Source organism: Equus quagga, chromosome 1 (assembly GCF_021613505.1).
Source record: "Equus quagga isolate Etosha38 chromosome 1, UCLA_HA_Equagga_1.0, whole genome shotgun sequence".
NCBI lineage: Eukaryota > Metazoa > Chordata > Mammalia > Perissodactyla > Equidae > Equus > Equus quagga.
The window spans coordinates 15,212,873-15,427,076 of NC_060267.1; the positions used below are offsets into that span (position 1 = coordinate 15,212,873).

At 44.6% G+C, this 214,204-nt stretch overlaps 7 protein-coding genes and 1 pseudogene across 39 annotated transcripts in view; 5 read left to right on the forward strand and 3 right to left on the reverse strand.

Moving 5' to 3' along the window:
- The window catches only part of CALCOCO1 (calcium binding and coiled-coil domain 1), a 15,006-nt gene extending 3,256 nt beyond the window's left edge, over window positions 1-11,750 (forward strand). The window contains exons 4-15 of the mRNA XM_046680489.1: window positions 346-536; window positions 2,016-2,174; window positions 2,591-2,739; window positions 4,643-4,733; window positions 6,479-6,634; window positions 6,838-7,092; window positions 7,552-7,677; window positions 8,190-8,285; window positions 8,654-8,762; window positions 8,994-9,193; window positions 9,584-9,690; window positions 10,685-11,750. Of these exons, the coding sequence (XP_046536445.1) occupies window positions 346-536; window positions 2,016-2,174; window positions 2,591-2,739; window positions 4,643-4,733; window positions 6,479-6,634; window positions 6,838-7,092; window positions 7,552-7,677; window positions 8,190-8,285; window positions 8,654-8,762; window positions 8,994-9,193; window positions 9,584-9,690; window positions 10,685-10,862 (1,817 nt within the window). The 3' untranslated portion in view covers window positions 10,863-11,750. The remainder of the gene's footprint in view (window positions 1-345; window positions 537-2,015; window positions 2,175-2,590; window positions 2,740-4,642; window positions 4,734-6,478; window positions 6,635-6,837; window positions 7,093-7,551; window positions 7,678-8,189; window positions 8,286-8,653; window positions 8,763-8,993; window positions 9,194-9,583; window positions 9,691-10,684) is intronic.
- A 27,015-nt stretch (window positions 11,751-38,765) lies between these two features.
- On the forward strand, window positions 38,766-46,090 carry ATP5MC2 (ATP synthase membrane subunit c locus 2). Of its 2 annotated transcripts, XM_046685826.1 has the most exons (6): window positions 38,766-39,196; window positions 39,517-39,609; window positions 41,968-42,034; window positions 43,731-43,808; window positions 44,350-44,543; window positions 45,828-46,090. In XM_046685826.1, exons 1-6 carry the CDS (start codon window positions 38,781-38,783, stop codon window positions 45,940-45,942), a joined length of 963 nt encoding a protein of 320 aa, XP_046541782.1. In that variant the 5' UTR covers window positions 38,766-38,780; the 3' UTR covers window positions 45,943-46,090. The 2 variants fall into 2 exon arrangements, with proteins under 2 accessions (XP_046541782.1, XP_046541792.1); XM_046685836.1 differs by lacking the exon at window positions 39,517-39,609.
- Window positions 46,091-46,193: 103 nt separating this feature from the next.
- On the reverse strand, window positions 46,194-51,589 carry LOC124252393 (keratin, type I cytoskeletal 18-like; annotated as a pseudogene).
- Window positions 51,590-80,168: 28,579 nt separating this feature from the next.
- LOC124236436 (cyclic AMP-dependent transcription factor ATF-7) lies at window positions 80,169-162,104 on the forward strand. Of its 6 annotated transcripts, none has more exons than XM_046655451.1 (12): window positions 80,169-80,286; window positions 97,326-97,394; window positions 136,342-136,438; window positions 139,632-139,750; window positions 142,681-142,818; window positions 145,674-145,831; window positions 146,909-147,008; window positions 147,540-147,653; window positions 148,260-148,412; window positions 151,209-151,406; window positions 152,812-152,920; window positions 156,789-162,104. In XM_046655451.1, the coding sequence occupies exons 2-12, from the start codon at window positions 97,347-97,349 to the stop codon at window positions 157,004-157,006; spliced, it is 1,452 nt and encodes a 483-aa protein (XP_046511407.1). In that variant the 5' UTR covers window positions 80,169-80,286; window positions 97,326-97,346; the 3' UTR covers window positions 157,007-162,104. The 6 variants fall into 6 exon arrangements, with proteins under 6 accessions (XP_046511407.1, XP_046511427.1, XP_046511420.1 ...); XM_046655458.1 differs by lacking the exon at window positions 80,169-80,286 and adding an exon at window positions 80,486-80,617; XM_046655471.1 differs by lacking the exon at window positions 97,326-97,394 and having other exon boundaries at window positions 80,172-80,286.
- Window positions 162,105-164,896: 2,792 nt separating this feature from the next.
- NPFF (neuropeptide FF-amide peptide precursor) lies at window positions 164,897-166,331 on the forward strand. The gene is made up of 3 exons (XM_046655487.1): window positions 164,897-165,648; window positions 165,883-166,004; window positions 166,139-166,331. Exons 1-3 carry the CDS (start codon window positions 165,541-165,543, stop codon window positions 166,269-166,271), a joined length of 363 nt encoding a protein of 120 aa, XP_046511443.1. The 5' UTR covers window positions 164,897-165,540; the 3' UTR covers window positions 166,272-166,331.
- Window positions 166,332-166,598: 267 nt separating this feature from the next.
- Window positions 166,599-171,876, reverse strand: TARBP2 (TARBP2 subunit of RISC loading complex). Of its 3 annotated transcripts, none has more exons than XM_046644816.1 (9): window positions 171,506-171,876; window positions 170,783-170,952; window positions 169,892-169,994; window positions 169,217-169,312; window positions 168,578-168,650; window positions 168,254-168,371; window positions 167,817-167,944; window positions 167,186-167,387; window positions 166,599-167,030 (listed from the first exon to the last, which is right to left on the reverse strand). In XM_046644816.1, exons 1-9 carry the CDS (start codon window positions 171,556-171,558, stop codon window positions 166,873-166,875), a joined length of 1,101 nt encoding a protein of 366 aa, XP_046500772.1. In that variant the 5' UTR covers window positions 171,559-171,876; the 3' UTR covers window positions 166,599-166,872. The 3 variants fall into 3 exon arrangements, with proteins under 3 accessions (XP_046500772.1, XP_046500779.1, XP_046500786.1); XM_046644823.1 differs by lacking the exon at window positions 171,506-171,876 and adding an exon at window positions 171,258-171,388; XM_046644830.1 differs by lacking the exon at window positions 169,217-169,312.
- Window positions 171,877-173,469: 1,593 nt separating this feature from the next.
- On the forward strand, window positions 173,470-190,430 carry MAP3K12 (mitogen-activated protein kinase kinase kinase 12). Of its 2 annotated transcripts, XM_046659187.1 has the most exons (15): window positions 173,470-173,570; window positions 183,068-183,241; window positions 183,341-183,549; window positions 183,851-184,034; window positions 184,192-184,383; window positions 184,662-184,820; window positions 184,966-185,124; window positions 185,857-185,965; window positions 186,234-186,343; window positions 186,459-186,575; window positions 186,697-186,834; window positions 187,010-187,634; window positions 187,834-187,904; window positions 188,000-188,273; window positions 188,696-190,430. In XM_046659187.1, the coding sequence occupies exons 2-15, from the start codon at window positions 183,105-183,107 to the stop codon at window positions 188,789-188,791; spliced, it is 2,580 nt and encodes an 859-aa protein (XP_046515143.1). In that variant the 5' UTR covers window positions 173,470-173,570; window positions 183,068-183,104; the 3' UTR covers window positions 188,792-190,430. The 2 variants fall into 2 exon arrangements, with proteins under 2 accessions (XP_046515143.1, XP_046515132.1); XM_046659176.1 differs by having other exon boundaries at window positions 183,068-183,549.
- Window positions 190,161-212,273, reverse strand: PCBP2 (poly(rC) binding protein 2). Of its 24 annotated transcripts, none has more exons than XM_046659344.1 (15): window positions 212,118-212,272; window positions 209,606-209,748; window positions 209,015-209,038; window positions 208,891-208,923; window positions 208,393-208,509; window positions 206,187-206,318; window positions 205,025-205,153; window positions 203,906-203,980; window positions 201,934-202,026; window positions 200,810-200,851; window positions 199,477-199,549; window positions 198,932-198,970; window positions 197,949-198,001; window positions 196,881-197,050; window positions 190,161-190,558 (listed from the first exon to the last, which is right to left on the reverse strand). In XM_046659344.1, exons 2-15 carry the CDS (start codon window positions 209,672-209,674, stop codon window positions 190,522-190,524), a joined length of 1,086 nt encoding a protein of 361 aa, XP_046515300.1. In that variant the 5' UTR covers window positions 209,675-209,748; window positions 212,118-212,272; the 3' UTR covers window positions 190,161-190,521. The 24 variants fall into 24 exon arrangements, with proteins under 24 accessions (XP_046515300.1, XP_046515294.1, XP_046515285.1 ...); XM_046659338.1 differs by having other exon boundaries at window positions 197,949-198,004; XM_046659329.1 differs by having other exon boundaries at window positions 203,906-203,992.
- Window positions 212,274-214,204: the final 1,931 nt, after the last annotated feature.

Below are 214,204 nucleotides of genomic sequence, written 5' to 3' on the forward strand. Positions count from 1 at the left end.
AAAAGGGGATGATGCCTGGCTTACAGGGACTGTATGAGGATTAAAATGATACAGGTAAAGCTGTTAGCGCAGTGCCTGGTACATGGTGGCTGCTTAATAAATGGTAGAGGGTAGGTTTGGGCAGGAGAGGAAAGGGAGGGCTAGGCAGAAAGGAGGGAGAAGAGTATCCCAGGGAACAGAAATAGCCTGCAGGAGGTGGGGAGGAGAGAAAACAGTATATGGAACAGGGGGCAAGGGGCTGGAGCCACGACAGTGGATACCAAGACACACCCAGGGGGAGGAGGACCTGCTGAGTGCTTGAGAGCCTGGGATCATATTGGGATCCTGGGTCTGTTCTTCCCACAGCCAGCTACCTGCCCAAACCAGGAGCCCAGCTCTACCAGTTCCGCTACGTGAACCGCCAGGGCCGGGTGTGTGGGCAGAGCCCCCCTTTCCAGTTCCGAGAGCCAAGGCCCATGGATGAACTGGTGACCCTGGAGGAGACTGACGGGGGCTCTGACATCCTGCTGGTTGTTCCCAAGGCAACTGTGCTGCAGGTGAGAACAGAGCGGCAGAGCTGCTCCCAGGCAAGGGAGTGGGAGGACAGCACTGCAAGGGCCCCTTCCCGCTTCACCGACCCCCCCACCCCACCCCCGGCTCTAGCCTCAGCCGAAAACCTCACTGGGAGTTACACACAGTCTTGTCTTCAAGGAGCCTCAGTTGAGTGTCAACAGGAAAATGTCAGGCAGGAAAGCAAGCCACCCACAGGCCAGCGTCACTCAAGATTTCATAAGAACTTTTGGAGCCCTCCTTCTCCAAGCTCTGCATCCTGCCCTAGGCCCTGGAGGAAGATGCAGAGTGTGGCGGGAGGCCACTCCAGGGAAGGAACGCTCAGAGGGAGGGGAGGATGAGACCCTCTTCAGGACAAGTGAGGAGCGAGAGCAGGTGGATAGGGCCCCAGACCCGCCCTGTCCAAGACTGGAGCCGCTGCCCACACGTGGCTCTTGAGCACTTGAAGTGTGCCTGGTCCAGACTGAGCTGTACTGTATGGGTAAAACCCACAGTGGATTTTGCAGACTTAGCATTAAAAAAGAATGTAAACATCTCAATGATTTTTGTATGGATTGTATGTTAAAATGATAACATTTTGGATACACTGGATTAGATAAAATATCCTTAAAATTAATTTTACCTCTTTCGTGTGTCTAGTAGAAAGTTTAAAATTATATATGTGACTTGTATTATTTTTCTATTAGACCAAATAGAGGAGAATTAGGGAGTGAGGGCAGATGTTAGCAAGGAAGATTTCCTGAAGGAAAGTGAGGGCCAGGGCCAGGTGGGGAGGAAGTACATTCCCTTGACAGGAGGGCAGGCCTGAAGAAGGCTCAGAAGGTGAGAATGAGTACCTTGTCTATGATTTAGACAAACTCCTGCCCTCTAGAACCCTCTAAACACATGGTATCAACACAAGAATGGGAAGAAGGTATTTATATCTTACATGAGTCAGAGATGTGTGAGCTCCAGCTCCGTGTTCTGTTTTTACATTCATTATTCTCATTTAAACCTTACAACAACCCAAGCTAAGGGATTGCCTTACCGATGAGGACACAGACTCAGAGAAGTTAAGTAACTTGTTCAAAGTCACATAGCTAGTAAAAATTGTATTGGAGACTTAAAGCCACATCTGTCTGACTCCAGAACAGATGGGGTAAAGTTAGGGGAGCCATGCCCTCTTATCTGTGAGGACTGAGAAAGACTTCTGCCAGACGAGGCCTTCCTACAGGTGCTGAGCAAAGGGGCCAGGCCTTGGGTGGGAAGAGGCAAGAGAGGGGTGGGCAGTTAGGAAGGCCAGAAGCTGGTTTGTCTGCTGGGTGGCGGGCAGGATTCAGTAGCACACCAGGCCTCCCCCGACTTGCCTCCTCATAGCCTGTACTGATTTAACTTCCCAACCCCAAAATGCGTCTGCACAGTGATGGGGACCGGACCTGAGGATGGGCGCCCACAAGCACACCCCCTTTCTCATCCTGCCCCTGTAGAACCAGCTGGACGAGAGCCAGCAGGAGAGGAATGACCTGATGCAGCTGAAGCTGCAGCTGGAGGGGCAGGTGACAGAGCTGAGGAGCCGAGTACAGGAGCTCGAGACAGCTCTGGCCACCGCCAGGCAGGGGCACGCGGACTTGACGGAGCAGTACAAGGTGGGAGCTGTGTCAGGTTGGGGACGGGGCCTGGCTATTCACCCAGGGTCCAAAATCTGAACCCAGTGAAGAGGGTACAGGGGAGATGTTAGTGGGGTTTTGAGATGGTTCTGGCATCAAAGAAATAGGTTTAAGAGGTAACAGGTGGGATTAAACTGGATATGAAAGGGGACATGCCCCAAATTTGTCCTGAGACTCAGTTGTTTGAACACAGGAATGCTGGGGTAGGGCGAGGTGGCTGTATTCACCAGTAGGGGGATGTTCCCCTTCCATTTCTTTTGCAAGGAAGGTGACGGGCTGTGGGGTATGAGGAGTGGGGACAGTCAAACACTGGTATGTTCCTCCTAAGCCTTGATTCCACTCTTTGAGAGATGAGTCCCAACTTCTCTCTTCTTCTGGGGAAACCTTAATTCCAGGGGCTTTCCCGGTCCCACGGGGAGCTCACGGAAGAGAGGGACATTCTGAGCCGGCAACAGGGAGACCATGTGGCACGCATCCTGGAGCTGGAGGATGACATCCAGACCATCAGTGAGAAAGTGCTGACAAAGGAGGTGGAGCTGGATAGGTGAGGGGACCTCCCCTATCCCCGTGATTCCCCTTCATTTCCTGTGACTCTCCTGTTTCAGGCAGGCAAACCTGCTCCCTCTCTCACATGGTTCCTCTTTCCCTTCTCAGCCTCACTCACGGTATTCCAATTACGGGGGATATCTTTTTCTGCCTAGCTCTTTTCCGTCTTTCCTAATCTATTCTGTATTCTTCACCTTCAGAAATAATCGTAGTTACCATTTATTGGCCAGCAAAGGCTAAGGAGGAGCTAGGAGGGGAGGATTTGGAAGAACAGAATGGATGGAACAGTCAGTGCAAGATAAGAGAGGGTGATGGGCCGGCCCAGTGGTGCAGCGGTTAACTTCGCACGTTCCGCTTCTCGGCGGCCTGGGGTTCACCGGTTTGGATCCCAGGTGCGGACATGGCACTGCTTGGCTCGTCATGCTGTGGTAGGCGTCCCACATATAAAGTACAGGAAGATGGGCCCGGATGTTAGCTCAGGGCCAGTCTTCCTCGGCAAGAAGAGGAGAATTGGCAGCAGATGTTAGCTCAAGGCTAATCTTCCTCAAAAAAAAAAAAAAAAGATAAGAGAGGGTGGATTTTAGATTTTGCTACAGCAAAGAATAAGATTACACTCTGTTCTCACTATTAGGAAATGTTCAAACTGGTGATGCAGGAATGTTATGGAATCTCTGCCTGATAATAGGTATAAGTCCTAGAATCTTAGCGTTGGGAGGAATGTAAGGTATTTAAGAGGGTGTACAAGAGAAGATCACTACCTCAGGGGGCAGCCCCCTGCGATATCAGACAGCTGTCCTTTTTGTATCTCTTGCCTTAAGCCAAACTCTACCCTCCTCTCACTTTCACTCATCGGTCCTGGTTTAGACCTCTGGAGCCACATAGGAGAAATTTCTTTCTTCTACCACACAGCTAGTATTTCTACCAAATAGCACCTCCCATGCCTGTCCTTCAGATTTTCACCAGGACAAACACTCTAGTTCTTTCTTTCATCAAATGACATAATTTTCTTTCATTCAGTACTGGTAGATTTGCTATCTTTTTTAACTCTTTAAGGGAAAGGGTCATCCTACCCAAGGCCCAGAGTGAAAAGTGAGTTGATCCCCAAGGCTTCTTTAGTGCAGGGTATGTTCTTGCCCTCGGGAGACACTAAATGCCTAGGTTCTAAGTCATAGGAGAGAAAAGCAAGGATCAGGCTGAGCATCTGGAAAGGATTAAGGACTTTTGAGACCAGGGGTCTGCATACTGTGGCCCACGTGCCAAGTCCAGCCTGTTTTTGTATAGCCCACAAGGTAAGAATGGTCTTGACAATTTTTGATGTTTGAAAAACAGAAGAAGAATATTTTGACATGTGAAAATTATGTGAAATTCAGATTTCAGTGTTCGTAAATAAAGTTTTATTGGAACAGCTGTGCTCCTTCATTTCCATATTGTCTGTGGCTGCTTCCACACTGCAATGGCAGAATTGAGTAGTTGCCACAGAGGCTGCATGGCCTGCAAATCCTAAAATGTTTACTATCAGGCCCTTTACAGAAAAAAAATCTGCCAACTTCTGATCTAGATCAAAAGTTTATAATCAATAATGACTGTCACCTGTCTAGAAAGACTGGGTTCCAGTCTCTTGATTAAGTGAAAACAACCAGGAAGCCATCAGCAGAACATTCCTTAAAGTGATACATAAAGAGAAAAGAAAAACTCCTTATTTCTAGATTGTGCTCAGAACCAGGAATCTTGGGTGCTTAGGGCATAGAACAGGAGCATCTTGGTTTGAAGATTGAGCACCCCAGAGAGAAGTGGAGGTCTGGGCCCCGAAGAGCACCAGAAGAGGAGCTCAAGACAGGAGTCTGAATCCTCCTTTCTCTGGTGACCAGTGGGTTCTCTGACATTCTGTACCCCACTCACAGGGTTAGAGACACAGTGAAGGCTCTGACTCGGGAACAAGAGAAGCTCCTTGGGCAACTGAAGGAGGTGCAAGCGGACAAGGAGCAAAGTGAGGTAAGGGCTCCATGTTGGTTCGCTTTCTCCGTTGTCCGTCTAGTGTTGACTGAGTCTCTTCTGAGTGCTGGGCACTGATGGGGATAAAATGTAAAGAAGCTGTTGTGTGCACTTTCCTGGGGAGCATCAGTCGTGTACCCAAATCAGGACTTGTCAAAGTGGAATATAATCAGTGTCACCAGAGAAGTATAATAGAGCATTACGATGCCCCACAGAGGTGGATGAGAGCACATCTTGTAGGGACGTTAGAAAGGGCTTTTAAAAAGGGGGCATAAACTAGCCTTCTATTTTCAAACTTTTTTAGCAGCAGAACCCTTCCTTCCTGCCCCACAATGAAGCTGACATCTTATGTGGAACCTCATTGAATAAATATAAGCGATATTTGATTACTGCAAACCTATGTTTATAAATTCAAATGTATATCATTTACTTATAAGGTGATGAAAGCAGCTAGGTCATTTTGATGGGTACCAGACTTCAAAATTGGAGGTTGTGGACGGCCGTTCTGTCAGCCTCGGCAGCCAGTGTATTTTTGTGTTTCGTCTGGGTTGTACAACATTAAGAGCACCTTGAGTCTCACACACAAGTAGGTGCAAATAACATGTTTTAAACTATCCGCCTTGCAATCTCAATTTGCTCTTCACTCAAATAGAAAATACAATAGAAATTTTATTCTGAGGTTTGCACAAAAACGAAGTAACCTGGAAGCACATCTCATTGTAGTGGTGATCTCCAGTGTGTTAACTTGTGAGTTTGTGCATTGGCTTTTAACAGAATTCTTAATAATTTAGACGTAGTTCAAATCAAATATCTGCAGAACCTCTAAATTGCCTCTTCAGACTCCTAGGCTTCCGTGGAAGGTTATTTGAAAACCATTTGCTCAGCAGTGAAGAGTAGGTAGACTTTGGGTAGACAGGGATGAACGGAGGCCATTCTAGGATCCGAGAAAGACACAAGCAAAGGCTTAGAGTGTAGAACACTCCAGGCAGCTGAATGTGTGGGTGAAGAGTGTGAGATAAGATGGAGGTCAGACGGTAGAGGATCTTGAGTTTAGTCTTTATTCTGTCAGCAGTGAGAGGCATTGAGGATTTTCAAGTGGGTGACGTGGCCTTAAAGAACTGTACTTATAGAAGATGGATCTGATTGCCTTGTGGAAAGTGAACTAGTTGTGAGGTTATTCAGTAGTCCAAGCAAGAAATGACCAGAGTCTGAGTGAGACTAGAGGCTGTGACAATAGCAGAAGAGAGAAAATGGCTGTGAACAAGATAGCGGATGAAGGAGCAATAGGCTTTTCTGTGGGCCACTAGGCAGAGAACAGAGCCAAGCGTGGCACCAACGTATCCAGCCTGGGGGACTTGGGAAGAGGGTAGTTCCATGCACCGAAGTAAGAGTGGGAAGGCCTGGGGTGGAGTGGGAGGGAGAATATGCCGAGTTTCAGGGGCCTGTAGGACACGCAGACTGAGTTTTGATTTAAAAGGAAGAGTGGGGAAGCAGAAATGGGACATGGGATACCTAGATTCAGGCTGTAACGCCAGATACCTCATCTCAGGAGCTGGAGACTGGATGCTCAGGATTGAGTTGCTTTGAGCTGGGAACCCAGGAAGGGCTGGCAAGAGCTGAATGCTTGAGTTTGTGTTAAATCTGAGAACTGGAACCTTGACCTCACTCATCACAGTGGTTTACCTCCCTCACCACCCCAAATACGTGTGTCCCTTTCCTTACCTACTCTCCCCCTCCTCCATCAGGCTGAGCTCCAAATGGCACAACAGGAGAACCATCGCTTGAATTTGGAGCTGCAGGAGGCCAAGGGCCGGCAGGAGGAGCAGAGTGCTCAGGCCCAGCGACTGAAGGACAAGGTGGCCCAGATGAAGGAAACCCTAGGCCAGGCCCAGCAGCGGGTGGTGAGTGAAGACCCCTAGGCAACAGGAAGCAGAGAAAGTTCCACAGGCTAGTTATAGAAGAGTCTGGAGAAAAGACATGGCTGATGACTAAACAAGCAATCCTGAGTCCCGATGTACAGGGGGGAGGAGGGAGGCTGGGTACCTTCCTGCTTCACAAATGATTCATTGGGAGTCCTCGTCTCCGTCTCCTCCTTTGTCTTGAGGCTGAGCTGGAGCCCCTGAAGGAGCAGCTTCGAGGGGCCCAGGAGCTTGCAGCCTCTAGCCAGCAGAAAGCCGCCCTCCTTGGGGAGGAGTTGGCCAGCGCAGCGGGAGCCAGGGACCGCACCATGGCCGAGCTACACCGCAGCCGTCTGGAAGTGGCTGGAGTCAACGGCAGGCTGGCTGAGCTCACTCTGCACTTGAAGGAGGAAAAAAGCCAGTGGAGCAAGGAGCGGGCAGGGCTCCTGCAGAGTGTGGAGGTAGAGGGACAGGGGGACCTGGCAAGCTCATAGCCACGGCCCCCACCTCTGTGTGGCCAGATCCCTTGGGAGGAGACAAAGGGGCGTGGAACCTTAGAGGCCTTAGGGGTTGGGAGGGGCTGTGCAGGAGGAATACTTCACTGACCCATCCCTAAGCAGAGTGTCCCAATCCTGATCTCCATGGCACTTTCCTTGGTTGCCATCTTTATTCAGAAACATTTACCATCCTGGGCACCCTGCCTTGCCGTAATGCCCATTCCTGATCAGCAGGGTGCCTTGCTGTCAAGTCCCTTCCTTCATTTGGGAAGTATAGGAAATGAGGAAGGCAAGAAGGGGAAGTTGCTCCCCACATATTCCCTTAAATAAAGGAGGGGACACCGTGAGGGATGGGGCTGTTGCCAGTGGTATCCCTTTTTCATCACCTTTACCCTTCTATATTCCTTTTTGGCCAAATCCCAGGCAGAGAAGGACAAGATCCTGAAGCTGAGTGCAGAGATTCTTCGACTAGAAAAGGCAGTGCAGGAGGAGAGGACCCAGAATCAAGTGTGCAAGACTGAACTGGCCCGGGCAAAGGATTCTAGCCTGGTGAGACGCCCCGCCGCCGTGAGTCCTGTCCTTGGCCTCCTGAGACATCAGTGCCCCTTCCCTCTGTCTTGAGTGTGGACTCAGAAGAGCCAGGTGCTCACTTATCTGTTGGGCGGCATCTCACTTGCACACCTCCCAGCCCTCATTTTTTGAATGAGACATGCAATGTTCCTTTCTGCTCTCAGGGCACACATTCTAGGCCTAGTGAGAATGACTTAGGAGAATTACAGAGTGCCCCCACTATGACCCAGGCCTCTGCACCCAGCCCAGAAGCAGTCATCCAGGTCTACACCCAAGAGGCAGACACTAGGACTCAGGCGACTGAGTCTCCTGTGGCCAAGACAAGGGACTCACGGGAGAAGAACGTTGGGGCTTCCTCTGTGTGTGTCGAGGCAAGAGAGGAGCAAAGGCACGGAGAGATATGGTTCTCGGTTGTTGGGTCCAGGTCCTAGAGCCCAAGTTCTGGGAGGTCCATTCTAGGCTCCAGAGCCCATCTGAGCCCTTGCCCTCAGGTGCAGTTGTCAGAGAGCAAGCGGGAGCTGACAGAGCTGCGGTCAGCCCTGCGCGTGCTCCAGAAGGAAAAGGAGCAGTTGCAGGAGGAGAAGCAGGTGAGACTCCATAACTCAGGTTCCCCGGATGCCAGAGTTGAGGACCTGAGGGCTAGCAACTTTGTATCTTCTTGTCATCTCTTGGCTTAGAGACTGGTATCTCTAAGAGTTTGGCCCAGAGGCTAAAAATGGGACCATGGCGCCTTCTGTTAGCTGACTTGGCAGGACAGTGGAGGATTGCTGGGCACAGGGAGGGATGGAAGGGTGAAGGAGGGCTCCCGGGGGAGGCGGTGAGGAGCTGCCTCAGGCTGTCCCGCCCTTTGGTGAAGGCATCTAATCCTAAGGAGTTCAGAGTTCATCTGGGATGCAAGGGAAGCAGGGCAGCAGGGCTGGCACCCTACCAGCCCCTCGCACCTCCCCAACTCCAGGAACTGCTGGAGTACATGAGAAAGCTGGAGGCCCGCCTGGAGAAAGTGGCAGATGAGAAGTGGAATGAGGACGCTGCCACAGAGGACGAGGAGGGCGCTGCGGGACTGAGTATGTACACCCCCAATCTGGTGACACCTTCTCCCCACTCCACCTCCCCACGTTGGGAAAGCTCCACGTGACCCCTCTGGGAGCTGCCTCTGCCGTCTGTGTTTGCCTTTTTGCCTTCGCAGACCCTGGCCTGTCTAGTTTAACTGTATCCCTCATGCAGAAGAGCCAGAGCTGATCCAACCCTCTAACAAAGCATCCTTCTTTCTTCTCTGCCCACTCTCTCTCCCACAGGCTGCCCAGCGGCTCTGACAGACTCAGAGGATGAGTCCCCAGAAGACATGAGACTGCCACCCTATGGCCTGTGTGAGCACGGAGACCCAGGCTCCTCTCCTGCTGGGCCACGAGAGGCTTCTCCCCTAGTTGTCATCAGCCAGCCGGCTCCCATTGCTCCCCATCTCTCAGGGCCAGCTGAGGACAGTAGCTCTGACTCGGTGAGCAGGGAGAAGAGACAGAGCAGGGCCAGGGAGGAGGAGGTAGGGCCTAACCCAGGTGGCCCAGCCTCCAGAGCAGGAAGTCTTAGCCATACAGGGCTCTCTTTCTTTGTTAGGGGCTAGGAGACAGGCCCAGCCTCTCCAAAGGCACTCAACGGACACCACCCCAAAACCCAGTCTTACCCATTAGCCTCACTGCTGCCAGCCCCTGCTCCCCACTCATTCTCTTCTTATCCACTGGCCCCCACCAGAACACCTCTCCCACCCACTCTGCCTGTAGCCCTCTGCTCCCTGTCCCGCCCTAGGCTCCTCTTCCCTTGCCTGTCCCATAGCTACTCCCCCATCGTGGGACGCTCCCCTAAAATGCAACCCTATCTTTTTGGTGCCCAGGAGGCTGAAGATGAGAAGTCAGTCCTGATGGCAGCTGTGCAGAGTGGGGGTGAAGAGGCCAACCTGCTGCTTCCTGAACTGGGCAGTGCCTTCTATGACATGGCCAGGTGGGTGCAGAGGGAGGACAAGAGGGAAGTGGGAGGATGCCAGTAGAAAGGACATCCAGATGAACAGTCCCCATGCCCTTACCCCGACTTCCCTCTTCTTGGCCTCAGCCAAGAAAAGGAGACAAAGTTGTGGTTGACACAGAAAATTAGCCAGCACTCCAAATCCTAGGTGCCTCCAGGTAATTCCCTGCCCCCATCTTAATGTACATGTGCACTCAGAGGCCCTGCCTTTAACTGGCTTCGTGTTGTTCTAGCACCATCTTCCATGGAGCCCAAATTGCCCTGCATCCCCTCTCTCCTGTCCCTCCCCCTTCCCCAGCCACCAGGTAGGTACCTAGGCTCCATCGGGGAGGAAGGGAGGTGACCAAGACCCCCAGGGACAGGAACAGAGAGAAGGCTGGGATTCAGCATCCTACTGGCCATCTCTGAGATGCTGTCCCTCTTTCCTGCCTTCCCTGGGGGACCCTCTGGGCAGTGAGGCTTGCAGGGGTGGGGGATTCAGGTATCAGATTGGCCCCCACTGCATCCCTTTTCTTCCACAGTCAAGAGGGGAAGGTAGGGGGAAGAGAGATTTTATCATCTCGCCCCCGGCTTTGCCTGGATGTGAGATGGGCTCAGGCAGGAAGGGGGTGATGCTGTCATTCTTCTTGGCTGGAGCAGGAAGATGAAGGACGATGTCAGACTCATTTTCAGCCTCATTAGGCAGCAGACGGAGATGGAGGGAGGAGAACAGGAGGTTGGGGGATGGGCTCTGCACTACAGCAACCAGCAGGGACTGAAGAAGAGAGGGCACAGGGAGCCAGGAAACTAAGGCTTCCAACATTCTGGGCAGAAAGATGCTGTAGGAGAGGCTAGGAGAGAGAACTACCGGGAGCTGCATTAGGAACAGGGTAATCTGGGAGCCCAGGTATATGGGTCCCTCTCCCTGAGGTCCGCAAGTCAAGAAGGCAACAGGGCTCACTGACCCTCTCCTTTCCCCTCTGTCTTTCTTTAGTGGGTTTGCAGTGGGTCCCTTGTCAGAGGCCAGCACTGGGGGCCCTGCCACCCCCCCGTGGAAGGAGTGCCCTATTTGTAAGGAGCGCTTCCCAGCTGAGAGTGATAAGGATGCCCTGGAGGACCACATGGATGGACACTTCTTCTTCAGCACCCAGGACCCTTTCACCTTTGAGTGATCTCACCCTCCCCAGTACATGCACAAATACACACTTACACACACACATTCATGCACATACACTTATGCCCAACACACTGGGGCTCCATGATATTCTGTTCCCTAAGAACCACTCCCGTGTGCCGTTCTCATCCCAAGCTTTCCAACTTCATCCTCTCCTCCTGGCTCTTTTGTCCAGGCAGGGGTCCTTCTTGGAAGCAGTGGCTGAATTTACCCCCTGAAAGCGGTTTGGGAGGAACCAGGATGGAGGAGGCCTTCCCCAAGAGGAAGAGAATCACCGTCTCCTAGCCCTGGTTGCTCTGTCACTCACACCAGCCCCACACCACCACCACCACCACCACCACCACACACACTCACACTCACACTCACACACTCTCTGATGCCCCAAAGCCAGTCCCTGGGGCCCACACCCTTTTATTGGAGGTCTGTGTTTGTTTACCTGAGTTTTCTCTGGCCTCCACTGAGGCTGCAGCATGGACATCACGACCTCTTCAGGTCTCTTTCGGTTCTGAGCTTCATTGGTTCCTCTTTCTCTCCCCTACCGTGGCCTTCCGCACCCCAGCCCAGCCCCTTCCATACCATTAGGTATTAAGTTTGGAGGTTTCTTTTGTATGTTTGAGGTTTTCTGTACTCTATCTCCTGCCCTTCCCTGCCACACCGCCGCCCCCCATGTCCTCACATGGAAAGAAATAATGCATTTGTGCCTTCGGTGAGGGATGGGGGGAACAAATGGTCCCAGGTGTCCCCATTTCCCAGCCCTTCCTCCTGCTCCAGGTTCCCCCACAGCAATAAGAGCTTTCCCCAATGTCCCTCCCCCGACCTGTAGTTTGGACAAATATATTTATATGGTATGTGTAACTATTCTAATAAAATGTGTTCTTATCATGAAGTGTGCCTAGAGGAAAGGTTGTCCGGACAGCTGGCTCTTGGGGGTGGGGAGTGTGGGAGTAGGTGGGGGCTCCTCCCTGCTTCCTGGGGAGGATACCAGGCAGTATTTCCCACTGTGCCTCCTGGTGAGCTGGCCACCAGTGGGAAGAGGAGGAGGGAGGAACCTTTGCAGTGGGGGAGGGAGGAAACTGATGGGTCTGCCCTGGCTCTGCTCAGAGTTTAGTCCCAGCGTGGGATGGGATGGGACCCAGGGTTCTGGGCCAAGGTGCATGTCTTGGAAGGTGGGGGAGGTTTCCACTGCTCAGACTTTCACCCTTTGTAACAGCCATCACTGTACCTGCCCCAGGGAACAGGCATTACTCCTGTTAAGAGTGCACACCTTGGGGCCAGCCCGGTGGCGCAGCAGTTAAGTGCGCATGTTCCGCTTCTCGGCGGCCTGGGATCCTGGGTGTGGACATGGCACCACTTGGCACGCCATGCTGTGGTAGGCATCCCATGTATAAAGTAGAGGAAGATGGGCATGGATGTTAGCTCGGGGCCAGGCTTCCTCAGTAAAAAGAGGAGGATTGGGGGCAGCTAGCTCAGGGCTAATCTTCCTCAAAAAAAGAAAAGTACACACCTTTGAATATCCACTTAGTAAAACACACCCTAAACCCTCTACCTCTAAAGACTATTTGATATTCTTCCCATCCCTGCATGCCTCTCTCCCTCTGTTGCCATCTTCAGACATCCATATGCACGTTCTCTCTCCACAGTCACAAAAACACATTCATCCACTTTAACCAGCTTCACAGTCTAGACAGACACACGGCATCGTAAAGCATTTATTAAGGACCTGCGTGCTCACCAAGGCTCTCAGCAGTGCCGGGCACAGTCCATGCCTACAGCCTCCTTGCTCTTCGTCCCAACAGATACCTTCCCAGCCACCCTCCATTCCCTTCAGGGCTTCTGGGTGGGCCACCCACACCATTCTTTCTCCATCCACCTGAAGCCCTCCCATCCACCCGCCTTCCAGTCCCACCTGGATGACATCTTGCATCCTTCCTTCTTCCCTCACATCGCTGTCTCCTAGCAACCCCATCTCGTTCCCTGAATCCCTTCCAAGGAAATTAGAGATAATGGATCTCTCCTCTCTCCATCTCAACTCCTCTTTATTGATCCTCCTTTAATGAAAGTTAATTATAACAATGATTTAATTAATAGAATCCCTCTCTTCCTTTATTGCTTCCCGTATTAAGACTATTAATAAATACGAGCTGGGCTGACAGAGGCATCCATCACCCGCCTGGGATTCCCCCCATGCCTCCTTTCCCCTCCCCTCTGTCCCCTCCCTCTCTTGGCCTATAAACTTGCCGGGGTAGTGGGGGTTAATCAGAGAGGAATTATGAGCCAACATCCCCAGCAGGAGGTGCATTTAATGAAATCACTTGTGATTTATGTCTGGGGAAAGTTGGGGAGGGAAGATTCTGGAACCCAGACATCCTGGCTTCCAGAAGGGAGGCCCCCTAGTGCAAAAGAGGAGGAAGGGAGACAGAGACAGGGACCCAGGGCCCCTGCTCCCACCCCACAGCCCCTGTCAAGCCACACACACCCCCACAAGAGCCACGTGGGTAACCGCACAAGGCCATTGACACAGAAGCTGCCAGACTAAATGCCTGTGAGCATTGCAGTGTAGGCTTTGTTCTTTCTCACCTCCAGAACTTTACATGGGTCACCCTCACCTCCTTCCTTTCTCTCCATCCCAGTTCTGCTCGACCTTCCCAAACCTGCTCCGAACTCCTCTCCTCCATGAAGCCCCAGTCCCTCCTCTGACCCCTCCACCTGCGTATTTAGAGTGTCCAGCTTCTCCTTTCCCTGCCCTTTGTATGGCTCTGATGTGCAGTTTGCACCTTCAGACCAGGAGTTCCCCAGAGATTAGAGCCATTTCTCTTCCTTCCTCCTGATTACCTTCGCCAGGACCCAGTGCATGGCCCCGGACACGGGGAGCTCAGGGAATGGTAACTGACTGCATGGGCAGGGAGGGAAGCCAGCTGGGTTCCAGCTCGAGATCTTTCTCCTGCTCGCTGTGTGGTATTTGGCATCTCAGCCTTTCTGCTGTTTCTCTTCTGTAATGGCTCATCTCCTTCCCTCTGCTTCCCAGTGTCCATGCAGAAACTGATGGACCTGAATGGACGTGAGACTCTAGTGTAAAAGGAAAAGTCAGACCAAAAAGCAGCAAATCGGAAGTCGGGTGTCAGTATTTGGTGAGAGATGAATGAATCCAAACATCACTCCCCCCTCCCAGAGCCTCAGTGGCTGCCTGTCACCACAGGAGCATGTAGTACAGATGGTTTCATGTGCCAGGCAGGGTCTCCCCCATCTGTCCCAACGTGCCTCTCCATTTCCCATCCTACCCTAAGGAACCCTGGACTCCAGCTTGATAGAACCACTCCACAGAAATAGGCACCACTTTTGCATGTCTCTGAGCACATGCCTTCTCCTCAGCTCAAAAGCCTTACTTGACTTCCTTCAGTTATCCTCTGAGATGCCACGTACAGCACTTTGTAAAAACACGCTACACCAAGTTTACAAGTTTTTCTTCTCTCTAGACTATAAGCAGCTTGAGGGTAGGTTCTCTGTTCATATGTCTCATGCTCCTAAAGTCCAATACAGAGACTGGCACAGAGGGCCAGTCGTCCCAAAAATGGCTTTTAAAATCATTTTAGGGCCGGCCCGGTGGCGCAGTGGTTAAGTGTGCACGGTCTGCTTTGGCAGCCTGGGGTTTGCCAGTTCAGATCCCGGGTGCGGACATGGCACAGCTCAGCAAGTCATGCTGTGGCAGGAGTCCCACATATAAAGTACAGGAAGATGGGCAAAGATGTTAGCTCAGGGCCAGTCTTCCTCAACAAAAAGACGAGGATTGGCAGCAGATGTTAGCTCAGGGCTAATCTTCCTCAAAAAAAAAAAAATTATTTTAATAAAATATTTTATACATACAAAAGAATATATATGTCCACATATAAGAGATAAAGAATAATAAAGTGAACATAATTGGACTTACTAACCAGCTTTAAAAATCATTACCAATACTGTTGAAGTGCCCTGTGTGGCCTGAAAGAAATGTGGTGTCAGTTGGGACAGAGACATTTCATGCGTTAATTCAAAGAACTTCATGGAGAGCTCTTTATAGGTCAGGTGCTGGGAATAGAGATGGAACAGTCGGAAACCCTGCCCTCAAACAGCTCGGAGTCAACATAAAGCAGCAAACACAGGAGAGCAAGATAAGCGCTAGGTTAGCGGTATACACAGCGGGCTGTGGGACCACAGAAGAGGTGCTTAACCAAGACTCAGAGAGACAAAACTTCCCATGGAGGGTGATGCGGAGGCAGAGTCTTAAAGAAGGAGTAGATGTGCTCAAGTGTGTGCAGGCAAAAGGAACAAAATGTGCAAAAACCTAACTCGCTCAGAAGTCCAAACATTGGGGCCTGCCCGGTGGTGCAGCAGTTAAGTTTGCACATTCTGCTTTGGTGGCCCCAGGTTCATGGACCCGGATCCCAAGCGCGGACCTACATACTGCTTGTCAAGCCATGCTGTGGCAGGCATCCCACATACAAAATAGAGGAAGATGGGCACGGATGTTAGCTCAGGGCCAGTCTTCCTCAGCAAAAAGAGGAGGATTGGCAGCAGATGTTAGCTCAGGGCTAATCTTCCTCAAAAAAATTAATTAAAATTTAAATTAAAAAAAAAAAAGAAGTCCAAACACTGACATAGGGCTGCTGAGTGAGGATTGTACATGATGTGTGAAGTGAGGCTGGAGAGAGGGACTAACAAAGTTTACTGATACATTCACTCAAATATCCAGTGAGGGCCCACTCTGTGCCAGGTGCTGTTCTAGGCACTCAGAAACAGCATGAACAAAACAGATGGGAATGCCTGCCCTCACGGAGCTTACTCTCTATTACCAGATCCTGAAAGTCCAGAGAAGCCAATTAAGAACTCATTGTAATAACCCAGGCAAAAATGGTGAGCACCAAACTTAAGCAGTGTCAGAGGAAAAGAGGCACAATTCTTTAGGATTTAGAATTAATGGGACTTGGTGATAGATAGAGGAAGTTAACAGGAGTCAAGTTGACCCCAGGTTTCTGGTTTCAGTGACCAGATAACTAGTGATGCCATTCACCAAATAAATAATACAAATGGAGAAATACACTGAGGGAAAAGACAATTGGTGTAATATTGGCCTGTTGATTTCCCAACATCTTTGGGGTCTTCAGAAGGAGAGAATCCAGTAGGCAGTTGGATAGATATTTAAGTCCAGAGCTCAAGAGTTTGGAAATGGAGATAGAGACTTAAGATCCCTGAAAGTAAAAGTGATGACAGTGAAGAGTGATTACCCAGGTCTCCCTGCGTGTAGAGTGAGAGGGTAAGCAGTCCACGGGCAGCACCCAGGAGACCGTAAACAAGGAAGGGAAGTATAGAGAACTCAGAGGCACAGAGAAGACTGAGAAGGGTCAGTCAGAGAGGGAGGAAGCAACTCAGGAGAGATGAGTCAAGAAGAGAGGCCAGGGAAATGACTCCTGGAAACCACTGGATGAGAAGCCAGGAGCTTACCGGCGGCTCAGCAAGAGGAGCGTAAGGTGAGTGTTGGAGGTGAAAGTTATTATGCAGCTGGACTACACAGAGCCTGCAATAGAGTCGCAATTCTTCTCACCTGTGGGAATTGGGAGTCCATCTCCTGAATCACATAAAAGCAAGAACTCCTGGGGCCGGCCCCGTGGACAAGTGGTTGAGTTCGTGCACTCTGCTTTGGTGGCCCAGGGTTTCGCCAGTTCGAATCCTGGGCGCTGACATGGCACTGCTCATCAGGCCATGCTGAGGCGGCGTCCCACGTGCCACAGCTAGAAGGACCCACAACTAAAAATACACAACTATGTACCGGGGGGCTTTGGGAGAAGGAAAAATTTAAAAATTTTTAAAAAGCAAGAACTCCTAAGTCAAGCCATAAGAAAAATCAAGGGCTGGAACTGACATGTCTGGGTGCAACATCAAAGATCCTGTTGCTCTCACTAGCCAGGTGTGAGGCACATTCTAAGCCTACGCTCTCCACTGTGGTAGCCACCAGCCACGTGCGACTATTGAACACTTGAGATGCTGCTAGTACATATTGAGATGTTGTAAGTGCAAACTGCACAACAGATTTCAAAGACCTGGTACCAAAAAAAAAGAATTTCAAATAATTTTATATTGATTGCATGTTGAAATGGTAATATTTTGGTTGTATTGGGTTAAATAAAACATATTATTACAGTTAGTTTCACTTGGTTCTTTTTACTTTGTTAAATGTGGCCACTAGAAATTTTTAAATTACATATGTGAGGCATATTAAATTTCTACTGCACAGCACTAGCCTAAGCGCTGCCGCTGAATGGGACCCCCACAGCCTGGACACCCTTAAACTCCCCTGACTCCCAACATCCCTCCTAGCAGGAAGATAAATGCCTGGGATTCCTGAGGCTGCGTTCAAGATGCACCTCTGTGCCCCACGCAATAACCTATGGCAAGAGGGTCCAGTGCTTCATACCCCATCTCCAAGTCCCCCATCCCGGTTCCTCACATTTTTTCTTTCCCCAGGTCTGTTGATAATCAGGTGAGAGCAGAAATGTACTGTTATAATTTTCACAAAAATGGATTTTTTCCCGGCCTAGAGTCCACAATCTCTCTCCCAACCCTAAATTTAGAAGCCATGTCTTCTCCCTGTTTCCACCATTTCTCAACTCCTTCTTTGCCTATCTGAAACTGTGAAAATCTCCCAAATTGGTAGAAACATGGGGCTGTGGCAATCACACAGACTTTAGAGGTCTCTAGACCTAATATCTCATACTTCCCAACCATATGACCGGGAGCAAAACGCTTTGTCTCTCTCAGCCCCCACCTGCAAAATGTGGGTAACTCCTACCTGGACAAGTTATTGTGATGGTTATATGAGATCGGATGTGTAAAATGCCTCGTACAGAGCTTGGCACACAGTAGGCACTTTGTGGTCTGGGGTTTCCCTCTTTGCATCTTACCCCTGCATATTTGGAGAAACAGGAAAAGAAACAAAGCAAACTCAGGTTCATACATATGGACTGATAGAACCTCAAAACCAAAAGGGCACTTGGAGATATATTTCCAACTTCTCATTCAGTGCAGAAATTCCCTGGACTACATCCTTCATTAGTAGTCATCCAACCTCTGTTTAAACATCTCCAGGGACCATTCATTGGTTCACTCCATAAACAAGAACAAGGCTCTGTGGGAGCCACAAAGAAAGGCAGACACAGATCTTGCTGTTAAGGAGCTTGTATGTTAGCAAAAAGGATGTAAAGAGAAATAACTATCATATGAGGTAAATGTGGTGTGTGCCAACTGAGGTGCCCTGACAGACAGGAAACAACCTTAAAAGTTAATTCATGTTCAGCAAAGGGTGCTCTGATGTTAAAATCCTTCCCAAATCTCAGACCTCGGTTTTTCCATTCATTTCCTGGAAAATGGAACAAGATCCTTCCACACTAGGTCATGGGTGGTCCTTAAGGAGGACATTTCTGTAATTACCTTAAAACTCCATGGGTGTGGGCATGATAAAGGCTAGAATGGCTGAAGGAAGCACAGGTGTGAGGAGAACTGGATTAGCTGCAATATCCTCTAGCCTCTTCCATATCAGAATTTCTGGAAGTCCCTAAATGTCCCTCCTCCTCTCTATGTACTACCAGTAATTCCTGCCCCCCTGGAAAGCTCTGCACAGCTCTAGTCTCAGGACTTATCCAAATGTTTTCTTGTCTGTGCTTTTCTCTCCCTTTTCTCCCCGTCTCTATCACGTTTTCTTCATCTTTTATCAGCATCTCTATAATTTTCTTTGTGTCCATCTCTGCTTCAGTCTATTGCTCTCATCATTTAGATTTTTGGTATCTGTTATTCTTGAGGTCTTTCTGCCTCTATCTCTGTCTCCCTCTCTTTTACTCTTTTTCATCATTCTTCATTTCTTGGTCAGTTTCCATTTTTCTGTCTTTGGCCTTGCTTTCTCCCCAGCTGCCGCAAAGCCATAAACCCAGCCGGCCCTGCAGCAGGCAGCCGCCAATCACTGAGCTCCAGGAGTTGGGAGGAGGGGGCTGCAGAGAGACGGGGGCATGGAAAAGCTGGGGCGCTGTTGCTACAGCAGGGGAGGGGAGAGGCAGAAAAGAGCAGAGAAAGGCCACTCCCAGAAGGCTGCCGCGGCTGTCCTGCAGGGAGCAGACACCTGGCCCCTCTTTCCATAGTGAATCAGGGTATCTGGGTCCCTCCCCTATATTCCCCAAACCATGATTTCTCATCCAAAACCACTGGCCACAGATCACTCCACGAGAGATTTGCCTCCTCCTTCATTCATAGGCCTTCCCAATATGAAGGAGCTAAAGGACCCTGGGGGTCTGAGGATGTCTGGCACAAATGCTTACATGAACATTGGGACAATAAAAGGATGCTCAAGACAGGTTCGAGAAGGATGCTGAGAAGCAATAGGTGTTGGGGAGGCACTGGGAGGGGGGACAGTCCTAATAGCACAAGGGTGAACTGGAAGGCTGGGCACTCCGGGTTTCTTACCAGCTCCCTGACATTCCTGAAGCAGGACTGACAGTCAGAATGCCTGGTCCCTGGTCTAGGCTGGGATTGGGCAGGTTAGGGAGCTGCATGATGGGCAACCACCCAGCTCATTAGAAACCTACAGGGTCTGGGGCAGGGGTTGGAGAGGGGCCTAGAAACTGAAAGCAGGGAAGGGGGAGGGATTAGGGAGAGATTTCAGGAGAAGAGCAGAGGAGGAGGAACATTTCCGCCCTGTTAGGGCAGAAGGAAACAGGCCCGGCAAGTGGTAATTCCTGGTGTGCCGGCGACCCCTGCTGGCTGCGCACACCACCGCCTGGGAGAAGAGAAGGTACAGCCAGCCCATGTGAGTCCTGGTGGGGGTTGAATGTGACACTGCGTTGTGTGAGTGTGTCACTATACAACAGTGACAGTGCATGTAGCGCTGCCCTGATTGTGTTGGCATCCCTGGGTGAAAGCAGTAATGTGGCCGAGCACAAAAGACACAAAGATCAGGCTCGGAACTCCTGGCCCGCTGTGGGGATTCTGCGTATCTGGGAAGGATGAGTGAGGTCTTTGAGTTCAGCGCATCTCCTCACTAGCGTCATGTCAGTAGTGAAGAGCCACTCAGTGAAGTGCTGCTGGCATCAAAGAAAATTAACCAGTCTGGGTTTAGGGGGAAAAATGGGGGCTTTGGAATCAGACTTCCCTGACTTAAAATCCTGATCCCCTGGTTACTAGCTGTGTGACCTCAGGCAAGTTATTTAACTTCTTCGAGCCCAGTTTCGTCACATAAGGGCATGCTCATACCTATTTCACAGGATTGTTGTGGGTATTTAGCACAGGGACTGGCAACGGTGAGCATTTAATAGATGCTAATCTTGTGCCTCCCTCTTCTTTTACCCATTCCCGCCCACAAGGTCGGGCAGGGATTTCAAAAGGCAAATAAACTGAGGATGATGTTGCCAATGATGACGGTGGTGGTCTATATTTACATCACTCTTGCAAATCATTTTAAACATATTTTTAATACACAGCTTTTTTCCTTTTTATTAGCCAAGCACATCATGCTCATGTTTTATTGGGATAGAAATATCCTGGTGTTATGGCAGGTATCTAGCAGGACGGCCTGATGAAGTGATAACAAGGCATGACAAATCTTTCTTTATTGTGATACATTTTCATTACTTGGGTTAATCAGGAATTACCCATTAGAACAAGGGCTTAAGCTAAGAACATAACAGTCATCTGTGGAGATCAGAATCTCCTGATTTTCCAATGGGTATCTAATTGTTATTGCTGTTGTGGGGGGACAATTAATGCTTTGATTGAACTGGTCTTAAAACTCAAGGAGATATGACAGGTGGGTTGAAAATAGTATATTCTGAAATTAAAAAGAAGACAGATTTCAATTCCACGGGAGAATATTCTAACCTCTACAGCCGTCCAGTGACAGGGCAAACTGCTTATGAAGTGAGGAGCTCCATGGCAGCAGGATTGAAGCAGGAGCTGGCTGACTCCCCGGCAGGCTCACTGTGAAAGAAATTTGGGCTGCAGAGGGAGATCGGACAGGAGGCCCTCTGAGGTCCCTCCAGAAATTTACTCCAGAGCATAATGAATACTTAGCTCCATAGAAATGTTGTTCCAAGTGGCATTACCACCATACCAATAGTCATTGTTGCCACGATGGGTGGAAGGGGGGATAGTAATAATAACAACTGTATTCTTTTCCTCTCTGAGACTTTGCTTTTCCCAAGGAGTGGCAAGATTTGAGGATCTTTTCCTCTCTAACCGTTCCCACATTCTTCTTGATTTCTTCTGCAATGATTATTCTGCCCCCCACCCCCAACCTTGGCTTAATAGGAACCATCTTCAAGTATCTTCAAGAAAACCTTCCTTAAAGAAAGAGCTTTATTCATCCTTTAGGTTTCTGTTTCTAAGAGGTGAGCAGGCCATGGGGGGGAGTGGGAAGGAACAAACATGTGTTGAGTTCCCATTTAGTGCAGATGCTGTAATTTTTGCATTTGATTAAGAGAAGTGTATATCTGTTTTTATGCAGGTAAATGTGTATGTATATATTGTTTTGTAAACGTGGATGTAAATGTGATGGGTCTGCAGGAACTCTTTGCTGCTCAGGCCTCTCGGAGGGATTTTGGTACCTAGCTGCCTGTGGGGGAATCTGCATGCAGCTCCTCCGAGGGGTTCAATATCTTCTGTGAGTACACAGACTAGCCAGGAGTTATTCTTCTGGCTTCAGGATCTTTGTGCAGGATCCCAGGTTTTTCTGTCCCCATCCTGGGCACAAGGGTGCTGTTATATCAGGACTTATCTCCCTCCTTGCCTTCCGTGAGTGCACGACTGCATTTTCCATCTCTGTCACAGTGCATGTGGATCCATGTGCTCAACCTGCCCCACATGAAGCCATGTGTGTCCCGCAGCCCCTCCTCCCACCTCTGCGAAGAGTCCTTGGCACCCTCCCTTCCTGGCCACCCCCACTCCCCACTCCCCACTTTCCATGCCAGGAGAGATCTAATTACACAGAAATTAGTACAGAGAAGGATCGTTTGCTTTTATGGCATCAGCGCCAGGGCAGCTGTAAATCTGCAGCCGCTGCTGCAGCCGCCTCTGGGCACTGTGCAGGCTAGAGGGGGCTCTCACCTCCACACCCACCTCAGCTCAATCTCTGCCCAGCTACTTGGGGTTCAGCCCCTACCAGGACTCCAGAGGCCTATGAGTTACCCATCCCAACAGGGGGAGGAGGCCTGTGAAAGGGGAGGGCATGGTCAGCCAAAAGATTACACATAATAGGTGCTCAATAAATGTTCCCTGAACGAGCAAGAGGTTAATTCCAGCAATGCTAACTGCTACACAGCTACCCAGATCCAGTGGCCAAGGGATGAATGTTTCCAGCAAGATTTCTCTCAAAATCTTTAAGCTCTTACTAGGTAGTTTTCTCCACTTTCTCATGAACCCAGATGAAGCGTATGGGGAAATCAGTCATCTTGGCTCCCACTTTAGAGATCCTGAACTCCTTCTCAGGCAGCATCAGATAATGAAGACAGCCCAGGGTTCAGATCTTGATTCTTCTCTTTACTAGCTCAGTGACCTTGGGTACCCTACACACACTTCATCCTTGGTTTCTTGATTCTTGATCCTTGGTCCTTGATCCTTGGTTTTCTCATCTGTGAAATGGTAGTCATGAAACCTACCTTTCAGGTTGTTGTGCGATATCCATGAGAAAGCACTGGACCAACAGGAAAGTGGTCCACTAGTCATTATTATCACCGTTAATGTCTTGCTAGCTAACACTCCCGTTTTCCCATCACCACTTAACTTGCCTTTATGCCAACCAACTCCCACTTGAGCACCACCAAACACTTTAGGGCAATAGGACATGAGTCTCATCAGAAGCCATGGGTGAGGACCGGTGACTCCAAAAATCCCTGGGCACCTGGAGACATTGTTTCACCCAAAGCCAACTTTCTCCAGGCTCCTACCTTGGCAGTGATTATTTTGATCTCCGTTATTTTCATGGAGGGTATAAATTTGTTCCTTGGGGTCTTGTGTAAATGATTGGGTAGAGAGAATCAAGGACTTAAGGTATTAAGAGGGAGCAGGAGCTGAGGAATTGGGGTGGAGACAGGAGACTTAAACCCATGCCGGGCAAGGTCAAAGGACCCTTTAGGGAGTAGCAGAGACAGAAGCCAAATGTCCAGACTCCCAACTTCCTGACAACACAGTCTCCAAACCCAGAGACTTGGGGGTCTCCTGCCTCCCATCCTCTCCTACTCTGATGTCTCCAGCCCAGGGCACTCAGCCAGGAATTCCTGACTTTACCCCTATGTGGCTAACCCTGGAGAGCTCTAAGTGGTGTGTAGGCCAGGAAGGGGACAGCCAAGAAAGGAAGGGGTACTCTCCCTTCCCCAACCCCAGTCTACCCAGACCTCCAAGCACCATCTGGGCAGAACCCCTGCTCCCCCCATTCAAGGGCAGGAGGAACCGGCAGGAGAAAGCTGAGGCACATAGTCCGGCCTCTCACCCCTGATCTGCGTCCCACGGAGAGTGAGGATTTGGCGTGAAGGGCAGAGCGGCTGGGGGATCTCTGGCCCCCGCCTCCCCCCACCCCCAACCCCAACTCAGGCTGCAGTCTCTCCTCGTTGTAGCAGAGCGAGAGCAAAGGGACGGGCAGTAAAGATGAGTGATGGCGCGGAGACAAGCAGAAATACACCATCATGAAAATGCTAATGACTCCTTGCTCTCTTTCTTTATGGTTGGAGTAATACAGACTTCAATCATAAAAACAATCTCCCAACATTTTAATGGGCTCCATCATGCCCGCACTTGTCGGTATATTTGAAGAATAAATCACCCTCCCCGCTCGGAATGAATTCGCTGTCAAACTCGGCTCCCTCGGAGAAAATGGATGGGGAGCAAGGATGGAGGGGTTTTTTTTGGGGAGGGGGGCGTCTTCTCCCTCTCTACGTCCTTCCTAAACCGACTTTAGATTGCTGTGCGAAACGCCTGGGTCCTGAATGGGAGGAGGGGGGCAACCGGGAATTGGAGGAGCTGAGCCCGAAGAGAGAGTTTAGGGCAACAAGAGACAGGGACTGAGGGACTCCACACGGAGAGAAGCCGCCCCTTGGATGGACTCGGAAAAGAGAACCAGGCAGAAACTGGTGGCATTGGACAGAAGGGGCAAAATCTTGACATTGAACCGAGAGAATGCAAAGATACAAAAAACATACAAATCCGCATTATTTCTGCGTTATTTGGTCGGATTTCTTTCAGACTAGGACTCAGGCAGAGGAGCCGAGGAAAAAGAGAAGTTCGAGGAGGCAGAGAGGGCAAGGAACAAGCCCAGGAGTTTCCGCTCTGAGCTTGCAGGTTTCAGCGCAGTAAGCCACAGGTCCAAAACGCTGAGACCGAGCTGAGAGGGTCGCGTGATTCTTATTTCCATACAGGTGGCCGTCAGCCAATGACAACTTGGGATGCGCCCACTGCGAGCAGCCAATCCCAGTTAAGGATGCGCCGAGCTGCCAGGCCTAATTGCGTCTTGATTGGTTGTGATGTTGCTAGGCAGAAATGGGGTCCTGGAAATTGATGCCGGCAAGACTGAAGAGACAGGTGGATATGAAACTATCTGGAAACCTAAATTCCTGCATTGACATTTTTCTTCCCGAGCTCTTTCATTCTTAAAGGATTAATGGGGTCAGGGAAATGACTCTTCCTTTTCTCTTCTACTTGAGTGAGACAGAACCAAATGGTTACATCTTTTTCCCCAAACGCCTTCAGAGTAATCTGGCTACGTCCAGGGTCTTCTAATCCAAATAACCCCCAGGGGGTATTTCAACCTCAAACTCGGTGTTCCCGCTAAGGAAGTCCTTTCTGAGGCCTATCCTCAAGCCTTCTGACTGTAGATTAGGGCCATTTTTCTCTAATATGTTCAGGAAACGAAGAAATCTTGCCCCACGTTCTTCCTTCATACAGCAAGACTCAAAGAGCAAGAGATTTTCCTACCTTCTGGCCACTCCACCACGACCCAAAGGTGCCCCTGCACCCTGCTGGGGGTCAAGGAGGCCATAATCTTCCCCCAAAGGGCTGTGCAGCGGCATTCGCAAACCCGCAGCTTTTGTGCCTTTATTTGCATCTATGTACACAAACCCCGTTTCCCTCCTTCCCCCTACCCCCAGCCAAACTCATCCACCTCTCCCCAGCTCGGCCTTTCTCCCTGCCACCCTGCATCTGCAGTTGCTCTCCCTCCGCCTGACTCGCCCCCGACTCCTTAGTCTGTTCACAGCCCCCTCGCCCCCACTCCGGCGCACCCCCGCCTGCAGCCGCTCCTGCTGGAGACAGGGCGCCGGAGCCTCCCGCCGCTCCTGAGTCACAGCCTCCCGGGAGGCCGGAGGGAGGCGCTGGGGGGAGCGGCGGGGGCTGCCGCTAGCAGCCACGGACCCGCTGATCTGAACTAGACCGTCCGCGAACAATATGCCACCATTTAAATCTGAACGCGCGCCAGCCGCCGATTGTGATGTTAATTCAGGGATGATTTAGAGGGGCGGGACGGAGGGGGGGCCAGCCGCCTCTCTGTCAAAGTGCTGTCCGGGGGCTTAATATTTGTAATTGAAGCTGATGAGGACTCTGTCTCTGTTTCCACTGATAAAAAAAAGGCAGGGAGGGAAAAAGAGCAACTAAATTATGGGGCCGGGAGAAAAACATGATTAATCAAAGGTTTGAACTGTCGCCGCGTTCGAGGCCCAGTAAATCTCGCCCGGCCAGGGCCTGTGGAGGCCGGAGGATAAATCTGAGCCGCCCGGTGTTTGCCGCCCCTTCCTGTTTGCCTCTCGGTTAGCACGTCAATTAATTCGATAATTGGATTTGAAGAGATGTCAGGAGATTATCGAGGGGGAGCCAGGAGGAGTGAGTGTGGAGAAAGGGACTTGGGGATGGTGAGGGAGGAGGCGAGAGCAGGCCGAGTCAGGCGGTGGAGGACCCGAGAGCCGGGCCTGCCCAGGGCGCACCGCACGGAGCTGCCTCGGCTGGCGCCTGCGAGGGCAAGACGCCGGGAAAGGCGGCTGGGCTGTGCCTTGCCCTCAGCTGCGGTTCCCACCCACCTATCTACACAGCTTTCCTCCAAGAAGCTTTCCCAAATTTTCTCTAAATTCTGCCGTCGTGCCGTCGACTCCTTTCCCAGTTCTGTCGTCCGTTTGAAGCCGCTGGGTGTCCCTGCCTGAATTCATTTGCAATTCTTCGAATTTTGGTTTGTAAAGGAAGTTTAACCATTCTTGGGTCCCCTCATCTAGTTCACCCCATCTGACCCAGAGCCTCACACACACACGCACACACACACACACACACACACACACACACACACACGAGGATTGAGGGTCCGCAGAAAGGCAGGGACCAAAGCCTTCTTTTTGAAACCCTACCCCTAGTCGTCAGAAGAGGAGTTTTGTCCTCACCAGCCCCCTCTCCCTCCCCAAACTTCCTCTCCCACACACTCAATTGGAATTCTAACCTGCAATCAAAGCTACCTTCTGCTTAAGGGAAATACCTCTACAAACACATCACATACACGTGAAGACTGACCCCAAACTGCACATGATCAGGCCCTCAGCTGCAGCCTGACACACAGGTAGACACTTGGGAAATTCAGCCCCTCAGAGACCTCAGGTGGATGCCCAAGAAAGCTGGACTCATCTCCTAGAAGAGGGGTGATTTTTTTTTTCAGGGTTGGTGTTTTTTTTCTGGTTTTTGTTTGGGGAGTGATCTTGATTTGATGTTTGGGAGCATGGTAAGGTCAGAGGAGAGATGAAGTCAGCCTACCACTCTGTGCGTGTGTGTGTGTGTGTGTGTGTGTGTGTGTGTGTGAGAGAGAGAGAGAGAGAGAGAGAGAGAGAGGGAGGGAGGGAGACTGAGTCCTCTTTAGTAGATTTTTCTCCCTGATTTATGTAGAATTTTATGCAGGAATGGAGACAAAGCTGGAAAAAAGGCATACAGGAGAACCATGCAGATGATTCTAGAAAATGACAAGATGCAATTGGAAGCTGTGGAAGGAGGTGAGGGCAGGGTCACAAAGGCCATCCTGCCAGGTTGCCTGATGTTAAAGAGAAGCCCTAGGAAAGGACACTAGCAGGACCCCCAGCCAGAGGCTACCCTGGTGAGAACAGAACACACACAGCTACCCTTGACACGCAGACAAGGGAGACTGAGGAGGGAGAGCTGAGCCAAACAACAACATGAGGGGTACAGCAAACCAATTTTTATTTAAGCATACCAGTTTAGAACACTGATGCCAGCCAACCACGCACGCTTGTTCAGATAATTATCCTCCTTTGTCTGCATACGTGAGAGGAGAAAATGGAGGATTTGGGCAGCTTCGGTTTCTGTGTAGCGGCTCCTCCGAGAAGTCAACCTTCGCCTGCTCTTTCATGTTACCTCGTCTCAATCTCTAGCCTGGGGCGATCAAGCGCCACACTCAGAAATGAACTGGACCCATCACTTGCCTTTTGATTACAGCCTGGTTGTGGCTATGTGCTCTCTGAATGGACCCTTGAGAGTAAGCATCCCGTATACTGGGAAACCTTTTCATTTAAACCTAGGGATTAAGGGGTGGGGTCACAGGAAGAAATGGGGTCCAGGGCTCCTTCTGCAGCTCTGTCTCTACTCCCCGTAAGCCAAGCCTTTCATGAAGCCATCAAGGTCTTCATATATACCTTCTCGGACAAGGACACCCATCTTATGACTGACAATACCACAGGCTGCCCCGATACAAGGAAATGAAAGATGAAACAGGGGATCACCACCAGATTTCGGCAGTCGAGGCTGGTGGAAAGAGCACAGGATTGGAATTGGAAAGAACAGTCTTTAAGACCAGGGCTGTCATTCTTTAGGTAAGTGATCAGAAGGGGTTGCAGACCAGAAAGCTCTAATGACTTCTACAGGTCACACAGCAAGCAAATGGCAGGACCGGCTCAAGAACTCAATTCTCCACTCCCCCAATTCACTGTGTAGACCGCACAGTGTGGAATCAGACTTCCCGGATTCAAGTCCTGTCTTTTCTGCTTACTAGCTGCCCGAGTTTCCTCTTCTGTAAAGTGGGGATAATAATCTTACCTACTGCACAGGGTTGTTGTTTGGATTTAGATAATTCATGTAAAGAAATCAGCACATCTAGCACATAGTAAGTATTCAATAATAGCTGTTTTTACTATGATGATGGACAGTTCTCACAACTCACCAACCTGAATGACATAAATTGGCAAAAGGTATTCACCAAGGCCTGTAAAATGCTTTGTGATTTAATCACTAGGCCTTAAGGGAAGGGGTGAACACTGCCTTGAAAGGACTGGAGGCTCTCTGTTTTATTGACTCTAAAGACCACTTCTCCCCTCAAACCACTCTTACACCTTTAAGTCTGCTAGAACTAAGTTCATATAGGAGGGGTGCACTTGGAACAGTTACATCAGGGGCTCGTTATTCAGTCGTTTCATTCATTCATTCATTCACTGAATGCCTAGTTGAAAAGCAGCATGGTTCATCAAGCCATCAAACCTGTATTGAGGGCCCATTATGTGCACAACACTTTTATAGGCCATTACCAAACTGTGAGTCCATAACATTATTAGCACCTCTAGTAAAGAGGAGATATATATGTATACATATATCTCTCTCTATATACATACATATATATATATATATATACACACACATACATACATCATTCATCTTTGCATCCCCAGCACCTAACACAGTTCAGGCACATGGGAACTCAATAAATGTATACTGAATGAACATACAGACACCGCGGGAAATAGAAGAGAAACAGAAACGTAATTCCCGCCTTTAATAAACTTAAACTCTAGCTGGGGACAGAAGACTTGCCCACATGAAAGAGTAAGCACACTGTACAAGACAGTAAACACATTGAGACCGTGAATAAGTTCTAGGTGATACAGACTACAAAGAGCTCAAGGGAGTGAGGGAGGGTGGTGGGCAGGGATGCTTAGCATGGAAGGGGCGGACCTGAATAAGGACTGCAATTTGGAGTGGCTGAGAAGGAGGAAGAAAGCATTTCAGCTGCAGGAGTAGCAAGAGTGACAGCATGTGGTAAGAATCTATCCTTGCTCAGGAACAAAACAAGAGCAAGCTGGTAAGAGGGTCAGTCTCTGTGCTTGAAACATAGAATCCATGTTTGCAACCATGTGTTTCTCTGACCATCTTCCGGTCATCAAGAAATGATGTTTGGATTTTCTATTCTTTCAGATTATTCACACCTTCTTCCTCTATCTTAACCTGAAAACCAAGAACCAAAACAGTAACCAGCTGCTACTGTCAGCAAAACAAACAGATTGTAAAAGCAATTACGTAGTTACCATTCTCATATATCTGCATACGAGACAACTTACTCTTCCTCCTTCCCCCACGTGGTCCCAGCCTGAGCTGGGGTCATGACCTCCTAGATTATTACTGCCTCCCTTATAAACTCCTTTACCCAGACCCACTCCTCTTAGATGTCTTGCCTGAAAAAAACGTCCTATTTTTTCCCCAAGCAACATGGTTACTTTGAGGGAAGCATGGTGTGAGTGGGAAGGAAAACATCATGAATGAGTGGCGGTTATTAAATACCAGCTGCTTTGCACATAATAGCTTATTTAATTCTCACAATAACCTTGTGAGGTAGGTATTATTATCACCATTTTACAAATAAGGCAACAGGCTCAGAGAGTTTGCCCAAGTTCAAAGAAGAGTAGATAAATATCAGAATAGAGTTCTGAACCCAGTCTATTTGATTTCAGAGCACACGCCCTTAGACCCGGCAAGAGGAAGCTCTACCCCGGAGGCCTCTTTTAGAGGGCCTCCTTCTCCTCCAGAATGAGGATAACTTAAGGCCAATGGGATATGTCTACCCGGAGCCCATGCCTCCCTCCTCCTAGACCATGCTCCCGTTGCCAGAATGCCCTGCCAAGCAGCCCCAAGCCCACTTCCAGGGCCTCTTCCTGGGGCCCAAACTCCCGTGAGCACAGAAGGGGCTGGTGGATGGCACAGCACCAGCCCTGTTGGCCAGGAGCGGCATGGAGTTTAAATGTGTGGCTGCACCGAGCACACACTTTTGTGTGAGACCCTTCCGAGAGTGGGACAGAACCAGGAACGGAAAGAGAACCCACAGACCAGACTGGGGGCTGGAGGAGTCTCAGAATTCTAAATATAAATCTTCTAGTTGCTATTGATATACTGTCAAGATAAGAGGGTAGAACATGTTTTATTTAATAGTTCGTTAGCTTTGATTTATAACTTTTACATATTTAGTCATGTGGTAGGTAGGCCTATATTTTTTTTATCTTGCCCTGGCTCCACAAACATTAGGGACAGGTCTGCTCATCTCACTATAGCCCTCTGACTCTTTTCCTCCTGCCCTTCCCATTCTGTGTTTTACACCCAGAAAGCCCCTAGACTTGCCCACCAAGCAATTCACCCCCTTTATTCTCACAGCTTCCCAAATCCACTTTTCACCTGAAATTTTTCAGCTCATCGCAAAAGGAGGTACTGATTTCCTCACCCTTGCCCTTTCACAGTGGCCAAGACTCCTCCTGCTATTCCCAGCCTAAAGAAGAGGTAGCTAACTTACAGGGCTTACCTGTAGTCATTCTACTGTCTGTCCTGCATTTTTCTGTCCTCTATGTCTGGGGGTCTTCGAGCTGCAGACAGCACTCATCAGTGGCTCCTGTGAGCAGCAGGCCTGTCTTAGCCTCTGTAGACAGATATTGGGGAAGATCCTTGTCCTTGGATGAGCTCCCAGTCTAACACACAAGGCAGGGCCTAGTGACTCAGGCAGGGTTAGAAAAGCAAGGACAGAAACAGAGGTACCTACATGGTGGTTTCAGTTTCATTCCCTGGGCTGCAAATGGAGGGAGTAGAGCCCAGAGAGAAGGTTAAATTCATGCAGGGTCATTGGGCACAGGAACACACTTAGAGGAAGGTAGCCTAGCGGGTAGGGCTCCTAGGTTGTGGAGCCTATCAGAGTGGTTCCTGGAATGTGGCAGCCAGGCGTAGGAGAATCAGGGAATGGCACCACACAGGGACCCAGGCCAGAACACTGAGCACCACCTTCATCTCTCCTTTGTCCTTCACCCCCAAAAACAATCGCTCACTGAGGCCTATCCACTCTTCCTTCTAAACCTCTGGAGCCTACTTCTCTCCATCCTCACTATCACCCCAGAGCTCAGGCCACCACCATCTCCTACCTGGATTACGACAGCGGCCCCCTAATGCACTCCTTGCCCCCAGATGCCCCGTCTTATCCATTCTCCACACTAAAGCTAGAATGATCTTTCTAAAATGCAAATTGGAGCTTCTTACTCTCCTTGCTGCTTTCTGGATAAAATCCAAACACATTAGCTTGATGCTCAAAACGCTTCAGGATCTAGCCACTAACAACCAGTTTCATCTCTCTGCATGCTGCTGTACCCACAACTGTTCGTTCTGGCCACAATGAATTACTTGCCCTTTGTGGAAGAGACCGTGTAATCCCTCACTCCAAAGCTTTTGTACTACTGCTTCTTCTCTATGGAACATCCTTCCATTCCCTCCCTTTACAGGTCCTTCAAGAGGCTCATAAATGCCACCTCCTCCTGGAAGCCTTCCTTGACTACTACTTCTCAGAACTGGGATGCTTGTCCTCCCCATGTGCTCCCATAGCATCCAGTGCTTGCCCCTCTTATAATACTATCGCACCGTGTTGAAATTATTTGCCTTTTAATTCTCTGTATTCTCTGCTAGACTATAAACATTTTAAGGGCAAAGACTCTATCTTATTCACTGTTCAATCATTCACAACACTCCTGCTGAGAGCCTAGTACGTGCCAGGTACTGTTCCAAATGGTGAGGATATAGTGGTGAACAAGGTCCCCGCCCTAGCAGAGCTTATCTTCTAGTGGGGAAAAAAAACAATAAAAAATAAAAGTAAAACTATGATAAGTGCTAAAAAGAAAAATAAAGGAGGACAAGGAGATAAAGAAGGGAAGGTGGTAGGTATTTAGATTGCGTGGTTGGGAAAGGCCTCGCTAAGGAGGTGATATTTGAGATGAGACCTAAATGGAATGAGAGAGTGAGCATGATCTGGAAGAATGTTCTGGGCAGAGGAAACAGCAAAGGGCCTGAGTGAGAACAAGTTTGATGTGTCTGAGGATCAGTAGGAGCCTAGTGTAGCTGAACCCTGGATTTTTTTTTTCCTGAGGAAGATTTGCCCTGAGCTAACATCTGTGCCAATCTTCTATTTTGTATGTGGGACACCTGCCACAGCATGGCCACTGACGAGTGGTGTAGGTCCATGCCCGGGACCCGGCCAGGGCTGCCGAAGTGGAATGTGCCCACCTTAACCACTAGGACACGAGGCCAGCTCCCTGAACCCTGCAATTTTTTTCTACAAGTACTGGAAAACTACTGGGAGGTTTTAAGTTTCGTTATCTGGTCTACATTTTAAAAGATCACATAAGGTACTTACTGTGTAGATAGTAGACTGTGGCAAAACCAGAAGTGAATCAGGAAGACCAGCTAGGAGGCTATTGTAGTGGGCCAGCAAGAGATGTCAGTGGCTTGGACCCAACTAGATTTTGAAAGTGGTAAGGATGAGCAAACGGGGGATATATTTGTATTCTCAGTGTCTAGTATGATGTCTGGCTAGACAGTCAATAAATATTTGATGAATGAATTAAGAATTAATTAATCCAACTAAATGAGAACTCTGAGCTGGAACTGAGATCATCCACCCTTTAAGCCTCTACTAAAATCCCAACCCCTCTACAGACTGGAAGTAGACAGCTGCCTCTAATGAAGGATCAGCACTAAGCTATATATTTGTTAATTCCTAAAAATCAATAGGGAGACGACAGATAAGCTATGCAGGAAAATGGGCAAAAGACATACATGAATAGGCATTTTACAGAAGAGGAAACATGAGTAGCCAATAAATATATGAAAAGATGCTCAACCTCATTGCGAACCAGGCAAATACAAATTCAAACCACCAGGAAATACCATTTTATATCCAACAGATTGACTCAACACCAAAGTTGATAAGGACAGAGCAGCAACCAAACTCTTATATACTTTGCTGGGCACAAATATGGGGAAACAATTTAACGTTATCTAGAAAAGTTGAAGATTTTCATAACTTACCAACCCAGCAATTCCCATATATATATTTATCCTGAAGAAACTCTCGCCCAGGTATACTAGGAGACACGTACAGAAGGGTTCTGACAGCATTGTTCATAAGGCAAAATGCTCAAAACAAACCTAAATACTCATCAACGGGGAAATTAATCAACAAATTGGTGTACTATTATACATCAATGAAAAATGAATAAACTACACCTACGTACATCAACATGAATGAATCTTAGAAACATAATATTGAATGAAAAAAGAAAGCAAAGAACTCCACAAACAATATTATATAAAACTCTTATGGGCCAGCCGCGTGGCCGAGTGGTTGAGTTCTCGCGCAGCGCTTTGGAGGCTGGGGTTTCACCGGTTCAGATCCCGGGCGCAGACATGGCACCGCTCGTCAGGCCATGCTCAGGCAGCGTCCCACATGCCACAACTAGAGGGACCCACGGCTAAAAATATATATACTGCTGTGTACCAGGGGGCTTTGGGGAGAAAGGAAAAATTAAAATCTTTTTTAAAAAATTATAAAATAAAAAAAGTTAAACGGGGCCGACCGGGTGGCGCTGTGGTTAAGTTCGCTCGTTCCGCTTCTCGGTGGCCCGGGTTCACCGGTTCCGATCCCGGTGCAGACACGGCACCATTTGGCAAAAAGCCATGCTGTGGTAGGCGTCCCACGTATAAAGTAGAGGAAGATGGGCACGCATGTTAGCTCAGGGCCAGTCTTCCTCAGCAAAAAGAGGAGGACTGGCAGTAGTTAGCTCAGGGCTAATCTTCCTAAAAAAAAAAAAAAGTTAAAAAATAATCTCTTAGAATGGTAAAGAAAAAGGAGGGGAGGAGGCCAAAATAAATAATAGATGGCAAAAATATGAAGAAAAACCTTGAAATGATAAACATAAAATTCTGGGGCTACGATAGGAGAGAAGCATGTGGGACCCCTCAGTGGTACTGGTAATGGTTTTTTCTTTTCTTTTTGATATCTTTTATTTATATATTTATGTGAAGGAGATTGGCCCTGAGCTAACATCTGCTGCCGATCTTCCTCTTTTCACTTGAGGAAGATTGTCGCTGAGCTGACATCTATGCCAATCTTCCTCTAGTTTACGTGGGATCCCGCCACAGCGAGGCCTGATGAGCAGTGCTAGATCCATGCCCAAGGTCCAAATCTGAGAAGCCTGGGCCACAAAAGCAGAGTGCTCAGCACTGGGCTGGCCCCCTTTCTTTTCTTAAATCGGGGGGTGGTTTAAAGGGTGTCCATTTCATTATTATGCTTCATGATTTATCTAAAATGTCAGCTCTGGGAAGGCAAGGATTATTGTCTCGTTTTGTTCATGTCTGTGTTTCCAGCACCTAGATCTGGCACAAAGTAGGATCTCAATAAATATCTGTTGAATAAATGATATGCATTACTTGCATTCTTTTATATGATTGAAATATTTCATACTTTTTCAAAAGGAGAAAAAAACCTAGTTTAATCATGGTGCCCCCTTGATCATTCTAGCTGGAAGTCATACTGCCTCCTCAACTCCTGTTATCTGTACGACTTATGAAATCTTGCTGCATTTTAGTTATAGATTTACATGTCTTTCTTACTGATTATAAATTTGTGAAGACAAGGGATTTTGCTTTCCCCTTTTTTATTCCCACTCACATTATGTAGCACAATACCTTGCAGATAGTAGATGCTCAATAAATAGCAGATTACTCAAAGTCACAGGAAACAACAGCAAACCAAGAAGAACAGATGTATGCTATCTATCTATACATATATTTTTTTTTTTTTGAGGAAGATTAACCCTGAGCTAACATCTGCTGCCAATCCTCCTCTTTTTCGCTGAGGAAGATAGGCCCTGAGCTAACAGCAGTGCCCATCCTCCTCTACTTTATATGTGGGACGCCTACCACAGCATGGCTTGCCAAGCAGTGCCATGTCCGCACCCGGGATCCGAACCAGCAAAACCCGGGCTGCCGAAGCAGAATGTGCGAACTTAACTGCTGTGCCACTAGGCCGGCCCCAGTGCTATCTATATTTAAAGCTGAAAGAGAACTTAATAATCATCTAGTGTTTTCCTACATTTTGCAGGCGAGAAAACTGAAATCCAGAGAGGTGAAGTGATTTTCTCAAAGTCACATAATTAATTAGTAGTATTCCAAACTCTAGATTCAGATTTCTAGTTTGCTGTCCTCAGCTCTCCATAGTATATCACAACGACTTTTATTTTTTGTTTTATCTACGTGTGTTCCTTGGCTTGGGAGCCACCACATGGCAGGGACCAAATCTGTTCACATAGATACTTAATCATGGCTTCTAGTTAATATGTAGGACACGTGCAAATTCATCAGACAAATTCAAAGGAACTTAGGTTCTTCCCCAGCAAAAATTTGTTTGGCCATCCTTCTGCCACCAACTTTCCCACTGATCCCTCCCTCAGAAGCCTGGATACTAAAGACCCTTTCCCTTTCTCCATCTACTGTTCTCTTTCTCCAGAAGTAGGGAGGTTTACTGATGGCTCACAGTCCTGCTGTCCTGGGGAACCGATTTAGCAAGAGAAAGTAGAAAATCCATCAGTCAGTGCCCACCAGACCCAGGAGCTTGAAATTAACAATCCCAAACAAATAAAGGAGTTCAAGACCTAAGAATAGTCCTTATCGGCAGTGCAAAGGTACCACTTCAACTTGTACCAAGTTGCCTGTTTAGCAGAAAAAAAGAGAATCCTAGAAAGTGAACACTGGATGAAACCTTAGAGATCACCTACTTCTCTCCCTGATTTTTCCAAATGAGGACACTGGAGCTTCCAGAGATGAAGTAACCCGCTGAGTTACTCAGCTAGTTAGCCGCAAGGCTGGGACTAGACTCCCCGTCTCCTGCCTCCAAGACAGCTGTTCTTTCCATGCCACGTGCTGGCAACATGTGCATCTAGCAAAATGCCTCATACATGAGCCTCGTATTGGTTTCATCAGGAATGAAAAACAAATTACTCAAACCCTTCCTCTTCTCTCTGGCAATTTTTTTTTCTTTGCATTTCTTTGTGTCCTGTGTTCTTTGTATCCCTCTGATGTTTTTCTCCATGAATCCCTATCTCTGTTCGGGGTTTCAGACTGAACTGTGGCATGCCAGCATGACTGTCTGGATTTCTCTAAGCCACTGTGTTTCCTGTCCAAAGGCAAACGTGCATAAGCCAATGAAGACTCTTTCTTGGTGACCTTTGTGGAAAAGACTTAGAATTTCTATATGAGAGGTGCTGGACCTCCCTCCTAGCCTATCCTGTCAATTAAAATGAGTCTCTGGCGGCCCTGAGGGTTGTTAACCACTCCTAAGAAAGGAAAGATCAATCTCATTTCCTCGTCACCACTGTGCAGGGAGGCTGCTAACCAGTCAGACTCTGCCACTAACAGTCATTAGAAAAACTGGCCAATCAGGCCAAACTTGTTATATGGTCTGGTAGGAAAAGAAAGGGCTGACTGGAAAGGATAGTTCTGGCTCCACACCCTTTCCTTCCTGGACTCCAGTTTTCCCTCAGTGAAGTGAAGGAAGGACCCTTCACCAAACCCTAGGTAAAGATTCCTAGACCCTTAGCTAATGTTCTCTTGGGTCATCTTCTGTTGCCTTCAAATTCACCCCTCCCGCACATGCCTCTATCCACTTCTTGTAGTCTCACTATTCCCCTACTGATCTAATTTCTGGCTTCAGACCTAGCAGCAATAGCCCCCAGGATTCTCAGCCCTCCCCACAGATCTCCACCTACCAACCTGTGAAATAACTTGTTTTGCATGATTTAAGCAGGTAAAAAAGTTCACTAAGTGATAGTTGTCTCTTTTGGGAGATATCATTGCAAAGACCTTGCAATAAAGTCTCTAGAGAGTAGAGCAGAATTGAGTTGCAATGCTCCTAACTATAACAACTGTTTTTATTGTTGTTATTATTATTGCTAGCATGTATGGAACTCTTACTGAGTTCCAAACATCTTGCCATAAGCTTCACGCATATTATCCTAATATTCGCTGTGGGGTAAGCACTATCATTATTCCCAATATACATAGGAGGAAACTGATTTAGAGGGCTTAAACACCTTGTCCAAGGTCACACAGGATTTGAGAACCCAGGTTTGTGTGAATCCAGAGCCCAGTGAATGGGAGTGAGGGAGAATCAAACACTGCAGGCTGTCACAGCTTTGGGGAGCAGCCAGCTTTAGCTTCCTCACAGGCCTCTTCTCCAATCCTCCTTTGGGATTGTTAGCAGTATCTGAGAGGGGCCCGAAATTGTCGCAGCAAACAGCTGCAAAGACCGTCTGGTGCCGGCGGCCCCTAAGAACTTTTCGCCTCGGAGGACGTGAAGCTGAGAGCTGAAAGGAATTCAGTATGGGCGAGGGTGGGGGTGTCTGCGGGCTTCAGGGATATCCTCGCTCGCCTGTCTTCCCTTTCCCCTCACAGCATCTTACTCGGTGCCTGGCCCCACTCGGTACTTGGTAAATACCTGTTGATTGATTCGCCAGGATTCCAGCTCCTTTCCTCACGGACCCCCCACCCAAGTCAACAACTGGAACGGGAGAGACATTTGGGGATTTCAGGGGAACCAGTGAGAATCCTCCTCGAGCTGGAATCGCGGATTTAGGAAAGGCGGGAAGTCCCCCACCCCTCTCTCCTCGCCCGCTTCTCCGGTTTCTCCCCACTCCTTCCCCTCCCTCTCAGGAACTCAGGGCCATAAAAATGCAGATGGAGGATCGGTGTGAAATAACGGGCCCATATAAATCCCTCTGCCGCCCGCCTGCAAGATGGATTGGCCGCATTGAAATTCCTCCGCGAGGATAATTAAACTCGGGGCCTCATCCGGGCAAAATTACATTCCTGTAATGGCGTCGCTCGGGGTCCCGGGAAATTGCTCCGTGGGCTTTCAGCGGCGGTTTTTATCGCCGGCCGGGGTGTGCCTGGCTGCGGCTCGCCTCTCCTCCGGGACCGTAAAGCTGCTGCCGTGATTTATCCTCCCCTTCTCCCAAATCCGATTAAATGGAGGAGCTCGGGGCCGGGGCGCCGCGGGGCCCGGGAGCCGGGAGGGGGCGGCGGGAAGGACGGGGCCAAGGAGGGGAGGACAAACGGCCCCGCAGAGGGTGGCGGATTTGGCTTTATTTACAGCCGCGGCTTTCTTTTTTTTTCCTTTTTTATTTTTTATGGGGGTTTGGTGAGCTTTCCCCGTCTTTCTCGGGCTGCGTTCAAGCCCGATGTCTGGCCGGCTGGGGTCTGGACAGGGGGGCAACTAGGTAGGCCTTGCCGCACTCGTCTTCCTAAGGGGCCGGGCAGACCCTGTCTGGGGGACAGAGGCCCAGAAGAAGAGATGAGGGCCGGGAAGGCCCCCACTTCCTTACATCGGGGAAAAGACACGAGGGGGAAGCCGAGGGGCTTCCATGAGAGCACCTCATGGAGGGTCTGCTTGTGTCAACTCTGGTAGATGAGCCTGGGCAGAGGCACGGGCGTGCCTGGGGTGACCTCGCCACTCACTGCAGGTCACTGATGCCCGTTATTCCTTGTCCGTCTCAGGACTCGGGAAAGAAGGCTTAGGGTTAGGGGGCTTGAGTCCCAATCATCTTCAGCCCCTATCTTCTGGTGCGCTGATGCTGCTTCCCTCATGGCTGATCACTGGGATAAAAAAGGGAAATAAAGGCGAAGCCACCAAGGGCAGCTGGGGCATTTTGCTGTTTGCCCATTGAACAGGTTTCCCGTCCGTAAAGCCAGGTTCCCGGGCCAGCAGAAAGAAGGAATCCCACGACTTCATTTTCCTCCTGCTACATTTTGGGCAATGAACCCCAATCCCGATTGTGTGCTATTTAACACTGAATTTCTGAGTAGGTTTTTTTCCTCTTTTTGCAATGTGACTGCGCATGCTTGGAAAGGGAACTCGAGTCCAAGATCCAAACGCTGTGCAGACCAAACCGCAGGCCACGTTACAGATCGGCTTACACTGCGGAGTTGTCCTCATTTCTGCACACGGTCGGCTCCGCCTGCAGTTTCTCCTCTCCAACGCCAGGTGGAGCGACTGATCGGATGCCACCACAGAGCTGGCAGGCGGCGCTGTGGCGCCGGGGCCGACCCTCAACATTGCAATCCATCTATCCTTGGCGGAGCGACTCGTTGGTTCGGGCCGCGCAGGCGCCGAGCCTTCCTTTCGCTATTCCCGCCCCCCGCCCCTCTCTGTGTTCTCTGCAGTGGGAGCAGGTAAGGCCTTGGACCCTCGCGCCCGCGTCGCGCTGCGCAGGCGCGCGGGCACCCCACTTCGCGCGGATGCTTTGAGGCCCTTATCTTGCATGCTCCCACCCCGGTCCTCACGCCCCCTCTTGCTGCTGGTATCCCCGCGCCTTAGGGCTGCCCCTTCCGCGTGCTGGTGACCTCCAACCGCGCGCGCCTGGCGCCATCTTGGATGTCCCGTCGGGGGAGGGTGCCTTGGACCCGGCGAAAGTCGCATCCCAGAGTGTTCATTTCACCTCTTCCGACTCAGCCCTTATAAACGCTCTTTTCTCACCCTCTTGCCCGTTCAGAGTTGTCACCATCCGCAGAGTCCCCCCTCCTCTCCTCTCGACTCGTGCCTGCCTTGTCCTGAAACCTTCAGACTTTCGGCCCCAGCACCTCAGGTGCCGAGCAGTGGAAATAGTAGATCGTCTAAAGCCACCAACTCCTCTAGTCAGCGCCCCTCCATTTAAAAACTAAACCGTGAACGTGGCAGAAGTGAACAGAACAGTCCAGCCCTTGAGGCTGTGGCCCGGGAGAGCTATGGCAGAGAAGAGGCCGGTTTCCTTGGAACCATTGGTTCTCTCCCACTACTGTTCTCTTCCTTCCACTCCGGGGAAGTTGGAAAGAACGCAAACGGTGGACTAATAGGTTTTCCATTGGAGGTAGCAGCCCCAAAAGGATGGGACAGTGCCAGCAGGGGATGGTCCCCACATGCCAGCTCTCCTGTCAAGGGTTTACTAGGAGTGCCCAGACTCGGCCTTCAAGAGGAAAAGAAGGTTTAAGGAAGGGAGTGGTTAAGTCAGCAACCGTTTATTACCATGACTCATCGACGCTGAGGAAGAAACCCAGGATGATTTAGGCCCTCTGGTTCTGGATAGTGCCTGATCCGAGGTGGTGTAGGCTGACAATTGCAGACTTGGCCAGGCTAGGTGACCACTGAGGGCATCTGCACTGCATGCTGGCTCCCTTAATTGCCACCCTTTGCTGTGGGCTTATTACATGCCAGCACCACATTCGGTTCTTTACATATGTTATTTCATTTAATCCCCCTAAGAACTGTATTTTACAAATGATGATATTGAGGTTTAATTGCCTTGGGAAAAAATGGTGCTCCCTTTTTTTTTTTTTTTTTTTTTGAGGAAGATTAGCCCTGAGCGAACTACTGCCAGTCCTCTTTTTGCTGAGGAAGCCTGGCCCTGAGCTAACATCATGCCCATCTTCCTCTACTTTATATGTGGCACGCCTACCACAGCATGGCTTGCCAAGCGGGATCCGAACCTGTGAACCCTGGGACACCGAGAAGCGCAACGTGCGAACTTAACCGCTGCGCCACCGGGCTGGCCCCCCAGTGCTCCCTTTTTTAAAGCTGTAAAGAAATTTGGGGTTTTAACCCAAGAAAACCTGAATAGTCGGACAGGTTGAATTGGATTAGAGTTACATATGGGTCAAAATTAGAGTTCTAGACGGGACAAGAGTTGAAGATATCCTTTAATCTAGAAGTAACTAAGATTCTGGATTCAGAAGTGTAACCTGGGAAAATATGAGTCCAACTCATTTAAGGAAGTGTCATTTAACATGCCTAAATAATCATGGTATTTCAACCTGTAGCATATTAGAAAGCATTGAGTTAAGAATGAGAAGAGTTCAAGACTGGTTTTAAGACTGTGCTCTCAGTATACCTAAGAATCATTTGAGAAGCTTGTTTGAAATACAGGGTACTTGCACCTTATCCCCAGAGATCTTGACCAGGAAGGTCTAAGGCCCAAGAATATGCATTTTTAATTCATACATCATCCCTACCCCCAGATAACTGTAGTTCAGATGGGCCTCTCACTTGGGAAACCCACTTGTAGGTTTAATTTTAATTCACCCACTCTTCTCAGGTAAGTTCAATTCTACCAGCTTAAGTGACTACAGAGTGTCAGCATTATTTTAGATCTTTGGGATACAAAATTGAATACCCCTTAGTGTGATGGTGAAAACAAATACTTTAATAGTCATTGCTAATTAGAGTACAGTTACCTGTCGCTTAACAACAGGATGTGTTCTGAGAAATGCATTGGTAGGCGATTTTGTCGTTGTGTAAACATCATAGAGAGTACTTATACAAACCTTGATGCCATAGCCTCCTACACACCTAGGCTATATGGTACTAATCTTATGGCCCACTGTTGTATATGTGGTCCCTCGTTGACTGAAATGTTATGCAGCGCATGACTACTGGCAGTTCCTCACTGATACGCCTCACCCTGTTAATGTAGAAAATTGAAGTATTTTGAGGAACCAAATAATTTCTTTCAGGTAATTCAGGAAAAAGATTGTTGGAGACCGTTGCAGTGTCTTGGCCTTCAATAAAACTCCCAAGAGTCTTTAAAGGCCACTTTTTTAGGCCCAGACAATGAAGTCTTGAGAAGGATTCCTTTTGAATGGAAGCTGAGGAAAACTTAGGCAGAGGACTTTGGGGAGATTCCTCTGACAACCCCAACTCACGTGGCTATGGAAATGGATAACAGGTCTTAAAGCTGGGACCAAGTGGCTGTTTGTTCAGACCAGGGCAAGTCACTTGATTCTAAGGAAATCTTGGAAGCTGTGTGGAGGAAATCTTGACTTCAGGGTTCTAATTCCATCTTTGCTGATGGCTTGAGGTCAGTCACTCTGCTCTCTAGGCCGTTTAAATTTTCCAGAGCACCTTTTCTGCCTATAAGGATGTCCTTTGGTGCGCAAGGACAGTATTTACAATGCTGCTTCTGTAATTCCAGCTCTCCTGCCACCGCCCCTCATCCCCTGAAAATGTATGCCTGCGCCAAGTTTGTCTCCACCCCCTCGGTGAGTACCTCCCTTTTCTAGGAGAGGGTTTTTTTTTTATTTTTAAAGATTTTATTTTTCCTTTTTCTCCCCAAAGCCCCCCAGTGCATAGTTGTATATTTTTAGCTGTGGGTCCTTCTAGTTGTGGCATGTGGGATGCCTCCTCAGCATCGCTTGATGAGCAGTGGCATCTCCGCGCCCAGGATCCGAACCGGGGAAATCCTGGGCCGCCGAAGCAGAGTGCACGAACCCAACCACTTGGCCACAGGGCCGGCCCCTCCAGGAGAGTTTTTAAGGAGCGGTGTCTTGTCTCTTCCTTCTCAGACTTTGTTCTTCACAGCTGGGCTCAGGGAAGGCCCTTTGCTGTGCTAGCCTGGCAGGTGAGAGTGAATGCTTACCATTCACCCCCCTGCCTCATATCCCTTGGAGGCCAGTTAATTCTTCTCATCCAGCCATCTTAAGAGTAAGAGTATAAATGAGAATCTAAACTGAGATCAAGTTATTCCTATCCTGAAACTCTGTGTTCGTATAAACTGGAACCCAGCCAGAAATGGTAAACATGAAGTAGATTGCCTCACATGGACTGGATATACGCTGTGTATAGGATCTTGTCCTGAGCGTCAGAGAGCCACAGCTAGGCGTTCCTTCTGGGAGCTTAAAGTTGGGTGGGAAGCTCAACAGCAGATAAATACACACAGGAAAAATATTTGACTCAGAAGAAATTAGAAATTATTAGATGGTGCAGACAATTGGTTCATCCATCCGTAAGTGAAAAGGAGCAATGCTATTAGTGGGTACCATTTATTGAGCACTGAGTTTCACCAGTTTGTATACATAACCTCAGTTACTCCTCCAGTCAACCCTGAGCTATATTATTCCCATTGGATAGATGAGGAAGTAGACTTAGAAGGACTTAAGTGGCTTGTCCTAAGATCGCACGGCTGACACAGAGCTAAAGTTTGAGTCTCGAGCTGTCTGACTGAAGCCTGGCTGTTAAACTACCGTGTTGTCTGCTTTGGAGACACTGGCTTGGGATTAGTCAGAAAAGGCTGCCAGGAGGGGGTGAATTTTAGGCATGGATCTTTGTGCCAGTTTTCCAGAAGGATGTGTTTAGGGAAGGATGCTCCAGTCATTGGCTTCCTTCTTATGGGCTGACCATTACCAATATATCTCTATTACTGAGTGAAGCAAACGCTTCTGAGGCTTAGATTTCTTCCCATTCTCAAGGCCTGTAAAAGGGTTCAACGCAGGTAGGTAATTCCTTCCAAAAGGAAGTAGACTTTCTTCTCTCTCTCTCTCTGTCCTTTTTTTTTTTTTTTTTTTTTTTTTTGCTAAGGAAGATTCGCCTTCAGCTAACATCTGCCAGTCTTCCTCTATTTTGTAGGTGGGTTGCCACGACAGCATGGCTGCCGACAAGTGGTGTAGATCTGCACCCAAGAACCAAACCTGGGCCACTGAAGCAGAGCAGGCCGAACTTAACCACTAGGCCGCAGGGCTGGCCCCTAGACTTTCTTCTCTTAAAGCAAAGGAGATGCCTGAGAAATGAGAGAAATGATGTGGTTCCTGAATCTAGAATTTGGTAAAAGTAAAAGAATGATCCAAGATTCTGTTTAAGTTGGGAAGAATGAAGGGGGCATCCAAGTAACAACTTGGGATGGTTCTGAAACTCCTCTCCAGAGCCTTCCTTGACCATCTTGCACTTGTGTTGTTTCACTAGGTCAGGAGCACCTCTCAGCTGCTGAGCCGATCACTGTCTGCAGTGGTGCTGAAACGACCGGAGACACTGACAGATGAGGTACCTTATAGGTGGAATCGGGCCTGTGGTTTGGGGGTAGGGGGTAAGGAGGGTTACCTGGCAGAACCAGTAGGGGGAGTGCTGAGGACATCATCACAGACTAAAATTAGTGAAGGGTCAAGGCCATTGGCTTTAGTTAAGATAGAGGACAGTTGATACCATATATGCTCTAGTGTTCCAGCTTTTGCCACTGACAGCACATGCCCATGTGTGCTGCTGCTAACTGCCATTACCTGACCTAGTTTACTGACTTCAATTGGGAGCATTTAGTCCCAGAAGATGATCTTCTTGGGGCACCAAGAACAGGCTAGGGCTTCAGTCCCTGACTTCTCAACCATACCTGAATTTTGAAGGTATTTGACATCCACCTCTTGCATTAAAAAGTTCTGCTTGGCAGCATTGTAGGGAGTTAAAAGACTTTTCTGTTTGGGGGAGAAACCATGGGATTTGATAGCACAAAGAGTTTCAATGGTATAAAAGTTTCCAAAGCAAAAAAGGAGTTTCCTAAAAACTTTAGTTTCTGTCTGCTTCTTCTTCACAGACCCTCAGCAGCTTGTCAGCCCCACGTCCCCTGACCTCACTTATTCCTAGCCGCGGCTTGCAAACCAGCGCCATTTCAAGGGACATCGACACAGCAGCCAAGTTCATTGGGGCTGGGGCTGCCACAGTAGGGGTGGCCGGCTCTGGGGCTGGAATTGGGACTGTATTTGGGAGCCTCATCATTGGTTATGCCAGGTAAGATGGACCCTCCGTATGCTTCCAAAGGTCTGGGCAGAACTATTTGTGGATCTATAGCTGCATTATCCTATATAGTAGCCGCTAGCTACATGTGGCTATTTGAATTTAAATTTTAATTAAAAGTACACAGGGTTTAAATTTTGTGTACTTTTAATGTGGCTCAGTAGCCACATGTGAGTAGTGGCTACCATATTGGAAAGTTCTATTAAACAGCTTTGGTTTAGAGTAGGAGTCGGCCAACTAAGGCCAGAGGGCCATATCTGGGCCACAGCCTCCTTTTGTATAGCTGAGCTAAGAATAGGTTTTACCATTTTAAAGGGTCATGGGGAAAAAAACAGGCAACAGAGACCATATGTGACACACAAAACCTAAAATATTTATCATCGAGCCCTTTACAGAAAAAGTTTGCTATCTCTGCTCTAGAGCCTCAGTCAGCATAGTGGCCTCGCTGCTGTTTTTCCCCATCCCCAGGAATTCCCCCCGTCACTCCTGGGAAAACTGCCTGTGCAGCCAGCCCCACAACTCCCTGACACTTGGGTCCTCACCAACTCTGGGCAACTCACTGTTAGAACTAAATTAATCCTCTGGAGACCCACAAGTTCTCTTAATGTCTTGGGGAAATAGGTTTATTTTTTAGGATTTGTGTGAAACAAGAAGCCTCACTGCTGCTGTGTCCATGATTCTGTTAAGAGCTGGTGTTGCTTTACCTTATCCATCAAGGCTTCCAAGGGTGACAGAGTAAGCGAAATAGAAGTTATATATTGACTTTCAAAGTTGGAAGTCCTGAGTCCCATTTTGATTTATATCGTCTAAACCTCACAGATCATTTATAGCTTTTTAAAGCCTGAAGTCTTGACTATTTTGAAATGAGAGAAGGTAGTCTGTCCCTCCAAACTCCCTTGTCCTCCAAAACAGAGTGTTTCTAATCGTGTTCCATAAAGCCCTCGGGTTCTGAGAACGCGCCCCAGAGACTGCCTTAGAGAGTGAACGGGAGGCAGTCGAACAAGCCTTTAAGATCCCCTGCTTTGATGCAATGGGTGATCCACTAGGGGAGGTGATGTTTGTACCTGGGCCATGTTAGAGAATTTTGGATTGTCCACTCCCTTCATTCGGTCTCTGTAGAGCCCTCAGGGTAAGAATTGGGCATGATGGTGTCACTCTGAGAGACTCATTACATAAGATGAGCTTGTGGAGGTGAATTCTCCATGAGCCCAGCTTTGATGTGTATCCTTTTCTTTGCGTGGGGTAGAAATTCAGTCATTTCTCCTCCCCTTCTCCCAGGAACCCTTCTCTGAAGCAACAGCTCTTCTCCTACGCCATTCTGGGCTTTGCCCTCTCCGAGGCCATGGGGCTTTTTTGCCTGATGGTGGCCTTTCTCATCCTCTTCGCCATGTGAAGAAGCCATCTCCACCTCCCATAGTTCTTTCTCCCGTGTCTCGTCTGCCCTGTGTGTTCCTTTTCCTATACCTCCCCAGGCAGCCTGGGGAAAGTGGTTGGCTCAGGGTTTGACAGAAGGAAGACAAATAAATACTGTATTAATAAGATGTTTCTTGAGTCTCCTGTGTGTATTTCTTTTCCACAGTTGGCTGAGTGCCTCGGAAGGAGTCTAAGGCCTGGAGGGTGGTGACGGTTCTAAACTTCACATGGGTCTGGGGCCACTTGTTCTTCGTTCTCTATGTCAGGCAAGCTTTATTTATTGGTTCTTCTTTTTAATAATTTTCACCTAGGATGGCCTGTTACTTTGACCTGTTGGGTCAGTAGCAACTTACTGTGCTGGCTTAAAATTTTGAGTAATGGGCTCTGTTCCCACTGCCACTCTCCTGGCTTTCACTGCCACTCTCCTGGCTCAGGCCTTCATTGCCACCCACCTGGTCTATTGCAATAACCTCTTAACTGGCCTTCTGCCTCCAGTCTTCCCTCTAGCATTTCCTTGTACCCACCACTGCCAGGTTAATCCTCCTTAAGCATAGGACTGGTTTTGCCATTTACCAATTCAAAAACAGGCTGACCTCAACTTTCTCAGCTTTATCTTTTCTTATTCCCATACAGTCTACCCAAAGTGAACTATTTGTCATTTTTCAGATACTTTCCTGTCTCTGGGCCTTGCCCTTTGGCCATCTCTGCTTTCTTTACTTGAATCTTTGCTCACTTTCCTCTTTCTCAAACTCTCCTTATTCTTTGTTGTTATTGTTTGTTTTTGTGAGGAAAATTGTCCCTGAGCTAACATCCATGCCAATCTGCCTCTATTTTGTATATGGGACCCCACCAAAGCATGGCTCCCAGGATCCAAACCCGTGAACCCCGGGCCACCGAAGCAGAGCACACAAACTTAACCTCTATGCCACCAGGCCAGCCCCTCAAACTCTTATTGTGAGAGGCAGCTTAAATGGTACCTCTTCCTCTCTGAAGCTTTCATCTGGTTTCCATCTGCCTTCAGTCAAATAAGCATTAATCCATATAAATGGCCGTAGAGCGTGTTGTATCCTTTGTACTGCTTATGATCTATGATAAATTGGATTTGTGTGTGCATGAGCACATGTGTGTACACCTTTTCTTCTAAGTTAGATTATCAGTTTCTTGAGGCAGGGACTATGTCATGTTCATCTGTGTATCCCTACAAGTATCTGGCATGACGCATCTCAGCAATATTTTAGTCACATTTTTTATTTAATCATCTAACCAACCACCTCACTTCTCAAGTGAGGAAACTGACACTGGCAAATCAAAGGATTCTCTGAGGAACATTCACCCGCAGAGCTGGAGCCAGAGCAAGGGTCATGTCTTATAGCCCAGGGTGTAAGACCACCACACTGTTGGTCTTGTGGGACTCTCCCCTAGGCCACTGTTGCCCGAGCAAGAAGGAGAGGGCAGGGTAAGCACAGATAAACCTTTTCCCTTAAAAACGCCTTGAGGGACTTTGGACAGTGGGGTTAGTATAAAGGTAAAGAATTATCTTTTCTAAAGGCTAGATAAACTTTAAGCCTTGCACATACTTGAAATAACTGGGTATAAATTGAAGTCCTTTCATGATAATGTAGACCACAACGGTTTTTTTGGTTCAATAAATGACTAATTAAAACCCAGGGCCAAGACTTGACCCCAGAGTAAACTGAATCTCAGTAAGCAGGTCCCCCCAAATCATTCCCCCTTGCCCTTTTGCTCTTGTGATCAGGGTTGAGAGGGATCCTATCCGCATTTGCTTCCGGATTACTTTCCTACTCCCAAATAACTATATTCTGGACTGTGGGGCTCTAAGTGGACCTCACAAGAACAGCTCCTCCAGCCAAGAGGAGGTGGAAAGTGCGTACTTGGAGATGAGGAATAGCCCTCTTTTTTTTTTTTTTAAGTGTGGTCCAGTGACCACTGAACTTTTTATTGGCCTACTGCTCCCCAAAGGGTACCCTGCTTCTGCGGCCTCAATGCCTCAGAACTTTGGTGTCATTGGTCTCGGACACCAATCTGCCATCCACAGTCCTGCGGGGGCTGGTCTTCTGGATGGTTTGTAAGGAGCTGCTGCTGTCCAGGGCGTCACCAAGACTGAAGTCCTCCCCGGCTTCCAGCAGGCGGCGGTAGGTGGCGATCTCAGCCTCCAGCTTGACCTTGATGTTCAGCAGGGCTTCGTACTCTTGGGTCTGGCGTTGGCCCTCTGCCCGGGTCTGGGCCAGCTCGGACTCCAGGTGCCGCAGGATCTCATTGAGCTGCTGCATCTGCATGGCGAAGCGGGCCTCCACCTCCCTCAGGTTGTTCTCCAAGCTGGCCTTCAGATTTCTCATCGAGTTCAGGTCGATCTCCAAGGACTGCACCGTGTGCCTCAGCTCCTTGAGTGTGGCCTCAGCAATGCCTATCTCTGCGGTCTGCGTGGTGACCACTATGGTGCTCTCAATCTGCTGAGACCAGTACTTGTCCAGCTCCTCGGTTCTTCCGAGCCAGCTCTTCATACTGGGCTCGGATGTCCGCCATGATCTTGCTGAGGTCCTGAGATTTGGGGACATCCAAATCCACGGTCAACCCAGAGTTGGCAATCTGGTTCTGAAGACACTTCACTTCCTCCTCGTGGTTCTTCTTCATGAAGAGCAGCTCCTCCTTGAGAGCCTCGATCTCCGTCTCCAGCTGCAGCCTAGTGACATTGGTGTCATCAATGACCTTTTGGAGCCCATGGATGTCACTCTCCACAGACTGGTGCATGGCCAGCTCCGTCTCATACTTGACTCTGAAGTCATCAGCAGCAAGACGGGCGTTGTCAATCTGCAGAACGATGCGGGCATTGTCCACAGAATTTGCAAAGATCTGATTCCTCAGCTCCTCAATGGTCTTGAGGTAAGGCCCCCAGTCTCGGACCTGGGGCCCCTTCTTCTCCAGGTGTTCCTGGATCTTGCTCTCCAGTCTCCGATTCTCGGTCTCCAGGCTCCTTACCAGGTCTCCAGGTAGGAGGCCAGGCGGTCATTCAGGTCTTGCATGGCCTCCTCACTCTGGATGCCTCCTACGCCCACCAGACCCCCGGCCATCCCCGCGGCCAGACCCCCGGCCCCCCAGCTGCCCCGGAAGCTGGAGGAGCGGGACACGGAGATGTGGGAGCCCGAGCCCCTGGCGCCTGCATAGACGCTGGCTGCGCTGCTGACCGGCCGGCCCCAGTGGCTGGGCGACTGCACGGAGCCGAGGGACTGGTAGTTGGTGGAGAAGGTGGAGCGGGTGCTGAAGCTCATGTTGTTCATGCGGGAAAGCGAGAGGCTGGGACTCAGGTTCTGGCCTCCAGAATAGCCCTCTTTTTGTTTTGGTGACCTGAGTTTAACCTCTGGTGGGTGCCTCTGTGGCCCATCCCTTCTCAGATCATCAGGTCAGAGTCACCTGTGCTTTATTTCTCTCCTTGGCCCTTTCTTTGGGATTGAATCTAGCTAACCCCTTAACAACTCAGGTGCTTGGAGAGAGTATGGCTTGGTGGCCCACGTGGGGTTTTTTTTTGCTCTCTGAGGTGAGCGATGAGATGGTGCTGCAAGAAGCTTGGAAGCAAATTTCTTCAGGAAGAGTCAAGGCAACCTCCTTTCAGGCCCCAAGAGATACTTCTTGGCAACTCAAGTTTCCAACAGCTTGAGGCAGAGGAGTGCTGTTTTAGTAGAGAGGATCCAAGAGCCAATTTTCTGAAGATGTTCCCAACTTTGATAACATAGAATGAAAGCTTTCTGCTTGTTCTTGTAGTTTTAGAAAGAGCGCATGATTTGAAATCAGGAAATGTTAGTTCTAATCTTTCCTTTTCATTGGGCACTGAGATGTTGGGCAGATCACTAACCAATAACTTTCTAGAACTTCGGTTTCTCCCCACCTACTAAATAGGGATAATAATTCTCATCCCAGGAGTTATGTGTGTGCACAAGGGGTACCTTGAGTCTTTGGAAAGGGTGGTGCTGTCAAAGTTCAATGTATATTGATTATAATTTGCTTTCTCATTCTCCAAGGAGCTCAGAGCACATTATAGGCATTTTTTTAGACAGTTTCTCCCTCTTTTATGGTTGACAGAAAAGAGAACTGACTTTCCAAAATTTATAAAGTCTGGCCATAAAGCCTCTGGAGAGAAAACCCCTGGGGCTTGCTCTCCTCCTTACTTCTGTTTCTTCGAGTTAGTTGTGTTTCTTCAGTACCAGGGGAGGAGTGCCATCCTAATTAGAAGAAAATGATGTCCTTTGAAAATCATCTAAATGCTGAACCGCAGTAATGAGGAACCCTGTTCCAGCCTTCCTTTCAGGATTCATTTAGTTTGAGGCCTTCTCAGGTCATCAGGATGAGGAAGCTGCTGAGCAGCCACACTGGTGATTTAGCTTAAATTGGTGTCCAGGAACCCAAAGCTTGCTTTGTGTCTTACCTCCATTCAACAAAAAAGATGAAAGAATATTCAAGTTGAATTCTGAAATAGAAAAAGGAAGAAGAGTACCATCACACTGGTGAGTAGAGAATACTGTCTTAGTCTTCCAAGTTTTGAGCAATGAAACTTGGTCTTTATTGAGCCATATCTAAAAATATGCATTTTCTAACATGTATTCTTAGAACACGCTCTTGGGCAGCTTGGTGTTGTCACTGTTTGATGAGGAAAAACTAAAACATAGGAAGATTTTTTAGTCCCCACGCATTTCTTAAATGTCTTTATTTTTGAGCATAACCTCAAGGTACTGTGAGTCTTAGTACATTGTGATCACAACAACCAGTTTATGAATGGCAGAAAACGTGATGGACAGAGTGCTAGGGATGAGGTCAGGCCTCCCACTGCAAATGCTTGGCTTCTTATTAGTGTAAATGGTTAGTTACAGATAGTTTGTTCTCACTTCCTTCCTCCTTCTACCCCAAAAGAGATCATTCCCTTTCATCTTTTGAATAAGTACTGTGGTAGGCAGAATTTTTTAAATGACTTCTTAAATATATCCTGCTCGAATCCCTGGACCTGTGAATTTGATGAGATGTCATGTCCATGGTTATGTTATATTACATGACACAGTTGACTAAGGGAGACTGTCTACGTGAGCCTGATCTCATCACATGAGCCCTTACAAGCAAAGAGTGTTCTCAGGCTGGTGGCAGAAGGAGCAATCAGAGAGATTTGAAGGAAGGATTCGATGTGCTGTTGCTGGCTTTGAAGCTGGAGGAGACCATATGCAAGGACTGGAAAGTGGCCTCTAAGAGCTGAAATTGAGCCCCTAACCAACAGGCAGCAAGAAAATGGGGACCTTAGTCCTACAACTGCAAGGAGCTGAATTCTGCCAACAGCCTGAATGAGCTTGAAAGTGGACTCTTCCTCAGAACCTCTAGATAAGAGCCCAGCCCAGTCAACACCTTTCTTGACTTTGTCTTTGTGAGACCCTAAGCCGAGAACCCAGTCAAGCTTGCCTGGATTTATGATCCACAGGACATAAGATAATAAATGGATGTTGTTTTAAACCACTGAGTTTCTCATGATTTGTTACGTCGCAATAGAAAGCTAATACAAGTGCAGTCTTCCATCTGGAAAAGGAGTGAGGTTTCATCTGAATCTTGCACTGAAAGGAAACTCCAAAAGTTGGCTTATCTGACCCTCTGCCTCCTAACTTTGTTGAATCTGATCTAGCTCAGGACGGCTAAACTAGGAAATACCTTTAAACAAAAATTGTATGCCATGCTCTTTACTATAACTGTTTCATTTGTGTGAAGTAGGTATTTCTTTCTTGTTTCAATGGATGAGATAACTAAAACTCAGATTCAAGAATCATGACTTAGTCCTTGAGGTTACCTAGGTAGGAAGTGATAAAACAGAATAGAAACCCATGACCAAAGCTCCTTGCATTATATCACGCCACAAGGTATGGGAGCCAGGATAGCCCTGGAGGGGAGAGAAAGACAAATCTGGACAGTTTTTCAGATTTCTCAGTGAAGATGATTGATCTGTCTTTCTTATAATTACTACCCCTGTTATCTTGCAAATAGGCAGAATTTTGCCTACCCCTGGGTTTATTTTACCCCACTGCTCATTCCCTGGGTTTCTGGGCAGGCTCAGTTTAGTTGGTTCAGCTCTGCCCCTAAGATGGATATTTTTAACCATTGTGGATTAGAGCCTTCCAGGAACTGTGTAGCTGCTTTTACAGAAACCAACTCTGGAGATCTTGCTGGGGCAAGTGGTTGTGTGTGTGTAGGGATGGTATCTGAGCATGAACAGACTTGCATCCCCTTTGTACCCCTAAGGCCTTTCCCTCCACATCTCCCAACAGCTGGAGCAGGGACTTTTAAGTTTCCAAAACATAGCAGCATAGGGTAACAAACAGCTAGCCCATAACTCCCTTAGCAGCAAGAGAATAGTCAGTGGGGATTTAGCTCGGGGAAAAATTGTGTAGTGCAAAAGACCCATAAAATTTTTGGAAAGCAGCTAGGCCCTATGGAGTTGACCAGATTGAAAGTCCCAGAATCCGGGGTTCGAGTCACTTTTGGTTAACTCTTCTTGTGCTTCAAGCTCCTTCCCTTGTGTGAAATGGGCATATTTCCTTGAGGTGTGCCTCCTGGAGATGTCATAGAAATAAGTGAAATTAGATTTTAAAACTTCTTGTTGGAGACCCAGATCTTGTAAATTGTCTCTATCTCTGCTGTTTCTTAGTTACCAATTTACAAGGAGTAACTTAACACCAGGATTCTCTGCCAGTGCTAAAATTAGACTCCACCACTCTGGGCCTTCCTTTTCTCCTTTTGTTTTTGGGGCCTGAGGGAAACATATGTGCTGCTGGAGATAGTAAACTAAAGACTAAAGAAAAACTTTTCCCACTAGAAAATACTATTTTCATTCTATCCACCTTAGCCTTTTAAAGAAGGAACCCAAATCTGCCCCGGCTTTTGATTATTTGATTCACTCATGGAAATGGACTTGGGAAAGCCTAAGAATCCTTCGGAGTGAGCGAGGGAGGAATAAACAGAATTGGAATGGAGACAAGCTGGGCTTCTGATCTCTCCAGCCAGCCTCCCTTTCCCTGCCAGACAGGCTTTCTGCCACTAAAACTTCGATGTTCTCTGTCACATCACAGAAGGGCCTGGAGATACTCCTAAGTGTGCTGACATCTTTTCCGAGGGTGGGAGGTTCAGGTATTGGACACTTTTCCTGACCAGAGGTCTAGGGAAAAGCTACAGGCAGGGAGGGAGTCAATCTTTTCCAGCTGCAACCTAGAGAGAAAAGGAACAAATTCTTCACCAGAGAAGATTGTGTAAACAGTGCCTTTGGCCAGAGCCATAGAGTTGAGGAAGCAAAGAAAGAGATCTTTGTTCTCCCCTACCCTAGCCGGAGCACAATCGTGGAGCTGGGATTGTTTGCTTTGGCAAGGGACGTCCTGCTTGAAAGGACTAGGCGTTCCAGAGACCGGTGAGGCCTCTGTTGGGTTTCCCTTATGGAGCTGAGGAGAGGACAACCCCCAGCCTAAATCTTTTACCTAAGGAAGTGAGCAGGGAAGCTGGAGGCCTCAGGCATCTGGCCCATTCTTCTCCAGCTTTGTTCACCTCGTTCCCTTCCCCACTGTACCCCACCACAGGCCGTTAGCCTCAATCTTCCTGCCTTTCAGGGTGCTTTTGGTTCTGGTACTAGTGTTCTACCCTAAAAGAAGCTACATTTTCACAGAGAGCAAGATAGTCTGGGGCTCTTCTCTAGGGAATCCAACAGGAAAAAGGGATTCTGAGATCATCTTACCCGTCCTGTTACTTTAGGTTGTATTGCACATGACCCTGATAGTTGCAGTCAATCTTTCCAAAAGTCTCCAGGAATGTCCCATTTTCCTTGGGTAGCATTAGTGTCTCAGAAATGTAAAATAATATTTATGTAGTGCCTGCTTATGCCAGGTGTTTTGCAAATGCCATTTCATTTAATGCTCCTGACTACCCTATTAGATAAAATTACCCCCATTTTACAGATTAGGACACTAGGGATTAGCAAGATAAAATAATTCGTTCAAGGTCACACAGATGGTGTGTTAGTTTGCTAGGACTGTCATAACAAACTACCACAAGCTGAGTGACTTAGAAATTTATTACCCCACACTTCTGAAGGCTAAAAGTCCAAGATCAATGTGTCGGCACAGTGGTTCCTTCTGAGGGCTGTGAGGCAGAGTCTGCTCCATGCCTCTCCCCTAGCTTCTAGTGTTTTGCTGGTAATTTTTGGCATTCCTTGACTTGTAGATCTGTGCCTTCATATTCAAATAGCATCGTCCCTGTATGCATGTCTGTGACCAAATTTCTCCTTTTTATAAGGATACTCGTCATATTGGAGTAGGGGCCTACCCTACTCCAATATGACCATATCTTAAGTAATTGCGTCTGCAATGACTGTTCCCAGGTAAGGTCATATCTGAGGTACTGGGGATTAGGACTTCAACATATGAATTTGGAGGAGGACACAGTTCAGCCAGTAATAGATGGTAACTTGCTATGCCGAGATTTGAACTTGGGTCTATCTGACTCCAAAGCCATTTGTATTCTTTCTACTGTACTATATTGCCTCCTAAAAATCAGAAAATTATTCAAAATGTCTCCTGATTTCCAGAATCTCCCATTTTCGATCCAAACTCTGTATTGCTGCTGCTAGTTACCTTTCTAAAATGTGAATTTAATCAATCACTCTCTTACTTAAAATCTTTTAATAGCTTCCAGTGGCTAACTGGATAAAATCCAGACACTATGATGGTAAACAGGGCCTTTCTTTCTTGCCTGTCTTTTCAGCCTAGTTTGTTACTACTCTCTCCTCCCATCCAATCACCATGAACCCCAACCATACTGACCTATTTGCAGTTTCTCAAACACATTATGCTTATACAGTCCTTCAGGCCTTGCTTTCATCCATCACTTCTCCCAATATGTTCCTTTTACTGTTATCTTCATTTCAACTATTCAGACGAAAAAACCCAGGCCAGCCCAGGGGCGCAGTGGTTAAGTGCGCACGGTCAGCTTTGGCGGCCCGGGTTCGCCGGTTCCAGTCCCGGGTGCAGACATGGCACCACTTGGCAAGCCATGCTGTGGTAGGTGACCCACATAAAATAGAGGAAGATGGGCACAGATGTTAGCTCAGGGCTCATCTTCCTCAAAAAAAAAAAAGGAAAAACCCTAGGCTCATCCTTGATTCCTCTACTTCCTTCACTCTATAGAGACATTTCCACTGTCACCACCCTAGTCTAACCCACCATCTGCCACCTGTACTACTGAATAACCTCCTAACTGGTCCCCCTGCCTCCATTCTTGACCACCCCATAGTGAGGCGATTACTTAAAGCAAAACTGTGATTGTTATTCTGAATAAAACCACCAATGGCTTGTCATTGGACTTAGAATCAAATCTGAAGTCTTCACAGTGCCTGTAAGTCTTTACGAGACCTGATCCCTCTCCAATTTCACCGCAGATTACTCCCCAATCTCTCAGTAGTATATTAGCTATCTCTAATTGTGTAACAAATTACCCTAGACTTAGTGGCTTAAAACAAATATTTATCTCACAGTTTCTGTGGGTCAGGAATTCCAGACTGGCTCAGCTAGTTGGTTTTGGCCCAGGATTTCTCATGAGGTTGCAGACAAGATGTCAGCCAGGGCTGCAGCCCCAGTTGACTCAAGGGTTGGGGCTTAAGGATCCGATTCCAAGATGCCTCACTCACATGGTTGTTGGCAAGAGGTCTCAGTTCCTTATCATGTGGGCCTCTCTATAAGGCTGGTGGTGGGTGTCTTCACAACATGGTACCTGGCTTCAGAGTGAGTGACCCAAGAGAGAACAAGGAGAAAGCTGCAGTGCCTTTTATGGCCTATTCTCAGAAGTCACATACCATCACTTCTGCCATATTCTGCTTAGTAGAAGTGTGTCCCTAAGTCCATCCAGCCCACACTCAAGGGGAGTGGAACTAGGCTCCACCTTTTGAAGTGGAGAGTGTCAAAGAATTTGTGGACACATTTTAAAACCACACTCATTACCAGTGGTGATTCTTCTTTAGTTCAAGTTTATCGAAGAATAATTTACATACAGTAAAATTCACCATTTTTAAATGTACAATGTGTTGAGTTTGGGCAGATGCATACAATAACGTAATCATGACAATTGTGATACAGGACTTTTCTCTCCTCCAAGTTCTCTTGTGCCCCTTTGTAGTCAGTCCCCTCCCCCATAACTACCACAGCCCCAGGCAACCACTGATTTGATTCCTGTCCGTGTGGTTTTGTCTTTCCCAGAATGTCACTAAATGGTATCATACGGTGTGTAGGGTTTTGTGTCTAGCTTCCTTCACTTCACATAATGCTTTTGAGATTCATCCACGTTGTTGTACGTATTATTCCTTTTTATTGCTGAGTAGTATTTCATCGTATAGATGTACTATAATTTGTATATCTGTTCACCAGTTGGTAGACATTTAGGTCGTTTCCAGTTTGGAGCTGTTACAATAAAGCTGCCATGAGTTTTCATGTACAGATATTTGTGTGAGTATATGTTTTTATCTCTCTTGAGTAAATACCCAAGAGTGGGATTTCTGGGTTATGTGGTAAGTGTAAGTGTAACTTTATAAGAAACTGCCAAACTGTTTTCCAAAGGGGGTTTGCATTCCCACCGATAGTGTCTGAGGGTCCTGGCTGTTCCTCGTCTGCCCGGCACTTTGTGTTGTCTGTATTTTTAACTTTAACCATTCCAGTGGGTGTGCGGTGATATGGCATTGTGGTTTAATTTGCATTTCCATAAGGTCTAATGATGTTCAGCATCTTTTTATGTATTTATTTGTCATCTGCATCTTTTATTTGGTGAAATGTTTGTTCAAATCTTTTGCTCATTTTTTAAATTAGGTTGTTTTCTTATTGAGTTATTAGAGTTCTTTTTATACTCTGGATACCAGTCCTTTATCAGATATGTGTTTTACATATATTTTCTCCCAGTCTGTGGCTGTTTTTTCACTTTTTAAACAAGATCTTTTGAAGAATAAAAGTGTTTAACTTTGACGAAGTCTGAATTTATCAATTTTTTTTTTTTACAGTTTGTGTTTTGTATGTCCTAGCTAAGAAATCTCAACTTAACCCAAGATTACAAAGACTTTCAGTTGTGTTTTCTTGTAGAAGTTATAGTTTTAGGTTTTATATTTATATCTATCATCCATTTCAAGTTGACTTTTTGATGTAGTGCAAGGTAAGAGTTGTGGTTCTATTTCTGCATATGGATGGATAATTGGTTCAGCACCAGTTTTTGGAAAGACTGCTTTTTCTCCATTGAATTAACTTTGTTGAAATTCGATTGACCACATGTAGTTAAGTTTATTTATGAATTCCTTATTCTCTTCCATTGATACAAATTTCCATTCTTGTACCAAAACCACACTGTCTGGATTACTGTGACTCTATAGTGAGTTTTAAAATTGGGTTGTGTGAGTCCTTCAACTTTTTTTTCTTTTCCAAAATTGTTTCAGATATTCTGGGTCCTTTGCTACCAGGAATTCTTGCATTTAAGTGCCTGCCCTGTCCCCAGTCTTCTCATGTCTGATTCGTTCTTGTCATTCAAGCCTCACCTCAAATGTTTCCTCCTCAGAAAAGCCTTCTCATTATTCAGTTGAGAATAGACACACAGTCACACACTTGTGTGACACTCCCTCACATCATCACCCCGTTAGTGCTCTCACTGCTAGAGTGCCAGCCCAGGAAAGCCCAGCTCTTGCCTGACTCATTTCTCACTGTGTCCCCAGCACCCAGAAAAGAACCTGGCATAATGTAGGTTCAGTGAAGAAATTAAGGCCTTTGAATATGTTGTTGCTTCAAACTGAATAATCCTCCACCCTCCAAATCTCATATTTATGCATTAAAACAGCTCAACCAAAAGCCTCAATTTGTCAACTCCCTCTAGAGTTTGTTGTTTCTTCCTCTATGTGGCTGTACATACATTTATTATAGCACTTGCTATATCATATTATAATTATTTATGTCCATGTCTGTCTTGGCCACAAAATTGTGAGCACCTATAATATAGTAGCCACTCAATAAATATTTTTTAAATGAGTGAATGAGTGAAAGAAATGTCCTACATTATGGCTTTTCTTATAGTTTATCTTTCTACAATGTGGAGCAACTTAAAAGTAAAAAGAAAAACAAAATACACACACACACACACAATAAAAAAAACAAAACACCCTAGAGGACAACTCTTTTGTTTTGTTTTGTTTTGCTGAGAAAGAGTCATCCTGAGCTAACATCTGCTGCCAATCTTCCTCTTTTTGTATGTGAGCCACCACCACAGCATGGCCACTATCAGATGAGTCGTGTAGGTCCACGCCCAGGAGCCAAACCCAGGCCGCCAAAGTAGAACTTGCCAAACTTAGCCATTAGGCCATCAGGGCAAGCCTGTGGACCACTCTTAACATTAGATGTAAATAATAAAAACTAACATTTACCAGGCACTTAACTATGTGCCAGACAGGGGTAGACCCAGGTTGGGTAGGGCCTGAAGTTTATACAATTAAGGGATTATCTTTAAGAAAAAGAATAAAATATTAAAAATACAAAATTAAGTATAGGACCTTGGAGGTAGCCTGTCCAAGTGAGAGCCCCTGAAACTTCAGTGTCTTTAGTTTCAAGATAGATCCACCTCTAGCGCCAGGCACTCTTCTAAGGATATTATTTAATCTGCTTAAACAATCCTTTGAAGTAGAATCTCCATTTTAGAGATGAAGATGCTGAGGCCCAAAAAGGCTTGAGCAGTTTTTGCAAGGTCCTACTGCTAGTAAGTATGCCAGGGAGGATTGGAACCCAGGATGTCTGGCTTCAGAGTCTGTGCTTTTATGCACTGCTGCCTCCCCAAACTGGTGTGAAATATTTATCATCCATCATAGGTCTGGATCTGGCATTCCCCATCTAAGATAACTCTAAAATGTTAAACCTGACTCAATATAATAAAAGCTGCAGGGCATGGCTTTCTATACCTACCTGGAGCATATTCTCTGGCTAGAAGCTTGTACTTCAGAGCTTAATCAAAGATGAAAGAGTAACACTGAGTCTGTGGTAGCTCTCTTGGACCCAGCTATTCTATTTGGTCTCCTAAATTTGTATAGCTAATAACCTCAAAGATGGTTCCTTTTGGTGTAGCGGTGTAAGCCATTAAAAATATTGTCATGAGGGCCAGCCCGTTGGTGCAGCAGTTAAATTCGCACGTTCCGCTTCGGTGGCCTGGGGTTCGCCAGTTCGGATCCTGGATGCGGACATAGCACTGCTTGGCAAGCCATGCTGTGGTAGGCATCCCACGTATAAAGTAGAGAAAGATGGGCACGACTGTTAGCTCAGGACCAGTCTTCCTCAGCAAAAAGAGGAGGATTGGCAGCAGATGTTAGCTCAGGGCTAATCTTCCTCAAAAAAAAAAATAAATAAATAAATAAAGGGAAAAGAATAATTTTTCAGTGTAGAAAACTAGCAGGCATCATCATAATCAAGGGATGAAAGTTAACATTATCATTATTGAGACAAGTCTTAATAACGTATAGGCTGATAGAATGCAATTAGAACAACATCACTTCTGTTGTAATTCCTGACAAAAATGCATAACCTGAATCCCATCATGAGGAAATATCAGACATACCCAATTGAGGAATATTCTACAAAATAACTGGCCTTTAATCTTTAAAAGTGTCAAGGTCATGAAAGTCAAGGAAAGACCAAGAAACTGTTCCATATTGAAGGAAAGTAAAGCAACATGACAACTAACTGCAACATGTGACTCCGGGCTGGAGCCTTTGGCTCTAAAGGATATTTTTTGGGACAACTGGCAAAACTTGAACAGGGCTCATGGATTAGATGGTAGTAATGTATCAAATATGAATTTCCTGATTCTGATGGCTCTATTGTGGTTATCTAGGAGAATGCCCTACTTGGTAGGACTCACACACTAAAGTATTCAGAGCTGATGAGATATCATGTCATCAACTTATGCCCAAAAGGTTCAGGGGAAAAAATGCTATTTGTACTATTTTTGTATCTTTCTTTTAAGTTTGACATGAATTAAAAATGAAAAATATGAATTATTTGAAACATGTAGAAATGCACTGATAGTTATAGAGATGTCTGTTCTTACCACTTACATTCAAGATTGTACTCAAGATTCTAGTCAGGGCAATAAAGAAAGAGAAAGCATACATTTTAGAAAGGAAGTAAAACTATCTTTTTTCATAGATAACATGATCATTTATATAGAAAATCCTATGGAATCTTCAAAAAAACACACTAGAACTAATAAGAGAGTTTAGCCAGGTTACAGGATACAAGATAAACGTGCAAAAATCAATTGTATTTATATATATTAGCAAAAATAATCAGGTATTACCACCTAGCAGACTGTAACTGAGTCTTCAAAAGGCCAGTCCACTATTCTGTCAAACCAGCTGCTTCAGGAGGGTGGGGAACATGGTAAGACCAGTGAATTCCACTAGCCTAGGTCCATTGCTGCATTTCTTCTGCTATGAAGGGAGTTCCTTGATCAGAAGTAATGCTGTGTGGAATACCATGACAATGGATAAGGTATTCTGTAAGTCCATGGATGATAGTTTGGGCACAAGCATCGTGTACAGGAAAGGAAAATCTGTATCCAGAGTGTCTATTCCAGCAAGAACAAAATGCTGCCCCTTCCATGATGGAAGCAGTCCAATGTAATCAACTTGCCACCAGGTAGCTGGCTGATCACCCCAGGGAATGGTTCCATATTGAGCACTCAGCAGTGGCTGTAGCCAGGTTGGCTTTAGTGAATGGAAGTCCATGTTGCTGAGTCCATGCACAACCTCCATCCCTGCCACCATGGCCACTTTGTTCATGAGCCCATTGAGTGATGACAGGAGTGGCTGGGGAAAGAGGCTGACTGATATCCACAGACATGTCATTCTATCTACTTGATTGTTAAAATCCTCCTCTACTGAGGTCATCCTTTGGTGAGATTTCACAAGGTACACTAATATCTTCACATGTTTTGCCCATTCAGAGAGGTCTATATATATACTTCTCCAAATTTCCTTGTCACCAATTTTCCACTCACATTCCTTCCAAGTCCCTAACCATCCAGCCAAACCATTAACCACAGCCCATGAACTGGTATAAACTCACATGTCTGGCCATTTCTCCTACCAAGCAAAGTGAACCATCGGGTGTACTGCTTGGAGTTCTGCCCACTGGGAGGATTTCCCTTCACCAATGCCCTCAGGAATGTCCCAGAAACGGGCTGTAGTGCTGCACCTATCTACTTCAGAGGGGTACCTGCATATCATGCAGAGCCGTCTGTAAATCAGGCCCAAGTCTTTTCTTCCTTTGTCAACTGACCACGGGGAACCCTGCGTGAGGCCATAGGTGCAGGCTGGGAGAGAGATGGCAGTGTAGCAGGAGAGGGGATCGTGGGCATTTGGGCCATTTCTTCTTGTACCTTATTTGTGCCTTTAGGGCTTGCTCAGACCCAATCACGTATATACCATTTCCATTTGTTGATAGAGTACTGCTGTACATACACAACTTTATGGCTTAGTGAGTCAAATAACAGTGCATGATGAGCAGTTGAGGTCACATGCTAACTTGGTGGCTAATGGTTAAAGATTCAGTCTCTACTAAGGCCCAATAGCAGGCCAAGAGCTGTTTCTCAAAAGTAGAGTAGTGGGGCCAGGAGTGGTTAAGTTCGCGGCTCTGCTTCAGCGGCCCAGGTTTTCACTGGTTCAGATCCTGGGCGCAGACATGGCACCCATCGTCAGGCCACGCTAAGGCAGAGTCCCACATGCCACAACTAGAAGAACCCACAACTAAAAAAAAAATATATATATATAGATAGATAGATAGATAGATACAACTATGTACTGGGGGGAATTTGGGGAGAAAAAGTAAAAAAAAAAAGAAGAAGAAGAAGATTGGCAACAGTTGTTAGCTCAGGTGCCAATCTTTAAAAAAAAAAAAAAGTAGAGTAGTTATCTGCAGAGGATGGCAGGGCTTTGCTCCAAAATCCTGAGGGCCTATGCTGCAATTCACTGATAGTGGCCTGCCAAAAGCTCCAAACAGCATCCCTATCTGCCACCGACACTTCAAGCACCACTGGATCTGCTGGATCGTGGGGTCCAAGTGGCAGAGCAGCTTGTACAAGACCTGTTGCAGAGCCTTCTCCTATTCTGGGCCCCATTCAAAACTAGCAGGTTTTTTGTCGCTTGGTAAATGGGCTGGAGTAACACACCCAAATGAGTGATATGTTGCCTCCAAAATTCAAAGTGGCCCACTAAGCATTGTGCTTCTTTATTGGTTGTAGGAGGAGCCAGATGCTACAACTTATCCTTTACCTTACAAGGGATATCATAACGTGCCCCACATCATTGGACCCCTAGAAATCTCACTGAGGTAGAAGACCCCTGAATTGTCATCAGATTTATTTTCCACCTCGGGCATGCAAATGTCTCACCCATCAGTCTAAAGTAGTTGCCACTTGTTGCTCATCAGATCTAATCAGCATCATGTCATTGATGCAATGGACCAACGTGATATCTTGTGAAAAGGAATGAAGTCAAGATTCCTGCAAGCTAATTTATGACATCAGGCTGGAGCATTGATATATCCCTGAGGCAGCACAGTGAAGGTGTGTTGCTGGCCTTGCCAGCTTCAAGCAAACAGCTCTAGTGGGTCTTCCTGACAGGGATAGAGAAAAAGGCATTTGCTAGATCAATAGCTGCACACTAGGTACCGGGTCACGTGTTAATTTGCTCAGGCAATGAAACCACATCTCCTACAGCAGCTACAATTGGAGTCACTACGTGGATAAGTTTATGATGATCCACTGTCATTCTCCAAGATCCATTTGTCTTCTTCACAGACCAAAGAGGCAAATTGAACAGATTATGCATTCTGGAATTAGGGTAAGAACCACAAGATGCGTTTGGGGACCAACTGGGCCCACTGTGAGAAGGATCTGAGCTAAAACTCCATTGATCGTATGACCTCCATAAGCCCCTACTCTGACTAGTGGGCACAGTGCGACATTTTGGGTCTCTGGTAATTAGTTCCGAGGCAGTGCCCACTAGTCTCTGAAAGATCTGATTATTTCCTTTTCCCTAATACACAGTTACCCTAGTAAAAGGCTATAGGTCCTTTTGGGGAAGGCTGAAAGATTAACTGTATACATTTTTGATAGTGTGCCAGGGTCCTTCCTCAAGGGGGCCCAGCTTCTTCATTCAACGAGTTCTGAGTCTGTAAACTGGCTCAAGTTTGGGAATTGAATGAGGAGCCATGACTCTCCATTTTTATGATTCAGGTTAGACTTTTGTTTTCCTGACCTAGAACTTTTCTCTTTATGCAGATCAAGTAAGAAATTTAGTAGACTTCCTATCTATTTAACCTCTAGGAACACCATGATCAACTAGCCAATGCTATAGGTCTATGAGAGTCAGACTATTCTGAGTGTGGCTTTGCCTCTGCCATCCATGTTGGTAACCATGCCTACCTTGCCTTTGGTGACTGAATGCTGCCACTTGGCCCCTGCCACCCCAGGACCCAATTACTCCCATTGCATTTAGGTTTCCCAATTCAGTGATTGCAGTTCCCACTGTAAGGTCTGGCCTACAGAGAAGAGTGATCACAGAGTACTCCAAGGATTCTGGGGCACCCTCACAAATTTATTTCTCACTGTATTGATGAAAGGTATGTCTTCTGGACCCTCCCAGTGTGGGTGAATAAATCTTAAATGACAAATTGACTCTAATATTCCAGTCTCCCTAAGCCTTTGCATCTCTTCCTCTACATTAAATCAAGGTGTGTCTGGCTGTTCCAGTTTGCTCACTGTGGGCCATCTTTTGGTCCATGTTTTAGCCAACCAACCAAACTCTTATAGCCCTTTTTAACTCCCTGAGCTGTAACGTTAAATGCAGAATTTCTGCTTAGTGAGCCCATATCAATAAATTTGCCTAATCCAACTTTATATTCCTACCACCTTCATCCCACACCCTTAGTATCCATTCCACTCATGTTCCCCAGCTTTCTGTCTTATATAAATTAGAAAATTTAAGTAGTTCTTTTGGAGTATTGCACATCTCCTTATGGGTCACACTTTGTACCTCATCTTTAGGGTCTGCTGGCACTTGAGTCTAGTTGTAGTCTAGAAGCAAAGAGGGGTGGTATTGGTGAGTCTTGAGGAGAATCAGCCTTGTCTTACATGGCAATTGCCTCAGGGGAAGCCATTACAGTTTCCTCAGGCAATGCAGAGTTAACCTCCTCAGATGGGGAGTAGGGAGGCCAACACCGCTGTGAGCTGGAGGCCACTTCTGTTGGGGGTGGGGAGGGCTCTTTCTCTGGTAAAGAAGACTTACCAGAACTTAGAGGCTCAGTGTCACTAGCTTCATCAAAGTCTTTTCACATATCCCCATCCCATCTTAAAGGATCCCATTCCTTCCCAATCAATGCCCTCACTTTAACAGTGGACGCCCTGCAAGGCTGGTAATTCAACTTGCTATAATTGAGTGAGTCACAGAATGAGATTCTGGGTTTGATTTTCAGCAGTCTCAGCCCTACAGCTACAGGTGATAAGGGTCTCCCTCAGTGCACACATAGAAGAATTTAGGTCATTTATGTGGTGCTTCAGCTGGCAATTTGAATCCCTGAACTCATCCTTTTCTTTCACCACTTTGTCCAATGATGTTAGGAACAACCAGCCAGCCTCATGATGTCTGTAATTTTCTGAAAATGTTTGAAGTATCTTGTGCACAGTCAATCAGCTCCTTGCTTCTTATAAGTAGTTGATCAGTAGTGTCTTATGCAGGTATTTTGCGTATGTCCATTACCAGTTCACGTTATGAATTATCAGCGCTCACTTTACTACTGGAAATAGGGTCACTAGAGTCTTTAAGTTTAATTAGATTGGAGAGTCAATTCCAGAAACCCCAGAAGCAATTCAGAAAATTCATCCTTAACATTCTGTTCCTCTAGAACCACTCTTGGTGCCAAAATACATGTGAAGAGATTTATTATAAGAGATTTATTATAAGGAATAAATTTATTATAATAATAATCCAATGCCAATCATTTGATTATATATTAATTTATTATAAATAAATAACTAATTGGCTCATGCAATTATGGAAGCTGAGATGTCCCACAATCTGCTGTCTGCAAACTGGCGGCCCAGGATAGCCAGTGGTATAGTTTGTGTCCAAGTCTGAAGGCCTGAGAACCAGGAGAGCTGATGGTGTAAGTTTCAGTCCAAGTGCAGAAGAAGACTAATGTCCCTGGAAAATAGTCAAAGAGAGCAAATTCTACCTTACCCCACCTTTTGTCCCATTCAGGCCTCCAATGGATTGGATGAGGCCCACACACATTGGGGAGGGCCCTCTGCTTTTCTCAGTCTACTGATTCAAATGTGAATCTCACCCAGAAACTCCCTCACAGACACACCCAGAATAACGTCTAACTAAATATCTGGGGACCCTGTGTCCCAGTCAAGTTGGCATAAAATTAACTACAACAAAAATCGACAAATTGGATTTCATTAAAATGAAAACTTTTTGAGCCAGCCCTGATGGCCTAGTGGTTAAGGTTTGTTATGCCCCTCTTCTGCAGCCCAGGTTCACTTCTGAGTGTGGAGCCACACCACTCATCTGTCAGTAGCCATGCTGTGGTGGTGGCTCACATAGAAGAACTAGAAGGATCTACAACTAGAATACACAACTATGTACTGGGACTTTGGGGAAGCAAAAAAAAAATTAATGCCTTTTGTTCTTCAAAAGACACACATAGCTGACAAAAGATTTGTATGTAGACTATTGTAAATAACTCTTGGAACTCAAGAAGACAAACAACCCAATTTTTTAGAATTGGCAAAAGATTTGGACAATTCACCAAGAAGATATGTGGATGGCAAATAAACTCTTGAAAAGATGATGAACATTATTAATCACTAGAGAAATGCAAATTAAAGCCACAAAGGGATGTCACCACATACCTATATGATATGATAGCAGTACCAGTGGAACTCTCATACACTCCTGGTGGGAACACAAAATGATATATTCACTTTGGAAAACAGTTTGGCAGTTTCTTAAAAAAATAAATACACATCTAACACATGATTCAGTAATTCCACTCCTAGGTATTTCCCTTCCAAAATGAAAACACATATTCATAGAAAGACTGGTACACAAGCTGTGATATATCCAAACAATGGAATACCACTCAGCAATAAAAAGGAATGGATGATGTACCAGTATGGATGAATCTCAAAATAATTATTCTGAGTGGAAGAAGCCAGATAAAAAACAGTATATACAATATCATTTCATTTGCACAAAATTCTAGAAAATGGAAGCTAATCTATAGTAACAGAAAGAAAATCAATGGTGATCTGGGGACAGGTAGGGGAAGAGGGTAAGTGGGAGTGTTGGATTACAAAAGGGCAAAAGGAAACTTTTAGGGGTGATATATATGTTTATTATATTGATTGAGGAGGTGATTTCATGGGTATATACATATGTAAAAACCTGTAAAATTGTACACTTTAAATATGTGTAATTTATCTTATGTCAATTATACCTCAATACAGCTGTAAAAAGAAAACCCACAAATAAGAATGTAAACTGATATAAAGTAAAAATATTAATAAATAACAAAATAATATTTCAGATACAGACACAGCTCTACCTACCAGTCCTTCCTCCTCCTTCTTCCACAGACATAACCACATTACTGAAGTTATGTATCATTTCTGCATTTTTATAGTTTTATAACATATGTAAATATCCATAAACTACATATACTATAAATTATATACATAGTGTTTAGCATATTTTTATTTTACAGTTATAAACAACACCATAGTGTATGTATTCTTTTTCAACTTGCTTTTTTCACTCAACATTATGTTTTTGAGACTTATCTATGTTGATAAATGTAAATGATACTCATTCGTTTTGACTGTTGTATGGTAGTCCATTTTCGCACTATGAGACAGTTTCCCACAAACATTCTTGCAATGAACCCTCTGTACATATCTCCTTGTGCACAAGTGTAAATATTTCTCTAAGGAAGATTGCTCCAAGTGAAATTACTAGATGATGGAGTATATGTTTCTTCAGCTTTATGAGGTATTGCCAAAGTGTTCTCCTAAGTAGTTGTTCCAAACATTCCTGCTCGCTATATCCTTGCCAACACTTACTGCACTTATTAGTTTTCATCTGCCAAATGGTGTGAAATGGAATCTCATTATTTTAAAGATTTTATTTTTTTCCTTTTTCTCCCCAAAGTCCCCCAGTACATAGTTGTGTATTTTTAGTTGTGGGTCCTTCCAGTTGTGGCATGTGGGATGCCACCTCAGCATGGCTCGATGAGCGGTGCCATGTCCAATCCCAGGACTCGAACCAGCGAAACCCTGGGCCACCAAAGCAGAGTGCGCGAACCCAACCACTGGGCCACGGGGCGTCCCTTGGAATCTCATAATTTTAACTTCCACTTTCCTGATTACTAAAGAGACTGAGCATCTTTTCATATGCTTATTTATTCATTTGGGTTTCTTCCCCTACGTAGTCTCCTTCTTATCCTTTGGCCAGCCCATTTTCCTATTGTGTTGTTTGTGCTTTCTTATTAATTTCTAGGAGTTCTTTATATATCCTGTATATCAATCCTTTAGGATTTATATACTAATCCTTTACGTGGATTGCAAATATCTTGTAGTCTGTGACTTGTCTCTTCACTTTGTTTATGGTGTCCTTTGATATAGAGAATTTCACTTAGTCTTTTCCTTTACGGATATGCTTTTTCAGTTTTGTTTAGGAATCCTTCCCTATCTTGTTGTCATAAAAATATTCTCCCACATTTTTTTCTAAAGTAAATTCTGGCTCTGTCACTAATTAGCTATGTAACCTTGGGTAAGTTTCTTAATTTTTCTAGACCTCAGAGTTCTCATCTGTAAAATGGGGATGGCAATAACACCCACTTCATAGACTCATTCTTAGGATTATTGATCTGTGTCAGGTAGGGACCCAGAGGAAAGAGATGTCACTCTTCAAATAGGATGACATGAGATGGGTTTATTTACAGAGGTATGTACAGGTGCAGGGGAATCACAAGGGATAGTACCATATCCTGAGGGTAGTAACAGCAAAGAGGCTGTTATAAAAGTGAGGCCAAGAGGGAGGAGGAGGGTAGGCAGTGGTTACTGGAAAGACAGACTCCACGTACAGAGGGTCACCTTGGGAGAGATAGTGATCTTAGATCCAGTGACAGGGTAAACCTGAGGCAGTTTGGCAGAGAAAAGCCTGGGGAATAAATATTCTCACTTCACTGTCCTTCCTTCCTCCAAACTCCTATTGGCATTCTGCATGGGCTGAAGCCAGAGAGCAAAGGAGTCCACTGATGTTGTCCATACTGGACACTGAGAGGAAGGGGGAGAATGGATCTGGAGGAGTAAATGAAAGATACTTGGCATACATTCAACCAGAATTTATTGAGTATCAACATGAGCCAGGTACTGTTCCAGGCACTGAAGATACAACAATGAACACAGTGGACAAAGTCCTTGACTTTCTAAGCTTACATTCTAATGGGAGGAGACAGATGATAAATATTCGTAAATATAACATGTCAGGTGGTGATAAGTGCTAGGGAAAATGAAGCAAGATAGGGAGAATAGAGTGATGGAGTGGAGGTGTAGAGTGGTCAAGGGGGCATCTCTGAGGAGATGTCATTTGAGCAATGATTGGAAGGAAGTAAAGGAATGAGCCATGTGTATACCTGGTAGAAAAATGCAAAGGCTTTGAAGCAGGACCACGCCTGGCAGTCTGAGGAAAGATGAGGAGGTTGTACTGTTGGAAAATAAGGAGTGATGGGAGAGGGGTAGCTGAGATCAAGGTGGTTGTAGTTAGGAAGGTAGACCAGGAAGGTGGTGATGAGTAGTGGGATCTTGGATATATTTTGAAGGTAGAAGATTTGCTACCTCTATAGGACTTGCTGATGTGGGATGTTTGAGAAAGACAGCTATCAAAGACGACTCTAAAGCATTTGGCTGGGAAACAATTAGAAGGAGTAACATCAACAAAAATGGTGGAGTAACCATTTGCGACAACATGGATGGACCTTGAGGGTATTATGCTAAGGGAAATAAGTCAGATGGAGAAAGTCAATTACCATATCATTTCACTCATTTGTGGAAAATAAACAAACACACAGATATAGAGAACAGATTGGTGGCTACCAGTGGGGAAGGGGGTGGGGGAGGGCAAAGGGGGTAAAGGGAGAAGGATATACGGTGACGGATGGCAATTAGACTTTTAGTGGTGATCTTGATGCAGTCTATACAGAAGACGAAATATAATGAGGTAACCTGAAATTTATATAATGTTATAAACCAATGTTACCTCAATAAAAAAAATAATAATTTTTTTAAATAGTGGAGTAGGAACCTCCAAAAATCCACTCTCCCATAAAAGCAATGAGAACACTGGAAAAACTGTCAGGATCAACTTTCTTAAAACATTGGAAATTAACCAAAGGTTTGCAACAATGAAGGGAGTGTTTATGCAAGAAAAATGGCTGAATCTTAGTAAGAACAGTGAATTATGTGGCATTTTAACTTGTTTTATTCCCATCGTCCCCTATCCTCAACTCCATGGTAACCTTGAAATTCAAAAGCCTGCAATCATGGTGAAAACCAGCACCCTGGCAGCCACTGGAGGGGGCAGAATGAGGCTGGTGTTCCTTCAAAGCCCCATTCTCAGAGAATTGTCATTATTTGACATCTCTGGTGATTCTGTGGAAGATCTCAAGGCTATCTTTATTTGACCTGACTCAGAGCTTGCCTTATACAAATAGCCTTTGTCGTGGGGGCATTTGTTTAAAACAATGACAGGCAATTTTTCAACATTGCAGCTGCCTGTGGTGGTAGATCACATTTAGGGTAAAAATAGGCTAACCAAAAAAATTTTAAAGAAAAATCTGTGGATTGTGGCATTCACAGGGGGCTTTGGAATGTTCTGACATATTCCTGGGAATCTAGAAGACTGTGCACGTTCATAAGGCTGTGTGCATGGTCACAAAAGACCTGAGAAGCCCTTAAATTATACCTGAGGCTCAGGCCAGCCCAGTGGTGCAGCAGTTAATTGCTCACATTCCGCTTCAGGGGCCTGGGGCTCACTGGTTTGGATCCCAGGTGCGGACATGGCACTGCTTGGCTAGCCATGCTGTGGTGGGCGTCCCACGTATAAAGTGGAGGAAGATGGGCACGGATGTTAGCTCAGGGCCAGTCTTCCTCAGCAAAAACAGGAGGATTGGCAGCAGATGTTAGCTCAGGGCTAATCTTCCCCCAAAAAACAAAAAAACCTGAGGCTCTGTGCAAGCAGGAAGTGAAGCCTAAGACAGAGTTGTAAACTGCCTGGTTGAGTGTTGAAGGTATGCTCCAATATGCATTCAGAGTCCCTTGGCAAAGACTTATTGGTCTCAGGCATTAAAGGAAATCTCTGTCCAATAATTAGCTGATCACTAGACTAACTAAGCAAAAACTTCAGTGAACATACATGACAAAGAATACAGAACTTACAGAATTATTTCAGAAAAGCCACTAAACAAACAACCACCACCAACAACAAACAGCATCAAAACAGACCTTAGAGAGGGAGAGAACCTGGTTTTCATTATTGCCACAATATATTATTTTAAATGTCCAGTTTTCAACAAAAAATTATGAGATAGTCAAAGAAACAAGAAAATATGGCTCATACACCAAAAAATAGTCGATAGAAACTGTCCCTGAGAAAGGTCAGATAATGCACTTACCAGCCATTTAAAATATATTCAGGGGCCGGCCCCATGGCTGAGTGGTTAAGTTCGTGTGCTCTGCTTTGGCAGCCCAGGGTTTCACCGGTTTGAATCCTGGGTGTGGACATGGCACTGCTCATCAAGCCATGCTGAGGTGGCACCCCACATGCCACAACTAGAGGGACCCACAACTAGAAATGCTCAACTATATACTGGGGGGTTTGGGGGAGAAAAAGGAAAAAAACAAAAGAAGATTGGCAACAGTTGTTAGCTCAGCTGCCAATCTAAAAAAAAAAGAATAATGTCTGACCAAATAGAGAAAATCAATAAAAATATGTAAATTATTTTTTAAAAAACTAAATCAAAATTCTGGTGTTGAAAAGTGCAATAACTAAAATGAAATGTTCACTAAAAGGGCTCAACAGCAGATCTGAGCAGACAGAAAAGGGAAAGACTGAATCTGAAGGCAGGTCAATTGAGATTATCCAGTCTGAGGAAGAAGAAAAAAGAACGAAGAAAAATGAACAGAGCCACACAGACCTGTGATATGCCTACAAATGTACCATAGAAGGAGAGTAGAGGAGAGAAAGGTACAGAAAGAATACTTGAAGAAATTATGGTCAGGGCCGGCCTGGTGGTGCAGCGGTTAAGTTCGCACATTCCACTTCTCGGTGGCCTGGAGTTCGCAGGTTCGGATCCCAGGTGTAGACATGGTACCACTTGGCAAGCCATGCTGTGGTAGGCGTCCCACGTATAAAGTAGAGGAAGATGGGCATGGATGTTAGCTCAGGTCCAGTCTTCCTCAGCAAAAAGAGGAGGATTGGCAGTAGTTAGCTCAGGGCTAATCTTCCTCAAAAAAAAAAAAGAAAGAAAAGAAAGAAATTATGGCCAAAAATTTCCTAAATTTGATGAAAAATATTAATCTACACATCAAAGAAGTTCAACAAACTCCAAGTAGGAAAAATTCAAACAAATCCAAACCTATACATATCATAACCACACTATCAAAAGACAAAGACAAAAAGTGAATCTTGAAAGCAGCAAGAGAGAAGTGAATCATCATGTCCCAGTTTTCCTCAATAGAATTTCTCATCATAAACCATGGAGGCCAGAGGCAGTAGGGTGACATATCCAAAGTACTGGAAGAAAAAGACTGTCAACCAAAAATTCTATATCCAGCAAAGCTATCTTTAAAAAACAAATGAGAAATTAAGACATTCCCAGATAAACAAAAATGGAAATAATTCATCACTAGCAAACCTGCCCTCCAAGAAATACAAAAAGGAGTCCTTCAGGCTGAAATTAAAAGACACTAGATGGTAATTCTAATCCACATAAAGAAATAAAGAGCACCAGTAAAGGTTAACTCTATAGGAAAAGACAGTAAAAATGTAACTTTTCTTTGTAACTCTCTTTTTATCCTATAGGATTTATAAGACAATTGTATAAAACAATAGTTATAAATCTATGTTGATGAGCATACAATATGGAAAGATGTAATTTGTATGACAATGACAGTACAAAGAAGAGAGGAAATGAAACTATACAGGAGCAAAACTTTTATATGCTATTGAAATTAAGTTGGTATTCATGCAAACTGGATTGTTATAAATTAACATGTTAATTGTAATCCCCAGGGCAAGTACCAAGACAATAACTCAAAAAATATAAAAGAAAAAAAGGATTAAATGGTATATTAGAATATGTCTACTTAACACAAAAGAAGGCAGTAATGGTGGACTAGAAGGGGAAAAATCACAAGACATATAAAAAACAAATAACAAAATGGCAGACATAAATACTATTTAGTAATTGCATTAAATGTAAATGGCATTTAAAAGGCAGAGATTGAGATAATGGACAACTATAAGCTGTCTGCAAGAGACACACTTTAGATTCAAAGACACATAGTGGCTGAAAGTAAAAGGATGAAAAAAGACCTATGATGCAAACAGCAACCAAAAGAGATCTAGAATGTCTATACTATATAAGACAAAAATACTTTAAGATAAAAATTGTACTAAAGGGGGCGGCCCCATGGCCCAGTGGTTAAGTTCGCGTGCTCTGCTTTGGTGACCCAGGGTTTCGCTGGTTCGGATCCTGGGCATGGACATGGCACCACTCGTCAGGCCACACTGAGGCAGGGTCCCATGTGCCACAACTAGAAGGACCCACAACTAAAATATATAACTATGTATTGGGGGTATTTGGGGAGAAAAAGCAGAAAAAAAAAAGAAGTTTGGCAACAGTTGTTAGCTCGGGTGCCAATCTTTAAAAAAAATTGCTACTAGAGACAAAGACAGACATGTAAAAATGATAAAAAATTCAATTCATCAAGAAGATACAGTAATTTTAAACATAATTGCACCTAACAACAGAGCCCCAAAATACATAAAGCAACAATTGACAGAATTGAAGGGAGAAATAGACAGTAAATGATAATAGTTGGAGACTTCAATATCCACTTTCTTTCCTTTTTTTTATAATTAAAGTGTTATATATCTCTGTAAAAACATATCAGGAGTAGTTAGAACAGTGCTGGCCTTTTTGTCATATAATTTATAATACAGAACAAGTATCTCTTTTATGTCTTGGTAAATTGTCAGTCTCTAAATTTGGTTTATCTCTTAACATTTTATCTTTTGCGCTTTCAATGTCATGAAATATGTGAGAGTTCCTTTAATGTGATTTTTTTTGCTGGTATCACTTCCTCTGGGACATCTTCATCCTTTTTGTCACTTTCCTCATTAACAGCAATAAGCTCACCTTCACTAAGTTGCTTTGGTTGCTCATCTTGAGTCTCCAGAATGGCTCCAGTGTCAACATTTCCTTGCTCAGCTACATTTTTTAAACTCTGTTTACATTCAGTTTGAACACTTCCTGTGTTACCACTTTTTGTTTTTCTTCTATGCCATTTTTGTTGGCCAATTCCCTCCGTTAATTGATTTTTGTAAAATGTCACAGGGGTTATCCCTGGAAGACAAAGAGACAATGCAATGACACATTTTGCTGTCTGTGTATAAACTGAATAATAGATGCACGGTGACCAATCACCGACAGACTTTGAAAGAAGTGACGTGGTTGGTAACCAACTGATCGTGATGCACATATCTGTGAAGTGATTTGTGTATTGATGAGCTAGCAGCAAATTTTGTTCATCACGCTAGTACTCACAGTTCATATACTGTAGTAACTGAAATTTGAACCATTTTGTTGGAGGGGAATAACCCGCTTTCAATAATGGATAGAACAACTAGAAGAAGGTCAACAAGGAAGGAGAACACTTGAACACCAGTGTAATCCAACTAGACTCAACAGACATCTACAGAACACTGCATCCAATAACAGCAGGACACGCACTCTTCTAAAGTACACACGAAACCTTCTCCAGTATAGGCCGCACGTTAGGCCATAAAATGCCTTAATTATTTTTAAAATATTTTAATAATGCAAAGTATGTTCTCCAATCACAATGAAATGAAATTAGAAATTAATAACAGAAGGAAACTAACACATATGTGGAAATGAAACAACAAACTCCTATATAACCCCTGGGTCAAAGAAGAAATTGCAGGGGCTGGCCAGGTGGCGCAGCGGTTACCACTTTGGCGGCCCGGGGTTCGCCGGTTCGGATCCCGGGTGCAGACATGGCACCGCTTGGCACGCCATGCTGTGGCAGGCGTCCCACATATAAAGTAGAGGAAGATGGGCACGGATGTTAGCTCAGGGCCAGTCTTCCTCAGTAAAAAGAGGGAGATTGGCAGCAGTTAGCTCCGGGCTAATCTTCCTAAAAAAAAAAGAAGAAGAAGAAGAAGAAGAAATTGCAAAGAAAATTAGAAAATACTTTGAGATGAATGAAAACGATAACATAATCTATCAAAACTTATGGAATGCAGTGAAAGCAATGCTTAGAGGGAAATTTATAGCTATAAATGAGTATATTAAAAAAGGAAAAAGATCTCAAATCAATAACCTAAGCGAATGAAAAGAGGAGCAAGCAATTAGAAGGAAGGAAACAATAAAGACTAGAGTGGAAATGAATGAGATGGAGAATGGAAAAATAGAGAAAATCAATAAAACCAAAAGTTGGTTTTTTGAAAAGGTCAACAAAATTGACAAAACTTTAGCTAGACTTACCAAAATAAAAAGAGAAGATTAAAAATTACTAAAATCAGGAATAAAAGAGGGGACATTAACATCAACCTCACAAAAATAAAAAAAAACATATAAGGGATTGCTATCAACAATCGTATGCCAACAATTTAGATAATGTAGATGAAATGGAAAAATTCCTAGAAAGATACAACATACAGGAACTGCCTCTAGAAGAAATACAAAATCTGTATAGACCTATAACACGTAAAGAGATTGACGGAGTAATAAAAAAAACTTTGCACAAAGAAAATCCTAGGACCATGTGGCTTCACCAGTGAATTCTACCATCTATTTAAAGAAGAATTACCAGCAAATCTTCACAAACTCTTCCAAAAAATAGAAGAGGAAAAAACATTTCTCAATTTATTCTATGAGGCCAGTATTATCCTGATACCAAAACTAGATAAAGATATCACAAGAAAACAAAACTACAGACCAATATCTCTTATAAATGCAGACACAAAAATCTTTAACAAAATACTTGGAAATGAAACACAGCAACATATAAATAGGATTATACATCATGATCAAGTGGGATTTATCCCCAAAATGCAAGGTTGGTTTAACATATGAAAATCAATGTAATACACCATATTAATAGAATAAAAGACAAAAATCACACTATCATCTCAATAAACAAAGCGTCTGATAAAATCAAACACTCTTTCGTGATAAAAACACTCAAACATCCAGAAATAGAAGAGAGCATCTTTAATGTGATAAAGGGCATCTACGACAAACCCACAGCTAACAGGAAATTAGCGGTGCAAGATTAAAATTTTTCCCTCTAAGTTCAGGAACAAGGGAAGGATATCTACTCTCACCACTTACATTGAAATTTTCTTGGAAGTTCTAGCTAGAGCAATTAAGCAAGAACAAGAAATAAAAGGTATCTGAATTGAAAAGGAAGAAGGAAAAGTATCCCTACTTGAAAATGACATGATCTCGTATATAGAAAATCCTCAGGAATCCACAGGAAAACTTAGAGCTCACAAAAAGTGCAGCAAGATTGCAAGATACAAGATCAGTATCCAGAAATTAACTATATCTCTGTACAGTAGCAATAAACAATCTGAAAATGAAACTAAGAGAACTGTTTCATTTACAATAGCATCAAAAAGAAAAAATACTTATGAGTAAGTTTAACAAAATAAGTGAAAGATTTGTACACTAAAAACTACAAAACATAGTTCAAAGAAATTAGGTACAGTTATCAAGACTTTTGATATTGGCATAAGGATAGACATACATATAGGACAACAGAATAGAATTGAGCCTCTGCAAATAAGCCCAAATATTTAAAGTCAACTGATTTTGGATAAAAGTGCCAAGATAATTCAATGGAGAAAGAATAGTCTTTTTGACAAATGGTGTTGCCGCAACTGGGTATCTACCTGGGAAAGAATGAAATTGGACTCCTACCTCATATCATATACAAAAATTATCTCAAGATGGGCCAAAGACCTAAATATAGGAGCTAAAACTATAAAAATTTTAGAAGAAAACATAGGTGTAAATCTTTGTGACCTTGGATTAGGCAGTGGTTTTTTAGATATGACACCAACAGTACAAACAAGAAAAGATAAATTGGACCTTATCAAAATAAAAACTTTAATGTTTCAAACAACACTATCAGAAAGTGAAAAGACAACTCATGGAGTGGCAGAAAATATTTGCAAATCATATATCTGATAGGAGTCTAGTATCTAGAATACATAAAATACTCTTACAACTCAATAGAAAGACAAATAACCCAATTACAAAATGGGCAAAGGATCTGAATAGATATTTCTCCAAAGAAGATGGATAAATGGCTAATAAGCACATGGAGTGATGTTCAACATTATTAGTCATTAGGGAAACGGAAATCAGAAGCACGAGTTACCGCTTCAAACCCACTAGGATGGCTCGAATCAGAAAGACGGACAATAAGAGCATGAGTGTGAGGATGGAGAGAAACTGGACTCTTCATTCACTGCTGGTGGGAATGTAAAATGACGCAGCTGCTTTGGAAAACAGTTTGGCAGTTTCTCAAAAAGTTAAACATAGACTTACCATACGACTCAGCAATTCCATTCCTCAGTACATATATGAGAATTGAAAACAACGTCCAGATAAAGACTTGTTCAAAGTAACATTATTCTTTATAGTCTAAAAGTAGGAACAACTCAAATGTTTATCAACTTAGGAATGGATAAACAAATAGCAGTGTATCCATTCAATGGAATATTATTCAGCCATAAAAGGAATAAAGTACTGATAAATGTTACAACATGAATGAACCTTGAAAACATTATGCTAAGTGAAAGAAGCCAGACAAATAAGGCCACATATTATATTATTCCATTTATATAAAATGTCTAGGGGCCGGGCCGTGGCCGAGTGGTTAAGTTCGCATGCTCTACTTCAGTGGCCCAGGGTTTTGACGGTTTGAGTCCTGGGTGCGGACATGGCACCGCTCATCAAGCCATGCTGAGGCGGCATCGCAGATGCCACAACTAGAAGGACCCACAACTAAAAATACACAACTATGTACCAGGGGGCTTTGGGAGAAAAAGGAAAAATAAAATCTTAAAAAAAGAAAATGTCTATAACAGGCGAGTTCACAGAGACAGAAAGTAGACTCATGGGTTGGTGGGGGGTAATTGGGGAGTGACTGCTAGTGAGTATGGGTTTCTTTTGGGGTGATGAAAATGTTCGGGAATTAGATAATGCTGATAGTTGCATAACTTGTGAATATACTAAACATCACTGAATTTTACACTTAAAAAAGATGAATTTTATGGTATGTGAATTATATCTCAATAAAAAAATACGACTGGAACAATGAAAGTACCTGTTACTAAGATAGGGAAGACTGGGGAAGGGGGATATGTGGGAGTGGAAGGAAGAATTTGTTTTGGATATGGCAAGTTTGAAATACTGATAGAAATCCAAGTGGATTTGCTAAGTAAGCAGTTGGAGATATTCATCAGCAGTTCAGGGGAGAGAGATAAGTTGAAGATATAAATTTGGGAAAACATGAATTAATACATGTAAAACACTTAGGATGGTGCCTGGAACACAGTCAGATCTCTAAACATTAGCTAATATATTTATTATTTTGTATTCATAGAGTAATAGTCAATTCTCCTAGCACAATTTGTAGAACTCCTTCCTCTCTAATTCGTAACACCGCCTCTGTTATATACAAATCTCCCGTATACACTGTACATTGAGGGTCTGTTTCTATCGTTCTATTCTTTCAAGTAGGAATTGTTATAGGGGAGAGTAGATCGGAAGCTAAGACTCCTCTCAACTTTCCTCAATTCATTTCACAAGAACATAAGTGATTCTATGCTTCTGTTTCACCTTTGCACCCTAGGGAGAAATCACCTGGCCTGTTTCTACCTTTCAGAGGGTGCCATGAGGATAGACGAGATCCTAGGCAGGAAGTTCAGAAAGCTGAGTACTATAAAGCTGCAGAAGAAAATTACCTGAGAGAAAAGTGATGCCATGGGTAATACTTTGAGTCAACTCTCCTTACAATTACGATAAATTTTTAAAATTGTGGTAAAACCCACATAACATAAAATTTACCATCTTGGTAACCATATGAAAAAAAATTTTTTAAGACTGGCACCTGAGCTAACATTTGTTGCCAATCTTTTTCTTCTTCTTCTTCTCCCCAAAGCCCCCCAGTACATAGTTGTATATTCTAGTTGTAGGTCCTTCTGGTTGTGCTATGTGGGATACCACCTCAGCACGGCCTGATAAGCGGCGCCATGTCTGTGCCAGGGATCTGGTGAAAGCCTGGTGGCCCAAGCAGAGGACCACTCGCCATGGGGCCAGCCCCGACAAATTTTTTAATACAGTCTTTGCATTTGATGTTTCACCCAAAATCTTCCCAAGGCTATCTCCTTCTCATATTTCAACTCCCGGTTCAAATGTTACTTCTGCAAAGAGGATTTCTCTCAACACCAGGAGTAAAGAAAGTTGTTTCCCCACTCCTAGTCACTTTGTTTCTTTATTCTGAAGTGCTCTTCACTAACTGAAGTATTTGTGTTCATTGGCTTACCTGTTTCCCCCTCCCCACTAAAATATACAATTCTACCCGACCAGGGAGCTGGTCTGTCTGCTCTTCTCCCCATGCCTAGAGCAGTGCTTTGAACATACTATGTCCTGTTAAGAATTTGTTAAAATACTTGGTAATAAACATAGTGCCCATTTTTTAAAAGATTTTATTTTTTTCCCCTTTTTCTCTCCAAAGCCCCCCAGTACACAGCTGTATATTCTTAGTTGTGGGTCCCTCTGTTTGTGGCATGTGGGACGCCGCCTCAGCATGGCTTGATGTCCGCGCCCAGGATCCGCACAGGCTAAACCCTGGGCCGAGGAAGCAAAGTGCGGGAACTTAACCAGTTGGCCACAAGGCAGGCCCCAATATAGTACCTTTTAATTCCCAAGCAGTTTCATATATATTATCTCATTTGACCACTACAACTCTTTGAGTAGAATGGGATTGCTAGCCCCGTTGTAATGAGACTCAGAGAAGCATCTCACCCAAGGCCAAGGGGTTGGAAAATGACAGAGTTGGGATTGCTGTGCACTGGGCTTGCTGTTTCCAATACACTCACTCCTGTTCTAGGGCTAAGGGTATTTCGACTATTTTACCCTTAAGAAAGTGATGACTCTAGAGGATTTAGAAACAACATGCACATTTTTTAAAAAGTCGCCAGTTCCTGCAGTTGAACCCTTACCACCGCCCCCTTTCCCTTACAGTCACACACACAGCAGACATTATCGCCACAGTGATGTAACTTTAAGTGCAAAGAAGAAAATGCAACTACTTGACTGTTTGGAACCCTGAATCCCCTTGCGTACCCGCGGGGGAGTCTGGGGGGCGTTTCCCCCACTTTTTTTTTAAACAGCTTTATTGAGGATTACTTGTCTCGTTTTTAAAGTGCGCTCGTTTGAGATAATCTCATTCCCTAGAATAGTTACTTTACCTTTTTGGTCTCGACTGCTTCAGGCACCTGTAAGGATTCTCTTTCCTTCTTTTTTTTCTCCCCTATATTACTCAGTCGAACACGTGTAACCTGTGTGTACCGAACTCGCTCAGCCTCCCTCCCCAGCCCTATCCACCGATAGGCCGGCCCCTTCTGTTTCCCGGGGCCCCGCCCCTCCGTCCCTTTCCAACTCCGGCTTTACGGATCTCGCCCTTCCTCCTGCTGCCCCCCCCCCCCCCACCCCACATCTCGCGAGAGGTGAGAGCGCCTGGCCGGACGAGAGGAAAGTAGCTGCTCCTCTGAGGGGGGAAAGAAGGAGCAGGAGACAGATTGTGGGACCGAGCGCGGGCGGGCGGGAGGCGACGGAGCTACCAGCGGGTGAGTCTTGTTAACATTAACTAGTCCATGATCTGATGGGAGTCTCCCCTTCAACTCTGGCCAGTCCCAGCCGCCCAGGCCGGGGTCTCCCCTCCCAGTCTGTGTTGGACGGGGGCGCTGAGGCGGTGGCCGGGCCCTGTCTGAGGAAGAGGGTGGGGCATGGACTAACGTCGACCAATAAGAGAGAAGGAAGCTACGATTGGCGGCGATGAGCACTAATGGGAGGTCGTCTTTACCTTGCGGAGTGCCGCCCCTTCTCTCTCCCTCCTCCCGCCTCCTTCCTTTGGGGGGAAGGCGGGGCCAGAGGCCTGAAGTGTGGGGAGAACTTGGGGTAAGTAGCCCCGGGGGGCACAGGGCGTGGCAAGGAGAGGGGAGTTGAATCCTGAGGGAATGGAAGTCTAGTGGAACCTAATGGAAGGATCTTGGAATGGGGTGGCATGGGAGAAAGGGGAGGGGTACTAAACTGGTTGAAGACCCAGGGCTTCTCAAAGAGTGGGGTTAGGGACTTGGCACTTACAGGGACAGAGGGAATAGCAGGAGGTGGGGGTGAGTAGGTGAAAACAAGGCGTTGGGTTTAGCTGGAAAGATAGGGGTAAATCACTGGAAAGGAGAGTCATGGCATTTCGATTGAAAAGAATATCCGGGACATAATATGAGAGAGAGAGTATGGATTTGGACAAAATTAAGTGAATGAGTTAAGGAACTTAGTAGGGATGGGTTCAGCAACCAAAAGGCATCGCTTTGGGAAGGGTATGGGGGAATTGAGGGGGTTAAGGGACGTGTTTGGAACGGAGACGGCTGACATTTACAAGTCTTTAGCGTAGGGATGGGAAGAAGCCTGGGGTATTGATTTAGTGCTTTTGGTGGATATGGCACCCAGTCTGCTGACTAGCCTTCAAGAATGCTGGGACAGGGGTAGAGACGGAGGGAAAGAGGAACACTTTCATCACTTCCACTCTGATTTCCCTTCTCTCTTTCTCTTCCCACACTTCATTTCTTCCTAAACTCAGGGATGGGGTTTGGGATTAAGCGGTACAAGTTGGAGCCCCATGGGGGGTTATATGTTGCTCTGAATTGCTTGTTATGTTCTCTGACTGGGGTGTTTACTACCCAGGGCACCTCCTACCCAGATTCCCGCGTTGCTGCTTTCCTAACTTTAAAAGTTTGTTTTCTACTTAACAGAGGGTGTTTTAGTATCTCTGAGGGTTGTGTCACAAGCTTAGGTTTGTGGGGATATGCAGAGTTTTCTCGGCGACCTCGCTTGGTTCCTGTGTTTAAAAACTTTGCAGTGGTGTAAGTAATTCTCGCAGAGCCATCTGTCTTTATAGGTATTCTAAGCAGAGAAAAATACACTAAACTGAAGTTTGCTTTGTTAAATGTGTCTTGCCCACTCGTATTCTTGAAGAGTTGTTCAGTGAATGGTTGCAGTTAGTTTTAGTTAGCTTATATATTTTTAAAGGTGTAGATAAAATGGACACATATTTTAGGCAAGTGAGAATTTTTCAGTTTCTTCCTTTGTGTCCAGACTCAGAAGCTAAAGATATGTCATAATGTCTTAGGGCAAGAGTTGGGGAAATCAAACACAATTTGTACTCAAACATGGAGGATGTAAGGTAAGTGGAGACTATTGCGAAATGTAACATGTCTGTAAGAAAAGAAGCTAAAGAAAAGTTTGGCAGCTCTCCTAAGTAGTCTTACCAGTTCTTAATTCTGTGTGGAAAAGGGACAAGCCTTTGCTCTTTGTTTGATAGTTGTGTATTATTTAATAATGAATTGAACTAATACAGCCAATTAAGGAATAACTTCTTTGCTATTGTGTAGATTTGTCTGTTACATTCCTTCTCTTCTCCTTTTAGTTTTGAGAAGCAAAATAATGTCTGAAATACTGGTAAAGCTGTTATATGAAGAGAAACCAGAGTATGTTGCTCTGTATTAACCTTCGGTTTTCAGCAACCATTGAAGCTTTTCCTCCTGGCCAGAAAGTTGCCCCTCCAGCACTTGGAGACCAATTAATTATCGACCCATTAGCATTAATCACTGAATTGGGTTCCAGTATTTCACATTCGGAGCATTGCTGTTGCACATTCAGACATTGTCACAGTTTGCCTGACATCAACACAAAAAAAATATCCAATGGGAGAGCAAAGTCCGTGTTTTATTCTTCCGTCCTAGAATTTGTGATGGCTTTGACTTGGGCACTATTAAATGCAAGGTTTTTTTTCTCATTAGTGTTAACACCTAGCAGAAAGCTACAGAGTGATAACACTGCTCATCTTTAAACTTGTGGATCAAAGGTTACATCCTGTGATAGAGTCAGTGCTGTAATTTTTAAGCATTTTTGTTTACCATGGCTTTTAAATGTCAATGGATACCATCGCTATCTCCTCTTTCCTCTCCCCACTAACAACCCGAAATGAAAATTGTTTTTTCAGCCAGCTCTTAAGCTACTCCTTTGCCTGAAGTAGAGTCCCTGGCTCTGTCTGCACACAGGTGCTCTGAAGTTCTCTAAGTGATTGTTTTGTACATGTCAAGACTGGGTTTTTCCTAGGCTGTGGTGGGAGGGAGCCAGTGTTACAGCAGCCTCCTATCCACGTCTGATAAGGCGGAGCCTTCTCCTTGCAAGGAAGTTTTAGGTGGAGCAAAGAGCATAGCCGTGTAAATGTCTAATAAAAACAACTCTCTTCTTGAGACTTGTTGGCAGGCTGGCATATAATTGTCGCTTATCCCTTGATAAAGGTACTGAAGTTAAGGTGCAGATGTTGTTTCTTTGAGAAAAACAAATGCAGCATTCATTAAAAAAGAAAAGGCATTAATTTCTTTTGTTATTGGTTTCTCTTAGAAGGGTACTCTGATTTTAAGGTTTGTGAAAGCCTTCCATCTCTTTAGAAACATGTCAAAGAAAACAGTTTTTAAGCTTCTCACATTTTATTGTTGCCTTCCCCTAATACGCTTCTTTTGGGATTAAGTATATTCATGAAATCTGCACGTGCGTCATATTTGGAATTCCTGATAGGTGGTCTTTTAACTTCCGAATACTGTAAGGAAGAGTTCCCCACTTCACTGATTCCATTATTGGAGCTCTACTTTTAGAGCATCCTTTACACTGTGATGAAGCCCTTTAGTTCTGCCATCTGAAGCTACAATAAATAAACCTGGTGTCTTGTCAACATGTTAGTTAGCCCATCAAATATTTGACAGTTATGTCCCATTAAAGCTTCTCTTACTGGAGTGAATATCCCCAGTTCTTTCAGTCATTCCTTAAATGACTTTTTTTTTTAACATTTTTATTTTATTTAGTTATTTAGTTATTTATTTTTTTTAAAAAAGATTAGCCCTGAGCTAACTACTGCCAATCCTCCTCTTTTTGCTGAGGAAGACTGGCCCTGAGCTAACATCCATGCCCATCTTCCTTTACTTTATATGTGGGACGCCTACAACAGCATGGCTTTTGCCAAGCGGTGCCATGTCCGTACCCGGGATCCGAACCGGTGAACCCCAGACCACTGAGAAGCGGAATGTGCAAACTTAACCGCTGTGCCACTGGGCCAGCCCCTAAATGACATTTTTGAGGCCTGAGTTTTCAGAGTTTCTTACCTAGATCTGAATATAACATCTCAGATATAATCTATTCAATACAAAGTACAGAGAGAGTATGGCCTCTTTTTTTATTGTTCTCTATACCTCTTTTCTCGCTCTCTCTCTTTTTTTTTTGTTAAGGAAAATTGGCCCTGAACTGACATCCAGGCTACTCTTCCTCTATTTTGTACGTGGGACGCCACCATAGCATGGCTTGACGAGCAGTATGTAGGTCTGCACCCAGGATCTGAACCCTTGAACCCCGGGCCTCCAAAGCAGAGTGCACTGGGCTTAACCACTACGCCATGGGGCCAGCTCCACTATACCTCTGTTCTTTTTTGAGGAAGATTAGCCCTGAACTAACTACTGCCAATCCTCTTTTTGCTGAGGAAGGCTGGCCCCAAGCTAACATCCATGCCCATCTTCCTCTACTTTATATGTGGAACACCTACCACAGCATGGCGTGCCAAACAGTGCCATGTCCACACTGGGATCTGAACCGGCAAACCCCAGGCTGCCAAAGCAGAACATGTGCACTTAACTGCTGCGCCGCCAGGCTGGCCCCCTATACCTCTGTTCTTAAAGCCTAAGATCACATTAATTTGTGTAGTTGATTTTTTTTTTTGAGGAAGATTAGCCCTGAGCTAACATCTGCCACCAATCCTCCTCTTTTTGCTGAGAAAGACTGGCCCTGAGCTAACATCTGTGCCTGTCTTCCTCTACTTTATATGTGGGATGCCTACCACAGCATGGCTTGCCAAGCAGTGCCATGTTCACACCGGGATCCAAACCAGCGCACCCTGGGCTGCCGAAGTGGAACATGCGAAATTTGCTGCGCCACCGGGCTGGCCCTTGTAGTTGATTTTTTAAATGTAATTGATGACTTTACATTTATTATTACATTTGTAATTGTCATCTTATTAGTTTTGGTTTATTGTTTTAGCTTGATAATTTATTTAGCCTCTTGGCCTTTCTCATATCTTTGTATTGATAGATAAACTTGATAAACATGACACCTATGGTTTTGTTGTAGGTCACTGGTAAAAATATATAAGGGTGGAGCAATGCTATATAACATTGGCACACTATCATTAGGTTGATATTAATCCATTAATCAACTTTATGAGTAAAATTCAGTTGTCCAATCCACCTACTGTTTTATAATCTAAGCTATATTTCCTGTGAACTATTAAGAGGTGTCCTGTAGAAATCTAAAGATGTTCTGATGTATCCCTGAAATAGGCTGGTGACCCATCAAAAAAGAAAATGAACTTAGATTTTAGTTACTATTTAGTTATCTTATGCTAGTGTTTATACGTCACTGCATTATTTGCCAGTTGTTTATAAGCCATCTATTTAATAATTCATTTTATAATCTTCCTGGGAAACAATATTTCGTCCGTCTGTAGTTTCTTGATTCTATCTCCCCTGCTCCCTGTTTTTTTAAGTATGATTTTTTTCCCCATTTCCAAGACTTCTGGTCCTGCTTTCCTTCTTTTCTTCTGTCTAATAATTCTAGAACGATTAACTGTTTATTCATAGTTGCATTCATTTTTGTCGTCAGATGAAATTTTGTTTTGGAAACTCTTTTAGGAAGAAACGTCATTCCATAAACATTTTAAGGTACATATTAAAGAATTTAACTATTGCCCATGTAATAGTTGTTTTGTAGCTTCCCCATAATATTGACTTTGGCAATTTAGACCCAACTTTTCATTTTCTGTTTGGAATAAAAACCTACACCACCTGTAAAAAAAAAATATAGACACACACAAACACACACGTACATACATATATAATTGTCATTCATAATTGTAGTTTATTGATGTGGTCTAAGTTTGTCACGCTATGTGCTGTAGGTGAAATGGTGCTGCAAATAAGCTAGAACGTCAGAAGACATCTCTAGGGACTAAAGACCTTATGTTGGCAGCCAACAACTTTCCTGTGTGTTAATTTTAGACCTGATAGTTGAATTTATGTTTGAGCAATTTTAGCTGATAAATGCATTTTTAAAGCACCTTCCTCTTTTGGGGTTTTAATTTTTACTTTCATTTTTAGAAAATTGCAAATCATGAGTGGAAATGTTTGTGCAGAATAAAGTAGCACTATGCTGTTAGGGACAGAATGCATTTTCTTTTGATACCTTATCCATCTGAGATTTTTTAGTTATGAATTCTCCTGGAAAGCAGAAGGATAGACTTGATGACCCTCAAGGTCCTTTCCAGTCCAAACATTCGTGGATAGAAGCTCAGATCAAGGAACTTAGCTATTGAAGGATCAGGAAGAACAGTCGACTGTGCAGAAAATGAAATTGAAATGGTGCTACTGACCGAGTGAGAATGGACAAGCAGAAAGCAGGAAGCATAAATGACAAGAAATAACAGCTCTTTTGAGCTAAAAACAAAACAAAAATCAAAAACAACAAATATTTTGCATTGGGGTCATTTCATGTCTTAAAATATTTTATCAGGACATTTTCGCTTCAGAATTTCCCTGGTGGAGACTTTGTGTTGAAAAAATGCTTCATTTGTTTTTTTCTGTTAAATCATAGTATTTTGTTTCCTTTCCTTCTCGTTTGTCCTTTTGTTTAGAAACTTTTGATCTGAATAATGTACTCACTGCCTGTATACAGTGAAGCAAAGTTCAGTTCAGTTTTGAAAGTAAACATATACTGCCTGGCTTCCTTGGAGAGGAAGGATGCGTGTTACAATTCAGGAAAGGTTTTATGAAAAGACAAATTTGTTACCTAGTTTTTAAAACTTTGTAGGCAGACATCTAGGAAAGATTCCCAACGAAACCACGGGTGAATTACCACAGTAGTCTTCTGAAAGATATAAGAACGCTTATAGGAGAACAAAACTCAGTATAAACCCACATTAACTCTGTTAGCTTTTTCTCATCTTTTGGTAATTTTAATCCTAAATGTTCTCATACATTTGAAACCCGACTCTGCAAGAAGTTTCTTTTTTCTATTCAATACTGCATTTATCCTTAATAAATATCAATTTATGAAAGTCTAACAGGAGCCAAGATTTAGCTCAAAAAGTCACTTTATGAGCTTGTGGCTTGGACCTCCATGGGAAGAGTGTTCTGCCGTAGCCCCACCTTCTCGCAAAACCCAATTTGTTTTCTTTGAGTGGAATTACCTACTAATATTTTCTTATCTGGTAGAATGCTTCTTTCTGACATAATGAACAAAGGAGATTTATATGCTAAATTGGTCAGATTTTATTTAGGGTTTAAAATATGCCATGCAATAGAAAAATTACATTTTTTCACATTAAAAAATAGAGCATAACCATTCTTTTTGAAACGGGAATATGCCTGACTATATTGTAAAAACAGGATGATTTACTGAATATAACATTCAATTGCTGTAAATGATTTGTGTTGGCACCAAGTCTCTTGCCGGTAATGTTTATTTAAGCTTTATCAAACTTGAGTAACACCATGTTGGTTTTATTTAATGTGGTTTTTCCGGTATTTCTGGTACTAACGTGTCTCATGTAGCACCACTTTCTTTAATTTATTTTTTTTTTTAAGTTTTAGTCAAGCAGTAGTTTGCTAATATTTTACACATCTTTGTTTGGGACTGTTGAAAGTCAATCAGTGAGCAGTGGAATACCCCAAATAGATCACTGTGTTGCCAGTATGTGGACAATCTTAGAAAATAGATTTTTTTTCTTGAGAATTTCTAAGAATTTCTCTATGATTTGTCATTGTGGGATATTGTAGTTATTTCCTATCTGGGACCAAACTTATACTGGGGTTTAATATTAAAGTCTTTCAGATTTATTGTTGTTGTTTGCAGCCTGTTTAAGTCCATGAAGATTTTAAAGTTGATCCTTAAAGATCAGTGTTTTGGAATTGATTGCTATTGGTTTATTGTTTTAGGGATCATACTTTATCTGAAAATGAGTAGAAAAAAAACAAAACACAACATTAGATTTTTGACAGCCTACAAGTTTCCAGGAATTTTTCTACTTCTAAAATTCATATTGAAGCCAAACATGGATAGGTGTAATGTTCTCTAGTTATTTCTAACTCTGCTTCCTGCTGTCACTTTAGCAAGTTGTTGCTTCTTTGTTTTTGCTTTATCAACCTTTCTGAGGATAGCTCAAAATAGTTCCTTGAATCCTTCAGAAGCCTAGAGAGACTTAAAAAAAGTTCTAGTCAAGTAGTTGCCTACATGAAGCCGCTTCCTGATAGGTTCTAAGCTTTGGCCATGTGTTGCCTAACTTATGATTCAGCCTAATTCTCATTCCCATCTGTTTTTAGTCATTTGCTACAAAACTATTTGGTCTATTTAATCTGGCTTCTTTCTTTGAAACCTGTCTCTGCATGTCTAAGCCTGAAATCCAGAAATTAATTTTAACCTTCTCCTTGATCAATCCAGGGTCCTCTACTGTTCATGTATTGCTTAAAGGAGTGGATTCAAACTGATTTGATCTCAGTACTCACTCCTTTATATTCTTAAAAACTGTTGAGGACGCCAGAGAGCTTTTGTTTACCTTGATTATATCGATTGATATTTAGCATATTAGAAATTAAAATGGAGAAATTTTTAAAATATTTGTTTATTTTAAAATAACAAATTATCTATAGTTTCAAAAAAATTTAGGGGAAGAACTTCAAAACTTTTAAATAGCTGGCTTAATAGAAAACAGCTGGATTCTCATCTGCTTCTGCATTCCATCTGTTATGATATGTTATTTTGGTTGAAGTATGTGAAGAAAACCTGGGCTCATACAGATACGTAATAGGAAAAGGACAGGTTCTTTTCAGGTGATTGTAGATAGTCTTTCTTCTTTGATGCTACACCAAAATCTGAAAAGTGATATTTTCTTAAAGGTTAGCTATTGTAGAATCTGAAACCAGATCTGTTCATTTTTAATACTCTGGTAACATTAAAATGAATTGGCCTGTCTTGCCCTTTAGATAGATCTTTTGCCCGTGTAGGTTTTGAACACCTGTGGACCCTCTGAAAGGATCTCAGGGATCTATAGGGATCCCTGGAGCCCACTTTGAGAACTGCTGTTTTATAATAGTACCAGACTGGCAAACCACACTGTTTACTATATGGAAGGGAAAGTGAGCTTTCCAACCATGTTAGTGCTTCTCGAAGATGGGTTACTGACTCTGCGTCACAGTTACCCAGGTGTTTTTTAAAGTTTAGATTCTTGGGCCCCAAAACCAAGAGAATCCAGGAGGCCTAGGAATCTGCATTTTTACAAGGTGCCCAGGTGAATACACTAAAGATCGAGAACTATGGAGCTAGCTGAATTAAGTTTATCTTGAGAAAACCTAATTTCTAAAATTTGAAGAGTCAAAAGAAATTAGTACTTGAATAGTCACATTATAAAGGTCCCTAACTAATGATTAATATATACACTCTGGCATTTGTCATAATTGGGATATCTTTATTTTATTTTATTTTATTTTTTTGAGGAAGATTAGCCCTGAGCTAACTACTGCCAATCCTCCTCTTTTTGCTGGGGAAGACTGGCCCTGAGCTAACATCCATGCCCATCTTCCTCTACTTTTTATACGTGGGACACCTACCACAGCATGGCTTTTCGCCAAGTGGTACCATGTCCGCACCCGGGATCCAAACCGGCGAACCCCAGGCCGCCGAGAAGTGGAACTTAACCGCTGCACCACCGGGCTGGCCCCAGGGATATCTTAATTAACCGTGTATTTTAGTTACTAATAGTTATTATAAATACCAAGAGTTGGCAAACTAAGGCCAGATAGTAAATATGTTAGTCTTTGCAGGCATGAGGTCTCTCTTGTAACTACTCAGCTCTGCTATTGTAGCACAAAAGTAGCCATAGACAACTTGCACAGAACAAGTGTGGCTGTGTTGCCATAAAACTTTATTTATAGACACTAAAATTGGAATTTCATGTCATATTCATGTGTTACAAAATATTTTTGTTTTCATTTTTTTCAGCCACTTAAAAATGTAAAAACCGTTGTTAGTTTGTGGGCCACACAAAAATAGGTGGTAGGCTGGATTTGGTCCATGGGCTGAAATTTGCCAATCCTTGATATATACTATAACTGGATTATGAATTTAAAAATCCTTATAATAAAATATACTTAATGTTAAAATTGTGAACATTATTTAATTTTCCTAGACAAAAATAATGCTCCAAGAAATGGTAGTCCCTCAAATTCATATTTCTGGACATTCATTTATATAATAAACATATAAGAAACACCTGTTGTGTGTAAACTTTTGGAAATACACTATTCAGTTAGAAGTGGTTATACAGTGTGCAGGTTGACATACAACTTTCAGGAGTTATAAAAAGATGTGCTGTCCATTTTTATATCTTCTTTGGGGTGTGTGAGAACAGGTAACTAGGATTCAGGCCAACCTCAACCTCTTGACTCATCTTTTGCCTATTTTTTTGTAGCTCTCCACCTCAGTTTTCCAGTCTGATAGATAGCAAAGTGCTTTACAAAAACACCAATATGAAACAATAAGGCTAATTAGTTTAAGGTTATGGTAGTATATGTGCTTTCTATGTAATCCTTTTGGGGCACTTGGTTTACCTACTAAGGAAATAATATGTGCTAAACTCTTGTTATGCTAAAGAATACAATGGAAAATGAACCCAGAATTTATGAACAGAAATTTCAGTTCCTAAATAATCTACCGCCTAGTAAAACTTGAGTCTTCTTAGTTTTCTGGGGTTTAAATAACCTGCTTTGTAGTCTGACAGTTCATATGTTTATTGGAATCTTTTCCTTGACTCAGTTTTCTAGATGTAATGCGCATCACAGCAGACGGAGTATCCTATGGAGAAGGAAATGTTGAGGCTGCTGTGGTGAGAGCTTCAGTGTTTGTACTCTTTGCTTAGCAGCAGCTAAATTATCTTAGAGTCTGAAACTTGGTATCCAAAGTTATGTTCTTTGAAGAGAACTGTTTGTATATAATTTCTTTCTTTTTAATATCATAAGGGAATGGAGCCCATAGAGCTCTGTTTGGGTGCCTGTCTAAACTTTTTAGCTTGTTTATAGCCGAGCTGAAAGGCATTCAGTACCTGCTAAGCTTGGTTTCAGCTCTCTTTATTCGCTTTGTGATGGATGGTTGGGCAATTTCTAAGTGTTTTATATAAGTAATACTCCTTGTTAGGGAGCATTCATGGGATTCTGAAAGTGGGTCCTTGAAGGTAACAAAGGAGGAACTATCTTGAATTGCTTGATTTACTCTGTGTATCGATATGTTTAAGTTTCCACTGTGTCTGTTTCCATATGAAGCTCTTAGTGTATAATTTTAGAAAGTTTTTTTTGGTAGTCCATTTTGAACTTGTCAGTTAGTTCTGTTGCTTTGTAGTAGAGAATGAACGACTTTGTTTGATTTGTGAATATACTGGGTTAGTGCTTTAGAATAGTCTAGCAGATGTGGGCCTTTTTTGAAACTCATAGACGTGTTTTTTTAAGTCATGCAGATCAGCATTCTTTTTTATTATTAGATTACATTATAATTTGTTTGGTTTATTAAAAGCAATCTGTGATCATTGTAGAGACTTGGGAAATACTGAAGGTACAAAGAAGAAAATAAAATCACCTGGAATACCATTATCCAGAGATTACCATTATTAACATTTGATGTTAAATTCCCTCATCTTTTTCTATGCTTATTATTTTGTTTACTTTTTTATGGATTTGGAGTTTTGGTGCATAAGCGATTTTATAACCTTTTCCCCCCCACTTAATGTATAGCATTTTCTCATGTCATTAAATAGCCTTCACAAATGTTATTCTTAATAACTTAAATATAGTCTATTGTAAGGCAGTATCTTAATTTATATTTATCCATTCTTCTTAAACATTTAATTTAATTCCTAGTTTTTTGGTCATAAACATGACTATGATGAACATTTTAATATATAAATGGTCCATGTTTCTGGTTTGAGCCTCAGAATAAAGTCCTGAAAGAAGTATGATTTGTTCAAAGGATATAAAACATTTTAAGATACTTAATATAACTATTGCCAGGTTTCTTTCCAGAAAGACTGTCCAAATATGTACTCCCAAAGTCCTGGATTAAGGTGCCCTTTCTGCTGCATCTTGATTACCATTCTTTCATACTTGAAAATATATCTTAACAGCTCTGGCCTAAGTTTTGTTTTCAAGGGTCAGTTAAGGGTTAACTTGACAAATACTTCCCTCCCCATTTTTTTCTCTAACCAAAAACTGTAGAGCTTTGTCTATGTTACTTGGATGACAAGAAAAGCGTAGGAATTGTTGGGTGTAGTCACGTAAAGTACCTTAGGCACAAAGTACTTGTAAATATGTATTTAAAATATGTCTTAAATATATGTAGCTTTAAATACATAAATACATGCATTGCAATTGTTTTGTGGACCCAACAGTTTTGTGTACAAACTTGAAGATAAGTGTAAAATTTCAGCAAAATATACTTGAATATTGACTTCAGATTAAATCAGTAAATATTTATTGAACATCAACTATTATGAGAGGAAAGACTTTAGCTTATATCTCTATGTTCTACCCCATCCCCCTTTTGGTCACAGAGAATACAACCATTTTCTTTTTATTCATGAAACAAAAGTCATCCACTCCTAGTCAGTAACACATCACTATTTAATTTCTTTCATAGCAATTATCTGCTATTACTCTAAAATTATTTTGTTTTTTACTTGCTTAGTGCTTGTCTCTTCCTTTTAGACCTTAAGTAGGCACTGTGAGGGCAAAAACCTTGTCTGTCTCATTCACTGTTGAATTTTGGGGCCTAGAGCATACAGTAGTAGGCACTGAATAAGGACTTCAGTGAATTAATGAATTTTAAAACCGACTAAATTTACTTTTTGATCCAAAAAGAAACTTGTGGTTATTAGTTTCAGGCTTCCTCCTTGTCAAATCTCTTACCAAAACTGTTAACCCCTCTTTTTTGTGCTCTTGTCTATACTCTGGAATTGCTAGCAAAATAATTTGATAAATAACCATAAAGAATAGGAGAAATAATAAGGGATCTAATATGTACACCGATCAACCTCTGATTAACTGAACTTGTAAATTAAGCTATCGTTCTTAGCACTTGCCTGGCATCTTTCATGCCAGGTGACAAAGATTCTTTGCCAGGCTGAACTTTAGTCAGGCTCCTGAACCTTCTTTTAGGCCCATTTGTGTACTTGTAAAAATCCACTTTTAGCAAGAACCCTGCTAAGTCAATTTAGCAAGAAGCCCCCACCCTGGATATCTGATCGCCCTCATATCTAATCAGGTTCTTCATCGTCCACCCCCCTACCCCCCAGGTGATGTCTGATCACTCGCTTGACCTGTCTTCAGCAAGAATCTTGTTAGGTCGGTTTAGCCAGAATCCCCCGTACCCCTGACGTTTCCTTTTGGTAATTTTCCATCCACCAACCCCCACCCTGGTCCTTGGCTGTAAATTCCCACTTGTCCATCCTGTATTTGAAATTGAGTCCAGTTCTATATTGAGATCTCTTTTCCCCTCTTGCGATAGTCCTGAATAAAATGTGCTGGGTTTTTTTTTACCACTTTACTGTTCAGCGCTGGTTTTTCTTTGACACAGATGAGTGAAAGATTCTTTTTTTTCCAAAGGACTATCATCTTTTTATGTCCACTTTACCTGGCACTTAGGAGTTCCTTAGTAAAGTTTTTTGAATGGATTAATGACAGCTAGTCTGAACCCCTTCAAGATTTTCATGAATCTTTGATACTTATGGTGTGTATGTCCTTCTCATTTTTTGTATCTAGTAATATCTGCTTTTTGTTATTAGAAACGTAAGAACAGGCCCTTGAGTGTGTTTGTACATGGCTTTTATTCTTTACTTAAAGGTAGGCCATCTTATTAACATCAGTTGGTTACTGAAGAAATAATCACATTACAACAAAGTCCAGAGAACTGATTTTGTAGACCTCAGTGACAGACTCCATCCTCATTCTACTAAAAAAAAAAAAAAAGATAGATATACATATATAGAGAAAGAATATATACATATAGAGAAAGAATTAGTTTTCTTATTTTTACGTTAACCATTTTAGGCTATGCTTCTGGCTCTGGCAAAACTATTTAACATAGATTTTATGAAATTATCCTAGTTATTAAAAATCATTCTCTAATCCTTGGATTTTCTTCACTTCTCTCCCAGCATTCAAATCACTTTCTCTCTTTTGGGTAAATACTAATTTTTATCATTTATGCATTCTGGTGACTGACTACGTGAGCCTTTTCCTCAGCAGATGTGGTCTCTAGGACAGCCTTTTTATGCATCTTTGCTTTCCTGTTCTAAGATCTCTGTTGAAAGCACCTCGCTTCCCCTTGGAAACGTCTCTGAATGAGTGTATCCCTTGCCTGTCGTTTATTGCTTAGTTCTGTAAAATGCTTGAGTTTCATCCTGAAGAATAGACCCAGTAGCAGATGACAGACTTGAGTGCCATGCCCAGACACGTGATCTACTTGGCAAGCAGTACAGTTACAAATGGGTTGTGAGTTAAATTCTAGCGAATGGCAGCATCGTTATTCAAGATTTCACCTTTTGTCTCAGTCTGTTTATACTACAGAAATATGTTGCTTTTTGTATTTGAGACAGCATCAGTTTGACCTTTCTTATAGTTAGATTTGTTTTAAGTATCAAATAGAAATAAGCAATGACATTCTTTATATGTAGCAATTGATGCAGCAGACTGGGAATGAAAGAGAAATTAAAAAGATATTAGCGGGAAATTTTTTTTAAATAGACAGAGGGAGATCATTATTGTTGTTAAATATTTAATTTTTTAAAAAGACAAATCACTTTAAAGTGAAAAAGCAAGAATGGTGGAAATGAAAAGGGGCAGGTGACTGAGGGAATGATTTAAGAAGAATTGTGGGGATTTAAGAAGGAGGGCCTTCTTCCTCCCGTTGTGATCCCCCTTTAGTGAAAATGCAAGACAAAAGCCAGCAAAGTGGGAAGGAAGCAGGAAAGCCGAGTTAATAACTGTCAGATTTGAATATTTAAGAGCCATGAAAAGGCTTACTTCTGTTATATTTTAATGCTTTTCTCCCCAATTTGTTTTTGCCTTTTTTTTTTTTTTTTTGGCTTTTAGAAAGTTGTGATTTTTCGTCTCTTTTCTAGTAAGGATGCAATTAAAGAAAATTTGGAATCCATATATTGTGAAGTGAGTGTGCAAAAACCAAGTTAAATTTTGAATTTTGTGGTTTGAGGGAAACCATTTCAGAATCTATTTAATTACTTCCTATGCCATTGCTGCCCCACTCCTCAGCCAGGACCCTTTTCCTCTAAATAGGTAGCAAACTCAGGAAACTTAGCCTCAAATAACAGAGCCAAGGTAAAAGTAAGGAATCCTGCTTGGTCCTTATGTTATGTCTGCTCTAGCCCTTGTAGTTTACTTCCTTGTTGAAAATATGTTAGAGGACCTGGTTGAAATAAAATTCTGATTTCATGATTATATTAGGAAAGCAAGTCCTGGGACTAGGAAGTGAAATTATCTCTAGCACAGCAGTTGTTCAGGATTTTTCCAGAGATGAATTGCTTTCCAGAAATGTTCTGAGTTTTCAGCCATAATGGCCTTGGTCTTTGCATTTGTTGATTTTTATTTACTTGTATTCATTTTTTGCACTATGTCGTAGTTCCAGAAAGTGCTTAAAAATCGTCATGTATTTAAAACAAAGGAACAAACCAGAAAACCCCCTTGTCCTGGGGCTGTGTGAAGAAGAATAAAGCTCTCATTTTCTCAGTACCCAGTCATCAGCTTGAGCTAGCCTCTCCTAGGAACAGAATTTATTGAAGCAATTTATCCTGGCTAAATGTGATATAAATCTGTGTACACCTATGTACATACAGGCTCTCTTCCATTACAGTGATGCTGCAGCGTCGATTTCCTTCATAGACCCTGTTCCTATCACACTAAAAGATGACTAAGAAGCCCTTTCTATTTTATGGGGCACCCTACAATTTTAAACACTGATTAGTTGTGGAATTACTGATCAGACTACCAGAAATACTGGTTTCCAATCCCAGAGTGAGTCTTAAGAGAGTAGGAGAGATGTTACCTAGCTACCCTCTGAGTTTTACGCATGGTTTTCTGGTTTCCAGATTCAGTCTAGCACTTTAACATTTTACTTTAATGCAGGCCTGACTGAGGTTAACCTGACATTTTGGTTTATCTCCAAGACAAAAATTTGAAATTTGGTTACAGTTCTGAAGTCATTTCTAGGTGTATTCAAATTGTTGTTCTTCCTCTTTCGTCTTCCCTGTTCGTATTCTTTCACACACTTTTCTGTCTTGTAGAAGGATGTTGGAAAACGTCTTTTAGGAGCTTATTCTATAAAGACTATTTTTGTGTTCTCCCACCTTTTTCTCTTCCACTCTTTCAAGATACTGTTTATCTTTTAGGAATATTTTTACTATGATTTGCATTTCTAATCCTTATCCATCTCGACCTCTATTTTTATTCCTGGTTGGGATATGAGAAATTTCCCCAACGCATTCAGACTGGAATTGCTGCTGTTTCACAAAGAATTTCGATCAACATTTCAAGAGTTTAGCTTCAATAATTAAAAACAAAAACAGTATAAACCCTGTGAAATTCTTCAGAGAAACAGAGGATGGATGGTGATGCCTTTTAGTGCCATTTCTTTTCTCCCCTGCAGCAGCACACATCTGCTGGCTGCAACGGAGGAGCCCAGGAACTCTGGCCGAGAGCAGCACAAACAGCCGGAACATATTCACCCAGTAAACCCCCAAAGAGTTGACATTTGTTTTATTGCTGCTTTTAAAAACCTGGCCATAAATAGAATCAGAGGGGGAAGGGCACCGATATTTCTCCATTTGCCACAGATGATTGGTGGGGGAAGAAGGAGGCTCCCAGTGGGGAAAGAAGGTTTTTATTTTTATTTTTTTATTAATGAAAATCATTTCCCGTGTAGCCCAATAGGATGGGTGCTTTGTTTTCTTTGGCAATAATCTGGGATAAACGGCCCTTGCCAACAGTCTCGTAGTTTATACACCAGGGAGCCAGATTATGGCCCTGTAAAATGGAGCACCCCTCCTATAATCCCTTAATTAATTAAATGACAAATTTTGGTCTTCTCTAGTTCAGAAATATGGCTTCCGCATCGAGCGTTCAGTGGATTTATTGACATAGGGAACTGCGCTGGTTGTAATTCAGCAGTCTGGAGCAGTGTGTTATATACTGTAGCAGAAAGGGGGAAAATCTAGCAAAAGCTTTGAAATTCCTTGACTATTTAGGTCTAAATTTTTCTAATTAAAAGTTTCAATTGAGGCACAGTAGATCATATGCCACCTGTCTAATGGGTCTCTCCAAAGTAGCCTGTGTTTACAGCTTTGATAGACAGCATTCTTGGAACACCTGTTTCTAGGCTTGAATTTTTGAAGCACTTTTTTTTTTTAACTCCAGCGTATTTAACATAACTTTTCCCCCTACCTCCCCCTCCTCAGCTCCGCTCTACTATATGAAATATGGGAGACGACAGACCGTTTGTGTGCAATGCCCCGGGCTGTGGACAGGTACGTTTACAATATACTTTATTGTGAATGTCTCGTTGTGAATCAAAGTGGCTGTTTTATCACTAAGGCAAAGAGTTTAAAGCCGGTATTTTACGTGATCACTGGAGGTAATCAGATCAGAGGATTTGCAGTGTGTAAATCCAAGTTATGAGGAAGTGTAGGCACTCTACCATAATGAAATCTGCCTTGCTCTCTTTCATATTGTTATTCTACTGGTGTTTGTTTCCCAACACACAGTGTTGGGCAATATGTGTTGCTCTCTCCTCCTTTCTAAAGCTATCCATCTAAATACAAAGCAAGTTTAGAAATATTTTCTCCTCATCCTTCATGGATATAAAAGTCTGCTTAACGTATTTGGATAGGCAACTGAGAATGCACCCATTCATTGTGAGCCCCAATTTGCCAGAGTCTATTTGGATTTTTAAAATAAGAAAAAAAATGTTTCTTTTGACCACTGATCCAGAAAATCATTGTTAGCAGCTAAGGCACATATCTATCCAGGGAAGACAAAGCTAACATAGAGGCTAAGATCTCACAGCAATATAGAAACTACACGATTTCTCAGCCATTTTCCCTGTCTGATGCCACGAAATGCCTTGTTCTTTGTGTCAGCTGCCCTGTTATTGTTTGCACTCGTGTGCATTATGTCAGATATTTTTCATCATATACTTTTTTAATACAGTAATTTTGTTGAAACTGCCTTTTTTTTTTTTTTTTCATTTTGTACCTTCTTAACTCTTCTTCCTAGACCCTCCCCTACTGCCATGTTCCACAAAGGATGAAGAAAAGGAATACAAAGAAAGTTTTACCTGCCTTCATGAATTGATTTTATGGAACCTGAAGGGCTGAATTTCTGTTCAGTTAGGAATATGTCATGTGACTGTCCAGTGACACTTACTGGTGGCATGTGAGATTGCAGACTAGTTCTATTAAACATTGTGAATACTTAGACCAGAAGAAGAGAAAGTTAAGTTCCAGAGATTCCTAAGGATTGGAATTTGAGAGGTGGATCAGATTTAGGTGGTGACAAGGAACGGGCAGAAGAACGATTCCAAATTCCAGTAAATACTGAAAATTTCAGAAAAGACTAAAAAAGCCATTGTATTTTGAAGTATTCAGCCTCTTAGGGTGTTTTTTCCTTCCTGGTCAAAGTTTTCAACTTTGTTGTTGACTGTGTGTTTTCCCCATGTGGTTTATATATATTTTTTTTTACAGTAGAAGCCACTTGGGAAAATAGGGTAAATTTGTTCTTGTTAGACAGCTTTATTGGAGTATGTATCTGAACCTGATCCCTCTGCATTTTTGTGTTTGAATTTGTTGATAATAGTATTTACTGTGACTCCCACAGTTGATAACCTGATACCCTTTACACTTACATCCCTTACTTTAGAAATCTGCATTTTTGGTGAAAAGATTTGTTCTTCTCATACTTAACATTTATTTTTTTTCACTTAGGGTTTGAGCTGCTCAGTGCCACTCTTACATGTTTTATGCTTAAAAACACCCGGACAAGGACTTAAATAAAAATGGTTGATAAAAATAAAGAAATACACAGGAAAAGTGTCTCCTAAGCTCGCTAAGGAAGAAAGATATAAATAGGGTTTCTTCAGGCTGTCTCATCAGAAAAGAGTAGTTTTCACTGAAATTTGTGAGATCCCAGAAGGGTTTTGTGTTTGTTTGTTTGTTTTTGTTTTGCATTTTTGGGGGCTAGAGGTGGGAAAATAGTGGAGACTTTTTACTTTAGTTCCTTCTTGTATTGTTGGGTTCTGTTATCAGAAGCCTTTTCCTTCTCCTCCCTTCCATTTCTGAATTATTTGTTGGTGTTTTGCTTATTAGGACTCATTATAACCTCTGGCCTAGGTCCTGAGGACTTTTTTCCCCTTAGTGAGTGTGGAACTCAAGGAAATTGTTACCTTCTTCTGGATTCAAGTTACTTGTTTCATAGAAAAAGGATAGAAAGCTTCAACTTAAGCCTTTGAAGGTAGCATGATTCATCCCTTTACCTCCTTTGCATGTCAAAACTTTATGGTCAGGTGAGATTGTAGTTCTTTAGTTATATTTAGTCTCTTTCCAAGTTTCTCCCAGTATCTAGTAACAAATAACTGGAGTGGGATCTCTGTAAGATTTACTGTGATTGCTTTATGTTATATGAAATAGTGAACATCTGGCAGAAAAGGTAAATTTGGTAAAGTGAACTACCCTTGGCCTGTCATCCAACTTCCTTATATCCTTTGAAAATGGTTGCATTCTGGAGCCGCCTTGAGACCATCAAGCTATTTATAATCCACTGTCATTGGTTCAAATTTTTATTCCAGAAATGATAGAATAATAAAAAGGTTATGTAAGGTTGCAGGAGGGGTAATAAGGACCATGATAATTTTTGCAAGGCATGGTTTAGAACTTACTGCCGTAGAGAAAGACTCAAAAATCATTGGCATCTACTGTTTAGAGGAAGAAAGAATGAAAGTAAGTTACAATTCAGGAGACTGATCCTTAAAAAAACCAATCAACAAACAAAAACTATAGGGATCTTGCATTGTTTCATTATCTGTTCCCTGCCCAGACTTGATGCTATGTACCCCTAAATTCAGACATCATCTTACGCCTTAATAGTAAGGGAAGGTGAAAGGAAAATTCACCTAAAATAGACTAGTGGATTTTGCTCGCCACCATATAATCAAAACCAGCGGGTTTCAATAGATACGTAAACATGTTTTGGTTGCTAGGTCTTTAATGGCTGTTATTTTTGGATTCTGTTCATGATCCACTTCCCAACAGTAAGTCTGATGTGACACAGCTGAGTTCTAAATATGCTGCATGTACTTTTTAAAAAAAGATGGCTGCTGAAGGTTGTGTGCGCTGCATTCTTATCTGAAAAGACAGGTGATAGGGGATTTTGAGTCCTCTCATCCCTCTCCTCTTGTTGAGACTGTTTCTCTTGAGGCCTCATCTCCCTCTGAAGAGGACCTGGGGGAAAGCAGTGTTCCTGCTAATACCTCTCTAGAATGTGGCTGCAGGAGTGGTTAACAGAGCTGCCTCTAGAGAATGAGTTAGTGTTGTTAAGGCAACAGTGCCCCTGATACCTTGTAGCAAAGGGCTGGTTGAGTTGTATGGGTTTGAAATGTTTATAAGATAGCATCTATTTAAAAACATTGTGACTATAAAATGGCTTTGCCTCTGTTATTAAGATAATAGAAGTATAGTTTGATGCTGAATCTAGGAGGTCTTGTAAGTTTTTAATGCTTTTGGGGGCACTTTTACTTGAAGGGGGTTTATCAAGTTGTTCTGTTGTATGTAGAAGCAGGAAAAGTTACTGTCTCTCAGTAATCTTGAATTTGAGCTATTTCCTGTGGATGCGGTTAGATAACTTACCTTTTGGATGCTTTCTGTCCATTTTTTATTATCTGAAGTCAGCAAATTCCGTATCCCTATACTTGGTCCCAGGCACATGACGCTAGTTTACCGTACAAGTGATGTAGCTTTAAGTAGTCTTCTGGTTTCCATACTCAAGTGTTTGAGCAGAAGCTGATCGTATAAACTTATTGTTTAGAATGTCCGTTTCCTTAAGAACAGAAACACACTTCCTCTGAGGAGATAATACTAGTGGACAGTTAGTGTCATCCCATTGTTAGCCATTGAGAAAGGTTTCTGTCTAATCACTGTCTATCAACTCTGTCCTTTTAAGGAAAATCCTTTGATTGTTTCTCCGTCCACTGTGACCCTGAGGGGCTGTTACTGTTTTTTCCCCCTGAGGATATCTACTACCAGATCTCTTCTTCTCCCAGAGGACATTTAGGTACAGGTTCAGGTTCTGTTCACATCTTTCTGAGACATGAGACGTGTAACTGGTATGCAGACCTCCGGGGCCTGCTTTCCCTTTTGAAGGCCAAGACCAGCCGTAGAGCCCTAGTTGTGGTGGGATTGAGGGCAGCTTCTTGTACCTTCTTATCTTGTCATATAATAGGAATAATGTTTATGGTGCTGTAGTCCTGCCTTCACTTGGCATGTAACCAACCTCCAGTGCTGTTTATTGCTTCGTACCCTCTGCCTCCATGAACATTATCCCTTAAATCTCTATTGCTTGGTAATATATGAGGCAACAAATAGCTTCCATGATTGGTTAAATGCTGGCATGCTACAAAGGTATATGTTTTATTGCCTGTATAACACAAATCTATAGAGATTAGTCCTGTTATCCCAGCCCTCCATTAAATGGGTCATACTGGTACTATGGACTCTGGATTTTTAATTCTATCCCTTTGGCAAGTTTCCCTATTACCTGGCATTAGCACAAAAGAAAAGCAAGGAAGAATGGGTTGGTGCTGATTACTCATTCGTTATGTTAGGGGAGTATCTTGAATTGGAGAATAACAAGGAAAGAAATGGCCCTGGTAGGTAAATACCATTTGTGGTGGTATGTGCTATCTTCACGTGCGTCAACATGTAAATGAGATGAGGGCAATTTCAGGTAAACAAATAAGCCTTTCTTCCTCACCCCCTGCCAAGAGTTTAGAAAAATTCAAATTTTTACTTAATAATTCATATTTCATTCAATAATTCATTCAGTTCCCATCTGGTAAGAGTACCTGCATGCTGTCAGGCAGCTGAAAATACACTGCATTATACACAATTAGGCCAAATGCTAACCTTGTTTTTTATAATAATATGTTGATTTTGCAGTAACTTTCAGTGCATTCTGAGTATGCTGTAGTTTTATTAACCTTGTCATGGAAGTACACCACTGTTAGGCATCGTGTAGACAAAATTGGGACTGGGATAAAAAAACGTAGAGGTGTTAAGAGCAAGGAATTAAACCAAGTTTTTTTAACGTCAGAGCTGGCTCTCTTGACACTTGCCCTTAGAAACATGTGGTTGGTTATTTTGGTTTTTCATGGTATATTTATTATTAGTTACTAAGAGCATGCTAGCTAAAAGCATCCTTGCTCTAGTCTGCCAAAAAAAAAAAAAAAGCTGTATGAACATAATTAGAGCTATACCCAAGAAATTAAGGTGAAATTTTTCAGTTATTTACCCTTGTTTTCCTTGGATATGACTTACTATTTGGAATGGGAATGCAGAAATTGTTCTTAGAGCGTTCTTGGTAGAAAAAAACAAAAAATCTTGTATCTTTGTATTTCAGTTCTTCCTAAGTCAAGAAAAGGGTCTCTTTCCTAGTCCCTTCTTTTACAAACTGCCAAATTTATAAAGTGCCTTCTGGATCTGAGAGCCTATCGTTCATTAATCCCTCTTTTGCCACCCCTGCAAAACCACATATAGCTTAATTGTTAATTTACAAGATATTGTCATCATTACATAGACTTCTTCCTCCTTTTATCAAATACTCTTTCAGCAAATGCGGCAGACTGGAGAACAGCCACTGTGCTTTCTCTCTGGTTAGCACGTTTCTTTAATGGAGATTGACTTGCTCAGCAGTCGCATTTTGTCTGAAGCCCTTGTCAGGGCCTACTCTGTATGTGGATTCATAACGCATCTGTGTGTACATCTACAGTGCTGTGTAAATAATAATAAGTAATCACCAGATGGCCTGTAACTGCTCCTGTGGACCCTCTGGGTCTCTTGAAGCTGTTAGTAAAGTCTTCTGGCGTTTTGCTGGGGAAAACTTGTCATAGATTTATTTCTAAAAAAATTCAAACTCACAACTGGGTGTTTAGGACTAGATATTGCTGTCTGTGTTGTAAATATTTAACAGGCTTTGTACAATGACAAGTAAAAGCGCCATTACTAACCACACACGGTGGCTGTGGAGCTCTTCTTCCCTCCCGGCCATTTAGAAAGGAGAGGAAATGCCGATAAATTGTGCGTTATGAACAAAGTGCAAGAGATGATCTCTGGAAGCTCTTTCACAGGAGAAGAAAGAACTTCAACACTGTGCTCAAAGGATGTAACTGGGCAAACTTAAGCTTTTTAACCATATGCTAGTGACTTAAATAAAACACAATGCTCCTTTTAAATTAGACTTTATAATACAAGAAAAGCCCCTTCACCTGGAGTTGATCAGAGCCAGGTTTTGATCTTAATTGTCTTTATAACCAAATGATAAACCCTTTGAAAGAGTTGTAGTTGCAAGTGTTGGTAAACATTTAGCTAAATTTCACTTAGTTAATTTTTAGACTTTTGGTTATGTCTAAAAATTTAGAACATATGTTGTTTGCCAATATTATTCATAAAGCAAAACATTTTTATTGTTATCTTCTTTTCATTCATTTTTGTGGAAAGGGTGATATATTTTTGGGGGGAAGCAATCTTATTGCGGTTTTCTACTTAGAATTTTCTGTGCTGTATTTGCTCTTACTATATTGCTATTGCCATTACTATGAAGGTGTATTTTGCTTCAATACTTACTCCACGGTATTTGCTCAGTACAGCAATGCATGTTTTTAAAAATCAAAATAGAACTGATTACCTCTAAATTTTAGTGTTTTCTAGTCTTTGCTTTGTTTATCGTAAGATAGCAAAAAAGGTTTTAAACAGAATTTGCGTATATTAACTCTCAAGCCTGGTTTTCTTTTGTCTGTTGAGGGTTGAATCATTTAACCACAGAGGGACTGTCCTATAAATTATGGCACATAGCTGTTACTTTCCAGTTAGGATGTCTAGAAAGCTTTTCTCTTTCTAAATCTCATCTTGAAGAAATGACATACAAATTGTGAGGGAGAAATGCTGCTATTAATAGTTTATTGTAGATGGATTTTGCTTTTTAAATTTTCTCTCAGAAAATAGCAGGTTAAGGATAGAATTTCATGAAGGAAAGCATCATGGAGAAAAGATGGAAGCTTTGGGGTTTATCTCTTTGTGATAGTGCCTTTGTGTTTTTACTTTGAAGTTTCTTTGTGCAGTGAAATACACTACCTAAGATTGTGCTTTCCTAAGAATCTGGACTATTTGCAATTGTCGTGTGAAAGTACAGAGAGAATGGGAACGAATTTTGTGAAATTAGCCCATTCCCAGTCTGGCACACCATGTGCCCTGTGTGGCTGCCGATTCTGCCAGCAGATTGGAGAACTGAACCAACTTCTGCTCTGCAGACTAAAATTGCCAGCCTTCATTCCAGCTTTTAAATCTTGTTCACATCAGTGATGTCAGATTTTGAGCAAACATAGTTTTATCTTTAGATTCCAGGTGGAATTTGCAATTCCCTCAGTTGAAGGGAAAGAGTTCTTTTTTGCCTTTGAAAAACTTGAGTAGCTCTGCAGGGAAAGTGAACAGAATAAATCTGCAGCCTTGCTGTGTCCTCTGAGTCATCAGAGAAAGCTGAGTGCTCTGTTCGGCATTCAGCAGATTGGCTGTCAGAATTGCAGCTCTGCTAATCAAAGACATAGTCTCTCAAAGAGGCATTTATGTTATTCCAGAGAGAATCATCCTGTGGCGAAGGGAACACCTCTTTTCTCCTCCCAAGGGTCAGATCTTCTTTTGATACTGGGCAATTATCCCTTAATTTTCCTGAAAAATACCTCAATTTACCATAAAGATTGACACCAGCACAGGTTGCAGACTTGGTTACAATAACAAGCTGTGATTTCTTAGCCACAGGGAGAGGCATCAGGGTGACACTTATAAGTATGCCACAGGCTTAATTGTGGTAATTTTTCTGCTGAGTATCTCAGCCCCCCTCATAAGCTTGGCTTCTCTTCTCTTTCTCTAAGGGAGATAACATTCGCTTTAGTTTTTTGCACACCAGTCATTATAAAAATGCTGTGTGACTTGTCTTTCTCTCCTTCCCTCACTTCCTTAAGCCTCTTTCCTTGTCTTTAGTTACTGTCCTCTCCAGTTTGAGATCAAGCCCTATAGTCTAATTTTTTACTTTTGCCTTCCTCTTTTACGGCTTACCTTGGCTCTTTTTAACCGTTGCACCTTGTGGGGATTATTAACCAGTGTTTCCTCTAAATAAAAAGAAAAATTAAGACTTTATTTTTTAGGTCAGTTTTACATTTACAGAAAAATTGGTTGCAAAGTACAGAGAGTTCCCGTATACATACTTCATTCCAGCCCCCACCCTCCCATATTGTATTAATGTGGTATGTTTGTTGAAACTGATGAGCCAACATTGATACATTATTATTATTTTTTATTTTTCTATTTTTTGCTGAGAAGATTTGCCCTGAGCTAACATCTGTGCCAGTCTTCCTCTATTTTTTAGTATGTGGGCCACCAGCACAGCATGGCCGCTAACAGAGCATTGTAGGTCTGTGTCCAGGAACTGAACCTGGGCTGCCAAAGTGGAGTGTGCTAAACTTAACCACTAAGCCACCTGGACTGGCCCTTGATACGTCATTGTTAACTAAAGTCCATAGTTTACATTATGGTTCACTCTTTGTGTTGTACGTTCTCTGAGTTTTGTCAAATGTATAATAACATGTATCCACTATTAAAGTATCATATAGAATAGTTTCACTGCCCTTAAAATCCCCTGTGTTCCACCTATTCATCCCTCCCTCGCCCACCCCCAACCCTGGTAACTATGGATCTTTTTACAGTCTCCATAATGTTGCCTTTTCCAGAATGTCATATAGTTAGAATCATGCAGCCCTCTAATTTTTTTAAGTTGTGAGCAGATAGCCACGCAATTGGGAATAGCTGGAGAAAAGGAGAGTGCGGTCACAGCTCCAAGGTCCCTCTAAAAGTCTAAGAATCTATCCAGGGAGATTTAGGTGGCCTTCCTTTCTTCTCTTCTGGGAGTCTCTCTGATGTTAAAAGATTTGGCTTGCCTAGTGACATTTTTACTGGTTCTGCGTGTTGGGAGCAAGGACAGGATGAACACTGAATGGCCTATATCTGGGGAGTCAAGGTATCAGGGCTGGGCAAAACAAGAGAAGTAGAGCCTGTGATCCCTTTTCCTTTGTTGAGGTTGAGGACAATAAAATCTCTTCTCCCTCTCTCCCATGGGCAGCCTTTCATGTGGTTGAAAAAAATCTGCAATTTAAAGGTAAACAGGAAAACTTCCCTATGCAAAAATAAAACCCTGTACTTCTATATTAATTAAAGATTCATGTAAATTAGAAAAGTATGGGAACTATCATTCACACTTCAGTATAATTTAGTTTAACCGCAGATGTAATATTGGCTACATGAAGGAATGGAAGTTTTTATTTGGGGTAAGGGGATACTAGATGAGGACTGGCTTAGGTGAGGAATGGCGCCTGAGCACAGGAGACATGGCGACTTATGAAGCTGTCAAAGATAAACAGATTTACTTCTCAGTTTTGTTTTGGGCTATCTCAACTTCCTTCTACTAGAAGCTAGTTGAGAAGTATAAATCTTAAGAAGGGCCCCAATAAACACTAGAAGCAACTTAATACTCTTTCGACAGAAGGAGAGAGACCTTTTCCTGCTCTGGAAAATTTAGATTGATAAAATATAGGGGATGGAGAGTGATCTGATTTCTCTAGTTCTAGGATTCAGGTTTCCTCTCTACTTAGAATTCTAACTTCCTGGTATTGGGTAGGATCTCTTCATAGAGATATTGACTTTACCTTGTAGATTTGGCTACGTGTGAGAATCTTCTAGTCTTGGCCTCAACACTAATTTAATTTCCCTACTTGTTGAACCAAACTAACTTTGTGGTAAAATGAACATTAGCCCAGGGAATGCTCCATGGCATGATGTGCAGGATTAATAGCAGTTAGTGCCTAACAACAGCTCACGTGTGCATACATACATATACAACTTAGAGGAAATGTTGTATTTATATAATGTGCAGGACAATTATATGGGGGGAAAGGAGGAGAACAAAATACAAAGGAAATTGTTTAACTTTATCAATGTAATAGTAATAATAACAATAACAACAATAGCAACAATAGCAAAAGCTAACCAAGCTCTTATCATATATTGTGCAAAAATACTTTACAGGTATTATTTCATTTAATCCTAGAAATCACCTGAGGGGGGATATAATGTCCCTGTTTTGCAGATGAGAAAACAAAGGCTCAGAGAGCTACAATAACTTGTATAAGGTCACACAATATTTTGTGATGGAGCCACAATACAAACTCAGGCAGACTCCAGACCAGCACTCTTAACTACTAGGCTAAACTCCTTCCAGGGCTGGCCTGGCGGAATAGTGATTACGTTCAGCATGCTCCATCTGGGCAGCCCGGGGTTCACAGATTTGGATCCCAGGCGCGGACCTGCACACTCATCAAAGCCATGCTGTGGCAGCATCCCACGTACAAAATCAAGGAAGATTGGCACAGATGTTAGCTCAGGGTGAATCTTCCTCAGAAAAAAACAAAAAAACAAAAAACCCTGCTTCCTTATGCTTCTCCATGTACATGTAAGTATAAACATCTCGCGTAGAATAGAAAAGAATAAGTAGTAGGTTTTTGGTAAATGGTTCAAATGCAATCAGTTAAGTAAATCCTAGCTTTAGTTTGTTACTGATCTAGGCATCTGGCTGCCATACCAGAGAGAGAGAGCTGGATCAACAGCTGAGCTCTGCCTGTACAAAAAGATAGGAATTATTACTAAAATAAAGAAACCTCTCTGCAACCCTCCCAGCCTTAACCAGTAATGTTTTTTTATCTGCCTGGGAATGCTGCTGAGATGTGGCTAACTCTCTGTGAGGTAAACAACTACTGTTTTCTAGCAGGGACATGATTTTAAGATGCGGAAGAAAAGTAATTCTTGACCAACTAGAAATGTGGACTCGAGCTCTGGGTTCAAACTCAAAAACCGGGACCTAAAAAATCATAGCTTCAGCGTCCTCCTCTAATAGGCCCACAGAAGCATTGTGGTGTCATCTTTGTGGATTCTAGACTGGGTTACTTCCTGATTCATAGTCCCTTCTTCCTTGTCTTAGTGTTTTATGCCTGTAAGCTCCCAGATGCAAAGGATGGTACCTGGATATCTTGCTTTGTGTACTGCCATGCAGATTTTTGTTATAGTAGCTGCCATACTGATTGGTAACAAGGGGAATATGACTGAGATGGAATTAGGGTATGATGAGAAGGATGTTAACAGTGTAGGGAGATGTATGTTCTGCACAGTGATTGCTAGCTCGTTTATTCTCTGATGTTTTTGACGTGTTACTGCATGGAGGGTCTTACCTGTTGAATAATAAAATTCTTCTCCACTTAGACTCACATCCTTTCCTCCTTTGACTTCATAGCACTTCCACATATCTGCTCTTTCCTTTTCCCTTACAAACGGTGGTGTGTTAATGCAGTGGACATTTCATTTATCATTGGAAGTGAAAAATCCTTGACCAAGTAGATATGCGGAAATATTTATGTGAAGTAATTTGATAAAAATATGTAGGAGTACACATAAAGGATCAAGAGTTTGGAGAGTCTCAGAGTTTATATTTATAGTAAAAGGATTCTCTGTGTGTTTTGTTTGAATGTCTTTGTCTGTTACTGGAAAGTTGCTTAAAATATACATTTTCCTTCTTGATTCTGATGATGATTCATTGTGTAACAGTGGACTATGTGAAACTAACTCTCCATTCAGCTGCAGGAAATATCTGACTGAAGTCTTCTCTTTTCTACCTCTAGCCATGAGGTCAAATTCTTGGCTTTACAGCTGAGAATGCCTTATTGGGCAAGGTCACAAACTACCAAAATGACCATTCTGGGTGTCCAAAGATCTCATTTGTTTATTTTGCTGGGTGCCTCTAACAGGCCAGTTAGTTGTGTGTATGCATGTACTTCATGTGTGTGTCTGCCAGGAGTTCCTGTAAAGCTGTAAATGCAAAACAAAGGTGGTTCAGGGCAGCAACCTATCGAACAGAGACTACGAGCTTGGCTCCTACGAGGTTATCAGACAGACCATGACAGCTTAAGAGGATGGATGATTAATTTTTTTAAAAAGGGCCTACATTTTAACGCTAAGCCTCAGTTACCTCTTTTTTGTGTCTCTTTTCTCAAGCTCAATAACCAAAAAAAACAAAACAAAAACAAAAGCTTTCACTGGCATGAGTTATTTGAATCAAATGAAAAGAGTTGTTGAGATAGTTTTAAAAATCTCAGTTGTGGTCTATAGGTGGAGTTAGCTATATAATGTCAGAGTGGGCAGATAGTGTTACAGACATCTGTCACTTCAGTGAGCATCATTTTTTTCCACAGTGGCAGTCTGCATTAATTTTTTTCACTATATTATGTTCTTAATTTCCAACATTTTACTTCAGTTTCAGGTATTTCTTAGGACAAGGAAGAGACTGTAGTCCACTTAGGCTGTACTGGGGGGTCAATAGAAGTAGTTACTCTAAAATTTTCAGGGGTCTGGATGTCTAAATGCTTTGATTAGGTGCTATATTAGATTCAACAATTTAGCTATTCCCTCTTCAGCCTTTCCTTTTCTTTCCTTCTAAGTTTTCCCAGATAATTGCAGAAGTGGAAAGGGTAAACTTTATTTCAGCATTCTTTCACTTTATCTGCGTTTGAAACTCCAGCCAGGCAGGGCGTTATGGAAGCCTGTACTGTCATTTATGCACGTGTGACTGCTCAGAGGAGAGAGGTAGTGTGCACATATGTAACAGCTCTTGGCAGAGCAGTGGTTAAAGGTTTGAACATATTGTACCTTGTTGGCTGTTCCCTTAGTCCTAAGGGAAGCATTTTGCTCTTCCATAGACAGTAATCAGCTTGTCAGAGTCGAATGGCTTTTTGTTTTTTCTTTATCTAGTAAAATGCAGTGGGCTAAGCCTTTCTGGGAAACAATTTCTTCCTCCACCGCATGAACAGAAGGTCATGGATGCTATCTCTGAAACAAAAGGGAAGTGGTGATAGAAAAATCAGTAGCTAGGGCGTAATTGGATTGGAGCTCTGTCAAAGAAACAACAATTCTTGCTTGGAAGCTGGTCCTCCTGCTGTGCTATGCTTTTCTGTCTTAATATTAGAATAATAAGCAATGAGTACTCTACTTTAGGCTTAATTTTTCAGGCTCTTTTCTGAGCACTCTGTGAGAATAAATATGCAACAAGCTATTTACTTAGTAGTTTTAAATTTTTTTTTTAAGACTTTATTTTTTTAGAGCAGTTTCAGGTTCTCAGCAAAGAGGTTCCCCATATGCTTCCTACCCCCAGACATACATGGCTTCCCCCATTATTAAACCCTCCACCAGGGTGGCATGTTTGTTACAACTAATGACCCTGTACTGACACATCATAATCACTCGAAGTCCATAGTTTACCTTAGGGTTCACTCTTGGTCTTGTACATTGGATGGGTTGGGACAAATGTATAACGGCATGTATCCATCATTATATTATCATGCAGAGTATTTTCACTGCCCTAAAAATCCCCTGTGCTCCACCTGTTCATCCCTTCTCCCTCTCCCACCCCCTAACAACCACTGATCTTTTTACCGTCACCATAGTTTTGCCTTTTCCCGAAAGCCATATATTTAGAATCATAAAGTATGTAGGGTTTTCAGATTGGAGTCTTTCACTTAGTAATCTGTATTTAAGATTTCTCTGTGTCTTTTCATGACTTGATACCTCATTTATTTTTAGTATTGAGTAATATTCCATTGTCTGTATATACCACAGTTTATCCATTTTTACCTACTGAAGGATGTCTTGGTTGCTTCCAAGTTTTGTTAATTATCAATAAAGCTGCTATAAACAGCTGTGTGCAGGTTTTTTGTGGACATAAGTTTTTAACTCTGGATAAATAACAAAGAGTATGATTGCTAGATTATATGGTAAGAGTATGTTTAGTTTTGTAAGAAACCACCAAACTGTCTTCGAAAGTGGCTGCATCATTTTACATTCCCATCAGCAATGAATGAGAGTTCCTGTTACTTCACACCCTTGTCAGCATTTGCTGTTGTCAGTGGTGTGGATTTTGGCCATTAGAATAGGTGTGTAGTGGTATGTCATTGTTGTTTTAATTTGCATTTCCCCAGTGACATATGATGTGGAGCATCTTTTCATATGCTTATTTGCTATCTGTATATCTTCTTTGGTGAGCTATCTGTTAAGGTCTTTGGTCCATTTTTTAATTGGGTTGTTTGTTTTCTTATTGTTGAGTTTTCAGAGTTCTTTGTATATTTTGGCTAACAGGTTCTTTATCAGATGTGTCTTTTGCAAATACTTTCTCCCAGTCTGCGGCTTGCATTTTCGTTCTCTTGATATTGTCTTTCACAGAGGAGAAGTTTTTAATTTTAACGAAGTCCGGCTTATCAATTATTCCTTTCATGGATCGTGCCATTGGTGTTGTATCTAAAAAGTCACCACCAAACTCAAGGTTATCTAGGTTTTCTTCTATGTTATCTTTTAGGAGTTTTATAGTTTTTCCTTTTACATTTATGTCTATGACCCACTTTGAGTTAATTTTTGTGAATCATGTAAAGTCTATCTCTGGATTCATTTTTTTGAATATGGATGTCCAGTTATTCCAGTATCATTTGTTGAAAAGATTATCTTTGCTCTATTGTATTACCTTTGCTCCTTTGTCAAAAATCAATGGACTTTATTTATGTGGGTCTATTTCTGGGCTCTCTGTTCTGTTCCATTGATCTTTTTATCTGTTCTCTCACCAGTACTACACTGTTTTCATTACAGTAGCTTTATAGTATGTCTTGAAGCTGGTTAATGTCAGTCTATCAACATTGTTCTTCTTTAATATTATGTTGGCCAATCATGGGCCTTTTGCTTCTCCATATAAACTTTAGAATCAGTTTGTTGACCTCCACAGAATAACTTGCTGAGATTTTGATTGAGATTGCATTGAACCTGTAGATCAAGTTGGGAAGAACTAACATCTTGACAATATTGAGTCTTCCTATCAATGAACATGGAATGTCTCTCCATTTATTTAGTTCTTTGATTTCATTTATCAAAGTTTTGTAATCTTCCACATATAGATCTTGTACATATTTTGTTAGATTTATGCCTATTTCATTTTTTGAAGAGTTAATGTGAATGGTATTGTATTTTTAATTTCAAATTCCACTTGTTCATTGCTGGTATATAGGAAAACAATTAACTTTTGTATATTAACCTTGTATTCTGCAGCTTTGCTGTAATCACTTATTAATTCCAGGAGTTTTTTGTTGATTCTTTTGGATTTTCTACATAGACAATCTCATCATCTACCAAGAAAGACAGTTTTATTTCTTCCTTCCAAATCTGTATACTTTTTATTTGCTTTTCTTGTCTTATTGTATTAGCTAGAACATCCAGTACAATGTTGAAAAGGAGTGGTAAGAGTGGGGAACATCCTTGCCTTGTTTTTGGTCTTAGCAGGAAAGCTTTGAGTTTCTTACCATTAAGTGTGATGTTAGCTGTATGGTTTTTGTAGATGTTACTTAACAGGTTGAGAAATTCCCCCTTTATTCTTAGTTTACAGGTACTTTTTGTCATGGGTGTAGGATTTTGTCAGATGCTTTTCCTGCATCTATTGATGCGATCACGTGATTTTTCTTCTTTAGCCTGCTGATGTGATAGGTTACACTAATTAATTTTTGAATGTTGAGCTAGCCTTGTATACCTGGGATAAATCCCACTTGGTGGTGGTATATAAATTTTTTTATACATTGTTGAATTTGATTTACTAACATTTTGTTGAGGAGTTTTGCATCTATGTTCGTGAGAGATATTGATCCATAGTTTTGTAATGTCCTTCTCTGGTTTGGGTTTTAGGGTAATGCTGGCTTCATAGAATAAGTAAGGAAGTTTTCCCTCTGCTTCTGTCCTTTGGAGGAGATTGTAGAGAATTGGTATAAATATTTCCTTAACTGTTTGGTAGAATTCACCAGGGAACCCATCTGGGCCTGGTGCTTTCTGTTTTGGAAGGTTGTTAATTACTGACTCAGTATATTTAATAGAATATAGCCCTATTCAGAGTGTCCATTTCTTCTTGTGTGACTTTTGGCAGATTGTGTCTTTTAAGGAATTGGTCCATTTTGTCTAGGTTATCCAGTTTTGGGGCATAGAGTTGTTCATAGTATTCCTTTCTTATCCTTTTAATATCCATAGAATCAGTAGTGATGTCCCCTCTTTCATTTCTGGTTAGTAGTTTGAGTCTTCTTTTTTTTTTTTAATTAGCATAGCTGGAGAGTTATTGATCTTTTCAAAGAACCAGGGTTTGGTTTTATTGGTTTCTTATTTTTAATTTAATTGATTTCTGCTCCAATTTTTATTATTTATTTTCCTCTGCTTATTTTGGATTTAATTTGCTCTTCTTTTTTTTTAAAGATTTTATTTTTTTATTTTTCTTTTTTCTCTCCAAAGCCCCCCCAGTACATAGTTGTGTATTTTAGTTCTGGGTCCTTCTAGTTGTGTGGGATGTGGGACTCTGCCTCAGCATGGCTTGATGAATGGCGCCATGTCTGTGCCCAGGATCTGAACCAGAGAAACCCTGAGCCTCCAAAGCAGAGTGTGCAAACTTAACCACTCACCCACGGGGCTGGCCCCTTCTCTTCTTTTTTTAGTTTTCTAAGGTGGAAGCTTAGATTATTGATTTTAGGTGTTCTTCTTTTCTAATATATCCATTCATGTTATAAATTTTCCTCTAAGCCCTGCTTTCATGTCTCCCACAAATTTTGATAAGTTGTGGTTTTATTTTCACTTGGTTCAAAATATTTTTAAACTTCTCTTGAGATTTCTTTTTCTTCTTTGACCTGTGTGTTATTTAATCTTGAAGCATTTTGGGATTTTCCAGCTATCTTTCTGCTAATGATTTCTACTTTAATTCCACTGTGGTCTGAGAACAGACATTGTATGATTTCTATTCTTTTAAATTTGTTAAGATGTGTTATATGGCTCAGAATGTGGTCTATCTTGGTGAATGTTCCTTCTATATGAACTTGAGAAGAATGTGTAATTGTTATTCTTGCGTGAAGTATTGTATAGATGTCAATTATATCTAGTTGATTGATGGTGAATTTGAGTTCATCTGTGTCCCTACTGATTTTCTGCCTGCTGGATCTGTCCATTTCTAGAGTGTTAAAGTCTCCAGCTATAACAGTGGATTTATCTATTTCCGTTTCCAGTTCTGTCAGTTTTGGCCTCATGTATTTTGGCACTCTCTTGTTAGGCATATACACATTAAGGATTGTTTTGTCTTCTTGGAGTATTGACCCGTTAATCATTATGTATGCCCCTCTTTATCCCTGATAACTTTCCTTGCTCTGAAGTCTGCTCTGTCTGAAATAAATACAGCTACTCTCACTTTCTTTTGATTAGTGTTACCATGGTATATCTTTATCCATCCTTTTACTTTTTAATCTATCTGTGTCTTTATATTTCCAATGAGTTTCTTGTATATAGTTGTGTCTTGTTTATTGATCCACTCTGACAATCTCTGTCTTTTAATCTGTGTATTTAGACCATTGGCATTTAAAGTGATTATTGATATAATTGGATTGACATCTACCATATTTGTTATGGTCCCAGTTGAGGAATCCACAAGTCTGAAATCAAGGTGTGGGCAGAGCCACACTTCCTCTGGAGGCTCTCAGGAGAGTCTTTTCCTTGCCTCTTCTAGCTTCTGGTGGCTGCCAGCATTTTTTGGCTTATCGCCATGTCACTCCAATCTCTGCTTCTGTCTTCACATCGTCTTCTCCTCTTCGTGTGTCTCTCCCTTTGCCTCTGTCTTATAAGGGTACTTGTGATGGCATTGAGGGCCAAACTGGATAATCCAGGATAACATCTTCATCTCAGAATCCTTAATTTAATAATAATATAAGGTAACATTCATGAGTTTTATGAATTAGGACATGGACATATCTTTGGAAGCTGTTACGGTTTGAATTGTGTCCCTCAAAATTTACATGTTGAAGTCTCACCCCCAAGTATCTCAGAATGTGACCTTATTTGAAAATAGGATTGTAGAAGTAAGTAGTTAATAGGAGGTCACACTGGAGTAGAGTGGGCCCCTAATCCGATATAACTGGTGTCTTTATAAAAAGAAGAAACTAGGAGCCGGCTCCGTGGCATGGTGGTTAAGTTCACCTGCTCTGCTTCTGCAGCCTTGGGGTTGTGGGTTCAGATCCCAGGTGCAGATGTACCTACCGCTCATCAAGCCATGCTGTGGCAGTGTCCTACATACCAAAAAAAAAAAAAAAAAAATAGAGGAAGATTGACACAGATGTTAGCTCAGTGACAATCTTCCTCAAGCTAAAAGAGGGAAACTGGCAACAGATGTTAACTCAGGGCCAATCTTCCTCACCAAAAAAAAAAAAAAAGAAAAGAAAAGAAAAGAAAATGAAACTGAACACAGACGTGTACCCTGGGAGAACACCATGTAAAGATTGGAGTTATGCCGCTACAAGCCAAGGAACACCAAAGATTGCCAGCAAACCAACAGAAGGTAGGAGAGAAGCATGAACAGATTCTCCCTCACATCCTTCAGAAGGAACCAGCCCTGCTGACACCTTGGTTTTAGACTTCTGGCCTTCATAATTGTGAGACAATAAATTTTTGTTGTTTGTGGTACTTTGTCAGGGCAGCTCTAGCAAGCTAATATAGGAGCTATTATCAGCCTACCACACTATGGTTGAAATCTGTAATTTGCTATAGTGAGTTGTTACCAAGAAGTGAGGACTAGGAGTACCAGAGTCCTCCCTGACACCCATCAGTATGCTTAATGGCCTTTATATTTATCCTTTCTCTGCTGTCTTCCTCTAACAGATGGGGCTATTGTAATGTGATATGAAGGTTAATAGGATCCCATTAGCACCTCCTGGTTTGTCTACATTCTGATATAATAGGGTGGGAGGTTCTATATAATTGGAACAATTTGTTATCATTTTAGACCACAATCAAAAATTGAATGAGTTTTCACAAATGTCTCTAGCAGGAGACTTAGTGCACACAAAGGATCCATTGTAAGAATAAAATCAAGGCATTTCCCTCTGTGTACTTTGCCAGGTATCTCCCACCTTGAGTAAGCCTGGATACAGGTTTCCAGAAGCTAGCCCATGAATAATTTTCTTAATTCATTCATACCCTCCTTAGCCTTTGTGGGTTCAATTTAATAAAAAAAAATATTTGAATATCTGCAATGTGCTAGACACTATTCTCTATAGATGCTAGTGACAGAAAGATGTATAAGACATCAAAGTATTCACTATCTCGTAGGGGAGTCAGACACATAAAAATGTAATTACAATGTAATATGATAAATGTAATAATATAAATATTTGCAAGTACTGAGAGATCTGGTAGACATCAGGGAAGATTTCATGGAGGAAATGATGTTTTAACCAGTTTTGAAAGATAAATAGTAATTTGCCATACAGAGAAGGTGAAGAACATTCCACACATCAGAGAACAGCAGACACAAAAGAATGAAACAGCGTGGTATGTTCAGAGAAACTGCAGGTAGCTTGATGTTGATGGAGCACAAGTTATGATAGAGAGCAGCAGGAGATGAGGCTGGAGAGGTTACCAGGGGCAGTTTCCCCAGCGCCTGATGTTGCTGCTTATTGGATCACTGTGACAGTCAAGAAGCATGTGGATAAGCATTACTGTTAGGCAGCATAGATTCGGTTCTTTTCCCCTGCCTTCCTGCCAGCGTTCTTTTACTGTAGACCTATTCAATGGCCAACATTCTAAAAAAATCTCTCTTATGGTTAACAAACAAACATCCAAAATGTAAGGAGTTTCCCATTTGCTTGGTTTTATCTCAAAACTTTCCAAGTTAGACACAAAGATAATCAGTTGAATATGTCAAGAAATCAGGGTAAGAATTTTTTTCTGCATTAAATTAAGGTGATGAAGCAGAATCAGTATACCCTACAAGCTTCTGGTTTATTCAAGAGTACTGCCAAACCACTTGAGTCTTTGTCTTTGCCTATTTATTTACCAGCCTATAGCCCCTTCTGTAGTTGCTCTGGGCACATATGCTTTCATAGCTTGTTTAAAACAAAAACATAGGGGCCAGCCCCATGGCTGAGTGGTTAAGTGCGCGTGCTCCGCTTCGGCGGCCCAGGGTTTCACCAGTTCGAATCCTAGGCACAGACATGGCACCGCTGATCAAGCCATGCTGAGGCGGCCTCCCACATACCACAATTAGAAGGACCCACAACTAAAAATATGCAACTATGTACCAAGGGACTTTAGAAGAAAAAGGAAAAAAATAAAATCTAAAACAACAACAACAAAACCAAATACGTATTTCTGCATTTTAGAATTATTTTTGAGTGAGTGAGTGTGTAGTCTCCTTGTAAGCTTGCCCCAGCCATCTAAGCACTCAGTGTCGCTCTCTCTCTTTTCCCCAGCTTCAATTTTTCTTTTGTCTCAACTGTTACAGTACTAAATTGTATAAGCCCTTAAAGGGCAGGGTTTTACTTATTGTAGGCTCTGTACTGTGATTCATGTATGCTCTGCTCAGCTCATTGTAAGCATTCAGAATCTCCTATGTTATCAAGAAGTGTTTTTAGGGTGTTCTTTTTCCATAATGAAATTTTGAGCAGCCCAAGAACAAAACACAGTGTAGTAGATTTTCCTAACTTTAATGGTTAAGGTCCACACTGTTCACACTGTATCTTTGTCCTTCCCAGCTATATGGGAGATCCAGGAATGGCAACACTTACTGTATAGGAAGTCAGAAGATAAAAATGCTTGATGTATTTTCTAAGGGCTCTATACCTCATAATATCCTAATAAGAATTTGGGAAGAGAGATGAAATTAAAAAATATAAATGTGTAATGTCCACAGAAACTTAATAGGACTGTATGAGAATCATTTTGACCCAAAAAGAAATTTTCCTTGCTTTGTTAACTGAATTTATCCCTTTGGGAACTTTAATGGTAGTCCAACTAAGTCTACATCTGGAAAGTGGAATCCTAAAATATCTACCATTAGGCAAGAACTGTGGAGAAAGCAGTTAGCCATATAACCCACATAGGACAAAGCTAAATTGCTGCTGAGATTTCTCTGATCCTTGGCACTGGTTCTTTAAAGTTTGTTGAGCATTTAATCCATCCAAGTAAGTAGCCATCATCTAAAGAAAGATAATGGATCTATTGTTGTTAATTCTTAAGCACAATTCCCAAGAGTACCCTGGAGTATAATAAAGAGCCAGCCATTAGGTATTGAGAGACGGGGGCAGCCGGGAATAAGAAAAGGATGTGGCTCAAGCTAAAACTCCGTGCCTTAGTGAAGAGTGATCTTTAACTACCTCACTTTCAAGAGCAACATCATAGAGTGCCTTTCTCTTACCATTTTGTCCTTCCCCAAAACCCAAGCAGTGGATAGCCATTGTTTTTAAGGAACCCTGGCACAATAGGTGATGATGAGATAGTGTAATTTATTTGGAATCCTATGTGAAAGTGAAAATGGAATTCTGTGTTAGGGTACAACTGATAAATATTCATGAAGATGTAGAATGAGATACTTTCTTGCATATTCCATTTCAAAGTTCCTTAAATAGAAAATGAGGAAGAATTTATATTTCCTGAAAATCAGGTATTGGTTAGGAATGGTTTCAACTGCAAGTATCTAGCAGTAGCTTAAAACTTTGTAAATACTTGTAACACGAGAAGTGTAGAGTTAGCGCTGTGAGAGCAGCTGAGCAAGGTTATTGAGGACCTAGGTTCTTTCTACCTCTCTGCTTCACCATTTTTAGCTTTTACCTTTAAGTCTCAAGTTTGTTGCCTCATTGTCAGAAGACAAGGAGGAAAAAAGGAGTACCACCAGCAACTTTGCTCTTCTAGTTTTCCCTTTTATAAGGAAACAAAAGCTTTCCCAGAAGTGTAGTTCTCTACCTCAATCCCCAGTGGATTTCTGTGTCTCATTGGCCTGAACTGTGTGAGAGGTTTAATCTCAGCTGCATGAGAGGCTGCAAAGTGTATATCTGGCTTTTCAGCCTGTATAGTGGGAGGCAAGCAAGGGAGAAGGGATGGGTTAAAAAGCCAGTAGTGTCTTCCTCAAACCTGTCGTCTTCCTCAAACCTATTGCCTCCTCCCTTTCTCTGCTCTACTACCACCACTTTCCCCCAAGCAATCCAGAATGCAAGGCATAATGCACAACAACCAGAGAGGCCTGGGAAGCCATACATATTTTCACAGTTATTGGACACAGAATTTAGTTATGGCCTCACTGAAAAAAAGTCACAAGAGAATATTAGAAAGAGAGAGAGGGATTCTGGGAAGGTGGCAAAGTCTGAAGCACCAGGAATCTGTCTCCCCACCTAGACAACAATTGCACTGGCAGAATCATTCTGGTGTAACTATTTGGGAACTCTGGAGTCTGGTGAAGGCTTGCAACTTCCAGGGGAAGGATTGGAGGGTAAATTGTGGTTCGTTTCAGTCAATTTCAGTTTAGCACAGTAGCAGCTACCTATCCCCCACCCCCAGCCACTTGCCAGGCAGCTCTGAATGTGTCCTTGGAGCAGCTTGCACACAATATGTGGGAGCTAGGTTGGGCAAAAAGGACCCTGTCCTCCAAATATTGGACCTGAACTTGGATTACTGAATGTTGCTTCTGATCACAGAGGTGTAGACAAAGAGGCAAGTAGCCACTTTTGTTGTTGTTATAAGCCCATCCTCCTCTAGCTAAAGTGACTTCTAGGGAATTTAAAGGGCCTGTGCTCTTTTTCTCCCCTTTATTTTTTGCTTTTTGGGAGCCATACATTAACAACAAGGACATTCAAAAACAACTGCTTCTGGGGAAAAATTAGAAGTGACTGCGCATGCGCGGGGGAAGGCTCAGAAAACATCCGAGAAGACCTTAAGTTTACACCTCAGGTTGATCTTTGGCACAGAGACACCCTATAACAATCAAAAACACAAAAACAGTAACAAAAATCAGCAAGCCCTGGGGAAGGAGGAGAATCTGATTTCCAGAGTTCCCACTTTATTAGATGCAAATGCCCAGTGTTCAACAAAAAAATCACAAGGCATACAAAGAAACAGCAAAGTATGGCTGGTTCAAAGGAAAAAACATAAAACAGAAACTGTTCCTGAAAAAGACCTGATGACAGATCTACTAGACAAAGGCTTTAAAACAACTGTGTTAAAGATGCTCAAAGAACTAAAGAAAGAGGTGGAGAAAGTCAAGAAAATGATGTGTGAACAAAATGTAAACGGCAATAAAGAGATGAAAACCTAAAACCAAAAAGAAATTCTGGAGCTGAAAAGTATGGTAACTGAAATGAAAAATTCGCTAGAAGGATTCAAAGACAGATTTAAACAGGCAGAAGAAAGAACCAGCGAACTTGAAGATAGGATAATGGAGATTATCAAGTATGGAGAACAGAAAGTAAAAAGATTGAAGGAAAAGTAAACAGAGCCTAAGGGACCTGTGGGTACCACCAAGCAGACTAATATATGTGTTGTAGGAGTCCCAGAAGAAGAGAGACAGAAAAGGGCGGAGAGAATATTTGAGGAAATAATGACTGAATACTTCCCAAATTTGATGAAAGACATGACTATAGACATCCAAGAAGCTCAACAAACTCCAAGAAAAATGAACCCAAAGAGACCCACACCAAACATATTATAAACAAGCTTTCGAAAGGCAAAGACAAAGAGAGAATCTTGAAAGCAGCAAGAGAGAAGCAAGTCATCACATACAAGGGACCCTCAATAAGATTATCAGCAAATTTCTGATCAGGAACTTTGGAGGCCAGAAGATGGTGCCAATACATGCAAAGTGCTAAAAGATAAAACTGACAACCAAGAATCCTATATCCAGCAAAACTTCCCTTCAAAAATGAGGGAGAAATTAAGATATTCCCAGATAAGTAAAAACTGAGGGAGTTTGTGACCACTAGACCTGCCCTGCAAGAATGCATAAGGGAGTCCTGCAAGATGAAATGAAAGGATACTAGACGGGAACTCAAAGCCGTAGGGAGAAATAAAAATCTCAAGGAAGGTAAAACATGGGCACTTTTAAAGCTAGTGTTATTGTAAGAATGGTTTGTAACTGCACTTTTTGTTTTCTACATGATTTAAGAGACTAATGCATTTAAAAGAATTATTAGTTTATGTTTTGTGACCCACAATCTATAAAGATGTAATTTTGTGACACTAGCAACCAAAAGGAGTAGGCAAAGAACTGTAAAGGAGCAGAGTTTTTGTTGTGTTATTGAAGTTAAGCTGGTATAAATTCAAATTAGAGTGTTATAACGTTAGGCTATCAAATATAATACCTATGGAAACCATAAAAAAATAGCTCTAGAATAAACACAAAAGGAAATGAGAGAGAAATTTAAACATTTCACTACAAAAAAAATCAACTGAACACAAAAGAAGACAGTAATGCAAGAAACTAGGGACAAAAAAACAATAAGTCATATAGAAGATAAACAGCACAATGACAGGAGTAAGTCCCTCCTTATCAGTAATTACTTTAAATGTAAATGGATTAAACTGCCCAGTCAAAAAGACAGAGATTGGCAGAATGGCAGAATGGATAAAAACACATAATCCAACTACAATAGTCCCCTCTTACCCCCAGGGGATACATTCCAAGACCCCCCAATGGATATCCGAAACTGTGAATAGTAATGAACTCTATATTTACTATGTTTTTTTCTATACATACCAATGATAAAGTTTAATTTATAAATTAGGCACAGTAAGAGATTAACAACAATTACTAACAGAACAATTATAACAATGTACTGTAATAAAAATTACTGTAGATCTTAACAACCTCAGCATATGATCTTTTTTCTTTTTTGTTAAATCAAGAACTTTCACCTTTTCACTTAAAGGAAGCACTTTATGATTTCTCTGTAGCATATCCAGATTGCCAGCGTTGCTACCCTTGTGCTTTGGGGCCATTATTAAGTAAAATAAGATTTACTTGAACAAAAGCACTGTGATACTGTGACAGTCAGTTAACCAAGACAGCTACTAAGTAATTAACGGGGAGGTAGCATATACTGTGTGGATACCCTGGAGAAAGGGATGATTCACGTCCTGGGCGATCACACTACTCAGACTGGTGTGTGATTTAAAACTTATAAATTGTTTATTTCTGGAATTTTCCATTTAATGTTTTTGGACTGCAGTTGACCATGGGTAACTGAAACTGTGGAATGAGAAGCCACAGATAAGGGGGGAGTACTGTATATGCTGTCTGCAAGAGACTCACTTGAGATCCAAAGGCATAAACAGGTTGAAAGTGAAAGGATAGAAAAAGATGTTCCATGCAAATAGTAACCAAGAGAGAGCAGTGGTGGCTATAGTGATAACACAGTAAATGGATTATAGATCAAAATAGGTTACAGGAGACAAAAAAAGGACATTATATATTAATAAAAGATTCAATACAGCAAGAAGATACAACAATTATAAACATTTACACACCTAATGACAAACCATCAAAATATATGAAGCAAAAACTGACAGAATTGAAGGGAGAAATAGTTCTATATTAATAGTTGGAGACTTCAATACCCCACTCACAATAATGGATAGAACAATCAGACAGTAGTTAAGTCCGGTAATAGAGGATTTAACACAATAAACCAAATAAATCTAACAGACATATGTAGAATACTGTGACTAACAACAGAATACACATTCTTCTCAAGTGCACAGGGGACATTTTCCAGCATAGACCATATGCTGGGCCACAAATTAAGTCTTAATAGATTTTGAAAGATAAATGTGATACAAAGTATATTCTCTGACCATAATGACATGAAATTAGATGTCAAAAGTAAAACTGGAGGGGATGGCCCTATGATGGACTTCTTGATTTCGTGCACTCCACTTCGGCAGCCCAGGGTTTCACCAGTTTGGATCCTTGGTACAGACCTAGCACCGCTCATCAAGCCATGCTGAGGCAGCGTCCCACATAGTAGAACTAGAAGGACCTACAACTAGAATATACAACAATGTACTAGGGGGCTTTGGGGAGAAGAAGGAAAAAAAAAGTAAAACTGGAAAATTGACAAAATTGTAGAAAATAAACAGTACACTTTTTTTTTAATTCAACATCCTTTTTTTATTGAGGTATAATTAACATACATTATATTAGTTTCAGATGTATAAGATAATGATTTGATATTTGTATATATTGCGAAGTGAGCACAATATGTCTAGTTAACATCTGTCACCATACGTAGTTACAGAATTTTTCTTGTGACGATAACTTTTAAGATTTACTCTCTTAGCAACTTTCAAATATGCAATACAGTATTATTAACTATAGTTGCCATGAAGCAAACATACCAAAACTTGTGGAATGCAGTGCAAACAGTGCTAAGGGGGAAATTTATAGCTATAAATGCTTATATTAAAAATCAAGAAAGATATCAAATTAACAACCTAACTTTACAACTTAAGGAACTAGAAAAAGAACAAACTAAACTCAAAGCTGGCAGAAAGAAGGAAATAATAAAGTTGAGAGAAGAGATAAATGAAATAGAGAATAGAAAAACAGTTGAGAAAAATCAGTGAAATCAAAGGTTGGTTCTTTGAAAAGATCAACAAGGACTGGCCCCGTGGCTCAGTGGTTAAGTTCATGCGCTCTGCTTTGGTGGCCTAGGGTTTCACTGGTTCAGATCCTGGGTGCAGACATGGTACTGCTCATCAGGCCATGCTGACACAGTGTCCCATGTAGCACAACCAGAAGGACCTACAACTAAAATATACAACTATGTACTGGGGGGCGGGGGGTGTTGGGGGAGAAAGAAAAGAAAAAAAAAAAAAAGATTGGCAACAGATGTTAGTTCAGAGGCCAAACTTCACTAAAAAAAAAAAAAAAGAAGAAAAGATCAACAAAATTGACAAACTTTTAGATAGATGGACCAGGAAAAAAAAGAGAGAAGACTCAAATTACTAAAAGCAGAAATGAAAGTGGGGACATTACCACCAATTCTACAGAAATAAAAAGGATTATAAGAGAGTACTATGAACAATTATACACCAATAGGTTAGATAATATAGATGAACTGGACAGATTCCTGGAAACACAAACCTATTAAGACTAAATCACAAAGAAATAGAAAATTTGAACACCTGTGTAACTAGTAAGGAGATTGAATCAGTAATCAGAAATCTGCCAACCAAGAAAACTCCTAGACCTGATGGCTTCACTGATGAATTCTACCAAACATTTAAAGAAGAACTAATACCCATCCTTCTCAAACTTTCCAAACAATTGAAGAAGAGGGAACACTTCCTAACTCATATTCTATGAGGCCAACATAACCCTGATAACAAAGCCAGATAAAGACACCATGAGAAAAGAAAACTACAGACCAATATCCCTTATGAACATTCATGCAAAAATCCTCAATAGAATACTAGTAAAGAGAATTCAGCAGCTTATAAAAGGAGTATACACCATAACCAAGTGGGATTTATTCCTGGAATGCAAGGATGGTTCAACATACAAAAATCAAGCAATGTAATACACCACATCAACAAAATGAAGAGCAAAAAACAACACAATCACCTCAATTGATGCAGAAAAAGCATTTGACAAAATTCAACACCCTTTCATGATGAAAACCCAACAAAATAGGAATAGAAGGAAACTACCTCAACATACTAAAATCAACATATGAAAAACCCACAGTGAACATCATACTCCGTGATGAAAGACTGAAAGCTTTTCCTCTAAGATCAGAAACAAGGAAAAGGATGCCTGCTTTCCACCAGTTCTATTCAACATTGTACGGGAAGTTCTCATCAGAGCGATTAGGCAAGAAAAATAAATAAAAGGCATCCAAATTGGGAAGGAAGAAATAAAATTATCTCTGTTTGCAGATGATATGATTTTATATGTTGAAAACTCTAAAGATTACACATAAGAAAATCTGTTAGAATTGATAAATGAATTTAGCAAAGTAGCAGGATACAAAGTCAAAACCCCAAAATCAGTTGCATTTCTATACCTGAAGTGTGAGCAGTCTGAAAAGGAAATTACAAAAACAGTTCCATTTATAATAGCATCAAAAAGAATAAAATACTTAGGAATTAACTTAACCAAGGAGGTGAAGGACTTGTGCAGTGAAAACTGCAAAACATTGCTGAAAGAAATTAAAGAAGACATAAATAAATGGAAATACCTCCCATGTTTGGAAGACTTAATATTGTTAAAATGTCAGTGTTACCCAAAGCAATCTACAGATTCAATGCAAACCCTATCAAAATCTCAATGACATTTTTTGGTTTTAATAGAAAAACCATTCTAAAATTCATATGGAATCACAAGGGACTCTGAATAGCCAAAACAATCTTGGAAAAGAACAAAACTAGAGAACTCATACTTCCTGGTTTCAAACTTACTGCAAAGCTACAGTAATCAAAACAGTGTGGTATTGCCATAAAGATAGACATATAGACCCACGGAATAGAATAGATATCCCAGAAACAAATCCTCCATATATGGTCAAATGATTTTTGACAAGGGTGCCAAGACCATTGACTGGGGAAAGGGCAGTCTTTTCAACGAATGGTGCTGGGATAAGTGGGTTGCCACGCGCAAAAGAATGAAGTCGGACCTTCCCTAACACCACATACAAAAACTAGCTCAAAATGGATCCAGGACCTAAATGCAAGACCCAAAACAATAAAACTCATGGAAGAAAATATGGGACAAAAGCTTCATGACACTGGATTTGGCAATGATTTCTTGGATATGACACTAAAGGCGCAGGTAAGAAAAGAAAAAATAGACAAATTGGATTTCATTAAAATTCAGAAATTTTGTGCATTAAAAGATACTATCCATGGAGTAAAAAGACAACCCACAGAATGGGAGAAAGTATTTCAAATCATATATCTGATAAAGGATTAATATCCAGAATGTAGGGAGAACTTCTAAAACTCAACAACAGAAAACGTGATTCCAAAATTGGGCAAAGGACTTGAATAGACCTTTCTCCAAAGAAGATGCACAAGTGGCCAATGAGCACATGAAAAAATGCTCAACATCACTAACCATTAGGGAAATGCAAATCAAAACTACAATGAGATACCACTTCATACCCATTAGGATAGCTACTATATAAAAAAAAATAAGCGTTAGTGAGGGTGTGGAGAGATTGGAACCCTTGTGCACTGTTGGTGGGAATGTAAAATGGTACATCCAGTGTGGAAAAACAGTATGGCAGTTCCTCAAAAAATTAAAAATAGAATTACTGTATGATCCAGCAATCCCACTTCTGGGTACAGACCCAAAAGAATTGAAAGCAGAGTCTCGAAGAGATATTTGTACACTCATATTTATAGCAACATTATTCACAATAGAATAGCTAAAACGTGGAAGCAACCCAAGTGTCCATCGACTGATGAATGGATAAACAAAATGTGGCATGTGCATACAATGGGGTATTATTCAGTTGTAAAAAGGAAGGAAATTCTGCAGTATGCTACAATGTGGATGAATCCTGAAGACATGCTGAGTGAAATAAGTCACAAAAAGACAAATACTGTATGATTCCGCTTACATGAGTTACTTAAGAGTAGTCAGAATCATAAAGACAGAAAGTATAATGTTGGTTGCCAGGGGCTGGTGGGGAGGGAAGAATGGGGAGTTCTTTAGTGGGTACAGAGTTTTAGTTTGACAAGGTGAAAGGAGTTACCAGGATAGACGGTGATGGTTGCAGAACAATGTGAATGTATTTAATACCACTGAACTATACACTTAAAAATGGTTATGGTGGAGGCTGGCCCCATGGCCGAGTGGTTAAGTTCGCGCGCTCTGCTGCAGGCGGCCCAGTGTTTCGTTGGTTCGAATCCTGGGCATGGATATGGCACTGCTCATCAAACCATGCTGAGGCAGCATCCCACATGCCACAACTAGAAAGACCCACAACGAAGAATATACAACTATGTACCAGGGGGCTTTGGGGAGAAAAAGGAAAAAATTAAAATCTTAAAAAAAAAAATGGTTATGGTGGCAAATTTTGTTATATGTATTTTATAGTGAAAAAAATAAAAAATAAAAAAGGAGAAAGAAGAAGAAAGGGAAAAGATTTATGCTTAACTGCTTTACTGTGATACTAGGGAACCCTATAGAAGAAGTTGAGGTGACCAGGACTTTGGCTCAGTACGTTAAAACCTGCAGTAAGATTTTATTTCTCAGTCTCATCAAGTAATAAGCAAGATTTAAAAACAAAATACCTAGCCTTTCCCAACTTAAAGTGATAGGAAATTATATTTGCCACTTTCTTTATTACACTGTCCAATCCTTGTTGGAGTTGGCCTGTATGACCTTTGGAACTCAGCTCATGTTTGCTGTGATTTATTGGGCACCTGCAACTTACTTGGCACAAGACATCACCATGGGGCTCATGATTTTTCACGTTTGTCATGAACAGGAGGAGAGAATAAGGAACCAAAATAAAAATGAGTGATCAGATATGACTGAGTGCTTAAAACTTCTGCAACTTAGAGGAAGAGTTGTATCATTGGTCTTTATGATGTAGAATAATGCATTGATATTAATCCCAGATTATAATGATGAAGATTCCACAGTTCAGTGTTGACTATGGTTTTAATATTCCTTTTCTGCCCCCCTCCCCTCGCACTGGTTTGTTGACTTGATTATAATATACCTTTTCCTCTTGTCAGATATTCCAGGGTGCACTTTATAAAAGGAGGAATCCAATTCTTGACACTGCTTGACTCCTGTGCGATGTTATGAAGTTCAAGTATTTGAGATCCTAAAAGAAAATGCTTAAAAGGGTGTGGTTAAAATTACCACTCATGGTTTGGGGAGTGAAGCAGGAAAAGATTACTGTTTATGAATTGACATTTTTTGCATACAGCGTTTTAGTTGGTAATAAAGTTCAGTGATGGAATCAGATACCCAAAAAAGTGAATTACCCCGCAAGTCGTGGCACCAATGTCCTTTCATACAACAGCGGTTTAACTCCAGCATACTGAAATTGTCCTAGGTGCCTTTCTGTAATAAAGCGAATCTGGTGTCTAACAAAATAGTGGGGAGGACACACTAATTCTCACTTAACTGCATAATGAAATATACTTTGGAAATGGAGATGGAAAGGCATCAGATTGTTCTGAAAGTGTGCCGTGTTAAGATCTTACAATCCAAAAGTGATAAAGTTTTTCAACAGTTATTCTCATACCACTATATAAAACTTGACCTACTCACTGAAACAGGAATTTATTGAGCGCCTACTGTGTGTTCACCACTAGGCCAAGCCCCAAGATGGGGCAGGTGGGGAGGGTAAAGAATAAGTGTAGGTTGCATTTTTAACCCGCTAGTGGTTTACAGTTGACTTTAAAGAATAAAACCACGAGACCATGTAGACCAAAATCTTAAATTATGTGGTGCAAACCATTCAAATACCACACAAGTTCAGGAAAGATAGACTACTGAAGGAGAGTCATTAGAGAAGCTTTCAAAAAGCAATTAGATTTCAGCTGGGCCTTGGAAAAATGGTAGGACTTAGATAAACGGAGAAAGTGGAGAGGAAAGCATGTCTGAGAATAGGAGGATTGTGTAGAGGCACAAAATTGAAAACAGGTAGACTTCACAGATCAGCAGAGACTGATCCGGATGGAAAGTGTTAGAGGAAGAATAGGAGAAAATAAAGTCATAAAGATACAAGAGGATCAGAAAACTAATGGATTTTTACATTCCTTTAAAATCTCCTTTGGGAATGATTTCAACCTCCTCCTCAGAGTCAAGAAATTCTTCCCAATGATTTAAATCTCCTTTGCTGCTATTTTGACCTTTTCCTGTTGTCTTAATTTTTGAAATTCTATTTCTTACTCTAAGCTCCTCTCATTAGGGTATTCTTGGTCCTGACTGGGCCCAGCCTCTAGATCCATAGGAAAGAGCTGGTTTTTAAAATAGCAACTCTCCTTTTAGATATGGATGATGAAAATTCTCCCTCCATTGTACACATGGACAAGAGTTTTATAAATTGGAGATTCTCTGTAGAGCTTTAATGAGATATGCTAGTTGGCATTTGTTCAACAAATATTTATTAAGCACCTACTGTGTGCAGGTACTGTTCTAGGGGCTTGGGATACTTCCATAAACAAAGAAATGAAGAGGATCCTTGCTCTTGAGGAACTTATATTCTACCAGATGGCTTTGCTGCTAAACCAACTATCAAATAATGTTTCTACTCTCAAAATTCCTTCTTTTTACAATGGACTAATTTAGTTAGCTGTCAGAATCTTCTCTTTAAGACACTCAGACAGCTTTCCCAAAACAGAAAATTCCTCAATCCTTAGACAAAGAAATTTACCTTAGGTACAGTTTGATAGGGATTTTTCCCCCTTTCTTTAGTTTGTCCTCCTTCGTTCCCTGACAACAGTTTCTCGTAGAATATTTTGGGAAGAAGTTTCCTGTTCTTATTTTTCCTCTTTAAATTACCTTGCTCACACATGCAGCCTATGAGCTGCTGCTGCTGTGGTTGTATTTATTTGTTGAACAATCCTGTCCTTTGAAATGATTCATTCAAGAGCCGTGAAGCATTCAAAGCAGGATGTGTGACTCATTTGGTAAACAGCAGCGTCTCGAAGTAGCGAGGAGTAGCCTGGGATTAATGGAGGTGCAAATGAAAGTTATGTTGGCTCTGAGGTGTGTGTAGCCCCTTCCCTGCTTCTCCGTTTCCCTGGTCTCCCAGATGGAAGGGAGAGCCGGCGCTGGGGCTGGAGCACTGCAGCGAGGCTCAGAAGCCTTGTCTAGACTGGCACGGATTTCCCAGCTGCTTCTCTCAGAATATGTCGTCAATTCAAGCTATTAAATAGTGTTCAAAAAAGGTCAGTTATTCCTTCCACCCTGTGCAGCACCGCTATCATTCTATTCTAGAGCTTGCTTCCCATAGTTTCCCAGGTCTTCTACGGCTTTTTCATGCTATTTTCTTTCATCAAAATATGCCCGAGTGTAGATAGTGTAATAACAGAAAGTTATTCTGCCCATAAAGCGTTGCCAAACCCAGAAACTTTGGAGAAGGGGCTAGTTGGGTTTCTGCATAAACCACTTTTCAGACTATCACAAATATAAACTCAGTTCCCCGCATTGTCCCCTGATAGTTTAGGCATTCAGGGTGCATTTCCTAGTAACTAAAGAGTTCTGATTTGTCTCCTTCTCCCAGTCTGCTCTTCTAAAACAAGGAAAGGGACGTGAGTTAATCATAGGTCAGGATATAAGAGCATTTTTAAATATGAGGCAAATCCACATGGAAACTGGAGCTGTGGTGGCCAAAACCAACATGTCCGGAATGAGTGTGGCTGGGGGCTGAGCGCATATTGCACAGGAATCTCACTGGTCACAATACTTTACCAGGGATTTACCTTGAAACTCTTACATCTCTAATGCCCACGTGCTTGTGCCTGGCTCACAGTCAAGAGGCAAAAATTTAGCTTTCGTGTGGCCTGAGCTCTCATTTGCCCTGAGCCATCTCTTCAGTTTTGTTCAGTGCTGCTATTTCAAAAGGTTTCAGAAAGACTAGTCTTAACGGGATTAGGGAAAGAACTTTCTCTAAACATTGACTTGTTCAGAATTATTCTGCAAAGAAAAACTAATTTGTACTATAATATCTGTCTACTTTGAGGTTAAAAAGGGAAAAGAAGAGAGAACTATCTGAGTACATGCTGTATGCCAGGTCCTACGCTAAGTGTTTTATATAATTATTTCATTTACAAGCTTAAGAAAAGAGGAGTATGGGGGAGCCTTCTGGGGGGCCTGAAATGTTTCATATCTTGATCTACATTGTGATTATAGAGGCATAGACTTTTACAAAAATTCATTGAGCTGTACATTTAATGTTTGTGTTCTGTGTATGTTACACATCAGTTTTAAAAAAATTAAAAATCTTAAGACTTTATTCATTGAGATGTATTCCTGATTTACAGTTCCTACCATCTTTGTTCTTCAGGCCATTTCTACTTCTTTACTTAGCTCTGTTCATTTAGTCAGCCTGCTAGTAGGAAGGATTCCAGATTCTCCTATCACAGAAGGATGGGTGAGAATGAAATAGAAATGGAAAGGATTTTACCAAAGTTCTCCCATGGAAAATTGTTAATAACTAACTATATTTTCTCTGCCCATTTTGCAGCTAATATCAGTTTTCAGATTGACTTCCTAATAGTCCTGGCATTCCATTTATGCTTCTTAACATTTTTGAAACTAAGAAAATCTCTTTTCTTGCTATTTTTTTCCTCCATTGGGGACTGAAAATCCAAAGTAGCCAAAATTGTTTCGATTTAGTTCTTCTTTATTATCTCTTGGTTACTAACAAGGCAATGCATGAGAATTCCATTTAATTTGTTCTCCCAGTTACAGAGCCTTCCGTCTCTGTCTTCCTAATTTCCCTGTCCTGAGTATTTGCAGATCTGTAGTACGTCAGCCATTTTATGAAATGAGGTTGGGAGTTCTCTGCCTAGGTTTTTTTCCGTCCAAGTTTCAGATCCAAAAACATGTGTTGGCAGTTTGGCTAGAGAAACTAAAAAACAGCTTTTTTTCCCCCTTGTTTCTTTCTCTCTTTCCCTGTTACCCTGTAACAGGATTTCTCAACAGAGACAGAGTTGACATTTTGGGTCAGATAATTCTTTATTTGGGGGAGCTATCCTGTGCATTATAGGATGTTTATCAGCATCCCAGGCCTCTACCCCCCAGAGGCCAGTAGCATCCCCCCAGTTGTGACAAACAAAAATGTTTCCAAGCATTGTCAGATGTCCCTTGGGGGGCAGGGTTGCCTCTGGTCGAGAACCACTGCCATATAGTATAAACTGCATTAGAGAAAATGGGTTTGGGGGGAAAGATTCAAGATTGGCACATGATTAAAATTCCTGTCAGATCTTTGAGCATATTATCTAGATCAGAATTGTCCAAAAAAATATAATGCAAACCACAAATGCAAGCCACATATGTAATTTTAAATTTTCTAGTAGCCACATTAAAAAGTAAAAGTAAACAAGTGAAATTAATTTTAATAATATATTTTATTTAACCCAATATATCCAAAATATTATCATTTCAACATGTAATCAACATAAAATCAATGGGATGTTTTACATTCTTTTTTTCTTTTTTTGTACTGAGTCTTTGAAATCTATTGTGTATTTTGACTTACAGTACGTCTCGATTTGGACTAGCCACATTTCAAGCGCTCAATAGCCACATATGGCTAGTGGCTACCATATTGGATAGGGCAGATATAAATCATCTTGGTCTTTAGATAGGGTTAAAGTTAGCACATGATACTTTCCCTCCCCCATTTATGCCAAAGAACTGTCCTGATTCATGTACTGAGAAGTAAGACTCTACACCTGTGTTACCATACAAATCCTCTTACAAGGCATATAAACTGCCTTCCCCATCGAGTATGACTCAAATTCTTCAGCCCCCATTTTGAATGATATCAGTATTCTCTTGTCATGGAGATGATTAATATCTACACATTTATTGAAAATCAACATTATTTATGCTACAACCAGAGTGAATGTTCCCTTAGTGGCTCTTTGACAAACCTTAGTCATAGGTAAGACCAAAAAACAAAGGCAGGCCCAGGGTATTAACAACTGGAAGAGCTAGATTTGTTTTTGCTTGAGGAAGATTGGCCCTGAGCTAACATCCGTGCCAGTCTTACTCTATTTTATATGAGGCACACCACCACAGCATGGCTTGATGAGCAGTGCGTAGGTCTGTGCCTGGGATCCAAACCCTCGAATCCCTGGCTGCAAAGTGGAGTGCACAAACTTAACCACTATGCCACCAGGCCAGCCTCATGGAAGAGCTAGATTTTTAAATGGGCAGTAATTCAAAAAGAAAATCCTTTTGGAGCCTCTCAACCCATTTTAATTCAATAGAATATGTTTTTAATAAGGTCAAAATTTTTATCACTTAATAATTTTAGATGTTTTGATTGAGAAATGGCTTTCAGAGGGATGATTTCCTAAGCATACAGTTCAAGATTGTTCTAGAGAATTCCTTTTTTTTTCTTTTTTGCATGAGAAAGATTGGCCCTGAGCTAACATCTATGCCAGTCTTCCTCTATTTTTTCTGTATGTGGGACACCACCATAGCATGGCTTGATGAGCAGTGTGTAGGTCCATGCCTGGGATCTGAACCCTTGAACCCTGGGCTGCGAAAGTAGAATGTGCGAACTTGACCACTGTGCCACCGGACTGGCCCCTCTAGAGAATTCTTAAGAGTTAACTCTTAGTAAATGAGAGAGAATATAAGGAACAATGAAAATAATAGCCAGATTGACATTCACTTTAACAAAAAGCTTTAGTGAACTTTTATTCTCCCCCTCCTACTCTAGCCATACAAGCATTATGTTGGAAAGGGCGCGGAGAGAAGACTGGAGCCAAGACCAGGCCAGTGCCTTGCTTCTGCCCTTTTGGCTGCTCCTGCTCTGCAGCACACTACTTGATTTACTCAGGGATTCTTAACTTTTGTGGTGTCATGAATCCCTTTGGCAGTTTGGGGAAGCCTATGAACCCCTTCTCAGGATAATGTTTTTAAATTAATAAAATATGTAGAATTATTAAAGGAAACCAATTATTTTGAAATACAGTTATCAAAAATGTTTTAAAATATTTGATATCTGTGCTATTTTATTAATGCATTAAATAACTTCTAGTGGTGAGTCTGGTGACTATCATAATTTCAAAGTAGTGATGAGTATAAAAGATATTTTGAGATATCTGTAATAACTGTAATATGAGATGAAAATATGTGTGATTTCTATTGTTAAATTTCAGTTAGAGTTTAGTGAGGATAAAGATGTAATTTTTTTCCTCGACACGTTCAGGTATCAGACCATCTGAGATGCTGATGGGTGGGAGATCCTTGCAGCCACCTTCAGATCTCTTCAGATCCCAGCTTTGGATTTGGAAAAAATAAATAGCTCAAGAGGGAATGGGGTGGTGTGGAAGAGAACAGGGAGTGTGCAGCAGAGAGGAACAAGAAGTAGAGGACAAATGAGACAAATCAGGACGGTGCAGCAACATTGTAACAGAAGAGGGAGTTGCCTTTTAGAATATTAAACATTCCAAACCAGAGCAAAAACCGATCGAGGTTAAAATCTTTCTCCCAGCTCAATTTTGAGCAAACTAGATTTCTGATAGTAGAAAAGGACTTTTTGCTTGAAAGTCATTCTTCTAGATTCTAGAACATTGTGCAAAATTTTTCAAGCTACCTACATGATATTTCCTTGAAATATGTATAAACAAGTTTTTTAAAAAATATTATTACGTTACCTAAATGTATAACAATACATTTTGAAAATTTATACTGCTGCCTAATCCACTACTCTTCCTATACCCCTAAAATGATGGTTTTTTTCTCTGTTGTAGACTAGATTCTACACATTTCCTTTTACCAAATACCTGTCAATCCCAGACTCTGCAGTGACTTGTGTAACCTACAGATATCATACCCCTGGGTGACACCCTGTGCCCTCCTTTCCCCACCCCGACCCCGACCCTTTTTTCCGTAGGGAACAATCTCTGGTGGAAACAGTTGATGCCTAGAGTTAACCAACAAGAGAAAACTAAAGTTCTTGGCTGAATCTCCCCACACTTGAATCAGTTTTGCCCTAGCTCTACTGGAGACCACTAAGACAGTCTTTTGTCTGTTTTACTTCTTGGTTCTTCATACTTTCCTTTGAAAATTCCCTTCGCCCTTCAGGCCTGTGGGCTTAGCCTGGAAGGGTTGTAGATCTTTAACTGGCTTTAGTTGTGATACGGCTGAGAGCAAATTGGGAGAAAGCTACTTTCAGGTAAAATAAAGGAACTTAAACAGTACCGTGTTGCTTTCTTGACTGGAGAGGAGCTGGGATGAAGCCAACTCCTGTCTGTCTGGCTCACAGTCAAGAAGAGCTGCGGAAAGGAGGGCATAGGTATAGTGTTTGGTGGGACGTGTCTATGTATCTAATGAGGAGAGTAAAAAGAGGAGACTAACCAGTCATTATTTTTAGAAACAAAAAGACAATAGAACCATGTTTCAGAGGCTCCGCTGGTGAAAAAGCTGTAGGAAACTGCAGCATTCAAGCTTTACTGTGTTGCAAACGTTTTAATGAAGGAACAGACCAGCCAGCCTCAAAGGGAATTTTGAGGGTATCATTCTTTTGAATTACTGCTGTTCATCTGTTCCCTTCCCCTCCCCTTCTAAAGAAGGGGTGGGAGCATAAATTATTGTCCAGTAACCCTGTCTTATTTAGTCTTAAAGTGAAGCAGACCTAGCCTCATGTCTTCATTGTCCTTTCACTCAAACCCCTAAATAAATAAAATCTCTATACCATCTCCTTTTCCCTTCCCTCATCCTGCCTACAGGCTTCTCCTTACCCTAACAAAAAAGGGTTTCTGCTTGCATTTTTATTCTGCCATTATATAACCAGCAGCATTGCACTGGCCCCTTTATGACTGATGGAGCCCAGGCGGGCTGCCCAATGAGGGGAGACAGCATTTGGCCGATGGGGCTGGTGTGTGCCATTACTGCTGGCCATTGGGCCTCTGTCCTCTACAGCTCCATCCTGGCTCGTTAAAACCCTGAGCCAAATAGCTGGGCAGGCGCCTGCTGTAGCACTGTGGGGGCCAGGAAGTTAAATGGTTCTCCTAATCCTGCATAATTTATCTCCCTGTTAGCCCCCTCATAAATAGTCCTGTTCAGCCCCACTGTGGAGAGCTTCATTCTGAATTTCCTATTTTTGTGATGACCAACGAGTGCCCAGCCTTTCCCTTCTTCTCTCTTTATTATTATTATTAAAAATTATCTTCCCCTTGTTTGCTACGAGTTTGCGTTAATGTTTTTTTCATTTGGAGCCTCCTGCCTGGACCCCACTTCACCAACAATCTGTCCACTTCTCTCGTTTGGACCTGATAATACAGAACAGTTGGTACTACGGTCTTCGCCTTCTCCTCTCATCCCAGCTTTCTATTGCATCTTTTTCTCCTTCCCATTTTCTCTCTTTTAATCCATCTCCTCTCCTTTTCCATCACTTCCAGTTTTTTCTCCTTTCCATTCCCTCTCCAGTCCCTCTTTCCAGGGACCAACCTTATTGCAGGATGTTTGGTAGGACATTTTAAAAGGACACTGAATCGCTTATTTTTTTTTTCACATCTCTGTTCTGTTTCGTTTCAGAGATTTACAAATGAGGACCACCTGGCAGTTCATAAACACAAGCATGAGATGACATTGAAATTTGGCCCAGCCCGAACTGACTCAGTCATCATTGCAGGTATTTGCTGCCCCAGAAGCCACGTGCCTTGATATCACCAGACAGTTAAGATTAATACCAGGGACCAGATGTACTGGGAGCTATACTCCCCTTCTCCCATTAAGAGCCCTTATGTGATCTGCATTTAATCAGGAAATAGGAACACTAAAAGCTCCCAAGTTTCTATTGTGCCTTCAACTCTCTGTTTTTAATACATGATTGGGTTCTATGGTTTTTGAGGGTAGGTGTGTTGAGGTTTTGCCTTAGCTTTTTTCAGTCTATTCCCTCCTTGCCTTCTTTTTATTAAGAGTTTGGAAGATTTACAGACAAAAGACGCCTTTGACATTTCTCCCTATCCACAGTGAAGGAGTGAACAAAAGAAAGCAAGAAAGCCAACCTAGCCTGGCTGCTTCTCTTCCACCGCGTGTCAGTTTTCCCCGAGCAGACAGATTGTCAGTTCGTAAATTCAGCTTCCCCTGTGAACCCAGACACCATTGAAGGCAGATTTCCAAAGCTCAAACAAGACGTTTAGTCAATGGGACCTTTCTAAGCCAATTTGGGTGACCTGGAACCCCTTACCGGTTGTTTTAGATATTGTCTTGCTTACATATGCCATTCTCAAGGGAGCTTTCTCAGCAACTGCTCTCAAACCGTGCCGTAGTTCTGTTGTGCCATTTCCAGCTAGACAGGCGTACACACCAAAGTGCGCTTTTCTTTTGATACTGTGAGGGGCTCTGATTTAGCCTGAGTTAAGCAAGCTTTCCTCAATATTTAATCAATAGGGATTTTAGTTGGTGGTTATTCCGTCAGTTAATGACTCAGGTAAGGCACAATTTCTCTAAGTACTACCAGCCAAGTGCTACTCAGTGATACTAGTATTCTCACAATCTTGAGCTGTCTTATTCTTTCTTCAAATCTTCTATGTTCTCTTCCTTTCTCCTCTGTCTGCTGCAGCCCTCATTATGCCTGGCTTCTTTTATAGGCTCCTAGCTGGCCTCCTTGACTCGTCTCTCATTGTAATCCATCTTGCATTCTCTTGAAAAGCCAGTTTTCCTTAAATTCTTCTCCTGTGTTCAAAATCTGTCATTATCTTCCTATTTTATTTTCTCTTGCTTTAAGGCTATTTGAACTTAGATTTTTAGGCTTTCCATAACCTAGCCCCATGGTACCTACCCAACTTTACATGCAACTTATATACCTAACATGATTATCTTTTGACCTAGACCTACCTTTGTCTCCTCACCTATGCATGGTACCCATACCCTGCCTCTCTCTATGCCTTCACCTGCCTTACTCCTCTTATCCTCCAAATCTTCTCTTCTCTCTACCATCTAAAGCCATTCTTTAAGGCCCAGCTCAAGTCCCACTTCTTGAAACCTTTCCTAACTACTCTGTTGTTAATTTGTCTTTATTCAATTTCTACAACAATTTTATTCTCTACTGCACAGCTATTTTTTGTATAGTATGATGCTGTCTATGTATATTAGTTTTTATTTTCTCAACTAGAAAACATTCTCTTAATTCTCTAGGGCAAGAGCCATGTCTTATATTTGAGCAAAACTCCTGTGCTCCTGTCCCTCTCCTCCCCCAAATTTACACGTTTGTGCGCATGTAGCACCAAAATATATAGAAAGCATTCACTAACGCTTGTTTATTTCTTTGGAATCGGCAGAGCAGGCTGAGGGTTTTCTTACACATTTTCAGGATGTTTGGCTGTTTGTTCAGGAATAGGAGAAGTTTGTATGAACCTCAGATCAGAGATCCCAAAGGCCCTTTTCTGCCATAGCCATGCCCTTAGCTGCCCTGCCCTGCTCCACTTGACTTGTGACTTCTTGTGTGGACGTGCTGCAGTACTCTCAAAGCATAAAGGATGATAGCACCTCTACTCCCGCAGGGATGGAGGCAAGGTAGCTTTATCATTGGTCAGCCAAAGCTGCCAGAGAACCTTTTAAAACTATTTTGGGAGGAAGTGGTAACTTTTCCAAACACTCTCGTTCAGAAGAGGTTTTGTTTAAATTTTTTCAACATACAAAATTTTTTCCATGGACAATCCCACAGGACTATTCCCAACTGATCTTGCTAGAAGGAACAATTTCAGCCCCAGGTCTCACTCCTTAAAATATCATTTAAACATTGTTCTATTTCTGTCATTCAGTCTAGTGGTTTGAGGTATGAGATGGACCCCTGAGGTGACTAGCATGTCAAGGAAAACCATCATAGTAGAGTTGGGATCAGGGAAGAAGATTCAACTGACCCAACAGAGAAACACTAGAATAGCAGAATGGGGAGAGAGAAGCTCAGATCTAAAATTCAGTTTGGGCCACAACTAGAAGGACCTGCAACTAAGATATACAACTATGTACCAGGGGGATTTGAGGAGATAAAGCAGAAAAATAAATAAATAAATAAAATAAAATTCACTTTGCTTGAAAAGTTCCCGTGGGTTACCAGGAGCCTTCCTCTTCCCAAGGGCAGAGGCGATGTATTGAGGAAAGACTTGTTCAGCCCCTGAGAGGATATTTTGGCTGGCAAATCTCAATCCAAATATCCTGGCTTCCGGAATTCACTCTGGGCCCCAGTCTCTGTGAAATGAGCTCTATTGTTTGCAGTTTCCTTTTCTAGCTCATGATCTTGCTGTCTTGTTCTCCAGCCCCTAGATTTGCCTGGAATGCCTTCAGAAGGTAACAGACCCTTAGCTCAGTGATCGCTGAGCATCATTTCTTATTTGGTAGCTTTAGCAAGCAATCTCAACCATCTTATCCTCAGTTTCTTCTCCTTATTAGATTTTAACATCCATCTGCTTATACCTGCTCACTTCAGACCTAGCAGGGAGTGAGGTTACAAAGAAAATGTCATTTAACTGTACTTGATTTTCAAATCTGGAGGTTTCACAAACTCCACCTGAATAGGTGGTTTTGTTTTATTTGGGAGTGAGGGAGGTGAAACCAACCTCTGGGAGAAAGGTGGTTAATGGATAGTCACACAACAAAACATTGTTCTGTCTTCCCTCTGCTGGCCTTGAGGCAGCACAGCACACACACCCTCTGGTGGCCCAGCACCAGCCTTCACCTGCTAGAGCTCTGTAACAGCAAATTTGCCCCGTCACAGAGACTCTCTCCCAATAGAAGAATAAAAATGTGTTCTCTGTATACTCTCAAGTTTTAATTTCAGGTCAAAACTCAAATAGAGGTGTCTTTTCTTTTTATATCTACAGATCAAACTCCTACTCCGACTAGGTTCCTGAAGAACTGTGAGGAGGTGGGGCTCTTCAATGAACTAGCCAGCTCCTTCGAACATGAATTCAAGAAAGCTTCAGATGAGGAAGAAAAAAAGGCAAGAGGCGGGACTTTTGCTGAAAAACTGGTAGTGTTCAGATCTAGGCTATTTTCATTGTGCCCTGGGATAATTTGCTAATTGGTTAAAGTGCAGAATTATGGGCTTGGATCTATAGAACCAGATAGTATTCACTAATCCTAGTCAACTTTTCATATCTTTAAAGGTCCAGATGATGGATCAGCACAAATCTGTCTTCACCGAAAGTCAGTCTTCTTGCCCTTCCGGTGGAGCATTAGTTCAATAATCTATTTTTTAAAAAATTATTTCTGGGGTCGACCCCGTGGCCAAGTAGTTAAGTTCATGCGCTCCGCTTCGGTGGCCCAGGGTTTCGCTGATTGGGATCCTGGGTGCAGACATGACACTGCTTGTCGGGCCACACTGAGGTGGCGTCCCACATGCCACAAATAGAAGGACCCACAACTAAAATATACAACTATATACTGGAGGGACTTGGGGGAGGAAAAGCAGGAAAAAAAAAAGAAGATTGGCAACAGTTGTTAGCTCAGGTGCCAGTCTTTAAAAAGAAAAAATTATTTCTGTTCTGAATATGTTGAAGATGTTAAAAGATTCTAAATCAGTCAGATTTTGTTGGATTTTTTTTTTTTTTTTTTTGCCAAATCCCACTCTTTTCTGAGCTAATCAGACTTCTCACCTGGACTGTTTTCATTCAATCAGCCAGTCAACAAACATTTATTGAATTTACATCACTGGGGGAATGTTTAAAGAAATTGAGGAAGTTTTGCTTGGAAAAAAGAAGATTCAATATGAACAAAATTTCAGTCTTAAAATATCTGAAGAGCTTTCACATAAAAGAGGGGTTAAACTTATTCTTTGTGGCTCTAAGGAAGTAGGACTGGAAGGTGGAAGCTATCACGAAGTGTGTGAAATTCTATGTAGGCCACTGAATGTAGCTACTGTAGAGAGGTTTACAATGTTAGAATCTCTTCAGATTCTGAGGTGCTGTGATTCTGACTTTAAAGCCTTTGTATTTCTGGATCCCTAAAGAAACCTTTAGTTTCAAAGACCAGAGGAAATAGTTTAAGAGGCAGAGCCAAAGGAAAAATAGTTCCCATGGAATAAGGGATTTTGGAGAAAGGAAATTGGAAAGATCAAAGTTTACTTTGGAATTAGAATTCTACGTTATTAATCACTATTTAAATCAGGTCTGTGTAGCATAATAATTCAGAAAAATTCCCATATCTCTATCTCAAAACATATATACATTAACACATGTGCCTCCCGTAATTGTATGTGCAGTCTTCTCGTCATTCTTTTTCTTTAGAAGCCTAGATGTCTCAGTTGCTTCAACCTATGTGGTATCATTTTATTTTACAGCTTCCCTACTTCATCCCCCTATCATTTCTCCCTCCCCCAAACAGAAGAAGTCAGTCAAATTGTTCCCACCAGGATGTGAGGGATTTTAAAGCAAACTCATTATAGGCATATTCAAGAAAATTAGCCTCCCTTTAAAAGCTTCAAGTCTTTTCCACTGCCATTTTAGCTCAGTTGACATTTCTGGGAGGCCATTCAGGTTGGTCAGGCGTTCGCTCCTCGGGCACCCCTCCGTGACTCTTCCTGCCTCTGCAGGGCGGCTTCCCCTCCCGTTGGTGAGAAGCACAGACTCGGTGGAAGATTGTCTCCAGGAGTGTTTCATGAGCCCCGAACTTGACTGAACCACAGCTTTGCTGGGAGATGCCCCTAGGGGATTTTAAACCTGTGGTTGTATTTACCTGGGGGCCTCTCCTTCCCACCTCCCTCTGACTTAAGGGATCCCAGAATTAGCTCAATTGGGCTGACATCTTAGCAATGTAGAAAAAATGAGGGCAGAAATGAAACCTTCTTTGCCATTGCTCACCCCCATTAGATTGGAGAGAAAGAACCTAAATTACCCCACCTTTTCTAATGTAGTAGACACCAGATTATCTTCAGTTTGCTCAATTACCAAGAAGGTTTCTAGGAGTTAAGGTAGCAAGGGAAGAGTTAGAAACAAGCTCCTCTTTCACCAGGAAGCCTAGAATATGGGAAGAATAGAACAAAGGATCCACTTTGCCATGAAACTGAACTGCAAAGCCAGCCCTCCAATGTGGTGCAGTGTCAGGGCCGTCATCTCAGATGGTTTATTGTTCCCTGCAAAGCCGTTTACGGCTCCACAGTTCTGTGATACGATTGCACCACTGCCAGAAAACGTACTCTCTTCCCTTTCTGGTTTTCTCCAGCCCTGCTCCTAGGACCAAGTTCTCATTTCTTTCACTGATCAAGTGATCAGCCTTTCCTTTCTTTGTTACCGTACCGCAGAACCCTGTCTTTCTAACTTCCAGCCTCTAGCACCAGATTTTGGGGTGAGATTACCATCAAGTCTGGGGAGTTCCCCAGAAAAGATCTTTCCTATCTTGTTTGCAGTGCTTTAATAGCCAGTTTGTCTTTGTTTCCTTTTAATAATTGGGTAATCTAGTCATTCTGATTGGCAGAAAAAGTGCTCGCAGCTCTCGAGTGGCCAAGAGAGCTGGTTGGGAGTAGGCAGGCACTGGGTTTAGGAATCATTTTACTTTCCTGAAAAAGAATATAATCATAATATTTGCATGGATTTAAATGACATCTTTTTTTTTTTCCTTTCAGGGTCTTGATAAGCATTATAAGTATTTTTTTTCCTTTTAGAATCTTTGTAAGTGTTCACCCATGGCGAAGCAGGTGTTATCCTCATCCTATAGTTAGGGAAACAGAAGCCCTGAGAAGTTAAAATGATTTGCCCCGAGCTGTTCATAAAACCTAGCTAGGTTCCACACTTTTTTGACTTGTAATTCCATGCTCTGATCGAGGGCTAAACTTCTTAGAAGTGTATTCCCTGGATATATTTTATCTGGAAAGGTATAGATTCAGCCTGAAGGAAATCACAGGGTTGAACTATGCTTGTTTCTCCCTTTTAACAGGCTGCTGCTGGGCCCCTTGACATGTCTCTGCCTTCTACTCCCGACATCAAAATCAAAGAAGAGGAGCCGGTGGAGGTAGACTCATCGCCACCTGACAGCCCTGCCTCCAGCCCCTGCTCCCCGCCACTCAAGGACAAGGTAAACTTCTCTAGCGGAAGGCAGCCCAGGGCCGGCCCCGGGGCGAGTGGTCAGGTTTGCACACTCCGCTTCGGCGTCCCTGGGTTTTGCCGGTTCAGATCCTGGGCACGGACATGACACCACTCATCAGGCCACGTTGAGGTGGCGTCCCACGTGCCACAACTAGAGGGACCCACAACTAAAATATACAACTATGTACTGGGGGGATTTGGGGAGAAAAAGCAATTAAAAAAAAAAAAAAGAAGATTGGCGACAGTTGTTAACTCAAGTGCCAATCCATAAAAAAAAAGAAAGGAGTCATCCCAAATGCTGATTGATGGGTTAAGTTTTGAGTCATTAGTTGTATAAATAGTGTGTGATATAAGAGGATTGATTATATTTAAATAATTCTTAATTGTTTAGAAGATTTATATAAATTTCACCTATTCTCTGAACCAGAAATTCCACTTCTAAGTCTATATGGAAATGAAATCAGTGCATACATCCACCAAAAGAAGTATATAAGGGGCTCGCCCTGTGGCCGAGTGGTTAAGTTTGCATACTCTGCTTCAGCGGCCTAAGGTTTTGCCATTTTGGATCCTTGGCACAGACCTAGCACTGCTCATCAAGCCATGCTGAGGCTGTGTCCTACATAGCAGAGCCAGAAGGACCTACAGCTAGAATATACAACTATGTACTGGGGGCTTTGGGGAGAAGAAGAAAAAAAGAAAAAAAGATTGGCCACAGATGTTAGCTCAGATGCCAGCCTTAAAAAAAATATATAAGAATGTTCATAACATTTGTATTCATAATAGTCAAACAACTGGAAGTGGTCCAAATGTCCATCAATAAGAGAATGAAAAAATAAATTGTGGTATATTTCTAAAATGGAATACTTCATGGCATTAAAAAACAATGAACTAATGATATAGACAGAAACGTGGATTAATCTCACAAATATTATATTGAACAACAGCAACAACAAATTCAGACATAAAAGTACATACTGGGGCCAGCACGGTGGCATAGTGGTTATGTTTGTGTGCTCCTCTTTGGCAGCCCAGAGTTCGCCAGTTTGGATCCCAGGCATGGACCTACACACTGCTCATCAAGCTGTGTTGTGGTGGTGTCCCATATACAAAATGGTGGAAGATTGGCACAGATGTTAGCTCAGGAACAATCTTCCTCAAGCAAAAAAGAAAAAAAAGAGGAAGATTGGCAACTAATGTTAGCTCAGGGCCAATCTTTCTCACCCCTGCAAAAAAAAAAAAGTGCATACTGTATGGGCCAGCCCCATGGCATAATGGTTGGGTTTGTCATGCTCTGCTTCAGCAGCCTGGGTTCACGGGTGTAGATCCTGGGCACAGACCTACACCACTCGTCAGTCATGCTGTGGTGGCAACCCACATATAAAGCGGAGGAAGATCAGCACAGATGTTAGCTCAGGGCTAATCTTCCTCAGCAAAAAAAAAAGAAAAGAAAAAGAAAAAGTACCTATTATATGATCTCATTTACTTCAGTTTCAAGAAGAAGCAAAACTATTTGATGATGCTAGAACTCAGCACAGCGTTTACCTCTTGTGAGGGAAGGTGTGATTTGGGAAGGGACACGGGACAACATTCTGGGGTGCTAGAAATGAGCTCTGTCTTGATTTTTACATATGTAAAAAGTCAATTAGTTGTATCCTTTAGGTTAATTCACTTTATTGTATGTATGTTATACTTCAATTAATAAGTGAAAAAGAAAAATCACATAATTCATAAACTGGACATTAAACAATTTAGGAAAAAAAGTCTTCCCAGAGGGAAGTCTTCTAGTGACTCATCACTCAGTTTTCACGAAGTTTAGTCTGTGTAACCAGCACCTGGATATCATCAGAACCTCAGAGTTCCAGTCTCTACTGCTCTACTGGTGGGTCTTGTTTTTTTTTTAAAGATTGGCACCTGAGCTAACAATTGTTGCCAATCTTTTTCTTCTGCTTTTTCTCCCCAAGTCCCCCCAGTACATAGTTGTATATCCTAGTTGTGGGTCCTTCTAGTTGTGGCATGTAGGACGCCACCTCAGCATGGCCTGATGAGCGGTGCCAGGTCCTCACCCAGGATTCAAACCAGGAAAACCCTGGGCCGCCAAAGCAGAGCACACGGACTTAACCTCTTGGCCACAGGGCCGGCCCCTCATTTTAATATCTACTGTGGATAGACCATCTGTACTTCATTTTACCTCCCTCCAAATTTGGTTTGATAACTTCCCTAAACTACCCCCTCCATAAACATTACAACTATCTCCCCTCCCTCCCCTTTTCATCAGCTGCCAGGTCCTAGAGGCTGTCTGGAGACGGTTTCAGGGCCGCTGTGGCCACTGGCAATCTAAGAGCCTAACAAGTTAACAGTGGAAGCAGTTTGTTTTATTAGCACATGATCATTATTCAGACTTCTGTAGCCCTTTTTTAAAGGGGTCTATAGGAGATACCGAGTTGCCTTACCACCAGTCATATACCTGCCTTTTCCCATTAGAGATCAGAAGACACTCAGGCACCAAGTTTAGAATGAAAATATCTAAAATGAAAAATTATGACAATCCTTATACTTTATATGGTACTACAGTGCTGCTACAAAGACTTCAAGTAATTTTCCAATTGTCGTCTCATTCATATGGCCATCATCCCTGAGAGAGAGATAGCCAAAAGGTCTTAACTCAGCATTCCTACTGAATGGGTGAGTCAGGTATGGGTCCATTATCACAGTGGAATCAGGCCATGATTTATGAGTTGCTCTAGTGCTCTTTACAGTAAATTTGTACTAGGTTTTACCAGCTACGTATTTCCCTATACGTAGACCCTTAAAGCATCTTGTGATCTGTTGGTCTCTTCTCCCAAGGAGGTTGCCCCGAAGCCTGTTGTGATTTCTACGCCCACGCCTACCATCGTTCGCCCTGGCTCCCTGCCTCTCCACTTGGGCTATGATCCACTTCACCCAACCCTTCCCTCCCCAACCTCCGTCATCACACAGGCTCCACCATCCAACAGGCAACTGGGGTAAGTAAAGAGAGCAGGGAGAAACAGTGAAGTCTGCATCTCTTGCCTCTTTGTGAAATGATTTCATAAAACAGGGACTGTTTTTGATACTTCAGGAAAATGAGTCACTGAGGTTGTCTCAAAATAAATTTTTCTCCCCATAAACAGAACCTCCTTTACCTTTTTAGTAGACAAGCAAGTATTTATTTTGGAAGCAGTACCTCCTTAATTTGGAAGTTTAATACACTTCTTCGATCTAAAAGAAGAATCCTTAAAACTTTAGGAGGTCCATCATAGTGGTGGAGGTCACACAGGAAAGTATGTTTAGTTCTTGACTTCAATCTGTAAAAGTTTATTGGGGCACTACTGAATGAGGAGCTGAAACCCATTAAGTTGTCTTTTGTGAGTCTGGTGTTCCCCTCAGTCCCAGTTAGGGTTCTTGGTCTTTCCTACCCTTAATTTTGTTTATTTGTCTCTGTCTTCACTCCTGGCATGGCCGACACACATTTCCTAATGGAATGACTTGAGATCCTGTCCCCAGGTACCCATGAGTTAAGAGGTTATAGTCAGGATTCAGCCTCTTAAAGCTTTTGTTCTCTGGACCCAGTAGAAAAAAATACCAAGGGACGTCTTTTTTGGGCAAGGGTAGAGAAAAATGTGGAAAGGAACAAGAGAAACTTACTCGTATTTGGTTATCATATGATATAATTCAGCTTTGCAAAATGACAACTTTAGTCTAACCTGCCCTTATTTAAGGCAAGACAGAATTTATACGTGCCAGTGGTAGGAATGTCTATTTAATTTTTCTAAACTCCCAGGAGGATTAGCTTCCCACCCATTTGAGTTCAGTGGTGTTTGCTTAATTTGCAAGTTATAAAGATCTTGCCATTTCTCTCCATCCATAAGGTAAGGTTAGTAGCATTTTCTGCTTTTTCCACCTTCATGAGGGTGTCAGGATTTTATAGTGTTGCCCTGTACCTTCTCTAACTAGAGAAAACTGAAAAACCTCCTATAATTATAGGAGGAAGATCCGTCAGCAAAAGGGTCTGGTACCATGACCACTGGTATTATGACCACTTCATTTCATGTCTCCTCCAGGTCTCCCACTGGCTCCCTCCCTCTCGTCATGCATCTTGCTAATGGACAGACCATGCCTGTGCTGCCAGGGCCTCCGGTACAGATGCCTTCTGTTATATCGGTGAGCGCTGTAGTTGGGGCAGCCAACCCTACCCACACACTAATCCCTCCCTTCCACCTGATTGCTCATAAACACACACGAGCCCCTGGGAAACGTGGGCTCTGGTCTGTATTAGTTGAGCATAGCAGCCTGCCCACGCTCTTCACTAACCTCTGCCAACCCAGCACTATGGAACACTAGACAAAGACTCATCTGGACAATTGGCTCCTGGTCTAGAAATTGATCTTGCCAGCCTGCTGATTGGTTGATTTCACTTGGCACTTAGCACCTCCCAAATTGCCCACCACTTTCCTCAAGATACAGTCCCAGCCTGTCTCATAGAAATTGTCACAGCACTGAAGGATTAGATTCCCTGCCCTGTGGTGCTCCATGGGGGAAGGTATTTCTCAGGCTGTCCCTGCATACCCTGTGGGCAGATTGCACAGAACAGGCCCTGATGTGCCAATCTCAAAAGCACTTCATTTTGGGAAAGTGTTGCCTCACCAATAGTATTATGTTCCCTTCTGGTTTTTCTTCCTTCTCTTGATCCAGCTGGCCAGACCTGTGTCTATAGTACCCAACATTCCTGGTATCCCTGGCCCACCAGTTAACAGCAGTGGTTCTATTTCTCCCTCTGGCCACCCTATGCCATCAGAAGCCAAGATGGTGAGTATATCCTGGCCTGGGGCAATGTTGGGCCTTCTGAAAGACGTGGTATCAGCCTAGGCTTTTCAAGTGAGCCAAGCAAAGGAAACTTCTGGGGCTGGCAAAGCTAAAGACATCCTGTGGTGGGGTCTAGAGAAGAAAAGACCCTGATTCATGACTCCTATCTCCTCTCTTCCACCTTTGGAGCCTGGTACATAGAGCACGGTGGTGAAAAGAGGCAGCACAGATTGTTTGGAGTGGGACTCTTGCTGTTTTAGTTCCAGGGTGACAGATGGAGGGTGGATGAGTGGGCAGGAGAGCTGGCCAAGAGGTGAATAGCTGCGTAAGCAGCACCTGGCCCGGTTCCAGGAGAGAGCTTTCATCTGCACTCTACTGCTTCAACACCCCCAGCCCTCCACCTGTGCCACGATGATAGCCAGGGAACAGAGTAGGCATTTTGGGGATCCAGGTTCACATTCTCTCTCCCTCGTCATTTTCTTTAATTCCTCTGTTAAGGGAAAATTAGCATGGAAATTTTAGCTATCTGTAAGGTCAGTAATAAAATCTAAGCCCACTCTTCTCACCCTTTACCCTTGACAAGCTAATTTTTCTTATCTTTCCCCACAGAGACTAAAAGCCACCCTAACCCACCAAGTCTCCTCAATCAACGGTGGTTGTGGGATGGTGGTGGGCACAGCCAGCACCATGGTGACGGCCCGTCCTGAGCAGAGCCAGATTCTCATCCAACACCCTGACGCCCCGTCCCCTGCCCAGCCACAGGTCCGTTGGGCCCTTGCATGGGGGAACCAGTTGTGTCACCATTACTCTTTATGTCATACCTGTTTTTCAAAGAGAAGAAAGAGCAGAATGGATTTCAGCTTTCTGGGCATCTTCCTGCTCTTTGGTTCTTGTTGACAGTGTGACAGTAGCACAATACACCATTCTTTACCCACCCTTGTGTTATACTTATGTGCAAACGGGCTGGACATTTGCAGAACTGTCACAGAGGAGGTCTCAATTTTTGCTGTTTGTTTCTTTGTATATGTGAATGATGTATCTACAGAACCCTCTAAAATGGGACAGAACCAGGGCCAGCCTGGTGGCGCAGTGGTTAAGTTTGCACATTCCACTTCTCCGTGGCCCAGGGTTTGCCAGTTCGGATCCCAGGTGCAGACATGGCACTACTTGGCAAAAGCCATGATGTGGTAGGCATCCCACGTATATAGTAGAAGAAGATGGGCATGGAGGTTACCTCAGGGCCAGTCTTCCTCAGCAAAAAGAGGAGGATTGGCAGTAGTTAGCTCAGGGCTAATCTTCCTCAAAAAGAAATAAAAGGGGGGACAGAACCTCACTTCAAACCACTTTGTGTACCAGGCAAAGGAGGCTTCTCTAGTCTCTTTCCTATTTATTAAGTCTTACAAAAGAAAACCTTACCTGGTTAGATTTTACAGCAAAAATCAGATGGATAATAATAATATATTAATAAAATGTAGGGGGCCAGTCCGGTTGCATAGTGGTTAAGTTCACGCACTTTGCTTCAGCAGCCCAGGGTTCACGGAGTTGGATCCTGGGCGTAGACCTACACACCGCTCATCAAGCCATGCTGTGGAGGCATCCCACATACAAAATAGAGGAAGACTGGCACTCATGTTAGCTCAGGGCCACTCTTCCTCAAGCAAAAAGAAGAAAATTGGCAACAGGTGTTAGTTCAGGGCCAATCTTCCTCACCAAAAAAAATTAAAATGAAATAAAATGTGATTTCACAGTATTAAGATGGCTCAGTAAACAGACACACAAAAAACACCTTTTCCTTGTCAATTTACTTCGTTCTTGTGACAGAGAAAGTAAAGTCTTAAGCCAGAGCAGTCCCATGTAGATGCCCAATTTTTTCTCAAGGAGGGCTAATTTTTAATGTTTCTTTGCAAACTGAATAGGCCGCAATTTTTGCATTGTCTGTACTGGACAGGTGACAACAACCTGAGATGGGTTTCTAGAGTTACATCCTTTGCCCAGCCCTTTTCCTGATGTCGCCACCTGCTTCATCAGTTGCCACCACATGTCCCAACATTTAATGGCCATATGCTGCCTTAACGCTTGGCCAACAACAAAGCTTTCCTTTGAGTTTTCTTACTGGAAGCTACGCCTGCCTGCCCTCCGGTAACCCCTTCCCATGCCAGTCCCTGGAGATGGGAAAGCATTAGTCCCCTTGCCCGAATTGTGCTGCTTCCCTCTTGAGGAAATGACATGACTTCCTTTTTAGTCACACTGATTCCTTTCCTTCTTGTTCTTCCCTTCTTTCTCTTGGCCTGTTCTTGGCCTCCACTCCCTGCGAGAGTTACTTAGTTGCCTATGAGAGCAAAGGAACATATCATTTCCCTTTCCACATCCTCCTAAAGCACCGCTCTTTACAAGTGTTCCAGTGAGCTCACAACAAAGAAGAAATTGAACATCTCAAGAGAATTAGTGTAAACTTCCCTTAGTGTAGTGAGAAGCAATGATCCAAGACCTCTAGTTCATTAAATAGAGTTTGAAATTTCCTCTCCAGTTTTTTCTTTTGGGAGACATGATATTAGTCTGAATAAATAAAATTATCTCTGATTACTGTATTAATGGAGAACATGCTTCAGTAGGGCCTGAAGTGGAGAAGACTCTGTTTTTTTATGAGCTCATGTGTATTCTCATGCAACTGATGTGAGCTCTGGCATTTGGGAACTAACATAGATAGTCCCTAATAGCAACAGATCCAGGAAGAATTTATTTTTGGCATTGTTTTACATTATGTAGTTTCTTTTATACAGATGGTTGACCTTTCTACATTTTAATTTGGGCCACTATTATAAAATTGGTCTATCTTCTCTGACCACATACCAGCTAACAGAAACGGAAGATGATCCAAAAGTGCTTTAGTGACAAGGGACAGCAGCCTGAAGTTTAAAGACACAAGGCAGTCCTATATCATCAATTTGTAAATGGATTGAGAAGTGTTTTTCTGTTTAAAAAACAAACAGAACAAACAAGGCAGGGGGATTATTGAGGGTGATTAATAACTGATTATAAGTAAAAAGAATATACTAATCCATATCTCTCCATAATAGCCCCTATTTCACGGTGGTAAAATCTTTCCTCCTTTTCTGAAACTTGTTGTGGCATGCAGTGGTTTATATATATTGCTTGTCCAAATCAGTGATTCTCAAACTTTTTTGTTCCACAGTCTTCCTAGCAGTTCCCCTGCCACCCGCCCCTATTACAGTTTCCCTGCCTACAAGACTCTTATTGTTGAGGAAAAAAAGTTGATCCTAGTTTCATTTTGTCTATCTCAGACATACAGTTTCCAACTGAACTGTGGTTTGTCTAAGTATGAGGCTGAGAAGGCTGGAAAGAAATGGGAGGCAGAATGAGGAACTACTCCAACAGGGAAGCTAAGGGCCAGAGTAATGAGACTGGCTTTGGTTACAGAGACTGGTACATCCCTTTACCAGATCTTTACCAGATCGTACGAATTTACCGAATGTCAGGTTTAATTTGGAAAGGAGTGACATTCCCTTCAAGCAATTCCTCTTCCTTCCTGGGCAACAGGTCTCACCAGCCCAGCCCACTCCTAGTACCGGAGGGCGCCGGCGACGCACGGTGGATGAAGATCCGGATGAGCGGCGGCAGCGCTTTCTGGAGCGCAACCGGGCTGCAGCCTCACGTTGCCGTCAAAAGCGGAAGCTATGGGTGTCCTCCCTGGAGAAGAAGGCAGAGGAGCTCACTTCCCAGAACATTCAGCTGAGTGTGAGTGGGTTCTGGAGGATATTGGATCCTTGAATATGGGGAGTGGGATTGAATCATAAAACAGTGGGACAGTAGGATAGAAGATGGTAATTCTTTAAATTAGGACAGATCCAGAAGATGTGCCAGGAAAAACACAGAAAGAGTCTCTTAGTCAAAGTTGAAATCTCTTCCCCAGGATTGGAAAAGACACTCACCATCTACTCCCAAATCTGCTACTAGAACGAGCCATCCACAGACCCATTTGGGTGAAGAGAATTAGATTAAGTGCCCCAGGGGGGCTTAAAAGTGCTCTTTTCAGCCATCAGCAGGATCCGACTGAGGTCATGGAATACCCAAAGGGAAATGTATTTGCCCCAGATAATGCAGCTTAATAAAAGAAAGAAAGAAAAAGCCATACAAGCACAAATAGAACACTTATAATCTGGATAGTTTCTTGATTATTATTTTCCCTTCTTCTGATCATTAAAATATTTCATTACCAAGGTAATATATTTATATATGACATTTATATAATACACATATACATACACATGTGGAGGTGTAGAATAAAAACAAAGTCGCTCTTCAATATGCCTTTCTCAGGTTCATTCTCTTCCCTGTGGATGTTTGTGTGTACCTACCTGATATATATGTATTCCTAAATATTTTTTCATTTATAGTTTTTGTGGGGGAGTCAGCGAGGGATTGTGTGTTTGTTTTAACATAAATAGGTTAAGAGTATCTCCTGGAAATCTAACCATGTATATAGAGGGTCTACCTCATTTTTTTAAATAGCTGTATAGCAGTACATTGTATAGTGTTGTTGTATTATAAAGTATGGATATTTATGTTTCTGATTTTTTGCTAGAACAGCAAGGCTGCAGTGAATATTGTATGTACTTGAGTAGATAATTCTGTTAAATAGATTCCTGGAAGTAGGCTTTCAGTCAAAAGACATATGCCTTATTAATTTTGGTATAATCATATTTACCCTAAAGAGGAGTAATTTTTCTATTATAAATCACTGCTTTTCACTGTAAGCTGCCCCTGTCACTGAATTCGTGACTATACCAGCCCTGGGCTGTCTGCAGCCTTGCTCACAGGAGTCTTTCCTGGATTCAGGGGAGAAAATCCAGACAGCCACTAGATGTTTAAGAGTGTAGCATAGGGGGCCGGCCCGGTGGCCGAGTGGTTAAGTTTTCACGCTCCGCTTCAGCGGCCCAGGGTTTTGCTGGTTGGATCCTGGGCACGGACATGGCACCACTCATCAGGCCACATTGAGGCGGCGTCCCACATGCCACAACTAGAAGGACCTACAACTAGGATATACAACTATGTCCTGGGGGGATTTGGGGAGAAAAAGCAGAGAGAAAAAAAGAGTGTGGCATGAATTTTCTTGATCCTCTTTTCTTCCCTCCCTCCTCAGAATGAAGTCACATTACTACGCAATGAGGTGGCTCAGTTGAAACAGCTACTGTTAGCTCATAAAGACTGCCCAGTCACTGCACTACAGAAGAAGACCCAAGGCTATTTAGGTGAGTGGCTCACAACTAAGCATGGGCAGTCAGTCAGTAAACTGCTGTGATGAACGTCTCAGCTGTTTATAATTTTATAACCCCATTCTGGATGTTGTGGGGGTCCAGACTGATGAGTGAGCAGCCTTTGTGGAGCAACCAGTCCTAGAAGCCTTTGTTTGAAAACCGTATAGAGTTATCCTGTTTATCTATCGTAGTTGGAGATAAAGGGTAACAGAGTTTATCGGGTGCCTACTTTGTGTTAAGCACTCTACCATCTTCCCAATTCTCTCACGAAATAGATATTCCCTCCATTTATACACGATAAAACTGCGCTCAGATGAGTCGCTTACCTGAAGTACACAGTTGGTGACGTGGTGGAGCCAGGATTCACATCCAGGTCTTTCTTATTCCAAAGACACTGTCTTGACCTCAAGAGTATAGAACAGCAGATGCTGCAGTGGGCGGGTTAAGCACTGGGATTTGGGGGTATGTTTCATCTTCCTAATGATGGGCTGATACTGGTTTCAGTTTGTAATCTATGAGCACACATAAAATAGTGCTAGAAAGAGATATGGTCATAGCGTCGTGCTCAGGACAAGCACAATCCTAAAATTAAAATTACTGTGAATTATTTACTTATGGACAGTAAAAGCTAGTAAGTCATTTTCCTTTACAAATTAAATAATTCATAGAAATGTTGGCTATCAAATTTTGATATATTGAATTGTTTTTCCACTAACTGTCTATCATTTCAGAGATGTGTTCCCATAGAAAAAGAGTAACCACATCACCAGTTGTAAATATCTCTATTTAAGTTTGAGTTTTAATATGCACTTCATGGTACAGGCATTCATTAAGTAGGTTTGACTGAGCCTGTTCTGTGCCAAGCACTGTTTTACATGCTAAGGATAAATTAGGGAACCAAATGGATTAGATTAAAATCCCTGCCCTTGAGGGGCTTATATTTTAGTAGGTGAGACAGACAATAAACAAGATAAATAGGTACAATGTATGGTATGTTAGATAAGAGTAAATGCTTGGAAGAAAAAATAAAACAGAGAAGAGAAATATGAAATGTTGGCAGCAGGGTTGAAATTTTAGATGAGGTGGCTTTTGAATAAAGACCATAAGGAAGTGAGGGAACTTGCCGTGCATTTATATGGGAGAAAGGTACCCCACGCAGGGGAAACAGCAAATGCAAAGACCCCAAGTAGGAGTGGCCTGGCACATTCTAGGAACACCAGGGAGGCTAGTGTGGCTGGATTGGAGAGAATGGGGGCTGGAGAGGAGTTAGAGATGAGGTGTCGGGGGTAGGGGAGCGTTTTTGTGTAGGGCCTCATTGGTCATAGTGAGGACCTCAGCTTTTCCTCTACACTGGGGCCACTAGAGAGTTTTCAGCAGAGGAGGAACATGACTGATCTGACCTGGGTGTGAACAGGATCACTGTTGGTGCAGGGGGCACAGGCAGAAGCAGGCAGTCCACTTAGGAGGCTATTGCACGTGCACGAGCAAGAGAGGAGGGAGCCTTGGACTGGATGGTGGTAGTGAAAGTGGTGAGAAGGGGTTGAATTCAGAATATATATTGAAGTTAGAGTGACAGGGTTTGATGATGGGCCAGACAGGGCAGTACATGAGAAAAGAAGCAGCAAAAATTACGCTACAGTTGTGGCCTGAGCAACTGCGAGAACAGAGTTGCCATTCACTGAGATGGGGAACGTGTAGGAGGAAGGGGCCTGGGAGGCATATTAGGAGCTCAGTTTTGGACAAGCTGAGTTTAAGAAGTCTGTTAGTAGGTGGAGATGTCAAGCAGGCAGCTGGTTACATGGGTCTGCAGTTCAGAGGAAAGGCGAAAGATACGACTTTGGGAGTCAGCAGCATATAGTTAGTTTTTAAAGCCATGAAACTGGGAAATGTTACTGTCAAGGGAGAGAGCAGAGATAGCGAAAGAGAAGTCCCTGGACTGAGCCCTGGGGTACTCCAACATTTAGAGGTCAGGGAGATGAGAAGGAACCCACAAAAGAGAATGAGAGGGGCCGGCCCTGTGGCACAGCAGTTAAGTGCACATATTCCGCTTCTCGGCGGCCCAGGGTTTGCTGGTTCGGATCCCGGGTGCGGACATGGCACCGCTTGGCAAAAGCCATGCTGTGGTAGGTGTCCCACATATAAAGTAGAGGAGGATGGGCATGGATGTTAGCTCAGGGCCACTCTTCCTCAAAAAAAAAAAAAAAAGAATGAGAATGAGCAGCCAAGAAGGTAGGAGGAAAACCAGCTGAGTAGCTGAGTATGGTGTTGTGTAAACCAAATAAGAAAGTGTTTCAAGAAGTTTAGTGGTCAACCATTTCAAATCCATTTTTTTTTAATTTAATATAACCATTTTTTTTTTAAGATTTTATTTTTCCTTTTTCTCCCCAAAGCCCCCCAGTACATAGTTGTGTATTTAGTTGTGGGTCCTTCTAGTTGTGACATGTGGAATGCCGCCTCAGCATGGCCTGATGAGCGGTGCCATGTCTAGGACCAGGATCCGAACCAATGAAACCCTGGGTTGCTGAAGCTGGAGTGCATGTACTTAACAGCTCGGCCACTGGGCAGGCCCCTTCAAATCCTTTTGATGGGCTAAGGAAAGCAAGGACTGTTTATCAGTATGAAGTCTATTTACAGTAAGTTTTCTACTCAGTCACTATAAGAACTCTAACAGGTAGTCAACCCATTAATACTTGTTTGTTAACAGCAAAGATATATTTAGTTCCTGCTGTGTGGTGTAGACATCACAGTAGGTACTTGACAGAGGACAAATGAGCCACTGTTACTGCCTCTGTTACTAACCTCATAGGGTTATGAGGAGATAAACATGTCAACCCATGAATAAGGTTAGCACAGATGTCTCAGGCAAAGAGCCCTTAGACTGGGAGCTACCTGAGGACAGGGCTCCTGCTTTATTCTTTATATAGCCTAGTGCTTGGCACATGGACAATGCTCATAAATGTTTGATGAATAAATGGATGTATGCTCTGAAAGCATAAGCAATGAAATAGTTAATTTCCTGAGCATAGCAAAGAAGGCTTCACAGAGGAGGTAACATTTGAATCCTGAAAGAACACTCAGGCATTCATCAGGAGGTCAAAATACAACCAACTATTGCCAGTTTGCCCTTATTCCACACATCTCTGTTTAAGCAGCCGTGGAGGCTATCTGATGTTTAATAAAACTCCTCGACTGATGAGAAACATCGAGCTAGCTTTGTATGAGCTCAGATCTTTGTGTTTAGTAGTAAACTGTTACTGTCACTTTACGTGGAGTGGCATAACTCATCGTAATTGCTTTCAGTCATTAATGCCTAGCTAATTGATAGGAGGGTCTAACAGACCTCTTTGTAGTTTGTTGTGTTAACTGAACCTTAGCCAAGGACTGGTCATTCATAACATCATTTGATTGTAGCTTGATATTTATCAGGCTTACCTGTGATGCAACTACATGCTAAAGGAACGTAAAAAATAATGGCATGATTCCATTTCTGTGGGAACTAGTCAGAGAGGATAGCTAAAAAGAGATCTATTTTAAATCACCTTTAAAGACAAGAATAAGAGGAAGAGTGTTCCAATAAGGGTAATGAACTGTGCAAAGACCTAGAAGCCAGACAATATAATTAACATGTTGGGGATTTGCTTTATTGGGAAAAATAGGTTAATTTGGGCCTAGTTCTTGCTTCCCTTCTGTTTCCCATTTCCTAGACCATTCACAGCTTAGAGGCCAAGATTCTGGGAAATTTTCCCTCAAAAAAAGGTGGGCCTCCTTTTCCTTTAAAATTATGGCAAAAGATAGTCCTGCCTGTTTCCCCATTCTGTTTTCTAACCACTTGCTCTCTGCTCTTTGCTCTCCTTCCTGGCAGAAAGCCCCAAGGAAAGCTCAGAGCCAACGGGTTCTCCAGCCCCTGTGATTCAGCACAGCTCAGCAACAGCCCCTAGCAATGGCCTCAGCGTTCGCTCTGCAGCTGAAGCTGTGGCCACCTCGGTCCTCACTCAGATGGCCAGCCAAAGGACAGAACTGAGCATGCCGATACAGTCGCATGTGATCATGACCCCACAGTCCCAGTCTGCGGGCAGATGATGCCTCCCCTGGTGGAGAGGTCCCCAGCCAGAGCTCGCCCGCCCAGGAGCCAAGAGAGATATCATCTTATCCCCTCCCATCTGCCTCGGACATGGCAACATGGGGGGAAAATTGTGTGTTGTGAGTAACGGACAGATGTGAGGCTTTTCTCTTCAGCCACATGGTCATGTACGTTGACACCTGTACTAGGAGCCTCCCAGCCCCAGAGCCGCATAGATCATCCCCCGAGGGGGGCGTTTCTGATATATCCATAGCCAAAGGCCTTTCCAGATGGTCCGAACAATCACCCCTGCCCGTGCACGTGTACCTGTCTCTTTTAACACTAACCCTTGCTCTTCTAGGTTTCAGGATTCTCGGTTCCCTCTCTTCCCACTAAGCCGCAGCTGCTACCTTCTCGTTCCTTAGCAGCATGCCACTTCCTGCTGGGCAGAGGGAGGCTAGAGTTGATGGCGTGTCACCCTCTGACCCATCCCCAGCCACACCGTGGACTCAGGACTTTGTCTCCCAGTAGCTGCTTATTTATCCCTTTGTCCCCTTCCTAAATTCTAGTTAAAACATTCACTTATGGGAAATGTAAGGTTACCTTTGATGTATGAGGTAGCAGTCTTTTCCAGCTATTCCATAAACCTTAGTCCTTCTCCCTACCTGCCACCCAAACAACAAACAAAAAGCAAAAAGAAAGAAACAAAACCCCGAGAGTTCTAACCCTTTTTCATCTATTTCCGGAGCTATTTGGGTACCTCATTTTGTCTCTCTAGTTTTCCCAGTCTAGTCGTGGGGTCTTTTCCACCTCCCGCTAACCTCATCTTGGCAACCTCATCTTGTGGCCTTATTAGCTGTTGCTTGGTAGTGAAAAGGGAAAGTGCCTGGGGTCTGACTGGCTGACCCCCTCCCCACTCCATCTTCCTTCAGTCCTAACCCTCAGGCCCAGTAGGAAGAATGTCGTTTAAAGCTTGATCCTTGTATGTCTTACAAGAGTTTACTGGCCAAAGCATACATATTCCTTTTGGTCATCTTTCTGCTCCTGCTCCTCCTTCTTTATTTCCCTGTCCACATTACTGCCTCTGTCCCTCTTGTAGAACTGGTTGAGATGCAGCCCTCTAGAGGCTGTCACGTAAGGGACTCCTGCGCTCTCTGGCTCTTCCCCATCTCTCAGCCTCACACATCTGTCTTCTTTCCTGAGCTGGGTCTTATATTCACAAGTGCCCCCCACCCTCTGGATCTCTCTTCTCTCTCTTTCACCAGCTTCCTAGCCTGGCCACTAGGTCTCTCTGGCTCTGCAGTGTTTCTTCAGCACTTTTCTGCTCTCTGCTGCGCAGAAGCAATGCTTCTCCATAGTCCAAGCCCCAGGACTCTGAGGTGTCACAGCCAAGGTCCTGAGTGGGGTTTCTTGAGTATAAGGTAGGATGGGGAGAGGCGCAGTCCTATCCTCAGCAGAAGAGCCCTGCTTGTGGAGGGTTTGGCCTGCCTGGGAGACTGGTGACTATTGCTCTCAGCCGTTCTTACTTTGAAGAGTTGGGTTGTAGGGGGAGAAATTCATCCTTCTTGCCCCTCTTTCTTCCCCATTAAGATTTCTCATCTTCCTTTGGCTCTGAACTACACAATTTCTACCAGGGCTGTAGGAAGCAATCCAAAGCCAGAGGCCTGTGGATAGATAGGTCAGCTTTCATAGCCCTTCAGTATGAAACCTTCCAGTTGTCCCAGAGCCACCTTCTGCCATCTGCCCAAGGCAAGAATGTCCTTTTCTCCATCTCTCCCCTCTCCATCTTAAGCATACATACAAAATAACTGCCAGCTTCCTTTCCTATTTTGTCTTCCCAAATTGGCTGTCATGGGGGAATGAGGAAATGTTCTAAGCTACAAGATTCCCATCTCCTCAGAGTGATTAAACTGGTGAGCCAGTCGGATGACATGTTTTACTGCATTTGTTTGTAATTTTCCCTCCTGCTTTTCAGAGCCGGTGCTGAACAAGCCACACCTGCTGAAGAGAAAGGAGAGAAAACATGATTTTTTCATCCTCTGCCACCCAGGACCCAACAGGAACAGCCCCTGAGGTGACTTAGACTAGCAAGTGGCAGGGCAGATGGTCAGGATGCAGGCTGCCTCCTCCAGGGCTCTACTTGCCTTTAAAAACTCACAGCCATAACTTGTGCTCAGGACTTTTCCTTTAGACGGCTGCTCCTTGGGATTTTCTTCTGCTTCAGTTGTGTTTCCTTTTTTATTATCTTGATTTCCCCCTAGCAGCTTTGCCCAAAGCTTGACTGAGTTTATGGCTCCCAAGGAGCCTTCATAAGACCCTTGATTATTTTCCTTCCCCCTTCAGTCAAGTGTTTTTCAAGTTAAGAATCGGTTTGTCACTGCACACATGCCCTGCCTCGCTACTGGCCTTGGAGGAAGTTTGAGCCCTGCCAGTGTGTCTCTGCATAGGATTTATGTAGTGGATCTCATTTAGTTTCTTAGCCCCCAAGTCTAATTCTCCTGAGTCCTTATTTCACTTCCATCAGTGGGAAGTAAGTATTGGAGACCTAAATGAGGGGCATTGGCAGAGCCTTAGGAGTAAAGTAGCAGTGAAACAAGGAAGGGGGAAGACAGACCCTCCCAAACAGCTCCTTAGTTGTCCTTGGTTTCACTAAGAAGGCAGAGCAATTGCTTACCCTGAAGCCTCTCTTATAATCAAGGGGAGTGTCACTTACCATGTCATTGCTGCCAGCCACGTGGCCGCTCTCCCCTGCGCTTTGCCTTCCAGACTCATTTGGACTAGAACCAAACATCATGGAAGGTGTCACTTAGCCCTTCTTAAGGACCATGGCCTTTCTAGGGGCCTGAGGGAAGACACTTGGTGAAAGGAGCTGGGAGTGTGGGTGCCTTGAGACTCATCCTAGTGAAGCCAGGACTCAGGCCTCCCACCTTGCTCCAGAGACGCAGCTGCTGGATACCCAAGGCCATAGACATGGGAGCCAGGACTGGGTCTTCTGGCCTGCAGGCTTTCTGTCCCGTTCTCTTAACAGAAAGCTCGCTTAGAGTTGAAAGTCTGAGAAAGCCTCCCACACTGCTAGGGAGGACTGGAAAGAGGAGGACCTCCTTTACTTCCTCTTACCCTGTTGGTTGTACACCCTAAATCTGGCTTCCTTTGGCCTCCGCTCCTCACCTTGGCCCTAAGCTCCAGACCACATACTTGGTGGTGGTGAAAGGATGGCCTAACTGAGCCTCACCTTACTGCCTTCCCTGTGCCTGGTCTCTTGTTCTCGGCTCCTCTCCTGATTCACTGCCCTCCTGCACACCCATCCCGTAGACGGGTGCTTATCCATAACCGTGTCCCATCTACAGCCTGAACCACCAAGCAGAACCAAAGATTCCTCCTCTCGTTTCTGAGGCTCCCCTGCTCCACCCTGAGAGGCTCCTTTAAAGGTGCTAGCCCTGAGACAGCTCTCCCCCTCAAAAAAAGCCCCCCCTTTCATAACTTCCTTCCCATCCCCAAATCATTATTTTCCATTAATATTGTACATTGTATACACAGGAAGGAAATGTATTCTTTTTTTAAAATTTCATAACCAGTCTGTTTAGAATCCAGTCCTTCTAGCTAGACCACATATGCCTTTGTTGATATGCTCTTTCTGCTTCTTTAGACTTTTGTTTGACAGGGGTGGAGGGAGGAACAGGACAGGTGAGGATCCTAAGGCAGATTAGGGGACCCCCCACATCCTACTTCAGCCTCCCACAACCCTAATCATCCCCCTCAGAGTATAGAACCGATTTCTCTCTGTTTCTTGCACACGGGCATGTGCACAGAGACATAAATCCCCATCTACCCACCCGAGGGCGGTGTGGTAACCCAGCAGGAATGAGCATAGGTGGCTGCTGGCCAACTTTCCCACCCTCTGTACCAGTTCATTCATCTCTCTTTGGGGTAAAGTCCTACCCCAGAATGAGGAAAAGCTGGGGAGAGTAGGGCAGGTTAAGGCAGCTTATGTCCTTTGCAGTTGCAGGTTTGTATTGTGCTGCTAGGGTTTAATTTTATTTTTTTAACGGGAGGCTGGTAGCACAAAGATCTCTCACCAGCATTAGCTACTGGTAAGTGGTGTTTTAGCTGTGAGAAATGGCTATGAGCACTAGTTTCACTGACTTTCCCTTCGGGCAGTAGTTCTTAGAATATGGTCCAGGACCAGCAGCACCATCGTCTGGGAACTTAGAAATGCACATTCGGGCCCCACCCCAGACCTACTGAATCCGGAGCTCTAGGGTTGGGCTCTGACAAGCACTCCAAGTGATTCTGATGCACACTAAAAATGAGAACCATTGCCTTAGGGGCAAGCTGGGAAATTCTTGAGGGTGTCTAGGATATTTTAAGTACCATCCTCTGCCTTAGCACTAACATATTTTTCCATTTCCTCCAGTCCCTCCCTCCACTCCCATTAAAACAACAAACACATCACTCACATCACAATCTAGGTTTGTCTTCCTTCTGCGTATCCCTAAAACCAGTCCTGCATCTGTCTGGACAGAAGTTGTCCCATATTTTCTTGCAGACTGATCACTCCACGTTCTCTGTTAGAGGAAGGACCAGCTGGAGCTTGAGCTGTCCTGTTCTCCCACAGACGCACACACACACCTTTCAGGGAGGGAGATGAGCCTCCCGCCCCAGCAGTGGGGGCTGCAGCCTCCTAACATAGTATCTATTGAAAAGAAAGCAGTGTGTGTCTATGGCTGTATCTCTGTTCACCTGTATATCTGACACGCAGCAACACCTCTCCACCTCATCAAGGAACTCGACTCTGGGTCTGGGACTCCCCAGTCCCCAGTGGTGGGCTTTGACAGATGGGAGGATGCAGTGCTACAGGCTGTTTTGTTACAAAACCATCTTCTCCCTCTCCCCTCCACCCAATTCCGCATGTCCCTGTGAGCAGGCTCTCACGTTCTCCCGGGACGGGGCTGAGGCAGAGGCTTCGCTCTCTTCTCCCTAACCGTCCCTTCTTCCTTCCCCCTTGCCACTTAGCAGTTACCCCCCCCCCCCCAGCCATGCCTTCTCCCTTTCTCCCTTGCCCTGACATATATTGTGCCTTATTTATGCTGCAAATATAACATTAAACTATCAAGAGAACCACTGTTCTGTCTGATGCTTCAGTACTCTCATCGACAAGTTGCATTGTCCACTCTTTCTGGGAGCTCGTTGGCTTTGATGTCTGTGATCTTCCTCACTCCCATTTCTTAGGACAGAAGGAGCAGGGATTCTTATCCCTCCTTTTATGCATGGAAGACACAGCCTAGAGAAGGTGGGTGGTTTATATATTACATAACACAACATGAGCCACAGAGACTGGGGCTCAGATCTTTGCCCTGCCCTGGGCGCCAGGGCCCTCAGCATCACAGGAGCACTTGCTGGAGAACTTAGGTGCTTTATGTAGATGGGGGATGGGAGGGTGTCTGAAGGCAAGTGGCCTCTTAGCTTTCAGTGTTTTATCCCCTCCTGACCTCCCCAAAATTAAGAAACTTTATACGCCCCACCCTCAAGTTTCCAGCATGTCTGGGGAGTGCACATAGACACTGAAAAAGAAGCTTTCTGTGACTTCTGTGGGTGTGGGGAGGAGGCTGGTCTGGAAATGAGGGGTGGAGTTTGCTTAGAAGCAGGGAAGAGAGTTCACAAGAAAAACAGGAAATGCTCAGAACCGTGGGGAGGTGTGGGGCGATCACTCTGCATTTCTGGGCATTTGTGTGTGTCCTTCACTTGCGTGATAATTCTCATCACAAGTGAGGTGAGGGAAGCAGGCTCGCGAACTCGACCAGGAGATAGCAGGTGTCTGAGGGCTTCCCAAGAGGACAGAAGTGGTTTAGAGGCTGTTTGTGGCTGATGTTTGGTATAATTGACACAAATCGGAAGCCTGAGTCTCCTCGGGAGAGTGGGAAAGGCAGTGGTGGTCTTTACTGTGATGTGGTCAGGAGCACATGGGGGTCCAGAGAAAGGCAAGAAAGGAAGTTGCTGGAAGCCAAATAACAAAGTCAAGATTGAGAAATTCTGGAGGTGTGGATAAGACTCTGAAAGCAGGACAGTTTCCCAAGTAGAAGAATTAACCCATTCCAACTTCTAACCAAAAGAGACAGCAATCAACTCCATCCTGGACATGGGAAGCCAGCTAGACCAGCCCCTTTCTGGATGCAGCCTCAGCTCAGACCCGCTCATAACTGGTGATCAGAGAAATATGAGAGGGGGAAGCAGGAGGGTGGGAAACATTCGCTGAGTGCCTGCTCTGTGCAGGATGGAATACTAGACGCCTGGCTTTCATCAAGTCATTTACTGCTTGCCGGGACCTCCTGAGAACAGAGGCGTTTGCCTCCTGTTATTGAGGATGAACTCAGGCTGAGGTGGAGCACCTGGCCAAGGCACACAGGGAAGCGCCAGAGCGAGGACTGAAACTGAGTCCCGTGGCCCCCAGAGCCACTCTGCAGCGCCTCCCCCTCCCTCGCAGCCCCGCTCCTCTGGACCTCTGTCAAAGAAGAACAGACAAGGGCCCCGATGTGGTGCAGGATCCATTTCCCGCAGAGGAGCCGTCTACCCACAGACTTGATGCTCCCTTGTAAGCGACACTGAAACTACAAGATAGAATGAGGAATGTCAGGTTCTGTGCTTGGGACCAACTGTGAGAGAAAGTTTACAGAAACGTACACCCTAACTAAGGCTGCATTAACAGAAACATGATATCTAGAACATCCAGATCAAAACCTGCCCTAACCTACCTATCCAAAGTGTAAGGTGGTTTCTAGATGCCTTGCTTTAAAGAGGGGACAACACTTCCCTTGAACAAAAAAAGACTCAGAGTGGGAGCATGAAATCTGTCTTCAAACACGCAGAAGGCTTGTGAACATGAAAGAGATGAGAGATGTTCTGTGAGACTGACTGGGGCAAACTGGGGCCCTGCTGGAGCCACAGAGCCATGGGAGCCAGCTCCAGGCAAGGAGAAGACTGTCCGAAGATGGCCTCAGGAGATGGCAAGTCCCCAGGACTCCGGTGTGCGAGGATCGTCACAGCTCACGTTTTGAGGACACTTGCTCTAAGTCAGATCCTGTGCCAAATGAATTACAGAGAGTGTCTCAAACAGTGCTCCCCCCCGGGAAGCGGCTCCTTTGCTGCTGCCATGTTCTAGGTGAAGAAACTGCAGCTGAGAGGCAGACAGCTTGCGCAAGGCTGGCTCACAGGCTCACGACCTCATGCCGCCTCTCCAGCAGAGGCCACAGAACCGCCCTGTGGGAAGGCCTAGGAAGGACTCGGATCAGAAGGGAAACTGCACCAGGTGGCTCTGAGGGACCCCTCCCTGAGAGGCAGTGACTGACTTTTCCTAAGGCGGGATTCGATTGCCTCGATGGGTCAGCACTAGAGCAGGCAGAAGCTGGGGTGACTGGAAGGAGACGGACAAAACGATAGGCCAGCCCCAGTATCCTGCCCCTGCCTTTCTGGGTCACGGAGTCAGGGCCCTAGGCCCTCCAACCCAACCCACCCCTCACAGAGCTATTCCAGAAGGAAAGCGCCTGGCCTGACAGTGCAGAGCTGTGACCACAGGGTGGCAGCAGCGCTTCGGCTGCAGGGGCTGGCTCTGGGCCGAGGGGAGGCAGGTCCTAAGCAGCGCTCTCTGGTGAAGACGGGTCAGTCTACAACGCTGAAGCGATCTCCACCTTCTGCGAGCTCCGAAACCTTTTCGCCTCCTTCCGTGTCTCACTTTTCTATCTACAGGCAAATCTCAGAGTGGTGATTCCATCTTTAACCCTCCAAAAGGCGTGTACACAGGGGGCTGGCCCCGTGGCCGAGTGGTTAGGTTCGCGCACTCCGCTGCAGGCAGCCCAGTGTTTCGTTGGTTCGAGTCCTGGGCGCGGACATGGCACTGCTCATCGGACCACGCTGAGGCAGCGTCCCACATGCCACAACTAGAGGAACCCACAACGAAGAATACACAGCTATGTACCGGGGGGCTTTGGGGAGAAAAAGGAAATAATAAAATCTTTAAAAAAAAAAAAAAAAAGGCGTGTACACAGGAGGGTGAAGGGGCTGGGTGACCCTGACTGCAGCCCCGGTGAGGGGAGGGACCAGGCGGGTCATCCTGGCCAACTCTGACCCCTGCTCTTGCCCCCACCTCCCTCTGTTCCAGGACGCACCTAACCCTTCCTGACAGGACTTTCCTTCCGCTTTTATTCTACAGTTAAGAAAGCGGTGTGCAATTAGAGCTCTCCAACCTGTTGAGGTATTGGGGTTCTTGAAGGCCCCCTAGGGCCTGGCTCTGACAAAGCGTCTGCAATTAATGACGCTTCTTGAGCTCTAGAGACAGGATTTATGCATCTAATAAAGTCTGTAACTCCAGGCTTAGGGGCTGGGGGCTGGAGACTGAGAGCAGGAAGTCTGGGGGGTGCCATGGGAGGGGATCCCAGGTGGCTCTTAATGGAGCTGTGCATTTCCATTGCCTGCACTAGATTCCCCCTCAGGCTGTTGTGGGGCTAGGAGACAGGGGACAGCAGGTATAAAAGGTGGGTGTGCCTGTAGGAAGGCAGATAGCATGGATTCCAGGCGGGCAGCAGTGTTGCTGGTGGTGCTGCTGTTGATAACAGACTGGGGCCACACTGAAGGACCAGGGGGCCAGAATGAAGGAGACCAGATGTTCGAGGTAAGTTAGCACCCCCACCCCCATGTCACCATTTTTCCTCTACCTCAGCTTGAGCCTTATGCTCTAGGTTCAAAGCTTCTGTCTGGCTGCCAGGGTCTTCACTGGGTCCTCACATCTGAGGAAATGGCTCCTCAGCCTCCTACTACTTGCCCCTGGAAGCCACTCCCTTCCCCTTGTGACCTAAATGCCCAAGGACTTTGCCCGTCTTCCTTCCCGGATGCCTCCGTGGCACAGGAGGAAGACACCGAACCCCACCCACCGCAGGATGCCCAGACCCCTGGGCCACTCCCGCGCTCCCTGCTCCAGGCCATGCAGAGACCAGACTGGACCCCAGCCTTCCTGTTTCAGCCCCAGAGGTAAGTGTGAGAGGGTTATGGGCAACACAGGGGCTGGAGACAGAAAGGGCAGGGGCCAAAGAGAAAGGAAAGGGAGGGGGCTAGAGAAGAGAGGGACTGAAAAGAGCTCCGGCTGAGGACGGGTCTCTCCTAAGGTTTGGCAGAAACACCTGGGGCTCCTGGAGTACCAAACGGCTGAGTCCTCGAGCTGGGGAGGGGCTGAACTCCCTGTTCTGGAGCCTGGCTGCCCCTCAACGCTTTGGGAAGAAACGACATGTCCTTCCTTGATATTTGTGCATGCAAAGCCCACATCCAAAAGTGCCATGTGTCCCCCCCCAAATAAAGCTGTCTGGCTTCTGAATCCATGTGTCTGTGTCTGTATGAGACTTGAAAGGGCTGGGAGGGAGCCCCAAGGCAAGAAGCGCAGCCCCCACCTTCTCCACCAAACCAGACCCTCCTGATGGGGTTCCTGGAGGTCACTGCACCCAGCCTCCTGCCACCAGAAAGGCAAACATGGGGACATGTAGGGAAGAAGGGGGGAGGCACAACAGGGGAGGTGACCTACTGCTAACCTCCTCTGCCATCAGCACTACTCAGGGAACAGAGAGGGCAGGGTTTAAGAATCCAAGGAGCAGCACGTTTATTCTGGGCTCTAGGGGAGACCCCCCATTTCCTTCTCCCTTGTCATCACCAATAACAAGAGGATGGATCCTGGGCCAGCTGAGGCCCTGTGGTCCCTGGCTCCTGGCCCTCCACGGCCTGCCGGCAAGCAGTCTGTGTCAGAGGTAGAGACGGCACCTCCTGGGGGGTACCAGAGCTGGGCAGATGCGGGGGCCAGGGCAGGAAGAGCAGGGAGCAAGGGTGCACGTCCATGAGTCCAGCTGGGCCTTTACTTGCTGCCCGCCATGATCTTGAGGTACTGCAGAGCACGGCGAGCGGCCTCGCCACGGGCCGCCTCCCTGGTGGTTGCAGAGCCATGACACACAGTGGCCGGCTGTGTGGACAGCTCCACCAGACACTGGCAGAGCCCACTCAAGCTCAGCTCCTCTGGAGACCAAGAAAGAGGAGGGAGGCAGCGTTGGGCGGGAAGGCAGCACCAGGAGGGGTGCACGCATCATCACGCCCTCCCACACCCCCTCAGACCAATCCATACTTGCTCTGGTCCAGTCCCCACCATCCCCCGGCCCCCCAACTAGCCATACCAATATCCAGGTAGCTGACATGGAAGGCCTGCTCCTCAGAGAGCTCACTGAGGACACTGCAGCAGGCAGGGCCCAGAGCACCTAAGGAGCCCAGGGAGCAGCTGCGGAGGGACAGGATCTTCTCTCCCACCGAATTCCGCAGAGAATCCCAGGTGCAGCCTGGGCCCCGGTTCCGAAGTCCATCCAGGCGGGAGCCCACACCCTGACGAGATGGGGACAGTGAGAAATATGCAGCCAGGAGCTGTGAGACCCAGGCATTTAACAGACATGCAATGTCTATTAGGAGAGAAAAGACCGAGAAGCTTCCTCCAGCTTGCCTCCCCCCAGTCCCTCCCTGTATGGCCTCCTCTAACAACTAGACCCTGGACCAGATGGCCAGGCAGCTTTCCTCATCCCAGTAACACAAGCCTACAAGGCCCCTGTCCTGGGCCAGCTCCCCCACAGCACTCACCAGGCGGGCCTACAGTTACTGCTGAGAGGAGGCCCAAGGAGCCCTGGGTCTGGTAGGAAAATGGGCAGAAGCAGGCCCGGGACCCAGAGAGGCTTACTCCCGACCCACAGACTCCTGAGCCCCCAGTGCCTGCACCGGCACAGCACATGGAGCCCAGTGCCCGGCCCACAAGCCACTCACAATGGAGAAGTGGTCGTCATCAGGCTCCGCCTCATTCCCATCCCGGGCATCCAGGGGCACCGTGTGCACTCGAAGCAGCATTTTGGCCGCCGCATTACGCTTTGCCAGCTTTTTGGAAGTGCCACTGCCTGCATGTGGGAGAGGGCTGCTGGTTTATGATTCCCAAAAGACCTAGCTCAAACTGTCCACCCAGCTCAAACTTGGGTTGAGGGTCCCCTCAGGGGATGTCAGTTGGAAAGGGGAGCTCGGGATCTGCCAGGCACCTGAGAACACGATGGGCCAGAAGAGGGAGGTAAAGAGAGGGCTCAAGGAAGAAGCTAGGAGGAAGGAGCCGAGCCCAGAGCAGAGAAGCCAGGACCGCGGGCCGGAGCAGAGAAAGACTAGGAGCTGCGCGTGGCTGGGGGACAGTAGCTACAAGAACTGTTCTGCCCAGTTACCAATCTCAATGAAACGCTCCACTCGGCAGGTCATGGTAAACTCTTTGCGGTGGGCCGGCCCAGACTCCTGGGTCACCGTGTACTCAGGCAACCGCCAGCCTTTCTGCACCACCAGCTCCTTGGAAGGGGAAACAAGGGCACACAAGGCTGAGTGAGAAAAGACACCTCACATCCTCTCCCTCCTACCCTAGAAGCCTCAGGTAGGAGAAGGAATACAGGGGGGTGGATAGCCCGCAAACAGGGTAACCGGCCCACAGAACCTTCCCGCACGGCCCCTAGTTCAAGAGAAGACAGGCATGCACAGAAAATGAGGATGGGGCACACCTGCAGAGCGCCAACGGGGTTGCACTCAGACTGCTGAGGGGAGACGGGGGGCTGCACCTCCATGGGGGGGCTCCTGAAGGAAGAAGGGCCCAAGACCAACGCTGACGGGGCTGCCTCCTTCTGTGGCTGCGCATGAGTCCTCAGCTCTGCTTTGGTTTCCCCAACTACCACCTCCCTACTCCCTGCCAGGCAGGCAGCTGTCTGTCCAGACGTCCAGCTGGCTTCCTTGCCCCTCCCACCCAAGTGAGGTCTCCTCCAGGTCCCAGGCCCATTTCAATTTTCTGGAACACTTGATCATCACTTCTCCAGGACAGTGAGAGAGGGGCTGTATATCCAGTCCCCGAAGCACCTGGTGGGACTCACATAAGACCATCTCGTGGCCGGCTCAGAAGAAAATGGGGCCTGCAAGACCTTTAAACATGGTCAAACATCATCCACATGGCTATTTAAAAGTCATCAATTACTTCCTGTCCCAAGAGCTTACCAGCGGGTGCAAATTCTTCAAATCCTGGTCCCCAACTATTCATCCTCTGTTTACTCTCAGACTTCCTCACGCCTGACCTGCCTGGGTCCAAGGGCTGGGGGCCAGGAGCCAGAAGCCCTTCCTCCCCGCCCAGGCAGTCAGGAGACACAAGATACCTGGTTGGGACAGCAGACGGAACGGGAGTAGCAGCCGCTGCAGCAGTTAAAACCGGACCGTCCTCAGGCAGTGAAGAGTCTAGGGGAGAAAAAGAACTTCCCGAGGGGAAGGGGGCCTTTGATTCACACCCATGTGGGAGGGGGCGGAGGGGGACCCAGGTCTCCTGACCTGCCCATGCCCTAAGAAAATTCCTTCCCACTCGAGCCAAAGACTCAGGGAAGTTCAACCACCAGCTCTTCCTCCTGGGCTCCTTTGCTGCCAAACACCAGATCAAAAAGAGTGAGAAAAGGGCAAGGAGGGTCTCTTCGTACCCAAGAACCACGGGAGCAACAAGCTCCTGATCTGAGTGTGGAAGAGGGAAGGACAGCTTGCCAGAAAGAGGAGGCATGTTGGGGAGCAACTCCTTCCAGCCTCAGCCTCCACCCCTCTCCCTCCCTAGCCTAGGTCCCAAACCACAGCCATGACCCCTCAATGGGGCTGGCTATTCCCCCCAGAATCCTTCCAGCAGCAGGAGCCCTGGAAGCATCCTGCCCGGGTCCAGAGGAAACTCTCAGGAAAAGGCCAGGTCGAGGTGGCTAAGCGTCACTGCGCCAGGCCTACTGGGCAGAGGGGCTGGCGCAAGGGTGTGGGTTCCTGGCAGGGCCTCTAGGATGCCTTGGCTCTTCCTCCCTCACCTGCTGTCCTCCAGGGCCGGCTCCAGCATGCTCCCCCCTTTGAGGTGTTTGAGGGCCACCTCAGCTGCCTTGTGCTTGGCTGCCTTCTTGCTGGGGCCCTGACCTGAGAGAGGGGGTGTGGGCAATACTGGAGGTCACTGGAAGGATGGAAGAGAAACCGGCATCCCACAGCCTCTCTCCTCACAGCTAGAGGTAGTCAACCAAGGCCCCTCTCACACACCTCCCCCTGCCCAAGACTGGAAGTGTCACATTAATCGCTGGAAGGAAGGGCCCTCCTTTATTCTTCCATGAGCTCCCCAAATCAAGCCATGCCAGGCAGAACTGCTGCTGAACTCAGATACTGTGGGTGGAGATTCTTTCTCTGCCTCACTTTCCTCTGGCCAGCACTTTCTTTGCGCTCAATAAATAGAGATGGCTGGAAAAACAGAAACAGTAGGCTCTACAGTCAAAGCCTGGCTCTGCCACTTCCTAGGGATGTGACCTTGCACCAACTAAAGAATCTCTCTGAGCCTCAGTTTCCTCACACCTAACGTGAGAATACTACTACCTACATCACTGGATTAGACTGAGGTTTAAGACTAAAGAGGAATTTGCAACAGAGCACCTGGAACAGAGAGCACAGCGGGCACTCACTTCCCCAAATACTTCGCTGAGATTTCAGTTTATCTCTTATTTTTTTCTCTAGGATGATGACGATCTGCCAGATCACCGTGGCAGTCCTACCCTCCTCCTAGCAGACCTGTTCTCCCAATCCAGTCAGGGGCTTTTCCCCTGAAATCTCTCCTTCCCTCAGCGGCCTTGGAGAAGAGGACTGTGAAGAAACTCCAAGAAATAAAGCCAATGGGGCCCTGTGAACGCACACCCCAGCCAGGTTGCCCAAGCCTTCCTCACCAGTGCAGCTGGTGTCGCCAACGGTGACCCTGAAGGTGAAATTAGGCTGGTGGGCTTGGCCCTCGGCTTTGAGAAGGTCGTACACGGGCGTCTTCCCTATTCTGGTCCCATACTCCTGCAGAAGGCTGATCGGGGTCTTGCCCGGGTTGGCTGCCAGCATTTGCTCTATACTGGGGGGAGGGGCACAGACCCTCATCACACCTCTCCTCTCTGCACCCACCTGGCCAAGCACTGCCACATCAGACCCAGGCACATTATGGGGGACATAGGGTCCAGGGGACCCCAAGCAATACAGCAGCCATTGGCTGGGTTCAATGTGGAGAAGAGGTGCAGGCTGAGAAAGCTGAGTGCACTGCCCCAAGGCAAGCGGGGACTGCGCTGTTCCTGTCTCAGTCAAGGCGGGGATCCTGTACCCCAGTGCAGGTTGGAAGTGCATGTCCCCTGACACAGTGCAGGCCAGGAACTCAGTACCCACCAAATGCACTGAATGTCGGGGGCGTAAAGCCCAGTGCCCCAGTGCAGTCTGGGAACCCGACCAACCCCAAACTATTTACAGCTGGAGGCAGTGACCACTGCCGGGATGCATGCCGGGAACCACGGCCCAGTACCCCAGTGCTTGCCGGGAACAACCCTCAGGCCAGGTGCATGCTGGGGCCGCACCGCTACCCCCTCCGCACCGCACCACGCTCTTAGCCCTGCAGGGATCGATACGAGGCGGCTCACCTGGGCAGCCCGCAGCCCGTGGTAGTGCCGGAGCCCTGCTCCTCTTCACTCATTCCCTCCTCCGTCCCCGCGGGCGCCACCGTGACTGCAGCCTCCACGCGCCCCGATACACCGCCGACGAGCTAGGGCCGGGGCCAAGCCCCGAGTCGCGGCCGGTCGGGCCCGCCGCAGGGCATGCTGGGATATGGAGTCCCCCGCCCACCGGACTCCATGAGGCTCCATCGGGAGAGACGCTATCCGCCCCACAACCCTCCGCGTGGCTCGCCCGGGCAGGCAGCACCGCCTTCTGGGAGGAGCGGACCCCTCCACTGTCGCTTCCAGACCGGAGGGTGGTTTTTTTGTTTGCTTTTTTTTTTTTCCAATGTCGTCCCGCCTCCTTCCTTTCGTGTCTCTTCTCCCCTGGGCTGGGGCTCTGGGCATGCGTACTAGCGTAGTGGAAGGGCCTGGGGGCGGGGCGATAAGGGCTGACTCGAGCACCCGGGCCTTCGAATCCCGAGAAAACTACAGAACCCAGGAGCTCGCGCGCCATCTTTGTCGCAGCTGGAGGGGCAGGGTCAAGCATGCACGAGAGGCTTCGCGGCGTGATTGGTTATTGCGGCTTGCGCTCTCTTCCTCGAGGTGGATTGCGATTGGTTACTTTACCTAGCGGGGCGGGGACAAGGGAAGAGTCAGCCCCCTTTGGCTCCGCCTCTTTCTTGAGAAAAGGTTGTGATTGGTCCAAGGACCAGGCTACTGTCGGATCCCGGCTCTTCTCTGTCTGGGAGGGTGGCCCTTACCTGGATGTTGGAGGGGACTGTTCTCTGTCCCCCAGAGCGCAGGGACAGTTGTATGTGCATCTCAGTTCCCGCCCAGCCTTCGGCCTAAGCCCCTGCCCCCGGCCCTTAGTCTCAAGAACCTGCTTCCTTTTCCTAGGTTGTCCTTCACCTCCCTTCTCCTTAATTCTGCCCCGCAGACTGTGGGGTTCCCGCTGCTTTTCTAAAAGCCTCTTTAGAACGACCTTAGTGAACTTTCCTGTGGCTGAGCAGGAGACCCGCTGTGGGGGCTGAGAATTGGGCTATAGTGGGACGACAGGGTTAGAAGAACTAAGGCATGTGGTGGTCTCATTCCTTCTGCCATGGGTCTTGGGTCTCTCAGCTAAAGAGCGAGCAAGAGACGGTTCTGGCCTTTTAAGACTAATCGACTAATCTGAGTGTGGAGCAGAACGCGTATTTTTGGTTCCCAGAGTTCCAGTCCCTCCTCTCCAAAGTCTCACAGCCGCTGGGCTGAAAAATGTAGGGAAAATCTTGTGACCTTGGAAAAAGAGAGATAAGGAAAAATGTCTGATTCTAATGTGTGTCCCGAGAGTGGGTCACGGAAGAGACAGCTTGTCTGAGCTGGGGGGGTGGAGGTCCAGAGGAATCCTCGAGTGTTAACGAGGGGTCATCCAGGAACACTGGAGGGCGACGGGGTATTGAGCTGAGTGGATCCTAATTGGGTGGAACTGGAGTGGTGGCAATTAGGGGAAAGAAAGCTGGCAAGGTCTGTATGACAGGGAGAGCAATGCTAGAGCGCTGGGGGGATCCCATCTGAGGGGCTGCTGTCTCAGGGTAAAGGAGGGAGTTTATAAGACCGGTAATAGCTCCTACGGAATTAGCATAAGGCCCGAGGTGGGACTGCCATAGGACACCGCCAACAGGGAGGTGAGGGCCCAGGCGGGCCAGGGACGAGCCTGGAGCGCGCCGGATGGCAGCAGCGGGCTCCTTTAAGAGGCCGGCGGCTCCAGCGCAGCATCCCCCGCTCAGGGCGTGTCCGTCCCGGGGGGCCAGGGGCGGGGGCCTTGGAAGGAGCGGGAGTTCAAGCCTAGTGAGGACGGGGCTAGGGGTCGGGGGGTGGGGGGAGAAAGCTGGGGCTGACACCCGTACACCTGGACACCGCACGAGCATCGCCCGTGACAGCGCCCCGGGTCCGGTCGAGGGCAGCGGGGGGAGGAGGGAAGGAGGAGGAGAAGGAGGAGGAGGCGGGAGCAGCATCCGGAGCGGAGCTGCAGCAGCGCCGCCTTTTGTGCTGCGGCCGCGGAGCCCCCGAGGTGAGAGCCGGGCCGAGTTGTGGGGGGTGAAGGGCAGGGATGGGTTCGGGTCCTGGGATCCGGGTGCGGAGGGAGGGTCGGGATGCAGATGTGGCGGGGTGGGGGAGGGTGGCGCGGGGATGCTGAGGCTGTGGGGATGGAGGAACTGGGGACCTGGACCCGACGTCTGTGGGCATGGGAAGGAGGGGAACGGAGCCGAGGGACGCCGCGGCCCAGCTTGGAGGCGAAGGGCCTCCAGAGCTGAGAAGGACTGTATGGGGTGGGGGTGGGGGGATGGCTGGGGGACAGACTTAAAGGACAGTGGGCAAGAGAACACCCTCCTCTCCTCCCACTCATCCTCAAGAAGGGGGAGAGGGAAGGAGGAGAAAGAGTTTCGGCCCCTCAGGGAAGGAAAGGAAGGACAAGGCCTGATGTGTCCACCATCCCCCTCAACCCTCCCCCCCCTCCCCCGAGGATTATAGGGCAAGAGCACCTGTTCTGGGATAGCCAGGTGATGGTTCCCCCTTCCCGCTGTGATACCCCCAGTCATCTCCAGCTGTGGCATTCACCTTCTCCATCCAGCTGTTGCATCCTCCCCTCCCCCATTCATATGGGGCTTTCTCCCCCTCGCTCTCTCCATCTCCTCTGGCTCCCCTAACCCATTTCCCCAGGCCAGGCCTTTCATGGACCTCCTCCCTTTTCCCCACACACTCCTCAAACTCCTTGGCTTAAAAATAAGTAAGAATCCTATCCCCAGAGTTAGGACTCCTGATAACCATGGCCTTGGCTCAGGGGAGGGAAGAGAAGGGGTCAGAGGCTCTACAGACTGTGGAAGAAAATAGTGGGGTGTCCCTTAGAAGTGAGGGAGGAGTCGTGCCTTTTAGCTCCATTACCTGCTCCCTCTTGGGGGGAGAGTTAGTGAGTGGCCCTCAACCAGAAGGGAGTGCATGTGAGGCCTTCTGTGCCACAGTCAGCACCTTCCTCTAAACCCCATTTCCCTTCCAACTCACAGGCTGGACTCCATGACTCTGGGCGCTCTGATTTTCAGCCAGAGGGTCACACCAAGGGAAGGCGGGCGGAAGGGATTCAGGAAGGAAAAGGCCCAAGTGTGCCCTGGGCCTTCCTGTCCAGACACCGAAGTTCCTCTGAGCTTCAGGGCCCGCTCTCTCCTATCTCACACTTAAGAGTGGGACAGAACGTCTGCCCTCTCAAGCCTGCCGCTCATCTGTTCACTCGCAGTGGGGACTGGGGCGATGCTGGGAAGATCAATGGTGTGATACCCCAACTCCAGCACATGTGACAATGCACAAGTAAATATCCATCCCCTAATGAAACCTTGTTACGGGCAGAGGAGGCAAGAAGTTTAAGTAAGGAAGTGGCTCAGGACTTCCTGGGTGTCCTTATAGCTGAGGGGGGCAGAACCCCTCTAAAAACCAACTGCTGTTCCCCAGTCCTCCCTCGGTGGTGAAGATGTGGGAGTCTGGCTTCGCCAGGAAGACGACCCTAAATTCTAGTGCCCACCAGCCTGGACTCACCTACCGGCCCGTCACGTGCAGTCCTGCCTCTGCCCTGCCTGGGCTGGGAGAAGGAAGGGGTTAGGGAATCGACCCTTCAGGGGGCCCTGCTGGGCAGGAGGAGGAGAGTGTGGAGGTGGTGCCTGCAGGGGACATAGGGGCTTCCTGAGGGGTTGGCCACGGAGACTGGTCCCTCTGCTTTATTGGCTCCCAGAAGGACTAGGGTCACGTGCGTGTTGGGGACAGTGATGAGCAGGGAGGGACACTATTCCAGAGGAGAGTAAGGACCATCCGGGGTAAAGAGCCATTGTCCTTGGTTCCTTCTTCCTTTGTTCTCCTTTTTATCCCTCATGTGGTCCACCTCCCCTTCCACCTGTACCCTCCCTATGCCTCTTGCTTTGCGGAGGAGGAAAAGGGCAAGAGGGATAGGAATCACATTTATAAAAAAAACCTACTACTGCTTGTTAGGCACTTGCCACGTGGCCGATGTTTGTAGCGAGCTTACTGGGCGCCAGCTCTGGGGCCAAGAACTTAACTTGGATTATCTCAGTAATGCTCATAACAAGACAAGAGTTAGGTAGTGTTGTCATCGTCTCTATTTTAGGGATGAGAAACTGAAACTTAAAGAAGTCAAGTAGGGCCGGCCCGTGGCCGAGCGGCTAAATCCGCGCGCTCCGCTTCAGCAGCCCAGGGCTTCACCGGTTCGGATCCTGGGCACGGACATGGCACTGCTCATCAGGCCACAGTGAGGCGGCGTCCCACATGCCACAACTAGAAGGACCCACAACTAAAATATACAACTGTGGGGGGGGGGGGGGGGGGGTTTGGGGAGAAAAAGCAGGAGAAAAAAAAAAGTTAAGTAATCTGTTCGAAGTGAAAAAATCAGTATGTGGCAAGAGCTTAGGATCTGAACCCAGGTCTGCCTGACCCAGAACCTCTGTTCTTCCACACCACGTTATATGCTGCGTTCCCACCGGATGACATAAGTACCACTGTCCCCATTTAGAGATGAAGAAACTGAGGTTTGTTAAGATGTCTCATTCTCCAGGACGCCCAACTGATCAGAAGCAGAGACCAGACCGCCCCACGCGTCTCTGAGTCTCAGGCCATCCAGCCTCCCTGTGTAGCACACTGTCCCAAGCTAGGTGACAGGAATGGATGGGCTCTCTGTAATTTTTATTTCCTCTTTTTCTATTTATTCATTTATTTTTTAAAGATTGGCGCCTGAGCTAACAACTGTTGCCAATCTTGTTTTTTCCTCTTCTTCTCCCCCAAGCCCCCCAATACATGGTTGTATATTCTAGCTGTGAGGGCCTCTGGTTATGCTGTGTGGGACGCCACCTCAGCGTGGCCTGATGAGTGGTGCCATGTCTGCGCCCAGGATCCGAACCAGCAAAACCCTGGGCCACGGAAGTGGAGCACGTGAACTTAACCACTCGGCCACAGGGCCGGCCCCTCAGGTTAAAATAGATGCTTTTTGGGGTGGCACAGCGGTTAAGTGCACACGTTCTGCTTTGGTGGCCCGGGGTTCTCTGGTTCAGATCCCGGTGTGGACATGGCAACACTTGGCAAGCCAAGCTGTGGCAGGCGTCCCACATATAAAGTAGAGGAAGATGGGCACGGATGTTAGCTCAGGGCCAGTCTTCCTCAGCAAAAAAAGGAGGATTGGTAGCAGATGTTAGCTCAGGGCTAATCTTCCTCAAAAAATAAAAAAAATAAAATAAAATACATGTTTTATTATTTTAAAAGCAACTCAAAGTTATTACTGAAGTATTAGAAATATGGATCAGCCACAAGAAAATAAAAACCCCCACAATTCCACCTTCCTAGAAACTGTTACACTTTGGTATCTGTCCTTCTAGATCTTTTTTGTTTTTAAGATTTTATTTTTACTTTTTCTCCCAAAGCCCCCCACTACATAGTTGTGTATTTTTAATTGTGGGTCCTTCTAGTTGTGGCATGTGGGACGCCGCCTCACTGTGGCCTGACGAGCGGTGCCATATCTGCGTCCAGGATTCGAACTGGCAAAACCCTGGGCCGTCGAAACGGAGCGCGCGAACTTAACCACTCAGCCACAGGGCCAGCCCTCTTCCAGATCTTTTTAAAGGCACATCCAGCTCAAGAACTATTTGTTCAGGGCCGGCCTGGTGGTGCAGCAGTTAAGTTCGCACATTCCATTTCTTGGCGGCCCGGGGTTCGCTGGTTCAGATCCCGGGTGCAGACATGACGCTGCTTGGCAAAAGCCATGCTGTGGTAGGCGTCCCACGTATGGAGTGGAGAAAGATGGGCATGGATGTTAGCTCAGGGCCAGTCTTCCTCCGCAAAAAGAGGACAATTGGCAGTAGTTAGCTCAGGACTAATCTTCCTCAAAAAAAAAAAAGAAAGAAAGAAAGAAAAGAACTGTTCGTTCAAATACGCTGAACTTCTTCCAGGTCTACCTGAGGTCCTAGTAGGAGGGCAATCCTGTGGCCCCTCACAGCTCCCTCCTACCCTCCCCTCCCCCTCAGCCCTTAATGGGTAGGGCTGAGGGATGATCTGGGGCCACGCTGACCAGGGGGACCCGAAGGAAGGACGGGGTCCAGAGAATTAGACCTTCTCCCTCAGGTCAGAGGGGCAGGATGGCAGAGGAAGGGCTGAGGATCTGTAGAGGAATGACTTCGGGGGCTCTAGCACACCACTGCCATTGTGAGCCAGTTACCCTGGAACCGGAAATCGAGATTTGTCCTGGGCAAACAGAAGGTCGGAGACCAAGTCTCCCTTTTTCTGGTCAGATAGAAGAGATGGCCTCTCCAGAACCCACAAAGAAAGGCCTGGTGTCCAGCCAACGAGGAAGACAAAACCAGGAGCCAGGCCCTGTGCTCACACATTCCCTGCGTCCCTTCCCAACCCTCCCCACCCGAGACGGGAGGCTTGGAGAGGCTCCCTTCCTTAGACTAAAGCGTGCAAAGCTGAGCTTCATTCCCAATGCAAAGCTGGCCCTTTGTTCCTAAATAGTCCTGCTCCCCTGTCCCCAGCCCCTCACTGCCCACTCTACTGGGAGAAGAGGGGGTGGTGGCCGGGGTCTCAGCGATTGACCTCTGGGAGGCTGGGGACCTGGAATTAGGGGCTATCTCCAGTTGTCCCCAGGTTCTCAGGGGAAGGCATTTCCCCCTCATGAGGGCACTGAGCAAAGCTTAGTTCTTTCCATCGAGAAGAACCTTGGGGCCAGGACCATGGATCCTGTAAGAAGCAAAACCACAAAAGGCTGCAGCCAAGTCGCCGGGAGACCCAACCTGAGTGGTCAAGTCCTTTCTCCTCTCAGGCTCACAGAGCCTGCAGGGGCGGAACCAGCGTTCCAAAGCCTTGGGTCTCCTTTCCCTGTAAAGACCTCCCTTCCCACACCGCCTCGAGAGAGAAGGTAAATCTTCCTCCTTTTCCTGAGGACAAAATGAGGTCCAGGACAGTGGTAGGGGCTCAGTGTGAGGGCCCAAGATTTAGACAGATGGTCTGGCCTCGCGCCTAAGCTCCCAAGACAGCCAGACAAGCAGCTTGGCATTGAGATTCTGCCATTAGACCAGAGGGAGCAAGAAACAATTCAAAGGGTTCCCTTGCCACAGGCCTCCAGCATCTCAGGCAGGAAAACCTAGGAGGAGGAATAAAGGGGGATACTCCCTGCCTCCACTGCCTGCCAAAGGGGCGCTCTGGGAAAGGACCAGCAAAACAGAGAATCTGGTAGCTGAAACTGCATTAGGGCCTCCCAGGGTGTCCAGAGAGCCTCTTCCCTTGGAAGATGGACAGCTGAGGGACCACCCTGTCCCCTCACCCAATCTGAAGCACAGTTCTGCACAGTAAGCACTTGGTAGATATGGTTGACAGAATGACTGACAGAGATACCCATGCTCTCCTGTCATATCCCTGCCCTTCCCCCATGCTCTGCATAATTGATGGCCAGGGAGACAGCTCCCCTCCCCCAGGGTGACCGAATGTCTGGGCCAGGGGCTCCCAGCCATGCTATCCCCCCAAAGCTCTGGCGCCAAGTCCCAGCTGGGGGGCAGTGGGACACAGCTGGCGGGTCAGAGATAAAGGAAGCAGAAAGGGGACTGTGTTTGAGGAGAGAGGAATCTCCAGTTTACTATAGCTCCCTGGGGCCTCAGCTCCCCCCCCCCCCCCACCCCTTCAGGTCAATCTGGAAGAGTTGTCATTAGCCTGAGAACAGGGTGGGAGTGGACTGAGCCTGGCTAGACTCCCTTCCTTTCCTTTGGTCCCATCTCCTACTTCCTCAGCTACTCCCACTGCCCTAAAAGACAAACAGGTGGAATGGCTTCTCTCTCCAGCTGCTAGCCCTGGATACCAGAGGGCCCTCTGGGAAAGCCTGGTGACCTGGAGGGAGGTTCCGCTGCAAGTGTCTCTGAGCATGTCACCCTCTCTGTGCCTAAAACTCCTAGTTGCCAAACACCAGATGAAGGCTGAAAAATTCCTTTAAAAAGCCAGGTGTTGTGCCTACCAAGGCTCAGCTTCTAAAGAGAAAAGGAACTGGGGAGGGCACAGACGATCTCCGTGTTGTTCAGCCCTTTTCCATCTCCTTTCTCTGCTTTTCAAAATCAGTTTTTCAATCCATCCTTCTCAGGTTTGACTCTCCCTGCGCTGCACGCTGTTTCGGTCTGTGTATCTCTCAGCTCATCCCTCCTTCTCTGGATGTGCCTGTCGCCCTTTCTGTGTCCAGTCTCCCCACCTCCTCACTCCTGCTGTCTCTGTGATACTGCACTCCCAATGCCAACCCCAATCCCTTCTCTCCAACACCGATCGCTCTCCCTCCCCTGGGCTCCCCGCTGAAGATCGGTCTGCGTGCGGGGTAGAGGGCGGTAGGGGAAGGAGCGGAGCACAGATGCGGCCGATTACTGGGCTCAGGGGTCCACGCCTGCGGCCCCCGCACCCATCCTGGCCACCAGCACATGGGCCAGCCCAGGTCAGGGGCGGGGCCCAGGCGCAGCCCCACCCCCGCCGTCGCGCTCACGTGACCCTGGGCTAATCTTGTCCCGGTGACTTCACGCGCCGCCTGGGCCCAGTCGTCATGGTTACGCCGCAGCGCTTCCCCCAACCCGCTGAGTCCTCTCCCCTTCCCCACCCTGACCCCCTCCTCCCGCCGCCGGGCCCCCGCCCCGCCCCAGCCCCGCGCCACGTGACGGCCGGGAAGGAGGTCGGGAAGGGGGAGGGGGCGCCGGGGCCGTAACCCCTTCCTCTCCGCTTTCAATGGCCTTTCTTTGGGCTTTTAGAGGGCTTCCCCGAGCGCCCCGGTCCCGCATCCCTCTGCCGGCTCGTCGTTCGCAGTGGTTCACAAGGGAAGCCTCTGCTTGGGGGGCGCAGGCGAAAGTCCTGGGGTCCTCCAGGGAAAATTCCCCGGCGTATTGGCACGTTGCTTGGCCTGTGATTGTTATTTGCATTACAATCTACATCCAACCTCTTGAAGCCGCCGGTATCTCGTGGGATGTGTTGGGGATTCAGAGACTGGACCTGTGACTTCAGGTCTCTGAACCTCCGTTCTCTCAAGAACATAAAGGGACCAACCATCATACCTCCTTCGCTGGCTTGTTCTGAGCATCGAGGGAGCTAAAGCAGACCTAGTGTAGTGCGGGCCTTAAGACGACCCTCCTGGGCGGGTAGAGCAGTGGATCCACCTGACTGAGCGTCGGCCTGCGCGGCGCCATGTGCTCTTGGAAGCCCTGGGATCCCGTGCGAAGTGGTCGCTCTCAGAGGAGCTGGACGCCCGACCACACTGTGCGTCCAGGATAATGGGAGCCATGCTCGAGGAAGCACAGGGGCTATGCCAGCCCGGAAGGGACATTAACCCAGAGCAGCAGGGAGGGCTTCCAAGATGAAGTGAGACTTGGAGGACAAGGGATGGGGCTTGAGCAGCGCCTTCCAGGTAGAGCACGCCTGGGGCCGAGCTGGAGCCTCTTCCTAGGAAGACACCTTGGGCAGGTTACTTAATACCTCTGTCAAATGGGGGCTAAGAATGCCTCCCTTCGAGTTTCTTTTTGAGGATTGAATGAGCTAAGGCGCCAAAACAGAGGCTAACATACATAGTAAGCCTTCCATTAAGAGTTGGTTAGCCATTCTTGTTAGGTGCCCAGGCACACAAGCCTGCTGGAGCTTGGTGTCAAGCTCAGTTCTGTATGGCCTGGGTACCAACAGCAGTGAGAGAGGAGGCTAGGGTGGGGGCAGGGCAGTGGGAGCTACTAAGGGGTCTGAAGCAGAAGAGCGGGTGCCGGCCAATTCGCGTTTTAGAAAGATCCTTCCAAAGGCTGGTGGAAAATGGCGTGGGGGGCCTTGGAAGAACTTGGAGACCACTTAAGAGGCAGTCGTCCTGGGCCAGGTGACACGACTAATGAGGCCTGGATTAAGGCAGTAACTGGGACTAAAGAAGAGAGGCTGAAACACCGTTGGGGTAGAGCTTTCCAGATGTGCCAGGCATAATCAGAATCTCCTGAGGTGCTCGTCTGATATGCAGAGGAAGCCCACCCGCACCCACTGAACAGTCTCTGGGAGGCCTGGAAGTTAAGTGCTGCGAGAGCTGAGACCCTCAGAGGTGCCAAACCTCCACGTCTATCTGTGTCACCGTCCAGTGAGCCCTTCCTATGTGTAGATTCAGGCCACGCCTCTCCCGATGTGATTCAGAGGCTCTGATGCAGGAACTCAGGAAGGAGCCTACTACGAGGAACGATTAGAGCATCGCTGTCCTCAGGAATCCTCACATCTCAGGGTTTGGTAACTGACTAGCTGTGGAGGGAGCTGGGAGACCGGAATGACTCCTGGTGTCGAGCTCTGGATGTTTGGTGTAGTTTGAAGGATTTGCTGTGCCTGTGTGATAGCTAGTTTATCCCTTTGTGCAGCTGGAGAAACTGAGGCTCCAACAGGTTGCCTGAGGTCATGCAACCACTAAGGCTTGGCAGAGGCAAGGCTAGGATTCAGATTTTTGAATGGTTGCTTTTTAAATAGCACCCAGCTATGAACTGGGACAAATCTCCATTGTCTGGAAGGCTGGCTCTTGGTTTAGGGAGCTGGGGACGGGGCAATGGAGAAAGAGGAGAGGAAACAGGGCCTTCTCTAACTGTCCCCTGGGGGAGCAGCTGGACTAATGGGAGCCCCACGGGGGATGAAGCAGCTGGCTGCAGCTTGTCCTGACAGCTTCTGCATCCCCAGAGGATGGTTCCGCCTTTTCCCCCAACTGTGCTGGGGACAGTGGAGCTGATTGGTTACATCCTTAACTCAGGGAGGCCCAGGTGTATACCTGTGAGCAGCCTCAAGGGAGACCCCAGGTGTGAGCCCTGAGTGTGCCTTAGGATGGCTCTTACCTGCCTTTAGTGTCCCTAGGAGGGCCTCGGCTGTGTCACGTGTAAGTTCACGAGGGTGAGGCCCGGGGTGCATCACCCATATGCAGGAGGCCCAGGAATGTCATCTGAGAGTGCCTGAGGGACACTATCACCAATGTTAGCTGTGTGTGTTTCAGTGTGAGGGAGCCTTAAGCGTGTTACTATTGTGTGCCTAAGGTTGAGACTCAAAAAGTGTATATCTCAGAGACCCTTATATGACATCTGTGTGTGCGTGTGCGCCTTAAATGAAAGAAAGTTGTGCTCCAGAGGGGAATTACAGTAATCTTACGGGAAGAAGGGAGCGATTCTGTTACCATAATACTTGAGTCCCAGACAGATTTCACCGGTGTATATTGAGTGGAGCTGTTACCTGTGTCTAGCTGAGAATGATACTCAGGTATGTTACCTGTATACCCAAGCAAGGAAGACTTGTTATTACTAGATGCTCGAGAGGAAGCCTGAGTATCAGGTTTCCTAAGATGGGTCCCAGGTGAAACAGGCATGGGGATGGGTACCTGAGGGAGAGGCTCAAGTGTTATTTCCAGTAGGGCTGTTGTGAGCCCAGCTCCCCAGTCCGTGCCTCTGCCTCTCAGGTGAGCATTCTGAGCTGGTGCACCTGTGGCTTTGACAGTCCCTTCCTCCTTTGTTCCCACAGGGCCCACCCTTCACCACCACACCGGGGCCCAGAGGCCATGGCCTGCCTCCATGAGACCCGCACACCCTCCCCTTCCTTTGGGGGTTTCGTGTCCACCCTAAGCGAGGCGTCCATGCGCAAGTTGGACCCAGACACTTCTGACTGCACCCCTGAGAAGGACCTGACGCCTACCCAGTGTGTACTTCGAGATGTAGTGCCGCTCGGGGGCCAGGGTGGGGGCGGGCCCAGCCCCTCCCCAGGTGGAGAGCCGCCCCCTGAGCCTTTTGCCAACAGTGTCCTGCAGCTACACGAGCAGGATGCAGGGGGCCCAGGGGGAGCCACTGGGTCCCCTGAGAGTCGGGCCTCCAGAGTTCGAGCGGATGAGGTGCGGCTGCAGTGCCAGAGTGGCAGTGGCTTCCTGGAAGGCCTCTTCGGCTGCCTGCGCCCTGTCTGGACCATGATTGGCAAAGCCTACTCCACAGAGCACAAGCAGCAGCAGGAAGGTAGGCCATGCCCTCGCTGGCTCCCTGAGCCCGAGATCTGTTGGACAGCCCCATCTAAGTCACCTGATGACCGTTTCCCTCCCGCCCAGCTCTAGCCCTTATCCATCCATCAGCCACTGACTCCCCAGCTTTTTCTTAGGCCCTCCCATTCATTCCCTTCCCTGTCCTCTCAAAGCCAGTCTTCTTGGCCTATTTTGGCTACTACTGTAAGCAACGCAATGCTTTCCCTTGAGCCTGGCTGTCTCAAGGCCCTGAGTGTCGCTCTCCCTGAGCCTTGTGGCACTGTGCCTCCTGTCCACAGACCTTTGGGAGGTCCCCTTTGAGGAAATCCTGGACCTGCAGTGGGTGGGCTCAGGGGCCCAGGGCGCTGTCTTCCTGGGGCGCTTCCACGGTGAGGAGGTGGCTGTGAAGAAAGTACGGGACCTGAAGGAGACTGACATCAAGCACCTGCGAAAGCTAAAGCACCCCAACATCATCACCTTCAAGTAAGGTTCAGGGCCGGGACCTACTTGGGCAGCAGGGATCCACCCCACCCTTCCTAAAGGAGATGCCCAAATGGCACGAGTGGGATTGGGGGCTCCAGGTGTGAATCAGGTGACTGCCAGGCTGGCTGAGGCCTTCATACTACTGTTCCGCCCCCAGGGGCGTGTGCACCCAGGCTCCCTGCTATTGCATCCTCATGGAGTTCTGCGCCCAGGGCCAGCTGTATGAGGTACTGCGGGCTGGCCGCCCTGTCACCCCCTCCTTGCTGGTTGACTGGTCCATGGGCATCGCCGGTGGCATGAACTACCTGCACCTGCACAAGATTATCCATAGAGATCTCAAGTCCCCCAAGTGAGTAAGCAAGGAAGCAGAGAGAAGCTGATGTGCATGGTCTCCTACAGGTGACCCCACCCAAGTCAGTGTGGCCATCTCCCTGCTCCAGACCCTGTCCTAAGTCCTTGTGGCCATCTCAGAAACCCCTCCCAAGTGAAAGTCCTATCTCGGGAGGGCTGTGGTGAGTCCCCTGCCTCTGGGTGTCCCACACAATTTAAAACAGAAAGGCAGAGGTGTTGCAGCTGGATGAGGTGTGTGGAGCGGCCCAGACCCCAGCTGACTACACTCTTTACCAGCATGCTAATCACGTACGACGATGTGGTGAAGATCTCCGATTTTGGCACTTCCAAGGAGCTGAGTGACAAGAGCACCAAGATGTCCTTTGCAGGGACAGTAGCCTGGATGGCCCCTGAAGTGATCCGCAATGAGCCTGTGTCTGAGAAGGTCGACATCTGGTGAGGACCAGGCTGAGAATGGAGATAGCAGGTGGCCAGCAAGTAGGAAGGGGGCTTCCAGGGTCTGAGCTTGAGGGAGATGATCCGTGGCAACCAAGGCCTCTGGAGGGAGCCCCTCCCAAGTGATGTCCCCTCTTATCCCCAGGTCCTTTGGTGTGGTGCTGTGGGAACTGCTGACTGGTGAGATTCCCTACAAAGACGTGGATTCCTCCGCCATCATCTGGGGTGTGGGAAGCAACAGTCTTCATCTGCCTGTGCCCTCCAGTTGCCCAGACGGCTTCAAAATCCTGCTTCGCCAGTGCTGGTGAGGATGGCCCGGCAAAGCTGGGAAGCAAAGGGGTGTTCCTGATAGCTAGCCAGCACCTAGCACCCAGGCATCCAGGCCCGGAATACCAAACAGGGAGAGGGAACCAGAGCTCCCAAGGTGTTGATCTTCAGGGTGTGGCTCAACAGGACCACAGTGTAGAACTAAGAGGAGTTGGACCAATAATCTGCAGGGGTGCGTTAGACTCAAAGGCAAACTTTATGTGACCTTGGGCAAAGGGTACCCCCCGAACCCACTTCCTTATCTGTAAACAGGAATAGCAGTGTCTGCCAGACACGGTTGCTGTGAAGCAGTTGTGAGGCACTGGCACAGCCGCTGAGTGCTGTCGGTTGGGTCTCAAGTACACTGGCTTAGGACGCAGGGAAGGGCCGTGGATACTTGTTTGGAACCTAGACCCTGAAGGAAGGTTGAAGATTTCTCATCTTTTGTTGAGCATTTCCCAGTGTGTTTCTTTTAATGGAGTGACTCAGAAAGAGGTTTATTTTGGCAAACAAGTTGGAAAATAGGATTAAATGTTTCCTTACTGCAGGACTTTGATATACTAATGGTAGTGTGTGTTTTATTTCCTAGACAGCTAACCAGGGAATTCTTTTGTCCCAGAATACATTCTAGGATTGGATTCTGCAGGACACACTTTGGAAAAGGATGCTCTAGCTCCTTTATGGTCGGTCCTCCCTGAAATCCCTTTCTCTCCAACTCCATTCCCTCCAGGAATAGCAAACCACGAAATCGCCCATCATTCCGACAGATCCTGCTGCATCTGGACATCGCCTCCGCCGATGTACTCTCCACACCCCAGGAGACTTACTTTAAGTCCCAGGTGTGCTGTGGGTAGGAAAATGAATACCCCAACTCCCTCCCTTTCAGAGATAAGGATGCCCTTTGAGGGGAGGCTGGGAAGAAGGGCTGATTAGGATGGAACAGCTTAGCTTCTGGAGGGCTGAGACCTGGTCTTGGTCAATCCTGTGCCCCACTCCCTTTTGCTCCCACACACACAACTTGCAGCAGTGCACACACCTGCAGAGGCTTTCCACAGGTCTGCCAGGTGAAGGGATGTCCCTCACCCCTCATTGTCTCTCCACCCCCAGGCAGAGTGGCGCGAAGAGGTAAAGCTGCACTTTGAAAAAATTAAGTCAGAAGGGACCTGTCTGCACCGCCTAGAAGAGGAGCTGGTGATGCGGAGGAGGGAGGAGCTCAGGTGTGTGCCTCTGTTTGGGAAAGTGACCTCATCACCAGCAGGGACTGTGGACCTGGGATGAATCATGGTACCATGTGAAGCCAGCTCACCACAGGGACCCTTCTGCCTGTTTCAGACACGCCTTAGACATCAGGGAGCACTATGAACGGAAGCTGGAGAGAGCCAACAACCTGTACATGGAACTTAATGCCCTGATGTTGCAGCTGGAGCTCAAGGAGCGGGAGCTGCTCAGGTAACCCATCCGTGCCCTCATGCACCAAATCCTGTCTTCACGGGCTGTGCCTGACTCACATCTACTGAGCTGGGTCCCCCTTTCTGGCCACATGCCCAACTGAGAAAGTGTCTGGCTTCAGGAGGGAGCAAGCCTTAGAGCGGAGGTGCCCAGGCCTGCTGAAGTCACACCCTTCTCGAGGCCTCCTTCATGGGAACACAATGGAGAAGCTCATCAAGAAAAGAAATGTCCCACAGAAGCTGTCACCTCACAGCAAAAGGTGGGATCAGAGTTCACAAGTGCCGAGTTTCAAGAATGGCAAGGGGGATGCTGGAGAGGCAGGGGAAGGAGTCAAGGGTGCCAGGAAGACTCTTCTTTAGCCGGGGAGGGATGTGCTTTGTACCACCCAAGGTTAACCTGTTCATCTTAAACTTGTATTTGCCCTCTTCCACCAGGCCAGATATCCTCAAGACTGAGTCTTTGCTACCTAAACTAGATGCAGCCCTGATTGGGGTGGGGCTTCCTGGGTGTCCTAAGGGCCCCCCCTCACCAGGACGGAGTCGCCGTGGCAAGACCCGTCACCGCAAGGCCAGCGCCAAGGGCAGCTGTGGGGACCTGCCTGGCCTTCGTGCAGCTGTGCCAACCCATGAACCTGGGGGACTAGGAAGCCCAGGGGGACTAGGAGGGGGACCCTCAGCCTGGGAAGCCTGTCCTCCAGCCCTCCGTGGGCTCCACCATGACCTTCTACTACGAAAGATGTCTTCATCATCCCCAGATCTGCTGTCAGCAGCACTGGGAGCCCGGGCCCGGGGGGCCACAGGAGGAGCTGGGGATCCTGGCTCACCACCTCCAGCCCGGGGTGACACCCCCCCAAGTGAAGGCTCAGCGCCTGGCTCCACCAGCCCAGATTCACCTGGGGGAGCCAAAGGGGAGCCTCCTCCACCAGTAGGGCCCAGTGACGGTGTGGGGCTCCTGGGAACTGGAAGGGAAGGGACAGCGGGACGGGGAGGAAGCCGGGCTGGGTCCCAGCACTTGACTCCAGCTGCACTGCTGTACAGGGCTGCTGTCACCCGGAGTCAGGTACAGTATAGGACAGTTCCTGAGCTCTCCCCGTCTCCTCTCCTTGTTCTCCCTGGGGTCCAAGTCCATAAATCACTTCCCATATTAGGCTCTTGATCTTAAGCCATTCCCTACTTAACCCTTTATAACTGTTCCCTTCTCCTGGGTCCTTGATATCCTCTTCCCACTTTTGACCACAGTCCACTCATCTCTCCTGCAGAAACGCGGCATCTCATCAGAAGAAGAGGAAGGAGAGGTGGACAGTGAAGTAGAGCTGACATCAAGCCAGAGGTGAGTGATGGACTACGGAAGGTAATGGCATTCTTTTGCTTTCTGGGCTGCAAGGTGCAGAGCCAACAGCTGTAGCCCATCTCTCCAACATACAGGTGGCCTCAGGGCCTAAATATGCGCCAGTCACTATCTACCTTCAGCTCAGAGAATCCATCAGATGGCGAGGAAGGCACAGCTAGCGAACCTTCCCCCAGTGGCACACCTGAAGTTGGCAGTACCAACACGGACGAGCGGCCAGATGAGCGGTCTGATGACATGTGCTCCCAGGGCTCAGAAATCCCACTAGACCCACCTGCTTCAGAGGCAGTTCCTGGCCCTGAGCCCAGTTCCTTGCCCATCCCACACAAGGACCTACTCAGAGCAGAGCAGGTGAGTCACAGAAGCAACAGTCCTGGACAGGGGCAGATGCCCAGTCATCTGAGAGCTACTGGGCAGACAGATGCAGAGGCCAGAAAGATAGGTATTTAGGCCCTAAGTCACTCCGTACCTAAGCCTGTTTCTTCCCATACCAAAGGGCAACTATCCACATGGTGGAATCTGAGAGGCCTACCGTCTAGAGCACCCTGTATGGTTAGCAGGGCTGGTTGCACGAGAGCTCTAAATTGCAGCCAGGGAGGAAACTAGGAGTCTGCTGCCTTAGAGAAGGGCCTGAGCAACTGAAAATCTGGAAGCAGAAAAATCAATAAGCTCCTGGCAACTAAAAAGACCTGAGTGAAAGATCTTGAAAGAATCTATCTGTCATACCAAGAGATGCTGACCTCACCTCACTGCACTTCTCCTCTTCTTCACAGGGCCCTCCCAGTTCTGAGGACTCAGACTGTGATAGCACTGAACTGGACAACAACAGTGGCGAAGGCGTGCAGCCCCCAGCCTCCCTCCCTCCCTGAAAGCCACTCTCATTCCTGTACATAGAGAAATATTTATATAAATAATATATATGCGCCACATAATCAACAGAGAAAGATGGGGCTGTCCCAGCCTTAAGTCAGGCTCAAGGAGACTGACCCCTGACCAATTCACCTGATAAACTCTGGGGACACTGGCAGCTGTGGAAACGAAGGACAAGTACTGCCCTAGAGCTGTGGGGAAGGGCAAACCGGCCCCTTCTGACTTCACCCATTATGTTCAGCCAGCAGTCAGGCAAAAGAAAAGCCAGACTTGCCTCCTATGTTCTCTAGACTCTTTCCCCCAAATTAAGGGGAGCAGGAAAGGGAGCCACTTAGACTGCACTTTTTTTTGTTTTCCATTTACTGTTTACACATTTTGCACTTGGGAGGAGGGAGGCTAAGGCTGGGTCCTCCCCTCGGAGGTTTCTCAGGTGGCAATGTAACTAATTTCTTTGTCCCTCCATTTCTTTGCCCAAGCTCTGGCTTAGGGCCTAGGGGGAGGTTAGGAGATTGTGAAAGCATGTGATGGCTCAGGCTGAAGGACTGGGGTGTTGTGTAAGTCCCTGCTTTTATCCTGGTGCCTGATTGGGGTGGGGACTGTCATATTGTAACCCCTGTGAAAAACCTTGAAATATAACCACTCCATGCAGGCCCAGCTGTTGAGGGTTTTCTTGGTCAATGAAGGGGTAGCAATCACCGTTAAGAGCGAGCCTTGGGCTCCAGACATTATCTGAGGACTCTGGACCAGTTATTTCGTCCGTTTATGCTATTCTCACTAACTAAATGAACATCACTTAAAGCTCCAACATTCTAAAACTATACGCATAAATGGGAGCGGGTACATCTTTCTAAAGGATTTTAGTAGAAGGACAGATCTTAACACACCCACTTGTAATATTAAAAGATGCCTGTGAACAAAAAGTTATTTAAGACACTGAAGTTTTTAGCTTGAACGAGGGGACAGACATTCCCAGGAACCTGATCTGCAGTCACACACATCCAACTGCTTCCATGTGTATGCACGTGTGTCCTTCCCCCGCCTCCCCTCAATCAAGTACCTGCCCACTCTTTGCAAACGAGCCCTAAGAAAATGTAACCCCCTATCTTTAGGACCACGGGCACAGTCAGCTTGCTATAGCTATTAGGTCACTTTGCAATGCAGGTTCAAGGGAAAATCTGATCAAGGGCTAAAAAAGATGGAGTGGTAAAACAGAAGAAAATATCTTACTGGAATAAAGGCTTATATTCAAAACCCAAGCAGGGTCCTTGTCCTTTGAGGGATAAAAGGTGCAAAAATAACAGCAAGACAACAGGAATAAAACCCACATGAATCACTGTGGCATCCAGTTTCTATTCACAAAGAAAAAGCTCCAGTCCATCTTTTAATTTTTTTGAAAAATTCCTGACATTACAGAACTAAACTGAAATGTATTAATATTCCACTCTTACATTTCCATGACAAACAGAAAAAAAAATTTCATGAGCCAAAAAAAAAAAAAAAACAGGGAGAAGCTTATAAAACTAAATATGGATCTCAGCATTAACAGCTGAACAGAGAAAGGAATTAAAACGCTTTAATTAAAAAATCACGAGTGGATGATAAAGTGTGTAGAAACTGAAAATTTACAAACTATTTAAAACCTGGAATCGCTGACTGTTCAGAAACTACACAGATGGATCATGGGTGGTGGTGAACAGCAGAAAGGGATAATGGATGAATCTGCATTGTTCTAGCTGCTCCCCATGCCACCCGTCTCCGAGGAAAGCCTGTAACACAAAAATAAACAAGAACTCCAAGTTAGTTTTCTGAGCGGCCCGCTGCACCTCACCTCCAAACCTTTCAGCCTGGTTGGGGAAAGGTAAATGTAAATGTGTTGCAGTATCCAGGGAGATACATGAAGATTTCTGGGTTAAGCAGTACCCAGATCCTGCAACCCAAGCTTCCTGAGACACATCACCAAGGTAAACTGAAGAGCATGCTACCAACTGTGGGTGTCCTTCAAACTGTACTCTTAGGAATCTTTGTGGGAGACGTTAAAAACTTTCTGAAAATATGCCACACACTAAAGCCTCCTCTTTGAGGGTCACAATACCCAGAAGCAATGTTTCTTTACTGCCAAGGTTATTTTAACTCCTCCCAAGCTACTGATAGAACAGGAGTTAAGGAAACATTTATCTGAAAGTAGCCTCGTGATGCTAATACTGAGACAGCCCAAAAACACACAACCTTAGAACAGTCCTGGGTTTCTCTATCAATGTGAAGGCTATTATGTTAAGAGAGAATACAGTTTTAAATGCTGAGGGATGTTAAAAAGGGAGAAGCTATTAATAAATATGGGTCAAGAATCATACTCAACCTATAGTTTTTAGGCCTAGTTTTCAGGACTTAAAAAAGTGGAATCCAAAATAATTTGTTTCAACAACTCCCTAGCTCACTTGAGCAGCTCTTCAATCTGTGGTCTCCTATTAAGGCAAACTCTCCATCCAAACATACCTGGCTACCCTCCCCTTTCTGTTTCAAATAGATCACCTGAGGTCATGGAATCCAACTTTGGGCTCAGAAGGAAAGGTATTTAGGCACTCAGTCTGCTTCACTGGCATTAGGTAGCAAGACTTAACTTCTGTTTTGAATAAACTAAATGTGTAAGACTCAGTTTCAGTGCATAAATTTATTTCATAAAGATTTTAAATTGACTAGCATAACCTATTTGTGGTTATCTAGTCAAGACAGCATAAATGATACTTCCCCATCTGTACCTCTTCCACAACAATACAAAGCCAAAAAAGCTGGCCAGAAGGGGGAAATACCCCCAAAGGTCAGGAAATAGGTCCTTCAACAGTTGACTATATTCAATTTTAAGACATAAATGGTATTCCCACCTCGGCATAGGGAAGTTAGTTCTTAAAGGGCTTAGAATCTTGCCAATCTCAAAATGGGGTGATCAAGTGCCACGTAAGCAACAGGCCCTGAATCAAGGAGCCAGTGGGATCTGATAGTTCAAGAAAAGAGCTGCTGGAAAGCTTAGATACAGCATCTTTTTTAAAAAATTAAGTTCATGCAAGAAGGTGGTGACACACTAGCACCAAAAGCAACTGTTCAGAATTTACATACAACTTGAGCAGGGGCCGAGGGGGCGTGGGGTATAGAGGAAGCACGAAGGGAAAACCCAACCAGAAACATGATGTTAAGGATTCTAGGACAGAAGGACCACACGGGGGAACTGTAAGCTTTTAAAAAAAACTTAACACCAAGTACTTCCGGAGGCGGTGGTGGTAGTCAGCCCCTTAAAGACCTGGATTTCCTCCTAGCAATCCTTCTTTAGGAAGCACTCATTAGGAAAACAGGCCTTCTAAACAAAAACTAGATAAAATAAAAACCAAGTCTCTGGGGGGATGGTACCAGCAAGATTAAGTCCTAAGGGGAAGCTGGACCACATGATAAAGGAACAACTAATGAGAACACCCTATGTGGACAATGAGATCAAGTCTGCTCCCCTAGCTCTTCATGCAGACTTGGGACATAGAACACTAATTCACAGGCCCAATCTGGGTTTGAGGGCCCACAACACAATGAGGTATACTGCAATATTCATCAACAACTAGTGTTTCTCAACACTGTAAACCAAAAGGGATGTGGGAGAAGGTCATTGGGGAAAAAGATCTCTACACTGGTTCTCTAATGCCCCAGGAAGAGCACAGTACTTTCATTACCCTGGCAATATGCAGCCAGACTGAGCAGAAGACTCTCGAGGCCTCCTGCCATTACACTCAGAGCATTTCTACTCTTTCATGGAGAGAGAACTGTGGTCTTGGGCTAAGAAAAAGAATAAGCCTTTGGGGAGGTTAAATACACGTGAGTCAAAGTACAGTATAATTGTTAGTGCTGACTAGTCACTCACGTGAAATTCTAACTTAAATTCTCCTAGGGTCTCTTTTTCAATTTGATAAATGAGTGAATCCATAAGTTACAGTTGATCTTAAAAGTTCCTTCCAAATCTACGTCTTGAATTCTCTACTCATGACAGGGTTGCTGGGGAAACAGCGGGTAGGCAGGAAATAGAAGGGTAAAGGGACTTCGTTGGGTAATCAGGGTTGGTTTAGGATGACCGCACAGAATCCTGTCAAACTTTGGGCCATGTCACAGGTTGGTTATTCAAGATCTATACCCAATGTCACAGGAAGAAGTGTAACGCTAGTTCAGAGGAATGCAGATAGAAGCTGGCGAACTTTATTAGACTTTTCCCAACTTGTCTCCCCATTCTGGGTAAAGAAATAACTTCTTCGTATGTATGATCTGTGAAAGATCCCCTCACCAGAGGAAACAAGCCTGGGACAGACACCCTTGTTACCTGCTACTGTTGGCAAGGTATGGGATCTGAGAAGTCAGACAAACTGTTCTTCCCTAAAGAAGCTTCTTGCCAATTTTGGAAGAACTTCAGGATTTATCTGTCACAGGCCCATCTCCCTTTGTGGGGAATTATGGCAGAGGAGGACCACAAAATTAACCAGGGATACGAAATGGCCCATGTCAGTTTGATGGACTCCCTAGTTGAATAGCCACAGGTCACACACTCCCCCATCCCTTCACCCTTCACAGCACACGGTCAACTAAGGTTCTTACTGTGGCAACTTTATTACAGCTAGAAACACAAATCTGGCCAATAAGGCCTGCTGATAACTTAACCATTAAATAATTTTAAAAAAAAGGGTTAACGGAGAAGCTTTTTATTCATTAACACAGAGCCTAACACATTGTTATATTGCAAGGCAGAATAAAGCTACAAAAAAGTAACAGAATGAGAAAGAAGAGCAAGAACTGCAGCTCTAGATAAAGAATTCAACAAGTCAGACTCTGAAACAGCAGGCACTCAGCTGAAATGGCCTAAACCTAAACATCGTTACCATTGTCCCCACCCCCACCCTGTCATCCCCCAAAATAGTAAAAACGAAACGGTCACAAAGCTCACAATTGTTGGGTTCTCATCAATGTTAACAAAGGAAAACAAAACGAACCAAGAAATACTTGAGGGGGTGCCTCAAGATACCCAATCAGTAGGGGGAGAATCTCTGTTTCTCGGTTTTCAGTTTGTTAGTTACACATGGCACAGCAGAGGTGGTGGTGGTGGCAGCTGAAGCCCCGGTACCCTTAGCAGCAGACACAACATTTAGAGCCAGGAGAGGGATGGGTTTCATGCCAAGCAGACTGGAGACACAAGGGGCGGTCGGAAGAGGGTTGGGGAGGCTGGAGGGTGCGTCGGAGGTCCCCGCTGTGGCGAGCGAGGGGGTGGTGGTGGAGGAGGAAGAAGAAGAAGAAGGGGTGGAGGGTTGAGAGAGGTTGATGCTGAGGTGATCAGGGATCGTGACGGAGGCTGCCTGGGAGGAGGGTTTAGCGTTTTCTAAACTGTAACAGAGGAAAAAAGGAACAAAAAAAAGGGTGGGTGGAAGGGAAGACCACAAAAGGGAAAAAGTACAGGACAAAAACCGCTTCAGTTATCAGTAACTGCCTCTGGCTGCCAATTAGGAAGATCTAATACCAACTTGTGACAAGCTGTCTCTCTTTTAGTCTGTGTCCCACCCTCTAAAAATGTATACTTTGCCAAATTCCATTCCACAATGCTATTTAAAACTGCTACCATGAAGAAAAAACTGACAGACTGAGAAAAGAAATCACACAGAGCACACACTTCCCAGTATTTGACACACTGCTCCAACCCAGAAGTCAGAAAGGAATGATTTCAAGTAGAAAACGTGAGTACTCATCAATTTGCAAACAAGAAACAAATGTTTCACCCACCAATCACTTCAGAAGCTTCGGAAAGCTAATCCACAGAATTTTTTAAATTGTGTTTTTCCTGTAATTAATATTAAAGTTTGCTTCCATCCACAGCAAACTAACCTATACGCCAGGATGAAAAGGCAAGAGACCAAAGTAGGTCACTGACTAATTTCAAAGTGCACAGAATGTAACATTTTCAAAGAAAAATGCTGAGAACAGAAGTATAGATAAGAACCAGGGAAGCTGGATTTCTGGTGAGGGATGGTGGTAGGGTTGGAAAAAGCTCTTTGTTTTTGACGGACCATACTTCTAACATAGATCTTACAGAACTGGAAGAGAACAACTCAAGCACTGCCAAAAAATTCGTGTTTAAATAGTAAAAATACCACTTCCACTCCTAAAATAAGCTCCCAGTAACAGTAATGACCCACAGCTCCCAAATGCTTGCAAGCGTCCAATCCGGAACTGCAGGTATTTGCTCAAGTCTGTCTGGACAACCTACTCCACAAGCTTAACTCTTCAAGGGCAGGAAGGCTCCTCTTAAGACTCCACTTTATTTACCTAAGTCCAGGGACGGCTGCAAATCACAAAGAGAGGATAAAAAAAAAAAGGACTCAGATTGCCAGAACAGATAGAGCAGAAATGCTCTGAAATTCGTTACTGAAGCAGAGAAAGCTTTCTTGTCTAGTATTAATAAAAAAACCAGTTTGCTTTTTGCATTCAAACTGGGCCAAGATGAGAAAGTGAAGAGTAAGCTCTGTGCATGCACAGCCCTTGCTTTGGTGTTAAATGAAGCTTTAAAAAGTTTTGACCCAAATCCATAGCTTGGACAGTTTCATTAAATAGCATGATCCTGAATAGCTGGCTGTTCAATAAAGATGATCCCCCTAAAGAGTGATTAAATTAAATCAGAAAACTAAGGTGGAGAAGTTCTGCTTTCTTACTGTGTAGCCATCTACCTAATACAGGGATCAGGGAACCAGATTATATTTAAACGCTAACAATATTCAGGAAAGCCTACCCAAGCAGAAAAGTTTCCAGATTCCAAGAACCTGATTCTCACCACTTTTAACACCCCTCGTCCCCACACCCCAATCAGAATCAAGAAGACAAATCTCTGGCAAATAGCCTCTGTGCAAAGCTTACTACCATTTCACTCTGAACATTAAGAATCTGATGTGTTTGGCAGCTGAAGAAAGCAGATCTGGACACAGGAAAATCTTTTCTATATAAAACCTAGTAAATACCTCAAGGCATGAAAAGACTTAAGGCAAAAGTCAGAACCACTACTGGGGAATTGATAAATTCTTAACCAGGGGATAAAAGACCATGGAATAAATACAGCCAGTATAAGCATGACATCAACACAGACTTCAAACTTATGAGTTCCTTTCTCTTGCACAAGATTCAGGAAGTCATACAACTTTTATGCACAACAGAGACCAAATAGTCATGATAGAGGTAAATGACAACTAGAAAAATGTCTACATAAAAAGGATAACTGATCCCCTTGGGGAAATGAGCCGCTAACACTGGATTACAATGTTAGTAAGCAATTAAGAATGTGACTTAAGCACATACGCTGAGAAAGCAAGAAATACAAATGCCTTGCAGGATGCCCAGTGGACTGTGAATAGTCTACTACAATCATGTATGTATAACGTTAGCTAGGTTTGGATAAGGAAAACAAAACCTCAGAAAGTCATTAAGGGATGAGATGGTGGGGGGAAAAGAAAGAAAACACTAGGCATTTCTGAAACAGTCCAATACCTGTGCCTCCCCTTTCCCCGCAAGCTCTAACAATGCAATATGTTTGCGATTTGAGAAAAATGGATGTTCCCAGAATAAATAGTAATGAATGCCTCCAAGAAACCGTCCTGTCACATTACTTCATTATCCTTATTTAAATTAAGGATGCTTTGGAGCCTAAACCCAATCAGTGAAAGAATATTGGCCTATATGACATGTACAGCAAGAGACCCACATTTGGTTCTAAGTCAGTACGGGCCCTCTAGCCACAGCACTTTCCTACTAGTAAAGACAGGCTCTATCCTTTCCACTCCCCAAACCATCAAAAGTCAAATACAAGCATTCTCTTCCCCCACTCCCTCCCCCATGCACAACGTTCCAATCTGGTTACTTTTTCTGCTACACTAAGGATGGAAGCAGGGCTAGACTTAAAACTCTTTTGCCGTCTCCACCCATCCCCACTCCCACCCCAATCACCCACATTTAATAACACAGCATAGCTTTTCCCCAACACACACATTACTTGTGTTGGCATCAATAAGACAAAAGGTAGGGAACCCTTACCTGACATTGATTAGATATTGAGCCAGGCTAATGCTGGCAGCAGATCCAGTGATGGTAACCTGCCTATCAGTAGATCCTTCCACTGGGTTCGCAATTTTGATCTGCGCCCCAGACATCTGACGGATCTCATTGATTTTGGCGCCCTGACGCCCGATTATGCAGCCAATCAACTTAAGGGAGAAAAACAAGGCATACCAAATTAAGAGTTGCATGGCTAGGTCCGAGAATTCCACCCCAACCCTCCAGCCTTCTATAGCCTGGGTCCACAAACATGGCAATGGAAACAATTAACATCTGCATCCTGCACTCTACTCATACACTCCTGATCAAAAAACTGGACTTCTCAACTCGGACCCTATTCTGCCTGACCACTAAAGGTCCGAGCCAACTCCTAGAAGCATTAACTCACTTCCTCAAAGGACTTATTCCAAAGACAAAATAAAGCAGAACAAAGATGATGATCAACAGTTTATCACAACTAGTGGTAAAAGTATCCTCAGTTTGGGGCAACAAAGATGTTAAAACTCATCCTGCCAAGGTTACCACATTACCATGATGACAAGAACTCTGGTTAAATTCCTAATGTTTTTCCTTTGGAAAAAAGTAAAAAAAAATTGGTCTACATTTGCACTGTCCAATATTGTAGATAATGTGTGATTACTGAACACAAAGTGTGACTAGTAAGAATGAGAAACTGAATTTATTTTACTATTTTCAATTTAAACAGCCACATGTGATTAGTGACTACTATATTGGACAGCATAGATAAAACATCCAAGGACCACTGTTTTAAGGATAAGTCTTCAGATGCTACAAGCAAAGGCAAATGGGAATTTCTATGAGACAAAAAGGTTCTTTCTGCCTTATGATATCACAACACAATAGTTTTATCAATTTTCTCCATCAGTTTTTATTCAAGATTCTACATACTTTTAAAACTTTGGTATCTAAAACCCCCATTTCCTTTCCCTAGGCCTTAGGGTGGCATGGCATGCCGAAAAGACTTCTATTCTTTAAACCAATTCTCTCATTTTTCACCCCATGCACTCCAACTATAACTATACTTACATCATTTGGAATGGTGAGTTCATGAGAAGTAGTCTGAGCAGATGCATCCAAACCTGCTAAAAGACAGAAGAGAGCAAGAAAGTTCAATGCACAGCATACAAACCCCACTGATTCGCACATTAACCTAACAGAAGGAAACAAACTGGAAACCCAGCATTGGCTGTTGGGATTCATCACTAACTTAGAAGCCTCCAAGGCGGAAAGAGGGGAAGAGGGGTGTAGAAATAATGCTGGAAAGGTTCCTCTGTACACTCAGAAGAGCTGATTTCATGCCATTTCCTGCAAAGCCCAGTCTATTAAGGTGTAAGGGGATGGAAGCAAGGGGCAAGGCAGTGTGGTATCCTCAAACAGGACCAAAATCTAACCAAGTCCTTCTGCACTTCTCTTTTCTGCTTAGGATTTCCTGCCGTTGTATTCCAATTTTATCTCACGTGATGCTCACTAGCACCAGTGCCAATATCATGCCTGTTATTGGGTAGCAAGGATTTTTGGCACACATGCAGTTGCTTTAAATATACCTGTATCAGATTAACACCCCCCCCCACCCTAACCTACACATGAAGGTCAGAGAAACTGAAATGGTAGTCAGGTGAGGAAGTTCATTTCTCCACATTTACTCCCTGTCTTTTGCTCAATTGCTCAACAATTTGTTCTGATTTTTGTTTTCCAAAGAAAAAGAAAAAAAAACCCAATCAACAAACACCCATAACCTTCTATAATGCACTTGGACTGGACAAGGCCAGCTGGCTAACTCTCAAAGCTAGTCCTGCTCTCAGCTGTGGCTGCTAAACCTCAACATTTTTAGAAGGGGGTTGGCCAGATCCATCAAGGGACCCTCAGGGGCACCAGGCCCACCCCTTTGCTCTCTCAGCTCCCTTCTGCCATGTGCATGTTGCTGGTATGTCATGGGCAGGGAAACAAGACTCCCACCAGTTTATTAATATAACAGTAGAATACTACAGATTTTTTTTTTTAATCATTACCCCAATAGCCTTTCACCTCTGGAGAGCTGGATTCAATGCCTGTTAAGATACAAGTGAAAATGAGTTTGGTGGTCTCATCCTAACCCTATCGGACAAGTTATTCCTTATATAGAAAAAAAAGCCCAAAAAACAAAACAAAATAAAAACAAAACAAAAAACACTACACAATTTGGCACAAATGGATTGTCTCTACCCAGGTCTGTGAATTAGCTGGTGGAGAGAAAGGGGGTGCCAATCAGATCAAAGAGGCAGCAGTGAGGATGGGTTAGAAAAAATATCAGTCTACCCTTTGCCTGATAAGCATCCCCAGACCTCACCCCACAACCTTCCAGGGCCTTTTTTTCTTTTAGAATAACTCACCCCAAATGAAAACCAAGTTAATAAACACATTACCTCCTTCGCTTTAGCCATAGAAGACAGGCAAGTTTAAACCAGCAGGCTGCTGGGTAACGAAGTTTGTTTTAAACAGATGTCAAACTGAGACCTTGGGGCTGGCCTCTGTCTTGCACTACACCTTACAGAAATAAACACTGAGGTATCCATACCACTGAATCCGGTGTTGCCATGCGTCATGGGAAAATGAGACTGTTGCATTGCCAACTGGTGGAGCTTGGTCAACTACAGGGAGGAAACAGGAGAGACTGGCATTAGAAGAGTAAGAGAGCCAGGGCTCAGTACACTCAAATGTGAAAATGCAGAGCTCCTGATCCCCAAAGTTGACTCGACTACTCAAACTACAACAGAGGGTAAGGATAGGGCTTATACCACAATCCTGGGGTTGGGGAGAATATGATGGTAAGGGTTAGAAATATAAAGGGTATCAGTACAAGAGAATGAATGCATTTTGGGTGTGTGAACAGAAAAGCAGCAGCACCTGCCCGACAACCATCCCCGTGTGGGCTATTTAATGAAGGTGTTTGCAGCCATTGCAACAGTTGCCCCAGGGACAAGCACAGACAGGCTAGGTAAACAAACTGTGCAGTGGTGCTAGGGAAAACACACCATGCAGGGTTCTGTCAGTACTGGGAGGAGGGAAGGAGATAAGGGGGCAGGGAGACTGCAAGGAGGAGAGAAATTAAGACAAAACCAAACTGGGTTTAGCCCCTCCCCGCGACCACTGACTTCTCCAGTTATTGTTCTTCATCTATATAAACTGTCCTGGCTGCTGAAAAACAATCCCTCTTCAAGTCTACTTCCCCTCCTGGGGCGGGGCCTACCACTAACCAAGAGCCAAACTCAACTTCCCAAGTCTAATGCTCAGCACCTGAAAAGGGTTAGTAAGGATAGAGGAAAAGTGCAAAAAGAAATGCCCTTAACAAAGTCTGAATACCAGCACTTTTAAATAGGAGTTTTTAGTGGCAAGGAAGATTTTAATGAGCTGAATCCCCAAATATTGAGGTTCCTATCCCTCCCTGTGTAAATCAGCCCCTTTCCCACACCTCCAGATGTTTTTCCAATTGTCACCTCAGAGAGTACCCAGGGGCAAACCCAACCTCCCACTCCCCCCATGGAAATTACTCATGCAGAGATGCACAGCGCACCGTCAATTTAAACTGTGCCCTGGGATAACAAATGACAGTATACCATGGAAGAGTTCTCTCTTACACACAGTGATCTGGAACACAGGGGTAAGCAGAATCTAATAATCTACCAGATTATAATTTCCAGGTATTAAATGACAAAAGGCAAACAAGGTGCTACTGTGCCCTGATCAAAGATTATTTCAGGGCTGAAACATGGGGTTTGCCTTGTGAGGAAAACCACCTAATACTGTAAATGTTTAAGACCCAACTCACTTCTGCCTATGTGGAAGAAAAGAGAGACAATTTTGGATGTGAGAGGGAGCTTTTCAAAACAAGAAGTGAAAACAAAACTTACATCTGGCTGTGGAATGGCATACTGTCCTTGAATGGTATAGGCCTACAAAAGGAGGAAAACAGTTCCTATTAAAAACCAATCACGGACAGCCACCCAGTGGGGGGGAAAAAGACATTTCAACTAGCCAGGAAGCCAGAGTTGAACTAGAGAATGGAGAGGCCAGGGATTGAGGCAGTAAACGGTATTTCACAAATACAGTCAGACCCGAGTTGGCCTTCTTTGAACCCTAAATACGATGACTTATTCCGGTAAGCTTATAAAGGGAGCCATGTTCCCTGTAATCAAAGGTAAAATATCCATCTGTTTCTTAATGAAAACGTGGGAAGTGTGACTAAGCAATGCCTTGACTGACTAAGCCCCCTTTTTTCTCCTTATGTACAAAATAGTCTAGGAGGAAAACAGTCTCTTCCCTCAACCACCCCAACCCTTCTACCAGTCACGGTGACGTGAATGATTTCTATCTTTAAAAACCTCCATGGCATGTTTTTGAAACACTTCCCTTTCCCTATCTTATTTTTCTCTACATCTCCCTATAAAGATCTTAAGTGCTCTGGAAACTGGCTGAGTCCCTAACACTAGGGAGCCGACCACAGGAACGCAAAAAAATATATAAACAAATCACTGTGTTCTAAGTCCTGCCTACTCCCACCTCCCCTCCATAAAAGGCACTTGCAGCTCCCACTACGCCCTCCTCCCCCCACACCATAACCTCCCAAAAAGGGAGCTGGGTCTTCAGGGCAATGGGGTGGGGGACAAGGAGGAACAGGAAGAGAGGGAAGGAAGGAGTGGCTGGTTAACAGGATGTGAAGCTTCTCACATCACAGTGGCCAGTACCCCAAATGTGCTCCCAGGTTGGGGAGGGAAGGTGAAAATGGGGTAGGAGGAATGGGAGACAGGGAAGAGGGGTTGAACCAAAAAAAAAAAAAAAAAAAAAAGTTGCTGTTACCATCTGGTGGGCTACGCGGCCTGTGTGAAATGAGGTGGGGGGGGTCAGTCCAGGTCCCCGTGGACAGGTGGTGTCCACAGCACAAAAATCACCAGCGCCACTGGCCCCCCGCGTGTTGGCAGTCTCGGCTGAGGCGGAAGGATTGAGTGAGCCTTGGAGACTGAACATCCCCTCTCACCTCTAGAGGTGGTCCCTCCAGGTCAGGGTTGAGGCACATGGACGGGGTGGTGTGGGGAAAGCTCGCACTGTCGCTGCCTGTGCTGTACCTGTCCTGTGGATAAATAGAGGATTTCAGTCTCCAGGGCTGTCAATCCGGCACCTTGTCACCAGCATGAAATTCACACCAAAAAAGTTGTTTAATTTTTTCTTTTCCTTTAAAAAGGAGCTCACAACACAATTTGAAACGAGCTGCAATCAGTGAATTAAAAAAAAAAGTTACCTAGTGGCAGATTTCACACTGCACAATTGGGCTATTTTCATTAAGAATGAAGGGGAGGGGCAACAGAGCCGATGCCAGCTCCAAGTCAGTGTGGGATTAAATTGAACCCCTATAGGGCCCACTTTGTCATAAAGGAACAAAAGACACAGGTCCATCTGTGGACACTGCATAAACAGGTCCATTTAAAAAGGCCCATGAGAATAATCCATGACAGGGCCACTCATGGAAGAAGCTGCAAGCTTTTAGAGGGTGGTCAACTGAATAAAGGGGGGGGAGGGAGGGAGGGAAGGAAAGCAAAGAGGTAAGAAGGGGGAGGTGGGGAGGAGAGGGAAGGAAAGGGAAATGAAGGAAGAATTGTAAATAGAGAGGATTGCTGCTCTCTATTAGAGAGCCCACAGCATGGGACTCTTTAAAATCCCAAATGGGAGTGGAAGAATCCAGAAGAGCAGGAACATGGAGTTCCTGGGGAGAAGGGAAAACTGCTCAAGCTAAACCTCCTTCCTACACTGACTCGGCCTTTGCTTATACTACCTATCCAGACTGAGAGCCCTTTTACCAAACCAGTTTGTACAAGGCTAGTACTAAAAGAAGGTACCAACTAACTGTCTCAAGGTAACATCATGATGTGATTAACTTCTTCTGAAAGCTCCCAGAACTACATGACAAACTAAGTACCCAAATACTTGTTCAGTTTTCTGCCAACTCAACAGAATGTGAATGAGGTGGACTACAAGTTTCTGCTTCCCCAGTTCAATACAAGATGTAATTAGTTGGATAATTGTGCTTCTAACAGGCCAGCCCCACGTGGGAAAAGGCATTTTGAGCAATGAACTTACTTAGGCAGCTACCAAAATGAAAATCACTATTTCAACCTAAACCCCAATATTTTAAAAACTGACCTACCTACTCCTCAAATAGTAATCAACAAAGCATAAAACTACCATGGTGCTGAACAGTGCTCTTGTCATAAAAATCTAACTTCAGAACAAACCACATGCCAAGGACCAAGAGTTTACGTGGGTGAAGGAGTAGAGGCCAAGGGAGTGCTTTGGTGTTCTTATTCTCACACCAAAGGTCAGCACCACAGCCCAACATGCTCTCCCCCCTTCTATTCTTACACACTGAACCCTTACCCCAGCTGATTTCAGTTATGCCATGTGTGTTCAAACCAGTGTTTATGAGGTTAAGAGCCTAGGGGACAACACACTGGAGTTTGGGAGTGAAGGGGTAGGAATAGGGGAGGTGAGGTGGGGGGAAGGGGAAGTTTGTAGGACACTCAAGTTCAGGACCCTCCCCCCAATTTTGAGACCACCATCCAGAATCTCGTTGAGAGGTCCAACTGTTTGCAACCTTTACTCAGACCTCTAAAGAACAACCCACACAAAAAAAGTGTGGATGGTGTGGGGGTAGGCAGAGTAGTGACACCAAGGAAATTTAACCCTTTCTTCTAACCCAACCCACCTTAAATTACCAAGTAAATTACCTCTTCCGAGTGCCTACAAAACTCCCATTGTCTGCTAAAAATTAAATGAGGGCTTCGCATTCATAGCTTTCTCCAGTACAAAAAATAAATAAAACTAAAAGCAGGTCAAACTATGGCCAGAGTACAGGTTTCAGCAAGCATGCAGAGTGGCCTGGTGTGCTGCTGGCAAACTTGACATTTCAAATATAATCCTTGTTCATTCTAGCCCATCAAGAAGAATTTTCTTACCTGACCACCTGCAAAGATGACTGGAGAACTGGACGGCTTGGGCCGGTACGGGATGGTCACGCCCTTCGGGGGGGACTGGGAGAGAGTCAGAGGGGAAAAAAACAAAAAGAGATAAGGTTTCAAAGCTGCTTCAGCTGTGTGGCTTAAGCTCACACAGGTCAGTTAAATTAAAAACTGTTATTATTTGCACCCCCTCACCTACCAACGTTGTCTCTGGCTAGATCTAACCTCAAATCATCTGCAGTTATTTGCCTTTAAAGCAGTAAGACGGTCCGTGGATTACCCAACTCACACTAATTCTCATCAAGGCAGATACCCCTGTAATAATTTAGGCATTATTTCCATGTTTTTAAATAAATCTAACGAACATGAAAACCTGTGTGTACAAACGTACATTTTAGCTGGTAATTTTTTAGGATCTTAACATTTTGGCCTGAATAGGAAATAAAGCCAAAATAGGGACTAAAGTACCCAAATGGTATATCTAGGATGGTAGAGACACTGTCCATAAATAGCTCAAAGGCTCAATCTTTTTCAGAACTCTACTCGAAAATTCTACTTTCCTTTCACATCAATATGGAACCAACTCCATACGACAATTCTAAAAAGGTTAACTTCCCTTGATTTTGCTATTCTTGTTTTAATTGAATAGCATATACCAGGACCTAATAAGTCATTTTCAGAAAGAGCATTATGAACACATTTTTTTCTATGTAACTATCATTTCGAATACAATCCTGCCTCAAAACACAGAAATTAAAGAATGTGTCAAAGTTGCATGTAGCCAAAACGCTGTAATCCTAAAGGCAATTTAACTTAGCTTCTCAGGAAGCCAGATACATCTTTTGTCCACTCAGCCCAAGTAGTGAATCTTCCCCTAACGACCCTGCTAGAATTGCTAGAAACCAAAAGAGCACTGCTACTTAGCAGTTTCTATTTTTGTTCAGACTTAAGAAAAGTCAAAGCTGGGGGAAGGAAATATGAACTCAGGGAACCTCTTCCCCACCCCCACTGGAGGCTTCTAACAGCTTCACCTAATTCTAGTCTTACTAAATATAGATCAGTCTGTCTCCCTAGAATCACCCTCCCCCCATTCTCAGCATGAGCCTGAGGGCTTACCTCCAACATGACCACGCAGATCTGTTTCACACACTCAATGATGGATTGCGGAATGCCAGCAATAGTGATGGCCCGCTCAGTTGAGTTGGGGAGCATATCCCCTGCCACCTGGACCTGAGCCCCTGTACTCTTTGGGGTGAAAAGAAATTTAAAAATCAGAGAAAAACAGTTCATACTCTTCCAATTCCTCCCAATAGCAATTTTAGAGTCTAAAGCTCAGCAGACACTTATCCCATCTTCTTTCTCACCCTTTTTATCCTCCCTTCCCACTCTTCCTCTATTCCAGATAGGACTGTTTAATCACAGTTATAAATAAATTAGCCTCTGAAAGCCAAAAATAAGCCTGAATAACAGCCTAAATTTAACTTGCTCTCAAGAAAAAAGGTCCTTCTAGACAGTTTCCTCTCAGCTAATGATACCTTTGTGGGCCATCAAACAAAATCCCCACAAATATCACCCACCTTTCATTCTCTTATTGAATAAATATTTATATCAAGCCCATTCTGTGTGCTAGGTATCATTCCAGGAATACATCACTTGGGATGGTTCAAATGGAATACATCAATGAACAAAATCAAATTCCCTGCTCTCAAGGCACATACAATAGGATCCCAAAAAGTCCAACTAGCTTTTCTTTAGGTGCCATACAAATTTCATTCTAACAACCAACTCAGTAACTCCTAGAAACAATTAAAAGCTTCCGTAATTCAATGTAACTTGCACAATTTAAAAAGGAGCAGGATTATAAGCATATCCCACTAGGTATTTTCTACTGTTATATCAAACTGTAATCTCTTTAGACATGAAAAATAATTATGTACCCTCACGGAAAAGTAGCCAAATTAATTTAAAAAATGGAAACAAGTCATACGCAATGTTTAGAAATTCTGGTTAACTTTTTCAAGGTCTGACTTACTGCTGTTAAAATACATGAATTGTTATATAAATGTGTGTGTGTGTGTGTGTGTGTGTATCTCTATGTCTCAACTCTACAATACTTTTCCTTCCTAATACAATCAAATTGTTATCTTCCAGGACTGTTTATTTATTAAAAATCTTCATCTCAACAAATGCTAACTTTTCCTAGCCACACTAAGAGCTAACAGAGGAAGTCACATTTAGAATAATTAACATTCCAAAAGAGAACACAAAAGTTACCAACCTCTCGTATTTCCTTGATCTTGCAACCACCTTTCCCAATGAGAGAGCCACACTGACTAGCAGGGACCACCAGCCTCAGGGTGACTGGGGGTCTACTGGCAGCTGTGCTATTGGTCATAGAGCTGCTGATGTCCTACAAAATGAAATCAGTCAGAACACCAGAATATACAAGTTTAAGCAGATCCCTGGAAAGCCATAACCGCCTTCAAAGAACCATTTACCCTCATAAGGGACACACATCATCCACCATCAGTAAAGGTTCAAATATTGCTCACCTCCCCAACAACTATTTCTAAAAACATAAAATCACCTACAAACTTTCTCAGAATTAGCTCTAAATATATTTTCCTTTATCCTGGGGAGAGTGTTACTGGTATGGAGAAAAGCAATTATTTGTTATGGAAATTAGAGAGGACTGAGCAAAGAAAAACAATATTGACATCAAAATTAAATCAAATATTAAGAGAAAGATGAAACAATGCAACCAGAAATTCAAGTAACCAATCCTGGGGGCCGGCCCTGTGGTGTAGTGGTTAAATTCATGCACTCTGCTTTAGTAGCCCATGGTTCGCAGGTTCAGATCCCAGGCGCGGACCTATATACCACTCATCAAGCCATGCTGAGGCAGCATCCCACATAAAAAATAGAGGAAGACTGGCACGGATGTTAAATCAGGACCAATCTCCTCACCAAAAAAAAAAGAAAGAAAAGATAAACGCCCCCCCCCCCCCCCCAAAAAACAAATAACGAATTCTGTCCTTTTAGAAAGCTAAAAAGACTAAGTAGTGTACTTCTATATATCACTGTTTTCACTTCTTGGTAATATCACCATTGTATAGACAAAGAAAGTGGGGCCAAGCACTTGCCCCAATCACATCTAAAAAGCTGTAGATTTGAAATTAAAAGACTATGGCTCCAAAGCCCATACTCTTTCCCATGATATGCTGCATCTAAAAATTCCTGGTTTTCACCTAGTTAAATTTAGCCTTCTGAAGATTAAGTGGTTTAAACATCACTTGTCAGCCTAATCTCTGTGTAGTAGCTAGACCTAGGAAGTGCTTAAACACAAGCCCCTAAAGTCAAGGACATGTTTATCCAAATGACAAAGTATGAATAGTAGATTTTCTGAATGTTTTTTAAGCCACAAACTCTGGATTAGCAGGGTCTTGCAGGTCAAAGTTAACATTTCTGATCTTGGCAAGGATAAGATCTCAGGCACCATTAAGTACCCAACCACCAACCAAGCAGCAGCCAGAAGCCCTGCTCTGCCTGCAGTGTCAATTGCACTGATTAGCAGCATTACCGCAGGACAGGGAGGAGGCTGAAGACCTAGAGTGATGGATGTTCAGCGCCTGAAGGCTGAGGTAGCATGGTTAATTAAATAAAAAAAAACTTTCTTCTGCCAAAAACCCTGTTACTGATATTTTGCTTCTGATAACCTATAAAACACATTCCCTCCCTCCAATTAGAGCTCTGACACAAAGTTATCAGACTGATTTTTTAAAAAAATCTAACTGCATCCAGGGTTGGAAGATACCTGTATTTATGGAGTATATTACTGTTCTGCAGAGCCCCTAACAAAAAGCATTTTAATTTAGTTCACTCAATTATGAATTGTGGGACTTAAAGTTTACCGACACAGTGGTGGAATACCTTCAAAGCTGTTGGTCAAAACATAAAAAAAAGATGCTGGTTTTTAACACAAGCTTTTTGCACTGAATCCCTAGTAGTAGTCAAATTATGTTTCAATGATTCAAGTGATTTACTTTTTAACTACAAATTGTTAAATTTTAGGGATGCTGAAGGAGAGCAAAACACCTATTTATAGCTTTTACGATCCAGTCTGTCCTTGAATTTAAAAAGTCCTTAGAGGGGCTGGCCCAGTGGCATAGTGGTTAAGTTCACATGCTCCACTTGAGCGGCCAGGGTTCGTGGGTTTGGATCCCAGATGCAGACCTACACCACTCATCAAGCAATGCTGTGGAGGCATCCCACATACAAAATAGAGGAAAGACTGGCACAGACATTAGCTCAGGGCCAATCTCCCTGAAGCAGAAAGAGGAAAATTGGCAACAGATGTATTCCCAGAGCCAACCTTCCTCAACGCTGCCCCCCCATCCCAAAAGAGCAAAGAAAAACCCTTAGAAAATCACTAAGCTATCCAGAAGCACTTAAAAGAGAAGAATGAGGGAGGGGGAGCAACAAACCTCTTCCAGTTTGTCAATGATCATAGCAAAGGCTTTGAAGATGGCATTAGTGGGTCCAGCCAAAGTAATAATTCTCTCAGGACAATTCCCTTCTGAGATGTTGATACGTGCACCACTCTGGATAAGAAACAGAGCCAAAAGAAATTAGACAAAAAGATCTAAGCACATATATAATATATAGCCTCTCCTAAATAAGGGCAGGGAGCTGCCTAAACATACAATCGTGACACAAGAGAATGTCATCATTTCAAACACTGCTCATTTGTCCTCAAACAGAGATTAGAGAAGCCGCCTTAAGTTTTCAACGAATTGAGACTTGCTAAAACCGTATGTCCCAGTATACTATTTGCCACTACAAATAACCAAGCCAGAAAAATACCAGCTTCTGTTTAGACCTACTCCCTTCAAATGTCTCTAAATTTGACAGAAATTTTGCTTTTGTTTTCAAGGTTTTTAACTTTACAAGGTATGGCCCCTAACCCTCACCATATAACTCACCTCCTCGCGCATCTTCTTAACCGATTCTCCTTTCTGTAAGAGGAAAAGTCGAGAGTGAGCTCCAATTGCTATTTCAACTCACACTGACTAAACAGTAATTAAAGTTGAAGTGAAACTGTCTTACCTTTCCGATGATACTGCCAACTTCCTGCAATGGAGAAAACTAGCATCAAATAAGAGGAAACTCCAAGTGTTCGTTATTATAAGAAAGAATTTTTAATTGTCCAAAGCCATGGAAAAACTAAGATTTATTGGGAAGGGGAGTGGGCAAGTTTATTCTTCTCTTTGCTCATAATGTAAGCGAAGCTATCAGAGAATTTTGAAGGAATACCGATAAGGAGTCATTAAACACTATCTTTGTGTTTAATATAATTTTTTTTCAATATCAAACATATCAACACCCTTAAATTTTCCCAAATCTGTGTGGGCAAGGGAACTCTACTTATCATGAGCTAAGCAATCTCCCTGAGAAAAATCTTACCAACCAGGTAAGATATAGTCTTTGGCTCTAGCCTCTAGTTAACCTTTCCTGCTCAGTGGAGCTTCCTAGTAAAGTCTGTCCATTTTCCCACTACTCTCATCTACACCACAAGAGAACAGTGCTAAAGCCAGACACCCCACAGTGTTAATCTGATGAGCGCCAGGATGCATGCCCTCTCTTCCTGGTCCCTCCCCTAGCAGTTACTATGACCCAATTTCCCAAGCTGGTGCATACCTTTCCATGCATAAGTAGCCGGATGGTGAGAGTGACATTTAATCCACCTTCAATCACACCGGTGTCCATGTCGAGCAGTGTTCTGGGGAGCTGGACTTTGAGTGGTCAAGTCTTTGGTCACTGGTGGGGGTGAAAGCCAAAAACTGAAATGCAAACAAGACCAAAATAAGAGGAGGAAATTAGTAAGAGAAATATTTCCCAAAGTTATCTTCACCATTTCAAGGTTTTCTGACTGACTCTTTTCCTTGACGCTGGCAGGCTTGTATACATGCAGCACAACAGCATTAACGACAACCATTGCATTAATGGCAACCATTAACAGCTCAGGTTCTGTTACACAGTATGAAAGGCGCCTTTCCAGGCTGCTCTCATTAATGGTAGGGTTTCCGCTGACTCTCAGGATGAGGAAGATTCCTTCAATTGGCAGTGGTTTTAGGGGAAGTGATGAACATGCACCAGTTGTCCTTCAGCAAAATAAGCTTCAACAGGGTACAGAAACACCTGGAAATCATGAGGGCAAACCTCAAACCAACAACAATGAAGGCAAAGACCTTTTGCTTCTGTTAGGTAGCAGCTCAGGATGAAAGCTAGAGAGGACACGTGAATTTTCTCACTGGTAGCAATTGCTAGGTAAAGAAATTGAGATGTACCTCCCGTTACAATTTCAAATGTTGACAGGCGACACCAAATAATTTTTAAAAGATTAAATCAACAACCTCACTGAAAACGGCATCATCCAAAAGGCTTTCCATGCAGGCTGGGGTTCCATAGTCCCCTTTCAGAAATGACTCAATACAGTTAAGTACACCCTGAATTTTCTCCCATCCCTTCTCCCAACCCAATTTGATAGTTCCTCAGATTTGAAAATTTTCCTTGCTTCTGGGTCTTAAGCTTTGTTACCTCTCAGTCTTTATTCAAGTCTATTAAGTCTTCAATTTTCCTCCCAAGAAAACAACCAAAATAAAATGTAATGCTAAAAACTTATTGTGTAGTTGTTTTAAGCAAGAACAGTAATGAGCCTTTTCTACCAAGGAGACCCTTTCCCCAACTTATCCTCCGAAACAACGTTTCAACGTTTCAACATTTTTGCTTTAGAATAATTGATCATGTGCAAAAATAGAATTTGCTTTTGGATTTACCTTTGCCTACAATATCTCCTTAAGGATCTAAAAGAGTTAGCTTTAAAAAAGATCTCTCCAAAGTTGCTAAATTTCTCCAGAGACAATTTTAGCATCCATCCCTTCAAAACTCAACAGCCAAGATGTCTCTCCTACAGATAGTTTTCCCACTTCACAAAAAAAAGCCACCGTTTTAACTTTGCTCTAACATAAAGCCAATATCCTAAATGTTTAAAGTGTAAGTGGCTGCCAGACCTTTCTGTATATGGCAAGTTGCCCCATGGCTACCTCTAGAGTGTGATTATTTAAAAGATGGGCTTTGCATCCCCAAAGCACCCCATTCCCCCATTTTCACAATATAATTAATTGCTGGCAAAATCCCAGAATGCAACACTTTCCACTCACGGAAAAACAATAGTGCTTGGGGTGAGGGGGGGAGTAAAGTCTTAAGAATGATTTTTAATAAGATATGGTTAAAATTTGTCAGTTTAATTCCTTATCCCCACTCAAACGTAATAGGAAGCACCTTACAAATACCACAATAATGCAAGATCGAAAGGGCAGGAAAACTGAAAATCTACTTGAACCCATTTCTCGAGGTAAGGCACAAAGGTGCATCTCTAACTCCAAATCATACAAGAAATCTGTCATATTCCTCTCCTGACTAGGTCAACGTAAGTGTACCCAACCCCAGGAATCCAGCTGTTAATCCTGCAGTCCATTACCCCCTCTCCTATAAATAGCTCAGTCTGGGTCTATATCGGCAGGCATTTTGTAATTTCGAAATTCCTTACCCCGAGAGAACGTCCTGAATAACTCGGTAACTAGGAGCCCGTCTACCCTTTCTTTAACTCCGCAGCCCCCCTCCCTTCGGTCATCCAAGCATTTTCCACTTAGAAAATGCCCCCCCCCCCCCCCCCCCCCCCAGAAAAGGGGGGAAAAAAAAAAAAGGGTTCGGTGGGGGGGGGGCGCTGCGATCCAGGGGGAGGGGCCGGACTAGTAGCGCCTCCTCGTGTGGCTGCGCCAGCGCCTGACCCCCGCGGGGAGCCGCGCTCACCCGCCCGGCCAGCAAGCCGGCCATCGCCTCCCCCCACCCCCCTCAACCAACAAATCCACCGCCGCCCCCCCTTCCGCGCGCGCGCCCTCCTTGACTCCTGCGCAGCCGCCACCGGGAAAAGGCGGGGGGGAGGGGGGAGGCCTTGCGCGAGGCCTACTAGGCCGCGCCGGAGCCACGGCCTCGCGTGAATGGCCGGCCAGGCGGAGTGAGGGGGTAGGCGCTCACGCGGGACTACGCGAGGCCGGGGCTCGTGACGGGGACCGGAGCCCGCTACGAAAGATGGCAAGAGTGGAAAAACAGCTACAGTCGGGGGCGAAGGAAGAATTTTGAAGCTTACCTGCAGGCGCGAGGCGACTGAGGGGAAAAGGGGAGCGGGCGGGAAGGGGAAGGGCGGGAGGCCGGGGGCGGAACAATAGGGGCGGGCGGGAAGGCGAGGGGGGCCCCGCGGGCGGGCGGAGGAGGAAGGGGGGGGTGGAGGAGGAGGAGGAGGAAGGGGGAAAGAGACCCCGGGGCGGGTGGAGGGCGGCGGAGGGCGGGCGGGCGGGCGGAGGGCGGGCGGGCGGGAGAGGGCGCAGGCTGCGGCTGCTCCGGCTGCTGCCTCTGCTGGTCTGGGAGGGGGACGGGGCGGAGCGGCCCGCTTTCAACCCCGCGCACCCTCCGACCCCGGAAGCGCTAACCGCCCCGGGGGCCTGCGAGGCGAACGCGTCCTCCGAACTATCCCCACGCAATGCGGACGGCCTCCCAACAGCCTAGAGCGGCTCCACGGACATCGTCGGCACCAGCGAGACAACAGCTGGTAGCGGAGGGCGACGTCGATGATAGAGCGGCAGTATGGGGGGGCAGGGAGGAAACTAGTGGCCCCTAGCGGACTGGTTGGAAAGCCCAGGTGTAAGTGCGGAGAGAGTTGGCAGTCGCCACGGATAAAGGAGACAAGAGGAAAAAGGGATGGATGAGGAGAAAATGAGAAGAGATGGGAAAAACCAGTAGTCTGTAGTGATAATCAAAAAAAGAAAAAACTAACTTGCCACATTGGAGGTAACTTTTACACCAACTCCTTACTCTGAAAATTGGTAATTAAAAGGAAAGAATTAAGTATTTACCCTATCTTTTTAGGAAGAACTGTAGTCCATTCATAGTCGATAAGGGAAAACTCTTTTTTTAAAAGAGTTCTATCTAATAAATGTAGAAGAAATGAAAGAGTTAGTTAGAAAATCACCGCTCATTCTGCATCCCAAAATGAAATAATTGGTTCAGGCAAGCGTCATCAATCATCAAACCTTTAAGTGAAAGGTTGTTAGGGAACAGGATATTATCATGGTGCCAAATATCACCACACAGATTATTTGCAAGTCGCAAAGAAAAAACCGATAACTTAAAATGGAGAGATCTGATAGTCACTCCCTTACCCAAGTGATCAAATTTTGCAACACTAATAGTAGGACAATTTTGACATTATGTGGTCCTTGATGAGACATGTTAGGAAGTACATAGCATCATCTATTAAATGTTCTTGTCGAAAGTGTTTAATCTTAATCTAATCAAGCCTTTAGACCTAATTTGCAATTTACAGGAAATTTATTAAGGATAAAGGAACAAGTTAAACACATCACACTACAAGGAGATAATCAGCAAATCCAGAATGTGGGACATTCCACAAGACGACTAGCCTGGTCTCTTCAAAAAGGCAATGTAAGAGAAAAGAAGGAAGAGTAGGGGGAGGATAAGGAGAAGAAGAAATTTAAAAGGCAACAACAATCAAATGTAATGTGTGGATCTTGTTTGGATCTTGGTTTTAAAAAACATAGCCATATAAGACATATTGGGGACAACCGAGGAAATTCAAACATGAACTGAATATTAGCTAATATTAGGAAGTATTGTTAATTTTCTTAAGTGTGATAATGGAATTGTGCTTATTTAGGAGAAATGCTGTTTAAGAGGTACAAGATGAAATATTTAAGGGTGAAGGGTCATGATGTGTGCAACAGACTTTCATATGGGTATATCAATAAAGCGAATATGGTAAAATGTGAACAATTTTTGAGTTAGGTGGTAGGTTTATGGGTAATGATTGTACTGTTCTTTAAACTTCTTAGAAATAATTTTCATGATAAAAATTGGAAAAAATATGATGTGGAATGGAACAAGATCGGCAGAACATTGATAACTACTGAAGCTAGGTGATGGGAATATAGGAGTTCATTAATCTGCTTTCTCTACTTTTGTGTATATCTGTAAATTTCCACATTAAAACTCTTTTTAAAAAAATAGAGAAGAGCCCTGGAAGGGAATAAGACAAAATAAGGAGAGGGAAGCTGAAAGAGACAGCAAATACAGGGTTATTATTGAATCTTGTACAAGTCCCTGAGTGTCAGTTCTGACCTGAATATTAGTCAAGTTTTACTGGGCAACCCCAATTGAGTG

Excerpts from the sequence above, each read along its gene's own strand:
- ATP5MC2 (XM_046685826.1), top strand. The coding sequence starts at position 38,781 with ATGAACCCCAATCCCGATTGTGTGCTATTTAACACTGAATTTCTGAGT. Across the intron at positions 39,197-39,516 it reads GTTCTCTGCAGTGGGAGCAG|AGTTGTCACCATCCGCAGAG; the intron begins GTAAGGCCTTGG and ends TTGCCCGTTCAG. Across the intron at positions 42,035-43,730 it reads AGTTTGTCTCCACCCCCTCG|GTCAGGAGCACCTCTCAGCT; the intron begins GTGAGTACCTCC and ends TTGTTTCACTAG.
- LOC124236436 (XM_046655443.1), top strand. The coding sequence starts at position 80,495 with ATGAGCACTAATGGGAGGTCGTCTTTACCTTGCGGAGTGCCGCCCCTT. Across the intron at positions 80,618-136,341 it reads AAGTGTGGGGAGAACTTGGG|AGATTTACAAATGAGGACCA; the intron begins GTAAGTAGCCCC and ends GTTTCGTTTCAG. Across the intron at positions 139,751-142,680 it reads CAGATGAGGAAGAAAAAAAG|GCTGCTGCTGGGCCCCTTGA; the intron begins GCAAGAGGCGGG and ends CCCTTTTAACAG.
- NPFF (XM_046655487.1), top strand. The coding sequence starts at position 165,541 with ATGGATTCCAGGCGGGCAGCAGTGTTGCTGGTGGTGCTGCTGTTGATA. Across the intron at positions 165,649-165,882 it reads AAGGAGACCAGATGTTCGAG|GAGGAAGACACCGAACCCCA; the intron begins GTAAGTTAGCAC and ends TCCGTGGCACAG. Across the intron at positions 166,005-166,138 it reads TTCCTGTTTCAGCCCCAGAG|GTTTGGCAGAAACACCTGGG; the intron begins GTAAGTGTGAGA and ends GTCTCTCCTAAG.
- TARBP2 (XM_046644816.1), bottom strand. The coding sequence starts at position 171,558 with ATGAGTGAAGAGGAGCAGGGCTCCGGCACTACCACGGGCTGCGGGCTG. Across the intron at positions 169,313-169,891 it reads CCGGCCCTGGAGGACAGCAG|TTCTTTTTCTCCCCTAGACT; the intron begins GTGAGGGAGGAA and ends CCCCTCGGGAAG. Across the intron at positions 168,372-168,577 it reads ACCCCGTTGGCGCTCTGCAG|GAGCTGGTGGTGCAGAAAGG; the intron begins GTGTGCCCCATC and ends TCCCCTTCCAAG.
- MAP3K12 (XM_046659176.1), top strand. The coding sequence starts at position 183,105 with ATGGCCTGCCTCCATGAGACCCGCACACCCTCCCCTTCCTTTGGGGGT. Across the intron at positions 186,835-187,009 it reads CTGTCACCTCACAGCAAAAG|GCCAGATATCCTCAAGACTG; the intron begins GTGGGATCAGAG and ends CTCTTCCACCAG. Across the intron at positions 187,905-187,999 it reads GAGCTGACATCAAGCCAGAG|GTGGCCTCAGGGCCTAAATA; the intron begins GTGAGTGATGGA and ends TCCAACATACAG.
- PCBP2 (XM_046659203.1), bottom strand. The coding sequence starts at position 209,674 with ATGGACACCGGTGTGATTGAAGGTGGATTAAATGTCACTCTCACCATC. Across the intron at positions 209,039-209,605 it reads GGCTACTTATGCATGGAAAG|GAAGTTGGCAGTATCATCGG; the intron begins GTATGCACCAGC and ends TCTCCATTGCAG. Across the intron at positions 203,993-205,024 it reads TCTGCGTGGTCATGTTGGAG|ACTCTCTCCCAGTCCCCCCC; the intron begins GTAAGCCCTCAG and ends TTTTCCCCTCTG.